Below are 288,358 nucleotides of genomic sequence, written 5' to 3'. Positions count from 1 at the left end.
GGGGGCATCAGGAAGCTACTACAGACGGAACTGGAGCAACAGGAAAAAGAGATTGAAAGACTAGAGTCCACCTCCTGGGGCACTCAGCAGGGGGAAGACAAACTTAGACTGATTAGAGACGAATGCAAAGAGGCTTGGGCTAGGCTCGCTAAATTTGATTACACCACCAGAACCACTAGGGCGCACACAGAAGCAGACAGACCCAGCCACCTACTAGCTTGGCTCTGCAAGAAAGAACATCCTAGACATTTAAGTACTGCATTGAAAGATGACAAGGGCACCTTACACCTGTCCCAACAAAACATTGATGATATCTTTAAACTTTTTCATACCCAGCTATACTCTCATGAAGCACTGGTCCCCTCAGACATGATCACAGATACACTTGATGAGATAGGGCTACCCAGATTATCTCCCACACAAAGCGAAGCCCTAGATGCAGACATTACCACGGAAGACATAACAGAGGCAATTAAATGCCTAACCACCTGTAAGGCCCCCGGCAGTGACGGGTTACCCCCAGAATTTTACAAAGCTTATGAATTATCTCTGACACTGCTACTGCATAAGGTCTTCCAGGAGGCATACGATCTAGGGGTCCTGCCTGAAAGCATGCGAGAAACTCTCATGGTCCAAATGCTCAAACCCAACAAACCTGCAGACGAGTGTGACTCCTACCATCCTCTCACAGTGCTCAATTACGATGTAAAAATATTAACCACGGTCCTAGCCAAAAGGCTTTCCAGACTAATAGGCGAGATAGTGCATACCGATCAAAGCGGCTTCGTGCCTGGTCGCAAAACACCACCACGAACCTTTGCAGGCTGCAGCATGTTATGGCCCAGACTAATCTAAACAGAGGCTCCTACTCACTGCTGTCCTTATATGCCATAAAGGCATTTGATTCCATCTATTGGGAATGGCTACTAGCGGTCCTTAAGTGTTTCGACTTTGGGCAGAAGTTCAGATTGGTTGAAGTGCTCTACGCCAAGCCAAGAGCACGGGTGAAGTCCGGGAGGTGGGTCTCTGCGGCATGGGACATATGTAGGGGCACCAGGCAAGGTTGCCCGTTATCCCCCCCTATACGGTTGGGAGGGGTAAACCACACAATCTCCCTATATGCGGATGATGTCCTCCTGTATGTCAGGGACCCACATCTCAATGTACCGACCATGCTAGAAGTCCTCAATAATTATGGAAAGGTCTCTGGAATACAGTTCAGCAGACAAAAGTCCTGCCTGTTCGCGCTGCCAGACATGAGGGGCAAGAACACAGAGGACCTCCCTTCGGTGGGTATACGGTGGCAACTGATCTCATTCCGATACCTCGGGGTCAATATAATGCATACCCCGGAACTGATGCACAAATGCAATACTAAGGCAGCGCTTCCTACCCTATGTAAGTCAATGGGCTTCTGGTCTAAGCTCCCCTTGTCCATGATGGGCAGGGCATCGATCATTAAAATGATTGTCCTTCCCAGATTTCTCTATGGGTTTCAAAATGTACATTACTATATCAATACCCACTTCTTCCGCCTGCTTGAGGCACTATTCCGGGAGTTCTTATGGGGGAAAGGTAGACACAAGATGGCACTACCCACGCTGACCCTTCCATACAGACAAGGTGGAATTCAACTCCCAAACCTAGACATGTATTACTTGGCAGCCCAATTTAGCTTTGTGGCTAAATGGTTAGCAGACGAAATCACATCCGAAACTATTCTACTACAACATATGATTATCCCGATATGACTAAAATAACTTGTCTCGGTGCCCCAAAACCTCCTCAGCGGAGCACCCTTATTAGCACCCCTGGGAAGAAGAATATGGCACAGGTCCAAGACACTCTTGCACTTAAACACTCATACTCCCCAGAAATCCCAATGATCTCCAACCTGTGCAAATCCAGCACTGATCTAGCGACCATTAGGCTTTGGGAAAGAAAGGGAGTTTACATTTGAGGGGACTTATATGTAGAGGGCTCTTTCTGTGAATTTGCCTCACTACAGGCTGAAGATGACATACCCAGCGGTCAATTTTTATGGTACCAAAAAATCTGCAACGTGGCACGGGCTAAATGGGAAGCCTGGGCCGAAGAACCCAAAGCCAGACCCCTTTATGACATTACTATATAACCTTGGGGAGGGCCGGAAACCAGTGTCCCAAATATACGGCCACCTAAGTGACAATCCTAACCCTCGCAGCACCGAATTAAATTCAGGTGGGATAAGATCTCGGGCTAGTAATGACTGATAAGTGGAAACGGGCTCTCACTTTTCCCAAAGAGGTGTCCAGGAACTCCAGGTTCCGACTAATTCAGCTGAATGTACTATACCGCTCATACCTAACTCCACACCGGATAGCGAAGTTCAACCAACAAACTCATCCTAATTGTATTTAGTGCAATGCCGACAAGGCAGATCTTATACATATGCTTTGGGAATGCACAAAGGTGCAGTGTCTTTGGACTGAAGTAGAACGACCTGCAAGAGGGCAGGCATGTCCCGGTATGTATGGTCCCCCAATGAATGCCTTTTAGGAACTTATCCTAGAATAGCTTAATCCAAGCACGCGGTGAAGCTTATGGACATCGCGTGTGTGCTACCGAAGAGGACCATTACAACGGCCTGGAAATGACCTAATGGCCCACAATACAACACTTGGTACAAAGAGGTGGAACACCGGGTGGGTGCTGAAACCAAAGCATGGGAGGACAGTGTTGCCAAATCTACTGATGCTTCAAGTGTGATGCTAGACGCCTGGAAGGAGTTGACGTGGAGTATGTTCCACCCCTCTGATGATAATCCCCTGTGAGCACATCTGCTCAAATGTTATTGGAACTCATCATCCGCATTGGCACCTGTGGTGGGGCACTCCTGGGGTCCTGGTTGGGGCCCCCCTTCCTACTGCCCCCCCTCTTTTTATCTTACCCATCACGCCTTCCCCTATATTTGAACTGTTCACACCAGACAATGTTGCCATGCACACAGAGACGGTTAATGTTGTTCTCTTTCTTTGTATGTTATTGTTTTGTTATACATTATTTGAGAGCTTAAATGTGGTGGCCTGCTAATCAAGACATTCTACTGTTGTAACCTTAAAGAAATGCCAATAAAGAAATTTGAAAATGAAATCTTTAAAATTTAAGAGGTTATAGAGGTTTTAGTGAGAGGCGTTTTTGCAATATTGTAACGCTCACCTGATTCTCGCAGAGGCGCCGGTCTTGACTGGGCGACTACCGTATCTTCAAAGGTGATGTGTAGCACCCGGTTGGCTCTTTGGGCTGGACCTCTGTGCACTGTATGCCTGACGTGTAGAGTAAGATGTCTGCAGATAGAAAATATGGGGTTAATGAACTGGGGTTATTGGGGTGTCCCTATCTCTTTCCTCTTCTCCTCTCCTGTAGACCCCCAAAGGTTAACGCTCTCACCTTAGGTAAGTGAATGCCAAGCTCTCCATCTGCCTCGGGGCAGGGTGCTGTAGCCAGTTTCTTCACTGGATAGGTAGCACAGGCCTCTTGACTTCAGAGGACTGCTGTCCGTTGTTTACTGCACGAACGGTAAGTTTCGAGTCATTCAAATGTAAGTCTTTAGTAATGATGTCTCTTGTTTTGCAGGGTTCCGGCGATGGCGGATGACGGGCTGAAGTGAGTTGAAGATGGAGCCCGTGTGATGAATAGAAGCGCCTGGAAGCACGTGAGTAAGCGCTTGTTGCCTGTTTCACGATGCGCTCTAACTGTCTTTTTATTTTGCAGGTACGAGTTCGGAGCGGCTGCAGGGTGCCGGAATACCCACTGGATTAGATGTGGAAAGGAGTAATGGCACGTGAGTATTAAAGTTCCCCAATGTCTTTAAACGCACCTTGTTTTGTCTTTCAGATGCGGATGCAGCGCCGAAGGCCTCCGGAGCGTGCGAAGAGTTGGTAAGCCTTTGCCTTTCAGATGCCGGAATGCTAACCTGTTCTTTCTTGTCTTTATAGGTGTTGCTGAAGACTGGATTCAGGATGGTAAGCCTTTTTCCTTAGGCCCAGGACTGGATGCAGAAGACACGATAAGCGTCCTGCTGCAGAGGGTGCAGAATAACGCAAAGCAAGATTCATCCACCGGGTGTGGTTTAAATAGCCTCCTGTAGTGCTTAGGTATCTCCTTCCACAGCCACGCCTAAGTAAGAAAAGAGTTCCTGGTAAGAAAAGAGTTCCTGCCTTCCAGAAGAGTTCCAGTGTTCTAAATCTAGGGAGTGGCTCCAGCCCCACCCAACAGGAAAAGTAGTTCCAAACAGAAGAGGATCAGAGGCTCAACTGGCAGGCAAGTAAGCAGCATGGTCTGCTGCAGGTAAGTCCACCCAAGCATTATGAGCCCGGCGCTTCCAGCGCTGGGACTGGGCATATTTATGAGCCTGGTGCCACTGGCGCCAGGACTGGGTCCAAAAGGTCCCAATTGGGACTGGTTGGCACTCGGAACCTGGGTTATGGATCTGCTTCCAAGGGAGTTGGGAAAACCCTGACCTTTTGGAAGCAGAGATCATGACAAATATAAGCGCGAAAATGGACAGGGATTTGGTTTTAAAACTGACAGATAAGTTTTGTTACACTATATTAATGACCATGAAAAAGAGGAGGCCACACATGAATCTTCACAGCTACGTGGCCAGTGCAACCATTCACGTGGTGGATACTCGATTTGGTTCTGGGATTTACTTTAGTTACTCAAAATCACTAAGGAGTTATGGTTTTGTAACACAGATGAGAAAAATCAACGCAAGAAAGATTCTAACGATACTAGGGTTCTGAATTTAAAGATGGGATGGGTTGAGATTGGGATAATACAATGCAGATATACTATGGGTCACTGTTCTTCCTAGTCATACTTGCAGTCCTTTGTAATTAAATTGGACCGTCAGCTCTGGTCATTGGGTCAGATCAGGTCTACCGGCAGCAGGTCACCTCTGGAGGGATTGGATCAGCGGCGCGGTTCCAATCAATTTTGGACTGCGCCTCAGACTGGATTTGGATGGGGCCTTCTGGACACGGCAGATTACAGGATGCAAGTTTCAGCGGGCAAGCCTTAATGGTAGCAAGCCAAGCTGAATCAGAATTATTCTTTCAGGTTTTGGATGTTTGAAATTGGGTCTAGCTAGCAAGAGTTCAGCAATGCTAAAGTCTAGATTCTGCAAGGAAATCTGGATCTTCAAATAAGTCTGGAGTCAGCTACAAGATGAAGATTTCTGGAACAAGGTGCTGCACGGAAATCTGGATGGGTTCTGGAAGCAGTCTCCTATGTGTTGTGAAGTTCCTATATTTATACTATCAAATGCCATCACCTAAGTTTATGGTGTGGGCGGAATTTCAAAACACGCCTCCACAGCTGTGAGTGGCCACAGTCACTTGCCTTGTCCTAGTTGGCGGTCTGAACAGAGCGGTCATCTTTATGATGTGATTTAGGAACTCCCACATTGATTTTGACCATAATTTAGCTTTTCCATAAATACACATTTTTACAATTATGTCCTCTACTAAAATCAGCCACATGCATTACATTTTTTATGGTTTATCCTGGCATCCAATTCCCATCTCGGTGAGAGCTGTCTTTCTCATTCTATGGGATTTCATCAATTTTAATCATAACAGTTTGGATTATATTTCTAATTCGGTACACCTCTGGGCGCTTATCAGTGGATCATGTACATACAATCTTAGACTTGCAACATTAATAGTTCTGCTCCAATAAGGATTTTTTCGTAACTTTGGTTCCTTAAGTGGTACAGGTTTCATCAATGTCTTAAAAGCACTGGCCTAAAATTAGGTTAACATCTACCAATTTTTAGATTTATCCTTCTTTAGGTTGCACAGTTAAAGAGTTGCAAACTTAACCACAAATACAGATTTAAACACCAAGAAGTTCAGAGTTTATTTTTCTCCTTTCAACAAACAACAGCTGTCAGATCCCTTTGATCAGGGTAGGGTGTAGAGGGAAGCATCCTGTCCCTCCCTTGCAGAGCCTGTCCTTTGTTCTTGGCTCACCCACAAGACAAATATCTAATGAAGTCTCATTGTGCTCCTTGTCGTCAATATGCGGGAACCATTAAGCAGCCATTAGCCTTCCTCTAGCAAGGGGTTGTCAAACTGAAATGTGAATCTTTCCCAGGCTGGGCTGTCGGATCAGAATTACATAGTTGATTAGCTCCAGACTGGGTTCCTTTAAATTAAAGTCTTTTCATTTCACACATATAAAATATAAGCACAGTTTATAAGGGATTTGGACATTTTAAAAGAATTAGCCCTTCACAAACATGCTTTAAATAGGTGGATTTTTGCAATTTCTTCTAGAAAAAGAACACCTTTAAACTGGGTTTGACAGCTAATTTACTTAAGCAGGGAGGCCTGGCTTTCTCTGAGCCACGTGTAGAATCTGTGATTTCAGCAACTTTTCATTTCAATAGCTCACTGGGAAAATAACTGAATTTATTGCCAAAACAGCACTTTGAAGGTTGCCATTGATTAGGAAGCCGTATTTAAGGCATTTTCAGATTTTAACCCACTTCTGTGGCAGTGATTCATGTGACAGGTAACAGCACCCACTGGCATTCTCCTGCAGGGAATTCTTGTTTTGACATCAACTTTGCCTGTGTATGGCAAGGTGGTGCAGCCTCTTTGTGATTTGTGAACTATGCACAGTTTTTGTAGATTTAGCTTGCACAGGTTTTAGCGCCTCCATTTTTGGCAGTTTTCTTCCCCCATTGGCAAAGGGGTATAGTAGGGTGCATTGGCATGGGTTGAAATATCCCACACAGCTTAGTGAAACTTACCAAACGCAGCTTAATTAATCATATCAAATTGTCATTAAAAACTCCTCAACATAAAGAACTGTATTACATGTCCGTGCTACAACTTTTTAAACCATGGAGAAAAGAAGAAGAAATACTAGATAACTATGACTCCTATGAAAACGCTTTTAAAGCAAATGAAAGCAGTATAACAGACGTAAACTTTACACAGTACCAAAAAATGTTGCATAATGAACAGCGACATGAAGAAGAACTCCAGGCCCAACTAGAAGTGGACACTCCCGATAGTAGTCCACCTTCTGTAATAGGAAGCCAAGAACCACTTGGACAGCCACTAGTAGCAAATGAGGCAGAATTAGCCATGACAGAAGTAGAAAACACCATGTGTCAGTATGAACAAGCTACAGAAGACTTCGCTGTACTGAAATCACAACTGAACAACGAACAGCATAGTATTTTCCAAGAAGTAACAAAACAAATTAAACATGGTGTGCAACATGAAAATAAAAACTGTACCTGCCAAGACTACAAACCTATACTGCTATACGTGAGTGGTCAAGCTGGTTCAGGCAAAACATTCCTAATCAAAATCATCAGCAAGTTCCTCTAACAATTGACAAACAACAAACTGTCAGCTGTTGTAACTGCCCCCACAGGTTTAGCTGCCTACAACATAGGCGGTGTCACTTTTCACCGATTAATACTCCTTCCAGTAGAACACCAAAACAAATTAGACTATTACAAACTTTCTACAGAAGCTGCAATGGAACTATGCAGAGTTTTGAAACAAATGAAAATGCTACTAATAGATTAGGTGAGCATGGTCTCCAACCTAATGTTGGCTTTGATTCACCTCAGATTACAAGAGGTACTCAAAACAGACGACGAAGAGCTCTTTGGAGGAAAACACATTATTGTTTTTGGAGATCTTCAATTGACACCAGTGAAAGGTGAACCTATTTTTAAAACCTTAGGGCACAAACTGTGCCGTAAAACTCTTGGCAGCATAGGAAATGTCAACATTTGGCAACATTTCCAATACAGAGAATGAACAGAAAACATGCGCCAGTCTGCAGACCTCACATACGCCAACATTTTTATATAAACAGATGTCTTCCAGAATGTGGGGCTTAAACTGACAGTTTGTCAAGATCAGCTCATAGGGGCCCTTGATACACATTCATGCTATTAGGCCACTCATATAGAAAGGCCCCTACAGGAGGCCATTTGGGGCACAAGTAGAAATGTACACGTCCCCTATATAGCCCATTCATCCTACAGAAATGGAGCTGCTTGATTAGAGGTAAAGCAGCAGCTACCAGTGTTTAGGAACATGGAGCTTACCAGGGAGCAATAAACTAATGGGAATTGAATTTACAAAATTGCAAGCTAGAACATCAGCGACACAGTAATGTAATACACTTAAACAGGTCCATACACCTACTTGCTTGTTATGACGTCTTCCTCCTTCAGGAAACATGGCTGGATAGTCCCCTACGTAGAAGGGTACCACCTATACCAAGTCATGGCAAGCAAGGGCCCCAGGGGTAGACAACACAGGGAGTTGATGATTGGAGTGAGCCAGGCAATTGGTTCGGACCAGATAGCATTATCCTCCATGGGTGGCATGGTGCAGGCAGTCGAATTGCTGCCTGATGCCAAAACAGAAAGTGGGAAGGCGCTGATTTGAAATATTTACTTTACCCCTGATACTAAATGTTTAGACGAAATACATGCACAACTAGTTGAGATTTTCTCAGCACGAAGGGGGTCCCACTATATCCAGATTATCATTTTGGGTGGGGACCTGAATGCCCGGTGCCATGACAATCAAGAGTGTGAATCCCATCGTAACATTGTTAAAAAATGTGAAATGCTACAGAGGACAAGAAACAACTAAGGAGACCAAAGGTTTTGAGGAACTGGAATCTCATCCTGATGAATGGTAGAACCAGGCGGGATATCCTGGGCCACTACAGATGGGGCCAGAATAATAGCCGAGCCACATTAGATTATTTATTTGGGAATAACGTATGCCTCATGGTTGCAATAGAATTAACAGTGGTATCGGATGACTACAGTGACCATGATATACTTGCTCTATTTGTGACCACAAGACGAACAGCAATCCCCAAAAGTGTTCTGTCATCCAGCCTAAACATGCTGGTAGTGGCATACGGTGAACTGCCGGACATATCCATAGGGCATGTGTGCTCCTCGTCCAGTACACAGGTGATGACATTGAGTCCTTGGGTAGGTTAAATCCTAGTGAAATTGAAGAGTGGCTGTAAATTGTTGCCACCAAAACAGCGCTTAATCTAGCTGGACAAATAGTGGTGGTTGATAAGAATGCCAATAAATACGAGGCAAAAAGAGAAAAGATGCGCAAGTTCCATGCAGTGCGTAATCTAGGCTGCATGGACTACGAGAAGCATATTATGCTTGTGGCAATCAAGAAAGAATACAAGTCCTGGCTTAAGCGCTGGAAGTATTCGATCAAATATAGCCCATGGCAAACTATGATAGGAGCACTTAGAAGTGGCAAAAATTGTAGAGTATGGTCAATTTTAACAAGGGCTATGGGGGAGAATAGGAACAAAATATTACACCAAATCAAGGTGAGTGGCTTACGTATATGAAGGACAAGGATGGTAGCCTCATAAGGGATCCTGTGTTGCAGTATATACCTGGGGGATGGCCTCTGTTAACTAGCAAGGAAGACACAGAATTAATTATACTGAAGTTAAAGAATTATAGGGCTCCTGGCCCTAACGGACTTGCTAACGTGGTCCTGAAGCAAGATTCCAAGAGATGGGCTAAGATTTAAAACCGCTCTTTGACCAGGTATGCCTATTACAGCAATTCCAGCCTCGCAGCGACAATCTATATTTCTCCCGGTCTATAAAAAAGGTGACAGGTTGATGTCAGAGAACTACAGATTGTTGTCTCTCCTGGATGTTACTGGGAACATTTGTCCTGCGGGCCCTCCAAGCATGTGTGGATGATAGAAAGTTATTAGAATTCACACGGATAGGATTCTGAACAGGGATTTCGACCACCCATAACATGAGGGCTATGTACATATTGTTTCGAAGGGCCTCGGCACCAGGCGGTTCGGACATGTACACCATTTTTGTTGATTTTTGGGCCGCCTTTGATGGTGTTTTAATCTGGAAAAGTTATGGGTTAAAATAGAAGGCTGGGACTGTCCTACATGGCTGATGAGTATCCTGAAGGGACTACATTATAACATGGGGGGCCGAGTTAGACTAGAAGATGCAGGTACTACAACAGTCCGAGTTTGGATTTGCAGGGGAGTGAAGCAAGGATGTGTCCTGGCTCCCCTGCTGTATAACCTATACCTGTCTGACCTCTGGCCTGCTTTTCAGCAGTGGTCAGCTGTAGCCATAGAATTGGGCGAGAGACAATACCCTGTTTGCTCTACGCAGACGACCTAGTGTTAATCAACCACACTTATAGCAACGGGTATATTTGAATCTCGGGTCACATATGCTGCTGAAAATGACCTAACAATGAATACAGAGAAAACAAAGGTCATGTTGATAGCAACCAAGAGGGTCAAGCACCTGAGCTTTACCACTAGTTTGGGGGTCCTGGATTATGTGGTAAAATACAACTTATTGGGCCTCAAAATGAGTGCTAGCTGAAATTACCTTTACATAAGAGGCAAAAATGGCCAAGGCCCGATGCCTGACCCACTTGGTTGAGGTATTTGTAAACCAAATGGCAGGTTAATCAATTAAGGGGATACTAACCCTCTATGGCCAAAGCTTCTGCCCCATGGTTTTGTATGGACTGGACGCACTTGCGATGAGTTACCTAAAATGGTTGGACAAACTAGAGGTATATTTTTGGAGAAGGACACTAAAGCTCCCCTCCTCGAACTCGGTCGAATATCTCTGGTTGGAGTTTGACCTAGTTCCCTCAGGGGCCAAATGCTGGCAAGACAGGGAGTGCTACATCTTAAAGGTAATTCGTATCCTAAATGCAAATTACTTGCCCTGGTGGGAGGTGTCAGTGGTTCAAAACAAGAACATGGGGGTGGTGAATTTCAGCGGTTGAATACTGATCTGTACGAATATATAAACTGGTACCCTCATTTTGAACAAGGCACTAGGTTTGTTATTTTGAAACATCTATTTAAGAGAAAACGTATGGAATGGGACTGAGCAAATAACTATGCATACCTTTCAACTGTACGCACTTATAAATATGTCTCAAATGTCACACACAGTTTTTTTTACAAGCACAGAGGGATTTGAGACAGTGTCCCAGTCTAGCAGTACGGAACCTCATACTTGGACTACGTATAAACCAGCTTCCTCTTTTAGCCTTCAAGGCTGCATATTTTAAAAAAACTCTTAATGAACAGGGTTTGTCGTATTTGTAAAGTCCCTAGTAATATTGAAACTGCTAAGCACTTGTTTACTGAATGTAAATTGCTGGGACCAGTTTATATGACAAGCTTTGGCACGTATGTGCATAACCCAGACTTGATCAAACACAAGACATTCTGGGATTATTGTCTTAATTCCGAGTCCGACAGCGTTCACATCGCCTTGTACTCTATGTGGCGTGCTAGCGTGAAACTAATGCCATCAGACAAAAAGAAACAGTAGTAGTCAAGTATTTTAATTGTTTTAGATATTTAAAATGTTTTAAGTGTTTAAAATGTTGACATATACTAATATCCGAGAATGTTTCTAATATTGTATTATTTCTACTGTGAAGTATCGACTAGATATGATGTCCAATAGGGTATTTGTACGACATTTCTACTTAACCCTTTTATATTAAAACAAGTGCGACAAATGATTGCTTTACCCAAGAATTCATCACATGGAACCTCCCGTTATGGCCACAGGGCTACCGTGAGTATGAAAGTTTTTATATAATTGTTGTTTGTAAAGGTTCTTATAGAATCAAATGCAAGCAAATAAAAAATACAATTTAAAAAAAGCATATTTTATGTTACATGGAGTAGCTTATTACAGGGCTACTGATCATCTTTGATATGTTGTAAATGACACTCTAGGCGGTACCCCTTATCCAGACCTTCCATTTGCGTTGTTAGACAGTATTAATATCATATGGGATGTCATCTGTGATGTCATCAATGATTTCATTTGTGATGACATCTTTGATGTCCTGGGTGTTAGTGTTAGCAGTGCATGGCAGTGGCATGAGTTATGGTTGTAAAGCTTACCATAACTGGTGAATTTCTTCATTTTTTTTTACATAACCATAACTTCCCTTTAACAAAGATTTTTCACTGAATTTCATAGGTTTTTATTAGTGCAACTTAACCATTAGGTCCCTTTACCATGCCCATTATCCACTGCCCCTACCCTGCATCCTAGTTCAGTGCCCACTATACCCTCATAATGTGACCAATGGCCAGTGTTTATGGCTTGCAGCCATGGCCAGTCTCCACAATCATGGAGCATGGGCTTCGGCCATGATGCATGCCCCAATAAGCAAATCAGAGTAGACATTTTTCCTTGCCGAGAGCCAGGCACACTGCCGAGTCACAAAAGTTATATCTCTATTTGTTTGTACTTGCATTTTGACACTTTTGAAAAAGCAAACACAGGACAGATTTGCAAAAGCATGCTTTCTTGTCCTTGATGATGCTCCTCGTGCAAGTTTGCTGCAATCCCGTCCAGCACTTAGGGCTGTAGCCACAAGCAGAAGGTGTTTTCCCATTTAAACCTATCCCAATTTTGAAAAAACTTACCACATAGCTGATCCCTGGTGGCTATGCCCGTTTTATCCCCATTGCCGGTCCCTCGTGGCCATGGCCAGTGGCCAGATTGTCTGGGTCATGGCCTTTTTTACCCAGACAATCTGGCCACCGGCCATGGCCACAGGCTATACCTCAGTCACCAAAGGTATATCACTATTTCTTGTACCTACATTATGACACTTTTCAAAAAATAAAACATGGACACGTGCGAAACCATGCTTTAGGGTCTTTGCCAATGCTTCTCGCACAAGTTTGCTGCAAATCCGTCCATGTTTTATTTTTTGAAAAATGTACATAAAATAGTCATATAGTTTAGCCCCCACGTAACAAAATCCATTCAGACTTTGCACAAACATTCAAGGTTGGGTATATAATCTTTTTGCAACCTTTTGTGCAGATTCATCAAACAGTACCAAATATATAAGCCATTCAATCATTTTGGGACCACCCCTCTTATTTTCACCCTTTTGATGAAACGGCACCAAATTTTGTGGAAGCATACGAAATTGGGTCTAAAATGATATTGCAAAATTTCATGCAGTTTAATTTGCATTGAATGGCGTCAAAGTTATAAGCCATCCAAAAACGACTTTTCACTGACCCTATAATGCAGAAATATACATGAGTGTCCTCGAACTTTTGTCAAATTCACAAACGAACATCCCAGCAATGCGCCTGAACACCTGAGATGTTTGCGGACTTTGGAGATGGAAAAACACCATGTTGTTGGTTTCTCATGGCCATATCGCATCGTCATCACCCCTCAGCTCCCCAGAGATTGTTTCATTAGTATGAAAAGTGTAATGTTGTGCCTTTTGAAATGCTTTTACCCCAATGTTCGTGGACTACAGGCACAGTTTGCAAATCTAACCTGGCATCCATATCAAACATTTTGGTGCACCTCTCATTTTCAGGTGACCAATCAGCAGGCGCTTATGATGTCAGTTAACGTTATGCAACATCCTGTTTGAACCTGAGGCATCCTCGTACACTGAATCAGGAAGTGAGTCCACGCACCAGATGCAGATAGAACAATTTTTTTTTCCACCCTAGTTTTTGCCAATTTTAAAAATATCTACTGGATGGATTTACAAAAAACTGCTTTCGGGACCAAGCCACCGCTCCTCACGCAAGTTTGGTGCAAATCCTTCCAGTGGTTTGTACTGTAGGCGTAAGCAAAACATTTGCCAGTATGTCTATGAGGATTTCAAAAGTTTTGGGTCCCCCCCTATAACTTTGCCCCCCTTTAACGAAACTGCACCAAATTTCACAAAATCATTCAGATGTGGCCATATACTTTTTTTGCAAGGTTTGTGAGGGTTTGTCGAACGGTGCCAAAGTTATAAGCCACTCACAAATTGGTGTTCATATGGGTTTAGCAACGTAACCATAACTACAGGGCCGCTACCGCAGGCCCTATAATATACACATAGACACGCGCTACAAACCAATACCTTTATAATACATGGACCACCAGGTAATATGCTTATAATAGTAACAATCACAATACACACATTTACAATATGCACCGAATAAAGTGAGCACAGGTAATATACTCAGAATCTACATACACACAAGCATTTTGCAATATACCCATAAAATATGATCGTGATGCACAATGAATGCACTTGGGATATGTATAAACTCTCACACAGCAAAGCACACAAATGAAAAAAGAGGGAAGTGAAAAATATATTTTTAAAGATATAGGGTTTATACTTTAGAATCGACCTTTCCAAACTCTTTCTTTGAAGGAATTGCCTATTATTTAATGCAAAACAAAAATGTAGGGCCTTTGCACCCTTGCCAGTTGGCAATTCCTCACACCAGCACACCTCAGACCTTCACACATATGATTTCACAATATTCTCTTCAAATATTAGTAAGCTTTTATCAATGCTACAGTTTAAGTGTCTTGTGTGAAGTACAAGCGTAGTCCGAGTTAAGACGCAATTTGTAGTGTTATAGTTAGACTGTTTGTATTTTGGAAATACTTAATTTAAAAGGATTTTTCTACTATGCTTGAGATGAACATTTCTACATTTTACTCTTTAGTGGCTGAATTGGACCTCTCACCCACACAATTTGCTTTTATGTTGCCACCGATGTAGCTGTGATGCATGCTGGGCATATCCTTCTGAGATGATGCTTGTCATTTCACCACTAAGTGGCTTCGTTTCATTCTACAAAGAAAGATCCACTTTGAGGAGAAGAATGAGCCATAGACATAATTCCAAGCACATCAGCGATCAAGTGCCTACCATTCTTTGTAAAATGGGAAACCCAAGGATGAGTGCCGGCCGGTGTACCTGCAATCGATTGGGAATCGGGCTTGATCATAGTGAACTACTCAATCAAATGGACACCAGGTTTCAGTCTGCTCCCCAATTTTACTTTGTCGCCTGAGCTATAGACCCTAGTGGATGTATTGTGTTTTGCTTTTATTTATTGTTTTTATGATATACGGTGTGAGTTATAGAGGCACCTGTTCTAAAGACTGTGCTAAGTGATATTCTACAGTGTAAAGGCATACTGTACAAAGCAATACAGTCCCAGTATCAATGCAAAACTGAATTTTGGGCATAGCCCTCGGAATCACCAGAAGCAATGTTTGTGACTACTAACAATGTGGGCCTTTTAGCTGAGACTGATGGTGGAAATACAGGAATACATTCACCAGAGGCCTGTTGCAGAGCCAAAAGGTCAATGTTAAGTTATTACCATACAACAGATGTATCCTGTAGGTTTGTGTGTAACCGACAATACTGCTTCCCCTGCACTGCACATGGCATCACATTAATGTAACAGGCTAGATGGCTCAGTACATATGCAAGGTATTTGTGAGCTATGACCCACCCTGATGCACCCGTTTTATAGAATTGTATTCGGTTTATAGAATGGGAGGCTGGGCAGACAAGACATGTGAGTTGTACTCACCTTGGGAACAGGAGGACTTTGTGCGAGATGGACTAATATCCCTATCATGCAGAGTCAGCCCTTCCTTCTCGTATGGTTTATGAATTGAGTAACACGGCCATACTGGAGACACTAATAATTACAGCACTTAGAAGCTGGAAGAAGCCAGTATGAAGTGCTATATACAGCATCACATTATTATTACCGCTTACAGCTCGTAAAGGCTATTGGAAGAGCATTCCATGCACAGAAAAGAATCGCCCCTTCTCAATGAAACCTGATATGATATGATATGGTATTTGTAACGCGCCTATACACAAGTGTTTCAAGGCGCGACGAGGCAGGGAGGGAGGGAAACAAGGGGAAAACAGACAAACGATCCTACTAGGCCAGGTGTCATTCAGATCGCGCAAGTGCAGAGGTAAGGGGAAAAGGAGGAAGTGCAGGGGGGAGGAGGTGGGGGGGAAGTGCAGTACAAGGTAAGTAGCGTAAAAAAAAAAAAAAAAAAAAAAAAAAAGCTTAGCTCCTGACAGCACCAGCTTCTTTAATATCCCCCTTTCAGCTAATGCTGCACTCACCTCCCCACAGTTTTTAGGCCATCAGAGCCACTTTGTGCTGCAGCATTGCAATGCCTTTCCTGGGGAGTGCGAATGGACACCCCCAAGGTGAGTCCATGCCGTACCATGACAACACTTCAATCAGAAAAAAGAAAAGCTGTTTCATAATAGAACCTCTGGTTATAGTGTATCGCTTGAAACCAAGGGAGGCCTTTCCAAGTGCATGCTTTACTACTGGTTCCATTCTGAACACAGTATTTATCAGCACATAGCACAGATCATTAAATGCATACCAAAACGTTCTGCTACAAGAAGTGGATCATTCTATGCAAAATGCTCACCTTCTTGGATAAAAAATAAATGTGGGTCTTATGTTGTGCTTCATTATAACATGGGGGGCCGAGTTAGACTAGAAGATGCAGGTACTACAACAGTCCGAGTTTGGATTTGCAGGGGAGTGAAGCAAGGATGTGTCCTGGCTCCCCTGCTGTATAACCTATACCTGTCTGACCTCTGGCCTGCTTTTCAGCAGTGGTCAGCTGTAGCCATAGAATTGGGCGAGAGACAATACCCTGTTTGCTCTACGCAGACGACCTAGTGTTAATCAACCACACTTATAGCAACGGGTATATTTGAATCTCGGGTCACATATGCTGCTGAAAATGACCTAACAATGAATACAGAGAAAACAAAGGTCATGTTGATAGCAACCAAGAGGGTCAAGCACCTGAGCTTTACCACTAGTTTGGGGGTCCTGGATTATGTGGTAAAATACAACTTATTGGGCCTCAAAATGAGTGCTAGCTGAAATTACCTTTACATAAGAGGCAAAAATGGCCAAGGCCCGATGCCTGACCCACTTGGTTGAGGTATTTGTAAACCAAATGGCAGGTTAATCAATTAAGGGGATACTAACCCTCTATGGCCAAAGCTTCTGCCCCATGGTTTTGTATGGACTGGACGCACTTGCGATGAGTTACCTAAAATGGTTGGACAAACTAGAGGTATATTTTTGGAGAAGGACACTAAAGCTCCCCTCCTCGAACTCGGTCGAATATCTCTGGTTGGAGTTTGACCTAGTTCCCTCAGGGGCCAAATGCTGGCAAGACAGGGAGTGCTACATCTTAAAGGTAATTCGTATCCTAAATGCAAATTACTTGCCCTGGTGGGAGGTGTCAGTGGTTCAAAACAAGAACATGGGGGTGGTGAATTTCAGCGGTTGAATACTGATCTGTACGAATATATAAACTGGTACCCTCATTTTGAACAAGGCACTAGGTTTGTTATTTTGAAACATCTATTTAAGAGAAAACGTATGGAATGGGACTGAGCAAATAACTATGCATACCTTTCAACTCTACGCACTTATAAATATGTCTCAAATGTCACACACAGTTTTTTTTACAAGCACAGAGGGATTTGAGACAGTGTCCCAGTCTAGCAGTACGGAACCTCATACTTGGACTACGTATAAACCAGCTTCCTCTTTTAGCCTTCAAGGCTGCATATTTTAAAAAAACTCTTAATGAACAGGGTTTGTCGTATTTGTAAAGTCCCTAGTAATATTGAAACTGCTAAGCACTTGTTTACTGAATGTAAATTGCTGGGACCAGTTTATATGACAAGCTTTGGCACGTATGTGCATAACCCAGACTTGATCAAACACAAGACATTCTGGGATTATTGTCTTAATTCCGAGTCCGACAGCGTTCACATCGCCTTGTACTCTATGTGGCGTGCTAGCGTGAAACTAATGCCATCAGACAAAAAGAAACAGTAGTAGTCAAGTATTTTAATTGTTTTAGATATTTAAAATGTTTTAAGTGTTTAAAATGTTGACATATACTAATATCCGAGAATGTTTCTAATATTGTATTATTTCTACTGTGAAGTATCGACTAGATATGATGTCCAATAGGGTATTTGTACGACATTGCTACTTAACCCTTTTATATTAAAACAAGTGCGACAAATGATTGCTTTACCCAAGAATTCATCACATGGAACCTCCCGTTATGGCCACAGGGCTACCGTGAGTATGAAAGTTTTTATATAATTGTTGTTTGTAAAGGTTCTTATAGAATCAAATGCAAGCAAATAAAAAATACAATTTAAAAAAAGCATATTTTATGTTACATGGAGTAGCTTATTACAGGGCTACTGATCATCTTTGATATGTTGTAAATGACACTCTAGGCGGTACCCCTTATCCAGACCTTCCATTTGCGTTGTTAGACAGTATTAATATCATATGGGATGTCATCTGTGATGTCATCAATGATTTCATTTGTGATGACATCTTTGATGTCCTGGGTGTTAGTGTTAGCAGTGCATGGCAGTGGCATGAGTTATGGTTGTAAAGCTTACCATAACTGGTGAATTTCTTCATTTTTTTTTACATAACCATAACTTCCCTTTAACAAAGATTTTTCACTGAATTTCATAGGTTTTTATTAGTGCAACTTAACCATTAGGTCCCTTTACCATGCCCATTATCCACTGCCCCTACCCTGCATCCTAGTTCAGTGCCCACTATACCCTCATAATGTGACCAATGGCCAGTGTTTATGGCTTGCAGCCATGGCCAGTCTCCACAATCATGGAGCATGGGCTTCGGCCATGATGCATGCCCCAATAAGCAAATCAGAGTAGACATTTTTCCTTGCCGAGAGCCAGGCACACTGCCGAGTCACAAAAGTTATATCTCTATTTTTTTGTACTTGCATTTTGACACTTTTGAAAAAGCAAACACAGGACAGATTTGCAAAAGCATGCTTTCTTGTCCTTGATGATGCTCCTCGTGCAAGTTTGCTGCAATCCCGTCCAGCACTTAGGGCTGTAGCCACAAGCAGAAGGTGTTTTCCCATTTAAACCTATCCCAATTTTGAAAAAACTTACCACATAGCTGATCCCTGGTGGCTATGCCCGTTTTATCCCCATTGCCGGTCCCTCGTGGCCATGGCCAGTGGCCAGATTGTCTGGGTCATGGCCTTTTTTACCCAGACAATCTGGCCACCGGCCATGGCCACAGGCTATACCTCAGTCACCAAAGGTATATCACTATTTCTTGTACCTACATTATGACACTTTTCAAAAAATAAAACATGGACACGTGCGAAACCATGCTTTAGGGTCTTTGCCAATGCTTCTCGCACAAGTTTGCTGCAAATCCGTCCATGTTTTATTTTTTGAAAAATGTACATAAAATAGTCATATAGTTTAGCCCCCACGTAACAAAATCCATTCAGACTTTGCACAAACATTCAAGGTTGGGTATATAATCTTTTTGCAACCTTTTGTGCAGATTCATCAAACAGTACCAAATATATAAGCCATTCAATCATTTTGGGACCACCCCTCTTATTTTCACCCTTTTGATGAAACGGCACCAAATTTTGTGGAAGCATACGAAATTGGGTCTAAAATGATATTGCAAAATTTCATGCAGTTTAATTTGCATTGAATGGCGTCAAAGTTATAAGCCATCCAAAAACGACTTTTCACTGACCCTATAATGCAGAAATATACATGAGTGTCCTCGAACTTTTGTCAAATTCACAAACGAACATCCCAGCAATGCGCCTGAACACCTGAGATGTTTGCGGACTTTGGAGATGGAAAAACACCATGTTGTTGGTTTCTCATGGCCATATCGCATCGTCATCACCCCTCAGCTCCCCAGAGATTGTTTCATTAGTATGAAAAGTGTAATGTTGTGCCTTTTGAAATGCTTTTACCCCAATGTTCGTGGACTACAGGACTACAGGCACAGTTTGCAAATCTAACCTGGCATCCATATCAAACATTTTGGTGCACCTCTCATTTTCAGGTGACCAATCAGCAGGCGCTTATGATGTCAGTTAACGTTATGCAACATCCTGTTTGAACCTGAGGCATCCTCGTACACTGAATCAGGAAGTGAGTCCACGCACCAGATGCAGATAGAACAATTTTTTTTTCCACCCTAGTTTTTGCCAATTTTAAAAATATCTACTGGATGGATTTACAAAAAACTGCTTTCGGGACCAAGCCACCGCTCCTCACGCAAGTTTGGTTCAAATCCTTCCAGTGGTTTGTACTGTAGGCGTAAGCAAAACATTTGCCAGTATGTCTATGAGGATTTCAAAAGTTTTGGGTCCCCCCCTATAACTTTGCCCCCCTTTAACGAAACTGCACCAAATTTCACAAAATCATTCAGATGTGGCCATATACTTTTTTTGCAAGGTTTGTGAGGGTTTGTCGAACGGTGCCAAAGTTATAAGCCACTCACAAATTGGTGTTCATATGGGTTTAGCAACGTAACCATAACTACAGGGCCGCTACCGCAGGCCCTATAATATACACATAGACACGCGCTACAAACCAATACCTTTATAATACATGGACCACCAGGTAATATGCTTATAATAGTAACAATCACAATACACACATTTACAATATGCACCGAATAAAGTGAGCACAGGTAATATACTCAGAATCTACATACACACAAGCATTTTGCAATATACCCATAAAATATGATCGTGATGCACAATGAATGCACTTGGGATATGTATAAACTCTCACACAGCAAAGCACACAAATGAAAAAAGAGGGAAGTGAAAAATATATTTTTAAAGATATAGGGTTTATACTTTAGAATCGACCTTTCCAAACTTTAGGAATGACAGTGTAAAGGGGCAAACACTTAATCTACAAACCAAAAGTGATCCCAATCATAAAGATAAACAGGCACATTTAAGAGAAATACCTCCTTCTCCTTTTGTGGTAATGTGGGCAGAGGAAAGGCTATACCCTCAGAAGGGGTGTGACTGTAGCAACCCAAACAGCAACAGTATAACCGCTCCAAAACAAAAGAATGCCCAATGAAGGTTCTATACAAATACATACTTTAATCAAACTAATCAATAACTCAACTATTAAAAACCATAGCAAAAACCCACCCCTGTAAAAGAAGATAGACGATGCAGAATAGAAATGCATAAGCACTTTGGATGCTTTATCTGTGAAGAGACATGCATGAAATGCATCATCAATGTTGCTCAAAAAAGGGATGCTTAGGTGGGAAAAGGTACATTACCAGTCTCTAGGGACCCAAAAGTTGTATCAGTGGGACAGGGTCACTTGGAAGTACCTGACTCCAATGTCAGACGGTTTGACAGTGTCAAACCAGGCTTTGAAGAATTGTAGATGCAGGCCAAACCAGGTTCGGGTGCAAGTGAGTCATACTAGTTCATGCAGCGAGCTGGGGTCTAGTCGGTTTGAAACAGTTGCTCATGCAGGTTGGAATGCAGTGTTTGGGCAATGCAGTTCGGATTGCTCACCAGGGTCGGTTCGAAGGTTGAGTCCGTTCAAAATGCTGGAAACCACAGGTTTGAATCATTGAGTGATGAAATGATCCAGCGGTTCAAGTCGAGGTCCGGCCGTTTAAATCTGTGATCCTGATGGCCCAGTGCAATGTTCGAAGAGGTGAGTTTGAAGTTGTCCACAGCGGGGCGCTGGTTGTTCAAGACAGCAAACTGCTTTGATAGGTGCAAAACAACAGTGGTTTGAAGTTTGTTTAAGTGCCAAAAGCAGCACTGGCGGTTCCCGTAGTTTTGAGTGCAGTGCACACAGTTCGAATGATTTTCGAGGTGATGAAAACAGGGATCCTGGCTGTTCTGGCTCTTGGGAATATGTGGAATCCACTGCAGGGGCTCCAGGGCAAGGCGGCTCTTTTCTGTCCTTGCTCTCCCAGTCTAGAGATATTTGCAAGCACAGTGGCCGGCCTTAGTCCTCAGAAAAGCTACACTCAATGTATGCTGGGAGTGTATAAGGGACAGAGCTGGCCCCTGCCTTGGAGCACTCCTTCACCTCAGTGCGCTAAAGGCTTTGGAAAGATCAAGTCCCCCAAAAGAGGTCCAAATGAATTCTTCCTTAATTTCTGGATGGTCAACGTTTAATCCTTTATAGGGAGAAGGTCAGATGGGATTGAACAAAAGCAATCCTGCTTGAAAGGACCCAACCCTTGTCCGCATGACAAGTGGCACATCCCTTCTGATTCATATCCTGTTCTGCTGGAAGTAGAGTGGACAGGCGGAAAGAAAAGCCCATAAAAAATAAGATGGATGAACCCTTCTTCCAACCCACCTGTGTTCCCTGGCTGTCGTAACTCTGACTCTTTCCAAACCTGCAGCTTCAAAGGCTCACTGGTGTGCATCCCCCTATTGTGAGGCATACCTTTGTTATTGGCTTGGCTCTTTGAAGCCAGGCTCACAGAACATCTCCAGCTGAGAGATCCATGCCTGGCAAGGCGACAGTGCCTAACTCCCAGAGAGTTAATAGAGGCATGCATCCTGCCATTTGTCTCATTCACTAGGATCCACATAGCCTCTCACAGCTTTCTGTGCTCACATGGATTTCACTGGTATGCTACACATCAGATGCAGCTTTAATAATGATGTGAACTCCCCACCACCATACCAAAAGAGGTATGACTCATATTTTCAGATTGTCCTGCCACCAGGTGGTAGTTTATTATAATTATATACTGAATGTGGATCTGAGGTGTTGGCTTAAATGCAACATCTGTACTGCAGTGCCTTGTATGTCGAAGTTCTAGTAGGATCGTTTGTCTTGTCTTCCCTCTGTCACCCCTCCCTTGTGGCACCTAGAAATACTTGTGTAAAGTGCCTTATAAACACCAAATCATATCTCATCAATCATATATCATATCACAGCATCTGTCAAACAGGGTACCTGTGGACTCTGAACCTGACCTGTGCCACAGATCAGGGCCTGCATCATAGGCTGCAGGGCATAAATGTACACTATGCTTTTGACATGGAGTTTACTGAAAGGGAGATCTGGTTAGCAGACCACTCTTTCTTTGAAGGAATTGCCTATTATTTAATGCAAAACAAAAATGTAGGGCCTTTGCACCCTTGCCAGTTGGCAATTCCTCACACCAGCACACCTCAGACCTTCACACATATGATTTCACAATATTCTCTTCAAATATTAGTAAGCTTTTATCAATGCTACAGTTTAAGTGTCTTGTGTGAAGTACAAGCGTAGTCCGAGTTAAGACGCAATTTGTAGTGTTATAGTTAGACTGTTTGTATTTTGGAAATACTTAATTTAAAAGGATTTTTCTACTATGCTTGAGATGAACATTTCTACATTTTACTCTTTAGTGGCTGAATTGGACCTCTCACCCACACAATTTGCTTTTATGTTGCCACCGATGTAGCTGTGATGCATGCTGGGCATATCCTTCTGAGATGATGCTTGTCATTTCACCACTAAGTGGCTTCGTTTCATTCTACAAAGAAAGATCCACTTTGAGGAGAAGAGTGAGCCATAGACATAATTCCAAGCACATCAGCGATCAAGTGCCTACCATTCTTTGTAAAATGGGAAACCCAAGGATGAGTGCCGGCCGGTGTACCTGCAATCGATTGGGAATCGGGCTTGATCATAGTGAACTACTCAATCAAATGGACACCAGGTTTCAGTCTGCTCCCCAATTTTACTTTGTCGCCTGAGCTATAGACCCTAGTGGATGTATTGTGTTTTGCTTTTATTTATTGTTTTTATGATATACGGTGTGAGTTATAGAGGCACCTGTTCTAAAGACTGTGCTAAGTGATATTCTACAGTGTAAAGGCATACTGTACAAAGCAATACAGCCCCAGTATCAATGCAAAACTGAATTTTGGGCATAGCCCTCGGAATCACCAGAAGCAATGTTTGTGACTACTAACAATGTGGGCCTTTTAGCTGAGACTGATGGTGGAAATACAGGAATACATTCACCAGAGGCCTGTTGCAGAGCCAAAAGGTCAATGTTAAGTTATTACCATACAACAGATGTATCCTGTAGGTTTGTGTGTAACCGACAATACTGCTTCCCCTGCACTGCACATGGCATCACATTAATGTAACAGGCTAGATGGCTCAGTACATATGCAAGGTATTTGTGAGCTATGACCCACCCTGATGCACCCGTTTTATAGAATTGTATTCGGTTTATAGAATGGGAGGCTGGGCAGACAAGACATGTGAGTTGTACTCACCTTGGGAACAGGAGGACTTTGTGCGAGATGGACTAATATCCCTATCATGCAGAGTCAGCCCTTCCTTCTCGTATGGTTTATGAATTGAGTAACACGGCCATACTGGAGACACTAATAATTACAGCACTTAGAAGCTGGAAGAAGCCAGTATGAAGTGCTATATACAGCATCACATTATTATTACCGCTTACAGCTCGTAAAGGCTATTGGAAGAGCATTCCATGCACAGAAAAGAATCGCCCCTTCTCAATGAAACCTGATATGATATGATATGATATGGTATTTGTAACGCGCCTATACACAAGTGTTTCAAGGCGCGACGAGGCAGGGAGGGAGGGAAACAAGGGGAAAACAGACAAACGATCCTACTAGGCCAGGTGTCATTCAGATCGCGCAAGTGCAGAGGTAAGGGGAAAATGAGGAAGTGCAGGGGGGAGGAGGTGGGGGGGGAAGTGCAGTACAAGGTAAGTAGCGTAAAAAAAAAAAAAAAAAGCTTAGCTCCTGACAGCACCAGCTTCTTTAATATCCCCCTTTCAGCTAATGCTGCACTCACCTCCCCACAGTTTTTAGGCCATCAGAGCCACTTTGTGCTGCAGCATTGCAATGCCTTTCCTGGGGAGTGCGAATGGACACCCCCAAGGTGAGTCCATGCCGTACCATGACAACACTTCAATCAGAAAAAAGAAAAGCTGTTTCATAATAGAACCTCTGGTTATAGTGTATCGCTTGAAACCAAGGGAGGCCTTTCCAAGTGCATGCTTTACTACTGGTTCCATTCTGAACACAGTATTTATCAGCACATAGCACAGATCATTAAATGCATACCAAAACGTTCTGCTACAAGAAGTGGATCATTCTATGCAAAATGCTCACCTTCTTGGATAAAAAATAAATGTGGGTCTTATGTTGTGCTTCCCGTGCTGCTCTGTGTTGTCTTACTTCCAAGGCACGCATGGTGTGCCTGAGCTATCCTCCAGGCCCAGTTAGATGACCTTTGTGATGTCATGTGCCTGCCATAAAATGGAATAGGTCTTAGAAGGAAAAGCAGAATGGGCTCCCAATAGCCAAGAAAATGTGGGTGGCTCCAATGAGGGACAAGTGTCTCTTCACCATCCCGTATTATTCCATATTACTGTACGGTATTTCTCTTATCTCACGTCCAATGTTGTAAACTATTCCATGTTCCCTTTGTGTATTGTCAAAGTAAGGGTTTAATAGTGTATGGTGCTACAGTAGTGTCTGTTGGGTTTCTGCCATGGCATCCCTTCCCATTATGAACTTCTCAATTTTCTTTTGACTTTTTTATTTGCTGATACATGTATTTTATTTATTTGTTTTATTTGTATTAGTTCCTATGAACTTTTACAAAACATTGTTACGTAATCGTGTATATACAGCCTCATTTAAAACACATTACTACTCCTATAGTAGTAATAACAGTAAAAAATAACCATATTTCATCGTATAGACTAAAACATAACATATATCCTAATGCTTAGGAAGGCATTTAGCAGAGAATTTTAAGCAACATTCAATTGGTTCATTTTTCAGTAGAGTTAATGCAATAATTCCAGAATTCGGCAGACTTGATGGTCATAATTTTATTTATTGTATTTAATTGTTTTTTTATAGCGCCTAATACTATACATGAGTTTGGTTTCTAAGCATGGATCTGGGATTCGAACCTCTGTTGCTCTGCTGGTCTTGCTTCCAAGGCCAGCTCTTGCCCCTGTGCTATCCTCAGTTCGCAATGGTTGACGTTCATACTGGCTAACGAACTGTCCCAATAAGCACATATGAACTGGACCAATCCTACAACATTCTGTGAGCACGCGTCTGGCTGTTTCCACAATATTATCTTTTTTACACAGCCACAAAAGCGCTGAGTGCGAGGTATTTTTAAAGAAGCCCCCAGCACCACCCGTGTAGGCAGTTGATTAGTTCTTAATCGTAAAAACAAGTTACGGACAGCTAAACTCAACACATACATCTTTGGTCTAAGGTAATCATAAAGCACTCCAGTCATGCATTTATAGCTCTTCAGGGTGCTTAGATGTTAATATCTATTTCACCGTCTCATTTTTCCGTTTTCTTTTGCAAGATGTATTTTAACATTACAAATTCCGTACTCCTCGCAAAATCAGGTTGCCAGCTGACCAATGTAAAGCAGGCCTTGTTTATATTGCAAAAGCTATCTTTCCTTTTACTGCACTTGGTAGGCTCCCCCAGGGACCCTAGTATCTTAAGCATAGGGCAACGAGGGCTGGATTTAGACTTAATGTACAGAGATCCTCTTCGTATCAGCATCAGACTGCTTAGTGAGACTAGACTCAGCTCAAGGCATTGGAGTTCCATGGGTGTGGAGGGCAGTACGAGGGCTGGATTTAGACTTAATGTACAGAGATCCTCTTCGTATCAGCATCAGACTGCTTAGTGAGACTAGACCCAGCTCAAGGCATTGGAGTTCCATGGGTGTGGAGGGGGCAGTAGGTTTAGCATCTTACGCCAAAAATGTCCTTCAAGTATATCAGGCCATTTAAGGCCTTTCATGGCTAGGGCTTCTAGTCCGTACAATATGGCTAGGCAGAAACTCTGCTTATATGGCATAATAATTCCCTTGATCGGATAACCTGCCGTTCTCTTAGCAAACTTGCTAATAGCAGTAGTCACACTGTTTGCTTTTTGTTTTTTGACTTCTTTGATGTTATGGTAATCTCTACGATCATCAAACTCCAGGTCCAGATAGGGATAGTGGTCCACATACTCGATTGGACCCAGTTCAGACCCCAGTGCTGTGCGATTACATTTTCGGCTAGACACCACCCATACCGTTTGCTTCGGCCGTGTTAATTACCAGGTCATTTTCTGTCATGTATTTTATCAGTTTGGCAAACTTAGCTTTCACCCCACTGATTATACTTTCCAAGACGTCGGCCAGTTACAAATTGAATAAAAGGGGGGCCAACACACAACCTTGTTTCACCACCCTACAAATTCCCATTCTACCCGAGAGGGAACCCTTTCCATCTAGTTGCAGCTGCATGTTAGTATTCGTGTGTAGCATAATGGGAATAGACACAAGCCTTTCCGGGCAGCCTAATTCGCACAGCTTCTGCCAAAGAGTTGTCCTATTCACAGACTCAAAAGATGCTGAGAAGTCCATGAAAATTAGGTACAGCCCTGGACTCCCTCTCGTGCTGGCCTCCTGGATCAATTTGTCTAACAACCAGATTTTGGGGGTGGAAGCCAACCCTGGCCTAAAGTCGGTCTGCATTGGATGTAATACATTAGAGGTCGCAACCCAGTTTTCCAATGCTGCCAACACAAAGGTGCCAAATAACTTGCTGGTCACGTCCAGCAATGAGAGGAGTCTGTAATTTTCAGGGACACTTCTGTCCCCCTTTTTGTCTACTGGCACTAGTATTGCTTATTGCCATGATACTGGAATTTCTCTATCTTCACAAACCCTATCAAATAGCACTTTCAATATTGTGGCCCACTGTCCAGGGTCTTTTTTTAATACTGCGTTTGATAACCCGTTTGGCCCTGGAGCACGGGAACTTTTCAACCTCTGGATGGGTGTATACATTTCTTCCCAGCCTATCGATAACTCCCATGGGACATCTCTACCCTTCTCATAGGATTGGGAGCCAGGAACCTTGGACTTATCTGTTATATACGCAAATCACTTTTCTTCACCAATGGAATTTACGATGTTCGCATGTCTATCACCTTTGGCCAGTGAGAGAATTTGCCATATGGTACGAGAGGAGTTACTTAGTAATGCTTTGTGCATCAAGTGCCACCTTATGTTATGGGCGGAGTACCTCCATCTCTTTAACCAGGCCCCATATACTGCCTTAATGTTTTAAATCTTAGTGTAGGTTTCACCATCAAGATTCCCAGACGCTTTAGCCCACCTGATTTTCCTACGCATTTCCTGTTTTGCGTCTCTGATAGCTTTGTCAGAGGGGTTTTGATGTTGTCTGGTCATAATGATCAGTCCCCGGGGTGCCACTATCCCTGCGTTATGGGCCAATTGTTTAGGCGCTCTTCAAATTGATTTACATTTACCAGGGCAAGTCCCCTAAGCTCCAAAGATATCAGAGTTACCCGCCAGATTACATGCATTGTCTATATTCTTTTCAGACCATTTGATCCAATTTCCAGCCTGGTGAACTTCTATCCCCTATGCACCTAACATTCTTTTTTCTTCATCCGGCATGCTGGTTAACAGCTCTATGATAGAGTAATCACTATATTCCGTATTTGTGACCCTCAATGATTCTACCCTTTCACCACCGCTGTTACTGCACAAGAAGTAGTCAAGTGTAGCCGCCCTGTTCATTACCATCCATGTACTTTGGCCCCGAACGTCACCTGCTTTTCTGCCATTTAACATAATTATCTCCCAATCCTTCGTAAAGTCAAGCCATTGCTAATGTATTTGATCTCCTCACTCTCCAGGAACTTGGGTTTTGCAAATCTGCTCTTGCCTGGATCACCTTCTACCTGGAATGCCAATCCTTTAAAATCTTCTGTATCTCACAAACATCTGACCTATTCCCTCTGCTTGGACCTGTAAAGTGGAACAGCAACCCAAAAACCTAAAGGTAACATTAATCCAAAGGCTAAATAAACACTGCACATCTTCGCAAGGCAAAACAAGAGTTATTGCATGCAAAAAGGTATCTGACGGTCCCGTAGAACCAGACTGACACAGAGCTCATCACATCTCAAGAAGTTACAGGTTATATAGCGGAAAACCACAAAATATTAATATGTAGGTTACAATGTTATCCTACCACCCTCATTGGCTACCACCTATAGAACATGCTCATACCACCCTATGGTCCCTGGATTGATTGGCCACATCAAATCAAAACCCATTCCCCTAAACATGTGGCCCCCTACATCATCACTAGCAAATGCAGGTACGGGATTGGTCCTTTACACTTATTGACACCCTAATAAATTGAGACCATCACGTGATGTGCACCCCTCTGATTCAGATGCGTTCTAAGTAAACGGGCGAGGCCAACTCTGCTTTGATAGACAATAGGCTTTCTCATTCTATCAGATGCCACAGCGCTCACAAGTTGCATCCCCGACCATGTACTAAATTTATTGGCATCACCTCTGCTCCTCCTATCACAAATCACAGAACATTTCAGGCACGGCTCCCCCTTATCTCCTTCCAACCCCAGGTGTGTAATGACGTGACCAGGGCACCACTCCCGAGTCTGAATATGAGGGATTTATTTGCTTTGGTTGTGTTTCTACGTGTAATTCAAATGGGAGGACCGCTCTTTGTTGAGGGCAGTGGTGCTCTAAATCTTCACCCGGCCCATTGACATCACAAAACCTCATGCTCTATTCGCATTCATTTTGTCCTTCAAAGGGGCGCATACCTTACGACTCTTCCTCCAACAAACATTCCGGTCCAACCATGTTCAGACCCTGCAGCAGGATACAATTAGTGCTTATCTGTGCACCACGGGTGGCTCTGCCCTCGGCTTCTCTCCTGTGGAACAGAAGAAGGGAATTTGCTTAGAAGCCTGAGCTAATGTCACATCGTGGCAGGGATGGCGGGTATGGAATCGCTGGCGCGGGATCGCTGGCGAGACAGTCCGTCATTGATTTTCTTGCTCGGCGATCCCTGCGCCGTCCTAGACGTTGCGCGCGTACGTGGCCGGAAGTATAAAGACCACCGCTTCCGGGTTGCGTACGCGTTGCAACGTTCCGGGTTCCTTCCTTTGTTGCTGCCGCTCCCGTGTTTGTTCCCGCTAGCAATTTTCTCGACTATCTTGCCTTGCTGGCGTTATTCTGCCACTCCCTTGTTTCCAGTTAGTATTTCCTTCTTTCCTTTCCTCTTTTCTCCTCCTTTTTCTGCCCGCTGCTGCTCTAGCCCCTTTTTCCTTTTTTCCCCTCCTCGCCTGTTTCCTTCTATTCTTCTTTGTTTCTTTCCTTCTTTGGTCTGCTTCCGGATTGCCTTTGCTACTTCCTTGTACCTTGTTGGATCTGCTGGTTTACAGACCCGTGCCTTCTCACCGGACTGCCTTTGCTACTCCCTTGTACCTTGTTGGATCTGCTGCTTTACTGACCCGTGCCTTTAAACCGGACTGCCTTTGCTACTCCCTTGTACCTTGTTGGATCTGCTGCTACCAGTCCCGTGCTTACCTACCGAACTGCCTTGGTGTTCCCCAGGTACCTCGCTGTTCTTCTGGTTTCCAACCGGTGCCGGTTGGTTGGTCTACTCCTCCATCACCTACCATTCTTCAGCGCTTCAGTCTGCTTTGCCAATTCTACCAGAAGGAAGTCTTTAGGGGTTTTTTGTGCCTTTGGCTTTTTCCCCTGGGTGGCGCTCCTGGTGGGAACGCCCCCGTTGCCCCTATCTTAGTGGCACGGTGGCATCCTATCGAGGGCGCCCTTATCTTCATTAAAAAAAAGGAGAAGCCTTCAAGACACAAGGAAGGAAAACTCAAGAAGAAAGTGGAAGGTGAGGAGTTGGGGGTGAATCTGCTTTCTCATCTGAAGAAGAGGATATAACCGACGTTAGTGACAGTTTGCAACGCCAACAAGAAACCGAGATGGCAACTCCACAACAAGTACAGGAACTTGTAGCTCCCGTCCAAAACCTTAACCTGGAAGTTCAGAACCTCAAGGCCGCCAATGCAGCACTACAACAAAAAATGACTGATAGAGAACGACCTCCTTCAGACCTACCCTTGCTTCCTTTGGTGTCAGGCAAATTCGATGGTTCGCCTAAGCGAGTAAAGGAATTCCTTGATGCATGCAACCTGCACTTTTCCTTCTGTCCACAGACATTCGCTTCAGATCATGCCAAAGTAGGATTCATGATTACCCATATGACGGGTAATGCCCTGGCTTGGGCTACTCCTTTGGTCAATCAACCCGATCCTGTGCTACAGAATTATGATGATTTCAAGACTCCACTTCAGCAGACCTTTTTGCGTACGGAAAGTGCCTTCCTGGCATCCGAAGATCTCTTGGACATCCGACAGGGCAACACAGACTTACTCTCCTATATTACCACCTTTAAGCAGATAGCTGCCGAAGCTGGCTGGCAGGGACAGGCTTTTTTCAGATTTACTGTGCCAGACCACCATAGTCTACCTCGACGATATCCTAGTGTACTCCAGGACTACGGAAGAACATGAAGGCCATGTCAAAGAGGTTTTCCAGAGATTAAGAGACAACCGTCTCTCGGTCAAGCTAGACAAATGCGTGTTTTCTGCAGCCTCTATTCCGTATCTGGGATTCATATTGTCGAGTCAGGGAATCGCCATGGACCCTCGCAAGGTATCCACCATCCTGCAATGGCCTTCCCCTATCTCTATCAAGGAGGTACAAAGGTTCCTTGGACTGGCAAACTTTTACCGAAAATTCATCTCCAACTTCTCCCACGGGATAATACCCATTACCACCTTGCTCAAGAAATCTTCTAATCCGTTTTCCTGGTCCAACGAAGCTGAAGACAGCTTTCGCCAATTCAAGGAAGCCTTTTGTACCGCTCCCATCCTTCAACAGCCAGATCAAGACCAACCCTTCATTGTCGAGACAGACGCCTCCTCCTCTGCTATAGGGGCGGTTCTGTTACAAGAACATCAAGGAGTGGAACACCCGATTGCCTATTTCTCTAAACCCTCAATGCCAACCAAAAGAACTATTCAGTCATTGAGCGCGAACTGTTGGCCATGAAGTCGGCCTGTTTGGAGTGGCGACATCTACTACAGGGAGGTAAACATCCATTTTCCCTCAGAACCGATCATAAGAACTTACAAGTACTGCGACAATTAGAGTGCTACAACACACGTCAAGCTCGATGGGCCCACTTCTTTGCCCAGTTTGATTTTGATATTACCTACATTCCAGGGCGTCAGAATCTTGTCGCTGACTCTCTGACCCGCCGAGGAGACTACATGTCAGGATCTGATTATGCTCATGATCTGATGTTTCCTCTGCCAAGACGGATAGGAGTACTAACCACGTTTCTGTGTCAAGTGAAAGAAGCTTCAGGAGGCAAATTTGAGTTAGAGAAACATCCTCACAACATCCAATACGACATCAAGGAGGGTCTCTACCTTGTGGAAGGCAAATTGTATTTGCCTACTTCCTACTTCTGGAAACTGGCTTTAAATTGGTGTCACGATTCCAAAATGGCTGGTCATAGGGGCACCACAGGCACTTTGGACTATCTGCAGAGACATTTCTACTGGCCGGATATGAAAAGAGATGTGAACCGTTACGTACAATCCTGTATGACCTGCCTTCGTAGCAAGAGTACCTGTCTAAGACCAATAGGACTTTTGGAACCCAATGCCGTTCCTGATGGACCTTGGAACGTCATTTCAACCAATTTCATCGTAGACTTACCTCCATCCCAAGGGTGCACATGCATCATGGTGGTGATCGATTATTTCACTAAAATGGCTCACTTCTCTCCACTACCAGCTATCCCGACAGTGGCTGGCATGGCCGAAACGTTTATCAAGGATGTCTTCCGTCTCCATGGGGTACCTAAGAAGATCATCTCTGATCGGGGTAGCCAGTATACTTCTCGATTCTGGAAGAAGTTATGCGACCGATTAGGAGTAGAGAGAGCCTTGACGTCCGGATTCCACCCTCAATCCAATGGACAAACAGAACGCCTCAATGGTACCTTGGAGCAATACCTGCGATGCTATGTGAACCTTCAACAGGATAATTGGGTCTCTCTACTACCTCTGGCCGAGTTCTCTTACAATAACTCTTTTCATTCTACTCTCGGTCTAACCCCTTTTTTCTGCAACTACGGTTATCACCCACAGGCCCTACTGCCCGTCTCTAACATATCTACCAGCTTACCCACTGTAGATTCCACTCTCGCCATATTGCGGACGTTCACCTGCAGGCCAAACAAAACCTTAGTGAAGCCCAAAAGAGGTACAAGATGCAGGCCGACAAACATCACAACCCGGTCCCTAGATGGGAGGTGGGTTCTCGTGTCATGTTATCCACGAGATACTTACCACAATGGGCTCACCCTTCCAAGCTTTCTCCTAGATATCTGGGTCCGTACGAGATTACACAAGTTATCAACCCGGTGGCCTTTAGATTAAAACTACCCAAAGGCCTGCACAGAGTCCACCCAGTGTTTCATGCTTCTCAACTGAAATGTTTTCATGAAGACACTTGGTCTCGTCAGCCCAAAAGAAACCTCTTGCCCACAAATTCTACCCAGGAGGAACTTGAGGTTGCCCAAATCTGTGATTCCCGTTATCGTCGGGGTAGGTTGGAATACCTGGTACGTTGGAAGAGTTATCAGTGGTCAGAAAACTCATGGGAACCAGCCTCCCACGTCCATGCCCCACTTTTAGTCTGCATGTTCTATCATTTCCATCCTGGCAAACCTGGGGGAGGCCTCCCTAGGAGGGGGCATACTGTCACATCGCGGGAGGGATGGCGGGTATGGAATCGCTGGCGCGGGATCGCTGGCGAGACAGTCCGTCATTGATTTTCTTGCTCGGCGATCCCTGCGCCGTCCTAGACGTTGCGTACGTGCGTGGCCGGAAGTATAAAGACCACCGCTTCTGGGTTGCCTAGCCATTGCAAAGTTCCGGGTTCCTTCCTGTGTTGCTGCCGCTCCCGTGTTTGTTCCCGCTAGCAATTTTCTCGACTATCTTGCCTTGCTGGGGTTATTCTGCCACTCCCTTGTTTCCAGTTAGTATTTCCTTCTTTCCCTCCTCCTCCTGTTTTGCTGCTTACCTTTCCCTTCCTCTTTTCTCCTCCTTTTTCTGCCCGCTGCTGCTCTAGCCCCTTTTTCCTTTTTTTCCCCTCCTCGTCTGTTTCCTTCCTTCTTTGGTCTCCTTCCGTATTGCCTTTGTTACTCCCTTGTACCTTGTTGGATCTGCTGCTACCAGTCCTGTGCTTACCTACCGAACTGCCTTGGTGTTCCCCAGGTACCTCGCTGTTCTTCTGGTTTCCAACCGGTGCCGGTTGGTTGGTCTACTCCTCCATCACCTACCATTCTTCAGCGCTTCATTCTGCTTCGCCAATTCTACCAGAAGGAAGTCTTTAGGGTTTTTTTGTGCCTTTGGCTTTTTCCCCTGGGTGGCGCTCCCGGTGGGAACGCCCCCATTGCCCCTATCTTAGTGGCACGGTGGCATCCTATCGAGGGCGCCCTTCTCTTCATAAAAAAAAGGAGAAGCCTTCAAGACACAAGGAAGGAAAACTCAAGAAGAAAGTGGAAGGTGAGGACTTGGGGGAAGGGGGTGAATCTGCTTTCTCATCTGAAGAAGAGGATATAACCGACGTTAGTGACAGCTAAGCAGAGCCGCAGCCCACATCGAGGTCTGTGTTCTAATCTGTTCATTGTGTCTTAGGCCTTAACTTCCAATATGGCGACACTCCTGCCATATGCACTCTGACGTTGCTCCTACCACAGTACCTTTCTGACTCCATCTCCCCCCTATTTTGGCTCTCGTCTGACATCTGACTGAAAACATAACTTTGTGTACTACTAAGCACAGTGCGTAAAATACTACACTGCCCTATCTATAACCTCTGCAACTGCAACATTAATACATTTGTTGCTCCATCTGTTTTGCTATATGTGGGTATCTAATATGTGTCAAACCTAACTAGAAACAATACATGTGCCTTCTGCCAGGCCAAACACACTCTGCTCACACGATGATAAGTGCTAATAGGTTTTTCTTAGCCTGAACCTTTTTGCCTGGCTGGGACACTGTATGTGCATCCCAAAATTCCCCCTTTAGTTAATACCCCATTAACTAACCCTTATGCCTCCTTCTATAATCCTCATCTTTGGGTATCCAAGACCTACTGTAAGGAAGGCATGGTATCAAACAGTGAAGACAGGCACACGTGATCACAGTTCAAGGGTGTTTATTGAACTTCAATGAGTTTGTTGAACGCCTAGCTAAATCTAAATCTAAGGATGGGAGCAAGCTACGACCATCAAATTATAACTCACTCCTAGTCTCTGTCAAAATAAAAGGGCCTATACTAATAAACCTATTGCCAATCCTTACTTCTAAATACAAAATGGTGTGGGACAATAGTGTATGCAAAAGGAAAAGTGTTCAAGAAATATGTCAGGATAGTTGAGCAGTTGGCCTCCGTTCCCCACGTTTTCAGCAGAGGCCAAGGTGGCAGGTTCGAGCTTCCCACACACTCTGGCTTCTCTGCCACGAGGATACAGTTCAAAGCATAGGTATCAGGGCCTTTTGCCAAAGCCTCTTTCCCAATAACGGTCTCTTCCTGCAGAGGGCCTGTTGTAACAAACAAGCACCAAAGTTCCTATCTATCAGGATTTTCACATTCACAAGTTTCATCAGTGGTCTCCCTCCTTCAGGCTCGGACCGACCCCTTTTTACCACAATGTTCACAACTGGTCTCCCTTGATCAGGCTCAGACCATGGATCCCCCTCGTTCGGGCTCGAGCCCCTTTAGTACAATATTCACATTTGGTTTCCTTCATTCGGCTTGGACCCCTTTTGCAGAATGTTTGCAATTGGTCTCCCTCGTTCGGGCTCGGACCATGTAATCTCACTTTCTACGTTTTCCTCTTGATATCAAAAACTGAAGACTTTCAAATGTGCAATGGGTTTTGCTTAAACCATCCAAGGACCACTCTGATTCAATTCACACTATGTTCTTACCTATCTTCTACTTTCGTTTCTGCCACTTCTTGGCTGGATACCTTACAGAGACCTTCAATTGAGCACGCTTGTGGTGCCGGACCACTCTGTCACTGGTATTGTATCTTTCTCCGTAAATGTTGAAACATCTACCAGCAATTAAACTTTCCTCACGTCTTTCATTACACGCATTCAATCTTCGTTCTTGCGCTCTTTATACAATATTTCTGCTTGCAACCTTGACTTCAACACAGACAGGTCTTGCATCGGTCTCCCCAACTCACCAGTTGTGTTGATCTCTCTAGCGTTGCTTTAATCTTGGAGCCAAGGATGGTACCACAGCAGCTGCTGTTCCTCCCTGACTCGGTCAGCAATGCAGGAGGGCCCCAGGTATCTCTGTCACACAATACAGGATTCTTCAGTCTGGTTTCCTGGCCTTAGGCTTTCTAAACTGAAGGGTTCTGGAAAGGAATCGTTTCTCGCCAAAAAGGACAAGGGTATCTTCCTCCTTGTGTACCCTTCTTGGTTTGCCATCTTCCTTCCCTGGTTCAGCTGCCATCAGGAAAGTACTATTCCTTTGTGTGCTTTGCCTTGCTCAGAGGCTGCTCTCATGCTCTGCCTTTTATCTGTGTGGGGAAGTGTAATGGAAGTCAGGTGTGAATGATTACCAGTAATTGCCTAACCATAGTAGTGCGACATGTCAGGTACTATGCTCGAGTGTGAGTCTGTTTTCACTCAGAGCAGGCTGTCCATGTGAAAATGTTCAAGAAGGGAAAGGGGTGGGGGGTAGAGTTTCTAAATATCCTTTCTGGTTGGATGGGTAAAGGTGTTCCAGGGAGCGGGATACCACATCTTGTCATTGGGAGTCCCACTCCCCAAAGATCCCTCACCCAGGTGATCCTCCCGCACTAGTCTACCCTCAGGGTCTGGATCCAAAGGTGATGGCCCTGCCCTGGCTAAAAGAGAGAGGGAGAGAGAGAGAGAGGGAGAGGGAGAGAGAGAGAGAGAGAGAGACCGAGACCGACCCCGACCCCCCTGGCGACTAGTGTGTGAGACACCTTCTGGTTTCTCACACTACACATGTGATGTAAACCCCCCCACCCACTTGGGCAACACCCTCCATCTCCTGCTAGATTGACCCAGTGCTCTACACAGTTCTATAGGTCGGTCGGTTGGGTGGGTGGGCACGGTACCTGGGTGTCCAAAGGCCTGCTCTGTTTTCACCAGTCTTGGTTTTACCACCCCGCCCCATTTATCAGTCTGGGTGTACTTGTGTTTTGTGAGAGGAGGAGCTTTACCATTGTTATCGACACCATCATCATTGTGCTCTTTGGCAGGGTTTTCGTACAGCATCTCAGGATCATCTGATATGAACTGTAAGTGACTTCAATCCAGCAATCCAACTAAGTCAATGCTCAGGATGGGATGCCCAATGGAAGCCCTTATTTATATATTTTTATGTCAAAGTTTGTTAAATCTGGATGATAAACCCTTATATAACGCCCCTCTCTTTGAATCCCCCTGCCCTCACTGAGCCAAGAAGTAGGTTTGTTTTGCAAATTAAAAGATTTATTTGAAGAATTAAACAATATATATATATATATATCACACTTTATGAACCAAATAATATCTGAATAGCACACTTATGAATATGGACAGTAATCAACAATGGGTAATATTACAAAGTTGACACTCTCTTTAATCACTTAGTATGAACATGGAAGATACTGTAGCAGAGAATACTTTATGTAATTCAAGGAAATGCAATAATGGGAAAGAATGCAACACAGAAATAAACTTGATATGATTTCAACTTCACTTTTTCCCCTGTGACTACTCGCTCCCCCCCATGCAATATGAAGAGATGGAAATGAGGGCACACAGGTTTCAGGAATACAATCAAGAATGCAGTTCAATTCCAGTTCCCCCCCAGCAAGCTTAGAGAAACAGGTATGATTTTAAAACACAGGTCAAAACGCTTTTGAAAGTGATTGCAATGGATGGAAAAATCTGCTAAATTGATTTTAATTCACTAAAAGAGATTCAGGATGAGTGATAGTTACTTTAGATTGGTTCAGGTCAACACCAGCAATGATTCATGAATGATTATCAGATTGAAAACGAAACTTAGCATTGGAAAGCAAGAGACAGCTATTTTGACAGGAAATGAAATTTAGCCAAATTGCAATTTGCGGCAAGTTTTCTGCGTGCGTAAAACGCGATTACGGAAAAACTTTAATGGGTTTAGGATCTTAGCTTTAAAATGACAGTTAAATTTCACTTCTAGCACGTGCGGTTCAAATGTTACGGATGTTTTTGTGAAGGTAGATTTTCAGAAATAAAGTCAAGATTTGAGAATGACAGATGGCGCCTTACAGATTTGGAATCAACAGGATAAACACAGGATTCTATAATGCAGTCCTGGATAGGTTGAAATGAATGGAAGAGGATTACTTTAAACTAAGAGATTGGTTCTGTACAGTTTTAGACTAGATACTCACTCCTAGTTTTGGAATGGAATGGAAATGGGCCTCGTCACCGATCTGGTCAGGTTTGGACTTCACTCGCCACCGGATGGTCTCAGGCACTGATTCTGCTCACAGCACGGCCTCTGGTCTGGGTCTGACGATTCTGGATACAGCACTGCTCTCTCTGGGTCTGGATCTGGGTTCTAGCACAGGGTTCTTAGCTAGAACAGCAAAACAGCTCAGCCAGGCTGTTGGATTTTGAGATGCCCCTTGGAAGTTTAGGGGTTAGAATCAGGTGGGAAAAGTTCTGAGGCCTGCTGAGAAGGATTCAGCTTGTGAACTAGGCCTTTGCTTCAAAGTCCTGGATTCTGGATTCTGGAGCTTGGTTCTACAGTCTGGTCTCTGGATCTATCTGGATTCTGGAGTCTTCCGGCAGAGTGCTTCGCAAGGAATCGGTTGAAGAGTGGAAAGAGTGTGTCCTATCTGTCCTAAGCAGTCTCTTTTTATGTGTTTTCAAAGTGGGTGTGGAGGCTGATTTTACATGCCCAACCCTCTAAGGATTTGATAGGTTAGAGAATTCCTGTCACCTGACTGGAGAAGGGAGTAGTGTGTCTTCCTGTGTCATAAGGTGTCATGTTTATGGCTTAAGGAAAGAACACTCCCCTTTGCTTTTACTTAGAAAATCAATTTTTCATAAAAAACATATTTCCCAGATACACAAGTTGTTGAGAATACACGTACACATCACAGATTACTTAAGGTACATTCTTGTCCAACCCCGATCTTCCTAAGAGCTTTAGTTCAGAATTGATTCTGCACCAAATTTTACACAGACATACACACCCTCTCTGAGCATATTATACTGTAAGTGTTTGTTTCTAGCATAAACACCATATCTACAATATTACTAAATCCTGGGGTTTGGTCTCAGAACATCACCCGGCGTCCAGCTTAGTCTTGAATTGTGAGTGAATTTTTCATATTAACCGTCTCAAAGTTTGACATTTTGGTCAGCTTGGTACAATATTTTAGAACCATTTTCCTTAAACATATATTTGGTGCAATGTTAAATCCACCTCCCAGTCTGGTCCGCCCCCCAGAGCTGGGTGAGTCAGATGATCACATGGCCTCTCTCCCAGTTGCACCCAAATTTAGCCTATTCTATTCAGTCAAGGAATCTATTGTCTCTCTTTCCTGCCAGCAGGGGAAATCTCCTCCTCTCACAACAGTTATAATTAACATGTCCATGGGATATCCTCTCCTGTTGGTAAGAAGGCCAGATGTGAAGGGTTCCCAAGGACAGAAGGAAGCTTCTTTTGTCCAGGGGGGAGGTATGGAATCTGTCTGATCCCAGTGTGGGAACACTTTTTAACTCTGCAACAAATGTCTACAAATTGTCTCTTCTTCCAATATAACCCACATTTTTAATACATACATTAAACAATTGCTTCCTTCAAGTCATTTCAGAATATAGTTTTACATTGTCTCTACCCCTTAGGCTTCTGATAGCCAGTATTTCTTTGGTATAGTTTGGGTTCAGTTGTTCATTTTTACAAAGAATTGTTTTAAAACGCCGGCTTCTGGTAGTGGTGAGTACCGGTATTGCACCCATTTTTGACAGCTGTCTATTTTTAAAAGGGGATTTAGCTTGATAGCATATGATTCTTGCTGACATTGTATTGATGTGGATTCTTGCAGGATTCTTGCAGTAGAATAATGTGGAACACCCAACAAGAAGGTTGGATCTTTTTGGTGATTTGTGAGCCATGATTTTAGCACATTTTTGACAATCAAGAAACGGATTCCCACAAAGCTCTGTGTTATCAGCATTGCTTTTTCCAGGTGGTTTCAGGCTACTGTGTGGGTAGCCCAGTGGTGGTTTTTGGCAGTGATCTCCTGTGCTCACTAAGATAGGGAAACGTGGATGGCAGCCTGTTTTCCAGGTTTTCACTGCGCATTTTTGGATGGTTTTGAGCGAGCACCATGCTTTCCAGTGACCATTCTGATGTTTCTGCTGCCAGCAATGCCTAGTGATGTTGCAGAGCTTGGATGCGTGGGTTAATACATCCCACAGAACAAAAGAGCACAATCAGAAAAACCACGATGGAAACTAACAATTGTACTGCTATTTCTAACCACGACGGGGCCCATGAAACCATTGAATTAAGCCAGTAGTCTGCATTCACTCCAGCTTCCTTTTCCATTGTGATCCTCAAATTGTCAAGGGCCTCTATTGCATGGGTCAACTATCCATTGTCTGCATTGTTTGTGGGAATGTACGTGTAGCAAGACAAACCAATTTTCTTGCACATGCCCCCTTCCATAGCCGTGAGCAAATCCAGAACATGTCTGTTCTCAACGGTCATAAGTCTGATCGCACGTAATTCACTCTTTATCAAATTAAGACCCTGCTCCATCTGGTTTGCCAGCTGAATCATGTCCCACCTGTTGGTCTGTAGCCACTTTGCATTTGCTGCAGTCTGGATACCTGGCACCCGGAGAGAGGTCAAAATATCTCAGTTTTAGTAAAAAATATGTACTGATGTGGGGTCGGCTTCAACTTATTGGATGGGTCTTTGGACAGGTACTTCTATGTTTTCTGTTACAAAAGCCTTGGTGAGTGACAGACATGCTGGGTAGATGGGGGCTCCGTTGGTTCTCGGGGCGACACATTTATAACAGTGAAATGGGCATCTGGACCGACCAAAACCACTGAGTGCAGGGTGATCAGTGAACATGCACCCCTCCATTATGTCAGGAGGTGTAGTGTGAGAAACCGGAGGGTATCCTCTACACAGGTGGCCAAGGAAAGGCCATTGCTTTTGGATTCTGACACTGGTGGTGGAGAAGCGAAAGAGGATCACCTGGGTGGAGGATCCTTGAGGATTGGAAGTAGGATGCCCCTAGGTGAGACATGGTATCCCCCTTGTCCTAGTAATAGTCAACCTAACCCTCCCCCAACATGTATAGGCTGATACAAGCCAATTTCCCTCAAGAGTCCACACACAACATCTGAAAGTACTGAGACGAAGAAGATGCAATTAAGAGTAATGGAGATTACCCCCTTCACCACTTAGGTACTGAGATGAGGAAGCTGCATCCCAAACACTGGGTAGGTCAGCCATGTCTGCCTAACTATGGTCAGACAGGTTTAATTAACCTGACAAACCTGCAGCCTATTAGAGGGCTGCAGGTGCATAAAATGAGCAACCAATAGAGGGAGAGAGGGCCTGCAAGGAGAACCAGTGAAGAGAGTTTGTGAAGGAGAAGCAGGGAACCCACTGTGCAAGGGATAGTCTTGGTGGGACTGGACGCCAAACAAGGATGCCAGCATAACCAGGCCTCAAAGAACGTTCTCAAGAAGCAGCAAGGCAAGTAGGGCTTGCGTTGGTGGTGTACCCCACCGAGAAGCGGGGTGGAGACCACAGCAGAAGCCGCTGGGAGCAGGAGCAGGCTGCTGGCGAGTGTCAGAGGGACACGCAAACACTGGTGAGCTCTGTGACGACCCGTAGGCAATAGGAGCAGACCGCTGGTGAGTGTCAGAGGGACAAGCAAGAACTGGGGAGCTCCAAAAAGGGCCACAGGCAAGTGTCCGTCCACCTATTGAATGTCAAACTATATTAAAACTCGATCTTGCAAGAAACCAAAGTATACTGAATACCAAATTACATGAAATCTTATCACTGCAAGAAACCAAGGTATACTGAATACCGAACTACATGAAACCTTAACATTGCAAGAAACCAAGGTATACTGAATACAGAACTACATGAAACCGTAACATTTCAAGAAACCAAGTTATGCTGAATACTGTAAAGACTGGAGTGGGGTATCTGTACTCCTGCTCCCTATATGGCAGAGTAGAAGCACAGAGTACCCCAGCCCAGGTTCTCTATTCAGTAGCTGTGGACGAGCTACCAAGGCTTAAGATCTCAGGAGGTGATGCAGGCTGGTTCTTAAGTACACAGTATTCCCCAAGCACCCACAAAGGAAAGTCCACACAATACGTTAGTGATAACACAGTTCTTTATATAAATAAGGTTTCAATTATATACACAATCACAATAACAGACTTTGTGCTCAGGCAATTCTTAAATGGTAAATATATACAGTCTCAATGTGGTACCACAATTACTTCTTAGATTCCATTAAAATGCATCAACTGTAGACCGTTTCAAATGGCATACAAGATGCATCAACTGTAGACTGTTTCAAATGGCATACAAATCAATTAACAAAGTGAACCATTTCGACCTGCTAATTAAAAATGTCAACACGCCCGCCCCATACTTGAAAAAGCATCCTTCACGGCACTTTAGGTCCCAAATGCTGAGATTTAGGTTGAATTTGGTGGTAACACAAGAAATTCTGGGCCGGCGAAATAACATTCCACGGGAACAGAGACTGTGTTGTCACTGTCACACACACATAGAGACTCTGAAGCACTTGTATGTGTAGTGTGCGACCCTTGGGTCTTTGCGCAACGAAACATTATCCCTGAATTTTATGCCTACAGAAGAAGATCTCTGTAGAAGGATTTTAAACTGTTATGACTGAGTTTGTCAATTCACATTTTAGAGTTCTTAAAGGCATGTGCAGTGGAATTTTAGACTGATTTTAGCATGATAAGATTGAATGATATTTTCCTATGAATTATTTTTGAAACAATGTATTATGTCAATGTTATGTGTTAAAAGTATATTTATTATTGTAATGCAAAACACAATAAATAAATAAAATAATAAAGTGAACCAACAACAGACTTAGGAGGAAAACAAGTTGGTTAAACAATTGGCAGAATACTGGGCTCCTACCACTAGGCACAGTTCTGTATGATGATCCCCCCACCTGGGCAACCTGTAAAATAAAGTATATTGACAATCCTAGTCCATATATTGTCTACTAGAGTGTTGTTTCCTTCTATAAAAGTTCTACCTCCCCAATGTACCTGGTTTAGCAGAGTTCGACGTTGGGTCGTCGATTAATCCTTCTTGAGTGACTCCCTTTAAGACAGGAGCCACGGATCATCGAGATCCCTCGAAGACGGTGCTCATTGACGATCGGTCGTGGACGTCCTGCGAAAATGAGGCATGCAGTGCACCTCGACGACGATAGTTTCTTGCCGCAAAGAGTCAATGAAGAACTTTGGCCCAGCAAGGACGTTGGGTCGTCGGCGTCTTTGTTGTCTTCGGGTGGCGGTAAACCCACCAGTGGATTCTCCTCGGTTCGACGGTGACCTTGACTTTCTCCAGCGGGACAAAGCGGTCGTCGGTAATGAGCGAGGTAGTCCTTGTTTCAAAGTTTCTTAGGCAATGGAGCGTTGCGGCTCCAGTCGTCGGCACAGCGCCAAGCTGTCCCCGCTTCTGGGTAACACGGCTCGGACGGGCCTCCAGCGGTTACGACGATACTCCGAACCCTGGTCGACGCCGGTGGATGCAGTGTCCGGGCGCTTCTCTTCGGTTTCTTCGGCTGTCCCGTCTCCGGTCGACAGTCTTTCGAAGGCTGACTTCCAGGGCGCTTCGGCGAAGGTTAGCTGGTGCACAATGGGAATATGAAGGTTGTGAAGTTCAGTTACAATATGAATAAAGAGGACGAAGGACGTATAAATTGGTATGCCTCGTTATTGAGCGAATTGAAGAAAGTACAACATAACAATGGTGACGAGGATGGGATATGAGGCTTTATCCAGAGGCAAGAATAAATCCACAAATGGCTCGAGCAGGGTTTGTAAGAGCCATGGATGATTTGCAGATTGTAAGAACTGATCAAAATACACAGGACTTGGGACAGAAAATAATAATTAATGATGAATCACAAACTCAGGAAGGAGTAAAATATGAAGACCCATATGAAAATCCAACAATATCAAATATGTCATACAAGGAAGAAGCGGAACCATTGAACTATCAGAAAGAATATGAATATGACAGGTACAGCAGAGAATATGTGAGGCTACTAGGCAATAACGAAGGTGACAAAAATGCAATAAGAGTAATAGTAAATCTGAATGGAGAAGATATACCTTTCCTAGTGGATACTGGAGCTACAGTCAATGTTATGAGCGAGGAAATGTACAGAAGGGTAGCTGGCAATATCCTCTGAAGGCCTCAAGAGCCGCAATTTTCCAGTGGGGAGCGGAACAGCCGTTGTTGAATATAGGACTATTTCAATGCCATTTAATTCCAGTTTCTTTTGTATATATGTACAGTCACGTATAGACTCTGACAGGAACATGGATGGGTAAAACATAACTAACAAAGGAGTGGACCCACCGTCCATCCAGCCATCCTCAGCTCAGGCCCCAACTGACACTCACAGAACATTCACACACAGATCCACCCAACATTCTCCTGAGCTGCATTCATGCACCAACATTCTTACAGCAGTCACCCAGGCCAGTGGCAGGACAAGACTACACTACAATATCCCTCACAGCTCGGGAAGAGGTCTCTTAGTCAGGTCCTCTCTTGGATCGGTCCTCAACGGCACGACAGCTTTCAGATTGCGTCAAAGGGAAACAGCAGTTAACCTTCTTCTTCCGGCTCGGCTTCGAGATCAAGCATCAAGTTTTGACTTCAGCTTCTGAATGATTTCCATCAGTGAGAGGTCACCAGATATACTGGTTGGTCTCTCATTCACTCTGCTGGGTCACACTCAGGCAACCAATCATTCAGAAGGGCATTCATTCATGCAGGCAGGCAGCCAATCAGGCTCACAGTGCATTCAAGTCATTCTCCTCCCTCTATCGCTACATCAGACCCAACATATAAATGAATATATATTAATATATTGTAGTATTATAGTGTGGCGGTCACCGCACTATAGTTAAGTTGAGTATCAAGTACCAAAGGAAACCCCAAAAATGTATTTCTAATAACTTTTGATGCATACAATGGATTTGGCCTAAACATAATTGTACTTGTGCCCTCTACACCTGTAACCCCCCCCCTGATTGGAAATATTGGGAAAGATCCATTAAAAAATCAAGAAGTTATTAAGAAAACAAAAATAAAAGCATTTTCGGCCTACTCCCCATTCATTGTCCCACAGAGGAAAAAGTCCAATCGATGCTCAAGCACACAGCGGAATCAGCTGGACAGAATTGGACCAGGCATGAAACGACTTGGGCATGAAATGTTGACTCGATTTCCGGTGGGCGGGGGGCGCTGTGGGTTTGTTGTGTCCAGTAGTTTTTTAAATGTTTGATGGAGAAAGGGGTGCACCCTTCTCCCAAAATTATAGTGTTATCTCCCATGGTGCATTGCAGCAGAGTGGCTGACAGGATTTTCAGAAATGAAAAAGCAGCAATTTTTCCCCAAATTCTATTGCTAATAACTTTTGACTTGCTTGATGGATTTGGATGTCATTTTAGAAACAAAGCTTTTCAAGCCCCCCCCCCCAAACTGCACATTTCAGGAACAATTCATTACAAAAGTTATTAAGGGTAAAAAACGCCACAGTTTCAGTTTTCAGCCCATTCATTTTCTGATAGAGTGCAGTTTTTGAACAGCCATAACGCAAAAAACACTGGGCAGATTTGGACCAAATAAGAAACAATTTGGGCACAAAGCGTTGACTTAAATCTCTTGACTGGTTTGGGGTAAAGCCATCCAGTAGTTTCTACAATATTTGACTGAGAACGGGGTGCCCCTTGCTCCTTAAAACCTTTTATATCAGCCTTGGTGCTATCACTATATAGGAAGAAAGCGAGCACTGATCTGATCTTCCCAGATTTAGGATTACAGAAAATGTTGTAGCCCTAAAACCATCCTGATACCTGATTTGTATACAGGGCTCTGTGCGGCCAGCGGGTTTAGCAAAGGGAATCCCTCTGGTGCATAAAACCCTTTGGGCCTCATTACGACCCTGGCGGAGTGGGTTTACGCCAGCGTTATTCGCGGCGGACCCGTCCGCCCTACTACGAGTTTCCGTAGCGCCATGGAACGTTTTCCGCCTGGTTTTTCCGGGCGGAGAAATCCATGGCGCTACGGGACCTTGTTGTTAATTACGCCACCGTAGTTTAAGGTGGCGTAATTAACGCCTTCCCCACTCCCATTATACCCTATGGGGCAAAAATGGGAATGGGGAAGGGTAAAATGCGGAATGGGGATTTACCGCCCCGCCAAGGTCGGCATGGGGCGGAAAATCCGCCAACCTCCATGGCGCTATCGGCAGCTTTCCGCCGTGCTCCGCGGTGCATTTAGCACCGCGATTTCCGCCAGGGTCGTAATGAGGGCCTTTGTGTCTGTTCGGATGGAACGAAAATGCTCTTAACTGCTGATTGACAGGCACAGATGCAACCCAGAATGGTTTGGAGAAAGTAGAACACCTGGTAGACACAGCAAATAGGAAGGCTCTCATTGGACGTGGAGCAGAGTCAGGGCAGCAAGCGGCAGGCACAGATCGATAAGTAAGGACTATACAGAGGAGAGGGGGTAAGAGGCTGGAAGGTAGCGAGGAGCAAAGATAGAACACAATATACATGGAACACATACGCGCCGGTACATTCATAGAGAGAGAGAGAAGCTACGCAAAGTCCTCATTGTGCTGCAGGTCTAAATCCTGTTCTGAAATCTGCTTGCATGAGTCAGTGACCGGATGCAGGAAGCCATGTTGAAAAATGACCAGACTATAGAGAATAAGGTAACAGCAGGGCCCAGAGCGGCTGCCAGCTTAGGTTAGAAAGTGAAGAAGTCGAGGGCCTCTTCCTCCATTGATGCAAAGAGACCATGTCCTAAGATGATTCCTGACAGTATGGGAAAGAGGTTCCGGCTTCCAACAATGCACAGTGCTGGGCCTGGGATGAAGGTGAGTTTCTTTTCTTTAAGGCACAATTGGCACCCGTGTAGGAAACACCATGGGTGCTGAGTGGTGGAGGGGGTGAGGGGAAGGAGGGACTGGCTGCACAGGCAGCTCAGAACACGGGCTTGTACCAAACAGTACATCCCACGTTCTGAGCATCCTGGTTGGCCAGAATCCCCACCCAGGATGCTAATGGCTGTTAGTCGCCCTTCCCTCTTATTGGGCTCCCTCTCATCCTGCTTGTGCCCATAAGTGAAGAGAGGGCACTTACAGTAACAGCCAAGAATGCCTGCAGTAGAGGGCAACAGCGACGAGTAAACTTATAAAATAATACTTCTCAAAAGCCACCTACACCAAGCAATACGTGTGAAAGCTGTGAATACTCAAAAAATAAAAAATAAAACATGTGAAATGTGAAAACATACATAAAGAACAAAGGGCTGATTCATGATATTTTTGGCACGGTTCAAAATGACTTTGCACTGCTGAAAATTGACTTTGCTCTGCCGACACAAATTCTGATTCATGGAACTGTGCAAAGTGTATTTTTGTAGTGCAAAGTCAGTGAAAAATCAGTACAAAGTCCTTTTTGCAGTACAAAATAACTTTGCACTGCAAAAATACACTTTGCACAAGTTCCATGAATCAGGGTTTGTGTCAGCAGTGCAAAGTCACTTTGAACCGAAAATTCCATGAATCGGGTGCAAAGTATTTACCGATGCAGGATGACGGGGGAATAATAGACAGGAAATCCGGAGCAGAATTGGTGGGTAGGGATTAGGTGAGAGTAAAGTAGTAAATTGGGGTAGCATTATGTGTTTAAATAACGACGTGCCTGATATTTGTTCAGCCACTCTGTTCTACATTTTCGATTTCAAAGTATAAATTAAATAGCTATTCTATCATTTCAGATTCAACTTTTTTCGTTCAAGATTAATACATAATAATCAGTCTTTTTTTATCACTATTTTCACTTAGAACCTGTGAATGCATGTAGTGAGTAAGGTAGAATTTGTACCCATATGCAGGCTATAGTAAACTAAACAAAACATTTGAGGGGAAGGCCATAGAGTCGTTTTCAAGAACAAAACAAAACGTCGTAGTTACATTTTGCAGTATTTTTTCACATGCTTCATATCCAAATGATACTTTTATAGTATTACACTGCTTGTGCCTTAGCATTGGTTTTATGGCTAGCCAACTCTAGGAGTGGGAGGATGAAACGCTGAACCTAACCCAGATGGGATTCGAACCCGCGACCCTCCTATTTAACGTTCATTGATGAGCCAGGAAGGTTAGATCTGAGACGAGAAAAGAGAGCCGTTTACTCACTTACCTCCACGTTTGGCCAGGTGATGCTAGCAGTACGGGCCTACTTGTGAGCAAGGTGTTATTTCTGCGATTGTTCTGCACAATTGCTACCAAACTCGTTTACTGTCACTGCTGCTTGCTCTGGTGCATTTTGTGCCAGAATATCAGTCATGGTTTGGCCCTGTTGATGCACATTTTTGGAATGCATAGTACTCCATGTGGATATTTTGCGTATTCATCACGAGAGGCGATTCCATCCTGGAAATTCCATCCATTATTGGAGGTAAAGTGGATGCTTTCCTTTTTGGCTGTAAATCCGCCGCATCACCTCCAAACTGAATTTTGCAACGCGGTAAAGTTCATTGTAATTCCGTTATCGCCCCCCCAAAAAAGGGACGGTATTTGAATTTCTGCCAAAAATGTACCTGACTGATTAACTCATAATGAGGTCCGCTGCCTTCTACAGGGCAGTAGCCACATCATATTACCTGCAGCAATTCCGACAACCTGCTCAGTGACTGGATGACAGCTGGTCGGTGATTAGTAAAGCAGCCCTGCCTACTGTACGTGTCACGCGACTGTGCATGTCTTTGGTTTGCAGTTACATCGAGTGCTCCCCGAAATGCTGACACCAGAGTTTGACTGGAAATCTGGCAAGGGACAATGGCCCAGAGCATTGGGAACTTGCTGACCCAAAGTCAAACACTAATCTGCATTGAATCCGCTGGCAAGCTTCAAGGCAGACGCAGGCCGTAGTGTATCTGCGGGCCGGTCTATTGATGGGGAATCTAATGAACACGATTCAATAGACAGGCCTGCTGCCTCAGCAGCCGCGTAATCTGCTGTTCTTTGCTGAGTTCTCCCATAAATACCGGCCTCCTGCGAGGTGGGCACGGCGCGCCGGACACAGTCATTGGAAGAGGTAACGCGGCGGCGGGCTGATTGCTTTGCTCTTCCTGTTGCCGGCTGACACCGGATATGCAGGGTTGTTTGTCACATCTTTCTGTGGTGGTGGGTGTGGCAGAGCATGTACAGTTTTTCCGGCGTGTTCCATATGGAAAATAGCCTTTGATATTTAACTTCTGGTGGTAATTGGCTGGTTAGCACTGTGTGGGGCACTGTGTGTGCAGTTATTGTACAGGATGGCTATTGTGAATGAGTACTGTACCTCTCATTGCTGACTTCTAGTCTCCAGGTTAAAATGCAGGATAGTTTTGAACGGCAAGACAGTCTAGTGTTTGATATTTAGTTATCTTCTGATTAGATTGTGTTCACATTAGTACTGTGTTTGAGCAGTTCCTGTGCAGCACGGTTATTGTGAATGAGTGCTGCACATCTGTATTCTTGACTTCTAGTCTCCAGGTAGATATGTATTATGGTTTTAAAAAGACAGAAGGAATAGTGTTTGATACTTAACTATCTTCTGATTACATTGTGTTCATTAGTAGTGTGTGTGTGTGTGTGTGTGCGCGCGCACAGTTCCCATACAGCACGGTTATTGTGAATGAGTACTGTACATCTGTATTCTTGACTTCTAATCTCCACGTGGATATGTATTATGGTTTTAAACAGCAAGAAACAATATAGTTTGATATTTAGTTATCTTCTGATTAGATTTCGTTCATTAGTACTGTGTTTGTGCTGTTCCTGTACAGCACAGTTATTGTCCATGAGTACTGTACATCTGTATTTTTGACTTCTGGTCTCCAGGTGGCTATGTAGTATGGTTTTGAAGAGCAAGAAGGAATATTGTTTGATATTTACTTATCTTCTGATTAGATTTCGTTCATTAGTACTGTGTGTGCAGTTCCTCTCCAGTATGGTTATTGTGAATGAGTACTGCACATCTGTATTCTTGACTACTAGTGTCCAAATGGATATGCAACATTGTTTGAGAGCGGCAAGACAGAAGAGTTTTGATATATTAAATTATCTTCTGATTACATTTCTTTCATTAGCACTGTGTTTGTGCTCTTCCTGTACAGCACGGCTATTGTCCATGAGCACTGTACATCTGTATTGTGTGTGTGGCGTGCAGTGCCCATACAGCACGGTTATTGTCCATGAGTACTGTACATCTGTATTTTTGACTTCTAGTCTCCATGTGGATATGTATTATGGTTTTAAACAGCAAGAAATAATATTGTTTGATATTTAGTTATCTTCTGATTAGATTTCCTTCATCAGAACTGTGTGTGTGCAGTTCCTGTCCAGTATGGTTATTGTGAATGAGTGCTGCACATCATTATTCCTGACTTGTAGTCTCCAGGTGGATATGTATCATGGTTTTAAACAGCAAGAAAGAATATTGTTTGATATTTAGTTATCTTCTGACTACATTTCTTTCATGTGTTCTGTTTGTGCAGTTCCTGTGCAGCACGGCTATTGTCCATGAGTACTGTACATCTGTATTTGTACCTTCCAGTTCCCAGGTGGCTGCACTATACTTTTTAGCATGGCAAGATAGACCGGCGTTATCCCCACTCGAGGAGGTATTCCTATAAGGGGTTGGGTGCATAAAGATTTGCTGTGCTCTGCAGATAATGAGAAGCTGCCCAGCAGCATGCCAGATTGGCACCATCTCCCTCAGAGCTGGTTCACAAAGCCTAAAATTAAAGAGAATCTGGAGATGCTAGCAGAGTTTTTGAGATCCTCATGTGCAGAGAAGAGGCCCAAAGATGTGCCCGCGTGCGCCTCTTAGTGAATCACCTCTAAGTGTATAAGGCAGCAGGGGCAAATGTGTGACGCTCACTGACATCTGCTGATTGCCTCCAGTGTCCATGTTTGTGATTCAGGCCCACATTTCATAAAATGTGGCAGATTTGATTTGATGTTTCTAGCTGGTACTGAGCTCAATTGTGTTGTACACCTACATCTGAAACGTGTGCCCAATTTGTTTGCGGTTTTCTTTAAAAGTCTTGGTGTGGATTCCAGTTAGCCTCTTCCGTATGGTTTCTACTGGGGGTACAGTCGCTGGCCTTTAGGTGTTTGGGCATCTACTGAACGGCTGTGGCAGAAACTGCAGCTCCTTTCTTTTGCTTCTTGGCATTCGCCGCTAATCGGGTATATTGGTTTCAATTGATATTTTTTATATAACACTTGTTTTTCTACTAGACCTATATCGACCGGTATCTGATAAACCATGTGCCTCATGTAGCAACAATTTGTAATTGGCCACTGTTTGGAGAGCATATGTTACGTTCGCCCTCTCCGTAACATAAGGGGGATCCAAGAGCTCCTACCATTGTGGAGAACATTGAAAATAATGCTTTTCAATTAACCTCGGCTTTTAGTTTGATTTTCTGAAGAGAAAGAGCTATTGTTTAAGTTTTTTCGTGCCTAGAACCAATTAAGTTTGCAGTGTATGCATTATAAAATCAGATTTAAGTTCAAATTCTGTGGGGGTGCAGCCCAGAGTGCGAGTACGCTGTGCAGCCGTTAACCATCAGCAACCGTACGGTAAGGAAGGTGCGGGCAGGCGGAGCAGCCATTACTGCTCTCCACTAAAATGCTCTGCCCCCACGCATACTTCCACTTAAACGCTTGTCTCAACGTACACTGTCTCTGCACATCCATTAGGCCTCCTCTCTCATGGTTGCATCACTTTGTTTTCCCTGCTATTTCTTTTGCGTTTATCTCCCTCTAGGTGTGTTGTTCCTGTGCTGTTACTTTCACTGTGCTTCTTTTGTGCCCCCTAGGCTCTTTTCCCCTCTCTAGGGTCCACCTCTTGGTATACTGTTGGTTATTGTTGGTGCCCACTAGGCCATTCTTCCCCTTCTAGGTGCCTGCTCTTTTGTGCTACTGCTGGTTGTTGTCCCCCCCTCTCCTCTCTAGTCCTGCTGCTCACAGTTGTCTGCCTCCTTTCCCCTTTCCCCTGCATGTCTGTTCCCACTGTTGAGTCTACGTGCTTGTGCGTCCCTGTTGCATTCCTTACTATGCCTGCTACCTTTTTTGAAATATTTGCAAGGAACTTTGGGTTGGTCACCCTAAGTTACCTGGGGGCAACCAGACGTGGACTCCCTGCTCACTGTGCTCAGAGAGGCACAGCTTCACCTCACTGATGAGGCCCAACAAGGCTGAAACACGTGTATGGGGTTGCTGTAGGTACTCTTGTTCAGAGAGGAATTGCCATAGCATTTCGGTGCTGGACTGCTCATGTGGGCGGGACAAAGACTGATATGCAAATGGGTATTTCCCATCTGTGAAAGGTACAGTGAGCAAAAAGCGTGTGCTGCAAACTCTCATCTCAGAACAGGTTATCATGCCTTGTTCTTTCTAGAGAGGAGCGCCTGCTACCTTTTTTGAAATATATGCCTGCCTTTGTGTCGCCCCCCCCTGCAATGTCCCCACCCGGTATTTCCTGTGTGGCGTAGTTCTGTGCTGTGCTTCCTCTCACTTTTCTCTCTCCTTTCGACCTGCACCCTTCTATGGTGCTCTTGGTCTCACCCATCCTCTCTAACTGCTTTTCTAACACCTGTCCTATCCCTCTCATGAAGTCTGGAAGGAACAAATTCAAGAAGGACATCCTGGTCTCCAATCCAGGCCTTCCCAGTGCTGCCACCCATGTCAGTACCTCCTCCAGACAGACTCTCACCGACATCCTCTTTGTCATTCCCTCTCCTGACCTATGGACCCTACATATGGTCGCTGTTCTCTCTCTTTTCTCTTTGTCTCCCATTAATGGTGGCACATGATGGGAGGTCTTCTTGGCCCGCTTCCTGTCCTCCAAAGCCATCATTAATGTCTATCTAAATGCAACCGTCATGGTCCAGGGCACTCAGCCCAACCTCCTCCTCCTGGATAGGTGTCTCCCATATCTTATCAACTTGCTCCCTTCTACTGCTACTCTATCGACTACACTCTGGCCCGTCAGCCACCTTCCTCCTCTACCTCTCTAGCTCCTCTGCCACTCCCTTCCACCTCTTTTGCCTCCTCTGTGGCTCTCCCCTCTGCCTCCTATCTGGGCCCTTTGCCACTTAGCGCTACCTCTACCACCTCTCTGGATCCTCTGCCACCTTCCTCTTCTACCCCTCTGGCTCCTCTGCCACTCACCTCCACCTCCCCTGCCTCCTCTATGGCACCCTCCTCTACCTCCTCTCTGGGCCATCTGCCCCTTCCTTCTACCTCTGCGCTCTTTTGGGCCCCTCTGCCTCTTCCACTGTTTGTACCTCTCTTCTGTATTCCACCCAGAAGTATTTCAAAAGTGGCAACCTGGTCTACATTGCTACTCTCAACGCTAGCTCTGCTGTCAAACACGCATCTGACATCTTCCACCTCCTCGAAGACCGTGATCTGGATGTTTTCACTGAGACTTGGTTCATGGCCAGCTCTGTCATGAGTTTTCACACTCTCCTCTCTGAGGGCTACAAGATCCTCACTGAACCCAGTACCGATCGGCCCAGAGGTGGAGTGGCCTTCATCTTTCTTGAGTGGGTCCCTGCCTCTATCATTCCCACCCAGGCTTACTCCTCCTTTCAATGCTTGGTCTGCTGGCTCTCTATCTCTCATGGACTCTCTCTGACTCTGGCCACCATCTACAGGCCACCTCGCCTGGTTGCCCTCTTACTCTCTGAATGGGCTGATCTCTCCTCCTCTCTCCTTGCCTCCACCTCTAACCTTCTCTTCCTCTGCGATTTCAACATCCATTTGGACTCCCCTGACCACTCTGGGCTTTTCTGCAACCTTTGTGACTCTCTCTCCCTCTCTATTCTTCCATCTGGTCCGACACACTTAGCCGGACACACCATAGATGTTCTCATCTCCTCAGACACCCCCCTCTCTAACACTCTCACTACTCTACTATCTTGGATTGATCACTTTTTGCTTTCAACTCACCAGAAATTGTCTGTCCCCTATGAAAACCTACACCAGCACTGCCACCATCCTTTGCGGTCATTTCGACCTTTGAAGCCGATGTCAGTTGCTGCTTTTGCCTCTACTTTCTCTCCTCCTCCTTCCTCTGATGCAGACTCCCACTCTGACACAGCCCTCTCTAACTTCATCTCTCTATCTCCAATGCTCTCGATATCCTTGCCCCGGTCATGAGGATCCGATCCGTCTGAAGCCTGCCTCCAAGTGCAATTCTTATTGTGACTTCCACCTGACCACTCTGAAACGCAAGTGCAGAGCAGCCGAGCGTAAGTGGAGGGCTTCGGGCACATCCTCTGACAAACTGGCCTGGGGCCTGCTCCAAAAGCAATAAAGACTCTCCGTCTTCTCCAAGAAGGGGGTCCACATTCAAGCATGCATCTCTGCGGCCTCTAACAGCAGAATGGCCATTCTGACTGCAGGCTCTACCTCTACTGATCCGATCCCATGCCCTCTGTACGGCCCTAGCTTCTCATTTCAGCATGAAAATTCCAGACATCCTGCCCACGCTACCTCTTCTCCTTATCTCTGTCCCTCTACCTCTCTCAGGACCTGTCTGACCCTTCTTCCTTCTCTTCTCTCCTATAATACCTGATGATGTTTCTGGACAAGTCTGGTCTAAGAATATGATATGATATGGCATTTATAAAGCGCCTATACACAAAGTGTTTCAAGGTTCAACGAGGCAAGGGAGGGGAACAGAGGGAAGATAGAGACAACAATCTTACTAGGCCAGGTGACATTGAGATCACGCAAGTGCAGGGGAGGTGGGGAAGGCGAAAAGTGTGAGGGGGAGGGGGAAGTGCAGTACATAGGATAAACAGTAAGTAGGACCAATAAATAAGTGCGGCCCGCTGGTGGCAGGTCCAAGGGTAAGTGCAGGCATCGGGTTTCAAGTGCTGGAAGGGGGCTGTAGGGATACAGAACCAGCCCCAGAGTGCAAAGGTTGCCAGGGGGGCAGTGCAGGTGTGCAACGGGTGGGGAGGGGACCTGGGCCAGAGAACAGAGGGTAGCGAGGTGACCAGTGCAGTTTCAGTTTCAGCAGGAGTTCAGAAGGGGAGGAGAGAAAGCAGAAGCAAAGAGGAAGCTCTTGAGGTGCTTCCGGAACTGGAGATGGTTCTCCTTAATTTTCAGAGAGACAGGGGGGCTGTTCCAGAGAGAGGCCCCAGCAGAAGAAAGATATCTACCACCAACTTGTTGCTTGGAGAAAGCGACTGACCCTGAGGGAGTTGGAGGCGGATGAGTGAAGAGCTTGAGAAGGAAGATATTTAGGAAGAGAAAGTTGAAGGTATTGAGGCCCCAGGCCCCAGAAGGCCTTGTGGACAATGCAGAGGGGTTTGAACTTAATCCTTGCAGCAACTGGGAGCCAGTGAAGAGATTTCAGGGCTGGAGAGATATGATCCCTGGGCTTGAGGCCAAGGACAAGTCTTGCAGTCCTGTTCTGGATGAGATGCAGAAGGCGGAGAGTACAAGCAGGCAGATTTAGAAAGAGGCTGTTGCAGTAGTCCAGCATAGAGAGAACCAGAGCTCTACAGACAGTGAGCTTCTGGGGGAAGTGGGTGGTTACATCCATTAAGGTTACATCCAAATAGGTGCTCCCATGCTCCTGCAGAACCATTAAGGACAACATTGTTTTCCTCGCTCCAGCCTTGGCCGATTTCTCCAATCATTCCTTTGCTACTGGATCGTTCCCCTCTTTTCTCAAGCACTCCCTTGTGCACCCCCTGCTGAAAAAGCCTTCTGTTGATTCTTCCAGCCTGGCCAACTATAGTCAGATCTCTATCACTCCTTTCCTGGGCAAACTCCTTGAGAAACTGGCCATCTCTCAGCTAAACCTCCACACTGAATCTGCTGGTTATCTCCATGACCTTCAGTCTGGCTTCAGATCGGCCAGAGGCGTGGAAACTGCTCTCCTGAACTCCTGTTAAGATTTACTTTTCAACCTTGACTCCAGCTCTCACTCTATCCTCATCCTCCTTGACCTCTCCTCTGCCTTTGGCATGGTCAATCACACCACCCTGATCAACCATCTCAGTGTGAACCTTGGCATCACTGGTTCAGCTCTGGCATGGCTGACCTCCTTTCTCTATGACCGACCCTCCCAGGTCCAACGTGGGTCCTTTCTCTCCACCACCTCTCTTCCCACATGTAGTGTTCCGTAGGGCTCTATCCTCTCACCCTGACTCTTCAATGTCTATCTGGCCCTCTTGACTCACCTGATCTCTACTTTCTCCTCCAACGTGCAGTGTGATGTGGATGACACACAGAGCTCAATTTCAGGCTACCGTTAGCCTCCTCTCCCTCTTCGCTCATTCCTGACTGTCTATCTGCTATTCAGGGATGGTGTGCCTCTAACGACCTCTGCCGTAATGCCAGTAAGACAGAGATTCTTCTCATTGGGACCCCTGATCCTGCTTTTCCCCTCTCCCTCTGGCTGCCCTCTTTGGGCCCCCACCCCTCACCATCCTGTGAGGCAAAAAACCATGGCGTCATAGTTGACTCCACTCTCTCCTTCTCTCCACACATCACGGACCATGCCAAGACGGCCCACTTCCAGCTGCACCTACTCAAGGTATTCTACCTTTCCTCACCTTCCCCCAGAAGTACTCTGTCTCCAGAGCTCTGGTTCTCTCCAGGCTGGACTAATGCAACAGCCTCTTTCTCAATCTTCCTAACTCTACTCTTCGTCCTCTTCAACTAATCCAGAACAGCACTGCAAGACTTATCCTTGGCCACAGGCCAAGGGACTGCATCTGTCTAGCTCTGGAATCTCTCCACTGGCTCCTGGTGGCCGCAAGGATCAAGTCAAGACCATCTGCATCATACACAAGGCTTTCCGGGGCTGTGGTCCTCTCTAAATCCAACATTCACTTCCTAAATACCTTCCTTCTAGAGCTCAGCTACCTCAAACTCTCTGTGGGTCGGACCCTACTCCACACAGAGAGTGGGGGGTAGATCTCTCTCCCCTGCAGGTGCCTTCGTCTGGAATAGCTTACCAGCCCCTCTCAAACCTGAGCTGGATCACCTGAAGTTCTGGAAGCTGCTCAAAACCTTCCTCTTCTCTTCTTCCTTCTCTCTCCTTCTCCCCAGCTAATCTACCTGTCTGTTCATCCTGTCTGGTGGCGTGATTGCCCTCAGAGTTACACAGGGTACCACGCTAACCCCCGAGCCCCCCACCCCTCTTGACCAGTCATCCTGAACTGCCTTCTCGCCTATCGAGCACCTCCGGTATGGGACTGCAACTTGTCCTCTGCCATCCTCACACTTACTCAGAGCCCTGCTGCCCTGCCTACACTTCCCCTCGTACCTCTTCCCTGCACTTCTCCCCACACTCTCTCCCCTGCACTTGCACTGTCTGAATGTACATCCCGACTCAAAAGGTACCACCATCTGAAGTGGAGGAAGGGAACAATGCAAAGTTTGTTTGACAAATTCCTTGTCAATTTCTAGGGTATTTCCATAGTAATTGGGACTTCTCAGGTGCACACAGCAAACTGACTTATTTCTTTGATTTTATGTCATTGGAATGGGCCGGGGGAGCCTTCATGATGAAGATCTGTGACGGGTTTCGCAATTATTGTTAAACCAACGTGTACAAGTAGGAACTACTTATAGACTGGAAAGGCGAGTTTAATATTTAACTATGTATACTGTAGCCATCGATTTATCTGATAAGGTCGGTGGGACTTCCAGACCCTGATCCAATTGTCCATAGCAGGAGGAACCAGAAAGAAAGGAAAGCTGATCTATGATTAGAAGCCCTACAATGAACATCAATAGTGTAGCATAACATACAAGCTTGACACATAAACCCTCGGTAACAATAAACAGCTATACACCGGGAACATACTAAGAAACAGGCTTTTTTCCTGCTATTTCCTGGAACAACTTACCAACACAGATCAGCTTGTCCTCTGTTCCACACTTCAGGAATTACCAGAAGGCCCTATTCTTCAATGAAGAGTTCACTGTTTGCTCCTCATTCCACCAGAACCTTCTCCCCACAAAGCTCCTTCCTTCCCCTGCTCCCCCTATGCATGCCAGCAACCTCTGCTACCCATACACCTTACATGAAAACCCCTGGTGCGTCCCCTATGTTCAGTGCTCCGTTGCTTCTCAGCTAAGGTCAGGGTTTATAAATCCCACTCATCGGATACACATATATATATATAGTGAAAGATTTAATTTTTCAGAATAAATTCTTGAAATCATTTGTTGATAAAGTAAGCTTATTGAAGAGGTATCACGGACCTTAACACAGGTGTAGCATTGGTGTTATAGGGGACTCCTTGATCTTGTTAAATAATAGTGGTAATCGTTATTATTAACCCCTGGCATGTGCACATCACTGTTCTTGGGTAATATGGCCGATGCCATGTGACGCTCTTCAACCAGTTTGGTAACACAATCACATTTTGAAAAAAAGCCGCTCATCAAATACTGTTTTCTTGGTGTCAATACGGAGCTACCAACAAGGAATAGCTGAGCACTTTGTAGAAGAAATATATTGCAGCAAGAACATGAAGAACAGAAAGGTACATTGAAGAGTGAGGTGTTTTGGGACTGGTTGAGTTCATGTTACAGAAACCAGAATGTGATAAGTAGGGGTTGAGGAGGTGAGAGAGAAACATGTTATTGGGATTCTAACATGTGGAACACTGCACAGCTAATTTTTACATATTCACATCACACACATTTACTTTTGAAGGCACAGCAGTGTTTAGATTTAAAAAACAGCAATTTAGCCACTAGACCACGTCTCAGCTGTGCCAAATACGAAATGTTAAACGTTTTACACCAAGAGCCAGTGAAGACTCTCAATTCTTAAATCTGTCCACCCAAGCTTATAACCTTTTGTTTGTGAATGAGGGGAACGTGATGCTGGGATGTTCTCTCATGTATCACTCAGTGGTATGACATTTTTGGATCTGAGGTTGAGCTTTCCGTCTCACTGTCTCACGCAGGCAGTGTGGGCAGCTGGGGAGATCAAGCCTCAATATCAAATTATAATACCATTGGTATTGTTCCGATGTTGTTCCAGGTGTGTGCAGTTTATCTCCAACAGTAGTCCTTTCGAATTGTTTTTTCTAAATATAAAACATGAAAAGATAACTCAAGGCTGTACGTGGTGTAATTCTTGCTTAACTTGAGTCTTTAACTTTGTCTCTGGCACTATAATGCCTGAAATATATGCTATGATGGCTTTAAACTGCCCTAAAATCCCTTGACTCGCAATACTCCTCATTTAATATCGACGGATCTCTGATACCAGTCTCTCCTTCGGTAAAAACACTAGGCATCTACCTCGACGCCACTCTCTCCATGACCCGACACGTATGCGCAATATCCTCTGCTGCAGCCTACTCAACCAATTTGTAAAATGCAGCTAGGCCCTTGATATACAGGGACAACTGCTTCACTACTGGCTAGCCATCAAGGACCGGATTCTCTTTAAGAGACTCTCTATTACCCACAAGTGCATCTCTAATTCAGCCCCTCTGTACCTAGTGCACAGTATCAACAAAGCACAGTTGATAAGGCCCACCAGAGCCATACACTCCCACAAGCTAAGCCAACCCAAATTCAAACGCACCGAAGCAGGAGGACGTAGTTTTCCATTGCTGGCCGCCAAATTCTGGAACTCAACTCCCACCTGCCCTCAGAGTGGAAGAATCATACTGGATCTTCTGCAAAACCCTAAAAATATGGTTATTCTCACACACCCCTGCCCCCCACTACGGCCTATATGCAGCATGGTATAAGATACAGTTATGACCTTGCCCAACCCATGCACTTGCCACTGGCGGGAAATGTATAACCATGTATGTAACTGTATCCTCGCCATCTGTGCCTTGCTCCTAACCAATGACCTCACAACGGTCTAAATGCTCTGAAATGCTGTTGTCTGTACCTATGCCTTGCCCATCCTGGGTCCATGTAACTGGAAACAGCGCCCGGATGCCCCCCCGATTTGTGTGCGCTCTACAAATGTCAACATAAATAAATACATGAATTATAACACACAGTCCACAAATTGACCAACCAGAATGATATGAATAAGGGCAATAACATTTTATGAAAGCCTGCTGTCCACAACTATTCGTCATGCCATTTAATTCTTGAACCCCATCGGTGGCCCGGGGGTGCAGGGGTGAACCATTCCCTCCAATTCTGGAATTAACAACTGTGTTCTGAGGAAGCTGGATTCTGCTCCCACATGCATGACACTATCGGTCTGGCTACGCCACAGCTTGCCTCGGTTGCCTCTGTCCCCTTGCCCAACCCGTGGTACCCTCTCTTAATTTCTGTAAATGCTGGACACCATACGTCTCTACCTTTGCCTGCGCCACCATGGAAAGTAAGAAGGGACTTGCTTCTCAACCAATCTCGGAGGGGTTCCATGGTGGCAATATTTAGTTGAGCTGAGCTTCCCTTTGATGAAATACTGCATGTCCGCAATGCCCTTTAATCAAAGGGAATCTTTTCTTCCAGTAAAACAAACACAGCTTGCATTCTGGGTGTGATGCTGTGGTGCTTAGAAGGCTGGTAACTGCCCTAAGCCCTTGTGACTGTGCTTGCTACACTCAAGCCTCACAGCTCATTATTGCTATAGTGACAGGGTGAGCAGCCAATCGGGTTGCTTCAAATGCATGCTGAATTTAGTGGTACAAACCTGCATTCTGAGCAAGCTGTTGGGTGCTCTTACTCTTCTCCCTTGCTCCCCGACACCACCTACCTACCGTCCACATCCCACCATTAAATCAAAGTGAAACGTATATCTGCTGCTACTTCCTCTCTGTAAACCCTTCCATGGTGCGGTCTTCCCTTGCTTGGTGAACAACCATGGAAGTAGAATAGGGGCTCTCCCTAGACCCTCCTTTGCCATTTTCATGGTATCATCTGCTTTCTAGGTTTTATTGCAAGAAAAAACAAAAAACGTTTGCACCCCCAATCTATGCCAGGGTGCTAATGGCAGTAATTCATGAGTATTTTATTTATTTATTTTTCGTTTTTGTAAAGCACCACATGCCCTTAGGCCTCAGAGCACACAAAAAGCCAGAGAGAGAGACAAAACTACAAAATTCACAAAATGAGGAGGCATCAATTAACTAAAATCGGGATAATTTAATCAAGCGAGTTGAAAAAGAAGGTCTTATTAGATTTATTGAATATAGACAGTAGGTGATAACGTCCCTCCACCCTCATCAACGGCCCATACTCTGTTCAGGCCGCAGAATGTTACACTCTTGGATGACCCTCCACTCCCTGTATTTTTGTGAAAATAATTCTCTACCAGCCAATTAAAACCTGACTCTGGCAGTATATCTTACTGCCGACTTTTCTTCAAGATAATCCTGATAGCGGTATCCAGTCATTTTACCGGGAAAAAAACAGAGTGTTAAGTTTCACCAAAAGCCAAAATACCTAAAATGTTAAATAAATATGTATATGCTAGTTGAGTAAGGGTTTAAAATGGGTGGGGATGCGGTTGGGTTGGGTGGGGTTAAAAGGATAGAAAAACAGGGGGCTTAGTGGGGGACCCCCTAAAATAAATAAAAAAACGACTCTGTATTTTTTCTGTATTTTGACCACTTCGGTAAAATCACATATAATCCTAACATCACACATGTAAACTAACATGGCCTAGCTAGTATATCCGGCGAAGACACTGTTTATTTTTCATTATTTTAAACTGAAGGCATCATTGGAAGTTTTCTGCTCCCCACGAACATGTTCTAACATCATGATCGAGACTTCTAAAGCACATTATCAGGGAATTCTAGTTAGATAATTGTCCTTCACCCTCTTTAGAGACCCTCGACCATGTCTTGGTGCACTAACTTGGCTAACGGCCAATTGTGAATTATTTCTTAATAACAAAATGTAAGATTTCATTAATGCTAAATGAAAACAGTTATACATATAGAAGGGGAGTTTTCAAAATTGGCTTTAAAATATTTACTGCCCTGTTGTGTTCCAATTTGTATGAATATGAGGGGGCTCTGTTTATTTAACATTGTTTTTTCATATTCACATTATATAACTGTTTAAATATTAGGTATTAATTTTTTTTTTTTTTTTTGTGCTGATTGAGAATTTAAACTTGAAGCATCAGCCTCCAGCTGGGAGTGCATGCATAAGTGACCGTTAAGTTTATTTTTGATTTTATTGACTGGGCATTTATCAACTGTTCTCAGTATTTGCTTATGATAAGATATTTTATTCATATCGCGCCCATGCACACGTGTTTCAGGGCGCGATGATGCAAGGGATGGGTACATGGGAGAACAACACAGCGATCTCACTAGGGCCAGTGACACTGGGAACGCGCACGTGCAGGGGAGTGGAAAGGGGGGAAGTGCAAGGGGAAAGGGAGGTATGGGAAGTGCTGACACGAGATAAAAACAACAGGAAGTGCTGAACAGCAGGAAGCAAGTGCAAGAAATTAAAGTCAGACAACGGGTGTCAAATAAGTACGGATGGGGGACTGTAGGGTTGCAGATACAGACCCAAGTGCGGAGGGAGCAGGTGCAGGTAGGCAGCTGGGCGGGCAGGGATCTGGGCCCAATTTCAGAGGGTAGCCAGGTGCCCAGTGCAGCAACAGAAGAGATCAGCAGGGGAGAGGAAGAGAGAAGGCAGATGCAGAGAAGAAGGTCTTGAGGTGCTTCCAAAACCAAAGATGGTTCTCCTCAAGTTTCAGAGAGGCAGGGAGGCTGTTCCAGAGGGAAGCCCCAGTCGAGGAAAGGGACCTACCACCAACTTGTTGCTTGGAGAAGCGACTAACCATGAGAGAGTTGCTTGAAACTTACATCCCACTAGCTCAATCTTTTAGAGAGAACTTTTTCATACTATTGATTGAGAAGAACATTGGCATCACACTGGTGGACTCAGCGCGTTTGCTAATATAATTCCGGGTTGTGGACCATGGCTGGCTGGAGATGAATGCAAAACTTCCAATTTTGAAAATAGGCAGTACGATTGGCATTTGATGGTATCCATGTGCTGTGTGAGAATGTAGTACCAAAGTATTGCAGCGGGCATTGCACCAATCCCATTCTCAGCCATGTCATTTGTCTCCAGAAGCAATGCTAACTTTGTGTTTTGCATCTTTCAGATAAAATGGCTGAACCACAAAACATGCCAGAACAGATGGCAGCTGGGAAAAGTCATGGAGGGATAGGCGGAAAATACAAGGTATCTACTTAAAGCAATCATCATCATTAATTTAAAAATGTACCAACCTAAATGATCATTTTTAGGTTAGTAAAACAAAAAAATACCATTCTCTTGTATGTATTTTGAAAATGGTTGGGGAAAATAAACCTTAATAAAAAGTTATTATTTTGGAATCGCATCTGTAAGTTAGTATTGTAGATTGGGAAGGGGTTGGTTTGTATGCGTGTGGTTCTTTTTGCTCTACTGCAAACAGACACCAATGGGGACTTGACGGGATGTCTCATCCTTGTGACTTTGGTTTGTGCCCAGTAGAGATGTGGCAAGTGCGTGGGCGTTGTGTGCAGTTGCAATATTGTATTATATGCACGTATAAAGAACATGTCTTTTCGTTGGTAGGCTAGCCAAGGGTTTAAACATTTCTGATGTTACCGGTTTAGGCTTTTCATCTCTGCAACTGTTTTATCTGATTGATGGGTTTGGACTTTCATACGAGATTGGCATAGGCACCTAAACAAAAAGTAGGCCACGTTCACGAATCGCAATTGATAGCTTTTTGCTACAAACTGTTAGAGTGGTACCGTGGGACATATTTTCGGGCAAAATGTGTGTAAAATGGGGCACTTAAAGCACATTAGGCCATTGACACTGGTCTTCCCAATTGCCACTGCACTAGGAGACTAAAATGGCTGACATTGGCTCAGGAAACTGCTCACACTGGCCTATTGGGCAGGCTCTTTGAACATTGCACTAAAGCTCCCTCTACACCTCTTGGTAAATGTCAGTTTCTTACGTGGAGGGGGAAATATTTGCACGTCAGGCAAATGTGGCAATTGGGCACCTTATGAAAAAGTAGTGGTGTGGGGGAAGCTGGAAGGGGGCAATCTCTCATGGTCAAATTACCTCAAACTATGTGAGGTCATTGATCGACTGGACTGGATCATTCTAAGAGTCTTTGGAAAGGAATGATTGCTTGAGGAACGTTTACAAGCTTATGAGTGGGTCTGGAGATGGGGTGTGAGAGATATGTGTGAGCTGGAGTGTAGGAGATGTGCGTGAGCCGGGGTGTAAGAGACGTGATGGAATTAGGGTGTGAGAGAGTTGCTGGAGTCGGGGTGTGAGACAGGTGCTGGAGAGGGGGTCGGAGCAGTGATGGACGTGGGGTGAGTACACTCCTTTTCACAATAGCAGATCAGAATTTCTTATGTGTTGGAGGGTTTGCTAGCTTGGATTAAATACATGGCTAGTTTGGTCAGCGCCCTCTTGGCATGCACTCATCATGTACACGTGTCTGACAACAGGTGGTCTCTGCAATTATGTGGCGCTTCTATGTTTTTGTCTGAAACTCTTTTCACGAGTTGTCTGGTACACATTTACAAAACAAAGGTTACGTGATTGCCTAGCGTCATGTTTTCTTCCTCCGAACATTTGTGCGCATTGCCTTTGGCCCGTGAAATGGCAAAGACTTGAGGAACAAAGAGTTGGCAACCCATGGCGGTGAGTCACAGGGTTCGGCAGGAAATCTCCAGTGGGAAGTTTATTCCCCGGGTTTACTTCATAGCAAAGAAGGCAACATGCATTGTCAAGTGTGGAAGTCCGATTAGAGCTGCATTGTCAAGCAGTTTCCTTAATATTTCAAGAGTTTCATTGAATTTACATAGGAGCCTTGTTCTAGGCAAATAAACTCATGTTCGGCCCAACATCATTCAACTAGACAAGTAGTAAATAGACCGATGGGACCGAGGGAGGGGTGTTGGTATCAACATTGCTGTCGCCTATATTGTGGAGCACAGTATATGCAGTAAGATACGGAATGCTTCTAATGCTCATTCCTTAAATTGCGGGTTCTAGGTGATTTGGTCTAGATCATTTTCTTGACGTTGATTCCATCGAATTATTTTGTTTTTAATTGATTTTGCCACAAATATATGAGAGGGGACCCGTTGCAGCTCCCCCTAACCTCCATACACTCAATATTAACCGAAACCCACCGACATATATTTGTGACAGAATCAGGTAAAAAAAAACCTCCATGAAATCTACTTCGAGCAAATATACTGCTGCAGAATCTCCCATCCGCAAATTGCACAGTTGAAATCATCAAACATCCTGGAATTGGTGTGATGACGTATAACAAGTAGAGCATGAAAACAGACTTCAGCACTGACTAGACATATGGGGCCTAAATTAGAAAGATTTGCATTGAGTCGAATCAGGAGATGACTGCGAGCATCTCTGGTTTTCTCCTGCTACTTTATACCTGCTTCTCAACCCCTAAAACTCGAGGCTCACGCGTGAGTGACTAAGACCTGCACCCAGGCACCCCCACATCTTGGAAAAAATAGCAGCTGGCAATCTGAAACGCTGACGGGTATCCGGCTGCTCTGCCACAGTGCACATGCCTGCGGGTCGGGAGCCTTGTGCAGCTTAGCACTTCTTCCATGGCCAACATATACTTCTGCCTCCCCGTGGGCTGTGGGGCGTCTTTGATAGACACTTTGGAGCAGCACCTGCCTCTTGAAGGCATTACACAAAAATCGTCTCCTGCCTGGATTATGTTATAGCATGTTTGCGGATCCTAGGTCCATTTGTCCCTGATTGGATCCGCAGTGTGTGTGCCGTTGTGGCGTCCCCTTCTGCAGGCAGTAGCATACCGATCTACAGAGTTCTAAAGCTTCTATATTGAAAGAAAATGGAAAAATAGAAAAACACGAGGCATCTTTAAGGGCATTTCTGCATCATTTGGCTACGTGTCCTGGATGAGCACGCCATTGCAAACATTTATTTTACAAAGGGAGAAAAGTAGCCGGCGTTGACACTAAACTGCAGCTTCAGCACACCTGTGCATTGACCCATGCCACCTGATATATCTGCTCCCTAGTTCTTTGGATGAACGACATAAACAATTAGATGAGTTGATAAGATCTGTCAGCCACTTTTAAAACTGAAAAGTATCTTTATATATGTAGACTTAGGCAGAAAGCTGCTGTAGAAGGACGTCATTTTGTTTTCTTTTTTTCTTTTTTTCTTTTATTGCATCAATTAGTTACCAAAGGAAACTTTAAATGCATAATGGAGGTAAAAGAAAGAAAATTTAAAAAAAACACAACTACTTCAATTATATATAGGGGAGAAAACAGTATAACTAAGGAAGAATGTTTTCTTTGTCAGATGTGTTCTTTGCTGAGCCAGGAGACATAACAGCCAACCCAATCATGGGCGAGGGCGTCCTTGATGTGACTGTGTCATATATGCACCGAAGTGGTGATTTATGCATGTGCATAGCTGTAGAAAGCAGCAGATGTCTGAAGTTAAAGCGTGGGGAACCTTTGATGGCCAATGCAAGGTAAATAGGATGATTGTGCAAGCATGGTTATTAGGGTGCTGCGTGTGTGTGGCAGAGGGCTAAACCCACAAACTTGGTTGCATGACAATGCATTCCTGGAAATCACCAATGCGCCCTTACATTGCAGGCTAACAGTTGCACCGTAATTGAAGTAGTAGCAACCGGGAAATGAGGCATGCTACACTGATGCAAATGACGTCACCAAACAATTTGCATGTCTCCCTATGTGAGAGAGGGTATGCCCAGAGGTAGGTCCCTTGCTCGCTGTGCCACAGAGAACCAAGCTGCACCTCACTGAGAAGGCCAGACAATGCGAAACATGTCTGGGGTTGCTTGTGTTTCTGTGCAGAGGGTACCTGGCCTAGCAGTTCAGGCAGGGCTGCTCCCATTGGTGGCAGTACCTGACTGATTTGGATATGGCTTGACCCCTTTTGCAATGGCACAGACAGGCTAAAAAACTATGATGTGGAAGGCTTCCCAGAGCATTGCCAGTGGTTCAGATGTATTCAAACATTCCACCCATCCCGTTTCTAGATTTGGTTCTGGAACTGCAGTTGCAGCCTAGTGGAGAAGGTGTGGTGTTGCAGCAGTCACCCAAGATGAGCAGGCTGAGGAAGGAACTTTCTAACAGGATGAAGGCTACCCTTTAGGGAATGTCACAAAGGCTAGGGTGTACAGATCCATGGTTTGCACATAAGTACGATGTTGGAGCCAGCATGCAAGCTGGGAACTGCAGTTCCACCTCTGGTGAAACTGTCCTCAGTGTTATAGTTCTGTGCAAGTGGCTCCATTCAAAGTACTGTCACCATACCAGCTGGTGTTTTGCATACCTCGTTCTGCAACCTTGTGAAGTAGGTGTTGGATGCTATGCTGCAGCGCAATCAATATTATTATTATTATAATTATATGATATATTATAGTAACTATTGAGCGCGGACCTAGCTTCGAGAAGCAACAGTGCGCTTTACAGAGGGATACAACAGACCAGATACATAACAACGTGCTTTACAGAGGTAACAACAGAACAGATATGCAGCGGGTGGTAGGATACAGACAGACCCAGAGGAGGGGTACAGCTTTACTGGGTGGTGGTGAGGTCTAGTTAGTAAGGTGGTGTGAGGCGCGACGAGATGGCCTAGATCTTGAGGAGGAGAGACTCCTTGATGAGGTGGGTCTCGAGTTCTTTTCTGAATTGTAGGAGCCGTGGGGGGAGTCTAATACTGACAGGAAGGAGGTTTCATAGCAATAGTTTCCAGAGGGAGACAGAAAACAGCAGAGAAGGAAGAGAGCCTTTTGTGGAATTGCATGTTTTCCTACACAAGCCCATTTTATTTCACCAGCAGGGCATGAACAGATATTCCACACTTGTAAAATGATGTACTTTTTATATGTGCAGATGGTGTGTGCAGTTGGCTTGTCAATTACCCACTATTGCACGAATTTACCTGGATCAAACCATAACTTTTTCGTATACTCCACAGCAATATTGCTTCTTGCAATTGTGAAATATCTACCACAGGAGTGTGGATACCATTTGGATAAGTTGATCAGTAGAAACCGTTGGCGCGTGATGAATTTGTGTGCATCCTCCACTGAAACAATGGGCAAATGTCTTTTGTAAGGAAGGCATGGTATCAAAGTAAAACAGACACAAGAGACCACAGTTCAAGGGTGTTTATTGAACCTTATCAAGGGTGTGATAAACACCTATAAACACCTATCTAAACCTTAATCTAAGATGGGAGTAAGCTACGACCATCAGCTTATTATAATGCAGTGCTAGTGAAGTCTCGTCAAAATAAAAGGGCCTATACTAAAAAAATAGATTGCCAATCCTTACCGCAAATTTACAAATAATGTGGGGCAATGATCATACAACTAGTCTTGCTCAGCTGGGCTCGGACTAGTCTCAGTTCAATTTGTTGGCATCCCTCAGTCGGGTTCACATTAGCCACAGCAATACCTTTTATCGTTTGACTCATGGTTCACTCCGGATCCCGCTCTTCTGGGCCCAGACCCCCAATTCACAATTAAAGTTTGTATTAGCTATCAAAGACTTTTGAATGTGCACAGGGTTTGGCTTAACCCGTTGCAGGACCACTTCAATCTCCCAGTTCACAATTGTACACTCTCAGTTGGATACCTAACAGAGACATTTCGAATGAGCACCCACGTGGCACCAGGCCTCTCTGTATATGGTATCCACTTTAGTCTCAAAAGTTCAGTCACTTGGATATTCAATTATATTTGCGTCACTCATCACATACGTCTTAAGCTTTGCTCTTTGCATATTTCTTCTTATAATGTTGCTGCTTGCAATCTTGGTTCTAACACAGACCGGTCTGCAATCGGGCTCCCCTACTCACTGGCTGTGTAGACTTTATTGGAGTGGCTTTGTTATCGGAGCCATGGACAGTACCACAGCGGCAATCGTTCCTCCCTGCTTTGACTGTCAGTGCGGGAAAGCTCTGGATACATTCAGCCCACAATGCACCTTTCTTCAGCTTTAATTCCCGGTCTTATGTTTCTTATCTCCAAAGGCTCATGAAAGTAATGGTTTTCCTCCTTTGAAAAGGCCAAGGGAAATTCCCTCCTTGCAACCCCTTCTGGTCTCGCCGTCTTTCTCCTCATATTAAACCGCCATCTCGAAACTACTGCTTCCTTGTGTGTTTTGCCTTGCTCAGTGTGTGCTTTCATGCTTTGCTTTTTATCAGTGTGGGGAAGGGTAATGGAAGTTAGGTGTGTGTAATTATCAGTAATTGCCTGACCCTTGTTTTGGGACATGTCAGCTATACGGCTCTGGTGTTAGTCTATTGTCGCTCACGATGAACTGTCTGTGAGAAAGTGTTTGTGTCGGAAAAGGGGTGGGAGGTAGAGCTGTTTGGTATTCTACCTGGTAGGATGGGGAAAAGGTGTTCCAGGGAAGGGGCTACCGCATCTCACCCTACCGTGTCCCTTTTCCACTCCCCGAAGACGCCTCATAAAAGTGATCCTCCTGCACTGGTCCACCCCCAGGAACTGGTTCCAATAGCGATCTCCATGTTTTGGCCACCTGAATGACAGATCCCTGGGGACTAGTGGGTAAGACACTTTCTGGTTTCTCACACTTTTTACAGACATTGCCCATTGGATTGGACACTGGATGCCTGTCCACTCAAATCTTGGCTCTTGACACTCGTTCCCAACCCAGGTGATGTTTTGGAGGTTTGGTACAATCAGGGCCACATGAAGACCAGCAACAATATTGATCATACGTTTGGCCTCTTGAAGAGTAGGTAGAGATGCCTCGTTGTGTCTGGTGGGCTAAAGTGTGAGCCTGAAAAATGATGTTGTATTGTCATGGTGTGGTGTTTGCTTCACAACCTCACCATCACCCTGATTCATTACCTCCAGACTGCAATGAAGTTGAAGGAGAGGTAGCACCACCAGAAGTAGGCGACAACGGATCTATGTGATTTTAATGAATTCCATTACAGAGAATGCCTTTTTACTGAACCCAAACCTTTTTTTGGGGGGGTTTGGGGGGTCCCCCGTAGCCTCTTGTTTTTCTATAAGCCCATCACAACCCCATCCCCACTGGTTTTACCCCCTTGCCTCACCCCACATGCATTTTCACCAAATTTATGTATTTTTTTCCTTGTTCACGTTTTCAGTAAAAAAGCATTCTTCATGATGTATTTGGTAAAATCACTGGATACCGCAACAACAGTGGCAGAAATGGTTGTGGTGGGAATGAGAGACTTGCAACATGGAATGAGGTACTTGTTGTTCCCTTGTATCTTCAGCAGCAGTGCAAATGCATGCAACAGACAGCACCAGATGTGCGGATGGTATATCAGTCAACAAAGCAGCGCCCAACCCATGGCTCCTGCAAACACGTTTGCAAACAGGTTTTAAAACAACTACTTTGACACGGGTGATTGTTTCCATATATATTTACAGCACAGAGAAAGACATCTACCCTCCAATAATCTGTACACCATGAATAAGAATTTCATCACAAGCGTCCCACACAGCGGCTTACTTAGTTTGCAATGTAGAACATGGAGAGTGTAAAGAAACTATTGTCGTGAAACTGTACAACAAAAAACAGGAGGCCCCCTAGGATTTATAAATATAAAGGGACAGCACGCTCCATGCACAGGGTCCTCATACATAGGCAACATGTTAGTGGATGGAACATTTGACTCACTTCTTTCACTTGGGAATTGGGCCTTGTTGCCTGCCTTATGCACTTGGGTCTGTATCTGTAACCCTACAGTCCCCCTACCTGCACTTTTGGACACCTGCTGTCTACACTTACCATTGCACCTGCTACCTGCTGGCTGCACTTCTTGTTATTGTTTTGATCCCATGTACAGCACTGCCTCCGCCCCCTCCCCTGCACTTGTGTGATCTCAATGTCATTTGGCCTAGTAAGATTGTTGTCACTGCTCTCCCCCTGTTCCCCCTTCCTTGCCTCGTCATGCCTTGAAAACACTTGTGTATAGGCACGTTATAAATGCCATACCATATCATATATCATGCGCATTCAGTGGATGGGCACCCATGTTTTCACTCTTGCTTGGACATACCTGTCGGAAAATACCCGTCGAGGGAACATTTTCCTGTGCTACCACTCTCGGGTCGCCTGCTACGCTCAACAGCAAAATCATACTTTTACCCTTTTCATGGACGCTACTTGCGGTGCCACGCGACTGAATAACAATAGTACAAAGGAGTTGTGGTACTCTTCCCTTTTCCTACATGTATTTAGCAGATCATATTTACGTTCCAGATTTTGCAACAGCGGCTTAAGGGAGTTCAAATATCCTGTATTCATTTTGCACACCTGAAGCTAACAATTTGATCATATAGACATTTTCCAGTGATGACTTCTGCAGAACACTACTGGGATAGCTGACAAGTGTTGGCATACTTTTACAGCTGCCCTTTTGTCTGTGTGTAAGTGCCTTCAAGATAACCGCTGCTTTTAGTGACTGCTAAATATCATCTCATCCCTTCCCTATCTGTGTGGGAACGTCTGCTTCCTTTGATACAAAAGTGTGGTTTCTCACTCGCTCCTTTAAAACATTCATGAGATCACACTGCCTATTGGTCGTCTTAAGCAGTAGTCGAAGTTGGTGGGAGCAGTTGGGCGGGGTGCTCCTCTACTTTTTTAAATTAAGTTTTACTGTTCTCATACTTTTATTTTCAAAGGAAACCGTTTCCGGAATGGTTTAGTTTTAAAATAAAAATGTAGCAAGAAGTTGAAACTTGCACTTCAGTGCAGTACACTGAACATTCCGCGCTCCCCTCTAGCCACATCACCACGCCCCCTCCCATGCACAATCCATACCCCCCCAACGTACGTTGGGGGGGTATGGATTGTGCATGGGAGGGGGCGTGGTGATGTGGCTAGAGGGGAGCGCGGGCAGCTCAGCAGGGAGCATAGTTCCACTTTTTGTACACTTCGACCACTGCTCTTAAGAAGTTCACCCTGAGCGCATTGCAGTGTCGTGCTCGCTACCATAGGTGTAGGTTTTTCAGTGAACATTCTCTCCTCCTCATGCACATTGGCCATCTCATGGCCGACTAGTAGGACAAGGGTAGGTAATAGCTGTAAACAGTGAGCAGTGCCTGCTATATTAATGATGTTATCACTTTTTAAGTCCTCGTGTACCTTTGATTTGCCTTCAGGCTCCTCTTCTGCTGTGCAGATTTCTCCTGACTATGAAAAACACTTTCAGCTCCTTATTGCTCACTTTATCTCTCTGTTAAGCTTTCTTCTCCCCCTGAAGTGCCTGCTTCACAGAGATTTCTGCAAGAAGAAAATGCCAATGTATATGAAATCCACGCATTCTGTGGATGGGTGTGCACCAGAACCCTTCCACCGCCCCACTGCCACACATATGCTGCTTAGTTTTATGGGTTCTGCTTCCCGCTCGCCAATTTCTTCTATGCTCCCTGTATCCATTATTATTGTTATATCAGGGAATGTATTGAGTGCAGACCTTGCTTCGACAATCATCTGAGTGCTTTACAATCATAGGGAGAAGAACATGGTGAGGGGAGCAGAGAGGAGGGACCCGACAACAGGGGAGGGGGGCGAGGTGGGTAATTTGTCAGCAAGGGATCTAGAAGCATCCAGGGGTGGAAACAGTGGGCATCAAATCGGCTAGTCTCAGAGAGGGTGGGGAGTGAAGGGTGTGTAGACGTTGGTGGGGTCATTCCTTGAAGAGACAGAAAGGACATGCCTGTAGCCTGGTCTTACCTGCAGACGTTGGTGATTCACGTTTCATGCAATGAGCATGCTCCCGGCACTCTAGCACATCCCTCTAACATGACGATGGAGATCATGCCGACTTTTTAAATATCTTTTACTTCAACCATTACTACTGTTAGTTGATTAGCAGTCTCTTCTAAATCTTGGTCCTTATGGACAGAGAAGTTTGGAATGTCTAGACTCCAAACAGTTGGTGATCGTGGAATAAGGCCCCTGGACGAGTGCTTCAGGCTCAGCCTCACTAAAGTATGTTTCACATCTTTGGAATGCCCTTAGCTTCTCTTCTAATTTCTCCAACTACTAATCAGAAAGAACCTGCCCATGTGCTGCACTTGTCAAGGTCAGAGACCCCCCAGCACCACCAGAGGACTGACCAGGCCGTGGGGAAAAGCATATCTGAACACGATGTCACTGCGTGTTTGTCCAGTGTTGGCTGCACAACACATACTGCGCATGCAATGCAAACAAAAGGGCAGATCCTGGGTGGTTTACACACCTATTCTTGCTGTCACTCCCTATTGCTTGTTGCAAAAGAAGAGACTCTCTTCATTAATTGTGTGCTGTACTTTATTGCTTCAACAGTGCAGTGCAGAACATTTGCATTGCAATACTGCCTGTACACTGCACACCATCGCTTATCAGTACCCGAGAGTGCTATGGTGGCACTGCCAGTCCATGAATGGTACAGTCCCATCATGAGATGCAGTGATGGGACTGAATGTCCCTTAATGAGACTGTGAGCTCCATCATATCATATCACGGGATGGTACCATGATAGGCTATTTGTCCTGAAAGGAGACTATCCATTCCTTCATGGCACAGTCTCATGACAGAACTGTGTGCTGACAGGACGGGCTGTCTCTTGATGGGACACGACTGACTGCAGCCAGGTGCTCTTCATGGGTGGATAGTCTTCTGTGCCCCGGAAGTAAAGGTAGCGGAGGAAGTGGATTGGACTGCACGTTCCTCTGATTTCACTTAGTGACAGAGCTTTCCACCTATCTCTAATATAACCTTAAACTCCCCCATAACAGGCTATACCAGACATTTACAGCAGTCTCTGGAACACCAGTATATTCTGCTATGATTAACTTGAACGCTACTGGCATCTCAAGGTTCCAGTACATCACAATGGGCAACATGTCCTCTCTCTGAATGCAACATGCTCCCAGCATGGACATGATATCCATTGAAAAATAACCCTACAAACATGATTGTTAGAGCAAAGGAATGGCCTTTCACACAAAATACAAAAGGGTGTCCTTTGGGTTTCCAGGGGAATATATGTGGGGAGTCCCTCAGGTAGCCAGGAGTAATTCTGGTGATTGGTTGTGCCACACGTTCTGGGTTCTCCTATAGCCTTAATACCCGGGCTATTTTGGACATTCAAGGCCAACACAACAAGTTAAAGGACAAAGTGATGTAAGACTCTCTAACACTCTCTCTCGTACCTTATATGCACGGTTCAGCCTGCTCGGCAAGATTTACAGCTATTAGCATCCAAGCCTTATTCCCTGGTGCTCATATCGCTCGTAGTGTGAACATGTTTGCTGTTGAAATCGAGAACCTGCTTACATGGCTGCCATGAAATCACAAAGGCAATTGCTATTCATCTTGGAAGGCTTCATGACTCCTAAACCGATGTCCTGCTTTAAATTATACTTGAAAATGCCTATACGTTTGGCTGTCTTTGTTTGATTTTGTTTGCTGCCTTTCTTGAATACAATATTTTTAACCATAAAAAAAGATATCTTTCAGAATAGAAAAGGGCTCTCTTCTGTTTCCATATCAATGCAGGGGTTCAGATCCACAGATGGTGGGGGAAGAGCAGAAGCTGGAGAATAGTAAAGTGAATTACGAAAAAGGGAGATGAGCTTTGCAACAAGCCTTTGAAAGCAATATTAGTTGTTATTGCCCATGTCCTAAGCAACCAGATTGGCTGTGCTGCACCTTTCAGCTGGCCATCTCTCTTATTCTTCTATTTGGTGTAAAATAAACACAATGAAAGAGTGCTTCTAATGCCAGTGCAGTAAACCTCAAACACAGAGCAGTGGATGTTACTTAAGCAATAAGCGCAGAGCTGGGGGTGGGGGGCATTACCATCTCAGATGCTGCCCCAGGCCTATAGTAACAGGCCCCAGTGAAGCAAGGGCCTGAACGCAGCCCCGGGGACATTATCGGAAGTGGTAATGGCATCCCAGCAAGGGGCTTATTGCAATTAGTATTCCAGCCCGTTTAGACCGGAGTACTAATAGCTTCTTTTTTCAGTTGTCACACTCTTCAGCCTTTAGCAACTGACAAAAACAATGAAAAAAGATGACCACCATGGAACGGACTAGGTAGTCTGTTCTCCCTTTCCATGGCGGCCATTGAAAAGCAGAAAAAAGTAACAAAGAAAATGGCCACCATGGTATGGGAGACAGGACATGTAATCCCTTCTCCCTTTCCATGGCGGCCATTCGAACATTAAATGTGCCACAGGGAAAGGCTTGTCGGGCTGGTAACGACTCTGCGAAGGACAATGAACTTGCTTGTTACAAGCTCATTGTCCCTCGCCGGATACTAATGATCATTAACACCTACATAGATAGGACTAAAAGCTTGCACCCAACTAAGGCATCCTTACCCGGGTGCAAGTTAAGGAGCTTGGTTTGCTGCTTCACAGGCCAAGCTCTCTGGTGTTAGAATTGATCTCAGTGACAACCTCCACCTCATTCTTGGATTTATTAGCCTGCTACAGTCCACCATCACTGACATTAGCCTGTTAACAGTGGGTTCACATTTTCATATTGCCCAAACTGGGCTGCCACTGTTGTGGAAGCAGCTTTTTAAACTCTGGGTCTCTTTCCCGTCCCATAACTGTACTTATATTGAAATGCAAAACCACTATGTTGACATCTGATTTCATTGAGCTTTTCAATATGTAAATTCATCTTTAAAGTCCTGATCATCATTCTAAAACACGTAACTTTTGTATAGCAAACTACACTTGCACCCAGTTCTACCAACCTCCTGACACATAAATGGGCATGTTTTACAACCTTTTGAATCTCCTTATCTAGAGAGACAGTAGAGGTAAACGTGGCATCGGTCTACACAATAGGCTGGGAAGCCTGATTTCTCAATTCCCATTGGACTGCATCCCCTGCCTGCCCTTGCGCTTGGAGATCACAGGATATCAAAAATGGGCAGTACATTCCCAACCCAGAGCTGTTCTGTATGTCCCTGTTATGGTTTGTACTTATGTAGGTGTTTGCTTTGCACGGTTGCAGTGCAGGAAAGAGAGTAGTCCCCACGTCATTGACAGGGGGCTGGAGTACAGGGCATGATGTTGCCCGAGGATAAGACTATCTATTTCCACGCCTACTTTTGAAGACAGAGCGATGGGACATTGCACCAGGAAACATGAGCAAATGTGTGTCTTCTCATGCACTACTTCATTGATACCGGATTTGTTTTTTGTAAAAGAGGATCTCTCCTGATTAAATTCCACCCCAATAATGAGGCATCCTGTTCCATCAGAGAAATCACAACCTGGAGAAGTTTGGAAGTACATATAGGTTCTTATATGGCATTCCTCAATGCCTGCCTGTACACTGTGATTAGGGCATAGGTTTGGCTGCTGCACATGAATGATAACTCTTTGCAATGTTTTTGCAGATAGTGTTTGTGACTGTTACTATTGAGCATGTAGCAGATCTGCTGTTTATACTACACCTGATTATCACATAGAGGCCTGGACAAAAAGGATTTGCCTAGCAACAAAGCTGTATCTTCATGGTAAAAGCTGAACCAGGTGCAATGGATGTCTCAACTTTCTGCTTGTGGTACTAGGGCTTGATGGCTAAGTGTTACTATGATCCAGCACACAGTGCTGGGTATAATTCAGTACATGCTACTGATGGATCAAATAAGATGCCCCTTCTGCAGCCTCCTTTAGGAGGCAGGTCTACCTCAGAGGTTGAAAACTACCACATGGCTACAGGGTACAAGATGTGTGATACTAGTTTAAGGGTCTGCCATTACCTAATGAGTCCACATTGCAAAGGTTATAGGATTACTAAACCATGACCCATCACTTGAAAAGAAAGATTTGCTAATAGAACATATGGTGACGCAGCGGTGCTCCCTGCCCTTTTACCAACCTACCTTTAATCTGCTCTATGAAGAATGGTTTATGCCATGTAACTGTATCCCACACAGTCAGTGTACATTTCTTACTTTCCAAACTTGCAAAGTGCAATCACTGACTAATGAAGAGATGGATGCTTGCTTGGATACTGTACATGTGAAGGAAGAACATCATTTGAAAATATCCTATGTAGATGCAGCCTTTTCTCCACGACCATCAGTCTGGCTTTAGAGCTGCCAGAAGCATGGAAACTGCTCTTCTGAACATCCGTGAAGATCTTCTCTCCAACCTTGACTCTAACATTCCCTCTGTCCTCATCCTATTTGATCTCTCTCCTGCTTTAGACATGGTCAACTATACCATCCTGCTAAACCATCTCAGTGACAACCTGGGTATCACTGATCAGGCTCTGGCATGGCTGACCTCGTTCCTCTCTGATCGATCCTCCCAGGTACAACTTGGGTCCTTTCTTTCATCTATCTCCCTTTCTCCATCATCTCGGGAGGATAGCTCAGGGGCAACGTGCTGGCCTTGGAAGCAAGATGACACAGAGCACCACAGGTTCAATCCCCGGGTCCGTGCTTAGAATCCTCTGGGTATTGAGTGCGTTAGAAATAACCTATCATGTCATATCTACCTGTGGTGTTCCCCTGGGGTCTAACCTCTTGCCCTGGCTGTTCAACCAATACTTGGCAACTCTCACCCACTTCATTGCCATATTCTGCTCCAATTTCCAGTGCCATGCTCACGACACTCAACTCATTTTTAGGCTTCCCTCAACCATCTCCTCGCCTTCTCTCATCTCTGATTGCCTAACTGCCATTCAGGGTTGCTGTGCCACCTACAATCTCTGCCTGAATGCCAGCACGACAGAGATCCTCCTCATCAGTAAACCTTCAACCTCCTTTCCTCTCACTCTCTGGCTGGCCTCCATTGGCCATCCTCCTAACCCCACCTCTGAGGCTAAGAACATCAGGGTCATCTTTAATTCCACGCTTTCTTTCTCTGCCCACATCTCTGATGTCTCTAAAAAGTCAACCATCCTACTGCACCAACTCAGAGGTACTCTGCCTTTCCTCTCCTTCCACCAGAAGCTCACTGTCTCCTGAGCCCTGGTTCTTTCTAGGTTGGACTATTGTAACAGCCTCTTTCTAAATCTACCTGCCTCTACTCTCTGCCCTTTACAACTCATCCAGAACAGGACAGCGAGACTTGTCCTTGGCCTCAAGCCCTGGGATCGTATCTCTCCAGCCCTGAAATCTCTCCCGTGGCTCCTAGTGGACGCAAGGATTACATTCAAAACCCTCTGCATTGTCCACAAGGCTTTCTGGGGCCTGGGTCCAAAATACCTTCAGCTATCCCTCCGTAAACACCTTCCCTCTTGAGCTCTTTGCTCCTCTAACTCAGGCTCAGTCATTTTTCAAAGAACCAAGCTGCGGGTAGATCTCTGTCTTCGGCTGGGCCCTCCCTCTGGAACAGCTTCCCTGCTACTCTGAAACTTGAGGAGAACCACCTCCGGATCCAGAAGCACCTCAAGACCTTTCTCTTTGCTCTACCTTTGCCTTTCCTCTCCCCTGTTGATCTTTTCTCTCTCGGCACCGTGCACCTGGCCTACCCTCTGTCTTCCAGGCCCAGGTACCTGTTCACCCTGCCACCCACCGTACTGCCTCTGGGCAATTCCTGCATAGGGTCTGTATCTGTAACCATACAGCCCCCTGCCCTTTTTCCGGCACTTATCAGACAGTCTGTCTGCTGCCTCAACCCAGCACTTGCCACTTGCTGGCTGCACTTCCACTGTCTGTTGCCTTGCTTATTTATTTATTTGATTATTTATCTGTTTTCCTTTGCTCCAAACTTTCCACTTCTCCCCCTTCCATGCACTTTTCCCCTTTCCTTCTCCCATGCACTTGCACGTTCTCAATGTCAATGGGCCTAGTAAGATCGTTTGTTTTTTGTTCTCCCTTGTTCCCCTCCCTTTCCTTGTCGTGCTCTGAAACAATTGTGTAGAAGCCCGATACAAATAAAAAATCATATATCATATGGGGAATTCAAGTTTCTGTCTGATCTAGCTCTAGGCTCTAGGGGATTTAAAACCCAATCCTTTCAAGTGGCAAATAGAGGATCGTTTGTCCCATGAGGAGGCAAAACTATAGGACAATAAGTGCGTTATTCCACTGTCATGATTGTTTCGACCATGTGTCACCACCGGACAAATAAAACCTGTGTTCCAGATATTCTGATCGGTTTCATCATCAATTTTGTCATTTTTATTAAAAAATGGGAGATTGTATTGTATTTGATCCCAGAGTGGACAGCATTTCGGAAAGCATAGTTCTTATTCTTAAACTAGGCCATTGGTTGTGTTACAGTTAAAGAAGGGGGAGAAGTGTATTTTAGTGTGCTTACTTTCTTTTCCAGACACCAACAAGCCGCTCCAGATCGAAGTTAGACCTCTGCCTTTGGAGTTCTTTCACAAGTCCCATTTGAAAAGAGACCAATGCCATGGCATTTGGGATGTGTCTTTGGTGGATTTGACAAATACTTCTCTTCACAGGAGAATTAGATACACCTTTTCTCCAATTTACAACAATAATTGGTTGACTGTCAATGGCCCTAATTACGAGTCTGGCGGTAGCTGTGCCGGTAAAACCAGCAGGCTGCCGCCGGACCCGTAGTGAATTACTGGCGCTGGACTTGCTGGGGCATTACAACTCCGGTGGTCCGGTAAATCCGGTGACAGCAATTCTGTTAATCCCCATTCACGTGGAGTCCCATAGGACTCCATAGGAATGGGGACTGCGGAAACACTGGCACCATGTCGTAATGGTGCCAGTGTTTCCATGCATCTCTGTGGGCGGGTGCTGTTCCGCCCGCCCACCAGGTCCGACCTGGTTAGACCTGGCAGGCGGAACAGCACCCGCCTGCAGAACTTCTAGTGTTGCTTGTCCGTAAAACGGTGCAGTTACAGTTTTACTGGTACCATTAATCCTAGACCGGCAAACATGTTCCCCTTTCATACCATCCATGATTGAACTCGATTTTGCAAAGGTTTTGTTAGTCCTGGCAGGTAACCTTTACTTAAAGTCGTTTGCTGTAGTTTAACCTTTACTGAAATGCATGACTGATCCATCCATACTAATATGTTGTCACAAGTCCTCAGTACCTACTGGTATTCTTTCATTAAATTCATTGTTGTCATATTAATCCCTTGGTTAGGGCTGATGGGAGTTGTAGTCCAAAGCGTACAGAGAGCCAAAGGTTGCAGACCCCTACAAAGCCAACTGTGGAGCTTCTTTACACTGGAGCCTGTTTTTAGATGAACATATCTAAAAACAGCTTTATCTTCAGCGGGAATGCATGCCCTTGCAAACATAGCAACCTCTGTGGGTCTCTTCAATATGTGGCATAGAGTAGGTTCAAGCCGTGCTTTGGATTAAGTGATATATATTGACATCGGGCCTCATTACAAGTGAGGCGCTAAGGGGTTAACGGCGCCGGTAAAGGTGCCGGCGCCGTATACCCCGTACCGCCTCGTTACGAGGTCCCCTCGCGGGATCCGCTCTGTTCGTCTGGTCAGAGCAGACATCCTTTGCGGGTCTCGCGAGGGGACCAGCATGTTAACAACGGGCCCGTCATTAACGAGCCCGTTGTTAGCATGCTCCCCATTCCCATTGAGCCCTATGTGGGCATGGCTGCCTCCAAACTCGTAATGAGGCCCATGGTCTATCCTATGATAATTATTGAATTGTCCCTCTCTGAAATATATAGTGTAAGGAAGGCATGGTATCAACAGTAAGACAGACACAAGTGACTACAGTTTAAGGGTGTTTATTGAACTTCAACAGGGGTATGATAAATGCCTATCTAATTGTAAATCTACAGATGGGAGCAAGCTACAACAATCAAATAATAATAATGCAGTCCTAGTGGTGTCTTGTCAAAATAAAAGGGCCCATACTATAAAAAAAAACTATTGCCAATCCTTACCTCTAAATTCAAATAGTGTGGGGAATAATGTTATGAAAATGAAAGAAGTGTTCAAAATGATACGTCAGGATGTTCAGGCCATTGACCTCCCTTGGCCACATTTTTAGCACTGGACAAGGCGGTTCACTCGAGCGTAGCACCGTCTCTGGCTTCTTTAGCATGAGGATAGTGTTTGTTCATTAGTATCATGACTTTCTCTACGCAAGTCTCTTTACTTCTCAAAGTTTCTTCATTCAGAGGGCCTGATGCAACCAAACAAAAAAACAACAATTATTTTCCTCTTTTTTCACTTTTAGGTGATTCACTATTCACTTGGATCCCCCTCAGTCAGGCTCAGATCTTTTTAATGCAATGTTTTTTTTATTCTCTTTGGATCCCCCTCATCCGGGCTCAGATCCCTTTCTTTCAGAATGTTTGTAAGTTATTCTTTCGGGTGACTCACTGTGCACCCCGGAAACACCTCAGACGGGCTCAGATCCCTTGGTAACCAAATTAGCCTTCCTCAATTGGGCTCAGACCAATTGCCATAAAATATGGAAGACTTTCAAATGTGCACAGGGTTTGGCTTGACCCGTTGCAGGACCTCTTCGATTTTACAATTCCTTCCCTTTACGTTTGTCCCCTTTTGGGTTGGATACCTAACAGAGACATTCGAATGAGCACCCACATGGTGCCGGACCACTCTGTTTACAGTATCTATCTTAGCTTCAAAGTTCAGTCACTCATTTAGTGCATTAAGTATATTCCCATCACTTGCCACATATGCTTCATGCACTATTCTCTTCAATTTCCAGACAGACTGGGCTGGTATCAGTTTGCCCAATTCACCAGCTGACTTCACTGGTGTTTCTTTTTTGTATGAGCCAAGGACAGTACTACAGCGGCAAACGATTCTCCCTGCCTATCGACGCAGGAAAGCACCGGGTACCTCTGACACACAATGCAGGACTCTTCAGCTTCGATTCCAGGTCTTACGTTTCCTATTCTGTAAGGCTCATGAAAGTTACGGTCTTTTTGGGAAAAGGTCAAGGGCACTTCCTTACTTGTAAACCTTTTTGGTCTTGCCATCTTTTGCCTTGTATTATGCTGTCATCTTGGAACGGCTGCTTCATCGTGTGCTTTGCCTCGGTCAGAGTGTGCTTGCATGCTCCACCTTTTATCCATAAGGAGAAGTGTGATGGAAGTGTGTAATGATCAGTGATTGCCTGACTCTGCCTGTCCTTGGTATTGGGACATGTCGGGTATACGGTTTCGGTGTTAGTCCGTTTTCCCTCACAGTGAGTTGTCCGTGAGAAAGTTTTTGTGTCGGAAAAGGGAGCAGGGGGGTTTGAGTCCCTAAGTATCCTGGGGGTTGAGTCCCTAAGTATCCTAATTGATAGGATGGGGATAAAGGTGTTACAGGGAAGGGGATACTTCGTCTTGCCATCCAGGTGATCCTCCTGCAGTGGTCCACCCCCAGGAACTGGATCCAAAAGCGATGGCTGTGTCCTGGCCACCTGGATGGCAGATCCCCGGGGTCTAGGGGGTGAGGCACCTTCAGGTTTCTCACAATAGTCAATAATCTTTCACTTCATTGCTTTTTCTATTCCAAAAACAATCACTTACCTGTTATTATTGCTAGTGGTTACACCCTTTGGCTTTGGTGTCTCGCTCCGGATAATATTGCCAACAGCGTCACCTTTAGTAAACCTAGAGGTCATGATTGTTGCCATGAATGCCAACCAGGAAAGATGAGTCCTAACAGGTCCCAAATGACTCAAGATCACTGGCCTATATTTAGGAGTGACAATTGTTAAAATTAGACAGACTCTGTACTTGCAATCATGGCTATTATTGTTTTCTTCTCTTGGAATTCTGGCTAATTAATGCCGGTTCATATGGAATATTTGTCGGTGAAAGCATATTCATACCAACACATGGGCATTGAAGCCCTTCTTTGAAACAACAAGACATGGATCACAGGTCTTTAGATGAAAGAAAAAGGTCCTTTCTCTTTTGGCTGCATACCTGGCAGTTATTGACAGTGACGGATAAAACACACCCAGTAGAGTTTGTGGGCCTGATCACAGAAGCGTTTTATAATGGTGCAATCCCATAGGAACACGGTCTGTGAATCTTCCCCTTGTATCTTCCCATCAGAAATATGTTTGTCCTTATTTGGTTCATAAGCACTAACATGAATAGTATGGAAATGTGAGGTGATGGTTTATTTCTACTTTTATAAATACACCCTTTATGCATTTGAGAATACCCTTACATTCTAGCAATATTTGGTCACTGCAGACATTCAGAACTTCATATTTCTTATGACCTTTTCCGTTTACTGACCGCCCTCGGCGGCCACTGCAGAAGGGTCAACTGCAGAAGACAACGTAGTGTTATATAGAGAAATGTATATACATATTACTTTCTGTGGTTAATGGCCTGTTACAGCCAATTGGATGTTTGTACAGATGATATTTTCTGCGCCTCTCTGTTTCTACATTGGCAGTTTAGATAGCTGTTATTTAGGCTCCTCTATTAGTCTAGAATTCTGGATGATCCATTGACCCACCTCCTCAATACATGACTTTCTGTTACTAATTGTTGTCTAGTTTTTATTTCAACAGCTCAAAAACAGTGGGGACTTGATGAGTCTTTTCTTAGAAAAGACACGTGAAGGTCATTCCAGACTGAATCTTTTTTCCGGTTGGTTATATGCTTATGCTTTAAAGTTTCTTCATCATTGTATATACAGTAGCATCTGATGCTACCTGCTTTTGATTCTGTTCTGTGGTATGGGTCTAACATCTGTCTCTGCTCTTAGAAGGTCTTGAAGGATGTACGTTCATTATGCATGGCTTTCACCATTTACTCCATTGTTTCTTTTGGCAGGGTTCCTAAGAGCAGGTTGTCATCCTCGAAAACCCCAGGCTACTGGATCGATTCTGTCATTTCTCTGCATTAACTGATAATGGGCTTCATTACAACTCTGGCAGTAGCCGTGCCGGTAAAACCGGCAGGCTGCCTCCAGATTTGTGATTTTTTTTCCAGTGCCTGGCTCCACGACAACACCGGGGGATTACGACCCCGGTGTTCCTCGAAGTCAGACGCCGGAAAAATGTAAATCCTCATTCTCATTTGCGTCCCATAGGACTCAATGGGGATGACGGATGCAACGCAAAGTCTGCAGGCAAGTTCCGTCCCACCCGCCAGTTCAGACCGCAGACTCGGAGTGTGCCGGTCTGGTAACAACGGTGTCGGTAGGCTTACCGGACTGGCATGCTCGTATTGAGGCCCAATGTCAGCTGTCTGCGCGGGTGGATTGGCCAGTCATTTCGGGTCATGGTAGCCTGTAAGTTTAATTGAGCAGAGTTTTTTCTCCTCGGGATAGCCCAGTCTTCCTCAGTCTTCCATTATAAACTGAATACAGGAACTTTGCACTGCTTCACTTTTGGGAGTGGTGTGTTGAGTGTTGTCTCTTGTTATTTGTTATCCTTACATGTCTGCTCTAGCTAAACATATGTGTTCCACTTGTATATCTTACAATACATGTTTAGGGGGCATATATTACTTGACTACTTGTGTAAACACTTATTTTGGTAACTTGGTAAGAATGAAGAAGGGACCAAGTGGTAATTAGCAGATTACCTATCTAGTTTCAATAGAGTAGTTGCTTGGACCATGACCTTCACTGCACGGTACATTCTGAGCAAGCTGTTGGCTCCATGCACCCACTACCTCGCCCTTCATGCTGCCAGTCACCTGCTCCCCCACTCCCATCTCCGTGAGCACCCTAAAAAATGAAAACCTGTATTTACCTTTCCTGTGAATGTGGCCTCAAACACCCCTTCCAATCCTGGCAACCCATCATTACCACCTTCTTGTACCACCATGAAAATGGGAGAGGGTCCCCTCTTGGAGCCCCGTCCACTATTTTATGGTGGCCATCTAGCACTTATCATTATTTTTGTTGAAGGATGACCGGGTCACACCCTGTGTGTGTCCAATATATTTCTTCAAAATAATAACCTTTAGCACCCTGAATGTTACCCTGGGTGCTAATGGTGATGAACCCCTTGGTCATGGGGTGTACCAGCCGGTAACTGCCACCAGCTCTCGGTCATGGACCTCACTTTGCTCAAGCTGTCACCTCGGCTGGCAGGCTACCATCGGCCGTTAGGACGCCACACTAATGGGTGTATTACCAAAAAAATCATTGTTTTGGATCCATGTTTCCATCGCAACAATCACATTCTTAGCCTTTCCTGGTAAAAAGTAGTACATTTTGTTTAAATGTTCTATCAAACCATTTGCTGTTTCCAGTGTCAGGCCTATTTGTGTGGTATCGATGTACATAAATGAACCTAACCCCAGTTCAATGCACGTTACCATATGGAGGTCCTAGTTGACCTTTCCCCAGCTAATTGGAATGCTTGGAAAGCAGCCAATACCTACTGCTATTGCCTTCATTCCAAACAGTCTGACTTAGAAGCATTCTAGAAAACAACAGAAATCATGTTTTCTGCCTTCAGGAAACAGCAATGCAATTTCCAAGCATGAGCTCTTTTAAGGTCACTCCCTCTATGGGTGAATTGGAGAATCTTTGTTTTTATTGCACCTTGAAAATGATGGGCAACATCCAGTTTACCATGTCAGAGTGCGAGCTAAAACGTGGACCGATGCTTTCCCTTTTGTATAGAGAAACAGTTCACTTTTAAATTATGTCTAGTGCATGTTCATGTTAAAACTGCTCCAGTTCAACCGAGTTTAAAATTAAAAGGCTTTTCTTTTTAAGACAACCTTAGTGTGTAAATATTACAAAATAAATCCACATTAAATTTCTTTAAGGTGTTTTGTAGTTTATGAATTATTGAAGTTATATGTTTTCCTCCACTGTCACAATACCCAAACCTATATTGCTGATATCACTGCATGCTTAATAGCCTTACATAATGGCGTCGTTATTGTTTGGGATATTGACCTTTCCCTAATCTATGGCCCTCGGCTTCTCCTCAAGCCAAGACTTGGAAGGGGTCTTTATCCTGTGATAATGCCCCCTTCCTTGGTCTATGAAATCATATTTTCAGAAATGGCAATGTAATGTGCACAAAAGGTAATAGGTAGTTTACTTACCTAATCCTTTTTCTCTTGGCTCTAAAGCGTAATACCTCCATCAGCATCATGATTTCTTGGCCCTCAGAGGTTGAATGGGAGTTACTTTTTTCGTAAAATGTTTGTATCCAGGCAAGGTCGAGTTACTATTTTATTCCTGTGAAACTGGATTAATGAAGAGATGAACCCAGAGGAAGGAACAGTATCTGAAGTTAGGAGGCCATTTGCACATTGTGAATAAAATATATTAAAGTGAATATTATGCATTTTGTAGCTTAGAGAATAGAAAGGGGGCCATTGCGCTTCCCATGAGTGGCCATTATTATCCTATAAGCAACCATGTTTACCAAAGTGCACTTGAACATTTTCTGAGCAGTAGCTCTCAATTCTTTAAATATGAGCAATATTGAAACGCCATTTTTGAGCTAGAGTTATTTTTAACAAACCGATAATAAATTATGTTTTTAAAGTTCAAACGTAAATTCACTAACATCATTATTATTATTATTTATTGTAATTAGTCAATTTTACACATAATACACAAAACAGCAATATAAAATAGCAAGATTAAGATACATACATCAGTTGCAATAGTCACAATACCATAAAATCAATAGGATGACAACCGTAGTGTCTGCTTAGTTATAAAAGCAGAGATGTGCAAATCCGCAAGGTGCAAAAGAACATCATATGTGAGGAGCTTAAGAAATGGACATCGTTAGGATGAAGCAAAGATAACAAAACACTCCAGTAGCAGCACTCGAAAAACATATATAGAACAAGCCAACAGTAAAAGAGGCATTTGATACCTTCAGTTATAAATAACAACTACATGGAAGTCATATACATTCTTCGAGACTCTTTTACTAGTATCGAGCAAAAGAAAATGACGATCAATATGGGACTTTAGAAGCACCCATGAGAGATAACATGATTTTATACCAATGGAAAGTCTTTGAGATATCAAATTCCAAACCCTATAAAGTGCGAAATGAACTGAGAGTGAGGGTGAGGGTGAATTTAGCCAGTATGCAGAGAAGTCATCAGGTTTGATCGAGTCGTAATGATAGACAAGAGACTCATATGTACACATGTAAAAGATACTCGGGGACGTACACTCAGTAAACAGGTGTTTTGATGTTTCAATGGTCCCATGGCACTTGCACATTCTGCAAGTTCTACCTTTTGACGCTAATTTTATTTGGGCACCCAAAACAGGTAACAAAGGCAACTGGTTAGTACAAAGACACATCATTAGCATACGTACTTCCGGCTTTGGGCTCAAGATTATATACGTTTGAAAATCAAATGTAGCTTCAAACGATAACTTCAAGGTCAAGTACCCACCCCTAGTTTCCCAATTTGGGTACCAATTTATAGCTTTGAACGTGGTCCTCACAAGGTCATCTAAGGTTTCCCTCTTAGTGTGACCACTTCTCCCACAATTAGCACCCAAAATGTTTAGGACAGGACACAATGGGGTCATCTTGGCCATGAAGTATAACTCACCCCTTTTCCTTTCCACCTGACCACCTAATGAGATCAAACCCAACTCCAGGCGCAACAGTTCCATAGGGACCGATGGTCTGAGTTTCATTAGCTTCCTCAAGAAAGCTCCTTCAACACAGTTTAGCCATCTCAGATCTTTCATCCTCAGCGCCTCGAGACCGTATAATATAGCTGGACAGAAACGCTGCCTATAAAGTATTAGAATCCCTCCCAAGGAGTAGCCTAATGTCTGGTGTGCAAAGCGACTAAACAAATGGATTAATAAGGCAGCATTTCTCTTTTTGTTGCCAACAATATGAGAGTAGTTATGGTCAGCACTCATTTCCAACCCAAGATAGGTAGAACGGTCAACATACTCTATGTTGCCCAAACTGGAATCAAGTTTCACTCTATTTACTTTCTTCCTGGCAAATAACAGTATTTAGTTTTTTTCGATGTTGACCACCAGATAATTATCCTTAGCATAGACTGCTAAATCCTCCAGCATAGATCTACAGCCGGAGAGAGCGTGGTCAAGAATGGTGAGGTTGTCTGCGTACAACACGCTGGCGACCTTCATCTTTCCATTCCTAGAAAGACAATGGCCCTCATTAGGACCCTGGCGCTAAGGGGTTTGCGCCAGCGTTAGCTGCGCCGACCCCTTACCGCCAACTACGAGTTCCCATAGCGCCATGGTCATTTTTCCGCCCGCTTTTTGCGGGCGTAAAAATCCATGGCGCTATGGGACCTCGGTGTTAATTACGCCACCGTAGTGTACGGTGGCGTAATTAACACCTTCCCCACTCCCATTGAGCCCTATGGGGCCGAAATGGGAATGGGGAAGGGTAAATGGGTCAATGGGGACTTACCGCCCCGCCGACCTCGGAATGGGGCGGTAAGTCCGCCATCCGCCATGGCGTAAAGGGACTTTGCGCCATGGCGGAAAAGTCCGCCGATGGCGGAAAAAATCTGCCAGGGTCGTAATGAGGGCCAATATGATTTAGACAATACCCTTACAGGGAGGTCAGAGATGTATAAGTTAAACAGTAGGGGAGCCAGCCTGCAACCTTCTCTGCTGAGCAGAACTGATGTAGTCACACCTCCATCATTGTCTAAGCGGACTCTGGCACTCATCTCCTCATGGAGTTTCTTCACTATGGCCAATAACCACCCGGCATCCCAGAGACATCACTTTGTTCCAGAGCATAGATCTATTTACTTGGTTGAAAGCTGACGTAAAATCAACAAATGTTATGTATAGCACCAGGGCGTCCCTCTGTGAGGCCTCCTGAATGAGACGCTCAACCATACATATATTGTGTATGGTTGAGAAATCAGGCAGGGATCCAGTCTAAAGATTGTGCAAGATGTTTTAGATTTTACCCAGGCCTATAGCTTCTTCAATACTAAGCCAGAAACAACTTACCAGTCACGTCCAACATGGACAGCAGTCTGTAATTTTCTCGTTTGTTCCTGTCGTCCTTTTTATATACAGGAACAACCACAGACAGCCACCAAGAAGACGGATTGGTATGCTCACAACATACTCTGTCAAATAGTGCTTCCAAATACAGGTCCCAAGTAGATGGATCCCTTTTGAGAACCATGTTTGCGAGCCCTCTAGGACAAGGAGTCCTGGAAGATAGCTGCCAGTAAAGTGTCAATCGATGTTAATGCTGTAACCTAGGATAGGGGTAGGATAGGGGTAGTTGGTAAGGACCTCATCTTCCCACCAATGTAGTGAAACCATACCCCCTCCCCAATAGTGTTTAAGGTACTTTGGTCTGTAGGACCTTTGGCAGCAGTCAATAGCTACCATATGGTTCTTGTGAGAAACCAAAGGGTGTCTCACTTGCTAGTCCACGGGGATCTCTCTCTCTCAGGTGGCCAAGGCACAGTCATCGCCTTTGGATCGAGACCCTGGGAGTGCACCACTGCAGGAGGATCACCTGTGTGGGGGGTCTTCGGGGAATGGGGGTGAGGCAACCGATGATGAGACACGTTATTCCCCCCTTTCCCATATCCCATTATATTATATAGGATTCTCCAACGTCCCAACCCCCTGGCTCCCCATTTCTACACAAAGACTGGGCTGAGGAAGAGGGCAACCGAGGGTAAAAAGACTTACACTTACATATCTCATTGGACATGTCCCACTAATCGGGTCAGGCAGAGCCAGGCACTTGACTTTAGTCACATACATCTGATACCCATTAGGGAGACCTGGAATAGGAAATAAGTTAGGGGAAGGAAACCCCTAATGAATGTGAATAAGGCTTGGGGAAGGCAACCCCTGCAAGTGATATGATTGTGAGGTCTGAGCCCGGCTGATGGAGATCTATGTTGAATCAGGTACTTTTTGGTTGAATGGTCTGAGCCCGGCCGAGGGAGACCTACGTGAACTATTGATGCCTTGAGAGGTCCGAGCCCAACCAAGGGAGACCTATGTGAATGTTTGTTGAACTGTCCAAGAATTTTTGAAAATCTGGAATAAGTGATATTTTATGTGGAAGGCCAAGCGGGCATCAACCCACTTTTTTAACTGCCTTTTTCTGATAACCTGAGTCAGAGTGTGTCATCCTGTTTACGGGGGCTGCCTTACTCCGTGCTGTCCAACGTGGGAAGGAGAGCTGACTCAGGCACCTTCATCCTTTATGTTGTAACACTGACTTTCCTTTGCATAGACATTCCCCTTTTCACACTTTTTGTATCAGAGATAGGGCAGGCATTAGGTTTTGTTAGTATAGGCCATTTTGATTTGACAAAGACTTACTAGGTCAGTGTTTTCTTTAGTACTTGATGGTGGAGACTACTCCCATCATAGCTATAGGGCAGAGTATGCGTATTTCCAAACCCCAAGATATAATAAAGGTTTTGAAACTTGTAACTCTTGTGTCGGTGTCATACTTGTGATACCATGCCTCCCTTACATTCTTCTACTTAAAACACCTATCAACCGCTGCCATTATTTAGTGCTGAGTGTTTCCAGTCCTTTAACCATCTACGGTAGCAATTTTTAATCACACTTGTTTGGTGTGTAGTTCTGGGCCAGGCAAAACACTCTTCCTCAAATCACGCAGCTCTCTATGCATAACACGTTTAGAGTTGCAGATCTGGACGTCAAATAGGATGAGTTATCAGTCCTATGTGGACGATACTCAGATTTACATTAGAATCAGCAATTTTGAAGAAACCCTTGCCAAGGTTAATTTCTGTTTACAAGAAATTAGCAAATGGATGTCCATTAGCCATCTCCAATTGAATGCATCCAAAACAGAGTTTATCCTGTTTTGCCCCCAGCATTTACTCACAACTCTTAAAAAACAGCCAGGCCCCACACTTCTGGGTGTAGAGCTGAGCTTTGCCCCTAAAGTAAAACATTTGGGATGTATCTGGCAGGATGACCTGGGCTGTGAAGGTCAGGTTGGGGCCAAGGTACATGCCATCTTTTTCTCATGGAGACTACTCCGACAGGGCCTACCATACATTCCAGTAGACGGCCATGCTTTGGTGGCAGGGGCCTTGACTAATGCCCATCTGGGCTACTGCAATAGTCTGTTGATGGGCATTCCAGTAAAACAACTTCGTAGGCTTCAAAAGGGCCAGAAAGCGGCAGATAGGCTCGTATGCGGACTATGCAAAACTGGCCACGTGTCTCCCTCCCGCTGAGCATTACACTGGTCGACCGTAGAAGACTGAATTAAGTTCAAGGTGGCATGTCTTATATTTAAATGCCTGAATGGATTAGTCACAGGCTATCCAAGAAACAAGATCAGCCTGTACCTACCTTCTTGGTGCTTACGGTCACAGGATAAACTACTTCTGAGCACCCACCTTCTGCTTTTGTTTCAAGGGGGGATAGAAGATTTCCTGTCTTTGGCCCAAAGCTTTGGAATAGTATTCCTAGGGAGATCAGGGTCCTGGATACTTTATATCAATTCCATGGGGCCTTAAACACTTTTTCTTTAGATAGCCAGCCATTCTTCTGCCATGTCTGTGATATAAATTCTGTTTACATCTGATGATGGTCATAATTTGTGGTTTAATTTTTCTTGATGTCAGCTGCGCCACTATACGGTTTAGTCTGCCACTGTGCGCGATATAAATACACAAATCAAATCAAATCAAATCAAATCAAATGGGTTCCTGTGACCCTCACCCACAACCAAGGATCAGCCCGATTTGACAGACGCCACATCCGATACGAAGACACTTATCCAGTGCTCCATCTCACCTGGATTTAAGGATGTATAAGCCTGCCAACAGGCCCTATCCAGGTTGTTTACCCCACCATGAGGCCCTATGTATACTAACACCAGACCAACAAATTCAATTTCCAGAATGACTTGCAAATAAATCTTTGAACATAGAGGCAGTAACATCTTTAACAGGGAGGAGCTGATGTAGCCTCAAGGGCGAATGGTCGCTATTAACCATGGGAAATATTTCAAGGGATTGCACACATTCTGAGATGTCATTGCTACTGAATAGGTAATCAATGGTTACTCAGCCATGACCACTTCTCCAGGACCCCTGACCTGGAACATCACCTTTGGCTCGACCATTCAAGAGTATCAATTCCCATTCCTTAAGGAAATCTACCTATTTGCCCCCAGGTCTATTCTCTTTCTGTTGTAGGAACGTGAACTTTGAACTGATGCTCTCGAACGAGGAGCAGAGGTCATTATCCAGATAGTTCACATTTAAATCCCCCCAACTATGATCAACTCATTTCCACCACCGCCCCCCCAGCCCACACAAACATCATCGATAAATGCACAAATATCTTCAGTAACCCAAGGGGGATCGTACACATTTATCAAAAGCATACTTTTGCTTTCTTTCTCAGATTTTAAATACATTTCAACAGCCATAACATTATCTTCATAGGTGTTAGTACTTAGTATCTAAGATCCCATAGATTGCCACACCCTAATGATGAGGCCCCCAAATGGTCTCCCCAGGGTACCTTTCTTTGCCATAGCTTGATGCATCACAAAACCTTCAATATAAACATTGTCGTTTATCCATGTCTCCTGACACATAGTAATGTCATGCTCCAACCAAAAATGGCAAAGAAGCCTCTTCAGAAAACAAATGATAATAGCCTCTGGTATTCCAGCTCAGCAACTTTAAGCCTCATCTAGCAGCAAAACATTGTTGAGGAAGGAAGCTCTTTAACCATTTCCAAACTTGAGAATTAACACTAGGTGAGGGTATTTGTGGAGTCTCAACACCCTTTGTCACTGGTCCCCTGTTCCATTCTTTCATACACTTCTCACAACAGGTAGATCAAATTACTTCAGAAATCTTGGTATCCATATCATAACCAAGGGATCGGAAAGTCAATGGCCCTCATTACGACCCTGGCGGAAAGTGACTGACCTGACCGCCATAGCGTAAATAGCGTTTCCGCCATTGCACGACGGAGTAAAGTGCGGCTAATTCCGACCCATCGGGCACGAGCACTACGCCATGGCGGAAGTGCAAAGTCTGCGATGGCGGAAATGTCCCCAAAACGCCCCTCACCGCCGTCGTACGGCGCCCTAGGTGCAATTCCGCCACCCATCATAGCGGTCACCGTAATGAGCGGCAATCGGAAAGTACGGTGACCGTAAATATACGGAAACGGAAGTAAAAACATGGTCCCGGAACGGGAAACAGCACGCCGTACACCTATAAAATCAGAATTCCCACACAACCATAAAAAATACTACCCTGAGACACATCCCAACCCGTCATCCACCCTAGTGAAAGCAATAAAAATGGCAAAAGTAGCGAAAAAAGCGTGCGACCGCAAGCGGCAGGTCCACTTCTCCCATGAGGAACTCACCGTGCTCACAGAGACCCTCCAGGAGAATGCTGCCGTCGTCTTCTCGACGCAAATGACCAGGACGGCACTTGCGAACAAGAAGGCCATATGGGCCCTGGTGGAACAGCGGGTAAGTGCGGTGGGGACCGCACCCCGCAACCCACAGCAATGCAGAAAGCGATGGGACGACTTGCGGATACGCGTACGGAGCATACTATCCGCCAACCGTAACATTGCCACAGCTACCGGGGGAGGATCGGAATCACCCATCAAGTTGACCCCCTGGGAAGAAATCTGTGCCTCCACCATTGGAATGGAGAGTATAGAGGGAGTCGGAGGGATGGAGAAAGGAGTGCAGACATCAGAAGAATCAGGTAGGTGGCCCAAATAAAACAATGCTAAATCCACAATGTCCAATCATGTGAAGTACCATGTGTCCACATAGTGCAACAGAAACACATGGCCAGGAGAACGTCCACATACATTTGCCTGATAGCGCACTTTAAAAGTCACATTAAATACATAAATAATTAAAAATCCTAAAAACACCCTCTACACGTGCAGCAGGCACACCCTAACTGCAGGCTGCAAAACAACTGCATCCTCATTCCACACAAAAATGAAACCACCTCCAAGGCCCTGACCCAAATCACCCTCAGGTACCACCCCAATGCATGTGATACATTGCCATTCCAATTTCCACAGACCCATTAATAACGCTTGCCCTCCTTTACTCCACCACAGGGTCCGATTCAAACGACGAGCTCCAGGACACCCCTACCAGCACACCTGCAAAGAGGGCCAAGACCAACGGCCAAAGACCCTCCACCTCAGCTGCACGGATCAAGACACGGCAGCAGCACAAATCAAGTGGCAGCACACAGGAGGGAACTTCAACAGGCACCCCAGCAGCAAGCATGCCCACAACAGCACCACCACAGGTCCCCCCAATGGATGCCACAGAAGGCACTGCTTCTGGTGGCAGCAGCACCATAGGTGACACTGCATTAATGGCAGCATGCTCCGACACAGAAAACGGGGATGTCGATGTAGGATCCATCCATGACCTGTCTCAATCCCCCTGTTTGTTTCATCCCATACACCATGAGGATACCACGCAGGGGCACCCACAAGACGACGACTGGCCATCCCCCACAAGCCCTGTGGCAAGGCAACATGAGGTGATCAGCCCCTCTGTGACACCACCGCAAATGGCCATGGCACAGCAGAGGCAACAGTCCCTCGACCAGGTGATCGTGCAACAGCAGCAACTGGCCACGCTCCTCAAGGACCATGCTGATGAATGTGGGGGTACTAAGGCAGCCATAGAAACATCAACTGAGACACTTAGGGCAGAAATGGAGAGAAGTACAGAGACACTAAGGGCACAAATGGAGAGAAGCACCGAGAGCCTGAGAGTACAAATGGAGAGAAGCACCGAGAGCCTGAGGGGGGAACTGCATGCGACGTCCAAAGACGTATGTGCTGAACTTGCCGCTGTGCGCCGTGTGCTCACTGAGCTCTCACAAACCCTTAGGGACATGCATGGACGTGAGCAGGCAGAGACATCATCCGTTGCAAGTTCCGTCCAGGGCAGCCCCCAACGTAGATCTGGGAGGAACCTGCGCTCCACAGGCAGGGGTGCCCCTGATACCCGGAGAGGGGGCTTGCAATAGCGTCTGCCCACTGACAATGAGCATCTTTGGACACTGGTGTTCGGGGGGGAGGTAGGAGGGTGGAGGGGGTGTGCTGGGCTCACTTGGGTGGCGGGTCGATGGGGTGTGTAACATAATTTCACATATGCTATAAACATTGCACAATCATCCAATGAGATGTGTGGACATTGATCTTTGTGTACGAGGCCTTTATAGGCGTACAGTCCATATTGTGCATGTTCCAGACACACACAGTGCCACAAGTCCCGTGTCCATGTATCAGCCACCAGGCGTGAGTGCTAGAAGCATGAATCAATGAGAATCTGACGAATGTCACAGCCCTCCTGTGCCTCGCGGACTCCTTGAGGTGCTGCCACATCCCCACCCTCATCATGACCATCTTCAGGTGCTTGCAGTTCTGCGTCAGGGGGCATGGGCACATTTCTACGTACGCACATGTTGTGTAGCATGACACATGCCATGACCATCTTTGCAACCTTCTCATGGCGGTACAGGAGTGCCCCGCCAGACCTGCTGAGGCAGCGGAAACGAGTCTTCAGTAGGCCGAATGCCTGTTCTATGACTACACGGGTACGTGAGTGGGCATGGTTGTAGTCCTCCTCATGCTGGTTCTGTGGGTTCCGGAGTGGTGTAAGGAGCCATCTCTTCAGTGGATACCCGGCATCACCTGTATGTGGACAATAAAGGATGTTTGTGGAATGACATTGCTACGTACGCACCCCCCCCCTTCCTGCCAGGTCATTGCCGCATCACATACCCCACATTATCATGCATGAAATGAGACTCACCGAGTAGCCAGGATCTGTTCCCTGCGTGTCGCTCCATGTAGCGTGGTATTGTAGAGTTCCTCAAGACCATAGAATCATGGGTTGATCCAGGAAATCGGGCACAACAATGTGTAATGATCCTGTTGGAGTCACACACCATTTGTACATTAAGAGAATGAAATTGTTTCCGGTTGCGGTACTGGGCCTCCATGGCATGTGGGACGACCAATTCCACATGGGTGCAGTCGATGGCACCAATGCAACCCGGTATGCCGCCAAGTGCATGGAATCCCACTTTTGTGTTCGTAATTTCCTGCTCCGAGCGTGGTAGAGAGATGTAGTCATCTGCGTGCTTCAGGAGGGCATCGAGCACTTGCAATAGTGTCCGTGAGAACAGTGGCTGTGAAATGCCATGCAACTGTCCGACTGTGTGCTGGTAGGTGCCTGTGGCCAGGAAGTGGAGTACAGACACCACCTTCAGTAGGGGTGGGATGGCGGTTGGGCTATCTATCATGCTGACAAGGTCAGCCTGTGTCATGTCCACAATGGCGGTTATGGTGTCCCGGTCCAAACGGTAGAGGGTGTGGACCTGCTCAGCAGTGAGGTTGAATGGATGAGCTCGGAGGCGTGGGATTGCGGGCTGCCTGCGTGGTGGTAGTGGCTGTGCTGGTGGGCCTTGCTGGCCCTGCCTTGCCCTCCTCCTCCTCCTGCGTCTCCTCTGTGCGGCCGGTTGTTGTAGTAGTTGGTGTTCGTCTTCTTCTTGAAGTTGGAGTACTTGCAGTGCTATCAGGTCCCCCAGGGCCAACATCGCTAGTCCTGCCGGTAGCATTTTGGAGTGGGTGTGGTTGTGGGAGGGGGTTGGGTGTGCAATTTATGTGTTTTCAGGCTGTATAGCCTCCACCTGTGGTGATTCATTCCACCTGGGCAAGCTGCAATCCCCTTTGGGCGAGCACGTCCCGCACACAACGCTGCAATTCGACGCATGGCATCTTGCTATTACAATCATGTATTTAATCCCGATGGCAGTGAAATATTGGTTCATATGTTCATTCTGCTATGGTCCCATTGTTTCACATACTATCTTTGCAGTCGCGAACAAACTTGTGAAGGGTCAGTGGAATGTAGTACTCGATTAACGGTGGACCCTCATGCAGCACTGTACCGAGGTTCACCGACGGGCGGGGCGTCCCATTTGTGAGTGAAGGCAGTTGCCATTTTCACACACTGCCGCACTACATGGATGAATTTGTGATTTCGAGCGGTCACAGATGCCTTTTCGACGTGATGTTGCAAATGAGGAATTCGAAGGACAGCGCTTTCGGTTTTCAGCTAGCGGCGAGGAGACGCCCACAGGTCTGACTGCAGATGTAAAGTTCTATTGTTTAATGTCCTTGGGACAGGGGCCATGGCGAGAATGCAATGATTGATATGAATAGTATGGGATGCGCAATAGCGTAGTGGACGATAAGGCCGGACGTTCCCAAATACATGTTACTTCACAACACTGGAATTCCGGGCTGGAGCACAGTGGATTTTGCAGACTGCATTACGCACAGACTCAATGGAAATTTCACATGTTATGTGAGTAAATAATCAGGCGTTTTCATACCGGGATGAGGGAATGATGTATGGATGCATGGACAGATGATTTAATTGAGAGTTTGCCATGTACAGGGCTTTTTGGAATCTATCCACTTCCCCTGCGCTATGTGATGCAGGGCTGCCATAGTGGGACCATCGTCTATCTGCCCTTGTTGGACCCTCCCTGTCTCGACGCGCCTTCAAACACTTGTGTCTATGCACGTTACTAATCCCATCTAATGGATTCTGTTTTGACAGACGCATGCACACAAACACTCGTTTGTAATAGTGTTTTCACCTCGATTTTTATAGTTATGATTCGCAAGTGATTTTTGGGTGGGAATAATCCTTTTGAGTGGGCTAGCATGCATATGGCTGTGGATTTAGTGTGATCATTGAAGTGAGTAATTCAAATGGAGTTCTGATGCCCATACTATTCTTTTCCATTTCATTTGGGTGACAGGTATCTCCTCCCCTTTTGCCGCTGCCATCTGTATGCCACTCCTGCAGATGGCTTTTACTCCCGACACCTGCTGCTTCGTGTTAATCAGTGGAGCACCATTACGATCTTATGGGACGATCGCCAATGGGCCACATGCCCTTACGCAGTACTAGTGGCTAGGAGCAACATATCGACCTTTCAGCTGGACTAGTGCCTACCTAATGGGACGGCCCTGCGGTTCTAGGCGCTTCCATGTTGCCTTTTTGAACGTGAATGTAGCCCCTGTGTACCATGAAGGAACAGGGCGTCACACAAGAAGAAGCTGGTCATTTATTGCGGATGCAGCCCACAATAATGAAATATATTTTGGAGTTCATGACCTAATAGCTGTATGGGCTTGGTGATTTTGTTGTGCATTAAATTTTGATTCTGATATTGACCGTGTAGCGTTCTTCTTTGCAAGTAATGTAGCATATTCCTATTTGTGGAGCGATGTATTGTGAGAAGATCTGCATTGGGTTCCGGCTTCTGAGTATAGTTGCGTGGTACTGTACTGGGCGCGTTTGCCTACGAAGCCCAGTAAGGTCAGGGATAGGGGCTGCCATTATGACTGTTTTAATGATGTCATGCTCAGGGGCGGGGGATTAGCTTTTGTGTAACAGATGCCGGTCAGCCAGGTGGATTGGTGGAATGATGTGATTATCAGAATATGGCTGGTCACAGGTGCCTGTGTTTGCGTGCGTTTCTTGGAGGGAGACTGAGGTCATGTCCATTGGAATAGCTTCTGTATTCGTGCCATCTGTGCCCTGCAGCTCCCATTGGCCCCTCTTGAGATGAGCCTGGCTGCTCAGTCACTCTGCCAACTTGTGTGGTACATGCTTATGCTGATGGTTGGTTTGTTTACTGGCAGGAGTACAGGGCTGGTGCAGTCTCACTCAGGATACTGCTTTGAATGTTGCCTTACACTGCTGTCAAGCGATGGGGTGCTTGTTGTTGTTTTGTCTCATCTTTCAGTTCATGTTGCTGTACTTGAACCTTCACATGCCTGTGCTGCATCAGTACGGCAATGGTGCCATGGCAAATATGGATGGCCACTCACAAGGCACTTGGAGCCCCTAGATTCATTTGTTCGTTGGCATGCATGGGTGACTTGTACATTTCACTGGTTGCATTGTGTGACTTCATTGCACCTACGAGGAGTTGTGCAATGTGGCCAGGGAGTGGTGTACAGGCACTCAGTAGGGCCTTTTACGGTTGGTTCGCGATGCCGTACTTCTCACCATGGCGGAATGGTACTTTCCGCCATGCTTGATGGCGTTAGGTATATGTCCGCTAGGGTCAGAATTCGCGTACCGTTACGCCATGGTGGTAATTACGGTTTGGCATGGCGCGCGTGCGCGTACTTGGTGCAGTTAGCGTTGGCGTTCACTACGGTGTCGCTAATGGCATCATACTTTACGGTGACGGGTCATAATCGCACCGAGCGCTATTCGATGGCGGTATTGCATTTCCGCCATCGTTTTTCGATTTCCGCCAGGGTCGTAATGAGGGCCAATGTGTGTGAGCGTACCATGGTGGCTGTATCTGCTAGATAACAATGGAGTCTAGTTTGTTGCCTTCCTTTTATTGTTGATTGTTCAATAAAAACAATGTCACTAGTATTAAGTATCCTCAAGGAGGGTGTCTTGGTCAATAACTTCAGCACAGTATTATAGTTCAAGTGTTTATAGTCTGAGGTTGATTTTGCCAATGAGATATTCAAGATTAATGGATCCTATACAAGGGGCTCTTGCAATAGAGCCAGATTTTGGCTACATTCCGCCTTGCCAGTTAAATCAAGAATGGGGACCATGTTACTGTCACTTGCTCAACCAAACCAGGCTGTGGGTTGGCAACTGTAGTTGGGGGTAGTGGGTTTCCAACAGGTGATACATCCGCCCCCCCACCAGTACTGCTGTCACATCCTTCTCAGGCCAGCTGGTTAAAGTGCCCACACTTTTCTGTTGTCTTGCCTTCTGACGTGACTCTCTTCTCTTCTTTTTTTGTGTGTGTGTGCCCCACTGTTATAGAGTTCAGTGGGCTATTACTGGCCTCAGAGGCATTATTTACCATAGGCTGTGCTGCTCACTTTCCTCTACGCCATTTTTTGAGATGTATAAGTGAGGGGAGAGGCCTCAACATTACAGCCTGTCAAGGAAGAGCCAAGACCAGCCTCAATATCGCCAGGCGCATGCCCCTGCATGACCTACAAGCTCAGTGTCATGGGGATCACCATTTACTCCAATGTTCATGGGCAAATTGGGCTTTACCCCGTCAGATGTTTCTCAAATTGTGACATCCAAAGTTGCACGGTGGCACCCTGATGTTGCCAGTCCTCGTGTATGCGGCCACAAAGTTTAAGAAGGATTTTCACAGCAAAGTGCATTGCACCAACAATGAGATCAGTGGAGAACTCTCAATGCTTGTGTTTGCTGCACTTGCGTGATCAGCCTCTTCTGAGTCCCTTACAGGCAACTCTACTTCAGTAGCAGGAAATAAGTGGGGGGTCAGTGACACCCTCTGTGACTTTTCAGCCTGGGAGACAACCGAGGGTAAGATAGGCCGTGTTACCGGTGGAGCTGCCTCGATTGGTAGTACTGAATCGTGATGATCTCGAGGGTTTTGAACTGCCCCTTGTAGTGAATAACAAAGAGCAAGCAGATTATGGTTATTATGGATCCCAAGCATTGATCGGTACTTGCTCCCAGAAGGTTCTTCATCAATCAAAGAAGTTAATAGATCAGTATCGCTTGTTAGGCAGAATTATATGCAGTACCCTTTGGGAACACCACACACAATTAAGACTCCAAGTGACAGTACAATATCACCTTTGGTACAAGCCTGTACTACACAGTTAAAGTGGTAGCAGTAGCAGAGCAGCCAGACTTATCTCAAGAGTAAGTGAGCAGTATCAAATAGTTACACAAAGGACAGCAATTACTATGATTCAGGCAAACACTGACTCAAGGTTTTCAAGTAAAAGAATATACATTTATTTCACTCTTCAGTTGTTTAACATTACACTATTATAAGCAGTCTAAAAATCACTCTCTTAATACACCACACTACTTCCCTTAAATTCCAGACAAGTTAAGCTCACAAAATGAAGTGGGAGCAAAATGGCAGTACAGCAATTTAAAAGGGAGGGAACGACAAAAGTTAACAGAAATGAATCCACACCAACAGGTAAGTACTCAGGGCAAGCAAACAAGAGAGACTACAATGGTAAAATCAGATAGAAAAGGCTTAGGGCCAAAGTCAATGGTTCAAAAGTCTTTGTCTCCAGATAAACAGTTCAGGGTAGTTTGTGGTAAAGTTTGTGGCACGGTTTTCGGACGAGGTTGGTTGGTAGAAAAGTTAGTTAAAAGAGAAGAGAAGGACAAGCCCTCGGATTGGAGAAAGATTTCAAACACTTTCACCGCGGCTGAACAAAACGCACAACCGGATTTGCACAGTACCTTAAAACGGAGAGGGAGCTGTAGCTGACGCAGACGTTCCTGGTAGTTCCTGCAGGCTCACGGTTTCTGAAGTGACTGTCGGATTGATCAGAAGTAGGACGACTGGAGGGTCCTGCACTACCCAGGGAAGAAACCAGCATCAGAGCAAATCAACGAATAAAAGGTGCGCTCCTTAAACCCAAGCAGGGTCCGACCTTCCTGGCTATCCGGCCCGCTGTAGCTCTGTACAGCAAATTCGACCAGAGGAGGGGTCCTGGCTTGCAGTTTGGGTGAACTGGTTGGTCCCACCAGCTCAAGGGAAGAAGTTTCCTGGAGGATCATCTCTGTCGTCGGATTCTGGAGATTCGGACCTGCAGTAGGGTTTCACTGGGTGGTTCAGTCATTGTAGGGGTCCTCTTCTTCCAGTTCCTCGATGGTTCTTTCGTTCCAGTGGCGACTCTGCTCTTCCAGTCCCAGAGACCTGCTTTTTATGCAGTTTTCCCCCATTCATACAGCCTGGCTGTCAATCACACAGCAGGGTGGCTGGCCTGGCAAGGCCAATCCCCTTTGCCAATCAGACAAGAGTGCAACTTGGGTTACCAAGGGAACCCATGGCAGGGGTCCTAAAACCCCTCCCTCACATCCTGCCTACCCAGACTCTCAGGCGCCTAAAGGAGGGCTTCTGTGTGGAAGCCCGCGAAAAGGCGATGAACAAAGGGACCAAACCTGGTTTGGCGCGCAGAGTAAAACACGAGAAAGACTTTAACAAAAGTAAATGGTGAATAAACCCGGCCAGAGCCAAAATAAAATGTATTTGGTCAAGTGGGTTTATGTTTGAGGTTAATATACTAGCCTAAAACATTACCACGTTTATATAAAATAATCGCAGTAGAAAGGTTTGGGTAGATACCACTGCCACCAGCCAAGTCTTAATGTAAAGGGAGCGAAACAATGCCCCAAGAGGCACAGACAAAAAGGGTTAAGAATTAACCCTTTCCAATACTCCATGGAAGATGGGGTGTACTGGATCTGTAGTTTAAAGTGACTAAGGTAAAGTAAATGGCAACTTTACCCTTTTCTGGGGGACTGTAGTCAGCCTCAGAAAATGGAGTCGGTGGGAAGTCTAAAAGACAACCCTGTGTCACTGCACTGAAGGTGCTGTGTAACACGCATGAAAAATATGGTGTCCTGGAGTACCTGGAGTAGGTGAGGCTCCAGTGCCCAAGATCATACAAAAGTAGAAATACACATAGCAAAACACATGTAAGAGTGGGAAAAAAGGCTCACACTCTTACCAGGTGAAAAAAATAAATCCTAGAAATCCAGCAAAGCTGCTGAGGGACTCAGTAGGTAAGGGAAATCAACCATTTATGAGAATTCTCCCTAACATCGCTCACTTTGCATACCCTCTTAGTGCTTTGCACAGTTTCAGGCCCAAAGTATGACGCAATGTAACCCGTTTATTCAGCAACAGCCTTATTACAACTTCAGCAAGACTAGTATGAATGGGACCTAACTGTTCCGTACTAGTGGCACGTGAGCATGTGTTCACCTTTTTGTACAACTTGTCCTTGTGCAAGTTATACACTTTAGACTGGCTTACGGTCTTGCTTGGCATGATTTAGTTGATCAAAACGCGTGAAGTAACTCTGCTTCGACTGAGAGCTAAACAATGTCAGAGCACACTCCAAGTTCAAAATGAGTTAAACAGTTTGTTACAAGGTATATTATGCGACAAGGCCAAAGCGTACTTCTTAATGTAGCTCATTTCTGCGTGTAGAGAACTCCTTCCCCTGCCGACCTCCAACGGACCACAGCAGACCACTTTCACAAACACTTTGACACCCGCACGGCACTCTGCGCGTGACTTCAAGTTTTAAACTGTGCTGCTTGTCACACTGCTGATGACTCCTTCTTCTCCAGGCAAGGTAAAGGAAAACAGACTTTGCCGATATCTCCCCACATTAGACCACTTTCACAACCATTTCAACACCCAATATGTAAAAGATATAGCATACATAAAATGCAATTTCTGATTTGTATTTTAATATGAACTCCACTCCTTGAAGATATACCTTATAAAACAGAATCTTGATTGTGTTAGTGAAGCAATGAATATAATTTGTTTCCAAGAAAGCAGAAATGTGTTACACACAATCATTTTCAGAACGATCAATCACCATTTCCCCCCATACACACACATCTGCCTCCTAGTTCCTTTGGGTTTCTTTGTGGCTTTTGACTTGGTCGACCATGCTGCACTGATTTCTATCCTAGCAAAGCAGATTGGTCTAGATGTGTGAGCTGCAGGCTGGTTTTCATCCTTCCTATCTAGCAGATATTTGTCTAAATAGGCTCAGTCAAGGTGGCCCCATTCTCAGGCTGGACAGAGCTCCCTGGGTTGGATCTGGGGAGAGGTGGAAAACCTTGGTTCACCAATTAGCCAATGACACCGAATTGAATCTCAGAGTGTCGTCCGTGGCAGATGTTGGGTGCCTGTCGAGCGGTCCCACTGCACTAGAAAACAGGATTTACCACCAATCCTTAATCTAAATCCCACAAAAAGATTCATTTTGCTTCCTTCCTCTCCATTTCTCATCCAGTTCAATCCTGGTTGTCTGGTGTATCTCTGGTCACAATCTCTTCTACTCTGGTTCGTTCTGTCCTTTATCTTGGGTTCAGGATTGATTCTTCTTTGAGTTTCCATTCTAATACCACCAAGCTAACCCATGACTGCAGTTATCAGCTTGTACTAATGAGTGGTGGAAAGCCCCTGCCGATGACTAATGACTTAAAAAAATATTCTCAGGACATGTCCTATCTCATCTGGATGGTGGAATCCAGTCTATCAGTCTTGGCATCTTTCAAAAATGTATTTTACACCTTTACCCTGTTGGTGGATGGAGCATAGATACTTAATCATATCACTCCTATTTTTGTCAACCTAGACTGGCTTCTTGTTTTGTTTTGTGCACAGCTTATACTCTGCTGTGTTACTTTAAGGCACCTGCCCTATCACAGCTACTTTACTTGACACAAAAGCGTCAAGTGGCTGGCACTGAATGCAGAATGAGAAGTCCGGATTCTGCCATTAAGGCACGTGTTCTCACCCTGATTTCTTCCCATTTAGACTATTGTTCTTCACTTCTTCTTGGCTTGTGGCCTACTCTCTCTTTACAATAAACGTTATCTTTAACTCTGACATCCCTCTCTAATGTCTCTTGTTTTGATCCCTTTCTCTGCAATCTTCATTTTTTGTCCCTGCGTATTTTGTTCAAATGTGTTCATAGTTTAACTCACTGAAATCTCTCTATTATCTCTCATCTTTTAGCACAATCTAGTCTCTTCCTCATCTCCTTTGGTTCTCATCTCTTTTAAAAATAGCCATCCATCGCCCTTACTTTACACAGAAGTCCTCTGTGCCCCATTGCATCCTCCCCTTACTGAATACTACCCCCTCTAGTGTTGTGCCAAATGGTTTTCTACAGTGTAGCCCCTCCCTTCATGAGACCGGCCGCCGAGGAGTGACAGGTGCAGTTGGGCCTAGAATCTTCACCCTTGCTTGATCATCATCAGATTTGACTTTGTGCCAAGATTGAAACTGTTATTTTGGAGGTGGGGGTGGGGGGAGAGGGGTCAACTGTAAGTTGGTACCTTAATCATATAACATAATATAATCTCTAGGACATGCAAGCCTCTTGACCTTTACAGCTTCATTTTCTCTCCGACCTGTTATACAATACTAACAGGCCGATTCATGGAATAATTAGCACGGCGCAAGTGGCCAAAAACGTGCGATTTGCAGTGGAATAGCGAAAATCGCAGTGCAAGTGCGAAAATCGCACGAAAAGCAGCGCACATCGATTCATGGAAGGCCGTGCACGAGAAAACCATCGGATGTGCGCTAAAAAAGTGTGCGGCGCACGTTGGCGCACAGGCCATCTAACGGCGTGAGCCAGGTCACAAAGAAAATCGCACAGGCCACAGCGAAAATCGCACATAGCGCAGCGCACACAACAAAAGTAGGCGGAACACTGGGCGTAACACTCGGAATGGGGAACAACTTGCCAAAATGTGGGCGTCACGGGGGAAGTACAGGGTGCAAGTGCGCGGAACGCCCACACGCTCGCCTACAACCCGTATTCATGGAATCGAATAGGGCAAAAAAGCGCACGGTCAAACCAGCGCACAGGCACAAACACGACTGCCACAAGAAAGCAGGCAGTAGCGTCTCTGCGCCTGTAATAAATGTGCGCCAAAAGGTGCGCCAACAAATAGCACCTATATACAGCCATGATGAATGTCCTATACTGTGGCCCTCCAGGACAAATGACGTGCAAAGGGGTACCCACAAACATGGACACCCGCTGACTGAAAAATAACGTGTGCGTGTATTCCGGGGTGCGCGGGAAGTCTCACACGCGATTTGGCAGGGTACGTGGATTTCAGGGGTGCGCGGGAAGTTCCACACGCGATTTGGCCGGGTACGTGCGCGGGAATTTCCACACGCGATTTGTCTGGGTGCATGGATCTCAGGGTTGCGCGGGAATTCACACACGCGATTTGGCAGGGTACGTGGATTTCAGGGGTGCGTGGGAAGTTCCACACGCGATTTGGCCGGGTACGTGCACGGGAATTTCCACACGCGATTTGTCTGGGTACGTGGATCTCAGGGGTGCGCGGGAAGTCTCACACGCGATTTGGCAGGGTACGTGGATTTCAGGGGTGCGCGGGAAGTTCCACACGCGATTTGGCCGGGTACGTGCGCGGGAATTTCCACACACGGTTTGTCTGGGTACGTGGATCTCAGGGGTGCGCGGGAAGTCTCACACGCGATTTGGCAGGGTACGTGGATTTCAGGAGTGCGCGGGAAGTTCCACACGCGATTTGGCCGGGTACGTGCGCGGGAATTTCCACACGCGATTTGTCTGGGTACGTGGATCTCAGGGGTGCGCGGGAAGTCTCACACGCGATTTGGCAGGGTACGTGGATTTCAGGGGTGCGCGGGAAGTACGACATGCGATTTGGCCGGGTACGTGCGCAGGAATTTCCACACGCGACTTGGCTGGGTACGTGGATCTCAGGGGTGCGCGGGAAGTCCCACACACGATTTGGCAGGGTACGTGCGTGTGAATTTCCACACGCGATTTGGCTGGGTACGTGTATGACAGGGGTACGCGGGAAATTCTACACGCGATTTGGCTGTGTGCTCCCAGGTATTCCCTGTACACCCTCCACGGCCCCTGCAGGCAGCCGACACCACAGGGGACTACCCTGCACACCTGCTCATGTCACCCAGCACCCCCACCCCCCAGCAGTGCAGGGGCAGCCTCCACCAGGCCCCCACTCATGTCTCCCACCACCCCCACCCCCCAGCATCCAGGGGCAGCCTCCACCAGGCCCCCACTCATGTCTCCCACCACCCCCACCCCCCAGCATCCAGGGGCAGCCTCCACCAGGCCCTCACTCATGTCCCCCTGCACCCCCACCCCCCAGCAGTGCAGGGGCACCCTCCACCAGGCCCCCACTCATGTCTCCCACCACCCCCACCCCCAGCCACCAGGGGCAGCCTCCACCAGGCCCCCACTCATGTCTCCCACCACCCCCATCCCCCAGCAGTGCAGGGGCAGCCTCCACCAGGCCCCCACTCATGTCCCCTTGCACCCCCACCCCCCAGCATCCAGGGGCACCCTCCACCAGGCCCCCACTCATGTCCCCCTGCACCCCCACCCCCCAGCAGTGCAGGGGCACCCTCCACCAGGCCCCCACTCATGTCCCCCTGCACCCCCACCCCCCAGCATCCAGGGGCACCCTCCACCAGGCCCCCACTCATGTCCCCCTGCACCCCCACCCCCCAGCAGTGCAGGGGCACCCTCCACCAGGCCCCCACTCATGTCTCCCACCACCCCCACCCCCCAGCCACCAGGGGCAGCCTCCACCAGGCCCCCACTCATGTCCCCTTGCACCCCCACCCCCCAGCAGTCATGGGGCAGCCTCCACCAGGCCCCCACTCATGTCCCCTTGCACCCCCACCCCCCAGCAGTCATGGGGCACCCTCCACCAGGCCCCCACTCATGTCCCCCTGCACCCCCACCCCCCAGCATCCAGGGGCACCCTCCACCAGGCCCCCACTCATGTTCCCCTGCACCCCCACCCCCCAGCAGTGCAGGGGCACCCTCCACCAGGCCCCCACTCATGTCTCCCACCACCCCCGCCCCCCAGCCACCATGGGCAGCCCCCACCAGGCCCCCACTCATGTCCAACTCATGTCTCCCACCACCCCCACCCCCCAGCAGTGCAGAGGCACCCTCCACCAGGCCCCCACTCATGTCTCCCACCACCCCCACCCCCCCAGCAGTGTGGGGCACCCTCCACCAGGCTCCCACCCATGTCTACCACCACCCCCACCCCCCAGCCACCATGGGCAGACCCCACCAGGCCCCCACTCATGTCCACCTCATGTCTCCCACCACCCCCACCCCCCAGCAGTGCAGGGGCACCCTCCACCAGGCCCCCACTCATGTCTCCCACCACCCCCACCCCCCATCATCCAGGGGCAGCCTCCACCAGGCCCCCACTCATGTCTCCCACCACCCCCACCCCCCAGCAGTGCAGGGGCAGCCTCCACCAGGCTCCCACTCATGTCTCCCACCACCCCCACCCCCCAGCATCCAGGGGCACCCTCCACCAGGCCCCCACTCATGTCCCCCTGCACCCCCACCCCCCAGCAGTGCAGGGGCACCCTCCACCAGGCCCCCACTCATGTCTCCCACCACCCCCACCCCCCAGCCACCAGGGGCAGCCTCCACCAGGCCCCCACTCATGTCTCCCACCACCCCCACTCCCCAGCCACCAGGGGCAGCCTCCACCAGGCCCCCACTCATGTCTCCCACCACCCCCACCCCCCAGCAGTGCAGGGGCAGCCTCCACCAGGCCCCCACTCATGTCTCCCACCACCCCCACCCCCCAGCATCCAGGGGCACCCTCCACCAGGCCCCCACTCATGTCTCCCACCACCCCACCCCCCAGCATCCAGGGGCACCCTCCACCAGGCCCCCACCCATGTCTCCCACCACCCCCACCCCCCACCCACCATGGGCAGCCTCCGCCAGGCCCCCACTCATGTCTCCCACCCACCCCAACCCCCCCAGCAGTGTGGGGGCACCCTACACCAGGCTCCCACCCAAGTCTACCACCACCCCCACCCCCCCAGCCACCATGGGCAGCCCCCACCAGGCCCCCACTCATGTCCAACTCATGTCTCCCACCACCCCCACCCCCCAGCAGTGCAGGGGCACCCTCCACCAGGCCCCCACTCATGTCTCCCACCACCCCCACCCCCCAACCACCAGGGGCAGCCTCCACCAGGCCCCCACTCATGTCCCCTTGCACCCCCACCCCCCAGCAGTCATGGGGCAGCCTCCACCAGGCCCCCACTCATGTCCCCTTGCACCCCCACCCCCCAGCATCCAGGGGCACCCTCCACCAGGCCCCCACTCATGTCCCCCTGCACCCCCACCCCCCAGCAGTGCAGGGGCACCCTCCACCAGGCCCCCACTCATGTCCCCCTGCACCCCCACCCCCCAGCATCCAGGGGCGCCCTCCACCAGGCCCCCACTCATGTCCCCTTGCACCCCCACCCCCTAGCAGGGGCACCCTCCGCCAGGCCTCCACTCATGTCCCCCTGCACCCCCACCCCCCAGCATCCAGGGGCACCCTCCACCAGGCCCCCACTCATGTCCCCCTACTCCCCCACCCCCCAGCATCCAGGGGCACCCTCCACCAGGCCCCCACTCATGTCTCCCACCACCCCAACCCCCCAGCATCCAGGGGCACCCTCCACCAGGCACCCACTCATGTCCCCCTGCACCCCCACCCCCCAGCAGTGCAGGGGCACCCTCCACCAGGCCCCCACTCATGTCTCCCACCACCCCCAACCCCCAGCCACCAGGGACAGCCTCCACCAGGCCCCCACTCATGTCCCCTTGCACCCCCACCCCCCAGCAGTCACGGGGCAGCCTCCACCAGGCCCCCACTCATGTCCCCTTGCACCCCCACCCCCCAGCAGTCATAGAGCACCCTCCACCAGGCCCCCACTCATGTCTACCACCACCCCCACCCCCCAGCCACCATGGGCAGCCCCCACCAGGCCCCCACTCATGTCCACCTCATATCTCCCACCACCCCCACCCCCCAGCAGTGCAGGGGCACCCTCCACCAGGCCCCCACTCATGTCCCCCTGCACCCCCACCCCCCAGCATCCAGGGGCACCCTCCACCAGGCCCCCACTCATGTCCCCCTGCACCCCCACCCCCAAGCAGTGCAGGGGCACCCTCCACCAGGCCCCCACTCATGTCTCACACCACCCCCACCCCCCAGCCACCAGGGGCAGCCTCCACCAGGCCCCCACTCATGTCTCCCACCACCCCCACCCCCCAGCAGTGCAGGGGCAGCCTCCACCAGGCCCCCACTCATGTCTCCCACCACCCCCACCCCCCAGCAGCGCAGGGGCAGCCTCCACCAGGCCCCCACTCATGTCTCCCACCATCCCCACCCCCCAGCATCCAGGGGCACCCTCCACCAGGCCCCCACTCATGTCCCCCTGCACCCCCACCCCCCAGCAGTGCAGGGGCACCCTCCACCAGGCCCCCACTCATGTCCCCCTGCACCCCCACCCCCCAGCAGTGCAGGGGCACCCTCCACCAGGCCCCCACTCATGTCTCCCACCACCCCCATCCCCCAGCCACCAGGGGCAGCCTCCACCAGGCCCCCACTCATGTCCCCTTGCACCCCCACCCCCCAGCAGTTATGGGGCAGCCTCTACCAGGCCCCCACTCATGTCTCCCACCACCCCCACCCCCCAGCATCCAGGGGCACCCTCCACCAGGCCCCCATTCATGTCTCCCACCACCCCCACCCCCCAGCAGTGCAGGGGCACCCTCCACCAGGCCCCCACTCATGTCCCCCTGCACCCCCACCCCCCAGCATCCAGGGGCACCCTCCACCAGGCCCCCACTCATGTCCCTCTGCACCCCCACCCCCCAGCATCCAGGGGCACCCTCCACCAGGCCCCCACTCATGTCCCCCGCACCCCCACCCCCCAGCAGTGCAGGGGCACCCTCCACCAGGCCCCCACTCATGTCTCCCACCACCCCCACCCCCCAGCAGTGCAGGGGCAGCCTCCACCAGGCCCCCACTCATGTCTCCCACCACCCCCACCCCTCAGCAGTGCAGGGGCAGCCTCCACCAGGCCCCCACTCATGTCTCCCACCACCCCCACCCCCCAGCCACCAGGGGCAGCCTCCACCAGGCCCCCACTCATGTCTCCCACCACCCCCACCCCCCAGCAGTGCAGGGGCAGCCTCCACCAGGCCCCCACTCATGTCTCCCACCACCCCCACCCCCCAGCATCCAGGGGCACCCTCCACCAGGCCCCCACTCATGTCCCCCTGCACCCCCACCCCCCAGCAGTGCAGGGGCACCCTCCACCAGGCCCCCACTCTTGTCTCCCACCACCCCCACCCCCCAGCCACCAGAGGCAGCCTCCACCAGGCCGCCACTCATGTCTCCCACCACCCCCACCCCCCAGCAGTGCAGGGGCATCCTCCACCAGGCCCCCACTCATGTCTTCCACCACCCCCACCCCCCAGCATCCAGGGGCACCCTCCACCAGGCCCCCACTCATGTCCCCCTGCACCCCCACCCCCCAGCATCCAGGGGCACCCTCCACCAGGCCCCCACTCATGTCCCCCTGCACCCCCACCCCCCAGCAGTGCAGGGGCAGCCTCCACCAGGCCCCCACTCATGTCTCCCACCACCCCCACCCCCCAGCCACCAGGGGCAGCCTCCACCAGGCCCCCACTCATGCTCCCACCACCCCCACCCCCCCAGCAGTGCAGGGGCAGCCTCCACCAGGCCCCCACTCATGTCTCCCACCCCCCCCACCCCCCAGCAGTGCAGGGGCAGCCTCCACCAGGCCCCCACTCATGTCTCCCACCACCCCCACCCCCCAGCATCCAGGGGAACCCTCCACCAGGCCCCCACTCATGTCCCCCTGCACCCCCACCCCCCAGCAGTGCAGGGGCACCCTCCACCAGGCCCCCACTCATGTCTCCCACCACCCCCACCCCCCAGCATCCAGGGGCACCCTCCACCAGGCCCCCACTCATGTCCCCCTGCACCCAGGTCCTCACAATACCCAATCATGTGCGTTATGGTCAGCCTCCACAGCCAAAAGGCCCTACCAAGTAACCCATTCACCCACATGGAAATGGAAATTACATGTTACACCCCCAATGTTCATAAAGCAAATGAACCCATGTCGTCACACACAATGGTTGCAAATGAATGGGAAAACACCCAACATGACATGCATGAAACCAATGAGATGATACCACACAGTGAAGTATGAAAACAAAATTGTATTAAAAAAAATTGAATGCAAATGAAATGAAACAAACTACAATGGCAATGAAAAAAAGATAAGCTGCATGTCCGTCCAAAAAAATCAAAACTACAAATCCAAATCCAAAAAAATGTTGTTCAAAGTCACATTAAAAATAAAATCAATCCGAGAGATAAAAATAAATGCAAAGACCATTGCTCCATGGACAATAAATCAAAAATAAAAAAAAAAACAATCCAATGAAGAACTATGTACAAAACATCCAAGGGTCCATGAGCCCAACTGAACAAAGGAAACCTACAAAAAACCCTAACTAAAATGCAACTATATACAAAAAGTGGAGCAGTGTCCGTCGACTCCAAATCATAAGAAGAAACAAATGAAACCTAAAACTAAAGAACTATATACAAAGGCGGCGGGCAAGTCCAGCGGCTCACTCGTGGAGTTCCGGGCCAGGGCATCATCAAACTCCTCGTCTATGTCCCGGAGGCGGTCCTGTTCCATGGCCCCGAGGGTCCGGAGGGACGACGCCATCTGCTCCTCCAACCCCCTGCGGATTGCCTCGAGGCACTCGGCCCGCCTCAGGGCCCTCCGCATGGAGTTCTCCGCCCTGACCATCGTGAGCCGCCCCTCTTCTGCCCGCCGCCGCTCCGCACCTATCTGCTGGCCCAACCGCAGCCACATGGAAGACACTTCCTGTCCTGGGTCCTCCTGCCCTCCGGCCGATGCCTGCCCCTCCGATGTTGATGGCCCCGAGCCATGATGCCTCCCACGTTGACTCTGCTGCTGCCTCCGACGCAACTGCCTCTGCCAGCACGAAGACGGAAGACGGCAAGGAGAACGACCGGCGTATAGCCTCCACAGAGAAGGAGAGGGCCGCCAGTTTGGCCGACACATGCAGGAAACCCCCGAACATGGAAGATCCCAATTGGACCACGTCGGCACGGTGCTCTTCATGATGATGTGCGTGCTCCTCCCGGGAAGCACGCACGTCATCACGAATTGCACCCGCGCGCATCGCGACCCCAATCAGGACCTTCTCCATACGGACACGGGTCCCCTCGTCCGCAGGTGGAGGGGAGTCAGGTGACATGGACATCCCCTCTACCTGCAGACGGGCCTGGGACGGGGCATCCCTGCTGGTGCATGGTGGTGCACTCACAGGGTCAGGGACAGCGACATGCACAGGCCCCTCCACGGTGACCTGTGCTGCCTCCTGCCCCTGCCCCTGGACTGCACCACTTGCACCAGCAGGGATGCCCCCACCAGGCCCAATGTGTGCCTCAGTGGCGGCCTCCTCCTCCTCTGTGGAAACCACCAACCTGGATGGCTCCTCACCGTCTTCTGCCATAGCAGGCCCCTGTGGGGGCTCACCCACCCCTTCCGCTGCAGTCGTGGGGGCATCCCCGCCGCCTTGCTCCACAGCGCCGTCTCTGCCCTCTTCTTCACTAGCCGCTGCTTAGAGGGAGACATAGAACACAAGCATCAGGGTACTGTTCAATGGTCCCCTAGACAGGAAGCAATAGCAGATGAGTACCACTGTCAAAGTACACTTCCATCATGTCCCTCCACAACACATGGGTCAGTCCAGGCAAAACACACACAGTAACAGGCATGGTGCATGCCATGGACATTTCCATACATGTCCAATGGACTCTTGAAACATACAATGATATGGAACTCACATGCATCATGGGTCATGCCTATCACATGCACACACTTCACCTCAGTCACATCCATCTGGCCTCATACACCCCAAACACAGCGGATACAAGGGTAACTAGGCTGCATCAGTGAATCTGTGCATTGTCACACACATGTGTCATGCATCCATGGCATTCACAAGTCACAGACACGCAGGTCAGGCACACAGACATGGCTACCATATATGTACCTGGCATCAGCACCCATCCCTCACCCCCACCCATGTCCAGGAACAGAGACTGGCATGCTCTCATGTGTAAAATCTGCATAGGGCTCCCCATGTCGCATTTAAACACATGCAACAACCATGTGGTTCACACATCACAGTCGGGAGTCTTCAGTTCCAGCAGGGGTGGACACAGCAACTGCACCCCTGCAGATGGCTGATGTGCAGGCACCAAATGGCAGGGCACGGTGGCAGCAGGCAGACAGGCAGGCAGGCAGCAGCAGCAGATGGCACGTGGGAGGCTGCTCGGGGCACTGGGGGCGGTAATTTGGCCTTCTGGGCAGGAGCGTGGTCTTCGTTGTGTTTTCGCGTGGCGAGCTTGATACGGGGTGATTTGGCACGTGAAAATCCTGCACGTCAGCGTGAAATTCGAGGAAAGGCCCTTAGCGCATAAGCGCGTCAGCACGCATACGCGATTCTATTGGACCAAAGGCCCTCAGGGCGTAAGCGCGTCTGTGACGTGACCCGCACGGGTGTTTCCCTCATAGCACGTGATGACGGAGCACACGTGGAAAGACTGCACGTCAGAGTGTCATCTCGTGTAATTGGACAAAAGTGCGTGTACAGGCGATTGGCCTATGTACGTGTATTTCAGGGGTGCGCGGGCACTTACACATGCAAGTACATCAGCGCACGTGTATACCGGGGTGCGCGGGAATTTCCACACGCTATTGGCCTGGGTACTGGATTTCAGGGGTGCGCGGGAAGTTTCACACGCTCGCCTACAACACGCGCAAAGAAACACGTACGCCAGTAGGAAGCAGGCATACGTCGACCCGCGACGCATAAATTTGCGCGCAAACAAAATAACAAGCTCAGACGCCAGGATGAATATACCGTTCCTAGCAGCAGTGGCCGTGGGCTACCAAAGGAGGAGGAGGAGGATAGTCAGGGCCAGAATATTCACACCCAGAACCAGCCTTTTCGGGATGCCTGATGACCAGGTGTATGGGAGGTACAGGTTTCCACCACACATAATACTGGACCTGGTGAGTGAGTGGGAGGATGACCTCACATCACCCACCCTGTGCTCCCAAGCACTCAGCCCCCTGGAGAAGGTCCTCAATGTACTGCACTTCTTAGCCACTGGATCATTTCAGCGGACAAGTGCCATAGTGGGTGGGGTGTCACAGGCCACGCAGTCACGCTGCCTACACCAGGTCTTGAACATCATCACTGCACGCCCATCAGTCCGCAGGCACATATGCCTGCCCAGAACACCTGCAGAAAGGCATGCTGCCGCCCTGGATTTTTATGGTGTGGCACGATTCCCCAAAGTGCTAGGTGCCATCGACTGCACCCATGTGGCTCTACGTCCCCCCAGGGCATCTGAGCACATCTATAGGAACCGCAAGCACTGGCATTCCATCAACGTGCAGGTAGTATGTAATGCCAAGGGAATCATCACCTCAGTATATGCCAACTATCCCGGGTCCACCCACGACAGCTTCATTTACCGAATGTCCACCCTAAGCCGGGACCTAGAAGATGGGCGGCATGGCGATACATGGCTGATTGGTGAGTATGAATGCCACTGCACATGCATGCATGTCAGATACTGAGCAAGGTCACAACCCCACCAATGATACCAATCACCACCTCCACAGGGGACAGTGCCTACCCTCTCAGCTACCACATGATGACGCCAATTCGGAACCCCACCACGCCACCCGAGGTAAGATATAACACATCCCACATTGCAACCCGGGGCATAGTGGAGCGCACATTCGGAGTGCTTAAGTCACGCTTTCGCTCCCTTGACCGTTCTGGCGGGCAGCTGTTATACGCTCCCCCAGTAGTGTGCAAGATCATAGTGGCAGCATGTGTCCTGCACAACGTTGCAACACGCCGGGGCCTGGCCGTGGACATGGTGGTGGCCCCACATCCCCAACCACATGCACGGCCGCTGCGCATGGGAGGGGAAAGGGCACGGGGGAGGCAGCCCGTACACAGCTAGTGGCTAATTACTTCACCTAGAAATCACACCCCTGTGGAGTGCACACTGCCCTGGCACATACCATCTGACAATCAATGATGACCCAACCTGACACTGATCCTGAATGTCTGGAGAATCAACCGTCAAAACCATATCAGCCTGAGATTGTTCACCTGGAAGTGTTACAATGTGTGCATCCTTACCTACACAGACACCACCAATGCAGTTTTGTGAAAAAACACATTCAAGCAGCTAAAATGAATACCCACTTGCAAAATGCAACATGAGGACAGTGCCATGTCACCCAACCCATCCCCAGCACCACCACACGACACACCGTGCCATGTCATGCTATGTGCAGGTAAACAAAGTAATCCCCACAACATGACACAAGTGTCACAATGTACAGTGTCCCTAATTGAAACTCGCGACACCTGAAATGCTCACAGTAATGCAGGACCAACAACACACTGGAGCAGGTATTTAGCAATAACTTTTATCAGCCACTGACCCTCAAAACTACCATTAACATGACATTACGAATGTAAGGAATTAGTAGTCTCACCACCTGGAAATGCCTGCACTCCCACCACTTCCAACTGTACAGTGTTGCCGCCATGTAGAGTTGTAGGTGCACTGCTGCCAACATGGACCCCATCTCCAAAGTAGAGGGCCTTGTGTAGACATGAGGAAAGGACCTGCAAATTAGGAGGTAGACACGGATGATGAGTTACACATCAATGCAACATGCAGTGTACAACACAACAGCAATATGCACTAGGAATGTATACACAGTATTGACTAGACTACCCACACATGTAGTGGTAGTCCAATGTCACATGCACGTCAATGTCACTTGGGCACACCCTTTGCAAGCCCATGGAAACGGGAAGCAGGAGGGGTGTGTGTGACAAAAACCCAAGCATCTGAACCAAATACATGACAAGCCTGCATGTGCCCAGCCACAATGCAGCGTATGCCCACAGGGGCCACGGAAGGCAACACATTGTCCCAAAAAAAAAAATAAAGAAAAAAAATCAAAAATGGCCATTAATGGGCCGGGGGGGGGGGGTTGGGGAGGCCACCCAGGAGGCCCGAGGACAGGGTGCACACCAAAACCCACCTGTGTGGATCTTGGGGAAAACAAAACACCTTCATGGGCTCATGGCCCACACGGCTACCCTATTGTGGGAGTATCACTGCCGTCGCTATTATCACCCTGTGCAGCTGCATCCAGAGCTAGTTGCACTATGGGAGGTAGCCCACGCAAGGCCCTAGTCTGTTCCTCCATGGCTGCAAGCATGCGGGTGTGGTAGGTCTCGTTCTGGAGGATGAGTGTGCGGAGGTCCCCATGCAACAACTCACGGGATGCCCGGACCTCTGCCCTAGTTGCCTGCATCTCAGCTGAGAGCGTACGGGTGAGACGCTCCAGCTGCTGTTCTGTCCTTCGGTTTGTTGAAGCCTCAAGCTCAACAAGAGTCGTCCTGAGGTGAAGGAGCTCCTGCCTCAGGGCTTCCCTCTGGCCCTGGGACTCTATGGAGATGGCTTCCTGCAGAGTCGCCAGTGCCGCCCGCCTGTCCCTGTTGGACGCCAACATGTCCTCCCTGTGTGACTGGCAGATGAAGTCGGTTGCCTGCTGTAGTCGCTCCATCAGCCTTTCGGGGGGGACAATGGAAGTGGCCACCCTATCCATGGCCTGAGCCATCATCTCTGATGATGCTGCCTGTTGGGTTGCCATACCGTAAATGGATTGCTCCCATGCGGTATTGCCAGGTGGCGTACGGCCACCATGTCGCCGGGCACCACACCTGTCTGCGGGAAGGCGAACTGCGCCTTGCTGTGCCGGCACTGCCTGAGGCTGCAGGACTGCATTCCCCCTCTGATCTGCTGGCCCAGGAACAGGATCAGATGTCGCGGAGTGTGACCCTGCATCCGTAACCACCAAAGTCGTAGCTGCCAACACTGACATCCCCATTGAGGGTTCTGACCCTGGTGCAGGTGGGTGGGACAGAACAGAATCCCTCCCAGGAACACTCACCTGCGATGGCACGTAGGTCTCATCATCCGAATCAACACCTGAGTACAGCTCGGGGGAGGTGCAGCCAGAGACACCCCTTGAGAGCACAACCTGCAGCAGTTGTGGGTTCTCACCCACCACCACACCACATCCCTCACTGGTGGTCGGTCGGCCCTCGGACCCCTCCTGGGTCTGCACCATCTCCACAACCCCAGCAGTATCAGGTGCGTCTTCCCCTGCAAAGACATAAAAGAAAACAAAAGGAAACAGGCATTAGCACCATGGCACACAATGAGGGCTGAGAAGCAAGAGAACCAGTACTTGATTGACACATGTCCCACATGACTAAAACCCTCCCATGCATGCACCGTCACTGCGTATGAAGGGCAGGCAAATGGCACACACTGATGACACCAAGATGGAAGATGAACACATTTTCTGCATGCTGCCTGGCAGTGGCATCACACATTGGCCTGTGATTGCCAGGTGTAATACACATGCCATCACACAGATGGCATGTACCATTGCTATTGAGTGAAGATGGAGAGGAGGGCAGCACTTATTCATTCAGTCCAGTTCCCGCATGTAATAGCTTTTCTAATTCAAACAGGTCTGATTTTTCACCTGGAGCTGCCAGTCCAAAATGGTCCGATTGCACAGGGACATGTGTGAACAAATGATATACAGGTAACAAAGTCACTCCACTTTACCATAGCCATGTCAGACATGTGACTACAGGACTGAGAAATGCCTAGTAAAAGTGGTGGAATGCAAACAATCTGCCTGAATGAACAGAGAAAAATAAGCAACAATGTTGTGGCAAGGTGACACTTCAAGGGCAACTGGCGTGCTGTTGGCCTAGATGTCTACTGTTGGCAGAAGGAATACTGCTATGGCCAAATGCTGCTGCGCAGAATGTATTGCATGAAGCACATGGGTGACCCAAACGACTCAGGCGCAAACACCCTCACCTGGCACACAAACAGAAGCCCTCACACACACACCATGCACATGGATGACACACACATGCATGTGCACTCACCAGACAATGACTCATAATCAGGCAGATCTCCCACGCCTTGGATCTGTTCCTCCGTGACCTAGGTCCCAGCGACTGACTCATGTGGAGTGAGTTCCATGTCTTCTACTGGAGACCCACCTCCAGTCACTAGAGTTGCGGCATGACTTGAGGCCAGCTTATTATTTGCCCTGCGCCTTAGGTCATTCCAGCGCTTATAGCAATCATTGGCTGTGCGCCTCACGATTCCAAGGGCACTTACGATGTCCGCAACGGTCTGCCAGTGTGCCTGGCGTTGTGCAGGTGTGGTCTTGGATCCTGCAACAATGACCATCTCGTTATCATGTGCGGACACATACTCGACAAGTGCATTCAATTCGGCATCCTTGAAGCTGGCTTCCTCGACGGGCCGGACTGTGTAGCCGTGTCTGGGGCATCAGCCTGTGCAGGACGAGCACTCTTCCTCTTCCGCTTGGAAGGTGGTGGTGATCCTGAGTGTCCTGCGCCGCTCTGGACACTAGGGGCAGGAGCCCTGGTGGGCTCTGTATCAGGAGTGTGGGATTGCACACTCAGCATGGGAGTTGGTGCAGGCATTGGCTCAAGTGTAATGGTGTCAGGGGGAATGTCAGCAGGATGGACTAGGACCGACACTGTCCTGGCTGGGTGTGTGAGAGCTGGGGTGGATGGAGCCGCAGCTGCCCCTGCAGCCTCTCCACCCTGCCTACTTGGGGCAGCAGATGACCTTGCTGCCCCTGATCCACGTGTCCTGATGACATCAACGTGCACCAGCGCACGTGTCATAGGCCTGCTGACCTGGAAGTCAGCCATGGAGTCAGCCAGGTCTGGTGCCACAATGGGCTGGTCCAACAAGGGCTGAGCATGGATGGTGTCAGCCACATCAGCCTCAACCAGGGGGGGTTATGGGTGCCCTTGACTGGTCCTCCACACATGGGGGGACAGGGTCACCCTGCAAGTAACGACCACGTCCCCTTCCGGATCCACCACGGTCACCACTTGTGGCTCGTCCACCTTTGCCACCCTTACGGAATCCTCGCCTCCCAACCATGGCACTGATGTTAATGTGCGTATGGGAGTGGCTGTAAACTATTGTCCTGGGCAATTGGGGGTCAAAGGGGTTGGGTACCAGATGGTAATTGTACCCTAGTGCTCTAGCAAGGCTGAATGTGACCCCTGGGGAAAGATGACGGGTCACGCAACGCACAGGAAGCCCAAAAAAGGGAGATGACGTGCACGGAACCCCTCCTAGACCACGTGTGCGGAAAAAAAAACCTGCACTACGCTGTGGCACCCAGTAACACAAGAATGAACGTATGCGTGTCACACGCAGCCTAGAATGACCTCTGAAGGGGTAGGCTACACACGGGGCAAGCACAGATGTTAGATACGTGCGTGACTCACCGTCTGCCAGGAAAAAGAGCGTGAAAAAGAAGCGCGTTTGGTTGGCAACACCCCCGCCAAAAGAAGATTTGTACGCTGTCTGACGAGACAGGACAACAGTAGAAGGGAACACTGTTTGAGGGAACAGGCCCAGGAAAACCAGAAAAAGAGAAAAAAGAGAAAAAGCTGTCAGAGGTAACAGGGAGTACGAACTTGAAACGCCGTGAAGTAAATTGCGTGTGAAACGACAAGAAGTACAGAATTCACCTACTCGCTCTCCACGAAAAGCACGTACAAGGAAATGGTGTTCTACACGTACCTTTTATGCAGGCCCACACGTCCAGCGTCACTTACGCGGCGTGTACGCGCTAGGGCCATTTCCACCAATTACACGCTTTGTCACTTCTGCGTGTAGGGCCATTTCCACCAATTACACGCTTTGTCACTTCTGCATGTACGCGCTAAGGCCATTTCCACCAATTACACGCTTTGTCACTTCTGCGTGTAGGGCCATTTCCACCAATTACACGCTTTGTCACATCCGCGTGTACGCGCTAAGGCCATTTCCACCAATTACACGCTTTGTCACTTCTGCGTGTAGGGCCATTTCCACCAATTACACGCTTTGTCACTTCCGCGTGTATGCGCTAAGGCCATTTCCACCAATTACACGCTTTGTCACTTCTGCGTGTAGGGCCATTTCCACCAATTACACGCTTTGTCACTTCCGCGTGTACGCGCTAAGGCCATTTCCACCAATTACACGCTTTGACACTCGGACGTGTCTTTCATTTTTTTAACACGCAACATTTCCAACGTGTGCCCTATTCAACGTGCACGTGACTTCATAGACGCACATACGCTGGTGGCCTTTGGGCCAATGAATGTACAGTGTGCTGACGCGTTTACGCGCTAAGGGCCTTTCCTCGAATTACACGCAGACGTGTTGGATTTTCACGTGCAAAATCACTCCGTATCAAGCTGGCCACGCGTTCACACACGGAAGACCACGCTCCTGCCCAGAAGGCCGAATTACTGCCCCCCAGAGCCCTGAGCACGCTCCCACCTGCCATCTGCTGCTGCCTGACTGCCTGCTGCCCACGTGCCCTGCCATTTGCTGCCTGCACATCAGCCAGGGGTGCTGTTGCTGTGACCACCCCTGCTGGAACCGAAGACTCCCGACTGCTTTTCCATCACCCCACAGCCCAGCCCCAGGACCCAGTTGCCCACCCAATCCTGCCTCTGGGGTTGCCATGTCGGGCACTGCAACATCTGGCACCAGTGGCAAACCCCGGCCAAGGAGGCAGAGGGGCACCAACTTCACTGCCACCGAAGTTGGTGTCCTGGTGGAGCATGTCCTGGGGCAGTATGATGCCCTCTTCGGAAGATTGCGCGCCGACAAGGAAGGACGGAATCGGATCTGGATGGACATCGTGACTGCCATCAACGCGGAGGAGGTGGCAGTCCGCGACTACGAACGTGTCAGGAAGCGCTGGGAGGACTTCAGGTCCAGGACCCTCAACAAGGCCTGGCGCCTCTTGAAGGCAGCGGATGCTAGGGGGCGCCGGGGCCACTTGTCGGAAGATCAGATGAGGGTCCTGGAATTCATATCCCCAGCGCTCCACATCCAGGTCCTTGATAAGCAGACCCGTCTGGAGTCGAGCGGTAAGTGTACATGCATACTGATTGTAAGCTGTGCGTGTGGTGGTGTGCCAGGAGTGTGCAGGTTGAACATGTATTTTTATGTGGCCAAGTAGGGGGGGTGTACAGGGCCGTGAGGGTGACACATGCGAGGGGTCTCATGTGTGACACATGGATGGTGCTTGTGTGTGTGGGCTTGCATGGCACAGGATGTGGAGGAATGATTGTCAGGTGTGACATGGATGTCGATCAAAACACTGCGACAGTTGGCGGAGGTGTACACATGCATGCAAGTTTGGTGTTGTGTGTGCATGTGTAGTGTACTCCCTATGTTGCATGTGATGTGTGGATGACCTTTGGCTGCTCATGCTGTTGTATGTGAATGGATGGTGCTGGCTGTTGCAATATGGCTGTGGTATGGCTCATGTGTGCAAGTTGAAATGACATGTGTGTTGGGGATTGTGATGCCATGTCTGAGGTTTACCAATGCCACTCATGTATAACTGTCATGTGTGTATGAGTCCATTTTACAGTGCCCTGATGCCTGTGTTTTCTTTCTCCCTGTCTGCAGTGTCAACTGATGAAGAGGGCGGAGAAGGTGCTGTGGAGCACAGCGGCAGGGGTCGCACCACCAGCCGGAGACGCAAGGCCCGGATCCCCTCCCAGGTTGTGATTTCGTCGGGGAGTGAGGAGTCCGGTGCCGCGTCCCAGGCCGCAGCTGCCGAGGGGAGGTCCAAGAGGCGGAGGTTGGAGTTGGACTCCTCGGCAGCAGAAGGGGCAGCTGGGACCCCACAGGGCCCAACGGAGGAAGATGGCACGAAGTCATCCAGGTTGGTGGGGGGTTTGGTGGAGGAGGAGGCCATGCAAGCGACAGTGGCGGGGTCTGGAGGTGGGGATTCCACTGGTGCTAGTGGTGCAGTGCAGGATCAGGGACAGGAGGCAGCACAGGCCGCCGCGGAGGTGCCTGTGTGCAATCCTGTCCCTGCTCCTGTCACTGCATCATCTTGCACCAGCGGGGATGCCTACCTCCAGACCCGTTCTCAGGGAGAGGATTGGCTTACAACACCTGGCCTTCCTCTCCCTGCGGATGTGGCTATCCTGCACCAGGTTGAGCCTGTCCAGGGTGGGGTGGCGTTGCGTCAACGGGCCATGCGAGCTGACCTGCAGTCTTTTCATGATGAGTCTGCACGTCTTCTCGCATGGCTCGTTGACCGCGTTGACCCACTGGGACAGCTCACCAGGGCTGGATTCCTCCGTTTCCTGGACCTTGTTCCGACCCCCTTCTCCACAGAACCCCCTATGCCCCAGTCGTCCTCCATGCCATCTTCCCACCCATGTGTCACCTGGGTGCCCTGTGGAGCTGCCTCCGACCGTGCGGCCAGGCTGGTGGACAACAGATCCCTGCCACAGTTGGGAGTCGGACGTCCAGCAGGGGTGACCACATCAACGACTGCACCCCAGCTGGAGGAGGATGTGCAGGCACCATCGGACAGGGCACATGGACAGCAGCAGCTGCAGCAGCAGGAGGCTGTAGGTGGGAGCCACGATAGCTCGGGGGCCTTCAACATCGAAGGGGCAGGCATCGGCCGGAGGGCAGGAGGACCCTGGACGGGAAGTGTCTTCCGTGTGGCAGCGGTTGGGCCACGCCATAGATGCGGAGCGGCGGCGGGCGTAGGAGGCGCGGCTCACGATGGTCAGGGCGGAGAACTCCATGCGGAGGGCCCTGAGGCGGGCCGAGTGCCTCGAGGCAATCCGCAGGGATTTGGAGGTGAACATGTCGGCGTCCCTGCGGACTCTCGGGGACATGGAACAGGACTGCCTCCGGGACATAGACGAGGAGTTCGATGATGCCCTGGCCCGGAACACCACTAAGTGAGCCGCTGTACTGGCCCGCCGCCATTGTATATAGTTATTTAGTGATAGGTTTCCTTTATAGTTTATTTTTATTTGGAGTCGACGGACACTGCTCCACCTTTTGTATATAGTTCCATTTTTAGGTTTTTTTGTAGGTTTCATTTCTTCTCTTGGGAAGGAGGACCCTGAATACTTTGTACATAGTTGGACTTTGGATTTGGATATTTTTTTTACTATGAATATTTTTTCCCATGGAGCAATGGTTTTCTATTTCTTTTTTCCCTTCATTTCCTTTTCATGGACTTGAACTTTGGAAGATATTTTTTTGGATTATCATTTATTGATTTTAATTTGAAAAGGGACAGCCAGCTTAATTTTGTTATTATTTTACTTGTGTATTTTGGTTAATTTTGATTGCCATTGCTGTTGTTTTTAATACATTATTTGGATTTTTTCATTCTTCAATGTGTGGTTTCATCTCATTGTTTTCATGCATGTCATGATATGGGTTTTCAGGTTCACTTGCAACCATTGTGTGTGTGTGAGACACATGTGTTGATTTACATTGTTTCCATTGGAGTAGTATCATGGGCACATGTAATACTTGGTTGTGTCTTTGGGCTGTGGTGGCTGGCCATGAGGCACATGCTTGAGGATTGTCAGGGCCTGTGGGCAGGGGGACATGAGTGGGGGCCTGGCGGAGGCTGCCCATGGTGGGTGGGGGGTGGGGGGGGTTTAGACAAGGGTGGGAGCCTGGTGGAGGCTGCCCCACAGTGCTGGGGGGGTGGGGGTGGGTGGGAGACATGAGTGGTGGCCTGGCGGAGGCTGCCCATGGTGGCTGGGGGGTGGGGGTGGTGGGAGACATGGGTGGGGGCCTGGTGGAGGGTGCCCCACACTGCTGGGGGGGTGGGGGAGGAGGGAGACATGAGTGGGGGCCTGGCGGGGGCTGCCCCTGGTGGCTGGGGGGGTTGGGGTGGGTGGGAGACATGAGTGGGGGCCTGGCGGAGGCTGCCCATGGTGGCTGGGGGTGGGGGTGGTGGGAGACATGGGTGGGGACCTGGTGGAGGGTGCCCCACACTGGTGGGGGTGGTGGGGGACATGAGTGGGGGCCTGGTGGGGGCTGCCCATGGTGGCTGGGGGGTGGGGGGGGGTGGTAGACACGGGTGGGAGCCTGGTGGAGGGTGCCCCTGCACTGCTGGGGGGTGGGGGTGGGTGGGAGACATGAGTGGGGGCCTGGTGGGGGCTGCCCATGGTGGCTGGGGGTGGGGGTGGTGGGAGACATGAGTGGGGGCCTGGTGGAGGCTGCCCCACAGTGCTGGGGGGTGGGGGTGGGTGGGAGACATGAGTGGGGGCCTGGCGGGGGCTGCCCCTGGTGGCTGGGGGGTGGGGTTGGTGGGAGACATGAGTGGGGGCCTGGTGGGGGCTGCCCATGGTGGCTGGGGGGTGGGGGGGTGGTAGACACGGGTGGGAGCCTGGTGGAGGGTGCCCCTGCACTGCTGGGGGGTGGGGGTGGGTGGGAGACATGATTGGGGGCCTGGCGGGGGCTGCCCATGGTGGCTGGGAGGTGGGGGTGGTGGGAGACATGAGTGGGGGCCTGGTGGAGGATGCCCCACAGTGCTGGGGGGTGGGGGTGGGTGGGAGACATGAGTGGGGGCCTGGCGGAGGCTGCCCATTGTGGGTGGGGGGTGGGGGGGTTTAGACAAGGGTGGGAGCCTGGTGGAGGCTGCCCCACAGTGCTGGGGGGGTGGGGGTGGGTGGGAGACATGAGTGGTGGCCTGGCGGAGGCTGCCCATGGTGGCTGGGGGGTGGGGGTGGTGGGAGACATGGGTGGGGGCCTGGTGGAGGGTGCCCCACACTGCTGGGGGGGTGGGGGTGGAGGGAGACATGAGTGGGGGCCTGGCGGGGGCTGCCCCTGGTGGCTGGGGGGGTGGGGGTGGGTGGGAGACATGAGTGGGGGCCTGGCGGTGGCTGCCCATGGTGGCTGGGGGTGGGGGTGGTGGGAGACATGGGTGGGGACCTGGTGGAGGGTGCCCCACACTGCTGGGGGGGTGGGGGTGGTGGGGGACATGAGTGGGGGCCTGGTGGGGGCTGCCCATGGTGGCTGGGGGGTGGGGGGTGGTAGACACGGGTGGGAGCCTGGTGGAGGGTGCCCCTGCACTGCTGGGGGGTGGGGGTGGGTGGGAGACATGAGTGGGGGCCTGGTGGGGGCTGCCCATGGTGGCTGGGGGGTGGGGGTGGTGGGAGACATGAGTGGGGGCCTGGTGGAGGCTGTCCCACAGTGCTGGGGGGTGGGGGTGGGTGGGAGACATGAGTGGGGGCCTGGCGGGGGCTGCCCATGGTGGCTGGGGGGTGGGGTTGGTGGGAGACATGAGTGGGGGCCTGGTGGGGGCTGCCCATGGTGGGTGGGGGGTGGGGGTGGTGGTAGACATGGGTGGGAGCCTGGTTGGGGCTGCCCATGGTGGCTGGGGGGCGGGGGTGATAGGGGACATGAGTGGGGGCCTGGTGGAGGGTGCCCCACACTGCTGGGGGGGTGGGGGTGGTGGGAGACATGAGTGGGGGCCTGGCGGAGGCTGCCCATGGTGGGTGGGGGGTGGGGGTGGTGGTAGACATGGGTGGGAGCCTGGTTGGGGCTGCCCATGGTGGCTGGGGGGCGGGGGTGATAGGGGACATGAGTGGGGGCCTGGTGGAGGGTGCCCCACACTGCTGGGGGGGTGGGGGGTGGGAGACATGAGCAGGTGTGCAGGGTAGTCCCCTGTTTTGTGGGCTGCCTGCAGGGGCCGTGGAGGGTGTACAGGAAACACCTGTGAGGACCCACCCAGCCTAATCGCGTGTGTAACTTCCCGCGCACCCCTGTAATACACGTACCCAGCCAAATCGCGTGTGATAATTCCCGCGCACCCCTGTAATACACGTACCCAGCCAAATCGCGTGTGATTATTCCCGCGCACCCCTGTAATACATGTACCCAGCCAAATCGCGTGTGACAATTCCCGCGTACCCCTGTAATACACGTACCCTGGCTAATCGCGTGTAAAACTTCACGCGTACCCCTGTCATACACGTACCCAGCCAAATCGCGTGTGATAATTCCCGCGTACCCCTGTAATACACGTACCCTGGCTAATCGCGTGTAAAACTTCACGCGTACCCCTGTCATACACGTACCCTGGCTAATCGCATGTAACACTTCCCGCGTACCCCTGATCTGAACGTTACCCGCTTTGCGTTCCTTGTTTGGCAGCCCTGTAAACTGGTCCAGGGTTGGCGCAGCCCTTTGCGATGATTTAGCGATTTTGATGGCTTTTCCTTGCGCGAGGGCGTTCTTGGGGGCGTTACTGGCGCTGCTGCAGGGTCGCTGCGATACTCTGCGCCACGGCTGGTTTGGGAGCCTGAAATCCATGAATACGCTGTGCGCGGAAATCGGTTTTGGCGCACGCGCCTGGCGCCGACAATCGCACGCGGACACTCTGCGCCAGCCGCTTGCGACACTTTTCTGCGAAATTCTATGAATTACCCTGTTAGTATTTGAGATACCCTTTAAGACATCTCAGGCATTTGACGCTTAGGCTTCTGAGACTAGGAAATAGGAACCACCTATTAATTTAAGTTTTGATAGATTTTTAAAAACAAATAATAGGTGGTTGCTACTAGTTCTTAAAGTTCTTAAATGGCAATGCACAAAGATACTTAGAACACTCTCCTCCCTAGGAATCACAGTACTTAACTGGTAAAAACAGAGTGCTGCATTGAATTCACAGTTCTGCGTGCTTACAGACTGTATGGTAAAAACTGACAAATCATAACTTGCTTAGTATATGATAGCTCCCTTGTCAGTTACTTAAACCAGGTATCTACAATTAACTTCTTGCTAGAAATTGTCCCCGTAGTCTATACCTTCTCAGTTTCAACTGGAATGCAGTTCATATCCCAAATGAGACAGTAACAATCTTGTTAGCTTGCTGAGCTGACTGGCTTTCTCCTAATTGTGACCCTTAAACACTACAGGTGCACAGTAATGCAGCTGGCATAACTGTATGAAAGGGCAAGCCAAAAACATAAAATATCAACATCTCCGCTCACTTACAATGCATTGATTACAGAGGTTAATTAAAAAAAAAAATAACCTTTATTATGTCAATGGCTCATACTATTTGCAGAATGCTACTTAAACAGTCTTCTGTAGCTTTAGGTTATTCCAATTAAAACAGTTCCTCTGTTGTGTTGTTTTGTAAACAGATGACTATGCATTTGAAAGTCCCATTACTTATATATAAAACCCCATATGCCATACAGCCACAGTGGATACCGCCAGCCGCACCTTGATCTCCCAGCTCCCTTAGAAGCCACATGCTTGGAATGGGCTTAATCAGTTCAGGCTGGGCCCATGCAAATCCTCACACATCCTGCAGTGTGTTTCTCTTATCAAAACAATATAGGAAATGCCATGCTTGGCGCTGCATGCCCCACAGCTTTCCAGACATCAACACTCGTCTGCTCTAGCGTCTAGGTCTCCTCCGACTCAAGCTGGCAGCTGCTTGTCTCTGCCAAGTGCCCCTTACTGCTCCAGCTTTGCCGGTGCCTCCATCGCCCAGGCAGCCAAACACACCTCCGACATAGCCTGTCTTCCACATGAACGTCAGTCTACTTACCAAAGAAAATAGGGGTTCCCTCTTCAAGTACGAGTCTGGCTTCTCTCGAAAATAAAATGGCTAGTGAGTTGCTTGTTAACTCATCCGTAATTATCTCTTGTAACTTCCCAATTAATTGAGGTTCTGGCAGCTGGCTTGTACAGTTGAACAATATTTTCTTTGAGGGCCCATGGGTCTTGCTTTACGCTTCGCATGCATCTCTCGGTGGCTCACCCAACATTCTGACAGGATTTGTGTCAGGGGATTGTTGTGCATTAGTTATGCTCTCTAGGTGCAAGGGGGGCTCTGGAGCGAACCACATATTAAGGAAATACATAGAAAAAAATCTGAACTACAGTGGTGCCCACTATCTATATCGTTCAGTCAGATCAATGTATCAGTTAAATCAAATTTGATGTAGGCAGCAGATCAAAATTACATCAATTTTCCATGTTAACGAGAAACCAAGAATCCACAGGAAAGATTTCTATTTATGGTTTTTGGAAATCACATCCCTGCACTGACTCAGATAATTCTATCATGTAATGCAACAAAGGAGGTCCTAATAGCTATACCACAGACAGGCCACTTGGCTCCAGTTTCCCTTTTTGCCTTCCAGGGGCCAGATTACAGAAACATTTGTACCGGTGCAATTGCAAAGTTGCACAGAATTAGCATTTTGGCAAAGATTGCCCTATTTCTAAAATCGCTGGGACATATTAGAAAAGCATTGCATGATTTATATCATGCCACTGCAGTTTGGCATGATATAAACACCAAGGAAAATATTGCCCTATTGAAAGAAATTTACATTTTGCACCGGAACCCTGACTTCCTATGGTTAGTTGTGGACCTTCCTTTTCAGGAATAGGAGACAACACAAAGTGTCAAAGGCAATAAAGATGGAAGAGGACATCAATGTATTTTGTTATTTAATTAATGTTGTTAAAGTTGGCACCATTCACAAAAAAGAAGCACACACAAATATCTCCCCAAGAGGGATGGGAGCTTATGTCCAGTCTTGGGCCTGGCTGGGTAAGATGAAAATAAGTGGTGGTAAAAGGAAAATCAGTTATTTACATGAAAAATTAAGTGCATTGCCGCATTGTTGTCTTACCTTATTGGTTATTCTCCATACACATGCTGGAATCTGTCCAGGTGTTCAGAAGTCCTAAATTAGAGACTCTCTCCTGACCTGACCTTCCCTCACTCCCTCCTCTTACATTCTACACTCTGCCTACTGTACCCTCATCATCTGCCTCTATCTCCCACATTAGTCACACTAATACTGAAGAATTCCTATCTCTGCTGATGAAGGCAAACCCCTCTTGTGTCCGATCTTCTAGTCAAGCCTATTGCACCTTACGTGGCCTCTCACCTCACTGAACTATTCAACCTGTCCTTTGACTCTGCTTGCCCTTCCCTCTATTTTCAAAATGGCCACAGTCATCCCGCTCCTAAAAAAGCAAGATGTTGACCCAAACCTGCTGGCTAATTTTCATCCAGGTATCTCCTTACCCCATACTCTAAAGTGCTGGAAAGGGTTGTGTCCAACTGTCTTACCAATTTCTTAGACATCCACAACCTTCGAGACCCACTACAAGCAGGTAGGAAACTGCTCTCATGAATATCTCCAACATCATCACTTCTGCTATGCACTCCAACCTATTTCTCTATCCTAATTCTCCTTGACCCGTCTGCTGCCTTTGACGCTATTAATCACTCTGATCTCCTTGATACGCTCTCCTCTTTACATGGTACACCTCTGCTCTTGGGGCACTAATCTCCTCCTTTGGGTGTTCATACTAACTCTCTGTGGCGGACACTCAAATCTTACTTTCTTTTCCTGAACTCTCCTCTGACCTCTCTCTGAATTTCAAACTGTCTCTCTACCATCAAATATCAAATAGCTTTGCACTTTCTGATGATAAACTCTTCCAAAACAGAGGTGATGTTCTTATCTGCCCATTACTCTCTCTCATCTCCTCCCCTACTTATCCAGTTCCGACCTGACACTCTCCCCATCTCTTCTTCAGCTAGAAACCACAGCATCATCTGTGACTCCTCTCACACCATCTCCACTTTCATCTCCAAAACTGCAATGGCAGCTCATCTCAATCTCCAAAAAATTAGCAAAATCGGACACCTCATTCCTTTCAAAACCACGAAGCATCTCTTAACCACCCTTGCCTTCTCTAAACTGGACTACTGTGCCAGCATCCTCTTTGGGCTCCCCAAATATGCTTTCTGTCCTCTTGAAAAGACCATTAACTTTGCCACAAAGACTCACTTCAAACCTACCTACTCATACATCACCAGGCTAGATGGCTGTCTATGCAAAACAGGGCAAGCTTTAAATGTGTTCTCCTGCTTCACAAATCTACCTATGGCAAGGCACCACCCTATCTATCCTCTTCTATCCAACTCTTCAAGCCTACTCATAATTTCCACTCTGCCTCCTCGACTACCTTTGTGGCATCTCACCCATTTTATGCTTCCTTTTGCTTCAGCTCTTTCTCTCGTCATGCCCCACATGCATAGAGTTCTCTTCCCCCGGACATCCGAGAAGCAGTCCACACCGATTTGTCCAAAGTCAAATGTTCTTAACCTACCACTCATCTTGCTTCAAGCTAACATTTTATCCTCGCCTCTACGCTGCCTCTGTCCCTCACATTCTCTGCCTCCACTCTAGCACTTCATCGATCATGGTCACATCCCTAACATAGACCACCTACCTACACTTAAAAATATCTACTGTTCTTAATATAAGTAAATCCACCCATGTATTGTCCCTGGTGACTGTTCTATTTACTCCCTACCATGACCTGGTCAACATCTTTTACTGGGAATACCTGGCCAATGGGCCCGCCCATAAAAGAGTAAAAACATATAAAGAAAATAATGTTAGTGCAGTGGCTTGGACGTATCATTTTAGCTCCCTATATAGAGCAAATCCTCCAACTCCTTATAGTGGGCCTAGAGGATGCCAACTCCGATAAACTAGAGAAGAGGTAGAGGTGGCTATTAATAAGCAACTTCATAATCGTGCCCCTGGACCTGATGCTATCCCAGCAGACATTTTCTGCAATGAGGTGGCCCTGTGGGCTCCAATCTTAACTAAGTGCTTCAATGCATTTCTGGAGCTTGGTCTTTACCCGTCAACATGGAGGCAGGCAATCATTTTCCCTATCTTTCTTATAGACCCATTTCCTTGCTCGATACTTCTTTTAAAATCTTTGGTCGAGCGGTCTTGGCAAGGTTGGAACAATGGATCTCTGACTCTGGGGTCCTTACAGAGACTCAATATGGGTTTCAACCGGGGCTGGGAACTAGGGACCAGGCTTTGAATTTGTATTTGGTGGGAGCTACCTCTATATATGTGAGGGGTGAGCCCCAGTATTTAGCATTTATGGACCTGAGCCCGGCATTTGATAAAGTAGATAGGGCTATGCTCTGGGCGGTGCTCAGGGACATGGGATGCCCGGAGGATCTGGTCAAGGTCCTCCAGCTAATTCACAAACAGACATCAGCCTGCGTCAGATTTGGGGAACAGGGACAGTGCACAGCTTTCTTTGAAACCGTTTTGGGTGTTTGTCAAGGCTGTGTTTTGGCCCCGGTAATGTTTGCTCTCTATGTAAATGGTGTCTACCAAGCCTTGGTCAAATCCTACACTGACTATATCACGGTGAGTGGTGTCCCCCTCCCAGTCCTAGGCTATGCAGATGACATGGTTCTAATTGCTCGCACCCCTAGAGCCCTACAAAGTCTGGTGGATGTTTACACCCACTTTGTGGTTTCACATGGGATTTCTGTTAATTCAAAAAAATCTGCAGTCATGGCATGTAAGAGCTCGGGAGTTAGACACCTTAAAATGCGCAAGATATGGAGTGGAGGTAAACCCATTCCGAGGGTCACTAGTTTTGACTACCTGGGAATTTGCTTTTCGGAGAATTGGCGAGGGTTGGCCATTTGATAAGTAGTGTCTGAGGATGAGGCAGGTGCTTGGGAGTCTGTCACGCTTTCAACATAACTGTGTGGGGCACCCAATTAAACCTATCTTAGAAGTATACAGGGCTCAAACAAAAACTGCTACTAACTACGGGGCTGCACTGTGGGCCATGGAAAGGATCCAAAAAATTGAAAACGTGGAGAATGTCTTCTTTAAAAACTTCTTGGATTGCTGCAGTCTGCCTCAAACTATGGGACACATTTGGAATTAGGATGCCCCATATTGCTGATGAGTGGTCATTGGCTCCGGTCTCGCATTGGTTGGCATGATGGACAAATCAGAAAGCAATTCTCTCACATAAGATTTTAAGAGCCCTCCTAAGCAGCTCAGCAGTAAAGAAAATCCCATGGCTTAGGTATATTCAGAAATGCATCAGACAGTTAAATGGCGCCAACCTAGTTTGCCCACCAAACATTTTGACCACCAAACATTTTGACCCCGTGTATGGTCAGGGCAACAAAGCAACTGTTCAAAACCATTTTGGTGGCAAATAGGGAGTCTGCTGCCTTACGCATTGTTGCAAACAGAGGCATATTGTGTATGCAACAACAGATGCTATTCAGCCATATCTACTCCATAGTGATAATGCTGTAGACCGCTGGGCTTTGACTCGAGCATGGTTTGATTGCTTTTGGTTAGGGGCACAAACTAAAAGCTGTACAGATAGTGTGCAATCTACAGCTTGTCCCTTTTGTCAGTGGCCGGCGGAGGATCTCCTACACTTTGTATTGTTCTGCCCACATTATATAGACTTAAGACGGAGAACACTTTTGCCACTACTCAGATCGGCCGGCATGTTTCAGGCTAAGCCTACCTTATGTTATTTGCTGTCGGCAGCTATGATTCCAGTGGCCTGTGGTATGGTGGATTATTTGAGACGGGCCTGGTATCGGAGATCCAAAACCGTGGCACAGAATTTGATTGAGCTCTGAAATATTAATCGTAATGAATTGTTTGGCTGCTCTTTGTGGATATTACCTGATTTAAACACATGCACATTTTAAATCTGTATGTATTGTTTGTAAATTTATACTCTAGATATTTTTTAATACGTTGAATTGACTTTTGTAATGTATGCATTTTTTATTCTGTTAATGGTTTAAGGATAATTTGTTTCTGAATAAACGTTTATGATGATGATGAAAAATCATTTACTCCCTACCATGCCCTGGTCAAAATGTCACTCAAACTCACCCCATTGTAAGTAGCTGTTAGGGAGAGTTCTCCAAAATGGCTAATTTCGCTTATCTACTGAGTCCCTCAGCAGCTTTTCTGGATTTCTAGGATTTCTTTTTTTCAACTGGTAAGAGTGTAAACCTTTTTTCCCACTCTTACATGTGTTTTGCTGTGTGTCTTTAACATTTTTTGTGTTCATAGACTGTGGGGCCTCACCAACTCCACAGGCATCCTCTTTTTACTGTGTGTTACACAGCACCTTCAGTGCAGTGACACGGGGTTGTCTTTTAGACTTCCCAACTCAGACTCCATTTTCTGGGACTGACTACTGTCTCCCAGAACATGTAAAGTTGCCATTGACTTTATTAGTCTCTTTTAAATCCACAGACCCAGTACAAACTATTTTACATAGAGTACTGGAAAGGGTTAATACTTATCCCTTTTTGTCTGTTTCTCTTGGAGCATTGTTTCGCTCCCTTTTCATTAAGACTTTGCTGGTGGCAGTGGTAACTACCCTAGTTTTCCTACCACGGTTATCTTAAATAACCTTGGTATAGTTTTAGGCTATCTTGGTAGCCTCGAACTTAAATCTGCTGGACCATATTTGTTTTAATTTGGTTCCGGCTGGGTTTATTTACCATTTCTTTTTGTAAAAGTCTTTCTTGTGTTTTACTCTGCACGCCAAACCAAGTTTGGTTCCTTTGTTAGCCGTCCTTTCACAGGCTTCTGCACAGAAACCCTCCTTAGGCGCTTGAAAGTCTGGGTAGGCAGGATTTGAGGGAGGGGTTTTAGGACCCTTGCCATGGGTTCCCTTGGTAACCCAAGTCACACTCCTGTTTGATTGACTAGGTGACTGTCCCGCCAGGACAGCCGCCCTGCTGTTTGATTGACAGCCAGGCTGTGTGAATGGGAGAAAACTGCATAAAAAGCATGTCTCTGGGACTGGAAAGGCAGAGTCGTCACTGGAACGAGAGAACCGAAGAGGAGCTGACAGAAGAGGACCCCTACCACGACTGAACTGCCCGGTGAAGCCCTGCTGCAAGTCTGAATCTTCAGACTCCAATGACAGAGAAGATCTACCAGGAATCTTCTTCCCTTGAGCTGGTGGGACCAACCAGTTCGCTCAAATTGCAAGCCAGGACTCCCTCCTCTGGTTGAATTTTCTGTACAGAGCTACAGTGAACCGGATAGCCCGGAAAGTCGGACCGTGCTTATGTTTTAAGGAGCGCACCTTTTATTAGTTGTTTTGCTCTGATGCTGGTTTCTTCCCTGGGCAGTGCAGGACCCTCCAGTCTTCCTACTTCGTGTCAGTCCGACAGTCGCTTCAGGAACCGTGAGCCTGCAGCAGGACCTGCCAGGAACGTCCGCCTCAGCTACAGCTTCTCCATTTAAAGGTACGGTGCAAATCCGGTTGTTCGTTTCGTTCAGCCATGGTGAAGGTGTGTCAAACCTTTCGCCAATCCGAGGGCTTGTCTTTCTCTTCTCTTTAAACTAACTTTTTGCCTGACCAACTTCGTTCTGAACTCCTGGCAAAGACTTAACCGTGAACTACCCTGAACTGTGTGATCTTGAGCCAAAGACTTTTGTCATATTAATATTGGCCCAAAGCCCTTTGGATTTTGATTTCCTCAATGTAGTTCCTTTTTCTAGATTGCCCTGCTTACGTTCCTGTTGGTGCTGCTCAATCTTTGTCTAACTTTGCCTTTCCCTCCCTTTTAAATTATTGGAGTGCCATTTTGCTCACAATTCATTTTGAGCTTAACTTGTCCAGAATCTATTGGGACTGGTGTGGTGTATTAAGATTGTGATTTTTCAACTGCTTTACTTTAGTGAATTGTTTTACAACTGATGTGTTAATAAATGTATATTCTTTTACTCAGAAACCTTGAGTCAGTGTTTGTTTGAATCATAGTAATTGCTGTCCTTTGTGTAACTATTGATACTGCTCACTTGCTCTTGAGATAAGTCCGGCTGCTCAGCCATCGCTACCACTTTACTGTGTAGTACAGGCTTGTACCAAAGGTGATATTGTACTGTCACTTGTAGTCTTAATTGTGTGCGGTGTTCCCAAAGGGTACTGCATATGATTCTGCCTAACAGTAGCTTACTGCTTCCTGTCAAATCTGATGTCTATTTTACGTTATTTTGCAATTAAAAGAGCATTGTTCCTACCTTTATATAAATAAGTAATAATACATTATTACCAATTTGGGATATGGCAGCTTGTATATTGATCGGCATTGACAGAATGGGGCTGTAAAGAATCATGTGGATCAGGATAAATGAGCCACCCAGTGGCTATAGAGACTGTTTCTGATTTAAATACAGAGATATTGATTTAAAGGCCTTTCAAGGGTATGACATACATTCTAAATATTGCTTCTATGAACTTTTTTAATTTGGTGAACGCCTGGCCGATTAACACTAATAGCATGGTTTCATCTAATGATTGCACTACAACGTTGACTGATTTCTGACACTGTTCTATAGCCTGATGTTCTCTATTTGGTTTCCTAATGCATTTTGTTGTTTTTTCATGTTTTTTTTATTTATGCATTCGGCCCATTTGGGCCTATTCAACCACCATGAATGAAAATAGTGTAAAAGTTAAACGAGAGTAAAAATAAACACATTATTTATTGCTTAAACTACATCAGGGGTCATTTTATAATGAGCGGTGCAGAAAAAGACATTTTAAAAGTGCCTTTATGCTTTCATTTTCCACTCTAGCTCATTTTCCTGCAGTCCTGAGGCAGCCAAGTGGAGTCTGCATCTGTGCTCTGCTGTCCTCCTCCGCCTGCGAATAGCACTTATGCCTGCATGATATGTTATGCCTGCAGGCCTTAAAACCAAAGATTCCAATGCAGTACTCATTGGTTTAGCACTGACTAATAACATAGCACCTGCGATTCCATTGGAATCATTTATAAAACCTCACCTGAAAAGCGTAATATGCAGGCAGCGTTTTATTTTTCTCAAGGTGGATAGTAAAAGTGAAGAGTAAAGGCGTTTTTGCCCTGCTTTAAAGGAGAGTTCCGGGACTTTTTTTTTATTGTCCCTGCGGTTCGGCCATGTGTTTTTAAGCATAACTCGGTAGATCGTAGAAAACTTTCCTATGGACCTTACCCGACTTTTCGTCCATTAACGCACTCGAAATCAGCCGCCATTTTCTGATAATCCTATCATTTCCCCCCATCGCCCTGGCTCACCTGCTTTTGCGGCACTAAATCAAATCCCCCGCCCCTGAAACAGACTTTATCAAAACATTCATATTCCCCGCCTCTATCCGTGACGTGACTGTGCTGCGTAGGCAAACGCGCCCAGGCGTCTTCTACGCGACTCCACACAGAACCCGGAAACCAACACAGATCAGCTCACAACACAGCGCGCCACAATTCGCAATATGAAACTGTACTTTTAAATCAAACCGCAAGATTGTAAATTTGGTAAAGTACATTTATTTGACATCAAATGTTTAGAGAATATTCAGCGATTTTCATTTTTATTTGCTCACGTTCCAAAAAGTTTGTTTTGAGGCACGCGATGTTCCTTTGCTGTACACAGGGTCTTAGATCATCTCACAATACAGCGCCACAATTCGGAATATGAAACTGTGGTTTAAAAGCAAACTGCAAGATTGTACATTTGGCAAAGTACATTTATTGGACATCAAATGTTTAGAGAATATTCAGCGATTTTCATTTTTCTTTGCTCTCGATCCAAAATAGTTCGTCTTGAGGCAAGCGATGTTCGTGTGCAGTACACAGGGTGTTGGTTTAACGATAAAATAAGCTCTTCGGTCGCACTGATAATCGCATGGCTGTTCCAACAACGAGGCACTAGGCCACCACAACGGTCTGTATGTTGCATCTAGCCGTTAGTACCGCGTAAGGGCATACTTGTACTTGGCGATCGTCCCATAAAATGGTCAGGGTGGTGACGTTGTTCACGCGGAGAAGCAACTGGCGGTTATAGAAGCCATCCGCCGGTGTCTGGTACTCGTGACACAGACAATAATGGGTGAAGTACCTGTTTGAAAAACATAAAAAATGAAATTAGTCTCACCATCAGATCTTTATTAAAATTATTCATTTTATATATTCGGTCGGTAAATTATTTCATAGCTAGGACAGTGCAACTGGGTATTATACGTCAAGGGGGGGCTGTAGGATACTGAGACAGTCCCCCAGTGCAGGGGTTGACAGGGAGTGCAGGTGGAGAGTGGAAGGGCCCAGGACCGAGATCGCAGACAGTGGACCAGTTGTAGCAGGGGAGAGGGAGAGAGAAAGCAGAAGCAAAGAGGAAGGTTTTGAGGTGCTTCCGTAAAAGGAGACGGTTCTCCCCAAGATAGTGCGCGGTACAAAACAATATGCCACATAGAACGAACAAGTCCAACTTAACCCGTCTTTAAAGCTACTGTATAGTAATTAAATTGCGGTATAAACTCATCTAAAGAGTTACTTACATTATATTTGCATTTTCCATTGTGTCTGTGCGTAGGGCAGCCCCGAAATACCACTCCTTCTATGCAGACGTTATTTCTTCTAATGAACGAACATGAAATGGCTTTCGTTTCTGAAATTATATTCATTATCGTTTCTTACGTGGTCCCGGCCTGTCAAGGTCAAATAACAATAGAACCTTATACTGAGTCGTGGGCCATTCTGGCACCCTAGAAAAAATCAAAGCAGCTGACCTTCACTTTGAACGAGCACACATTCCTAGTTAGCTACATTCAGTGTAAGGCCGTCTCACAGGACTTGAAATTTACACTCCATCTTTGCATTTTGTCTGCGTGCTTTGCAGCCCCACAGAACCATAAATACGGAGACATTCTATATTTTTTGAAAAATGATTTATATTACTGTTTGGTTTAATTTAATGCGCAAATGAACAAGGGTGGAGAGACACATTGCATGTACACTGAGCAATCACTTTTATTTACACAATACATAGCTACACATATTCAATGGGCCTGCGACATGAGGAGACTCCAGAGAACAGACAATCAAATTACAATCATTTAAACCGTGATGTGTATTTCTCAATGAGTTCTTCTTTAGGTGGACATGGAACAGAGGCAATGTTGGGTGGCAATGCAGTTGTCCCCTGCACAGGTTCGTTCACAACTCCATTTATGTGCCTATCTAGGACGTCAACAATAAGTTTCTCAATAAACTCATATTGCATATCCTCAAACACTGGTTTGATCACCCATTGTTTACTTCTTTTAGTGAAGGCCTTATTGTAGCGAAGCGTCCCTAAAGTTCCGGTCGTCCTACTTTGTTGACGGCCAACATTATGGTTATGTGCCAAGACCGCTAAAAGAGTCCGATTTATCATGCCCTCCATGCCAAAATGCAATCGTTTTGGCCTGTACTTTAGGCACATATTGTGGAACACCTCCAAATCTCCTGTGTGGCAGAATTCCGTGAGTCCCCTCAAAGCTTTTGTTATAGTTTTATCAAATACAATCTTTTCAATGGCTTTGTGAGTGGGTGATGAAGGAATCAACCACTTCTTCTTCCGTGCCTCCTCTGTGGACAAATGGCCATGTTCACAATTGTGGAAATGTTGGTTCGTGTTCCATCGGTGAACGTTTGTACAGTGTGGCATTACTGACCGCCATTTTTCCAGTAGAATTTCCAACGACCCTCCACATGTTTTTGCGCTCCACCAAAGATGGTTGCTGATTGACTTGGACCACTGTGAAATACCTTGCAATTCTTTTTTTTTACCTGCAGCCGACAATTTTTTATTGATTGATTTTGCAAGATGCCAAACGTCAAATTGGTGATTTATATTTTTGTACTGTTCTCTCATTGTCTTGGCAATTGAAACGTGTCTGTCCGTGGCTATCAGGTCGATCACCATTCCCCGCGATTGTAGTTCTTGCAATGATGCTACAAAGCCAACTTTCTCCATGGCCACTGAGGATGTACTTTGTGACACCTGCACGACCACCGAACTCACAATTTTCTTACTTTCCATGTCCTGAAAGTGGTAGGTGCAGTACTTGGCTGAAAATCCTGGGCTGTCGCACTGTCCATCACCGGCTAGCCTGAACCGTTTGCCCGCGAATGTACTATCAATAGACATTTTTTCCATTCTCCAAGCTTCGCTAATGGCTGGAAATAGATAATCGGTTTGGTATTTGTAGAACTGAGTTTTCGCAATGAAATGGATTCCCACAAACTGAAAGAAAGACTCTAATTTTTTAAAACTTGAACCACTAAAAAGTGCAGCCGCTGCACAAAGTAGATTGCCTGCTGGCAGTTGTCCCAGCATAGGTTGTGCAGACCATGTGAAAGGATGATATTTTGTACAGGTGGCATGTATTTTAAGGTTAGTGCCTCGAATTGCACGAGTCACATTAATCAATGGCTCCCCACATACTTCCCCACCAACCGAATGCCCACATTTCACCCGAATAATAAGATCAATCAAACAACTATCGAATACAATGAATTTGGCCTCTTTCCTTATACTGTCACTCTGCATCCCAGCTGGTTCGGCCTGTAACGTTGAGGACATGTCACTCACATGAAAGGTAGAATCTCTGATATCGTCTTCCGCTATGTTCAGTGATATTGATGGTGTTTCATTGTCGTCCACTTCATTCTCTTCCATTGCAACATCTGTTCCTTCTCCGGCGATGGGTGAATAAAACAATTTCTTCAACTTTCTCGCGGTCTTAGTTTTTGCGGGTGTGGATTCTGTGAATTGATCTCCGACTGCATCCGAACTACCAGGAGGACATTCACTATCAATGGCTGGTGGTGGTATAGCTCCGTTGTCAATCACTTCATATTCTTCCCATTGGTACGATGCATCTCCAGTCTCAAGTCCCTGCCAAAAGGTTTGACAAGCAACATCTCTCGTTCGCTTCACTGTCTGTGTAGATCTAGTTCGTACACCCACTCGCAACTAGAGGACAGATTGGAAAAGGGATGTTCAGTTTAAACACAACTTACAGTATTGAACTATTAACAGTGAAAAACAACATAATATAGTGACCAGGACACTAACCTTCTTTTGCTTTCTTTTCTTTGAAACTTTCTTGCCTCGAACTTCAACATCAGGACGCTGTTGCTCCGACTCGTGTGTGCATGTCTCCACTTCCTCTTGCGCTGCAACGACTATGTTTTCCTGATAAGCACATCCATCACGCACTGACGCTCCATCGACTCCCTGAAACATAGAACTTTCATTAGTATGTATAATAATATCGAAAACACAAAATGTACTTGGGGACCAATACCCACGTACATCTCAATAGCAAAACACGAATGAACGCTTTGTGTAGAACATTCAAACGACAATTATTCACGCATTGTTGATCTAGTTAGATGGAACTGTCAAGATCCATACCTCGGGCTCCTCATAGACTTCCATTGATGATATTATTGAAGATGATGCTTCAGTGACTCCCTAAAACACAGTAATTGCATTAGTATGGTTTTCTATTTTGATAAAAAGAACAGAAACTTTGTGCAGGCGTGAACGGCTCATCTAAATAGACCTGCACAAATGATCAGTTGTCTAAAATAAATAATGGATATGTAAATATGATTCGATTTGCTCGATCGTTGGAAGTGTCACCACCCAGAGATCTGCATCAACTACTAGGGGTGATGTTCTTGTAGAAGAAGCTCCGTCATCTCCCTGAAACATAGTACTTGCGTTAATAAAGAAGGAAGTATAGCGGATGTAATCACGTCATATGATCTCGCTTGATTGAACTGTCAGTATCCATACCTCGAAATGCATAAGAACATCAAGGGACGATGTAACTGCGGTGCACACTTCTGCAAGCTGTTGCGCCGACCCGTAACTGCACGCTCCCCCTTCTTCTTGGACTAATGCTCCATCGACTCCCTGAAACATAGGACTTTCATTAGTAATGAACACAATATTGAAAAAAGAAGACACATAGGAGGGCGACGACAGAAGGACATATCAATGGCTAAAAACGAAAGAAACATTGTGTGTAACAATCACGCTACAAGAATGCAAGATCTGATGATCTCCATCGATGGAACTGTCCTGAAACATACCTCAAGCATCTGAGTGACATCAACGGTAGTCGTCAATACGTTGGACTCCTCAGCATCTCCCTGAAAGACAGTACTTGAATTATTTTGGATAACAATAATTATAACTGAAAACAAAGACTAGAGGACGAGTACAAGGGTGTACCATTAGGTAAAATAATTACACAATAAATTAAAACTATTGATTTACATGCCTAAAACAAGTCAGTGGCAGAATAGCCAAGTAAGATTACCCGATAGGCGCTTGAAGTGGCTGATGACTGCAATAACGACACGGATGGAGAATCTTCCGCCTTCATATTGAGTGGATACATAAATGGGGAAATTATTGTTAGCTAATGCTACACACTACCGCAAGGCCGAGAGCTAAATCCGTAAACTTGACTCACCAGTGGAGGGATGTGGACGAATAGAGTGGGAATAGCGGTTGAGAGCAATTTTCGCCTCGCTCGCGGTGTGTTCTTCTTTATTAGCAATGATGTGGAGTACATGTCAGAGGTAAAGTGCCTGCTGCAGATGCAGTATCGATCACCCCTCTTGTCCGCAAAGACTTCTAGGACTCTACTTTCAAGCTCAGAGGGTGGATATCCGCAATATCGGACCCATTCTCTTATCTGATCTATTGTCTTAGGGAAAACATGCATTATAGTACCTTCAGATTTATTATGGGTCTTCGAAGGGCAACCGCCAATGGAACAGGCAGGCATTGTGGAAAGTTCTGAAAAGTAAAGATCAACAATTCTCTATGAATATCAATGTGTTAAAAAATTAAATGACACATAAAAGGTTCAATGCAAGGTATGTTTTGGTTCTTGGAACTATACACGTTATTCACATGCGGATAAGTATTTGAATAACTTTAAAAAAATAGAAAAATAATTTGACTAAACTCAGAACATGTGACTAGTTCCTTGCATGTACTGTCTTGAAAGAAAAGAAATTGGACGCAAAATGAGTATGGTACATGGCCTTACCTTGACGAGCAAACAGTTAGATGCAGGGATCAGAGTAGTTTCTTGTCGTAGAACAGGGAGCAGTTCACAGGTTGCAAACTGAGGAGTTTCCTCGAAGTGGTCACGGAAGTTCACAGAGACGAAGAGCAGATAACCAGCACCTTCACGGGTTGACTAGCAAAGTGCAAAGAAGTTCTCATTAGAAATATGAAGTGGGTTATAAAGAATTCGAAACAGGGGTGTGTTTGTGAATGAATGACGTGTATATGTCGTGGCATTATGCGGTTTGCAGGGGGCCGTCCAGCGTGAGGGGGGATGCTTGGCAGGAGACACGGGGTCTGGCGGTAGACATGGGAACAACAACCCATGCTCTATAGACCACTTTGAAGTGTACATGGTCTTTGGCACCTCTTGGCCTTTATCGCTCCCTGACAGCTCCACTTGCCAGCACAAGTACCCCGGTGCGAACTGCCTTTGATAGGGCGGGGGGTGGATTGGGGCGGTGGTCGTGCAGACAAGACACAGGAAGACTTGTGAATGGAGACACACTTATGTGGATTGCAGGGGGGCGTCCAGCGTGAGGGGGATGCTTGGCAGGAGACACGGGGTCTGGAGGTAGACATGGGAACAACAACCCATGCTCTATAGACCACTTTGAAGTGTACATGGTCTTTGGCACCTCTTGGCCTTTATCGCTCCCTGACAGCTCCACTTGCCAGCACAAGTACCCCGGTGCGAACTGCCTTTGATAGGGCGGGGGGTGGATTGGGGCGGTGGTCGTACAGACAAGACACAGGAAGACTCGTGAATGGAGACACACTTATGTGGATTGCAGGGGGCCGTCCAGCGTGAGGGGGGATGCTTGGCAGGAGACACGGGGTCTGGCGGTAGACATGGGAACAACAACCCATGCTCTATAGACCACTTTGAAGTGTACATGGTCTTTGGCACCTCTTGGCCTTTATCGCTCCCTGACAGCTCCACTTGCCAGCACAAGTACCCCGGTGCGAACTGCCTTTACACATTGTAAAGTTGCGGTTGCAGCACATCCAGGGAAAATCCGCGGTATTGTCCACTGTCGCTGGGGAAATGTTGTCTAATGGCAAGTACCGCACAGGCAGGTATTACTCTCCGAACGCGGTGTCCGAGCCTCCCGTGAAGCCACCAAGTGAAGCAACGATAGGCCACCAGCCTGTACCACCTGTGAAAATGAAAGATGCAAACTGTATTAAAATGACAACTTTCTTATCACTGTCGATTCATGTAAAAAATGTCATTCTGCTTTGAAAAAAATTCTATCTAGAAAATGCACAACATGGAACCAATTTACATGCATTCGAATGATGAGACGACCATGAAATAGTAGTGGCATCACTGACATCACAACCAGAGTATACTTACTCGTTACTCGGATTACGCGGACGAACAGTGCCGCAAAGTTCGTGCATAAGCACCATCATCATCCTCAACACGGTCCGTGAGAGGCAGGCTTCCCTGAACTCTGGCAGCTCGGTGATGCATTGCGGACTTGGCTCGCCTTCCGAAATGTAGGCCAAGCACCCGGAATTTTCACGGCAGCAGCAGTTCTCCTCCTCAGTTGGCATTAGCTCGCACCGATTGCACGTGCACCAGGTGGAGACGCCGTCCATGCGACATGGTCCAGGCTCTTCATCCGTTGACTGGTCCTCCCAACTGCCGTCCGAATCCCCATCGTTTTCGCGTGCTTGCCTTTCCAGTAGTTCTTCCTCGGTGTACTCGGGCTCGTACATATACGGCATTATTGTAGCCATTGTGTGGTAAAGAAAGTAAAATAATTTATAGCGGTGGTATTGGTATCTGTTCACACGGGCTACAATCAATGAAGGTAGCTGACCAGAGCACAGAAACGAGTCACAAAATACTCAAAGTAACACAGAGAGAGTAATGGAATCGAAAATCTGCTGCTGTGTGTTGTGAAACGGTGTGTTTATACTTATTGAGGAAAGAGGCGTCCTGCCATTTCCATGGCGACACGTCATTAGCTGAGGCGCAGCGATTGTTGACACGAAACGTGCTTTGGCGTTGGGAAATGGGCGGTACGCGTCTGCTGATGTCAGGCTCAGGGGCGGGGGATTTGATTTAGTGCCGCAAAAGCAGGTGAGCCAGGGCGATGGGGGGAAATGATAGGATTATCAGAAAATGGCGGCTGATTTCGAGTGCGTTAATGGACGAAAAGTCGGGTAAGGTCCATAGGAAAGTTTTCTACGATCTACCGAGTTATGCTTAAAAACACATGGCCGAACCGCAGGGACAATAAAAAAAAGTCCCGGAACTCTCCTTTAATCTTCTCTTTTATATTTCGCTTTGAGAGTGATGAAAATTGCAAGCAGGGGGCCCAATGGCTTGCAGGTGCAAGCGTTGGCAGTCCTCTGTATGCAATTTCCGTTTCCGAAGGAAAAGAGGGCGTGATTAGAGTAAAGCACGGACAAAGTAATTAGTCACTTTACTTGTTGATATGAAGTGAAAAGACTATAGATATATGGCCTTGTTTCTGAAGTGTCCATTATTAGCAGAGGGGGTCTGTATAAATGTGCACACTGGTGCATGCATTAACCTGTGTGTTGATTTTACCGTTTGCACTCTGAAATGCAAACAATGCATATAAATGAACGTGGGCCAGTTATTTGTACTGTAAAGTAGTAAAAGCAACCGTAAATACTTACAGACATGTACCTCGCCGCGGGGAGGGGAAGCACTTACATGTATTTTTTTTTGTTTTTACATTTATAGAGCGCGCACAAGCCCGGGGGCATCAGGGCGCTTAACCAGTTATATGGGGCCTGCAGGGAGGCCAGATTTAAATTCAACATAGGTGGGCATTATACAGAAAACATTGGTACAGTGCAGTATTCGTACACACATAGGAAATTCAGTGGCAGCGTGAGGGGTTTAGGGGAACAATTGAGTTTTTAGGGCCTTGCGGAAGGTCCAGTAGGATTGTTCAGCTCTAAGTGAGGGGTGGGAAGCTAGAACTTCCGACTTTTGCACAATTGAATTTGGGTGTGGCCAGCCTGTGAGTGTATGGGGTTCTGATTGGTCTATTCGAGCTGGACCTGGTGATTTGTTATTGTGGGGCTGTGTTGGAGAGGCATTTGTGTGTAATAGAGAGCCAGTGGGCTGCTTTGCGGGCAGCAGAAATGTGTTCGGATTTAAGGATGTTGAGTGCGGTCCGAAGGGCGTTGTTTTGGATCGTGAGGAGCTTTTTTATGTTATTGGCCGAGGTGCCTGCAAACAGGACGTTGCATGGATTCCACAGGTGCAAAAAGGCAGCTTAATTCATGGGAATGCATCTCTGACCCACATGCGCATCTGACGGATTTCTACGGCATAGCGGATGGGGGTGGCGGATTCTCAAATGGGGATCTGTGCCCGTAATCTGCCATAGGAATCTGTGCTAATGAAGTGGTCGGTAAAAGGCATGCGTAAAAAACATTTACGCATGCTTTGGAGTATGCTTTTTCTGCATGTTTTTACAAACTGCCTCATTTAAAATGAGGCCCACAGTGCCAACCCCAGCTTCAAGGGCGTAGATGATCAAAGCTTTAGGTACAACCTGGAGTAACTTTCATTCCCTCACAAGATCCAAGAGAAAGAATGTAGCACTGTGACAGTTAAAGCACACAAATACAGTATTAGCATACTTGATCGAACATGTATTGACCTAATTCTTTTGATTGTTTTTTAGGAGAAATTCGGTCAAATTAAATAGAATATATATATGGGGTGGGGTGAGGGAATAGGTAAAGGTGGGGGGCAAGTGGGCGGAGTGCAGGGGGGTCCCCCCTGCATTTTATAAGAAAAGAAGGGACCAAACTAATTTTGGACGAAAAGGAAAAGGTCAGTATTTTCGATCAAGTAGACATAAACCCACAAATACATGACGAGCGGCAATCATTTTTTACCAAATTGACTCTTGAGTTTGAATAACTCTACTGCTATCCTTTCAGATTACGCTGTATGAATTGGAGAACTTCCAGGGAAAGAAGTGTGAGCTAACTGGGGAATGCCAGAATCTGAGTGACAAAGGACTTGAGAAAGTGGGATCCATCCAGGTTGAATTGGGACCGTAAGTACTGAGCAAACCTACAAAAACCTAGGAAATAATAGGGCAGTAAGTGCCCTTACTGCATTGATCATTGTCTTCACGTCAATGGTGCTTTACCTAGATCAGAGGCAGGGTATCCTGCTTATTGCACAACCTGCCCTCACCTTCTGTGTGAATGATCTGAGCACTTCAATAGCTTCAAAGTATGCCGTTGACATTTCCTGGTGGACCAAACCTACACCCAAATTTGCTCGAACCCACTTGTGGCGTGGTCTGGTCCTCAAACCCAGTCACACAAAAAAGATGCTTACTTGAATCTTTTAGTTTCCATCATCCCATAAATGCAGTTGTTCCTCATTATAAAGATGTATTAAAATACCTGTTCCCTAACCCGTTCTTTGCATAGTGTGATTTATACATACTTTCAATCACCAATGCTTTATGTTTTCTCTTTAATACAGTTTGTTGCCTAGAAATGTTCTTTGCCCCTGTCTCTTACATTACTCCTCTCTTGACTACATTGCATATTTTAGTTTGATTCTTACCAAAAGTAGCACCTATGGCAGGGTTAATCCTTGAGTTTTACCAAAGTTACTAATGTGACAGTCAGGGCTACCACAAGCATTCTTGGTTTCAATTTGAGATTATTAAAAGGAGTCACAGAGTGTCAAAGATCAAAAGGAGATGCAAGGTCCACACCTGTGGCACCGCCTTTTCTGTTCAACACTCCTTCTCCAACGTTTTGGGAGTGACTCTACGAAGCCGACTGGGGTCAGGAGAGAGGTTCCAGTGGGTCCCCTGCCTAGCCCTCTCCAGTGTCTGCATCACAGAGCGGGTGGCATCCCGTTGCCCCCAGCATCTGCTGAACACTGTCCCCCAGTTTACTTCCTTGGACCTCCCCGCATTCAGTAGACTATGGTTTTGTGGGAGCTCAGGTAGTGAACTTAAAGCCTCTCTTCCTTGACTCTTTTCTGCAATTGACATATTCTCAGTCATAGAGACATATGGTTAAATGCTTTGAAGCCCTCATGTAGGGATTTTGGTTTGCTTTGTCTTCCAATGAGTCTTGTTCTGTTGGTTTTTGAGGTGGGGTAAACTTTGTGATGTCATCATGTTGCAATGTGTAAATGGATGATATGGTGGATGGGTACAAATGTGGGTAGTTCTTGTTATCATATCAAGGTTTGCAGACGTTCGAATGTGTGGGATGCAGGCAAGTGGGGTTCATTTTTAGTAGAAAGGATTTCCATATGCAAATGCCCCCTCGCTGGCCTTTAGTAATTAGAGGAAGCCTTCATTATGCCATTTGCCATATACGCTGCTCAGTATTAAGGGAGTTAGGAAGCGACTAACTCAAGGATATTAATTATTATATTATAATTACAATTACCTGATCCTAAGGGCAGTAATACACCCATGCCCTGACTTTAATACCCGTGATTTGTTCTACATAACAAGAATCTACCACAATGAGTGTTTATTAAAAAAAACGATTGTTCAAGTCAGAGTGTGTTGTGATAGCATAGCAAAGCCAGTAAACGTTTTTCCTCTTCCAGCCAACACGTTTACACGCTATGAAAACACAAGGACGCGCCATTGGTTCCCAAAAGCTTCCCCATAGCCAAAACAAGGCAAACTGTTGTCTTGGTCTTATGCACACCATGTTGTATGATCAGGTTGCATGCCCTTCCGCGCTGACCATAAAGAAACTGATTTATTTTCTAACCAGTGTAGGCCCATACTAACACCGCCCGCTCATCCCGGCCGGCTGCGTCCTCTACTCCCAGGTAGACAAAGAGTGGAGGCTGTGGCTCAGGTGCAAGCAGAGGCGTTGCTAGGGGGGGCTACGGGGGCTATAGCCCCTGGTCTTTTGGTTGTAACCCCAGATAGATTCTCAGGAGCTACAACCAAAAGGCTAGCTAGCCCCCAGTCCTGACAGTCCCGACATTAGCGTAGCCCCGGGTCTTTTCCAGACCTAGCAACACCCCTGGGTGCAAGCATGTGAATAGATAGGGCTGGAACAACAGTGGCAGGTGCAACAGAGGCAAAAGGGCAGGAGCACAAGGAAGTGGAAAGGTTGGCACCTCGAAACTAGCATGGAAAGAGCATACCCTTGCTTGACTAATGTCTGAACATGGTTGGTCATTCTGTCTGAATACTCGACTGTGCGCCACTGCACATATAACCCCATTAGCCATAAGCGAGGCAACTCTAACTGGCTTTAAGCAAATCTTAATGTTTTGATATGAAACATTTCCGCTGGCACAGTTAGAGTGAGTATGAGAAGACCTCCAAGATCTTCAGTTGTGGTTCCATGAATTAGTCACCCTTTGTTGTCTAGATTTCATGGCCCAGAAAGCATATGACGGGTGCATATAGAAGTCCACCCATGCCATGCACCATTAGCTAGACGTAGCATTGTCGTACACCGCTTCTGCAGATTCATGGCCAACATTTGCTTTCAGGTGGCTGAGCTTTGAGCGCCAGGCGTTTGGCGGGGAGCAGTTTGTTCTCGAGAAAGGAGATTATCCACGATGGGATACCTGGTCCAACAGCCACAAGAGTGACTATGTGATGTCCATCCGTCCCCTCAATGTTGTAAGTATAGAGGGATAACACACTCTTCTATGTGTTTGTTGTGTTCAATATTTTTATTGTAAATACTCTTGCTCAAACTAGCTTGAGTGCACTCGAGGCAACTGCGTTCCCGGTGATTTGAAGTTCCTTAAATCATTAGACTCTTTCAATCTTTTCACAGGTCTCCCGCATATGACTATCCAAATGTTTTGACTTATGACTCCCTTTTGTCATTCACCATTGACTATTCTGGCTGGGGCTGATGGGAGGTGTAGTTCAAAACGCATGAGGAGCCCAAGTTTGCAGATCCTAAATAGAAAAAGCTCGAGCATAGTGTTCAACGACCGTTAACTCTCCAAATACTTACAAATACAACTTCCATCAGCCCTAGCCAGCATAGAGAGGGTTCATTGAAGTCGTGGTGCAAATCATCTGGTGAGCAGCAGGTGGCAGAGCCCTGTTCTAGGAAATGTGCCCTATAAGGGAGGGTATGCTGCCTTCTACTGCAGGGCCTTAAATCATGGCTTCCTGCCTCAGTGGCCTGAGGTCCCCACACTGCAATGGGGCATACTTTCCATATGACATTCAAAATACACGTCCCCGGAGGGCGCAGCATAACATTCTGAGTTCCAAATCCCACCATGAGTGTGTGGTGTCTTAGGTAGTATCTCAGTGACCTGTATGCAGTGGTGGAAGTGGAAAAAGGGAACTAGTGGTACTCTGGCTGCATCTAAAAGGGAGGGAGTGGGATGGTGAGACAGGTGGGGGGAGTGTTGGGCCAGGGCCAGGGTGGGGCAGGCTGGGGCTTGACCTTTGGTCTGCAATGTTCAGTGGCTCTTTTTGCATTGTGGCCAGACTAGACATTGCCTGGAATAATAAACTAATGGCACTAGATTCGTCCCTGACATGGTGGAAAAGACAGTATAAATCGGTATAAAGGCTTGATACTATTTGACAGATATTCCTTTATAAAATGTTTACTAGTGTTAGCTGTGAATCATCATTTCTGATAAATTTGCAAGCATAGTTTAGACATATTTGGATTGGAAATAAAATGTGAACTTTATAGGGCTCTAAACAGTGTCAGTAGGTAAAAATGCAATTTTCCTAAATTAATAGTACAGGCATTTAAACCATATAGGACAGGTGACAGACACTTTAAAGTCCATTTTAAATTACTGAATCCTTTCCTCCTAATAATTACTTTTATTTGTAAATAGAAGTAATTTAGCAAAATAAATTCAATATTTTGAGCAAGATCGTACCCGTACCTTAAATACACTTCGTAGTTACCAGTATTCACAGCACTCATCTGGCTGAAGTCACTTCGATAGAATCCAAGCATTGGCAAAGACAACAGTTGTGTATAACACACCTGCACCTCCTGCTCTGTCTAATACCTAAACCTAGGCCAAAACTGTTCACTTTGTCAATGTTTGTTTAGACAGGAAATCAGTGTAAGGAACATATATAAATTAAGTGGTTGAAGGCACAAGTGCTTATGACATTTTTATCACAGCTGTAGCACATTTGAGGCTGCAATTACGACATTCTCTCTGCAGACTACTTCTCAATAACACTGGCAGGCCAAGGTTTGATGTTGCTGATGTTGCTGATGTTAGACGGTAGATCCTGGAATGGTCCTAGGGATCAACACGGTTACGAGCAGGCAATTAATTGGTAAATAAATAAACACACTCAAGCATTGTCTCTCCTTACACATAATCTCCCCCCTATCTTTGCTCCAGTGCAGTACCTTCGGCTTACAAGCACCACCTAATAGCCAAAACGAAGAAATTGACTAGTTCAACTGTGGTAAGACCAAAGCTCTGTGGTCAGTTGCCCCTCTGGTCATTACCCCACTGTTCCTTGGTTGTTCTGGAGAGTCTAGTCCTGGGCTCCCTTAAGAGTTGCTCCTCTGGTCCACCCCTCATCTGGTCCTTTGCTCCCCCGTGAGTCACTGGCAAAAATTAACGGATGCAAAAGTCTTCAATTTTCTATGTGCTGTTGGTGTTTAAAGAGCACTTCGAGAGCCTCCAGTCTTTCATGGTGTGCCCATGCAATCAAGTTAGCCTTGGCAGGAGAAAGATATGGTAACAGTAGCCAATTCAAAATATTTCTACCGCCTACTTTAATTGACAATACATTTCGGCACACACATCCTGTCAATCAAATAAAACACAGGCTACACAATCGAAAGAACACCATGCAAAGGCACGTGTCTGCACTATATTTTCCTAAACACTGAACTAACTCAACAACAGATGCATCAACAACAACACAACCCACACTCCTTAATCACCATTCTGACAAATCCACAGACAAGTACCTTAGCACCACGGAGGGCACATGAACTACTTCTCCAGACAGCTCACAAAATATCCAAAACATACACTTCGCAGAGCCCCATCTTCAGATCAGCACACATAAAAATTGTGACAAGAAATCGTGACCTGCTACCCTGTTTCTCCATTAGTCCCCTTCCTCACCGCTTGCAGGTCCTGAAGCTCCTAGGAAATGCCAGAGGGTATGCTCTCATTCTCACGTGGGACAATACTCTGCATGGCCCAAGCAACTTCTGTGACTGGCAGCAACATGGGAGAAAATGAATGTTGGCTCTGCCACAGTTAGTGTATCAAAGATTCTAGTATAGCGCACTGACTGGTTGCTGAGACTATGGGCCTCATTACAAAGTAGGCATTAAGGGTAAATCCTTACCGCCTTACTACCTTATGCCCTATGGGGCAAAAATGGGAATGGGGAAGGGCAATGGTGGAAGGGGGAATTACTGCCCCGCCAACCTTGGAATGGGGCGGTAATTCCCCTTTCCACCAAGGCGGTGCCAGTATTTTACTGGCATGAACCATGGCGCTAATAGCACCATTGTTCTCCGCCTGCCGTGTTATGAGGCCCTATATATTGCCTTTCATTTAAAGTGATATTGAGGGAGTATCAGAGCACCCATAATGCAGTCTAGGTGACGGCTTCGGGGGACGCTAGCAAAGGTACGCAAGGGTACACAATTTTGTTTCTACTCATTAAATCTGTCTCATTGCAAGGGTGTTCTTTTTTCCAAAAGTGTGGACTAAATCACTTCTAAGCACTCTAATTAGTAGGGATTTTAACCCACTGTGCAAAGTTTACTACATGCCATCCAAGCTTTTCTTGGTGCAAATATTTACATTTTGATGGCAAGGCCTACGATAACACTGTTTTACAGAGTTTAGTTACAAAATACACAAATTGCACAGAAACGCCTCGTGACATGAAAAATCTGTATAGCACCATGTTAAGCAAAAAGATGATCAAGGTAGCTTTAATATGCACAACCTGAATGGCGAACTACAAGTCCCAGAGTACAAGATAATGCAAACCTTAAAATATCGATTTAACCCCACAGTGTTTTAAAACACGTAATTAAGTTGTATAATAAACTCAGATATGAAGATTCTTTGTCACAAACCGAAAGGTCGTTGCTTTGTTGGAAACCTTTGACTCGAGACATAAAAGCTAACTTTTATTTGTCATGTCAAGCTGGTAGTCATCATGGATATAAACACATCTTTAAAAGAGTGCTTTGTGTTACTCACTTAATCAGATTTGCAAGCTGTTTTTTTGCGAGGTCTTTAATTTGGAAATGGTCCATTATGCATCCTAATGATAAAAGAAATGTGTTTGCAGGTCGTTAAGGTGCTCAGGCTGCAGAGCCAGAGACGGACGTTGTGTGCGTCTATGCCTGACAGTGACTTGGAAATTGTCAGCGCTTGAATTTCCAGCCCGATTCTATAGTTGGCTTAGAGAAAGAGAAAGCGTCCAGGACTTGTTCCGTACGCCTTTGAACTAATGGTATGCTATTTAAAAAGTAAATGAACAAGTGGTACGGCGTACCAATGATGTATATTACACTTCCACCTCTGCCTGTACGTTTTTGTGGTCGCCACATTTTCTTTAATTGTCAGACAGCAAATATTCACTGTCACGTTTTAAAAGGTTGGAGCAGGAATAATATCCTTCTCTGTGCAACCACCAGATTTTGAACATTTTACTTAATACTGTGCAATCCTGCATATTTTCCCTCAATCCCCTATTTGTTTTTATAACTGGGAGAATGTACGGAAAGAGAGGAGGATTGTATTCTTGTCTCTTGAACTGCCAATTGGCTTCATAATGAACAAACAAATAATCAGGGCATTTTGCTGACCATAAGAGTAGTGTTAACATTACATTCTAATAGTAGTGGCAATGCCCTTGGTGCAGTAGTTCATAAGCAGTCGTGGAGGGGTGGTAACAGAGTCCATGCAGCAGTGTCTCTCCCATGACATGCATGACACAAGTTATGGGAAGAGGCAGACGGACGTGTCCTCGCACTTTGTTCACAGGGAAAACGCTGTACCGACTGTGTGTTTGGAGAAATAAAATACATATTTTGCTGCCGCCACTTTAAGTAAAGGTACCACAGTGGCATTCAACTGAACCCAGGTCGTAAGTCTGAGTAGTCAGACAGTCACACAATCACACAAATCTCTTGACATGTTTTGCTGGCGATTCTTAGACGTAAAAGGTTCGGACCTTTTATACTTAGCCAGCACTGTTAAAGGAACATCTCTTCTCTTGGCATACTGTATGGTGGAATGTAGTGTATTGTGAGACCTGGGTCCCCCCCCACCATACAGGATTCTCAAATCTAGGCATTCAGCCCTACTACGAAGGCTTGCTGCGAGACATATAACCTACTAACCAAAAAGCTAAACATTTCTGCTTACTTAATTCACACAAAACTTACACAACCACCTCTCGCACAGCAAGCCGCACGCACTTCACCACACCGCAACAACAAACAAACAACACATAAGCTGCAACAACAGCACACAAGGACTGACATTGATCCGATATTCCCACCAAAGCTGAGCACATGATGTAAACCGAACTGAAGCTGCCAACAGGACACCACCTCTCTCACTATTTACACCCTCTTCGCCTTACTAACCCACCCTGCCTTCTCGTTTGCAGATCTGCCTGAGCGCCTGGGGACCAATTCCATTGGTGACGGTGCGCAGTACAAATACCTTTAACATTTAACATTTGACAATTGCGTATTTGTGCTGTGCACTTTCTTCAATTTCGAAACGCAAATTGAATGAATTTTGCATATTTCACTTTAGGATATGTTCATTTCCTGTGACCTCAATTCCGATTGCGCACGTCAGAGTCCCTCCACTTTTAGGACTTGGCCCGCCACATCAGCTACTAAAATACACTGCTGAGAAACCGCTCGTCTAGGAGTTGAGCTAACTTCACTCAGACCTCAAATTCCAATGTTGAAGCTCTCTCCCTCTGGATGGAGTGGGTAGACACACTCACAGCCCCTCACATTGGCACATCACATGTTCCAATGGAGCTGATCGAGGGCCTGTAGTGACCACTGCCTGTGCTGGTGGGGCCAACGAGAGAATGTACACTGCAGCTATACTGTTAGAGTGATACCACCATTGATGTGTAGAGGTTTATTATGTGGTCAAACTCAATTTAGGGAGTTTAAAGCACTGTTTAGTTTAGGTTCCATTTGGTGAGGCCACCAACCCATCTCACACCCAACCCAAGCAAATACCCTGTGCCACCAATGGACTAGGAACCAGGCCGATATGTAGCAAGAATATTTATTTATTTATTTATGAAATCAAGATTTGACAAGCAGACTAACATCAGCCACCAATGCTCTGGCAACATCCAAGATGACACAATACCTCGGTTATATAAAACAACACAGGTGACATTTTGAAATGTGATAATAGTTTAGACAGATTTAATTTCAATTTAACCGACAGAAAACATTCACAATCTAATACAGGGTCCACAGGAATAACACTTTGAAACAACACTTTTCTCCCAGAAACACCCACCCTCCAGGCCTCAATTTAATATGACCCCTTTAATTGAAAGGCAAGATAATTGTATTGTATGATGTATTATGTGATATATCTGATCACAGGTCACTGCCTTACTGTAACCCAAGGCACAACCTGCTCACATTGTAACTAAGTCTTCCTGCAAGTAACAGTGCCACAATGCCCCTGGGCTGCCTGCGCGCTATATAAATTTAATAAATAAATAAATAAATAAATAAATAAATAAGATGCAGGGAGTGAGGGCACAATGGAAAATTTGTTTTGCTGCTGATTTAAAAGGCACTGTTTGGCAAAGGAATTCAATGGGAATCGTTTTTCATCACACTTAAATATAAAAGGCAGGACTTGATAGTTTGAGGTCAGAGAAAAATGAAAACAAAAGAACAATTTTGTTTTGCACCACACATGCAGATGAGATACAATACTTCGCAATTCTGGTTTAAAATGAATGGGGAATTTCGTTTCACACCCTCCACACTGACTTGAAAGGTGTTGTTTTATGGATTACTTCTTTTTGGGATTATGGACTCCCCTCTGCCCCCCTTTTTGTATGGAAGTCAAGGATTTCCAACCAACCAGGTATTTATGGGCTATACCAGTTCTAACACTGGGCATGAGCTATTGTTAGTTTCGAATTCTAACAACCCTCATCCTGTGATTTTCTATGTGGGAATTAATTGATTTACTTTAAATAAATGTGCTAAGGATCTACACAGTTTGCCTCCTCCCCACACTTTAATGGAAACGTTTAGGGATGGCTGCTCCCAACACAATGCAATTTCAACAGATGGGTGGTTTTATAATGGGGAAATAAATTTGATTAAGATTTAATACATTTTACGAAGGGCTACCCAGTTTCACCCCCCTCCACCCACTAATGGAAAGAGATAAAGGCAGGTGGCTTCCCACACAAATGATGGCGTTGGCATATCTACTTACATGGGAGGTTTTGGTCAGGGAAAACAGCATTGCTCCTCTGAGGACAGCACAGGTCTGGTCAAGGGCTTTCAGTCAGGGATTTCTCCTACACCCAGACTTCTTCTGCTGCCCTAGTTTAGGTCCCAGCTAGCTTCTCTGATGTCCCAGCCACTGGCTCCAAGGCAAGGATTGAGGCCTCTCTGCTAGTTGTTCCTCGCAAGAGTCCAGAAGCAGCTCTCTCCCGGAATAATACGCAAAAAGCCCAGTTCTGATGCAAACTGGTCTTTTTCTATAGGTAGTAACACAGCAACCTTGTCGTGATTCCCGCGGCCAGGATTGGCTACCTTGTTCCCTTTACCTCCCCCACCACACCCCATGCCTGCTGATAGGACCAGGAGTTCAGAGATATGCATGATGTAGGCTGAGGGAGGGTAATAGATGCACCATTTCAAATTGACAAGGATTCCTGCATCTTTTGTTCTGAAATACTGTAATAACTCCCTGGGTCTTTCAAATAACCCCATGATGATGCATATGTATGAGTTATATATTTTACGGTGAGTCAGACATACTAATTATACCTTGGCATGCCTTTGCTGAGCGTAGTTAACATTTTTCTTGATTTCCTCATAGAACATACTAATGAAAAATATGACACTTTATCATACAAACGTTCATTTTGTCCTTCAGTCTCACAACACATTTCAAATCTCTCTGAATCATGGGAAGGCCCAAATCAAATTTTTCTTAATAACTTCTGTTATGGTTATCACACACAAATCATTTTAGCATGGTTTAAAGGATATTTCTGTCACCTTTGCTAAAAGACTGGAACAGGCTTTGTGGCATATATGCTGCCCTCTTTATGCAACAAAATGCATTCTTCTATTAATTAAACCCCTGCCTCACAAGCCTTACTCACTTTCCTAGCCCCCACTTTTTTCTTAGGTTTCGATTCCCAAATACACTTACAGGGCATGTGGTTTTCAGCCCATGTTGATTTTAGCTATCCTCAAGAGATTCAAAAGGACTCTGCTTCTGACTTAATGCACATTTTATGAGAAGGCCTGACCCTAGGTCACTTCTGCAGGAGCTGTTATCAGCAACTAATCAACAACCAGACATCTTTCTCCGTGAGAGCCCTAACCAACAGGTCATGGGTAACAGTTTCATTTCAGTGGAAATGCCCCTCTGCAAACATGCTTCTCAAAGTACAGCTTTAGATCAACTAAAGGTTTTTCCTTATGACATTTTGTACAGCATTGTGTTTAACCATTTGTATGGTATATGACATTTAAACCTGTTGTTCAGAACATATAGTTTTTGCTTCCACAATATTAACCCTGAGGTACTTTCAGAATTTCACCAAATAGGCCAGTTAACAGAGAGCACCAGTCTTCACTTCTACCACATGTAGGCCTCTCCTTTTCAATGATGTCATTTTAATGTCAAAAAGTAAGTGTTTTTATTCATGACAAATGCAAAGTGCTTGGCTTCACTTTAGATTTATGGATCACCGTATTGTATTGCATTGAAGATAATGTACACACGGCCATCTGTCTCTTTAAGTAGAAAGTGTAGCTTTCAATGCATTTAGGAAAACAGCATTTTGAGCTATCATATGTCTTTTACCATGCTTTGGGCACATCTAGCACTTTTAAAAGTTTCCATGCACATTTTCCTTTGCTCGAGCGCCTGTTCATTCTGGTAAAGTTGAAAGAGGCCCATTTCTGTTTGTCACTTGTGCTTAAGTCAGAAAAATGTTTTGGACTGGCCTGCATTCTCCAATGGATAGCTCCAGTCAGCTTCACTCTTAAATATGGGCCTGACCTCTTTATTTCTGACATTAATGGGCTATATATCACCCCACATATCCCCCTTCCTGGATCTTTGATTCCACTGATTCAGACAAAAGAGTAAGGAGAGAGATGGGTTTCTGTTTCCTTTGCGCTTTGGTTCATTCCCTGAATGTCCTTGTCAGTGCAAATCCGCTCTTTTCCCCATCCTGAGGGAGTGGCATGCTGATCTGCACTCCACTCTTTTCAGATTTTGGGTTTTGATCCTGGACCTCTCCCTTTCTGGTAGCTCCACCTCCGACCTAGAGAGGAAAGGAGTTATTTAATCTGTCGAGAAAAAAAGAGAGGTTGAGTATTTTATGCAGTACTCATTTCCTCAGAAATATTGACGTAAAAATTGACAACAAAACTACAAGTTGCACATTACATTTCACTTGGCATATACAATTTAGAACATGATAATTAGTTTTGGTACATTCCTTATAAGTTGTTTTACTCACTGAAAATGTCTGATTTTCTCCATCCGGGTTTCAATTCTTTACTTTTATTCTTCAGATGGTTCTTGGGCTCTACCCTCACTGTATTCTTTAATTAGTCACAAAGTCTGTCTTGGATGATATATTTTTAACTGATTGATATGGACCCATTGCTCTTACATCTGTTCTCCTTTATGGATGCAGATCTTATAGGCGACATGTGAGATTGTATCTCCAATTTCAAAAGCACTACTCCAAGAGGGGAGGAACTTCTACTCTTGTGGTCTGGTTCCTTTGGAAATTGTACAGGTAGACCCTGTCTCCAACTTCGCAGTCTTTCTTGGTGGTCTTTAAGCCATAATTGTATTTCCTCCCCTCTGCCGAGTTTTCTAAATTTTGCTGAGCGTAAGAAAAAGCGCGCTGAAGGTGTTTTCGTAAAATTTCAATGTACTCATGGGTCATGGACACGTTGATCAGGGTCTGCTCTTGACTTCTGTAGAGCAGATGCTGAGGTGCATTTTTCATCCTGTCATGAGCTCAAAAGGAGAAAGAAGACGGTGTAGACCTAATGGCCATCAGGACAAGTGGTATTCGGATGTCTCAACTAGCTCCAGAATCCACCATGAACTTCTTCAAAATGCCCACAATCGTTCTATTGTACCTCTCAACTCCCCGCTAGAGGTGGCAGGGTTGGCAATGTGGAGTTTTCTCTTTACCCCTAGTAGCTCCCACATCTTTGTCATCACCTCACTGGTAAAGTGACTTCCTCGGTCTGACTCAATCTTTTGGGGAAGGCCGAAATGAGAGATAATGTGATTGATCATTAGTGCAGCGGCTGTCTCTGCCTTACACTTTGAGGCCAGAAGACATTCCACCCACTTGATAAACAATCATGTCACGGTCAAAATGTACTTGTTTCCTCTAGAGGAGTGAATCACTGGCCCGATCCACAAATCCGACCAAGGCAGTGTCATTCCCCTTTTTCTGTAGGGGAGTTCTATGTGTGAGGGAAATGGGAAAACACCCTTCCCCCATTCTAATCCAAACCATGGCCCAGGACATCAAGACCCAAGCACCCCCCGCGAGAGGCGCTCGACCCCTTCACTTCATCACCAGACGGTCAGGTCCCCTGTGTCCGCAGCCCACACGCCCAGGGAGCCTGCCCACTACCACGTCTGGGAACTGTTGACGTCAGCCTCATGGACCAACTCGATTAGACCATAGCCACAAACGCCATCATCGTTAGAAATGCCATGACGGGTATAGCCAACAGACAAGAACACACCATGTTCTTATATAGCCACCATGCACACTGGTCACTCACACACCAACCCACACGAAGAACATACTCAGTGCTACGACACAGAGGACCGATACACCCACAGACACGCCTCGTTGTTATTTTTCACATAGGCCTCCTGCAGCACCGCAGAAACGCAAGACGCCTGAAGAGCTCATGTATATATGCTTGCAGATGCTTTCTCGCTACATATCCCTGCGAAGACATCACCCTATATATCTACTGCTGCTTGTGACGCTCTGTCTCCCCTCATGACCCCCATATTATGGATTATGTACCGTCACCCAGAAACTAGGCCAAGGTAGGCCGCAAAGCAAGAGTCTCTAGGCAGGAGCCGGTCAGACGAAAATCCTCTCAAAAGAAAATGCAAAGCGCTGATCACGCAGAACGAGCCCCAACAAGAGCCCACAGCCAAGGCCGCAATGTTGCCATTCACATGCCGCGCTCCCCGCGCCAAGGTTACACCTGCCAACGCCGAACGCTCCTCAGAGCCGAAATACAAATCAAATGCTCATAATTCTGCTCCAGCCACGGTTTCTCCACATGTGACCAAGCCAAGCTGACAAGATGCCAAGCTTGCGAGACAGAAAGTTGCCGGGATCCCACGTCTGAGACACGATTTGCAACAACAAAGTGACAAGTTGGATACCTACAGCAATGGGAAAGACATGCACAGCAGCCACTAGCCAGACCTGTCCATTGTCCACCACTAACACATAGTTGCACATTGTTGCCAGCACCAGGTACACCGAGAGCTGGGAACAGCGATGGTCCCAGGTTTGGGGGCTCGCGAGTGAACCAATCGGAATACGAGGGGCTCATCACTGACGCCGTTCTAGCTAGCCAATCACCAAGTGTCCCCTTATAACCAATTTGATGTAGCAACTGTTAGGGACAATCCAAGTGTACCACCTGATCTGTCCTTGTCCAATAATCCCTTCTCCTATAGGTAACTATACTGACCCTACCACTCGGGGAGCCAACCCAAAGTGGCGTAAGGTTTTGGGACAAGTTTTCCCAGGTGAAGCAAGTAGAATGTCATACTCTGGTAAAGAGGTCCTGCAAGCCCCACGAATGCTGAGAGAGTCTCCCCGGATGCATACGGGCTGAGAATAATCCCTGCCGTTACTATAATAAACAGCAGTAACTACCTTGCTCTTGTGTGTACCTCATACTCTGTTTGGGACGTGGGAGGAGTTGGGGCCTCCCCAGCCCCAGAGGTCCGCGTACGGCTCCACAGGCCCCCGGGCAATCACCCCGACAGAACTTGGCTGAAACTGAGCACACACAAGACACCCCTTTAAGTATAGGTCGAGGTCCTGACCCATGTGTGGCCAGTATGAGACCTCTCGCTAAATTTCTAAGGTTGTATGAAACCCCCTAAGAACACTGGCCATGTCATGGGCGTGACTTAACATCAGGCTTCGGAAGGAGGTAGGTACCACACACTGGTCACGTCCATATATGGATCTCTGTGCCAACAAACCGTCTTGCATTCGGAACATTTTGGAAAACTTTATCAACACCCGGAGATCCTCTTTCCTGATATAATCAGATTCTGTCAGGGGAAAATTCACGGCGTCTTCAATATGTTGATAAAATGTCCCAATAATTGGGTCCTCTTTTTGTGCAGTAATCAAATCTGCATCTGAGGTTTCCTTACTCCACTGGGCAGTTGACAGTTCATTTTGGGCATGTGTTAGGGATCTGGTGACAGCAGTGACCTGGATTTCCCCTAACAGGGATTCGGTTTCTAGGAGATCCCTATGAATGGCTCTGGTTTTGGCCAACTGGTCAGCCAAGTCATTTTCAGTTTTGTCTAGACCCTCATTTTGGAGTGACCTCTGATCTTTTTCCAATAGATGGTCATGTGACCAGATCATCAATGCTTGGATTAATTTCCCATGCTTGAGCGGTTTGGTATTCGCACACAGCATGCTTCGATTTTTCCAATTAATCGGGTGCTCCACGAAACCATTCCTGACATAATCTGAAGCAGTGATTATGACCAGTTCTTTGAGCTGGTGTTGCAAGGCAGTGAGGATGGCTTGATGTACCGCCATCAACTCTGCCACCTGACTACTTTGGGGACCTATTTTGTACGCAATGCAGGGTTCCGTGGCATCATTCACCCAGGCTGTCCCAATGCCAGCCACTAGTTCTTTTTCCATGTGATTGCCAACATGGTAGAAGCACCCATCCACATAAATTGTAGGGATCCCCCAAAACATGTCTTCCTCATAGACTTTGTGTGGGGAAGTAAGGTACGCCTGCATATTGTCCTTGGTCCTTAGACTTTCATGCTGGAGACAGTTTTCATGAGCACTAGAGGACTCTTCCTGTTTCGGCCATATCTGACCTCCACAAGAAAACCTTGCATGGAAAGAATCCAGGAAGTAATTCTGGAATTACACACGTTCCCTGTTCGGATTCGGTCACTTTGGAGATATTTCAAGGGTTGTTGAGGAGTCTCCAAGATGATGTGCTCCCCCTGGATGAATGGGCTTAATTTTTCAATGCCCACACCGTTGCCAAGAGTGCCTTTTCACAATTATTGAATTTTTCCTTCACAGAGGACAAAGTCTTGCTTGCGTACAAGATTATTGTCTTGCTTCAGGTAATGATATCCAGGCTGCGTAGATGATTATGTCGTGCCTCTAGTTTTAGAGGACACCAGAGGCAGATGTGAATCAACAGGACACGTGAGGCAGGATACTTGATAATTTTGAGGTGAGATTCAGCCCATAAAATTATGAACGGCATGACATAATCATCTACGCAGCCTGGATATCATTACCTGAAGGCCTGGATTTGAAAAAGGCAAAGCTCGGTTGCCGAAAAACATGTCATCCACTAAGGGTTACAAAGCACAAATAAAGAACTGTAAAGCACAAATAAATAACTGTCACACAAAACCAAACTGGAATCTTTATTGTGAGGAATTATTAAGTCACAAAAAGCATGTTGATATAAACTGGCGCATTAGAAGGTGTAAGCACACCCCAACCAAATTCTTGCTATAATTAGTGAGTCCAAGAAGGTTTCTTAGTTCTCGCAAACTAGTAGAGTATTTTAATTTCAATAATGCTTCCACCTTTTTTGCCTGGGGACTGAGACTCTCAGGGGTGATTTCATGCCCTAAGAAGTTCACACGGGTCTTATACCACTGTGCCTTCTGAACGGACAGTGTTGCCCCCGCTTTCTGCAACTGGGTCAGAACATAGCGTATTTCAGCTATGTGTTCCTCCACAGTTGAGCTCTTGATTAACACATCATCAACATAGACTAGGTTTCCCCTTTTGCCCAATTCGGGCATGGCCTTATGTAGGAAGATATTACATTTGTTGCCAGAGTTTATGCATCCAAAGGGGGTTTGGGTCCACGTGTATTGCTGCCCTCCAAAGGTAAAGGCAAGCCTGTACTGGTCTTCTCTACTCACGGGTACTGTTAGTAACCGTTGGTCAGGTCAATGGCGGTATACACCTTTCACCCTTGGATCTGGGCCAGTCCCTGATGGATATAGGGAAGGGGGCATCTCGACATGTGGATCAGTTTATTTAACCCCCTAAGGTCTGCACAAAGTCTCCTTTGGCCATTGGGTTGGAGTATCCCCAGGACTGGGCAAATTGTCCAGAGGGATTCTAAGTTTTGAATAATCTCTGTGAGTGACTCCATAAACGAGAGAGGCAACCGGTACTGCTGCACAAGTTCTGGACCCATCTCCGGGTCCGTAGGTATGGCGGTTGAATGTAGCTCTATGTGTCCACAGTCATAAGAATCCACTGCAAAGATATCCTGAAAATCCCAAAACACCTGTTTCAGCTTCTGCTTTTGCTCCTCGGTCTCACAGGCATCAGTAAGATTGATGCATTCCTCGACCATCTGCGTAAAACCTGGAAAGACCTTGGGTTTGACAATTTCGACGGTATCCTCCAGTTGGGTGGAGAGATATCTTTCTATGGTGTTGGCCTGGACATGAGGTTTCATGGATGGGAGGTAGTCACAGTTGACTTAAAATACCACCTCATCCTTCCTGATGTCAAAGTTCACCTCTTCCACACCGTAATGGCAGGAATAGTATACCAATAAATTCCCCCTGGCCTGGTGAAAATCTTTTCCAGAGAGATATTGTCATTAAAATTGTAGCAGTCATTTGAAATTGTTCCAATGATCTCATTACCTAAATCAATAGAATAATGTTGGGTATCAACAGTCATTCCAATAAGGGTGTCTGTACCCAAAGTGATGCTTCTGGGGTCGCGGTTATCCACCAATATTTAAATGGTGTCATGTTCTAGGTCAACTAGGAGTGTCAGATGTAAATACAAACCTTGCTTTTGGAGTTGATCATTCAAATGTATATAAGCGTCCTTGTTTTTGAGGTTCTGTCCTCGCTAAATTTGTAGGGTGATTGTAAATTGTCACACCTGCCCTGGGATGGTAACCTGTTCTCCCATTTGAACTTCAACCACATACGGCAGCAATTGAGCTCACCAAAATGCTTTCTCAGTGTTGTCAAAGCCCATGGGGTTGCTGCCCAGTCAGGAACAGGCTTTGTAATTAATTAGGTCCAAATTAATTGCGAATCGATTGAGATTGTCACTGGCTAAGTAAAAGGTGGAGGGGGCATCCCTCATAACCCAACAATTATGTTCTATGCTTTTGTCACTGATGGACATCTTTAGCATGCACCTGCTAGGCAGGAGGTGTTTGGAATTTGGAGTTTCCTGGCCCATTTCCCACTTATTCATCAACTTAAACGTGGGAATGGTCATATCTTTTGGGAGTTTTCTGTATTATGCTTCGCTGATGAAGCTTCTTTTGTTATTCAAGCATACTCTGGCGAGAACAGGCTCCTCCCCCTCTTTTACTTGAATGGGGAAAAACAGCTGTTCACCCTTTATCTGGATGTCAGTCAAACTTTGAGCTGGTTTTTCATCATCTTTTATCATGGGTTTTGGGTTTTCTTCTGATTGTGGATTGGTATAAAATTTCAGAGTATTTCCTTACAGTGTGGAATGCCACTTAAAACTGGGAGGCAGGTTAATTTTCCAAAATGAAGAGGGTTTCCCATCACCAGTTTCCTTTCCTACAGAGATGAAAGTGATGTCTGGGACCTGATTGTTCCTAAAGTGAAATCGTATTTTGTCGGACCATTGTTCAATCATGTGGCATGTTCCATTTAAACTCACATAATTTGTACTTGATTTTTATTTGATTGGCCGGTTAGTCTGAGTCCAGAGGACCTTGTTCATGCAGTCAATCAGGGGTGATAACCTCCAAAGGAGGTTGTTCCCCAGTAGACAAGGTGTGCCCTCTGGAGTGACGACTATCACCAGTGTTTCACACTATGTCGTCCAATTTTGATCTCCAGATCCGCAGTCCCTTTGATGGAAATATCATTCCCATCAAGGTTTTGGAGTTGTCCAGGAAGAGGTGGGAGGGGAATTTGTTGGTGACTCTCCCCCTTCCTGAATGTAGTTGGTCAAAGGCCTTTTTGGACAGGAGCACGGCTTGGGATCCAGTATCCACCAGCGCTGATAATGCTCACTGACCCTGTACCTTGACGGGTGTGTAAAATCTTCCTTCTCTCTCCTCAAGGGGACAAAGATAATTTGCATTTTGTGCCAGCTTGCCAATTAATTTTTTTTATATTGAACTCCGACACTGTGTGGTCTTGAACAGTTTTCTATGTGGGAGTCCGGGAAACTGTAAAGAAGATTTTGCACCCAGCACCAAATGGGGTGGGGAAGTACCCTTTTTCCTAGAGATAGTTACCCAGACCTGTTTGGGAGGAGGATACCTCCGTGCTTTCAGGGTGATCTGGGTGACATTGTTGGGTTTTAAGAATGTTTTGCTCTGGGTCAGTGTCCACACTTACCAGTCTAAATTAGGGTCTTTTGGGACCCATTTGTCCTTGGGAGGGATCATCCATCCCTGAAAGAGGAGATTTTCTTCCCTCAATCCTCCAGGGATTCTTCCCCTTCTGAACAGGATGATGTGGGTTTTGTTTTGCCCTCGATTTCTCCTGCTTAGTCTCTGTTCCCTAGGTTCCAGCTTTTTGGGGGTAGATTTTATTTTTTTTATTGTAAAAACTTCAGTTCAATAAATCAATACCAAACTTTTGTTAAATTTGTACATCATCGTCATTTACATGATTTTTGATTAAATCATTCTCAGCACCTAGGTCCATGTCTGCATTTGTTGCTTTATAACTGTTTCATGCTGCTTGAGTTTCCTTGTTAGTTAATCTATTGTTTCTACTGAGATATCTTTCATCGGGCAAGGACTATTTGTCACAAAGAATCATGTTTAAATAGTCAATTAGCCTACATGATGACTTAATGTTTCTTCCAGTACTTACATATGCCCACCATTCGTCCATATCGTTATTTTGAGGTTTGAAACTGCTCAAGTGCAGAGTCCGCTGGCTGTTAGTATCTGTACAGACTGTTATCAAATGCTTTAAGGATTCAGTTTATCCTGTCCCACAGAATCTGCATTTGTTATCCATGATGTCTTTGTTCCGTCTTATCCTTGTCCCGGTTGTTTAGGCCATTTAGTCTGAATCTTAGGAACCTATTTCTGTGGTGACGTGACGGGCAGTCTATTAAGTATTTTGGTTGATTGTGAAGTTTGATTTCTCCTAGTCCCAGTGGAAGAGCAGTTTTGAGTTTTGTGCGTTTTTTTTGCATGTTGGGGGCGATCGATTAACTCAGATCTGCTTATGTTAGTGGCTTCCATAATGGCATCTAGCTTTTGCTTCCAGACTTGAGTTAGTTTGGATTGCATCTCGTAGTTTTCGATCTTGAAAATTTTATATGCAGGTATCTTTTGACCAAGGTACATTTTCCTGAGTCACGAGAGATTTACATTATTGGAGCGATAGTGAATTTTCCATAATCATGATTGATCTTCGCTCCTTGTAGACCAAGTTTAGTTGTTCTGTTGATCAGATCTTTAGTCCATGCCCCTTCGCAGATCGAGTCATTAAACATCACACCCAAGTATGTTATAGATTTTACAGTGCTGAGTCGTTTGAAATTTGCCATTTACATGTTTTGTCTTTCCTGTTAAGCGTTTGTCCAATATTCATGATCTTTGTTTTTTCTGTGTTTATCGCAAGCTCATTTATTTCCATGTACTCGTTTAGGCGATTCAAGAGGCGCTGTAAGCCGATCTGGGTATAGTCGGTCAGCACCACGTCGTCTGCGTAGACAAGGCATTTGATTGGGGTGTCACTGATCTTGGCCGAAAAGCATGGTACTGTGTCTAGCCACTCGGGCAAATCAGCTATGAAAAGTTTGAATAGTTTAGCTGCCAACGGCAGCCTTGCTTGACGCCTTTGTATGTGGTTACTGGCAAACTCAGGTCACCTTGTTGATTAAGCTTTATTTGCACCGTAGTATTTGCATGAAGTGCTTTTAGTGGTTCTAGAATTGATGATGGACACTTCCACCTTATTAACTTTGACCACAATTTCTCCCGATTTATTGTGTCAAAGGCCTGCCTCAGGTCTATGAATGCAAAGAAGATTTTCTCTTTGATCGTAGCACCTCCAGTTTTATGGCATTCAGTAGTAGTAGATTCACATCGACTTCCACACACTCGGTGAAGCCTGTTTGTCGAATGTCTTATTTTCCAGACGTGGAAGCCCAAGTGGCAAGCCACTTGCGGAGAAAAGAGCCGAAGAATTTTCCAATTGTATCAAGGAGGGCGATAGGATGATAGTTCGCCGGATCGTCTCTATCGCCCTTCTCGTAGATTGGGACCACAATGGCTTTTAGCCATGACTCTGGAATGCTGTTGCTTTTCAACACTTTTTCGAACAGGGATTCGATGAACTTTGCCCAATGTTCCTTGTTTTTTTTCAGCATGATGTTTGAAATTTGATCAGGACCTGCCGCTCTTGAATTTTTTAGATTTTGCATTGCCAATTCAATTTCATCTCTTGATGACATTATGTCCCACGCTAAGACTGGATCGTTCGATTGTGATTGGATGTCCTCAGTTGGCTTTTTGTAGATTCTCTCAAAATGCTCGACCCATTTCAAGCTGTCAATTGAGTTAAAAATTATAGGTGTAGATTTTGTGTTTCCTTTATTTAGAATTACCCAGATATCACGCGTGTTTTTTGTAATCGGCAGTTCCAACATCAGTTCAGCGCGATTTTGTTCAGTTGTCACAGTTTGGTCCTTTAGCCAGTGTCGATAGGCCTGACGTCTAGCTTTTACTTTGGTGACCATGCAATACGAAGGTATCTTCATTTTCTTTATCTTTCTCAAATCTTTCCTTAGTTCCTTTTTTGCTTGTGAGATGTCATTTCTAAACAGATGTTTGTTTGAGTGACCAATTATTCTTGAAGACACCATTTTCATTTTAAAGTCGGTCAACAGTGGGGAATAATCCACCCGATTCCCCCTATTTAGCTCAGTACGAAGTATTTCGATCTGCGGCCTATTGATCCTCAAGCTGTTTCCTGCCGCATTTGATGTGAGTTGCACATCATGTTTGCCAGTTGGTTCTCCCCAATCGGATTCCCAGACGAGGCGTAGCAGGTCGTGGTCGCTATTGATCTTTGGAATTACATTTAGGCAGGCCACTCTTTCAAAAACATGTCAGGAAACCCAGATGTAGTCCAATGTATTTCGACTGCGTGGTCCTCGCAACGTTGGATTGCAAGTCTGGTCACCTTTGGTATTACCATTGACCATTGTGCAGTTTCTTATTGCTAGAGCATCAGACCAAAGTTGTCCTCTTTTGGCTACCGCGTAGGCTGGCTTCTGCGTATTCATCTTTTTTTCATTATCGTATTTGAACCAACTGCAATTTAGATTCCCACAAACCATTATAGATAGATTGTTGTAATTCAATATTGTATCGTCAATTAGTGTTGTTACAGCACTGATGAAGCTGGTTGTGGAAATCATGGCGGGGTTCCAGTATCCGTTTATTAAGAATAGATGTTGTTTCTCGGACTTGATTGTAGGTGTTATTTGCACCCAAAGTGCCTTATACAAAAGGATTCGGATTTAACGACGCCAGCGGCGTCACCCAATTGTGGATCTTCAGTAAGGTAACTAAACCAGAAAAAGGACGACCAGTAGAGCTTTTCCCAGCAGGGTTTAGGAAAATGCTGAATCCATCTCGGTTCAGTGGCTCACGTAGCCAGGTTTCCTGGAGGCGTTCAGCAAAGATGTTGTCCATTGCCACCTCAAAGTTGTTGAACAGGTGGACAAAGCCTCGTGTGTTGCAGGATAACACGATTTGGGCTGAATTACTCCTCTTCAATCATTGTTATTGATGTTTGTCGTTTGGTGGAAAGATTCCTGTTCGTGTTCTAGTGGATGGTCCCTGGTTCCTGCTCTCGTTGCAATTAGCAGGAAAGTAAGCCAATGATTTTCGCAGTGTAGCTCATTGTCTTTCAATTCTTTCCGCATTTGCGCAGACCTCTCGGCCCGAAATCTCTTGTTGTGTCTCATACTCGGGTTCCAAAGTTAAGTCGAAACCAAATACAAGTAGTTCTTCCGTAGCTTGCAGTAACATATTTTTCACCTCTGAGGAACTAATATGTAATAATACTTCATCAGAAGTTATCTCAGTTGGGTATTCAATGATTTTTATGTCATCCGAGGATATTGTCCGTAGTACAGGGATGCATGCAAATAATTTCATTACATTGGCTCTGTTTAAATTGACCTCGTTGTCATCCGTTTGAATATTTTGAAGCCGTAATTTCCAGAGCCGAGTATTATTTGTTTGAGTTTTGCTATAATGCACCCTGGATGAGTATTGGGTTCTTGTGTGCCTTTGATTTGATGTCAGTTTCAGATTTAGCTTGGAGGCAAGTGTAGACGTGCCATCCGGATAGGTTTTGCCTTTTCTTTTTGCAGTGTGTTCCCGATTGTATTTTTTTCAGGAAGTGGCTTTAATTGTTTCTGATTTTCAGCAGCTGATGTCCACGAGATGCCTGTGCACTCAGTCGAAGACCCATTTTTTATGACTTCTTCTTGCTTGTCGGCTTCTGCCGAGTAGGTTGAAAGGTCACATAAGTCTATTGATGAGGAGGCGGATGGACTGACATTACTCATTTCATCGGATTCGAGACGTCTGCATTTTGCTGTCTGTTTATTAGTTTCTTGATCGTTTTCTTTGCCAGGATCTTGGTCAAGCACGGGCTGAGCCACCCGTTTGCTTGTTCCTGCTGTGCGATCAAACAAGCCAGGTTTTGTTGGTGTGGTGAGATTCCTTATACATTTTTTCACATTTGAGTGTACAGACTTTTGTTGATTCTTTTTATTTTCTTGAACTGAGACTTTATTAACTTCTCTAGCCGGTCTGGTAGGCTTGTAGGTCGTCAGGATAGTTTTGGAAGGGCCACTGAATATATCAAATGAACATTTTAAGTTGTTAGATGGGGCTATTGTTGCCGATGTCTCCGGGTTTTTATTCAAGGCTGTGGACATTTGTGCCTTAGGTGGTGGAATTGACTCACTGGCTACGCATTGCAAGAGGTTAGTTGCATTTATGTTGCCCTCAAGCGTTTGTTGGCTGTTTACTTCTGTATTGCCAACATCGATATTTTCAGGCTCATTAGTTGAGGGTCCTTTTCCTGTCGAGGAGCCATCCACGGTCATTATCAAGGATTGTATGTCATGGTTTGGGATGACGAGAGGCCTTGTACTTTGATCTGTTACTGGCCTGGTTACAGAGCGCTTCCCCTGGAACTTTGGTGTCTTGTTTTTGTTTTGTGGAGAGATGGTTTTAGACAAGTTGTTTTTCATTAGGGAAGATTCTCGTATCTGAGCTTTGTTTTCAGGTTCAGAGGTTTTCAGGGGTTTTGTTCTGGTGAGAAAGGACACTTCCTCTAGGGCTTTGCATCTCCCTTCCCCCATGAGCCCCCTCCTCTGGAACCTGTTGGTTGTTGGAGGTTTCGTCCCAACATGGCTCCGGGGTACCAGGCCCGGGTGTTGAGTTGTTATGGGCAGCAATTTCCAGTTGAGGGCTCTGCTGAGCCCTCAACATGAGACCCAGGTCTTGTGTTAAGTGTTGGACTTTTCACTCCAGTTGAGACATCCTTTCTGGTTGGTAGGGGGGTCTGGATTCATACATTTGCTGCTCCCGGAAATGGTAGCTGTCCCTTCTCCCAGAGTAGCTTGGGTATTGGGAGTTACCCATATAACCCTCCACCCTAGGTCTCCCTTCTCCCTAATTTGGGAATCTATTGTCCTGAATGCAGGAAGAGAGAGGAGAATTGTTCTGCAAGTTGGGGTTTGAAGGGTATCTAGGAAAGAAACTTAGGTTGGGGGGTGGAGTATTTCTTCCCTCCTGAGGGTAGTTTGGAGGGAGTTTTCCTCGGGCAGTACTTACCTGATTGCCCCCCACCCCCTTGTACCGGGAGAGTCCATTCATATCCCAAGATGGGTCTGTTACCATTGTATATTGGGCTGACCTAGGTGGCAGGGTCATATGGAGCATTGGTCTGATACCCTGCTTGGCTACCACCCGATTGGGTTGGATCAGAGGGTCTCTTCTGCTTCTTATTTCTACGTATTGGTGTTAGTGGGGTGAGTATTTTTAGGCCCCCCATTTCAAAGTCCAATATGGGGGTATTTTTCACCTCCGCCACCTGGCAGTAGCGGGTGTGTTTAACGGTTTGGGGTTTTTAGGGTTATTTTTGTTTTCAGGGGGCTTTTGTATTTCATAAATCTGGGTGGCCTGTACTATCACCCAATCCAGGGTCCTACGCTCATGGAAGCCCCTTACTAGTTGGGTCATAATGTATTTCGGTAGCACATGGAAGTAGTTGTTAATGAACTCCCGGCTATTAGTGTTCACCCACCTAGAGGTCTGTGCAAATGTCTGCTTCAGCTCTTGCACAGACTCTCAAGGTGCTCGGTCGTCCCCACATTTCAGGTTGTTGGCCACCTTGCAGGCCTCCTAAGGGTTCCGGTGAATGGAGAAAAGCTTTCAGATAGCCACCTTATAGGTGGACTATCTTTGGTGATCTTGGTCCTCCAGCCCTGCAAAGAAGCTGGATTATTCCGGGTAGAATGTCCATTTGACAAGCTCCTTGGAATTGTTATCATTTTTGATACCAACTGAAGTCATCATTTCATCATAAAGTTCTATATGCTCCCACACTGAATATTTGGTGTTCTTATTGTAGGGAGTCATAAAGCTCTTTATGGCCTTTATCTGTCGAATTGGGCCTTTTACAAGACCTCGCTTCTGTTTGGCAGACTTTCTTTTCCACTGCACCTGAGTCCACTCACCCTCTGACTCAGAGCTGCTACTATTGGTAGTCCACTCCCTGTCCTATAGGTGCTCCCGACCTCTATGAGACTGGGAATCCCCCCCCCCCAGAATGATTGGGCCTGCTATCTTCTCCCCTGTGGTGCTGAGGGCTCTCAGGGTTCTAAATTGTCGACAATCTGGGTTCAGAGCAGGTCACAGCACAGAGACCACCTTCTTGGAATTAAAATCTAGGCTTCTTGAGCGGATGGACAGGGGACGATCTTCTATGCTCATGTTATTGGATCTTACAGCTGCATTTGACCTGGTAGACCATCTTCCCCTGGTCTCTAGGCTCGAGGAATTGGCCAATTTTTCCACAGCTGCAACGCGTTGGGTTGCATCCTTTTTGGATAATCGGGTAAGCAGAGTATGCTCTGATATAGCAGAGGTGGGCGCAGTGCCAACCGAATTTGGTGTCCCACAGGGGGCAACCTTATCACCCTGTTTGTATAACATCTATATGGTCCATATGGTCCCTTTTTTGCTGTGCTGGAACAGGAAGCGACCTGGTTTACCAACTTTGCGCATGCCAACTGTCGGCTTGTCACTATCAAGACGAAGAAAAACTGAATACAATCTATGCCATTTTTGAACACTGGATGATCTTGAACAGCCTGGCAATTAATAAATCCAAGACTGAACTCTTAATAGTCAGAAACGCTGTCACCATTGTCCAAATTGGGTTCAGCGTATGGGTCTTTCCAACTAGGGAACGTGAAGATCAATCCACCCAAGAAAGTTTAATCCTTAGTGGTCCCCTTCGACCAACACCTTACCATGAAAGACCATGAGGGGAGCGTGGTCTTGGTGGCAGCGTATTACATACAATTTTTGCCCATCTTGCCCTTTGTTAACACAGGCCAATGCCGAGATTCTGGCTAGGGCTATTGTGGGATCCAAACTGGATTACTGTTCCAGTCTTCTGGTAGGCATGACCAAAGCAAATGTCAACAAGCTCCAAGTTATATAGAATGGTGCCGTAAGGGTCATCATGGGCCTTTCTAGACGAGATCACATCACTGAGGCCAGAAGAGCCTTACATAGGTGATCGTTGGAGGCGAGAATCTGTTTTTCAATTTGTCGTGATCACATTAAAGTGCACCACAGGGGTTATGCCAGTCTATCTCAAGGACACTACTCTGGGTAAGGCTTCCAGCATAGTCCTCAGATCCAATAATTCAAATCTACTTGCGATCCCTAGATGTCGATCCAGGAAAACAGAAAAAGGGGCATTCTCAGTGGCTGCCCGCTCGGCCTGGAATTAACTCCTGACTGATATTAGACTCCTGAATAAGCTCAAACCATTCAAAAAGAGATTGAAAACCTGGTTGTTTGCTTAATAACGATTCAGCCGCTTCTCTGATCTCTCTATTTTGGCTTCCCTATGGACTGTGTATGGACCGTCTGCCTCTATGTTTGTCAACACCCTCATGCCTATGGGTCCATTGCAGCGCTATATAAATGAATTAAAGTAAAGTAAAGGGTCACTTCCCTTGTACTCCCCTTTTCACACAGGGAAGTACTCATCTTCTTCATCCCTTCTTCCGGGTATGGTGGAGAATTCCCCCCACCTCCCTGAATGTGTGAAGGTTTTAAAAATACTCTTTTGAGGCTTGGACTCTGCTTCTTTTCTGTATCCAAAGCGGACCAGGTGGTCCCTTTGTAACTTAAGTTTCTGCCAGTCCAACTCCCTGATCATTTCATCGTAGGAGCCTTCCTGGTCAGAAGTACATGCTAGGGTATTTTTAAATCTGGGTAGAGATGAATATTCATCAATATCCGATGAGGACTGGCTTTCCGGCGCAGTTGGAGTAGGTCTGGTTGAATCTAGCTGTCTCATGTTTACCTGTTCTTGAAAACTAGCAGGTACAAAGTTAGCTGCACCCTGCACATATGAGTTGGCGAGTTCGCTTGAGGCCCCTGGTAAAGAGGTCATCACTTTGTGATCGGAAGGTGCTTTTCCATAATCTGACGGGTTGGGTGCCTCAAAGCCTGTTTGTATTTAGCTATTTCCTTTTCCAACCTCTCACCTTTGTTTTTCTCAGCCCCTATCTCTTGGTGATATATAGAGGCCTGAGTTTTCAACTCTGACACCAGTGCTTGAGTAGCTTCTAGCACTTTATTGTTTGCCAACACTTGGTCTATGAGTCCCTTGTTCTCCTCACTAGGGGACTCATTTTCCTTCTGTGAGGCTTGTATTGCCATGACATATTCAGACCACTTCTTTTACAGGGAACTAATTGCCTGCCATTGTGCAATGTTGACCTGTGTTGCATGCTCTGTGTCAAACTCGGCTTGTCTCACATGTTCTATTCATCTTTCATTTTCAAGCCTCATGTCACTCAGTTCCTGAGAACATAACTTACTTTCCTCCATGTCTGTTCTTAACTGATGAACTTCCTGAAGCAGGGTACTTTTCTCATGACACAATTTGCTATTTTCTTCCCTCAACTGTTCTCTCTGTTGTTTCGGAGTGTTCAGATCTTGGCCAATCTGATCGAATTCACCCTTAGAATTGACATCCCTAATGACTAACTCGCTGTTTTCAGCTTTCAGTTGTTTAATCTGTACTTGAAATGTGAAAATATCCTCTAAGCATGCTCTATTGTGAACAACCTGCTCACTTCATTTGTATTGACTTGCATTCAGGTTTTGTGACATTCTTGGTACTCCCCTTGCAGTGAAGAAAATTGAGCCTCGTGCTCTAAATTTGCTTGCTGTTGTGTCACTAACTCATCTTTTAGGTGCTGAATACTGTTTCCTAATTTTGACTCTGAATTTTGGCTCTGTTGGGCTTTTTCTTCTAATTGCTCCAAATCTCTCTGTGCTTGAATTAAAAGCTCATACTGGTTTTGCACAGAGGCTACACTATCCTGGTATCTTTCTTCCATAATCATCACATGGAAGTCCATATATGCTGTGAGCTGAGCCATTTCAATTTGCTCATCTCTGCTGGTCTGTATCATGTAGAAGTTTGACAGGGCCTGATGTAGCAGCCCATTGTCCTGCCATATATCAACATTTTCAGAGGTAACCTCCTGCATCATTCTATCTTGCCATGTTTCATGCTCTTGTTCTACCCGTTCACCTTTATAAAACAGTTTGGATAGGGGGTGCTTCCTGGCCATATTGATTTCTACCACGTTCATTCTGAAATGTGTTCTGCACCTAATATGCTCTGCATGCAAGGGCAAAAATCTCAAACCTGTTTCTGCTTAGTTTCTACTCCCAATGACAACTCAAATCAACACTGTTTTATCTATACACCGCTCTGGGACCCAGGGTACAAGTCTGAATGGCACCTTCACAATGCAACACAACTTTCCATCCACTGCAATTACAACTGACAGAAAACATTCAGAATCTAATTCAGGGTCTTACTTTGAAACAATACTTTTCTCCCAGCAGCCCCCACCCTCCAGGCCTCAATTTAATATGGCCCCTTTAATTGAAAAGCAAGATGCAGGGAGTGAGGACACAATGGAAAAATCATTTTGCTGCTGATTTAAAAGGCGCTGTTTGGGAAAGGAATTCAATGGGAATTGTTTTTCAACACACCTGAAAATAAAAGGCAGGACTTGATAGTTCGAGGTCAGAGAAAAATGAAAACAAAAGAAAAATTTAGTTTTGCACCACACATGCAGATGAGATACAATACTTCAAAATTCTGGTTTAAAATGAATGCACAATTGTGTTTTACCCACTCCACACTGACTTGAAAGGTGGTGTTTTATGGATTACTTCTTTTTGGGATTATGGACAACCACCCTCCCCTTTTTGTATAGAAGGCAAGGGTTTCAGAGACAGTCAACGATGCCTTTATGGGCTATACCAGTTCTAACACACTGGACATGAGCTATTGTTAGTTTCAAATTCTAAGATCCCTCATCCCGCGATTTTCTATGTGGGAATTAATTGATTTACTGTAATCAAATGTGCTAAGGATCTACAGAGTTCCCCCCCGCCCCACCCTTTAATGGAAAGGTTTAAGGATGGCTGCTTCCAACATAATGCAATTTCAACAGAGTGGTGGTTTTCAAATTCGTAAATAAGTTTGATTAAGACTTAATAAATTGTGCGATGTGCCTACCCAGTTTCACCCCCCTCTACCCACTAATGGAAAGAGACAAAGGCAGGTGGCTCCCCACACAATTGATGGCTTTGGGATATCTACTTACATTGGAAGCTTTGGTCAGGGAAAACAAAAGGGCTCCTCTGACGACAGCACAGGTCTGCTCAAGGGCTTTCAGTCAGGGATTTTCTCCTGCATCCAGACTCCCCCTGCTCCTCGGGTTTGGGTCCCGGCTCGCTTCTCTTATGTCTCAGCCACTGCCTCCAATGCAAGGATTGAGGTCTCTCAGCTAGTTTTCCTTACACGAGTCCAGCAGCAGCTCTCTCCGGGAATAATTCACAAAAAGCCCAGTTCTGATGCAAACTGGTCCTTTTCTATGGCTAGTGACACAGCCACCCTGTCATGATTCCCGCGGCCAGGATTGGCTACCTTGTTCCCTTCACCCCCCCACCAAACACCCTGCCTGCTGATAGGACCAGGAGTTCAGAGATATGCATGATGTAGGCTGAGGGAGGGTAATAGATGCACCATTTCAAATTGACAAGGATTCCTGCATCTTTTGTTCTGAAAACTCTCATACTGTAATAACTCCCTGGGTCTTTCAAATAACCCCATGATGATGCATATGTGAGAGTTCTATATTTTACGGCAAATCAGACCATACTCATTTTACCTCGGCACGCCCTTCGTGAGTTACCATTTTTCTTGATTTCCTCATAGACCGTACTAGTGAAAAATATGACACTTCTTCATACAAACGTTAATTTTGTCCTACACTCTTACACCAACTTTCAAATCTCTCGGAATCATGGGAAGCCCTGAATCACATTTTTCTTAATAACTTATGTTATGTTTCTTACACAAAAATCATTTTAGCATGGTTTAAAGGCGATTTCTGTCACCTTTAATAAAAGTGTGGAACGAGATTTGTGGCATATACGCTGCCCTCTGTATGCAACAAAATGTATTTTTATATTAATTAAACCCCTTCTTCACAAGCCTCACTCAATTTCGTAGCCCCCATCTTTTTCTTAGGTTTCAATTCCCAAATACACTTATAGGTCATCTGGATTTGAGCCCATGTTGATTTTAGCTATCCTCAAGAGATTCAAAAGGACTCTGCTTGTGGCTTAATGCACATTTTATGAGAAGGCCTGACCCTAGGTCACTTCTGCAGTTGTTATCAGCCACTAATCGACAACCAGACATCTTTCTCCTAGAGAGCCCCAACAAACAGGTCATGGGTCACAGTTTAATTTCAGTGGAAATGCCCCTCTGCATCAATGCTTCTCAAAGTACAGCTTTAGATCAACCAAAGTTTTTTCCTTTTGACATTTTGCACAGCATTGTGTTTAACCATTTGTATAGTAAATTACATGTAAACCTGTTGTTCATAACACATAGTTTTTGCTTCCACAATATTAACCCTGGGGTACTTTCAGAATTTCACCAAATAGGCCAGTTACCAGAGATCACTTCTATCACAAGTAGGCCTCTTCTTTTCAATTATGTCATTTTAATGTTGAAAAGTAAGTGTTTTTATTCATGACAAATGCACAGTGTTTGGCTTCACTTTAGATTTCTGGATCCCAGTATTGTGCTGCATTGAAGATAATGTACACACTGCCATCTGTCTCTTTAATTAGAAAGTGTAGCTTTCCATGCATTTAGGAAAACCGCATTTTCAGCTATGTATGTCTTACCATGCATTGGGCACATTCAGCACTTTTATGTTTCCAGGTACATTTTCCTTCGCTCGAGTGCCTGTTCATTCTGGTAAAGTTGAAAGAGGCCCATTTCTATTCATTTTAGTTGTCCTTAAATAAGAAAAATGTTTTGGACTGGTCTGCATTTTCGAATTGATAGCACCAGTCAGCTTCACTCTTAAATAGGAGCCTGACCTCTTTATTTCTGGCATTCAGGGGCTATATTTTACCCCACATATGTCATGCGTAAGGCTATAAAAAGGACACATTGATGATGTCATATGCATTGTCATCAGGAAAACTAGATGGTATTAACCTGCCATAGGACCATAAATGGCACCTTGCTTAACTTTTGTGTATTCAAATACAATACTTAACAGTCTTTATAATTTTAATATGTTTGTATAAATCAGGTTGTAAGAAACCAAGCAAGCGTATCATGTATATGTTCTGGCAGATTTATCAACCTTCTTAAGTTGCAGGATACATCAGCATTAGGATACGATCCATAGAGAAGAATACCCACCATACCCGCCATCACATCAAGGAAGGTGCCTTGCGTGAGGGTTGAGTTGGTGAGGCTGAGCAATGGTGTGAGTTCCTCTCCTATGACTCTGTGCAGAATAATTTGCATAGTACACCGACCATGGACTCAAATGCCTCTTCACACTGTTATATACACAGGGCATTAAGTGGGCCAGGGTAGAGCCCCAGCAGTCTCTAAAAAGTGAAGCTCTTCTGTGCTATGCCATGGCTCCCCGGTCCCACCACAAACATCTGTCAGTCACAGCTTCAGGAAGTGCAGAAGCTGAAACTTCCTCTCACGACCCCTCGTGAGGAGTCCCAAGAGGAAGATGTAGGCCGAGGCAACCACCCCGGATAAAGGGTGCACCATTTTGGTCTTCCCTGACCTCCTGCACTGAAGTCACTGTATCCCACGATGAACACTGAGGCGAGAGCATCTCCATCAAGAAGACACAGCCATGGCAAGTTAAAGCAGTTTCAACTGGTCGAGGTAAACCTGGAGTTAACTTCTCTCTTAAGTATTCACATCGACCAGCTGAACCTGCAAAAGACATGTACATTTGTTGCGCGCTCTCTCTCTCTCTTTTCCAACAGATTTCTGTCTGTTTCCACACACCTTCAATTAATATGTCTCCTGCTGCATCTCTTTTACTCAATTTTTCTTTCCCCTTCTCCTGTGCATCTCTTTATCACCCCAGATCCCGCCCAGTGTTTTCTCTTTCTCTTGCTATCTTTTCTTTCTCTTTCATCATCTTTTGTCTCTCGCTATCTCTGTCGTGTTGATGGTGCATGCCAACACCATCAGTTCTGAAGACTTTAGCTCTGATGTTATCGGCCCCGGCGTTGACGCTGTTGGGATTTGGTAGTCTTCTCTTTACACAGAGTCTGAATCGCTGACTCTGAAGCAGACTACTTTTTTTTATAAATTGGCAAAAAATTAGCCTTTAAAAAAGACAAGTACAACATTACATTTATCCATATTTCCCTCATAGGTTCTTCATATGTCCCTCCGTCGTCCTAGCCTTGTTATCAATAGCTCGCAATCCAAGGTCTATCCTTCATCCGCTATCGCCTTCTTATGTGGCCTGTCGACACTTTTCCTTCATTTATTTGTTTCATCAACAGTTTTTCCAACAGTGTCAAGAAGCGGATTAAGGCATAGTTCAGTAGCTTCTCCCAGCTATCAAACAGGGCTTGCCACCATGCATCTGCACTTGGCGTTTCACATCTCATTAGCTGTGGCCCCAATGTCAACGATCTTTGCCGCTGCAATCCCTTGCAGAATAGTGTCAGATGTTTTAAGGTTTCTTCCGTCTGATTGCAGAATCTACACTGTACATTAGTATCTTGAGTTTTGCGTAGCTCTCTTAACCACTCTTTGGTTTTAAAGGCGTTTAGTCGAAACTGTATATACAGATGTCTGATACCATTATCCGGATACAGTCCAACGTGATTCAGCAGCGTATTTAAATTTCTGGCCTCATATGGGACATCTTTCATTAGCTTATTCGAAGTCCTTAGATCCCCAGTCAGAATCAAATCTAAGTGCCAGACCTTACTTTTTGCTAGATTTGGGTTGTCATGTAGAGTTTTTATGTCTATGTCGTAAAAAGCCAAGATTTCCTTGCAACGTTTGTTCCATAAAGACAGAAGGCACTCAGGGTTTCCCTTGCTTGGATTGTGGAGTATCTCAAACTGCAGGGCCACTTCTTTCATGGTCACCTTCCGAAATAGGCTCAGCAGATTCCAACTGACTCGTGCGTTGATAGATGTTAGATTTAGTTCATATCTAATGCAAGCAGTTGAAGTTCCCTTCGGTAAATGCAGGACTCGTACCCAGAAGATATTTTCTAAGGTAGACCAAACATCAGAGGAGCATCCAAATGCATTTTCTGCGCCGAATATCAGTGCTGGCACTACCTTTTGGCAGTAGAAGTTCCTTACAGGCTTTATAGAAAATTTGTTGTACTTCTTGTGTAAGACGCTTCCTTGACATGCAAATTGCCGGCATTTGATTTTGGCAACCTCTTCCCAGGGGCTATCGTTCAGATTTGCATAAATTTGCATGCCCAAATATCTGGTGTTTGTTATATTAGTTAGGCACTCTTTCCCCAGATACCATTTGAATGTTTTCTGCTTTGAACTTTTCAGGTTTTGCAGTGTTAACACCTCACACTTTTTTTGTTGATCTGTAAGCCGTTAGCTCTTACATACTGGTCCACAGCGTCCATCTTTCACTGCAGACCTATTGGTGTGACATCCAGTAGTATCAGATCGTCTGCATACAACATCCAGCCTATTGCAGAGCCATGTATTCTCGGAGAGAAAGATCGAACACTATCGATCGCTTCTCCAATATCCGATAGAAATAGATTGAATATTATGGCTGCCAAAGGGCAGCCCTGCTTAACCCCACAAAAGGTGTTTATCGCTTCAGACAATGTGCCCTTTTGATCTAGGCGAATTTTGATACTTGTGCCAGTGTGGAGTTCTCGAATGGCCGCTAACAGGTTCTCGGGGCACTCCCACGTCTTCAGTTTGTCCCCTAATAGATCTCGATTTATGCTGTCGAAGGCATGGGAGGAGTCAATCAGGGCTAGGTACACCTTGGTTCCTGTTCTTATGGATTCCATTTTGAGTGAATTTATCAATAATAGATTCAAGGCGCATCCTATTCCCTTGACGAAACCAGTCTGTCGTGGGTCGAGATGTTTTGATTTGGCTGCCCATTTCGCTAGTTGTTGCTGTAGCATGGTTGTATACACTTTACCCAGCACATCTAAGAGTGCAATAGGTTGATAGTCCTTTGGATCAGCACGGTTCCCTTTTTTGAAAATTGGTATAATTATCACGCATTTCCACGATTCAGGGCTTTTACGTTTGGCCGATATTCTCTTGAACAAAGCGTAACATAATTCTGTCCACATCTCTGGATTTTCTTTGATCGTGTGGTTTGTTAGACCATCAGGTCCTGGAACTCTAGAGGAGCTAGCTTTTTTTATTACCTCCTCAATGTCACTGTTTTCAAAGTTTAATTTCCAATTTTCAAGGTTGGTTAGTGAGCTCTCTCTTACAGTGCCTCTTTTGGTGTGTAGTTCCGAGAAGTGTTTTACCCATTCAGCTTCAGGTATTACATTGGCCAGCAAAGCCATTTGCAGAGCTCCTTCATTATTAACTTCCAGAATTCCGAGGAATTTCTATTATCAAGCTTTTCCATTATTAGCTCATAGTCTTTTTGCAACATGACTACTTTATACGTTCGAAGCCAATGTTTGTATTTTTGTTTACATTCTCTTTTCTTGGTGAGGTAAGAGTTGTAATCTATTTTTGGCAAATGTCTTATTTGCGCCCTCATTTCTCTCTTTCTTTTTCTCACCTCCAAGTCAAATTTGTGTTTTGCAACAAATCTACGAGCCCTAAAGCCCTGTTTTTTCTCTTTGAAAGAGCCTAAGAGATGGATATACTCAATTTCATTTTGTTCTTCTACATATGAGGTTATGATATATTTGACGTCCGTCTTCTTTAACCTCAATCTAACTCGGTTAGATTCAATCATTAGAGGAAAGTTCCATGCTGGAGATTTGGATCCGTTAGTTGTAGCAAGTGTCAATATTACTAAGTCATGATCGCTTAGAGTCGTGGGTTGCACCACAAGTGAGATCGTCTATTGATGTATTTTCTCACTGACATAGAAGTAGTCTAGCGTAGAATGCTGATTGCCTCTAGACCATATAGGTTTGGCCGGAATGTCTCCTGCAATGTTTCCATTCATCAACACTAGATTTCTTAGCTCCATCTCTAACGACCAGTATCTAGCAAGTTGTATTTTGTTAGAACTAATCACTTTTAGGTCGTTATTTGGTGTTAAGCAGTTCATATTCAGGTCTCCACATATCACAATATCGGCAGCAGTGTCTGCCTCTAGCCATTCATCTATGACCAATGTAACTTCATCTATGTAACTAATGCCACTTGTTGTTTTATGGTTCCAGTATAAATTTAGAATATGTATTTTCCTATTTCCTGCATTCTTCTGTGCAATAACCGTTGCCTGGATGCAATGGGACACATTCTCGGATTTGATGATGTAGAATCCAGAACATTTTTTTGCCAGGGTTAGGAGGCCTGCCATTGGTCTCCCCAGCGTTTGTTTGGTTGCTGTATTGAATGCAATCTCATAATCTCCAGAAATAGGGCAGTTGTCCAGCCACGTCTCTTGTAGACACTCAATGTCTAATTCAAGAAGCCAATTCTCTTGAAACAGGTGTAAAAATGCTCTGGTGTTCCAGGATCCGAGCTTAACCGTTGGGGTCCTGAGCTCTGGTTGGCATTAGCTTTGAGTTGTCTTATTCAGCGCCTTGGCGAGCCACCCCCAGTTGTCAGGTTGATCCTTCTCGATGTTTCTCGCTTCACTTGTGCTACTTTTCACGTCGGTGGCTTGGTTACTGGCAAATGTTATTTGAATTTGCTCCCCCAGGTCTCTGATATCATGTGCCACATTTTTAGAATCATATTCACTTTCGGAGTCCCGATTTAGCTGGTGCGAACGGACCTGTCGAGTTGACTCCGATGTCCGAGCCTCGGTTGATTTCTTCCAGTCAGACGAGACTGACCGAGCTTCTAGAGGCTCATGAGTATGCTCATTGAAATTGTATCTATTAATTATCTCCGAGATGTCAAACCCTAGTGACATCAACACCAGCGTTGTCTCTCATTTTTGACTTCAAATGTAGGATCACACGGTCATTCTGGCCTTCCTGGGGAAATTCCACTGTTTGAATGTCGTACGATTGTATGGTTCTGAGACACGGTACACAGTGCAAAAGGCGTAGGACATTGTTGCGGTTCATAATCAAGTTGTCTTGGCTTTTGATTCTTTCTAGTTTCACTTTATAAGGTGACGCAGGATGGTTACAGCCTTTTTTTGGTGTTTGATGTGTTGCTCGTGTTTTCAACTCAGACATCTGTTTCGGAGCGGATTCCTTGTTCGCTAAGGGCCCCCTCCCTTTGTGCTTATTGGGTACAAACTTTCGAACTTCAGGGAGCACCCCTCCGTTTTCCATCGTACATTCTGGTTGAAACAAAATTTGAATTGCGTCCGTCGCCTTTCTTTCTCTGTCAGCATTTTTCGTGATTAGCTTTTCTCTTTTTTCTTTCATTGTAAGGAAGATCGGACTTGCCTCCAGGTGAGTATCTTCTGCCGCCTTAACAACCTTCGGTATCAGCATACATATTCTTTGCGGAATTGGTTCAGTAAAAACCACCATTGGAGTCTTATTTTTCAAAACAGTAATTGTTGTTTCCTTCTCTTGGAAAGCAATGTGACATATCCAAGGCCCGGTTATCAGCTCCGATCCATGTGCTTCCGAATCATCAGCTTCCTCGTAAGTGGACAGGTTCAGTAAATCATTAATTTGCTCATCGTCCTTGTTAGCTTCCTCTGATCTTTTTTCTAAGAGCTCACCTGCCATCGCCGTTTCAGTGGTCTTCTTGTTCTGAGTTTGATCTTTCACTTTTAGATTTTGCTTTTCCGCTCTTAGATTTTGATTTACAGTAACATTTACTGTCTTTATGTTATGTAAGAACTTTCTGGAATCATTGCAAAGTCGAAAATTCTTGCTGCATTGATTTTTAGGCTTTTTAGTTTTTGCCGTTTTTTTAACTTGGTTTTTTGGTGTTTAAGTCGATTGATTTGTGTTTCCCTTTAAAATCGGAAAGATGTCATTGTTCCTTTCCTCCTCAATTTCAAGGTTCCTTGATTCACTGACTTGATGGATTCCACTTTTACTCATACCAGACGAGGTAGTTGGTATTTGTGGGTTCAGAAAGTCTGGATTAACTGATGATCTCGTTTTTTCCAGAATAGTTTCAAAAGAAGACATGTTTTTTTGTTTGGAAGCCTCGCTCCTAGCGGACTCTGGTGCAATAATATATGGTAGGTTGGGTTCCGTCGGGTTAGCCAGTACCTCATTACTCTTTTGAGTTTCCACACTTTTTTTCTCTTGTGTTTTTTCCCGCTGGACGGGTTCTTCTTTGGTTAGCTCTATAGGAGGCAGGTTTCTGTCATTCTCTTCCTGACTTCGGCTTGACATACATGCTGTAGGTTCAAGCGAGAGTACAGCTGTCTTCAAGACGTGTTCCACGGTTGCGGTCGCCTGATCGCTCGTTCTCTTATTCGATGCACTCAGCCCCTGTTGATTCGGAATAGAATAGTTACTCTCCTCTCTAGTGGGCTCAAGTAAGGATTTCTTTGGTTTTAGTAAATTGAGTGCTTCTTTTGTAATTTCCGCCAGCAGCTTCTTTTCCAATCCGTTAGTTTTTCTTTGATCTAGCAGGGTGTTTAAGGAAGCCTCTATTCTTTTGTTGGAATCTCACTGTACCTGGTTGGTTAATGTAATTTCCATGTCCATGCCTACCAGTTTTGAGTTCATCATTGCGACCAAAGTGGTCAAGTCTTTAAGGTTCCCATCCACTTGCTCGTACAATTTTAGGAATGGGGCTATTGAAATGGCAAGCGACGACATCACCATAGGTTGGATCTCCATCTCCATCTGTTCTCTCTCGCTTTCTCTGTCGCAAACGCATTTTTTCTCATATCTGTGTTTGGAATAGAGAGTCCCACACCACAATGAACATGGAAGACACTTCCCAAGATGGCGAGACGTTCATGGGACCATGACACACAAAAAAGAGCTAAATGCATGGCAAGGGGGATTCTGGCAACTGGCCTGTGAGCTGAGAGGTAGTGGCAGGGTTCAAGTTAGACAGCAGAGAGAGATCAAATGATCAGAGAGTGCAGCAGTAATGGAAAGGGCAGAGAGCCTTGCACCGAAGTTGCGAGAAACATTGATCACAGAAAAAACAGCAGCATGTAGGTGTCAAAAGGGGAGAGCAGGAAGGGTGAGTTCTCCATGAATCGCATCCAGCTCACTCGAAAGACAGAGTCCCAGTGTAACGGCATAATGGCCTGCATGGGAATCGAGAGAATCCCGGGCAGGTCGCTGTATCGGAAATGCTGTAAAAGCTGGGGTAGAGTCAGTCACAAACTGACCTTCTATCCATGCAAACTCTGGTGATTCGAGGACAAGAAAGTAACTCTGAGAAGATGGTGGGGCTGGGGTAGAGTCAGTGTATAATGAGCGTGCACACAAAGAACGCGAGAATCCCAGGCAAGCAAGTGCTTCTTAAATGCTGGTGGGACAGGGTCTGCCCCAGGCAAGTTTGCTATAACGCCATTCAGTGAATCCCTGACCGGCTTGTGTATTAGAAGGGCCATATGGAGGTCTACTTTTCCAAAAAATGATCACATTTTTTGCTGCTCACCAAACATGTGGCTCTGTAAACCGGTAAAATTTGCTGGACACTTACGGGGAGTTTGTCCAGCTCCTCTGTGAAAGTGAAGTAGGGCTCACGGAATGTACCAAGCAGACTGTATTGCAATATGCACTTAGTTATGTAGGCCAGACCACTCCTGTGCATTCACTTACTTGTGTTTCTTTAGGCCATGCCCATCATTTTTTAGACTACACCCACCAGTGCTTACCCCACACCTATCACGCAAGCCTCACCCTCACATTAGGATCGCCCTCAATGTCTTACCGCACTTAAAGCACTGCTTTATATTCACTCATGTATACATAACTGTTCAGACGGGTTCTTTAAAATGTAACTGCAGACCTCTGGGGTCAGACATGACATGACATTTCCTAATTACTGATATCCTGATTTTTTTCTGTCCACCCAAATGGAGCATTCTTTGGAATTTATGAAGAAGAATGTATCTATGTAATTAAAAAAAAACATTTGACTGCAACAATCTTGCGAACAATTCTGTGGCTCAAGACATGGCCACAGGATGGCAGCATTTGACCAGCTGCCTCAGAGATACACCAGAGATTCGAAAGTCTTGGGGTGGAGAACACTGCAGTGCACTGATCAGATCTGGTTCTGGGACTTGGGAGGCTGATGTGCCTATTTACTGACATCACCGAAAGGGACAATGCCGAAATGGCATCACAAGGAATAACGGCGATCTTTCTACTTTAGTACATGCAGAGTTACACTATAACAATGTAATAATAACAAGACACAAATAACTTTGTGATGTGCTTATGAACGGTCACTAACATACGCAGCAACAAATATGGTGCCTCATAATAACTTTGGTGGTATTTCGGTGGTAAATCTGCTGAAATACAGCCAAATGGATTTACTGTCACCACCACTTGGTCCTGTGGATTTACCGCGGGATTACAAGTGGTGGTATGGTGGTGTCAGTCCCCAGTTTGTGGTGTCCATAGGACTCCATGGGGATTTCAACAGAATTAACACTGGTGGTAATTCTGACGATTTTGCTCAATTTTGGCAGTAAGGTGAGGATTTGACTGCAGCCTTTTGCTGGACGAAAATCCTCTACCTTACCACCAAAGCTGTAGTACAGCGGTGTGGTAATGCATTGGTAATACCCTGATAAATGAGTTAACACTGCATTATCAACATTATTTCCCCACAGCACTTTACTCATAATGAGGGCCATTCGAGTTGGTATTACCGCTGGGGCTATTAGCCCTACTGCCAACCCCCGCCCCCGCGCTATTAGCGCCAGATCACAGGTTTGGTGGAACAGTAAGTCCCCATTCCCCATTGAGTCAATTCAGGAATTTCCAATTCCCCATTGGGCCCAATGAGGAATGTTTGGGGCTATTACCCCCGGCGGTAATAGCGCTGAAAATCGGCAAAATCGATGCAGATTTGCCCCCAGCTCAGAGCTGGGGGTAAATCCTCTAAGCCCGTGATTTGGCGGACCCTTAAATGCGGCAGTAATAGCGTTACCGCCGCATTAAAGGGTTACCGCCAAACTCGTGATGAGGCCCATAGTCTGGTAAGCTATAAATGAGTCATTTGCACAAAGTACCCACTATAATATGAATCACCTCTATGGACCCAACTTTGGCAGATGAGGTACCGTAAGCGACATACTTTGCTCAAAGTCACACAGTTTAGTTAAATGAAGAAACTGGGATAGACCCTTGAACGATCACATATCTCTTCATCTCTGGTTGGTATCTGACAAATGTATTACTCATAGACATGCATTAATGAACAGTAATATGAATGTAGCTTTATATTGATGATTAAGAAAGAAAGTATACAAGTAACGGAATGCCAATTATTCTATTGTGTCTGAAATTAATTTGAGGCCTTAAAGAAACACAACCGGAAGCTTGTAATTATGCGCACTATAAAGAAAATGTGAAGTACCGGGTCGTGCCAGGCCCCCACATGCATGAGCACATGGAGTCTTGAGTTGACACAGAGGAGCCTTGAGTTGCAGTGAGAACTGGCACACAGGAAGCCGTGATCCCCTTTTATTGAGCTAAACAAATGGTGTGCCACGTGTCACTAACAAGTGATACTGCAGAAGCCCTGGGTGGGGCCACAAATCATTACATCATTACATCCCATGCCAAGTGTAAACTAAAAGCAAATGACATAATGCAGCATAATATATAGCACCAAACATAAATTGTTTCTTTGATCACATACAATTATAAACACATTCGGATCAGACAGTTGTTCATTGGGCGGCCAAACAATAATCACATACATTTAATATTCAGTCAGTGGGGCACTGGGCATTGCACACACACAAAACACTTTATTAGGCCTAGAGAGGTGGTGCACCCATGACATGCGCCTTTACTGGATCCATTTGAAGTATTGGAGACATGACGGAAGACAGCTTTTGCTGGGTCCGCTTTAAGCACGTTTGACATGCAGAATCCCAACGTTTTACTGCACCCATTTTAATCAACAAGCAGAATTTTAGCGTCAAAAACACACCATAGTTCACTGGGCCAAACACACTTGGGTGATATCACATTATTAGTTCAAGATGTAGAGCGCTTCACTAGCCGGCAAAGCCACACCTGGGATACACCAGGGACCACATCTGCTGCACAGAGTGCTGCCGTTGTTGGGAGCGGGCAGGCAGGCAGGAAATGACCTTCAGGAGGTGGTAGAGGGTCTTTGGGGTGTAGGCAGCTCTCTGCAGGATTCCTGCTGGCATTCTTCACAGAGCTTGCAGCACTGGGCTCAGCACCACGACTCCGGATGGCAATGAGTCATCACTGTAAGGGGGGTGGCGGCAGGCAGCAAGGCACTGGTGGCAGGGTGTCTAGGCCGCATTACTTCAGGCTCCCCAGTCAGGAGTTCACGCTTGCCTCCTCTTCTTAGCAGCCATACACGCCCCGGGCTCTTTGGCGGTGTGCACGGTTCTCGCCGGCAAACCGGCAGCCGTCACGGCTGTGCCTGTCATCCATTGATTGTTGCTTTCAAGCCCATACTGTGGACTGCAGAAGTGGTTGCCCGTGCACCAGGGTACCTCGTTGGGCCAGCGACCTTTGTCGACAAGGCTGACAGTCGTTTTGAAGATCCGCAGGGCGGACTGGTTGGGCGTCTGGGAGGACGAAGTCCAGGAAGGCTTTCTGGCCCCGAGTGCTGCTACTGCTCCAGAAGGAGCGGGTTTTGGGGCAGGCTGAGCCTCTTTGATGTTTGGGATTGGCGGGGCGCTGCATCCCACCTTTGTCGACATTGTTGTGGGGCACCAGGTCAGACGGAGCCCCCACCTAAATGCACTTGTGGAGTCACACAAAGGAGCCTTGAGTTGCTGTGATAACTGTTTCACGGGAAGCTGTTGCACCCTCTTTTATTGGGAGAGAGGGGCCCTGGGACGCAGCACAGCCGGCACCATACCTCTGAGGGCTCTGGCACTGGTCTTGAAAGGTGTACTTAAACAGTGCAGCATGCTAAGTATATGTCGGTGTGACATATGCACCCTTTGGAAATCAGCTAACAAACGCTACTGTCAGGAAGAGAACCTCTTACAACTTCCTATTGCAACACAAAGGGCAGTAAATAATAAACTCTTTAAAGCGCAACCTTTTTCTCGCGCTGCTTTTTCGAGAAAGAAAATCATACTTGCACTCTAGGCTCGCGAATGTCTCTCCAAGTTGGAGATTAAAGGATTAAGGTCTATCAGTGGGATCAGCAGACGATGTTCTAATGGAGCAGATGACTGTTAGTATGCATGGCAATCCTTTGATCACGTGGCTGCAGCGTTGAGACGTGTGCGTGAAGCTCTGGGAAGGGGAGCTGCAACAAACCAAGAAAGGGAGGGCATGACAGCCCCGGGAAAACAACCTCACAGGGCTGTAACTCGGCAAAGAAGGGGCACTAAAGCATGGGGGAGGGACTTGAGAAATGTCTGGCGGGGCTTATGACGCACGTGTCACTGAGGGCCTTTAAAATACTTTTGGCCAATATAAGTAAAGTAGTGGACTAACGGGAGCAGGTGAGCTTACAATCTTAACAAAATGCGCCTCGCATGGAAGGCAGACAAATATGTTAAAAAAGAGGCATTATTACATGTAATAAGCGGCAGTCGAAAAAAACTATGGAAATGTAAATAGCCAAACAAAAAAAGGTTATTATTTCTAAGTCGATCATTGCACGTTCCGTTCCCCGAAGACAACCAAGGGGATTAAAGTGCCAGCTGCAGAGAAATGTTTGTAACCTGAAGAGCATCATTTGAAATCCCAGTAATTAAGAAAGCTGCAGGGTTTACATTTCTGGCTGTACAGAGTTTTCAAGTATTGCCATGCAAGGCTTCTGAAAGTCAGCCAGTCCTGGGTTTTCCTGGAATTCAGCGACTTGTAGATTTAAAAAGGCAAACGCAAAGGTGCAAATTCCTGAATTTAAAGGTAAAAAGAACACGACTGGATGACCTGTGTGTGTGTGGAACATGTAAGGTGCAACTCCAAAAATGCAGACGACCTGGGGGCACACTTTCCCTATTCCATCCGACTCATAATAATTGAAAAATATGCTCTCTAATTTGCTGCCCATGGAAAAAAATAAACTGTTCGCGTCACGGACCGCAGGCGTGTTCTTCCTCCTTCTTGGGGTCTGTCTCAAAATATATGTCAACCGTGCCCTGTGAAGCACATTTTCATGCTGCTGACGCCCACAGATATATGCCAGAATTGCAATGGAATCCCATTGTCATACATGCCTTGATTGCCGCTTTACATACATTCTCATATTGCTGTTCCCGATATATGCCAGTATACTGCTGTAAAAAACAGATTTTCATTTTGGCTGATATTTAACGGGTGCTGGCTCCTCAATAATAGATGACAGGACACCACCTGGCACCCATCAAAGAGCAGCTGCCACCGATTAATGCCACTGCTGCCCATTCACCCAAAGTGCTAGGAATAGAGTGACATCAGAATACCATTCACCACTTCACAAGGGTATCAGTAGAGGAGACATCACACGTTATTTGGTCCTGATGAGTGGCATTTTATTTTTTTTAAAGTCCGAAGTGAAAACAATATGTTGAACACAAATGTAGTTTGTGTAGATATCCTAAACCCATGGAATGGATTTGGCTCCTACGGGCTGGAAATGGGCACTCACGGGAATAGCATTCCAAATGAAAGGACTGAATTACATGCCAGCAAGATTTATTAATCCTAACCTTAGTCCTTACTTGTGAGGTGGTACTTCCACTCAAGCATTGCAGTTTCCTGCAAACAGTGCATAACAGAAAGCATTACTTTCTCCGAATGGTCGATCGTATCTCAGTTTAAGAGCTGGACCTCTCTACTGCAAGACCTGTCTCTGATGTGTCTACCCACCACTCCCAGGCTGACCACTTCCAAATGCAGGCCTGCTGCTCCGGCTGATGACTATGATGCAGAAATAAAGAGGTGATTTCCATATCACTGCTATCTGCATTGGAAGCAGGGACCAAACCTCCCAACAGGAGTGGTACCCATAGAATGTTTTCTGCCAGATCGGCCCCTGATTGGAACCAAACATCCGTAACATCAGGGGCAAGGGAGGATTGGCATATATATATATGGCCGCGTATATATTACAATCCACAAATCTCATGCTGAGTTTTGTGAAACATGTGTTCTCTAGGATACAAAAAGGGCCCAGGGATGGCATCCCAAATTCATGACATAATGTTTGCAACAGTAATGGTCAGAGAGAGAGGCTACACTTTTATTTAGCTGAAAAGATCCTGCATAGCCTATATACTGTCCGTCCACAAATTTGAACGGCCGACAATGACGGGAGATGACTTTCTGCCCAAAGTATGCAGGATTATTCCAGGTCTGTTACCTCCTTGAATCTGATGGTTGATGTAGGCCTATAAGACTGTTTTGTCCATCTCAATCCTCGCAGGATTTCACAAAGTTAAAAAAGATGAGAAGGCATTCGGCCTTGCAATACTCCTGCCAGCTGCTTTTAATTGCTATGGACTAGCAGGTAGTCTAGCAATGTTATGTAGCAGTGTCTATAGGAAGCCATTGTGATTGTCACCAACAGGGGAGGCTTGTGGGGAAAACCCTTCTGACTGCTGCAAAGAGCAACTATTGCAGGTTTCTCCTCCCTGATTAGGTCACATCACGAGTTGGGTTGTAGCCCTTAAATACAGCAGTAACGGCATTGCCGCCGCATTTAAGGACTGCCCCATCATGAGTTTGGTGCTATTTTAGCTGTTTTACCTCCAGCTTTTTTCTAGAGGTGAAAATCCCATTTAGCGCCCTGTTTTCGGCAGTATTACTGCCGGCTGTATTAGCCTGCAGTATTAGCAGCGAAAATGCCCCATTGGATCCAATGGACACAATGGGGAATGGGGATTTACCGTTAACGCCCAACACATGATCTGGCGCCTCTGACCTCAACCAAACAACTAAGGCTAATACAGCCAGGCAGTATTACAGCCGGGATACAGCCCAACTTGTGATGAGGCCCTAACACTTTCGCTGGAACCAGTATGTCACACTTCCACAAATTTCAGACTCCATTGAGCGTGGGGTGTACAAGGCACTGCCCAAGGTAGAGCCTTGCCCCAATAATCCACAAAAACCCAGAAAACCATGTGGCATTGAGCTGGCAACAATTAACTCAGCAGAGCTTCCCAGCATGGCAGGAATGATGTTGCCAACTGTCTGAGCTTGATTGCCCAATCTTCTGGAAGAAAGACAAACCCTTTCAGAGTACCGGACCATGCCTTGATGACCTTGAGTTCCTGCACTGGCCTGGGATGTCCTGTTGGAAGGAAACCTATTGCATTCTGGAACTGCACAGGCGTGTTCCATCTGCTTCTGGGCCATTTCTTGAGTTGGCAGATGAAGGGGTCAGTTGTCCAGTTAAGAGTAGACAAATGTTCCCTTCCAATGTAGGAGAGCTCCTACCATTACCGCTAATGTTGGGCCTCAGGGCTAGCAAGTCTTTTTGTTGTAGCCCCTAAGGTTTTTTCCGGGCTGCAACTAAAAGACCGGGGGCTATAGCCCCATAGCCCCACCGTAGCAACGCCTCTGACCTCAACCAAACAACTCGGTCAAAGGCATTGTCAGAAAGGAAAAACACAAGACAACTCAGGACCACTTTCACTTTCTCCACAAGGTCCTTGATGGCAGCAACTTGGGAGAGCTCAAAAGTCCTTGTGTACCACTTTAATATAAGATGGCTGCCAAATCAATCTTTGCACACCTATCACTATTAAATCCTTTGCAAAACATGAAACTCCTTATTTTAATGATAGTTTCCCAGTGCAATTTAGGAAAACGCAGGAAGTATCTCATCCCAAACTGGTGAACCTCTTTCTGAATGATTGCCATGTTCAGTGTGTCCCCACAGAGAGTAGGATCCTTGGGCAGCACCAGCACAATACCCTCTTGCAACTCTCCAGCCCATGTCCCCCTTTCAGTTGTGAGGCACTTGGGTTATAATGTGTTTTGTCCAGGATGCAGGGGAGTAGCACATTAATACAGCGGGTCAGATGCTCGCCTTCTGGCAACTGTGGAATCCCAAACACCTCTAGGTTTCCTGTCCTGCTGAGTTTCTCACATCTTCCCATCCACGCATTGACCTGCAGAATGGATCAGGCCACTTCACCCTGAAAGTCCCAATGCTTTTCATAATCCCTCTCCGAATCAACAATTCTACTTTCCCTCATCTAAACCCGTGACCTTGGCCTCCATTGCTGCCATTCTGGTATGAAACAATCCTGACCTAAAAATCCACCATTTTTATCTCCATGCTATCTTACTGTTTTAGGTTGTAAAAAAAAGTAATAAGGGTGTCTTCATTACTATGGGGTAGAGACTCCAGCAGAACACTAGTCATGTGGCGCTTCAGGAAGCCAATGAGGGTTCCAGAGTTTCCAGGAGAGGCGGTTGCGAGTGAACGGAAAAGACATGGAGCAATGACGGGGCCGTTTTCATGTCCACTTACTTTGTAGCCACCTTCTTCAATAAATGTAGAATGAAGCCCACCCAGAGCTTTCTTCACATGACTTGCCTTTTGGAAAGCCTCGGTCGTGGCCATTCTGGCTCTCCATTCAGTGTTAGGTCACTATCTGGGACTGTTCTCCAGCCCTCTGTCAGATCGTTTGTGGATTCAGCCATGTCTTTTGCATAGGCACATAGCGAGAGAGATGAAGCTGAGGTAAGGAAGGTGTTCCATGGTGCAGAAGTGGACTTAACAGAAGACTGCCTTACTTAGAAGGGAAGACACAACCAAAAGAAGGGCGATTGCCAGTAGAAAGCCATTGGTCCGTCTCTTTTATGGTGCATCCCGTTGAGCACTAGTACTCTTTCACTTTGTTTTAAGGAAGAGGAAGTTATCCTCGGAGATCAGGGATATCCCTCACTTGCCAGGAAAGTTCCCATTTTATAGGTCCCTGCCGCTAAGAGGAGACACTCTTTTTAGGTCAGGACAGAGGAAGGAGGGAAGCAGCAGGGCAAGAGCGGGGATACACCATCACAGATTCAAATTAGGTCTGGTTTGGTAAGTGAGTTTATTGGGCCTAGTATAGTGGCTCATAGGTTTGTAGGCCACAGGCTTTCCTTCATGCTTGTGCATTTTCAATTGGCAAAGCCGCCGATCAGGCCTTGTGCACTTTGTGCCAGCCTGGAATTTACTAAGCCACAAATAGTCTTCAATAGGCTATGGTTTTGTGGTGGCAGTGCAATCTGATAAACTCTAATGATACTCTTTCGAAATACCCTCTTGAGAAAGGAGAAGGGACAAATAGCATCAATGATGGTTCATGGCTGCTTTGCATTAAATCAAAGGGGAATTTGGGAACAAAGAATTACCACAGATCTTTATATTTGAGAAATGTTTATGATATACAATAAAAAGGTTTGTATACTCGAATCCCTAAATACATAATGCACAATGGCCTTGTTGCTCATTTCATTTTTCATAACACGTACCAACGAACCAAAATCTTTATAACAATAACCCATATGTACTGAAACCTTTCATGAAGGGGAATTCTAGCTGGGTTTCATAATAAGGATGGCCTTGCACATACTCAATTCTGAATGCACAGACCTCCTAAGAGAATTGTGCATTTATCATGAAGAAATAATGGCAAAAAACACACAAAAAATGTTTAAAAACAGAACATGTCAGATTACTCAAACTATGATTAGCAATTTCAAGCTTGGGCACCAAAGTATCTGTGATATTAGTGCTTTTGGAAAGTTAGCCCATAATGGCCCTCATTACAACTCAGGCGTTAAGGGTTAACGCCGTCGTTAACCCTTAACGCCTGATTCCAATTTTAACGGCTGCTTTTAGCAGGCGTTAAAATCCATGGCGCTAAACCGCCTTGGTGCTAATTACGGCACCGTAATTTACGGTGCCGTAATTAGCGCCTTCCCCACTCCCATTATGCCCTATGGGGCAAAAATGGGAATGGGGAAGGGTAAATACGAAATGGGGATTTACCGCCCCACTCACCTTGGAATGGGGCGGTAAATCCGCCATCCACCATGGTTAAACATGGTTTACACCATGGTGGTAAAGTTGGTGTACTTACCGCCTGGGTCGTAATGACCTCCAATAACTTGAAGGGCCATGCCATATACCATTAGGTTGTATGCTTTTCATTGATTGGTTAATACTGTTTTTCTAATGCAGGACAGTCCTGATCACAAGATCCACCTGTTTGAAAATGCTGGTTACAACGGGAGGAAAATGGAGATTGTAGATGACGATGTCCCCAGTCTTTGGGCTCATGGATTCCAGGACCGTGTGGCTAGTATTAAAACCATCAACGGAACGTAAGCAATTGCGCAGAAGTTGCAGTGTTAGTGAATTTCCTTTGGTGTGGATGGTGACAGGGAGCTTGCAGGATCGCATGGTGCATTAGAGGAGCAGATTCAGTTATGCCTTATAACTTCGGTCCTATTATGGCAGACTACACCATGCCGCGTGGCTGCTGATTGAGATAACACATCGGGTCAAATGACATCTCAACATTTTGGAAACGCCACAACGCCTATTTTGGCAGTGAGCATTCAGCTGGCGTGCTTTGTATGAGTGAGCATTGGGTAAAATATAGTCTAATGTCGTTTTTTATATTGTTTTATTGCACCATACATATGTACACCAAATCTTATAAATAGTCTTCCCAACGTACTGCCTCTAGAAAGGCATGGAACATAATGGGGCTCATTACGAGTACGGCGGTGCAGGAAAATAGTGGTGGTAATGGAATTGCCACCACTTTTCCCGTACTGCCACACGAGGAGTTTGGCCCTGAAATGGGTGATTTACCTCCAGCATCATGCTGGAGGTAAATCCTCCCACTTTCCACTGAAATAAAAATCAGTGTAATTGGTGGAAAGTAATATTGTGGCAGTAATTCCGCTGAAATCCACAATGGCGTCATCTGGACTCCAAACGGGACTAACAGCGCCACCACCACCACTTGTACTGCTGGTCTAAATCCGCCGGACGAAGTGGCGGTAACGTTCATTACGTTGGGTAGTATTTCGGTGGATTTACTGCCAGAATACCGTCCAACTCGTAATGAGGCCCATTGTGTCAGCAGATATTTCGTAAAAAAGGTAGGTATTCAGTTTCATCAGATGGAGAAAAAAATCAATTGTTGTATGAAGGCGTTGCAATACAGACTACCTTTAAAAAGTATAGAACATTATGGGAGCCCCTTCAGTGAGAACAAACATGGTTCAAATAGCCTTTTCCCACTCATTAGGGTCTACGACTACGCCTTAGCTCACTGTACCGTCAAAGAGGAAAACTATATTAATTTGCATACCAGTTTGGTACCACCCACAAGCGCATTCCAGCACAACAATGGTAACAATGCGAGACAAACCTCCTCTGAACAGGAGTACCCTCCGCATTCCCAGACGCGTGTTTCAGCCTCGTTGGGCCTCACCAGTAAGGCAAAGCTGAGCCTCGTGTGGCACAATGAGCAAGTGGTCCACGCATGAATTCCCCTCAGTAACTTTGGGTGAACCCGCTCCTCTTTCAAATTACACCAAATTGTCGGAGCCCCTCTACTGAGAACCTTTTAAAAAGCTTTTGGTCCAATTTGAGTTTTCATAATTCTCATTTATTGTTGGTAAAAGGCATTTTTATTCAAAGTTTTGCATAGAATTAGGCGGAGTGCGGTTAAATGGCAGAAATGCATTTATCTTTAATGTATATTTAATGACAACTACTTGCAATAAAATCCGTGAGTACCATGTCTGCAGTTGTTAGACACTCTGAGCCTGTGGATTGCCTAACGTAGTGTGAGTAGGTGCAGCGACATCACTATTTTGGTATCCAGGGGTTTTACTGACAACAAACACTTCGAAGTAATTTACTTCAATGCTACCACTTCGAAATACTTTGAAATTATATCTTTTGGGGGGATTAAGGGGAAAAAGGGTGGTAGGGGGGTGTTTGGGGTGAGGGTGGGAGTGGAGGGAAAGTGGGCTATGAGGGGGACCCCCAAGATATTTAAACAAATCTAAGTACATTTTCCAAGTAATACCATCAAAGGAAATTACTTCGAAGCATTCTCAGTCGGTGAAATGACATGGAGCCAACCTTGTCAAATACCAGTTTGCAGTAATAGCACAGTGTCATGGGGAATGGTGGCATACACGCGCAGATATGGTATCCCACTGCTGCACAGTGCACTTTGCATGACGTCATAAATATTCTAACTGAGGGCACAGGGACTCTAGGACGCTTGGTTAGACGGATCCAGCAGCTACCTAACATGGTCTTCTTCGAAAATGTTTCAGGTATTAACACACGATACTGTGCTAATGCTCGGTATTCACACACACTCTGCTAGTGCTCTGTTTGTGTAAAAGTCGATAAGACTTCTCCAAATTTGTCGAATTCTTTATGGTCCATTTTCTTCCACTGGCTGCAAAATAACTGCAGGGCAGCACTTCAAACAAGATCAGAAATGTCACACCTTAGCGGCAAATAGTTCCTTCTGGGGTTAATAAGCCACCACGCCCAGGGGTCAGTCAGCACTTTTCAGAGAACCACTTGAGTACACACTTCTCTTAATGCGACTCTGTCCACTTCTTACGCAGGCTCAATTCACACATTTTTGTCAGATGAATAACATCTCCTTAAACGGTCACTCGCAGAAGTTACAATCGTCTGCCTCTAGATCCACAGTTACACGCCAAAGTAAGGCATTTTGATTTTTTGTGTGGAGGAACAGTTTTCTTAAAGAGTCTGCTTTTTGGTACTGAGGCAGGTGTTTTTTTCATGGAAATGTCAACGGAAAGGGATGCACGAATATCTACTTCATAACATCTTGTGTACGCGCAACAGTTAATTGAAAGTGCGTCATACATAACGGCAATAGAATACAATGTTAGTATGCAGAAGCAACATTTAGAGTGTAATTTTAAAGTCCTCGTAAAGGACAAACATGTTAGATAAAAATAAATCCAGTTGTGTTTAAAATTGTATTTCCTTAAGGAGTCAGCTGTTGCATTGTCACAGTCACAATACACCTTTCTTTGCTCAGTTAATGACACTTGCCCTTTCCTTTCAGCTGGGTGGGCTATGAATACCCCGGATACAGGGGCCGGCAGTATGTCCTTGAAAAGGGTGAATATCGTCACTGGAATGAGTGGGACGCCAACCAGCCCCAGATCCAGTCGGTGCGCCGCATCCGGGATATGCAGTGGCACAAGCGTGGCTGTTTTACGGCTGCTTCCGAGCCCGCCCCCGTGCCCGCGCCAGCTCCCGCGCCCGCTCCCGCTCCGGCCAGTAGCTGAAGGGAAGCCAAGCCCGGTGTGCACCGGCCACCAACTCCAGTTGGAAAGCACACCAAGAAGCGGAAGATACATTGATTTTGCAAATGAATAATGTCTTATATGTTGCAGTTACAGACCTCATGAATAAATCTCTGAGCTAGAAACTCAATTGTCCTGCTCTTTTTTTTAGTTGCAAAGCGAAACATCTCATACATGTCTGTGCACTATTTCCTTCTGCCCACCATTCTGTGAAAGTGGAATCATTTTCGAGTAATTCTCCCTACACTCAAGTTACCATTTGAATAGACTGAATCACTTCCCCTTTCTGGCCCTGATTCTCATCAAGGCGTTAAGTACCGAAAAGGACGTTAAAATGGTTAACAACCTTTTCGGTACTTAAGACCTATTCTGAAGGTGGCGCATTCTTCCGAAGTCGGAAGCAATGCGCCACTTTCGGAATACATGTGGCACTTGCTAGGATGGGTTGGAAACTAATCTAGCAAACGCCACATTTGTAAACTGGCCTTTTGGAAGCCTATTCTTGTGGCACTCCGCCAGTTTAATATGTGCGCTAAACTAGCGCACATCTACAGTAACCTTTTGGTGCCGTTAAACTGGAGGAGTGCCACAAGAAGCTTTGTTTGCTGTAAATGGAAGTGTCCATATCCACCCGTGTTGTATATGGACACTTTCATGTACACCAAAGCAAGCAGCTTCAACGTTGCTGCAACGTTGAAGCTGCTTGCTTTGGTGTACATGAAAGTGTTCATATACAACACACGGGTGTATATGAACACTTTCATTTACACCAAACCGAGTCGCTTCATGCTCCAACGTTGAAGCTGCTCGCATTGGTCCCTTTTCCAACCAATCATTTACTTTTTGGAAAGCTCTGTGACTCGAACACCATCCTCCTGACGTTCTAGACTACGTTCTTGCAGCTCAGGAAGGAACTCAAGACCTTATTCTTCAGTCAATACCTAGATCCCCCTAGGCTCCTTCCATTCCCGCATCACATCCCACCCCTCTGACTGGAACATTCCATGCCACGTATTGTAACTCACCCTCCTTGCCTCATCCGTTGCCCTCAAATACATGCACAATGCTCTATTGCTTCTTAGCTAGGTTTGTGCTATAACCCCAAATGCAAATACAGGCCCTTGAAAGTAGTTTAGGCGGTCCTCCCCGATTCTAAGGGAGGTTGCCCCTTGATGGGAAACGGCACCCCCAGCTTGGCATTCAAAGTGGGCCCATTCCCTCAAGGAATCAGATCCAGAGCCCGCAGAAACACCAGAAACACACAGAAACGCTAGGGATTCACTGTTCTTCTCAAAACTGGTACCAGGTAGATAAACAACATGGAATGGTAAGTGTGATCCATTTTTCCTTCCAGCAATGGAGAAAAGAGCAATTCAAAGCAACCTCTGGTTACGTCTGTGTCTTCGGTGGCACTGCCACTGCCAAGGAAATCAGATCGGCAGAGTCTCCAGGCCCAACGTGGATACACTATATAAATGCAACAGGATTTAGACAACTCAGTTGTGTCTCCCCCGTTGTTGCCCAAGTCACACCGAGGTAATGGGACTTAACCAGTGGCAATTCTCATATGACAAAAGATTTTTGATCTTAACAACGTTAAAATTTGAGGCGATGAGCACAAATAGATAACTGTTCCTGGCATTCATTGACATGAAGCAAGCTTTTGATAGCTTAAATCGAGGTAAGCTTTGGTCAAAATTGGTGACCTGGAAGTGCCCGCGAGAGCTTCTTGATCCAGTCATGGCACTCCACGCACACATGTGAGTAACAGTGAACAATCATGGCGAGCTATCTGACTCCATAAGAACGGCCAGAGGCGTCAAACAAGAGTGCCCACTGGCTGCCAAATTGTTCAAACTGTTCTTGGCTGACCTACCTATCCATCTTAACCTTGTCCAGTGCTTTTCGCCCGAAATAAATAATCTATGCTGATGATCTGGTCTTAATGGACTCTACGCAGATCGGTCTCCAGTGGTTGCTTACGAAACTCCATGAGTATCTCTCCCTTAACGATCTTGAGATAAATCCAACTAAAACAAAGATTCTCGCAATCGGTCGCCTGAATAACAAAGATAAGTCATTCATGTGGTCAGTAGACAGGGAAATCTTGAAGTCTGTCTCCTATATACGACATCTAGGAATCCATTAAAAAAACGAATTGAGCGAACAGCCATGGAAACACTATCTTAAAACCCAGATGACAAAGTTCGCTCCGCAAGGAGCCAAGATCAATAAGGACTATAGCAAATTCTCGTATGCACCAATTCTGACGTCCCACCTTCAAAAGGTAGTGCCTGCCAAAGAATTTGTTGCTGAGGCTAGTTGGAACATCGACAAAAGCACTTGGCAGACCCTGGGGGGACTCTTTTGGCATCGTATCTTGAATTTGCCAAACTCGGCTTCTATGACCATCCTACGATATGAATTGTCAATTAACTCCCTCTACACCAGAGTCCTGTGGAAATCTCTTGCAGTATTAATACTTGCCCATTCTCCTATGCCAGCTTACCAGATCCTCCCAAGAGACAAAAATGGCCAGCAGCCGGCCTATTAAAGTCTTGGGTGCATCAGCTTTACCAAATCTTAGACGCAGCTGGCATAAAGATTTCAGAGCTAATACAACGCCCTCAATGCGCAAAGAAAAAGTTTGAGTCTTGGGCATGGATTACCAACCAATATAAGAGAACCAGAATGATTTCGGCAATTGCTTTAGGTGTAAATCGACACAAACGTAATGTTCAACCACGGTACTTCTTCACAGTGCTTCACAACACCATAGAGCTCAATTCCTACGATTAAAAATGAATCTCCTGGAGACGAAAGAAATCTTATGGCAAAGACGTGATAAGGCTGTGAACGATAATCTTTATCGCTTTTGCCGGCGCTCCACAGAGTCATCCAAACATCTCTTAACTAGTTGTGTAGGCACCAGTAGCCAACGTTCTCTTTATCTCGGACAATATGCACCTGCTGACAAAGACAGGGAAGCCTGGTGGTCTACGATTACTTCTGGAAATAACAACAAATTGTCTTGCGACGGAGTGGACTACATGGATTGTCTGCTAAAGACTGAGACCTAGAGTATCATCCTCTTTTACTGTTGGACCTTGGATCTAAAGAATTGAATTTATCAGGGCAAATTTGGCCATATGTTTAAGTTTGAGAAGGACAAAGGATACAAACAAACTTAACGGGTTGGTGGAATGGTTGAAACAAAAGTTTAAATTCTTTTTGTCTTTGAACTGTAGTTTTCAATAAAAATAAAAAAGATTTTTGAGACCACTTTTCCTGACTCATTTTGGGTTCAGCTCTCACACAACTAGGCCTATTGTGACACCGAAGATGGGGGCAGACCATGGAATAACCTCAGAGCCAGACACTCACAGATCACATGACCCCCAAGCACATCACCTGATGGCAAACCATGCCAACACAGCCTACAAGTTGCCCTAGGCTACCTCAGAAGCAGAGGGGAATCTGCATATAAAAGGAGAGGAAGTCAGTCACCACGTGTGAGGTGTTGGAGTAGTTACTGTACTCCAAGTTCATAACTTTTTGACTTTGAATGGTATACATCCCAGTCAATGGCCTTCAATATTACAACTGAATTCGGTTTCTCTATTGGTCTCTCTTGCAAGGATAGCCCAGTGCTTAAATTTGTTGTATGCTGTCAAACATTCCAAAGAGCCTATTATAAAAGCAATTCATTTTAAAATGACCTTCTCTTGTTCTGTCATTTGGGTTTTGAACTTAATTTGCTCCTGAACTTCACTGTGGTCAATTAAAAAAAAAGTAAATTACTGAGTTCTGGCGTTCTCTGCAATGGAAACAGGTAATATGTATATGTTCTTAGTTTCATTGAATTAAGATGTCAAACGTTCTTATTGTGAAAACATTTAATCTCTGGATATATCAAACAACTTCTTCTGCTCTGGAGACTATTGAAGACCTGGCTATACAACAAAGCACAAGTCGCAAAATTCGTCTGACTCCCACACATTCCCCTCTCCTATACACAGTGGTGTGCCAAAGTCATTTTCCCTGCCTGTGTACAGGGCACAATCACAGGTAGGTTTCCCAGACCTTCCATGCCTCCCCTTGAAACCCAAGAAAAGATGAAGGTAGAAGCCCCCATAGCATGGATGGAGCCTGAAGCTCCACTCGACCAGATCCACACACCCAGCATTGGAAATAAAGCATTTCCCTTTAAGGAAACAAAGTTGTGACATTTCCCAAATCACCACTGATGCGAAGGGCAACATTTCTGATTGAGTCATATTTTCACAGCCCCATGGATACATCCATACTTAAAATGGAAAACTTAATTGCCAGTGTTAGGAAAAAATAAACATCATTCTTCCACTTCTGCTAGCATCATAAGGATTGTAAAGTTGACATTTCATTCAGGGAAGGAATAGCAAGTACAACAAACAGCCCCTAATGCTTAGCAGAGAATTTTCTAACTTTAGACCACGGTTCTGTAACCTTTGGCTCTATCTCGCCAGATTTTTGGAGAACAGCTCCTGTCATTCCTAACCTGCATAGTCAATGGTGAGGAATCATGGGAGTCATAGTCCAAAACGTCTGGAGATCCATAGGTTGCAGACCCCTTCACTAGATGCATATGCTGAGAGAGCAGAGGGATCTCGGTTAAAACAGGTCAAACCAGGCAATGGTAGTAGGGGCTCGGGGTGAAGGGAAAGAGACCTCATGTAAATCTAAGGACTTTCTGAAATCAAAATGTGTGTCAGGCCTTAATGTAACTTCAGGTCAACCCTTATTTCACCCCCATGCCCCTCAGCACATGGCCCAATCCATAGCCAGAGCAGCCCGCAATGCACAGGTGCATACTATTTCCATAAGCATCATCCATGGGGGATCTGGAAGGAGGCGCACAACAGACACTGGGAAAGCCACTCCTGGGGACAACAAGGGTGAAACACTTGATAGAAGAGACCTGGAAAGAGGAGACACTGCTGTGTTGTGAGGAGGGTGAAGCACTGGGGAGTGAAAAAGAGAGTGTGTTAGAAAGAGAGGCATTGTTCTAGAGGAGGGGAGCAGTAGCAGAGTGGTGCAGGAGGAAAATCTGCTTGGTTGGAGACATAGTGAGATATTGGTGTGGATGCAGATGTCATTTACTCGGGTATTGAGATTCTGCAGTGGAAAGAAAAGGAGGAGCTCCTACTTTGTTAGAAGAAAGAGAATATTGATTGGGGTCAGATAACGAGTAATGTAACCTTGAAGAGGAAAGTGACGAATATAACCTTGGAAGAGGAGAAGAGAGATATTGTGTGCGACAGAGCTATTGGGACTAAAGAGGGGAAAATACTACTTGGAATGTGAACGTAGAAGGTATTGCTATGTGGAAGGCGGGGTGAGGTATTAGTTTAGAGAGGCAGGAAGGTAATTCAGTTAGTGAGAAGGAGTGAGATATCATCTGGGAGAAGGATGAGTGATTTCTTGATCTGGAGGAAAAGGAGTGACATATCTTAAAGAAGAGAGAGGAGAATGAGGCCTAATTGGCCCCTCCTTGGACCGTCTTCTTTCACCTTCTTGTGAGCAAAACAACCTTGGTGTCATCTTCGACTTCACTCTCTCCTTTTCTCTTCAAATCATGGACCTTGCCAAGAAGGCCCACTCCAGCTGCACCTCCTCAGGTATTCTTCCCTTTCTCACTTTCCCCCAGAAGCTCACTGTCTCCAGGGCCCTGGTTCTCTCTAGGCTGGACTACTGCAACAGCCTCTTTCTCAACTTGCCGTCCTTGACTCTCAGGCAGTCCTAGTGGCGTTGTGTCAAATAAAAGGGCCTATACTAAGAAACCTGTTGCCAAACCTTACAACTAATACAAAATGGGGTGTGGGATAGTTCTCAAGAAAAGAAGGATGTGTTCTCAAATAATATGTCGGGATACAGTCGCCTGGTTCTCCATCCCCCACGTTTTGCATACGGGGCAAGGTGGGATTTTGGAGCACAGCACTGTCTCAGGCTTTTCCAGGATGAGGTGACAATTCTAATGGTAGCTCTCAGGACACACTCTGGAGCTTTTCCAGCACGAGATGACAGTTCAGATTTCCACTCTTGAGCTTTCAGCTATCAGGTCTGTCGATGGCCAAGTCTCGTTTCACTTGAAAGTTTCCTGCCCTCGAGGACCGGACGTGTTCAAACAACAAAACAAAAGTTCCTTCAACAAATTGAAGTTTGTTTCCAATATTCGCTGGGCGATGGGTTCACCCCTGGGTCACCCTCTTCTGGGCGCTCTCCCTTTTCAATTTTCAGCCACTGTTCACATAGGGTGATGGCTTCAATTCTGGGTACCACTCTTCTGGGCGCTGACTCTTCTCAAATATCTCATTCCACAAATTATATGACAGTTATTTTCTGAATTAACTTTTGGGTGATAGCTTCACCCCTAGGTCTCCCTTGGTTGGGCTGAGACCCCTCTTGCCTGCCAGCACTTGGGTGATGGCTTCACCCCTGGATCTCCCTCATTCGTGCTCGGACCCCCCCTTGACTGCCAGCACTTGGGTGACGGCTTCACCCGTGGATCTCCCTCGGTCAGGCTCGGACCCCTCTCAACTTCACATTTTCGGGATTCACTTCCCTTGCTTTCTCATATGCCAGGATTCACTTCCCTTGTTTCTGTGGAGGGTTTTGACCCATGTGGAATCATTAGACGGGGTGAATGTGGGGATTAAGCTGTCGCTGCCCATCATTTTGCCCCAGAACAAAAATAAATCGTTGGAGTGGGTAAAGATGGGGATGCGCTGTCGCCGCCCATCATTTCATCCCAGAATCCAGGAGAGCTGCGCAGTTGTGCGCACACCAAAATGGTTACCTAACTTGCCACCCACCAGTGTAAAGAAAGGTCTTTGTTAACAAAATCCACTGTTACTGATGTCAAAAAGTTGCTGAAATCGTGACTCATTGGACCACTTTAAAGATTCAACCCTTTTTGTGGGGTTCCACATAACCATCTTACTATAAGGAGCCCCATCAAAACAATGTTAAGCAAGGATTTACTACCATGTAAGAACCATTCCTGTTTAGAATGCATTAATCCAAGAAAATCCCAAAGTTGCATGCAGTGCCAACAAAATCCCGATGGTGGCGCTAGCGGTCTAAACTCTGACAGGAGAGCTGTTTTGCAAGATTGTCTAAATGCAAAGAAAAGGGGTCTTATTTCATCAAAGGTTCAAAGGGGTTGCCTGTCTGGGAACTATTGACACTTCAGAACTCAACACAAGAAGCCAGGAAATAACAGGGTTCTGTTAATTAAATGCAAAGTGGCCCCCTGGCCTCCTGATGTGAGCTTGCCGGACACCACACAAAGGACCCTTTCCTCTGAAAGGAATATGTTAATTCTGAAATGTTTGCTGTCAACAAAGATCTGCCAGCCAGCAGAGATCTGTGACTGACCCACCCAAGTCTTGGAGGCGGACCTCAACACTCTGAGGACTGAATTGGAAGTAAAATATATATTTTACAAAAACACTGATAACTCTTTGTAATCAAATGACAGAAATGTATAACTTTGAGAGCTTTAATTTAAAAAATGTACCTTTAATTCAAGACTAAACTCGAATTTGTGTGATGTTCTGGGGCAAAACCCCATTGTTTATTAATATTACAGACTCCCTGTTTCAGCTAGACAAACGAAAATGCATTGGTATGTGGGTAGATATGTGAGGAACAGTTGTATAAAATTTAATGAAGATCCAATGTTGTTTAGCACATTAAAAAGTGCTAGAAGTTGCCATTTGTGAATGCAAGCTCCTAGAAACAGCAGATTTGGACAGAGACATGGCTAAATTCAGCCACACCATGTATATGTAATTTCAAGCAACTGTGTAACTCTGAAGTATGTATTTTGATCATATATAGATTTGGGTGCACAGATGATAAGGGAGGTTCTTCAAGAGATCATAAATGGCTGACATCACTCTGACACAACTTAGTTCGCCAATCAGGGGACGAATGAAAGTTTGACCAATTAGAAGCTGAGAGAGAGGTAGGGTCAGTGATGCTAGAACACACCCACATTCTAAACACATAAAAGCAGACAGACAGGACAGAGAGGGACCTTCCAAATCCATCTGCAGCGGGACGCTCTGCCGGAAAAATCCATACTTACCTCCATCAAACCTCCAGAGAGCCAAACTAGAGACTTCAATCTATCCAGAACTAAGAGACCAGACCAGAGAGAAAGCAGTGCTGTACTAAGAGACCCGAGCCCAGTCCAAAACCCTGACCAGATCCATGGCGAGGCCCATTTCACTCAAGAATATAGTGTGAGTACCTAGAAAACTGTGCAGAACCAATCTCTTAGTTAAAATAATATAATTCAATCTATTTAATCTAAGTAGAACTGCCTCCTGACTGTCACCTGTCATTTGTAAAGCTGTCACTTGTCATTTCCTGTCGCAAGCTGCACTTGTCTTTTTGAACTTTAAAATTTCAAATCTGAAAAACGACCTTTACTAAATCGCTCATATCTCCGCGACCGTTTGGGCTAGAGACTTGCAGTAACTTTCCTCTGATAGCTTAGAATCGTAGCTTTGAATCGCACCAAGAACCGCATTCCTACCCCTTATAGTTTTACCGCAATCGCGGAACACGCATCCGCGAATTTTACCGCGATTTGCAATTTCTTCACATGTAAAAACTGCTGCTGCTTGCCTTCCATTTGCCAGAAATTCGTTTAACCTGCTAACTATCCCTGCATCATTGCTAGTGTGAGCCTGGACTAATATTAACTAGATACCACTCACCCTGAACCTCTGAAAGGGAATTAAAAGCGTTTCCAGCATATTTCTAATTCATTGCCAGCACATATCAAAGCATTTTGGGCCTGTGTTTCCAAAAACTCCTATCTGTTTTCTGTAGTCTAAGCTTGCTGGGGTGAACTGAATTACAGTTGGTTGCATTTCTGAGAACTGTGTGCTTCCTTCCATTTCCTTGCATTGCATCAAGGGGGGAGGGGATTGCCAGAGAAAAGTGATTACATTGTTTGGTTGAAATCATATTGAGTATTTTCTGTACTGCATTCATTGAATATTGCATCCACCTGAGCTTACATAAGGCATCCTCTACCACATTATACTTTTGTTCCTATTTACCAGTGTGCTACCTTATCCATTTCATGTCAACTCATTAGTGATTATAAGTGTGTGAGTGCCAGATTCTCCGTTGTTGATCTTTATCATATCAGATTAAGTGTGCTATTCAAGTATTAATTTATTATAAAGTGTGATATATATATTTTAAATTATCAAATAAACCTTTTAAACTTGCAAAACAGAACTACTTCTTGGCTCAGTGGGGTCAGGGGGATTCCAAGAGAGGGGTGTTATACAGGGGTAGTCATCCAGAACGCATGAACTGGACCTAAAGATATATCCATAAGGGTTTTCATTCAGTATTCTAGACTAGGCGTTAACTTAGCTGTAGTGCTGAATTGAATCCTCTTACATTTCCTCTGTTGCAGGATTCACTTCCCTTTCTTTCACTTAGATTGTAGATCAAAGTCTTCCGATTGTACAAGGATTTTGATTGATCCTCAGTATAACCAATTTGATCTATTCCTCTGGGTCTCCTACGGCCTGCTGGTATCCATAGTTTCTCTCATATGGGGATCGACCAGAGTCTCTTGAGTTAGCACCCAAGTGGTGCCGGCTTCCCTTTACAACTGGATTCCCCTTTTAATACTCGTTGCAGTTCTTTCATAGTTCATAGACCTTGGTTCAATCTTACCACTTTGTGAGTCTCTCTCAACACAGCCCTGTTCTTATCGTTTTCCCTTTTGACTCACCGGCTGTGATGAACCGCTTGGCTTTTATTCTTCATTGGAGTCAACGCCGGTACCGTGGTTGCAGGAGCTTCCCTCGCTCCTGCATATTGGCGTAGGCTTGCCCTGTTTATCGTTGACATCTGATGCAAGACATTTGTGCTATTGTTCAAAGTCTTAGACTCTCTTCCATAAAGGTTCTGCAGGTCTGGGAGGAAAAGGGCAAGGCCATTTCTCGCCTCGCCACCTTCTCGATTCCTGACGCCTTTCTCCTTCTCTTGAACTGCCACACCTGATAAGCCGTCTCGTCGTGCTCTCTACCGTGCTCGCTTTGCACATCCTGTGCTCTTTAACTCCACCTTTTATCCCTGTTGGGAATGAAAAGGGCCATCAGGTGTGTGTGGCTCTGTTAATTGCCTGACTGTGCCTGATGCTGGGGTTGGGACATGTCAAGTAAATGGTTTTATTACAAGTCCGTTGTCTTGTGTCTCGGGAAAAAGTGTTCGTGTTGGAAAAGGAAAGGGTTGGAGTGTCAGATAAAGCAGGTGGTAGAGTTTCCAGGTATCCTACAGGTTTGGAAGGGAAAGAGATGATACATGGAATTATAACCCTAGGATTAGGGTTTGTGGTAACCTTGAGAGCAAAGGTTCTGTTGGATTTGTGAAATGAGCAGCAGGGTTTGTGAGAATTCAGAACATGATAATCAGAGAAACGGTATTGGTAGGGTTTGTGGGGTAAATGGGAATAGCTGGGATTGAGAAATGCACAAAGGGGATTGTGAGAATCGTAGTGTTTTGTCTGATCAGGTTGGCAGTGCGGAAAATAATAATCTCAGGGACGGGAAGAAGAAGGATGGAGAGTATTCAAATGTAGACCGATGAAACAAGGATTCTGGGAGGTATGCTGTTTGGGTGCAACTGGGTTTGGGAGGGTTGATTTTGTATGGAGGGGATGTTGGATTGGGGCAGTAGAGATCTAATGGGAGGAAGGAAGGCAGATGCAATACAGTCCATCAAAGCTTCAGATATCTCACCCTCCTCTCCTTCTCTGACACTATACCGCATCTCACCTGGGGCATTTCCCCAAGCACAACCATCTGCTCCCTTATCTAGGTGATTCCCTTTTGCTCTTTGGCCCCCAGGGCTGGGATCTGAGCATGTCAAACTTCTTTTGGCCACCTGAATAAGGGCTCCTCGAGGTTCACTTGGGAGAATACCCTCAGTTTTCTCACATTTCCCTCTCTCGCTCCCTTGCTGATCTACCTGTCTGTTGTGCCGACTGGTTGCTGGCTACCCCCAGATTCTCACTGGCTACTAAGCTCCACCATGATCAGTCTACCTCCAGGCCATCACACCCCTCCCCCCCCAGACTGCCTCCGGGCCACAGTGCACTTAGGGCTGTAACTGTAACCCCTTCAGTCCCATGGCTACACTACTCAGAGCAATACTGCCTTGACTGTACTTCTCCCCTCCCCCTCTCTTGCACTCCCCTCCCCCTGCAGTTTGCATTGTCGCACTTGAATGACACAAGGCCTAGTAAGATTGTTTGTCTTGTCCTCCCTCTGTCTTCCCTTCCTTGTCCTGTCGCACCTAGAAACACTTGTTTACAGGCACGTTTTAAATGACATCATATCATTATTCGTGGGGAGAAGGAGCAGAGTCAAGGTATGGGGGGAGAGTACTGCTGTTAAGTGGAGAGAGAGAGAGAGAGAGAGAGAGAGAGAGAGAGAGATATTTTGGAGGTGGAAAAGAAGTGCATTGCATATCTTTTGTTGGGACACTGAAGAACTTTGAGACACTTTGTTTTGCAACCACCACCCATTTCACATCCATTTTCTCTTAATTTCACACTTTGCTTTCAGTTGACTCCTCTCTTTCGATCACAAAAAAACACTACCACATGTTTGTGTTCTTCTTATTTGGGTTATGGCTTTTTACTGCAGTGTTTTTCTCTTTCTATTCAGGAAATATAGTCCTCTGCACTGTCTCTTTAATTTTACTGCATATATTTTTCTGGGAAAATAATTACATTTTCTCTTACAATGAACAATAAATAGACTTTGCAACTCCCATATTTATGCACATAGAAGATTGTACTCCTTGCATTATAGGTTTTTTACTTACACTGTTTACAATGTTGAATGTAGTTTCTTTTTTTATTCCTAAAAGTGAGAAACTGTTTGTTACAGATAACAAACGCTCACTTCGAAGTGATTTTTCAACTTGATTAACCTAAAACCAAAACTACCTAAGATATGCAAATTCAAAAGGAATTTTAGTTCTTTCTTTCTAAAAATGTGCATTATGTTTTCATTTCCAATTTGAATCTACTGCCAAATAAACATGTTGAGTGCAACTCATAATCAGTATTTCTTTTTCGATCCGTTCTTCTTTTTTGATCTTTATCCTTTTAAAATATGATTTTCTCTATCAATTGTTTCCTAATTCCTTTTCATCTTCTCAGTTACAGGTAACCACTTTTTAATGTGTACATTCTTTAGAATTATATCCATCAGAGTCCTGACTATTGCTCATCCTGGTAGTATATGCTCAAGCAGTACTTTCATTTTAGGAATTCTTTAAACATCTTTACAGCCCATGTCCTAAACCTCGGTTATAATTTCTTCCCATGAATCATAATCTCTCCATAACTATCTATTCAGTTTTCACATTTACATCCACACCTCTAATCAGTTTGTAAACTGAATATAATTTTTATTACATTTCAGTCAATTTGTTCCTGTTCTTTTCTTGGTTATTTCCAAGTACATTTTGTAGAACTACCCAGTTACGCCTTCGGATTTGTGACTGTACTCTTTAAAATGTTTAACTATCAGGCAGTTAAACATTCCTTTATTATACAGCTTTTGAGCTTAATCATCCTAATTTGAACATGTCTTAAAATGTGTCCAATATAATTTAAACCAGAAGGACATGTGATTAAATAAATGGCTATTCTTAAATTACAATTAGTGAAGTTCTTTAACACACCTTTCTTTATAGACCTAATTCAACACAATTGGTCGTACTAGTTTGGGCCAGTTCAGAAAATACCTGAATGAGAAATGTCCCTTTACGCTTGTTAGGCCCTGTGTTACAGCCAGACTTGTTTTTGTTTTTATCCTCTTTTAATTATTTCTAATCATGCAAACTGTTATGTTAGTATGTCTTTTATAAGAAAGCATTGGTTCTTCACAGTTCATATTCCCACAGTTAAGTATCTTCCAATTTCTATTAAAACAATCTTAATTATATATAATGATATAACAAATTTGCATAAGTGGGCCTTGTGAAGATTTTCAGGAATTTGTCCCTTCTCCCCAAGGGTGAGACCCCCCAGTAAGGTTAGGGAGGTGAGCCGGCTATGCAACACCCTTCCTAGGCGTCAAGGCAAGTGGGACTTCACCAGGAGAGCTCCTCCTTTGGGGACAAGGACCCCTGTTCCTGTGAGGAACTCACTCAAGAATATACCAATCATACCCCTTCAGATATATCCTATAAAGATTCCTTTCAAGAGAATACCAGCACATGCTATTGTAAACCAGAACTGTAAATATTCCTTAAACTAAGAAAATACTATTTACTGAGACGAGGAAGAGATCTATGAAGGAGAAGAGAAGCCATTGGAGAAAGAGAGAAAGTTATACAAAGCTACGCTGGGGAAACCCCACAGCTGTGTAGCATATGAAAGGGGAGGAGCCTGGAGAAGGAAGGAGAAAGCCAGAAAGTTATGAAGCAACTTGCACGATGACACTGAGCAGAGGCTGGGTGCTCCGCGTCCTGAACTGGAGAGAAAGCAGGTCACTAAGGGCGATGCATGGCATTTCATAACAACAAGAAGAAGAGAAGTAAAGTTGGACATAACACATCCTAATTGCTTGGAATTTAATAAGACAGAGAGTGATGGCGTGACCACAAGAAGCATGTGGTGGACCAGGGGTCCTGTAAAAACTGCTGATATCGTTTTGCCAATACGGAAGAAGCCAGTAACTGAGAGACAGTAGTGCCTGAAACAATGGCAACACGGAGAAAGAGACATAAAGGAAACAGCAGAGGCCAACCTGACAAACCAAAGCAACGATCAGGAGAGAATCGAGAACCCAGTGATGTTATCCCTACCAGCCAAAGGTAAAAGGGAAGAGGGAAGACCGAGAAGGGGGGCAGAGAATCATTATTGGAATGCTCGTACTTGTCTCAGTACAGATTAAGGTGATATAATATTAAACTTCTTGGAATCAGACAAGAATCGTTATTGGAATGCCCATACTCATCCCAGTGAAGGAGAAAAGTATATCATATATCTGTCTAGAAAAGGGAATGAGAATCATTATTGGAAGGTTCATAATCGTCAGAGTGTGTATAAAGAGACTATATTATAAGGAGCCAAAGAAGCAAATAAGAATCATTATTGGAAAGCTCATAATCGTCCCAGTGTGGATAAAATGAATATATTAGGAGTCACAGAAGCAAATAAGAATCATTATAGGAATGCTCATACTTATCCCAGTAAAGGAGAAGAGTATTACACATTGATATCTAGACAGGTGAATGAGAATCCTTACTGGAACACTCATACTCTTCCCAGTGAGAGAGAGGACAATATTACGTTAATACCCAGAAAAGGGAATGAGAATTAGTATTGAAATGTTCATACTGAGATCAATCAGGAAAGAATAAATAAAGAAGAAAGGCCAAAAATCAGAGATAGTATCAAAGGAGAGAACTGTCCACATTCGACACACCTTACAGGGGAAAAGAGAAACAGTATTGTTGAAAAAGAAAGTTGTAAGGAAAACAAAACAAGAATAGAATTCTGTAACCAAAGTGAAGGGAGGGGAAAGCCCAAGAAAGTACTGAATGAACTGTGTGAATTGATTAAAAGATTCTCCAGATACTATTTGAGGATAACCTATTGAACTGAAGTTCACAAGAAGCAAATATACCAGGAGAAGGGAGTCATCATCCTGTCCTTAGTTATTAGATAAGTGGTAGGGCCAGATAGGGTTCGTGTGGAAGGTAGATGGGTTCCTTTTTTAATACTTTCACTGACAACTGACGAGCACCTTAGCTAGTTTTCTTAGTTAGGGACACCTTATAGTATAGGGAAAGATAGGCTTCTACCCATTTTCTTTAGTAAAGAAACCTGTGAAATTAATCAAATGAGTCTGTGTTCTTCTTCTGACCCGCCACAACATACAGATGATTCTCTTCTTTTCGCCTTTCGGTATTTTCGGTTTAAGTAAGGTTTGTCTATCATTGCTACCTCTTTGATAAATACCCAATGCCTTGCATTGATTGATTGAAAGGCTTGGAAATGCCAACATTATTTCTACCAACAATCTAACCAAATTATATTTCCAGATACCCTTTGACCTTGAAGATGAAGAGAAAAAGACATTCATGACCCTGCATCCTCTCTTCTTTTATGGTACTCCAATTTGGGCTACACATAGCACCAGAAACCTTTCAAAGAATAATGGACTGAAACCCCTCCATAGGTTTTCCACTACCTACTTCGAAGATATCATACATCATAGCAGTCACTGAACAGAGCACATGATGCAACTATCTACGAGGACTTAAATCTGTAAGAATGCAAGTTTCATGAGCAGTCAAGCCAAGTGTTATCTGGCATTAACATTGGTTCGATACCTGGGGTTCTGAGTCAGAGAAATAACAGTACAACCCCCGACAGGAAAAGGTGAGGGTCATGCAGTTTTCCAGTCCCAGAATTAAGAAGAAGTTACAGCCATTCTTGGGTTTAGTTAGATATTACAGCTGATTCATTCCTGTCTTTTTGACTATATCTCGACCCACATGGATCATCTAGAAGGATTTAAGCAGAACAAAATTGAATGGACCGAAAGTACAGAGGAGGCTTTTAGGGAATTAAAATGCTTGTGTTAACCCCTACCTCCTGATTATGTCAAATTGTGAGAAACATTTAATCTCACACATGAATGCCTTGAAGATTGAGTTAGAGGAGTCTTATCCCAGACCTGAGTAGAAAAACACACTCTTTTTATTAGTGGGAGACTGTACCTCAGGGAAAAACACTAAGTTGCTATGTATGGAGTCGTAGTGCCCAGCTAACCAATAGGCTCTAGACCACCTGACTAATTGGTATATTTATTTTGGTCATCAGTCATGCCCTCTCGCATAGCTCCCCGAAGTGGAAAACACCAACATAGATGATGCAGTGGTTCATTACACTCCATCACTATGGTTTCTCACTAGTCCTTTCTCCTGTGAAAAACCAAGAGAATATCAACTTTCTAAGTAAGTACCCCCTTCATGCTCAGTGGGGACTACAAGGAAGAGGGGGAAGATACGTGGTGGGGTCCCATGCTGGACCCAGTGTATTGAAGGCAGTGGGCCTCATTACGAGTCCGGCGGTAACCGAGGGGGTAAAACCGCCTGGTTACCACCGGCCTCTTATTACCATTCCTCCTCCGTGATTCCCGGAAATACCGTGGCATTACAACCACGGTTTTCCGGGAATCACGGAGGCGGAATGGTGTTAATCCCCATTCCCATCGAGTCCTATGGGACTCGATGGGAATGGGGATCATGGAAACACCGGCAGCATCTCGTAATGAGGCGGGATCAGGCGGTCCAGAAACAACGGTGGTGGCGGGTTTGCCGCAACCGTTATTTCCGGACTGCCTGAGTTATAATGAGGCCCAGTGTGTTTAAAGGGGTCGTATGTCACCCTAATTAGTTGATGCTGGACCAGACTAATGAAATGGCAGATCCCCAGACCTCCCGTAAGAAAAACCCTGGGTGAGGTATAGAACCATTGCATGGAACCTCACCAAACCCCCATTGCGAGGAAGCTCTAGCAAGAGACCCTGAGAGACCCATGTGAAGTTCATGGGGAAAAGCTCCAGCATCAGTCCTGGGACTATGCCATTGAGTTTCATGGAGACAGGTTACCCATTAAGGACCTTGAGGGCAGTTCTCTGTTATCCCTTGGAGGTGTCCCCTTCATGATAAACGGGGCCTTCAGTGGAAATGGTGGCTGTCCCCATAAAGGATCCTGGCTGCAGCACACAGAAACAGGTAGGCACAAGAGGGATTCAATATAATTCTTAACACTGGTGCTTGGATGGTGATTGTGATACATTTATCCGTCCGGGCAATGGCCCAGGAGGAAATGTTACTTCAAAGCAATTACTTTTATTACCTGTATTCCTTCAGCAGTCCTACAGTTGAAACCTTGAGAACAAAGTAACCAGACCAGCGCTGTCCCTGGGACTTACCTGATCCAACATATAAACAGACAATGACTGAGAGAACTCTCATCCCAGTTCATGGAAACTGCACTGATATGTTGTATCTCCCCCATTGTTCAATAATTCAGACCAGTATCGGGGAAGTGACAAATCAATTTAGCTGTGACAAAAGCTTTTTCAGACAGAAAGGTTTCTCTGACTCACATGGGGGTTTTACATCTGCTGTTAGACACACAGATGGAGTATAGGGGGTTTGAGGCAGTAAAACAGCCCTGCAACTTATTCTAGAGGGAAAAACTGCAGCTTTGTGACACCCAAGACCTCAGACCCAGATTCAGACCCAGACCATCACAGACCACAATTCCCCATTCATGAGGGCCAGTCACAAACAAGGCCAACCCCACCCACCCAGTAGCAACAGCTTGCCATATAATCCAACTTAATGGGTGGGGAAGCTGGATCTAAAAGGAGCTACTCATTTTATGGGTTTTACAAATACCAACTCTGAATGCCCTGCGACAGCATTAGCGTTTGAAGTCGCATGTGTGTGAAACTTATCGTAGGACTATTATTCCACCTCCGTTGTATGAATAGAGACGTTGAATTTCACACAGTAAAATTATCCTTTCCCGTCTGTCTGGGTGGGCTCTCCGATTCAACTTGAATCGGAGAGCCGACGCGGACAGACGGGAAAGGATAATTATGAGGTGGGATTGAACCCCGAACTTGCATTGTTACTAAAGACTGGAACAGGAAAGGATAAAGAATTAAATATATGTATGATTTGAAAACGAAATGTGCCCTGATTTGAAAAAGGCACTAGATATGCCAAAACACATGTCATCAAAGGGCCCTCCTGCAGAAGTTGAAAATACCCTTAAAACTAATTAGAAAAATTTTTGATCTATTTGTGGTGCAGTTACTGTGTGAAATTCAACTCAACGTCTCTGGATCTAAAGGAGAGCTGGTCAGTCTCCAAGTGTGAAGCTTTGGAGCAGGAGAAGAAAAAGAGTGTTTGGAGGAGTGTGTTGAGCAAGATGTGTATTATTGAGGATAGAGTGTGGAGAAGGTATTTGGAGGCTTGGAGAAGATGGTTATTTTGGAGGAGGAGAACTGTTACCATGAACGTTGACACCTGACAAGGTGGTCCCCAGGTGGAAGGTGGACGTGGGTAGCAAGGTTCTTGACTGGAAATTGGATGGCAGGGACAACAAAAAGTAAGAGGGGAAAATACTACCATCAAGTCTGAGAAGGAGGTTGAAGTGACGAATGACCCTTTTCCCCTGGTAAGAAGGCAGGTTCTGGTGGGCCAGGCTGGTCTCAGGCAGACATCAGCAGTTTGGACAAAGTTGGTGAAACATCACAGAGGGTGTATGACAGATCCTCCCAAAAGAAGATAATCATTGGAACCAAGCCATGGCCACTCCTGGGTCCCGTACACCCCAGCCCCAGCACTCTGGTGCACGTACAAAGGGCACAGACATCTTGGTATGGCTAATACAGCAAGGATAGTATGTGCGCACTCGCACAAAAAATGAATAACGGAACATTATTCGGCTCAGATAGAAATTTAGACAAAGGAGGAAATCCAGTGAATAAAAGTACCTTAATTTTCCATCTTTTTTGTGCACGTCCGCCACTTGCTGCGGCCCAAGGGGGGGGCATGCCAGACCTAGTGGATGTCCACCCAGTGCACTAGAAAGCCATCAGGTGCAGGGAAAGATAGCAGCTGCAGCCGCGCCGGCGGCAGCAACAAGACACCAGAAATAAAGTGTGGACACCCAGTAGTGCATAGAGTGCTATTAAAAACCAACCGTGCAAGAGCTAGTCTCTGCTTGGATTTGATCCTTCTGCCCACTCTGCACTGCCCACATCTCTTCACTTTCGGGCACCACTCGAAAACACCATCTCAAAGAAACCCTGAGCGTGACGTTTCCACACAAAAAATCACCAAAGCAGCAGCCTCTGAACCATACCCTGGACCTCTACTGCACACACAAACCTGCTCTCATATTCCACTGAATAGAACATCATAGTGAGTCCACATTAGGAAGAACGTCTATAGAACAGCCCCATTGTGTACAATGCAATTTCTCTATCCAGTAGGGTAATGATCTGACGGAAACAAGACGATTCCCGTTCCAATATCCCTTATTCAATTGCAATATCAGCATAGAGACTGGACATTATACCTTTAGAGGGTGCTACATTAATATAGCAGACAGAAGATAGGGCACGGCTAAATGGGGTTGATTTAGAAAGTGAGATAACCTTTCTTGTTTTTTCTCTAAAGTCTAGGAAGGGAAAGCAAGTACAATTAAAAGGTTTTGGCCATTTTTGGATTCTGAACATCCAAGTCCATCGTATTTATTTATTTAAATGTATAGAGCACACTACAGCCCTCGGGCATCGAGTCACCGTGAGAGGACATGAATGAAAGCTTGATTCTGGGTTACAAGAATGCGGCCCACAAAAGTACTTAATTCATAGTGATCAGTTAAATAGAGATCAGTTACAGTTAAAATTCCAAGGAAACAGGCAGTGTGTGCAGCAGTTTATGACTGTGCAAGGGAAGACATGTCATACAAAGAGTCTAGTTTTGATAGCTTTTTCGAAGGCTGCGTGAGAGTCTTCACATTTTCACCTCTCTTTGGATGTCTGTATCTGTCATGCATTCATCAATCGCGTGGTTTCTTGATTAGATGGTCTCTATTTGACATAAAGGATGTAATGTAACTGAGTGTCATGTAGCATGATTTGTGCCAATGTGCTTTCCGCTTGGTGCTCGGTTCAGCAATAGAAGGATGTGGGTTGGAGTTAGAAGGAGAGGGGAAAAGGCACAATATGGTGCCCCGGTGTTAATGTCTGCAGATCAGAAATACCCACAGTCTGAGCTAGTGCGATTGCTGGTGAGCTGGGTTGGAGCATGTAGGGTTTGTGTTGGGATGTTACGCTCAGGTGTACACTAATGAATGTTGCCTTGTAAACACGGGTAGGCATTGGCAATCTGCACTATTGGGATATTTGGCAAGGTACAGCGTGTTTTGTGCGTCTGAAAGGGGCAGATCACTGCTGAGTAATTGCACGCTGATGTGGCAGTGTTAGGGGGACAGAGGTGGCATGATGTGCTGGTTAGTGCTCTGCAAGATTCGTTATTAGAGTCCTTGGCGGTAGGTGCCTTCATTTCTCGTGTTCCTATTGCGCTCAGTGTTCCCAGGGTCTTCTCTTGTATTTTTGTGTTTATTATACATTATTTTACTGGCAACGCATCACCTTGCTTATGAAGGCGAGAGTTATTGTATCAGCCTTTTGTAGCCCAGGCATGAGGAGGTTATTGTGATGTTGAGGAAGCTCATCTTATTTTATGAGCAAACATCTCTTACTTGTTGTCCTTGATTTAAGAAGCAATCTGGCACATTTCTCATTGCAGAGCTGTCTCGATTTAAAATCCCGAGGCGATGTAGATTGCAATAGGATGTGCCACAGATAATTCTTGCTTATCTCCCAATGTTTTGAGGGGCTGAGAAATAATTGAATTCACTGGGAGTAGGTGGTGAATGTGACGTGTCTCCTGGTGCTGGATTGTCTGGTTTGAGAGATCCTATCCTCTGCTGGTGTATGTTGTTGTCAGTACAGGGGGATAAGCAGTAACACAAGGGATTCTTACTTATTCATTGATTACTGGGTGTCCTTCGGTTCACTGGTATGAGGTTGGTTGTCAGACACAAGTCTGATTTCTAGAATATCCGGGCTGAGGTATGTTAGTCAAAGTATGCGGGGATGTGTGCTGCAACGTATTGGTTGTCATAGAGTAGTGTGTTGGAATGCCTTGGAATGGCCTTACAGGGGTGAGTGGCCATAACAGCCAAAGGGCCCCCTATTGGGCACTTCTATTATGCCATGCAACAATGTCACAGTGTGTGGTGAATGTCTTCAGGAACCTCTGGGACGCTACTGTGGAAGGTACAGTGAGTGATGAACAGTGTTTGGAATTGGATCCTGCATTTTCTGGTGAGTGCAGTGTTCCGAGTGCCACGGTGATGTGCTCCAGTTTAGTCTCAATAGGTGCCTGGTTGCAACATTTTGTGCTTTCTTGGGGTTTAAGACGCCTTCCAATCTTTGTAGTACAAGAACCATGACCGTAACTGTTCTGTGCGCGAACAACAAGTAAGTTTGATGTGTTGATTAGATTTTATGTGGACAATCCACTTCCTGAACAGCGATGGACAAAAGTTACAAAAGATGGGTACACAATTGTTGATGAAAAGTGATGAATAGTTAAGGCACAAGAAGAGAACAGTGAGGGAGGAAAGAAGATTATAAATCAGGAAAACAGAAAAGGAAAAGGAAAAAAAAGCAAAGTAGGGCTGGAGAAAAGTTCACATACAATTAACTAATATGTTAATACAAATATAAGAAAGCAAGAGATCAATATAAATCTAACCACAGCAGAGTATGAGAGACTTCAATTAAGAGAATCCAGGAAATGGGCCCACATACTAGCTAATATTGTTTATAAATCGTTCACTTTATAGCCAAGTCATTCAGGACTCACAAGGACTGCCATGTCATCTAGCCTTGCCTTAAAGGTGGGGCTAGTTATGTTTCATCCATTCATGAGGTACAATTTTCTAAGCTACCATCAAGGCAGAGACTACCCGTCTAGGCTGGGAGGATAGCTCAGGGGAAACCGGCTTGTCTTCGAAAGCAAGACAATGCATAGCAACCCTGTTTCGAATCCCAGTCTTGTGCTTAGAAACCGGTCTCAGGTATAAAAGAACAATTATATTTATAAAAGAACAATTATAATCTATGCAGATTGTGATGGATCTGGCAATTTCATCACTACTTCCATGGAGGGAACCTCTCATCATGTGGCCAGGGTGAGCCAGATGCTTCTTTATCCGAACCCTGGGAGTGGCAGTTTGAGGGAGGATCACAGAGGGGGAGAAAACCCTCATGGAAGTAAGGGTGACTTGCCAGATGAGACATGTTATCCCTTTTTTTTTAGGGATACCCCTATATTCCCCAGGCTTTAATTGCATAGTTCTACAACTCCCTTCACACACCCATGAAAGCTGCAAAGAATACCTTCCCATACCATACTCTGTATATAAGCCATCAAGAACTGACTTCCCTTTGCCTGAACGTGAAGGTATGTGATGAGGAAGCTTGGTTGAGTAATGAAGATCGGTAGAGGCCAGAAGCGTAAACTGCGCTGTACTGGTTGCAAGCACCTATTTGATGCCGGAACATTTAAACCACTGAATCAGCTGACAGGAGAGAGATGCTGGCAGGGAGAATCTCGTCCTCTCAGTACCGACTTAGGGACCACTGTGCTGTTGAGAAGTCTGTGTGGGCATCTGGCTCACGGAAAAGGCTGAGGAGAGCAGACAGCAGGAGCTGGTCCACTGTGAGGATGCCACAAGAGGAAGAGAAGGGAAGACTTGCTGGCATACGCAGGTACTGAAAATCGGCCTCCACGCTGCTTGAGCACAGAGAAATCCAAGCAAGAGGGGGCTACGAGGGTCACGGAAGCCACACAGCAGAAGCGGCAAACCTGGAAAGAAGGGAAGTGACGCCAAAGATACATTGCATGCTTATTGCAGGAGAACCAATGCATGCCACAGGGAGCCGCTGAGTCCAACCAAGGGAAACTGCAACACTGGGGCACTTCGCCAACCCTACCGAAGGCAAATAAGAATTAATGAAGCATATGAGAAAGAATGGGAGACTCAATATTTCTGGAATGATATGACAAGAATGAATACAAGATATTGGGGGTCATTACAACCCTGGCATTAAGGGTTTAACGGCGCCGTAAAAGGTGTCAGCGCCGTTAAACCCTTAACGCTTGATTACGAGTTCCCTTTGCGGGACCTGACCTTGACGGCTGGTTTTACCAGCCGTTAAAGTAGGGTGCCGCAAAGGGACCTCAGTGCTAATTACGGTACCGCAAATTGCGGTACCGTACATAGCGCCTTCCCCAGTCCCATTGAGCCCAATGGGGCAAAAATGGGAATGGGGAAGGGCCATGGTGAAATGGGGAAATACCGCCCCGCCAACCTTGGAATGGGCCAGTATTTCCCCATTCCACCATGGCCGACTTGTTACAACACCAGCACCAACCATGGTGCTAATAGCGCCATGGTTTAGCGCCGGGGTTGTAATGAGGGCCATTGTCAAGTTTGCAAGTGTAGGTTGTGAAACATATGAGAAAGTCCTGGCAGGAGAGTATACCAGGCAGATTCAAGTTGCAAGAGTTTCAACTTTTGTGTTGGAGTTACACATTTACCATTTCACCTTAGAGTTACTTTTTAGAGTGTTGGGGCCAGAATAGTATCTTGGAAATGTTGCTTTGGACATCTTGAAATTGGACAGACCCTTACTTTTGCTTTAGGCAGGGAAATACCTCCTAGATTAGGGCTAGTGAGACATTTTCCAACTCCTTGTGTTTCAATAAATGTTTAGGACCAAGACCATGAGTCCTCTGTGTCTATGTCTCATTGCTGGCTCCTTACAATATGCATATCCAGTTTTCCACAACCAGAGACATCTTGGAGTATAACATGTTTTTTATTCGGAGGCAATACTTTGCCTGCTGTTTGAACAATTTTGTTGCAAATATAAGCCCCCCCATCTCTTTCTGATATTATATAAAATCTTGCTGGAGTACAAATCCTCAATCATAATAGAATACAACCTAGACACCAAGGCCCTTATGACCACTACAGGTATGGAGTAGTTTTGCAATTGTTAAGGATTGGGTCCTATATTTCAAAGCATGGCATGACCTCCTGAAACAGATTTTCGAGGTTAGTAAGAGGGAAGGATTCCGTAAGAGAATCAACATGGGTGAATTTACCACCATCTCGAACAACACTATTTACTTTAGAAATGCCTTCATGTGCTGAAGATTCCTATTAGTTCTTCTCCTAATTCTGAGATTATGATTTAGCATATGAGTATATGGTAGCGTAGACAGAGCAGCCAGGCTTATTTTAGGAGGGAGAGAGGGCAGTAGACACAGTACAAGTGAAATTGTAATACAAATGATCCAAATGATCCAAAGAAACACTGAAACACTATGGGCCGGTCACCGGTAATGGTCACCGGTTAACGGTCACCGGTACCCTTACCGGTGACCCTTAACCCTTACCGCCTTACTACGAGGTCCCTTTGCGGGACCCGCCCTTAACAGCTGGTGTAGACCAGCCGTTAAAGTTGGGACCCGCAAAGGGACCATGGTGCTAATTACGGTACCGCAATTTGCGGTACCGTAATTACCGCCTTCCCAATTCCAATTATGCCCTATGGGGAAAAAATGGGAATGGGGAAGGGCCATGGAGAAAGGGGGAATTACCGCCCTGCCAACCTTGGAATGGGGTGGTAATTCCCCTTTTCTACATGGCGGTACCGGTATGGTACCGGCGGCAACCATGGTGCTAATAGCACCATGGTTTACCACCTTCCGTGTAATGAGGCCCTATGTATTGTAAAAATAAAGGATTTATTTAAATACAGGGAGGCCCAGATACATCTAGGGGTAAGTAAGTACTAAAGCATTATAAGAAATCATAGTATAAAAACACAACACTATACTTGAAATCCACAGACCCAAGTATAGACCTTATTTGGAACACCTAACAGTAGTTCTAGGGAAGTCAAAACCCTGTTATACACATTTAGTAGAGGTCAATCCTATTCTTTGGGAGTACAAGACCAATGGTTACTTTCAGATTACATTCAGTAATACAAGGGCACTAGTCCCTTCCAGTTGTACAGTGTCTCTTCGAACACATCACATAAACAGTCAACTGGACAATATACCTTTGTTGAATAGTGTAAGACTTATCCTAGGTGCAGTAAAAACCTATAACTACTTTTGTCATAACACACAGATATACCAGGTGAGTAAAACCTAAGGATGTAATATACAATAACAGATGCTTTTGAAATCAGGGAACCCCAAATTGAGGTAAGCAATAACTCTGGTAACTTGTTTTGGATGGCACACAGCTAACACAAGGTAAGTAAAACCCACATACTTTAACTTCACAATGAAGGGGAAAGTAAAACCCAATGTCGCACTTTACTGAATAGTTATTCTAGGTAGGCAACAACCTAATGTAGACTTATTAAGGACAGGCTAGCAGCAAGTCAGGGGAAGCAAGTCCCAGTTATCCTAACAGGACTAACCTGGTGATAACAACAGTTGGAGGTCACTCATACAATTACCCTACAGGAATAATCTGGTGAAACCAACACATTACTTTTGTAAAGAGGCACAACTTAATCACAGGAGAGTAAACTACCTTCACATCTACTTTCTATTAGACTGACAAAACAGTGGCTAAGGAAGAAAAGATGATAACCATACTTTTAAGAATAGTGCATCACACATTCAAGATCAGTAAGAACCTTTGTAACTGTTCACTCTGAGAATTACAGTTGCCAACCAACTCTTTACCAGTAAGTAAAACACTTGATTTCTTTTCTAGGCAGAAGTCCCAATCCCTTCAAAGTCTTTCCCTTATTCTTGAAGCATGAGTGTTCTCAGTGGTAGAAGGGGGGTCACTAGAACTAGTGATCAACAGGCAGTGTTAGAATAAGTTCTTTAGTAGCAAAAGTCAGAAGTCCTTAGGAAAACTGGGCAAACAGGTGAGTACTTTACTTTTAGAGTTAGAAGAGGGTCCAGGGGCTTCACAGAAGACACCCCAGCAGGATTCTAGCAGTGGGACTGGGTGCACTGGATAAGGGACCTCCCAATCACAGAAAACACCCCAGGACTACACAGACATCCCAAAAGGCTTAAGGTAAGTCTATACCCAAGCCAACACAGTACCTCAGCAATGAAGAAGAGATTGCAGCAGGAGAACTTCAGGGTCTGCAGCTAAATACCTGGCAAGTGGATTCCTTGTCCTGGAGACTGAACACAAGACCTCAGAAGGGACTTTGCAGCAGGGATCGATGAAGAAGGCTCTAGGCAAGGTCTTCCTCATTGCTGAATGTGGTTCTGCAGTTTTGGCGCCTTTTCAAGGAGCATAGCAGAAGACAGAAAATTGCGGTTGAATGCTTGTCGTATTAAAGGTCCAGCACTCTTGTGAGGGGACTTTTAGGACTTGATTCGTATCTCTGGAGATACACCAGGAAGCCCACCAAGTTTTAGCAAGATGTGGATTTCGGAAGACCGTGCACCGCACAGTGGCTGGAGGTACCAGGGTATTGGGGTATTGCAAGAACGCAAGGTTGCAGCAACCCGTAGGATGGCTCAAAATGCATGTTTTCTTGAGTCTAGTGGGTCCTATCAGGCTCTGGGTTTGATTCCTCGTTTTCGGAGTCCCCAGGTCGATTGAAAGGAAGGGCTGCAGCAGGCTCGGGTTACACAGCAGGCTCTCCGGCTGCTGGAAATCGTCTCTGCCGCTTTTCCTTCATCATCCTCTTCAGTTTTCTGTTCCAGTGGTCAGCATGACTTCAGCTTCCAGGTTTCCAGTATTTAAGGAACTACAGCACAACCTCTGCATTCTCTCCCCGCATTTTACAAGAAAGGGGTGTCTGGTTGTCCAATCAGGACAGCCAGCCCCCCACTGGCATTTGTCCCAGTTGAAGCAAGGTACAAGACAAAGGATGATGAAGTTTTGGACTCCTCCCCCACTTCCTGTGCTTTCAGACTGACTGGAGCCTGGGCGGGGGATCCAGGGGACTCCCGCGGAAGACAAAACTCACACAAAGGAATTTCACACCCTTGATGTCAGGGGAAGGTACAAGAAATGAAAAGAAACACTAAAATGATAGAAAAAGAAGACAGGGGTCATTTTGGTAAAATGAGCACCCTTGGGTGCCTTTACTGCAGCTGTGATCACAGCCTGCGGTAAAGGTGCACCAAATTAGTAAAAGGTATCACTGCCACCAGCCATTTAAGGTGAGCTTGTCACTGTAACAGAATTGTTACAGTTTTTATGTGAAAGGGGATACATTGTATCTCCCCAGCACTCCACATAAGGTGGGGTGTGCTGACTTTACAGAATAAAATGTAAAAGGGATCCAAAGATCCTTCCTACCCTTGGGAACTGTAGTTCACTCAAGGTTAGCACAAGAAAGTTAAATGGGAAGCCCCTAGGGCAACCCAGCAACAACAGGCACTTATTGCCAATACGGTGTTAAACATGATAACTTTAAAATGACACTAAATGTTAATAGTAATTCAATCTTTGCCTGGCCCCCAAAGTGCAATTGAGTTAGAAGCGGAACCCGTATGCAATTATAAGTATTCTTTCATGGGGTCTATTAACATCTTTGAGTCTCATCGTGCCCCACTGGAGCAGCCGGAGCTGCGCGTCGTGTTCATGTCTCATAGCAGATTGATTTTGCTTTGATTCCTTTAAGGTGAAGTGATTCAGGAAAGAGGAGCCGTGATTGGTCTTGTTCCACTGCGCCCACGCCCACTGTCCAGCCCCCACAGTCCTCATTAAACGGGTGCACGCGCATCAGCGCGCGCATCCCGGAAGTGCATAGGAAGTGCAGGAACTGTTTGGACTGCCGGTCCTTTTGCTCCCTGCTGTAGATTTGTTGTGGGATTCCAGCCCGCTCCTCGAGTGCCCGTCGGCAAGAGGAATCCTCGCTTGCCGCGAAACGCGGCGCGTGCTGAACTTTGTGCAAATTACAAGTAATTGATACGGACTCACGACTGTTGCTGGGTTGTGTTGTTTTGGGTTGTGCCTCACACGCCGATTTGTGTTGTGTTGGGTTGGCGTTGGGAGGGGGTTTGCTATTTTGTACTACACCTGATATTTGAATACGGTCTCCTTTCTTTTTCGGAGCCGTGATTGGTCTTGTTCCACTGCGCCCACGCCCACTGTCCAGCCCACACAGTCCTCATTACACGGGTGCACGCGCATCCGCGCGCGCATCCCGGAAGTGCATAGGAAGTGCACGGACTGTTTGGACTGTTCGGCTGGCGGTGGCAGGGGCAGTGGGAATCTCTAGTTTACTAGTAAGTGTGTTGAAGTAAGGGTGTCAACTCTTAGGAACTTTCTTTTTTTCTTCCAACTACTTGAATTACTTCAATTTAATCATGCGGAAAAACAAACTACCACAATTGAAAAAGGACGCGGGGGCTGACTTTTTTAATGCGGTCAGCACCCGACGCGCCAGCCTTGCTAGGGCTGTAGCGTGTCCTTTGCCTCTAGTAAGTGACGAAGAGGAAGCTTTGCTGCAATGTGTGCAGCAATGCTCAGCAGAACGTAAATTCACCGAAAATCAAATTGATCCATCCCAACCCCTTTTTGCTGACCTAGAATTACCTGTCTCTGACACGGTTAAAGGAGATAAACCGGTCAGTAGTGTTCTATTGGATGTGGTAGACTCATCCTTTCCCAGCAGTTTCTGCAATGACAACTTGACTGATTCTTTGCCCCCTCACTCTCTGGGGGTAATAAACCCGGGGGGGGGGCAACTTGAACTATTTGGTCCAACCCATTAGAGAGACTGAACTAACTACAATGATGGGTATCTTTAATAGAGCACTATTGTCAGAACTTAGTAAACAGACAATGGCTCTTATGACACTGGCTGAAGAGGTTGAGAAACTACCAACTAGATTTATGGAATCTTTTGTACTAGCCATGAGGGATGAGGCTAAACCTAATGAATATGAACCTAAAGTAACTAACATATGCACTTTCCTTAGTAACACCACTCAAGAGGCGGAGGTTATAGTAATTCCATCCACACAGGAACTGGGGGGGGACTGATACTAATGCCCAGATCCATCACAAAGACCAGAAGGAAGAGAGCTTGAAGGCCACTCTGGAAGGTACAGTCTTGCCATGTGATCCCCAGAATGATAATTTTCAGACAAAACTATCTAAAAGGCAGGAGAAAAAGATGGCCAAAGGAAAAAGAACAATAACATGGCTGCAGTGCTCAAAAAAACCTCTAGGACATTTTTGAGGGATGTAGAACCGATTCTGGTCACTTCTATTATAGATGTTGATAATGAAGTCCCAGAAGTGACCTTTAATGAGTCAATGACACAGAAAGACCATACTGGGACGGGCAGGAAAGATCTTAATAAGAAGGAAAATCGGATAACACAAAACCAACTGAAGAATCAATCTTTCAGGACAGGTACACAGAGGGTGAGGTTGCTATGATTGAGGCTATGAAAAAGAAAGGTGACGTAATGTTTGAAATTTTTAAAACTATATCTATTCCTAATTCTAATAGCTTGACTAATTGTGAAACAGTCTGGGGGCAAAACAAACCTAAAAACGTCAATGATGATGGGACACAAACAGAAAAGAATATGCCCAATTTGGAAAAATCTGATAGATATGTGGCCAAAAACATTGAAACAAAGAGTTCTATTATGAACACGACTGTACAGAATGCTGACCCTATGAGTGGTGCAAGAACCAAACATACTGTTATACAGCATGATAATGAACCTAGAGACAACATCAATGAAAGTGAACTAATATCTTCACAGAAGGCTAAGGATGGGGAGGACACTGGCCTAGAGGCTACCAAATAAATCTTGAACTCTAACGAAATACGTCAGCTGATTATTAAGGTACTTAAAGATGATTTCACCTCTACATCTGTTAATACCTATGATGTTGTTACTCAACCTCGACAACTGTATGAACCTCATGTGCCCACTGACATGGGGTCCAGTCTGGATGAAGGTGGTAATGAACCTCTGGGCAACAACTATAACAGATACGGATGTGAAAACAAACATCCATTTGTTGGTAATAGTGAAAATGACTTGCGTCAACCTGCTTTTCCAGAAATGCTGGGACTAATTCTAAAAGCCTTATTTGATGACAAAGGCCATACAGCATTGAATAGACCTTACATATTATCATTGCTATCTACCATACCAGAACTTAGCCTAATCACCTCGGAAGATATTAAACTGGTGGACTATATACATAGATTTAGAAAAGATTATGTTCGCCTAGTTATTCCATCACCCCTGGTAAGGTCTTTGTTACTCAAGGAGGCGGAACAACTACAGATACGAGGCCTTGATATTTATGAATGCAGAATACCTACACAGATCCCTCTTAGTACGACACCGAAGGGGGTGTTCTCCGTGGGGGGCAATCTGGACAGAACTTTGGGTAATGCTGTCGTAGGGGGGGGGGAGATTTGAATAATCAAGACTGGCGATGGTTGGTCCTATCCCTGAGGGAATCGATTGACTCATTGAAACAGCTAGGCAGACCTCTTTTGCTTCGGTGACAAGCTGAAATGCGTGAGTTGGAACTCACGGGGCAGTTTTAACTTACTACATAATGATGAGCTTATGAGTGACCTAGGGGAGTTTGATTTCATCCTCCTACAAGAGACTTGGTCCAAAGTTCAGTTATGCTGGGACGGTTTTGAAGTCACTTCGGACTGTGCCCACGGTAAGAACAGGGGTCGACCAAAGGGAGGCTTGATGATTGCTGTTAAGAAGACTAACAAATTGGTGAAGACTGGGGAATGGTATTGTTTACATCACTTCTTAGCAGTTTCTTACAAAAGGGTTGAAATCAACAACATCTTTTCGGTGCTTATTATTAATGTGTACTGGAACCCTAACGATTTGTCTGACCACTCCCTTGAAAAGGAGCTTGCCAATTTGGGAGGCATTATGGAATCGTGGTTAGAGTGTAACTTTGGGGGTCATATTATAATCACAGGGGATCTGAATGCCAACTGTAACAGTGATAGGTCTTTAAGAGATTCTGCAGTGGCATCTGTGGGTGATTGTGATAAGGCAGCGGGTAACCCTGTTTTACGGGGGGGCCTTTGGGCCCACTTTACTGAAACCTGGGATATGAAACCAATCCATAACGAGCATTATACCTGGAAAGCCAGAGGCTTGCATTCAATAATAGACTATGTTTTTTTGTCCACTGCACTCTCTAAGGGTTTAGACAAGTTTCAAGTAAAAGACTCGGGAAGCAGTGACCATTTCTTTCTCATTTTTGAAATGAGAATTGATTTTTTGTTTAAACCACCAGTGACATACTATGCCCATAATGTGACTGTTAATATCAGTGGTAACAGAATCAAATGGTGTCACAGAATAAATGAAAAATTTACTGTCAACATGATTGGAGATTATGATTCTATGACAAACTATAGTCGGGCTGAAAGTTACTCGGCCAGCAATTTTACTAACTATATTGAATCTAAAATATCCAATTTGGCGGGTGGTACCAATAACTATACACAGGGTAATAAAAACTATAGACATGCTATGGACACTGCTACCCACGAACGCAAAAAACTTTACAGGAAGGAGCTTAGACACCTAAAAAAACTTGGTTTAGCTTATTCTATCACTTTGCTAGAGAAGAAAAAATACAGCAGAAATACAAAAACTGGGTAATATCTTACAAAGGTCGCCGTCAACAACTAGACGGGGCAGCAATGTTAACATCTCTTCATGGTCATAATTGTACTAATTTTTGGACATTAATAAATGATCAAGAAAAACCTCAGAAAGATGCTATGCTTAACCCTCTTTCCGAAGAAACATGGATAGGTCATTTTTCCAATCTTTACTCTGAAAGTACGAAACCCGAAAAGTGCAAAGCCTTGGTTAGACCACCTTGGTTGTTGCAATTTTCTATGGGGGACATAATCATATTAATAAACAAATCCAAAAAACTTGGGTGCTACTGGTCCCAACAATCTCTCCAATAAACTCCTGAAAATTAACCCGTCCTTTTGGGCCAAGGTCCTGTTCACACTCTATACTAACATTGTGATTTGTAAAGCTATTCCGTAGTCCTGGAGAGTTTCCATTGTAATTCCGGTCTTTAAAAAGGGGTCCAGATTGTGCCCCAAAAGCTATAGGCCAATAGCGATCGCTGATCCAGAATCGAAAATATTTGGTTCTCTAGTGCTACGTGAACTGTTAGACTGGATCAACGAAAAATCAATACTAGACGCCAAAAAAATTGGCTTTAAAACAAAGACTGGAACTGACTGTGGGGGGCTTATACTAAAAGCTCTTATCTCAAAATCCATGAAACGAGACAAAAGACCTTTATTTGTGGCATCGATGGACTTAAGCTCTGCTTTCGACTTAGTCGACAGGAATCTTTTGTGGCAGAGACTTAAAGACCTGGAAATTCCACTATATTTGATTGCTATTATTTCTGCCCTCTAAACGGATACTAAAGTTAAAGTACGCTTAAATACAGGGGGTCTTCTGTCTAAGGAGCTAATTATACCAAACGGTTTGCGTCAAGGGTGCATGCTGGCCCCAACTGTCTTTAACTTGTATGTAAGTGGTGCAAACAAGGCGCTTAATGGTAAAGGGCTTGTCTCTCCTAAAATAAATAATACGGAAATGTCATGGCTTGCGTACGCCGACGACTTTCTAATACTAAGATCGGTCTGCAAAGACTGCTTGCAGCCTTTGAGAAATTCACCTCCAACTTACAATTGAAAATCAATCCATCTAAGACTGTTATCGTCAGGTTTGGCAGACGAAACCTGAAAGAGAAGTCCTTTGCATGGTTCTGTGGGAACAAGACCATTAAAGCACAACAAGCATTCAAATATCTGGGGTTCTACTTTTCTGGTACTGACTCGAATGTTCTGATAAAAAGTCAACTTAAACTGAAAGCTGACATTGCCATTAGACAGATGAGGGCAATTGACACTAGATACGGTAAATTTACCATGGTTCCATTGAGGGAATTTTACCTCAAAAAGATTATACCACGACTGATGTATGGCATGGAATTGTTTTCTAAAGAACTATACGAACATCTGCACATTATTGAAAGCAGAATATGGAGATCAGTCTTATTCCACTTGCCTAAGTGCATACCTCTGGATCTGGTAAGATACGAACTGGGTCTTCAATCACTCCATGCACACGCAATGTGGAGACGCATGAGTCTATGGAGAAAATGTAAGACTGCTGCCAATGCTCTGTACTCAAGGGCTTTTCAAGAAAAGTCCAACCAGTTTATGCATAACCTACATTTAGAGACAACAAACTGCCTTTCAACTCTAGGCATGTCAGTCACCACCCTCTGTAATAATCCAGCGATAATTAAAATCAGCCTCATGGGTTTTGATTGGCAGAAGACCAAGGAGAACATCTTGGAATCGAATTTTTATAAATGTGCATGTTCCACTTGGAAGTGGTTTCCAAACATAGAAGGATACTTGAATCAATACCTGAGTAAATGTATACGAAATGATTACATGCGTTTTCGATTTAATGTCATACCCACAAATCAAATCCTAAATATTAGGCAATGTAATCCAAATACTTGGTTATGGTGTAGATTTTGCTTGAAAGAGGGTGAAATTGAAACACTTCAACACATTCTGTTGGTCTGCCCGGGACTTAAGGCTGAAAGAATAAGGTACTTTCCACAATTTGTTAACTCCATCCATAACGTAGAAAGAGATTTTATATGGCACAGAATGCTACACGACAATAATATCAGGTTAAAAATCCGAGTGACTACTTTTTTGCGGAATGTGTGCAAACTGTGTCAAGATGTACCAAAGCCTGTGGTTAGTTAAAACATAATCTGGTTAGTTAAAATGTAATTTGGTTTCCGTTAATGAAGGTTTGCTGAGTAATCACTGTGTTTAGATGGATTTGTTTTAGAAACTGTGACTGTGATCGTTATGTAAATAATCTTAATGTGTGTTTAACGACTTTGGTTTATGATTAAGTTTTTATTCTTGTTTTGATTGTAGTATATTTAGCTAATGTACTCAAATTGTTTGATTTCCTTTTTAACTTGAAGAAATGAATTTGCAATGTATTAAAAGTATATGTATTTTTGTAAAGGTTTATAAATAAACCAAAACAAATAAAAAAAAATAATAAAAAAATAATTAACATCTTTCTCATTTATAAAACCGCAATACATTTTCCATCTCATGCAACAAAGGGGATCAATAGCCAAGAGATGCTTATGAGACTAGGAACATGATCCGTCTCACCACCCCCAGGATTTCAAAAGAGATCATCTGTGCTAGAAGACTCTGCACTATGAATAAATCAACACATGAGAGGTATTCATGTACACCTGTAATTGCTACATTTAGGATGTAGCAGTCTCCAATGCATAAGCAATCCATTATCCTTTAAGATGTCCTTTAAAAAATCCCTACCCTTTCAGTGTGATAAAACAGCTTTGCTAGATTTGTTTGTAATTGGGTGTAAGACAATTGGGGTCATGATAGGTTTGCCTACAAGTTTACTGATGGATGTTCGCTGATTTACCACAATCCAGGAGCTAGAGGTAAATCAGGCCCTCACCTGCAGAATACCGGCAATCCCACCCATGGAGTCCTGTGAGAGTCCATGGAATGGGTATTTACCGCCCTTTCCAACACCTGTAATATCCTGGAAATTCGGGGATATCAAGTGGTGGAAATGGTAGGTCAGTTTGCCATTATTGCGCCATAATTACTGGCGAGATACCGGCAAACTTGTAATGAGGGCCAATGTTTGAATTCCCTTTCTATTGGGGTGCATCCTGTTTCAGAAAATATTCTACTCAGAATAGAAAAAACTCTGCTTTTTATTATCAATCGGAGCATGTAATATCTTCCTTTGCATTTCAGATCCCTACTTGAGCCATAAGTCAAAGGATGGGCAGACCGAAAAGGAATATTTTTAACTATAGGAAAGCACATCATTGTTCCACCCTCTCCAGAATTGGCCGTTATGCGTTTGTGCATTCTCTAGCTTTGGGCTCTACTCAGTCATTTGGGCCCTGACCAACTGTGCCCCTTGGTAGCTGCAGCCAGTGGCGGCTGGTGAATTTGTGAACTGGAGGGATGTAAACGTATCTACCAAATATCCAGGACTGACCAGGCACAGCGAGGGAGCCTGAATAAAATAACAGGGGATCGGGGTGGTTCTCCCCCAAGAACATTTCTGGAATAAGGAGTACAAATTGTGAATTTTAAAACAGTTTCTGTGAAAAATGGGTTGAAAAGTCCCAAAGTTTTATATGGCAGTACCCGGAAAAACCCAATAGATAGATTCAAGTCACCAACAGTGCAAAGGACCATTTTGCAACACAAATTTAATGATGCCTTTGAACACAACCTATGCTAGTATATAAAACATGTTCATGCTTGCAGTATCCATACATGTCCATGCATGCTTCACCAATATATGCCAGTATTGCCATATAAAGCCTCACAGCCAGTAAAAAATGTAATGTCACAGAGAAACAGTATATCGAGACTGGATATACTAAGATAGGCTATTGGACTACACAGTCCCACTTATGTTCGCTTTTACCCTTGATGCAAAGTACAAAAATGCCATGGGACACAAAGAATATATGGCTAGACTGGAGCCACCAATTTAAGCCAGTCTGCCATGTTATTACACTCATCCCATTTGCTTTACCAGTGATGCCAAGTAAAAGTAAAAAATGCCATGCTACATTAAGAACGTATATGCAGACTAGCAATACCAGTGCTAGTCTGCATATACTTTCCTAATAAGGCATTTTCTACTTGGCATCAAGCATAAAGAAAACATAAGTGTTATAACCTGTCTACACTGGCCTACATTGAATGTTGGCCAGTCTAGCCAGGTGATATAACTTCTGTTTGCTTTACCAATGGTAAACGGGACATAACACGTATGTTTGCTGTACCCTTGATGCATAGTTACTGTGCATCAAGGGTACAGTAAACATAAGTAACTGTGCACCAAGGGTAAAACAAACATAAGTACCACAGTAACTGTGCATTCAGTCGAAAGCAAAGTCATACCTGAAGTGTGATCTTATTTCTAGACTGGAGTACATTCAATGTAGGTCAGCCTAGCCTCATGATAACACTTCACTTATCACATTTGCTTTACCCATTGTTGTTATTACCTTGGTATATGATGGTGATATTTAACATATGACAGCAATGACTGGCAACTGGCCATTTGACTGAGAAAAGAATGTCACATGTTGTGAGCAGTAAGGCATAAAATGGCAAAACCTAGCATAGTGTGAGAACACATGGGGAAGTAATGGCAGTCCCAGAAAAGGGGCATGAGCTCCTAAGCATGTGTTAGTAATATATGGTATCTGATGTCACCTGCCACATGATGTAACTTTCCGACCATAATGTACATTGCAAAAAATAGCAGTACCTGGGCATATGACGGGACTAAATGACAAATGATATTAGTACATGGACATCTAATACACATAAATGGTAAAGTACTGAGGGTTTGGTGCAATACCTGTCAATAGCGTGAGTACCTCTGGATTTCATGGCAGATACTTGGAATTGATTTGAATAATTGGGGACAAGATGGCAATGCCCCAGATATGTTGTGAGCCCCTGGTTAAATGATAGCAACCCCTGGCAAATATTTCATGTAAATAGACAGGGGGGCATCACAAAGGATGTGCAAATTAATGATGCTCACATTCCCCACCCTTTTGTGATTGGAGATGCACAGTGTGCAGAAAGGCGTTTATGCATCCTTCTGAGCATTATTTCTCCACACAACCACAGTGGTATTCAGCACTCGTGTTTAACTTGCATTCCCATCCCGTTAGCATGGATGATTATTCTTTCTGGTATCACTCCAAAATACTGAATTCCACTGCGAGGTAGAACACCTTGCATGCAAAACAATGAATTTCCCCCTAAAAAATCTATGGGCGGATGATGAGGGGTATTTAAAAAAGTGGGGGGATCTATGGGAGTGTTGTGGGGGCAGGGCCTCCCCTGCATTAAAAATACCTAAAATATGTTGTTTTACATGGAAGGTTTTCGAGCTTGCATGAATGAAAGTCTGGCATTTTCACGTAGATCCTTCATTTATAGGACTTTACTTTTGTGAATATATTTAGATTTCTTGTGTTAACAAATACAACTCAGATCAATCAGAAACTGCCACAAAAGATACATTAAAGAATGAAATCCTCAGCCGACAGTTTATCATCCTTTGAAGACTGTCAATGGTTTTATTCCTCATGGTTCTAGACTAGTCTCTTTTCCAAACTACACATCCATGCCAGCATAACTCGCGTTCAAAACTCAGCCACGAGATTAGAAGTAAAACCACAGGCAGTCATGTATTTAGCGGCTGTCTTATTTCAGGAACACTGCTTGTCCTGCATTATGATCTTAGCGGCAAAAAAGCAATTGGGCCTGATTTTGATTTTTTTTTTAACATGGGACAGTCCCATTGAAAACATTTTTGTAAATCAGGCCCATAGTGTCTTGGTGCTTGGGGGACCCTTGCGCATGATACTGCATGCAGTAAAAGTAATTACCTCGTTTAATATCCTAAATAGAGATACTGCATTAAGAAGTCCTAAGTATTTTTTCCTCCCCACAGTCTGAGCTAAATGATTGAGTAGCACTGTGAAGTCAGATCACCCCTTTATAACAATGGGTGTCTACAAGCCTGCCACTCCCTAATCACATAAACCCTTGATGGCCTGCTTTTTCTGTTAATAGGACCATTTTGTTTATGAAGGTAAGCACGCGTCAATGCAGTTTTGGATATCATAACACCTGGTAAACAAACCTTTCATAGGGTTGTTGCTTTATCAAGCCTTCAGCCTTCCGCTCTGGTTTCCCTTGGTTCATGCAGAGCTAGTCACGCTTTTTCTCTCTCACAGCCCCACCTGCCACTTTGTGTGACCATTGATCTGCTTAGGAGCAGGGCCATCTTAAACACTTTTGGGGCCTGGGGCACGGACACCTTTGGGCCCGCCCTCCACTGAACCAAAGGAATGAAAAAATCCAAAATATCTGGTCGTCCCCCCTCATCGTACTCACAACCCATATCTTGATGTGCTGCTTTGCAGCAATCAAAATAATCATGGGTACTCCCCTTCTGTCCCGCTTGCTGCTGTAATCTGAATAATAAGTAGCATTTCAGGGCTAACATTAGAATTCAACGACCAGGGTACTTGTGTTCTAGCATAGGTAGAGCACACTTTTCATCAATAGCAGGCACGAGGAAGGTAGAGCAGCCATAGTCTAAATGCAGAACACAGATCATATGAAAAAGGTGCCCATAATCCAGAATAGACAGATGACTCCGATTAGGTGCCTAAAAGAATGCAAAAGTGCTCATGCATGCATACAGGAAACCATTGAAAGCAAGGACAAAGATACAGATACCATAACATAGCTAGTGGATGAAGATTAGAAGCTAACTTGAACGAGTCCATATTCAGGCATACTGAGATTAGAAGAGAAACATGGATATAAATACGTGTTGCCATTAGAGAGCAAAGTAGCTCTGGTGTGCAATATATCAAAGCTCACTATTATTATAGCGGAAGCAACACTAGAGCCAGGGAAACCATGAGTGAGGCTTTTTTGAAGATGACACACTCAGAACAAAATCCCTCTAAAGAGTGACAATTTCCAAGGTTGCAGGGACTGTCATTTTGAAAATGAGATGACCAGGATCACACATTAGTAAAGAGGTGAGGCCGGGACTTGCATCCACTCTGCAATGTCTGCAATTTACCATTTCCTTTTCCAGTTATTACCATGAAGTACAATAATCCCATTTGATAGAACTGACCTGCAAAGTACACAATTCACATAATCCAACCTGACAATTTCTAAAAACAAAAAGTTATGGAAGTATATTATGCAAACTGGGAATGATTCGACCTATATTTATTGTAATAGATTTTATCAGGGTTTCTATTTTGCATTTAAGAGCTTAAAATACACCAGAAACACAGGCTTGTGCAATTGTTATTCATAGACGTGCAGAAAAATCTTTGAATTGTACACAAGGACAAACTGTTTTTTTGTCAAATAAGAAAGACCTTTAAATATGCTTGCAAGAGGCCTGGGATGTCTGGTCCAGTATCTTCTCTCTACAACACTGTCCACTACAGAAGGAATGCTACAGGAGTTGTGCTGCAGTGACTGCACAAACTATGAATGCCACAGTGAACACAGAAAGCAGAGCAGAATGTACACAACAAATACAAAATAGGCTTAGAGTCTCAGCACCATGCCATAAAAGGTGCCTTTTAGGTTTGGTGAACAATATTAGTTACTTCTTTAGATACAGCAGCCTTGTGGGGCCCCCTCGAAGGTGGGGCCAGGGGCAAGTGCCTCTTTTGCCCTCCCATAAAGACTTCTCTGCTTAGTGGTTCCCTATTGGCTGCCGCTGATAGCGTCCGCAGGTGTTTCTCAGTTTTGTGGACCCTGTTAGGGCACCTGGGAGCATGCCGGCATCAGGCTCTATCTCACTGCATAATGGCACTGCCAGCTGTTGATTGGTTGTAAGAATGGGCAGCAAATACAGTTGAAAAACAGGAAGAGGCCCTTTGAGTGCCTCAGCACGTTACTGATGCCCAATGAGCAGGATTTATTCCAGCAACATAGTTGCCAACATGACCCATTCTAAGGTTTAGGCTCTTATGCATCCTGTGTTTTTTTCTTTGCATTCTGGAACCTTTAGTTCCACTTTCCCCACTATGACACCTGGAATACAAGTCCCAGAATGCAAAGAAAAAAAACAGGACTGGACAAGGGCCTTCAGATTGGAATGGAGCCCGAGCATGTGGGACTAGGCGGGAAACTCCACTTTTAAATATAGGACGTACCTTCTCCAGACGGAGGTACCAGATTGAATACCATCCCTCTTACGCATCACTTAATGGATTGCTGTCTTCCCTTAGTCAGAGGCATCACAGATACTTGGCTGATAAGCTGAACTTATCTTGTGGCTCCCAGCTTTCTCGGAATAGGGACCTGCGGTGCCGCGAGATCCCACAGTTCTATGGTTCAAAATGTCTTCTTTGTACCAAGGAAGCTAATTCAGCATCTGCCTCAGAAGACTCAATTCTGTATCCAGGGGTGTAAGGCTGCAAAAAAGTAGTCGAATTATGCTCCCTGCTTGACACCCCCACCCTTGCCCACCCACCCCCATACACACACTGCCCCATCCCCTCTCCCCTGATGCCAACAGTTACCTTGGTCCTGCCTTTCCTCCACCCCAACCCCACTACTGTGTTTTACAACTTTACTACAAAGACTTAAAGAAACACAGTGAAAGAAAATAGATCCTAAACGACCACCATTGCTTTCATTGTCCCACACACCATGCAGCTTCTTACACCCTCCTCTTCCTGATCACCCACCATTCACACCTCTTAAGAGACATGCCAAAGACAAAAGCCACCCGTCGCACCCACCTATTAGCCACGCACACACATGCACACGCCTGCAGAAAGGTATCCACCAAGCAAATTACTTCGGTAATACCCAAAAAGATCGAGGAAGAAAAGACTGAATCCCAAAAGACCGAATATTAGATGCCCAATTTGACCGTAAATATATGGGTTGGGAACAGGGCCATCTTAATCACTTTTGGGGCCCTGTGCATGGACATCTTTGGGGCCCCCCTCCACCAAACCAAAGGAATTAAGTGATCAAGAATATATGGTCGCTCCACCACCTCATCACAATCGCAACCTATAACATATAGGTTGATATGCTTCCTCAAAGCATTCAAAATAAGCATGTTTACTCCCTTTAAGTCCCCTTAGCCTCTTCATTCTTGCGCTAATCATAATGTTAAACAAGTAGTATTTGAATGCCAACATTAGCAGTCTACGAAGAGGTTACTTCTGTTCTAGTATACATACAGGAGACTTTTAATCAGAACCATCCAGAATGTTGCAGCCTCCAGTATTAATGCAGGACCATATGTAAAATGTACCTGTAATCCAGAATAGACAGATAACTCACATTAGCTGCCTCATAGAATGCAAACGTGCTCAAGCATGAATAGAGGAGACCATTTGGAAGGCAAGAGAAAGCGACCCATACTATAGCATGGATAGTGGATGTAGATTCGAAGCTAACTGGAGGGTATCTGTATCCAGAGAGACTGAGATTAGAAGTGGGACATGGTTTTCAAATAGTGTTGCCATTAGAGATCAAAAGAATAGTGGTGTGCAATATACCAATGCTCACTATTATAGTGGAAGCAACACTCTAGCCAGTGAACCAAAGAGTGAGGCTTTTTTGAAGATCATACCCTGAGAAGAAAATCACTCTGAGGGCTGACAATTTTGAAAGGTTTAAGGACTGGCAATGTTCAGAGGTTGGCAATACAAGATTAAATGAGATGCCCAGGATCACACATTGGTTATCGGGAGAAGCTGGGATTTGTGCCAACTCTGCAATTTCTGCATTTGAACAGTTTATTTTCCAGTTCTTACCATGAACTCAAATAACCTCATTTTATAAAACAGACTTGGAAAGTGTACAAATCACATTTCCAAACATGACAATTTTAAAAAACAAAATCTTATAGAAGCCTTTTTTTTTTCGCAAAATGGGAATTATTCTAGCTTCATTCTCTCCATCATCAAGGGAAGTATATAAGTACCAGCCTACCAATCAATGCATTTCACAGATTTAATCTGGGTCTGTCTTTTTTATTTTAAAGCTTTAAATACTTTGAAAACACTGGCTTGTGAAATTGCCGAAAAACCTTTCACTTTTAGGAAAAAGCAAACCTTTTTTGGGTCAAATGAGAATACCTTAAAATATGCTTGTAACTGGTTGCCCCCGGTGCTCTGCCAGGATCACTGAAAATGAAGTATTGTACTAGAAATTTCATATGGTGTGTTTATTTAAAGTGTGCCCCCTTAGTCACATGGGTTTCGAGCTGACTTCGCTGTTTATCTAACTTGGGCACAAAGTAAACTGTTCTCACAAACATAAGTAACACACAAATTGATAACACAGTTTAATGGTTGTATAAACCATTAGTGCACCCGGAGTAGCAAAAGGCCAAAGACTTGCTATTTGCCTAGCCTGGCGCAGAAAGGAGCGCAATTACCCCAAGTTCTTTCTGTACCTTAAAATATGCTTGCACGAGACCTACAACATCTGGCCCACTCTCTTCTGTCTACCACTCCTTTCACTCAAATGGCCTACATAAGAAAAAAGATCAAGTAATGGGCTAAACGATGTTACCAGAAAGAGAGAAGGCAAACCTCACAGAAGACAGCACAGTAAGAGATATTAGATTATTTGACTAGGATCACTGTATCATCTGCTGGCAAAGCCAGGATACAAGCAGGAACACTTTGGTTCCACAGTCTTGAATTTGGATACTTATTCACCTCTTGGACTAACAGTTTATACTCATCGCTGGAAGTGATTGACTAGGTTTTACAACACCCCATCTGAACAAACCAATTTCTAGACCTTCACCCTACGGATTACATGTTTGTTTTTATAGTAACCTCTAACTGGTGCACGTACATTGCTAATAATAGCACCCGTTGTGCTGCAAAACCAAATACATATGCAGGCACGTTTATAAACTGCAGTCACAGGAAAGGCTCAGCCAGCCCTGCTGGAATGTGCTATTCTAATCTTGCATATGAACACATATCTCTGCAATGAGTGCTTCACACACTGAGCTGATTTCTGAACCATTTCGGCACTCAATGTATCAATATGAATTTCAGCTTTAGATATTGTACACGATCAACAGAATTCCCCCAGGAAGAAAAGAATGCTACAGGACTTCTGCAGTAGTGAACACACAGACTATGTATACCACAGTGAACACAGAAAGCATTACATGATGGATGGTCAAGGCAGAATGTACTTGTCAACAACCCGCAGGCAATAGGATTAGAGCCTCAGCAGCATGTCATAAAATATCCTAACTTGTGCTATTTAAGCCTGGTGACCAATGGAATCTTACTTCTTTAGATCAGGCAGCCTTGTGGGGCCCCCTCCAAGGTAGGGGCCTGGGGCAAGTGCCCCCTTTGCCCTCCCATAAAAACGTCTCTGGTTGGGAAGGGAAATGGTCATAAAAATGTTGAGAGGTAAGGGGAGGGTTGCGGGGGGGATCCCGCATATATATGCAGTCAAAGGAGGAGAAAAAGAAATCGGTCTTTTGGCATTTGTTTTTTTTTCAGACATTTGATGGTAAACCAATCTCTTCCATGCAATTTACTTTGTGGAAATTAATTAGAAAAAAAAATTTGAAATGCACATATGTTTGTGGTGTAAGGGGTAAAAGGGGGCTGGGGGTGATTCGGTGGAGGTGTAAATGGAGGGGAAGTGGGGCTTGGGGGAACCGCCCCAAATAATGGATTTTGAAGTGTTATTTTAAAGTAATGTTTGGACGAAGTAAATTACATCAAAGTCATTTACTTCATTGAAATGACATGGAACCTGCAAAAATGTCACGTTAATCGGCTACTTACATGCAGAAGACAAACACTGAACACTGTGGGAGCAGGGATATGAGGGAACTCAGGAATGAGCATTATGTCTCAAGCAGGCTATCAAAATAAACAACAACCCTGCAGCTGCAAGATAGGTCAATGCAACGTGACATTAGAGCAGATCCAGCAAGGCCACGTTTCGTATCCCCAGTAAGGGGGCAGCAAAAAAACCAAAAGTGCCCTTTGCAAGGCAAGCAAAAATGGTTCTCGGCCACCAAAAATTAAGGCAAAGATGCCTGATTTTACCAAAATGTTGAGCCCTATAGTTCCCGCCCACTTCAACCTCTCTATTTGCCACTAAACATCTGCCATCTTCCCACCCACGTATATTTAAGGAAGGCACCTAATGTCCTTAAATGCCCTTTAGCTGCAGTCACTGTAGGAATTTTTAAAAAAAGCAAGCATTAGAAATGGCAAGAGTTTTGGCTTTTGTGTAGGCATGGGAAGGGCATATGCCAGGCACTGCCATAGTGGTATTAACTGGCCATTCATGCTAGCAGCTGCAAATGGTGAGAGTCCCTGGGCCTATAATAGCAGTGCCTGGCACATGCCTAATACTTAGACACAAGTCAAAACTGTTGACTTTGCGAATGGTTATTTTTAACAGGACTTCAGTGAAGGACACACACAGTGCTTATAAATCGAGTGGCTGGAGGCAGACCTGGTTAAGACATTTTTTATTACACCGGTAGCTGGTTTACAGCTCCAATGAAGTCATTAACACTCATAAGACTACTTTGAAAAACACTGTCGGGCACTGTGAGCACACAATTTGATAGTAGCTTGGATAATGCTAGTTCAAAGAGATCCCAGGTGGATGTGTTTTGGGTGTGGAGGGACAGGAAGTGGGTAGGAATGGCCACATGGATTAGCATGGCCATGGGCTATCCATGGTTGAGTAAATAACCAAACAACACCTACAAGCTTTGCATCCCTCCTCATATTTCTCCGAAGCTGTGCTCGAATGCAATAGCTCTGGCTTATAATTGGTGCTAATAATCAATTTGGGTTTTCTTGATGCAGGAGAAATTCAACATAAAAAAAGTGTGTCCCACACCTAAGGATTTACCCCGCATACAGGAGCACCCCACGGCCAGACCTAAAAAGTGGACAATCGTGACAAATCCATTCACAGCGCGAAAGTTCACGTGCATTTTTCCCAGCAACATTCTTGCCACCACAGATCTGGAACTGCCTGTACTTCCTCCTCAAGGAAAACCATTTCTGAGGCCATGTTCTGAGTCAGAAATGGATTTCTGCGTTGGTGTTAGGGGCATGGGGGGGTGCGAGACGGTGGTGCTGGGGGCGAAGCTCAGCATGCCCCATGGAAAAGGGAGAACACGACAGTCAAGGCTCTTGCCCTTGGTTTTTCTACGTCACGCAGCAGCTGCAGAAGCAAGAAAGCAGCTCCTTCGCGAGGGTCTCTGCAAGAATGCCTGGAATCCATGGTCTGCATCTTTCAGGAGGATGCGGATCACTACAGGAATTGCGAGCCTGGGCGACGGCCCCAGATGTGGCCCCACTGTTACCTGATGTTCTGAACTGCAGAATGAGGCTGTATATGGGCTGTATGCCATACATATGGACCTCTCCACTTACAAGGCATCCACCCTATCAGGAATGATCCGTGCCCCAAAAGGTGGGTCTCAAGCCCACATTCCAAGGAAGATCTCAACAATTTAATTGATCAACCATTTTCCAACTGCTTCTTGCTGCACATCCTGCTGATGAAATACCCCGTCTAATATGATATACAATAATCACAAGCACATCTCTAATTGATACGGCACTGAAGCTTTTACTGCATGTGATGGTTCACTGTGTTATTGGCCCTCATTAGGACCCTGGCGTTAAGGGGTTAACGGTGCCGTCAAAGGCTGCGGCGCCCTTAACCACTTAGCGCCTTACTAAGAGGTCCCTTTGCGGGACCCGACCTGAACGGCTGGTCTGGACCTCGCAGGCAATTACGGTACCGCAATTTGCCGTAATTGCCGCCTTCCCCATTCCCATTGAGCCCTATGGGGCAAAAATGGGAATGGGGAAGGGCCATGGGGAAATGGGGAAATACAGTCCCGCCAACCTTGGAATGGGGCAGTATTTCCCCATTTCACCATGGCAGACTCGTTACAACACCGGCACCAACCATGGTGCTAATAGCGCCATGGTTTAGCGCCGGTGTTGTAATGAGGGCCATTGTCTGTAAATATATGCCGAGCTTGTTTTTACGGGTGCTCCTATAGTGCAGCAGTGTTTATTGTGCATGGATGAATTATCATGGCCGCTCTTCTGAAAAATGCCCTTCTGACCACTGACTGACTGTGCCGCCACCAGTGGTTTTTAGTGTCCATACCCAAATGCCATCAAAATGCAGACTAGTTTGGGTCTAAAAAAGGTGTTGCTCAATAGCTAATTATGGCCTTCGTTTCAGGCAATATACACCATTCCCAGGTGGTGCGCTGGCCCTATGCAGTGAACGCTTGACTGAATCCTTACCAATGTGTGCTGCATTGAGGTTCTTCCTAAACTTGAAGTTAAACAACTGCTGCAGTACTGTTTTGAATTAAAACCCTACACGTTACAAAACAATGCAAGTAAAATCTTGTAAGAACATCTTTCTTAAAAAAAGAAAGACATCAATGTTTAAACCATTGAGATACACCCATACTGTTTGTAAATTCAAGTCAGTGGCTGAAGACACTGGATAGTATATGTCCAATTGTGCCATGGTTACCTCATTGGAGTTTGTGTAGCCCCTATGTGGGACCCAACACTGAATTATATTTGGTCCTTAAGAAGGCTTTGTATTAACTAAGTTCTGAAACATCTCCGCTATGTCGACCATTTTCACATAGTGAACAAGTGCATAATTGTTTACTAAAAATGCAGCCATACTCCGTGGAACACAGATATATATGTTTGTACCGCCTTTAGAATTTTTTCTGTACTAAAAAAAAGGTTTTTGCATCATTTTGGTACATGTGACCCAATAATACGCGTTTGTAGTTAAATAGGTTTGTATTTTCTATGTACCTTTTTAAATTTATTCTTTATATACAATATAGAAATGTGCTTTGGTTATTTATGAATAAATAAATAGTATGCAATAATTCGTTTTTGTTTTGTTAAATTTGTAATTTTACTTGATTCAGAATCCTTATGACCAAAATAATGTAACCTATTTTCATTGCCATAAATGTCAACACTTTGTTGTTTTGGGTTTTATTACAAATGAGAGAATAATCACTGAAATCAATGATTGAAGTTATATTTAAATCACTTGGCCAACAGGGACAACCTTTGTAAACATGAACATAACATAGATTAAAGGCAAAGAGCACTGCCTTTCTGTATGCTCGGCTAAGGCCTTTCTGTCGTGATGATGCAACTTCAAGGACACCTAGTTTTACAGCACATCAGGGAGCAGGCTTTCTTTAATCTGCATATGAGCCGGTTCTCTAATTCCCCACTGCTCATGCCTGTGACGATTCTGTCACACCAACCAGCATGAGGCTAAGGCCAGGACTGACAAATGAGCAGCCTGGACACGTATTCACAGATCAATGATCCGCCCATAAGTAGTTCCAAAAATGACCTTTTCTCAAATGTCAGGACCCCGCCACAATCCCCCCTCCTCCCCCTTTCCTTTGTCATATAATGACAAGACGTTCAAAAGCCTAACATGCTGTGTGTCTTCTCATTATTGAAACGACAGATACCAAGATGACACGCCAGTCAGGCGACTCCTGGGGTGTGACCATGAATATGGAGGCAGTGGCTCAGAATGCCACGTTTGATGATGTTTGGCCCATTTCTGCTTTATGAGGCTGAGGTCTGGAGTAATTCGTTAAGACCATATCGTGGGATGTTGAAGGCCCATTCTTCAACAGTCATCTTGACGTGCAATGCGGTTGGTTGCATGGACACCTCACGTGACTAGACTTGTGTAGGCACGGAATGCTCACAGTGAATTAAGCGTCTCTACTGGTAATGACTACACTCCCGATCTTATGATGTATACACGTACGTGAACAATATGTTCAGTGGCTGATGGCATAGTGTTGGAAATCATTTTTTATTGTTATTTTTTTATAACGCGACATTTGCAAATGGGTGTCACTTTAGAGCGCCTAGCAAAAAGGAATGTGAGGATGGACAGAGGCATAGAGGGTGGGGGGGGGGAGAATTGTGAGGTGAGAGTAAAGGACATCTTTCACTAGTCAACAAACAGTGTCAAACGTTTGTTCTTTTTTTTTTTTTGATTTTGGGAAGAAGTGCCAGGACAAAATCGTTTTCAGAGCTCATTTTGCCTTGTGGTGTCACGTTAATGAAAGGGGTAAAACCCGCACGTAAGGTCACGCCACACCACATTTTCATTCATTTGTATGGCAGAGGAGAGAGCCAGAACGCAACCTGCGTTTGCGCCGCTCCCTTCCTCTCCGCCATGCAAAAAGCCAGTGGATCCCTAGGGATCCATTTTAAACCCTGCCGTCTCTGCATGCATGGCAGGCAGCGATTACTTCATTTGCACTGCACGGTGCAAAAGTCCAGGGCAAAAGGCGGCATACACTTTTATGCCAAATTTTCCCTCCCCTTTTGCACTCGGCAGAGCGAATGATGAACATTTGTACAGTGCTAAGTGATTTGCACAAGAATTTTACTGTCATATCGGAGTTTCTTGCCATTAAGTTTAATGAGTACGCCTCTGCTTGAAAGTCTTTGGTTCCTCCTCAAGTGGTATAAGGTTTGCCTAGTTTTATTAGGTTCAACTTGATTACAGAGTAAACCCACTCTGGATTCTCTAATGTAGCGTCTAACCAAAGGGTTCCATGTCATTTCATCGTGGGATGTTTTTTCGCATGCTTTTTTACTGTGGATTTTTTTTTACAAAAAAACTCATTGAATTTTTTTTTATTTTTTATTTAAGGGGGGGTTACCCCCAAACCACCATCCCCTTTAATTTTTTATATATCCCCAAAACCCACACCCAATATATATATTTTTCCAACCCTCTAAACATATTCAAGGAGTTTTTTCAGCAAGAAAACCGCGGTAACAAACCCCGCAAAAAACATCCAGCAATGAAAGGACGTCATACCAACCAAAGACCTATAGCCAATGCTCCTTTTCTTTTGAAAATATTGGACCGTGTAGCTTACCTACAATTTCAAGCCCATCTTGATGCACACAACCTACTTGCAGCTAAACAATCTGGCTTTCGGGCTTCTCATAGCACTGAGTCGGCTTTACTAGATTTAGAAGCTACTCTGCTCACCAACACAGACAATGGGTGTATTTCCCTTCTGCTTTTATTGCACTTATCTCCCACCTTTGATTTGGTGCATGTTAACCTACTTTTTAACAGTTAGTACTGAGGCCTTTTTATAAGACTCTGCTGCCTCATGGATTTTATCTTTTTTATCTGAGAGAGAGGCCAGAGTATTTTATAGTGATGTGGCAGCCAACTCCGTTCCCTTATCATGTGGTGTCCCTCAAGGATTATACCTTTCACCTACTCTTTTTAATATATTTTTTAAAACCTCTGTTTGACTTGACAAGATTGGTGTCCAGTACAGAAATGATGCTGATGACACACAAGTAATGTTCAAATTGTTATGTATTTCTGATGAAGATATTTCGAGGATTAATGTTGTCTTCAATATTGTACAGAGTTAGGTGGCCCATGACTTTCTTGCACCCAAATTGTGGAGTGCTCTTACTGTCCTTACAGTTTGACACCACCCTCTATTGCATTAAGAAAACATGGAAACGCTTATTTTTTATGTAGTTTTAGATGCTTTCTTGTCTTCTGCTGCTACTGTTTTGCATTGCCATCGTTTTAATAGTTTCATTATCGCTTTCGATTTATGTGATTTTATTGTGCTTCTCCTCTCTGCAGTTTTATTCGTTTTATTTATTTTATCTGGTTTCATCAAGTATTTGCTCCCTCTTGTATGTTGTGTGTTAACCGTCTGTACCTGTTATTAGTGCCTGTTTACCAAAGGGTTTAAGGCGCTTTACAAAATTATAAATAAATAAAAAAATAAAGCCTTCATTTAACCTCAAATCTTCTCCCAGGTTATGGGACACATATAGATAAAGGCCACTAAGAGTAGGAAGATGAAGGGGTTATTTACAGAGTGCCCCTATTTGAAAAAAGGTGCAAAGATAGGCGTCGCACATTAACGCCTGTCATTACACCTTTGTTTCCGATGCAGAGATTTTCTTTCTGTTTTGAACCGCAGTGGTGTATGGTGAAGCGACTAGCCGTATCCAGCATACTTCCCTGTTCTGCCTCAAAGCACCACATAGTTTAACGCAAGCGTACATTTTTATGCTGGCATTAAACCAATGGATTCCTCTGAAATCCGCCTGACCTTTCATCCTGGTAAAAGCATGCAGATTTCACATGAATACATTGTAAATGCCTCCTACAATAGTGAATTGCAGGAGACATTTTCACTTTTCCAAAGTTAAGAGTAAAGGCGATTTTGCTTATGTTTCAAATTGGTCTGCTGGAACTCTCGAGGCTTTTTACATTTGGAGGGAAATTATGAAGCCTGGGCCATTTTGAAAGAAAATGGCTGTATATTTTTTACAGGAAATTTGGCTAGTCTCTTGCCGAGCAATAAATGGCTCTGAAGTCTTTTTCCAGGCAGCCAGGGCAGGTGCCCTAGGCAGGCCTTCAGGAGTTTTGCTCGTAGCGATTCGTGCTGGCCAGGGTTTGTTGGTGAAGGCTCTCCCATCACACCATTTGGAATTTTGGCCGTAGAATTGGGAAATGATAATCTTTCACTGAAGCTTCTGTTGATGAACATCTAAGGGCATCGGGAGTGGAGGGGTGGCAGATTTACATGTTTTCTTGGGTCAAGAACTACCTGGAGGGACGTAAACATGGGAGGTATGGTCCTCGTAGCGGGTGATCTTATTGCAGACTTCCCAGAATCCCTCCTGGGGGATGAGATAGGAGATGTGTCTTTGGACCCTATTTCGCAAACCTTTAAGACTCTGGCGGGGATGAAATGGGCGGCAATAATTACATCTTTGGGCTTGAATATGATCACTTGTACCGATGGGAAGTCAGATAAAAGGGCACACACCTGGTAAAGGGGAAATAGTACATCAGTCTTAGACTAAGAGGGTCATTACTACCCCCATACCTCATACCGGGTCCGGGTTCCCTTAATGGGGAAAAACTGGGCCATTCCAACCTTGGAGGACCCAGTATTTCCCCATTCAGGGAACACATCCCCATTCCCATTCGAGTCCCCATAGGGCTCAACGGGAATGGGGACCATGCCCGTTGTTAGCATGCTGGTCCTTTAGCGAGTCCCGCTAAGGGCACCCCCTATGTCTTTGCGGATTACAAGATACTCGAGGCCTGTTCAAATCCAGTAGTGGTCGGTAATAATTGGAGTGACCATAGTATGATCTGCGCAACCTTTAAAATATGCTACTCTAGGGTAGTGACCAGTACCATTAAGGATCTTGTTCTGGTCAATAGGGAGAACAAGAGTGAAATGGACAGTAAGGACAGTGTCCAATTTGAACCATGGTTTGAGGAGTATTGCTCAATCTACATCGTATGAAAGGAAAATGGCCTCTCTTGGGGAGTGTGTAGTTATATGATATGATATGGCATTTATAACGCACCTATACACAAGTGTTTCAAGGAGCGACGAGGCAAGGGAGGGGAACAGAGGGTAGACAGACAGCGATCCTACTAGGCCAGGTGTCATTCAGATCGCGCAAGTGCATGGGAAGGGGGAGAGGACAGTGCAGCACATGGGATAAGAAATAATAACAATAGGTAAGGTATGGCCAGCAGGTGGCAAGTGCAAGGGAAGTGCAGACAACAGGTGTCAAGTGCCGGTAGTGGGACTTTTGGGATACAGAACAGTCCCCAAGTGCAGGGTTGCCAGGAGGGCAGTGCAGGAGTGCGACTGGCGGGGGGGGGGCATTGGCCTGAGATCAGAGGGCGGCCAGGCAACCAGTGCAAAGTCAGTGTCAGCCAGGAAGTCAGCAAGGGAGAGGAGGAGAAAAAGCAGAAGCAAAGAGCTAGGTTTTGAGGTGCTTCCGGAACCGAAGATGATTCTCCTCAAGTTTCAGGGAGGCAGGGAGGCTGTTCCAGAGGGAGGCCGCTGCCGAAGAAAGAGATCTACCACCAACTCGTTGCTTGAGGAAGCGACTGACCCTGAGGGAGTTTGAGGCAGATGAGCAAAGAGTTCGAGAAGGAAGGTATTTAGGAAGAGAGAGTTGAAGGTATTGAGGCCCCAGGCCCCAGAAGGCCTTGTGGACGATGCAGAGGGTTTTGAACTTAATCCTCACAGCCACAGGGAGCCAGTGTAGAGATTTCAGTCCCAGGGAGATATGATCCCTGGGCTTGAGACCAAGGACAAGTCTCGCAGTCCTGTTCTGGATAAGTTGCAGAGGGCGGAGAGTAGAAGCAGGCAGATTTAGAAAGAGGCAGTTGCAGTAGTCCAGCTTAGAGAGAATCAGAGCTCTGGAGACAGTGAGCTTCTGGGGGAAGGAGAGGAAAGGAAGAATACCTCTGAGGAGGTGCAGTTGGTAGTGTGACTTCTTAGAGACGTCAGAGCTGTGAGAAGAGAAGGAGAGTGTAGAGTCGAAGATGACCCCGAGGTTTTTAGCCAGAAAGGTGGTAGCAGGAAGAGGGCCAAGAGAGGCCGGCCAGAGGGCTACAGGAAAGGAGGGAGCGGGAGTGCCAATGAGGTGAATCTCAGTCTTACTGGCATTAAGGCAAAGGTCATTGGCGGCACACCACTCCTGGATAGTAGACAGACAGTTGGAGATGAGGGAAGTAGAGCAGGAGCCCGAGGGTAGCCTGAAAATGAGCTGGGTGTCATCCGCATAACACTGAAAGTTGGGGCAGAGAGCGACGATGCGGATGGCCAAGGGTGCCAGGTATTATCTAGAAACTTTTCAAAAAATTCAGGAGAAAATATTGATTGAACAGGAAAAACAAGTGAAGGAGAGAAATTCTGTCTATGTACATAAATATAACGAGGCACTAGTTCTAAGAAGGCGAGAGCTGAGAAAGGGGTTCATGTCTACAGAAAACTGCTTAGAAGACCTCTCTGAGAAAAAGAGAAAATCCTGAGCATTAAAACAAAATTATAAGAACTACTGTAAAAAACAGAAAACGATAATGCTACAGGGTGACGCGGAGCACATGCTCAAAATCTTATTTAAAAAAGACACTAGGTCCTTTTGGGCCACGGTGAATTCAATAAACCAATCGCAGGCACATTGCCAAAAGAATGCATTTCTAGAGAGCGAATGGGTAAAACGTTTTGGGGAACTGTATTCAATGGGTAAAGCATATTACCATTTGACTATGCGCTTGAGTTAGATCCGGAAAGCATTAGTAGATTGATTAAAAGGGCGAAACATCTCGGGCACCAGGCCCAAGTGAGATCACTAATGATGTACTAAAGAGCGACCCGAATACCTGGTCGATTGTCCTTTCCTTCCTGTTTAAGAGTATCATGGACAGTGGGTTGTTCCCTGAGACATGGAAGTCAGCCTATGCTGTACAGATCTTTAAGAGAGGGGACAAATGGGATCCAAAGAACTATAAGCCATTCTCCTTGTTGGACGTAGTGGTGCTGTGTCATCTTGAGGAATGGGCAGGATCAACAGGGAGGCTAGATTGCTTCCAAGCAGGCTTTCGTAGGGGCCATTCAACCAACATTAGCAGTGCCATAATCAGGGAGTTACAGGAGAGGAGAAGGGGGACACACAACCTGAGCATTTATGTGGCCTTGATAGATCTGTCTGCAGTGTTCTACTGGGTTGACCGCAGCAAACTATGGGCAAAATTGCAACAGTGGGGCTTGCCAGCAGGATTATTGAGGTTGATAGTAGCGCTGCATGAGAGGTCAGGAATATTCGTTCACTTAAATCAAGCAGGAGACTTCTCGAGTAGAATGAGTACTGACATAGGACTGAGGCACCTGCCTCTTTTACCTATATGTTTTAGACATAGGAGAGACTCTAAAGCCAGCAACCTTACTATCACCTAAGCTGGGACCTTTAAAAATTGCCTGGGTGTCATATGCTGACGATTTCCTGCTATTCGATTGCTCGAGGGTTGGGGTTAGGAGGGTCTTGGGTGTCTTCTCGAAATATGCCAAAGACAATGGACTTACAATAAATCCAGCCAAAAACCAAAATCCCTGAGTTATCGAGAGCCAGGAAACAGGGACCAAGGCAGTGGAAGTATGAGGAATATGTAGTGGGAAGTGTAGAGTTTAACATTTTTGGGCTTCCATTTTTCTGCAAAAGCCCTTCAGAGGGACATACAACTGCTGCTGACCCTTAAAGCCCAGAGTGTAACAAATCAGCTGGTTCAAGTTGACAAGAGATACAGAAGATTGCCAATGAGGACAGGAATCCAATTTTACGATGGGAAGGTGGTACCCAAGTTGCTATATGGTCTAGAACTTTGTCCAGAAAACGCATATGGCTGTCTAGACACATTAGAGGGGAAGATATGGCTACAAGTACCAGGGGTGCCAAACGAACTCCCTGTGGCAGCCATAAGATATGAGCTGGGCCTCCTCTCCCTTAAGGCAAGGATCCAATGGCAGAGTTTATCTTTATACCAGAAAATACAGTTGTCTAAATCCGACGATGTATATCGTGGCAAAAGTATTTGGGAAAATTGAGAATCAACTGTGAAACCATGTTAAAAGAACTGGGATTTGACACTGAACTCTGGCAAAAGTAAAGAGGGCATTGTACAAACAAGATTGGGTAAACACTGTACATCTATTTCCTGGCTGCCCTTCTTTGAAACATCTTAGCCATGAGTATAAGCCTAGGGGAACGATTGCACCATATCTGTTGCTCTTTACGAGCACGTTCTTTCATAGTCTCTCAATGCGGGTACTGTAGAACTTTCTCACAGATTATGAGGGGGCTTATGGTTCCATCGGACCCAACCTGTAGGCTATGTAAGAACAAGGATTCAGTAGAGTCAGTAAGGCACCTGTTTTTGGAATGCTCGGCTATGCATTTGGAAGGAATAACATACTTTAAAGATGACAAGTGGGAAAGAAGAAATTCTCACTCGAAAGAAGTCTGGAAGCGACTCCTGAATCCTCGGTTAATGTCAGATAGCCTGGCCGTAGCTGCGTTTCTGAAATCTTGCGCATTCTTTGAAGTAGGGAGTGTTTAGGATGAAAATGTGTTTTAAGGCGTGAACATGACTTAAAGTTTTATTATGGAAGTTTTACGCTTTCTTGTATACATTGTTGTACTTTGTGTTTTCACTTTTATTACTGTCTGTTTGTAAAGGTTTGAACGAGCGTTTACCTGCCAAGCGTTTACTTATTCATGAGATGTAGGAGGTTCCCTTCCCTTTTACGCTTTTCTTCTCCCTTCAGTTCACCTCACTTTTATTATTCCCCTCTCCCCTCCACCTCGTTAATATTTACAATTGCTTGGGACTCTACAGGACGTAAGTGCTAACGTTTGTGGTTTCCCTGCATGCAATTAGCATTTTATTTTAAATGGTGATGCCCAGCATTCCGACCCCCTTGCTCCCCATTTTCAGATCCAGGATACAAGCATTTCGTCATGCATGCAGTTAGTGATCTCAATGTTGGATTTACACTACAATGAAGGAGAGGTACTTATGGATCTTTTTTACTTGTTAGTGCTATATTGTAGTTGCCAAATAAGACTCTATTTTAGCCTCTTGTGAAAAGTAATATTGTTTCTTACTTTCTTTTGGTTTATTTAAGGTATCAATAAAAAAGGGAGAATTCTTAAGAATTCAACATTGTGGATTAATTCAGAGAAGTAGAATTGTGGCTCATGACTGATTAGTTCTTTAAATAAATATTGACATTTCCACAATGGAAATTCTAATAGGTTTTCTGGCTTTTTTGTTAGTTTTGTCCTGAAAAAAAAACAGCCAGTCCATATCATACAATGGATCTATGTCATAACCAGCTAAATAGAGTCTATAAATTGGCCTCCGCTGCCAGACTTAAAGGAAGACACAAGGCTGAATGTCTCAACTAGTAGACTTATGATTAGATTTTTCATACATGTTTTTATGAACAATTGTGCATTTTTGATTCTTGTTTGTTTCTTGTTTCTTTTAAACATGTTTATGCATGCAGCACTTTTCTGAGCATTTGCACTTCCCTAGTGTGGCTCACTGATAGTCTATATTAGATGCACTTCATATTTCTTCTAGCACTTTATTGCAACACTCATTGTTTTTAATAATAATTGAATTGTCTAATAAATAGCACACATATACATATATTTTTTCCCCATTGTGGGTGTTTATAGTTCCCTTTGAAACATAGTTTGAATAATTAATTTGTATTACAAATTCAATTAATCCTGTGGATTTCCATTTCTCAGTTTTCATGTTTATGGTTTACCCCAGGTTTCCGTCGGTTAAGGGGACACCTACCTTTAGTTCAAGAATGAGTATATGGCACAGTGAACAATGTGGAAGCAAGGTGGGAGAGAATAAATTAATAGGATGTAGGGTGGGCTAAAAGAAAAAGGGTGCTGAGTAGGAATGGCTGGGCTGTTTTGATGAACTGACTTCTGCCCTGCAGAAGTCAATGGATGAGTAGAGGATAAAGTGCCTTCTCAGCCCTCACACTTCTGCAAAACAAGATTGAAACCCAATCCTCAAGGTAAAACAGGAACAGTTAAGAGATATACCTCCTTCACCTTTTGCGGTTACGTCGGCTGAGGGATGGCCATATTCCCAGGGGGGGTGTGAATGTGAAACAGTAGCCACTGAAACAGAAACATGCAACAGTCCAAACTAGAGGGATATCCAATCAAGGTTCTATACAAATAGGTGCACTGTATTTAAAGTACCGTATTCAATAATGACAAAATATAATGCACTCTAAAACCCCATTATGCCGAAAGAACTCAGAATATGCGAAGATCACAAATGCAGCAATCTGGATAATGAGACAGGGGTAGGGAGGTAACCAAAACCACAATATTCTTAAAAGATGATGTGTACTTGTAGCAAAAGGAATGAATGTGACCTATTCTGTCTGTAGGCCCAGAAATTCACCATAAGGGAAGTTATCAGGTAGTATTACCATTGCTGTGTCTTGAAGATTCTACAACGGTGAACCAAGCTTATGAGCACTGTACTGATGGTTTTATACAGGTTCGTTTCTGCCAGTCACAGTAGTCCAGATGGTGGACAGATGTCGAGTCAGAGTTGAACTGGAGGTTACTGCAGTTCAAAGTGATGCTTGACCAATGCTGGTCATGGGGATCACCAGGTTAGGTTTGACAGACGAGTTTCGATGGCGGATGGGCTGATGTCAGGATGAACATGGCGAGACAGTTCAATGCTTTGCTCAAAGGTTGCAGTTTGGGAAGAACAGTGGGGTTGGTTTGACCATCAACCGGATCAGCGATGAAAAGGCTGGTGGTTCGAATGATGGTTTGAGTGCTGCAGATGCAGCAATGCTTTTTTGTTTGAGCCGAGGCAACAACACACTTCAACTGATTCTGTGCTGTGGTGATCTGGTTTGAATGTGTGGGACAGCGGTTTGTATTTTATTTGTATTTTATTGAATTTATAGAGCCCTTTAATCCAAAGTTAAAGTCCGGTATGAAGGTCGTTGATTGCCAAATGCAGATCCTGGAGGATTCTGAGGGTTCTAACAGAGTCGAAAAGCTCAAATCTTTTTTCTTTTGTTTTCTTTATTAAACAATTCTAAAGTACATTTTACAAATATAATCTAAAAGAAACATTATATAAAAACAAGATTAAAAATGCATTTCAAGATAAAATTTCCCTTCATAAACAATTTTAAATCATACATACAATAATTCATAATTTCTTAGCAATCGACAATGTCAAATATACTAAAAACATGCTATATAGCATTTAAGCGCTGTTTTTAAAAAAAATATATATCTTATCAAGCCAGTTAACATGTCTGAGTGAAAGTGCAGCAAGGCCATGCAATAAACTTGATCTAATGGTGATACAGTATATTTCCAACAAGCCTGCAATGTTGTGTCCCTCTTTATTGACAATGAAATGCTTCACTTCTGACAATTGTTTCCAAATCTTAGGAATAGTATGTTCACCATAGTATCGTAAGCAGGGTTTTCATTTTACAGCAAATCCTAAGTAGATATACTCAACAACTAGTAAGTTGATGTTATTAAGCTTTCAAACAAATGCAGGCTTCTTAGGAATCATATCTCCAAGGCACATTATTTTTTTGTGTTGAGATATTCATTTTCATAACATTTTCCTTTGCATATTTGGCAAGAGCATCTATCGAATGTTGCAGTCCGATTGGGGTCATATCAAGCCGAATTGTATCGTCTGCGTAAGCCAGCCAAGAGACTGGAACACCATTGATTTTAGGAGGAAAGTTATGGGCATTGTTGATGATATCAGCTATGTCGGCTACATACAAGTTAAATAAAAGAGGTGCCAAGACGCAACGCTGTTTGAGGCCTCTATTCATGTTGATATATTCAGTGAATTCCCCAGCTTGACTCAGACACCCTGTTGTGGGATATATTGACCCACTCAACAGCATTTCCCCACATCACCAAGCTGCCTGTCTGCAGAAAACAGCAAATGGCTGCGCTGGCTCCTGTGTGCACCAGGACCTCAAAACTGTGTTTTTGTAGCAACAAAAAGATGTCTGCACCGTCCTGCCAAGCACACTTCAGGCAGGATGCAACAAGGGGACACACTGAAGGAGTGTGCCAGTGTGTTCTGAAACATATGAATGGAATAAAGTGAAAAGGCAGCACTGCTTTGCTGAAAACCCAAAATTCCCCTTCAAAACAAAACTTTTTCACCCTTTAAAAATGCTGCTTTGACACTAATTCGATCTGTTCTGTCTTGAACTACAGTGATTAAAAAGGCCCTGCCATGTCCAGGATATTTCATTTTGCCTCAGCAAAACCAGGCATAATTCCCGAATGACAGGCCCTGTCAAACCAAATCTGAGAGAAATCAACAAGGAATCCACTTTCACCCGCACTGGAACACATGTTTATTTCTTTCCAAAAGTGTCCAGGCTCAGCAGTTCAAAGAGACTCTAACACTCTGAGCCAAGTCAGTTTCAATGTATCTATACTTCAGACAAAACTCCTGCTTTCAAGAAATTGACTTTAGCTGCAAAGACATTGAGGGAATCTGATTGAGCTGCCAAACCGCATTTAAAGAAAGAAATGCTAGCAGTTTTCAACACGTGTAAAAATTGGCTTTTGCAAGACTGAAGGAGAAAAATGCCCATTTAAGGACCCAAAATAAGAAAATAAAGATTTTAAATCACATGGGCTGAATTTGCAAGCTCCCAAAAAACAGTTATTCCAGTTGGTGCCCTGAAACTTCCCCCTAGGAAGGGAATCACACCATAAACTCTCAGCAGAGACTAACACCCCACTGATAATTACAGGGTGGGAAAGAATCTTGGCTGGGCTGAACTCACTGACAATGGAGCTCCCAGGGCCAGGAAGTTTGAAGTGTAAAGGGGCAATACAACCTTCAATCAAGCTTAGAAACCCCCACCTTGCTTTGAAGGAAATGACAGTTGGCAGCAGTTGAAGGAAACAAAATGATCAAGTGACAAGGACTGCCATTTGTTTCCAAAGACTACTTCATAAATGAACTTTAAAGACTTTTATCTCTGCAGCAAGACTTTGTAAAAATGTAAGATTTTCGCAGTGTAAAAGTGAATTTTCTGGCTTTCTTTTAAGACTTGGTAGAAATCATTGACACCTTGGGGACAGAAAGTGCAAAATATGGCAGATTACAAGAAAAGCATCTATGTTGCAAATGCAAATTTTGGTACACACATCCCTTATGATAATCCACACTCATTTATAAAGTTCTAGAATTTTGAGTAATATAAATCCCATTGAAAAGCGAGAGAAACTGGTAGAAGGGCGATACAAGGTCTCACGGACTGGACGATTGGACTGCAATGTGCTGCACAAAATATGTAACCTGTGTATAACATTTGCTAAGAGATTGCAATTGTATAAATGTATGTTTGTGGCAAAATCAGAATTTTGTTAAAGTAACTGAGGGAGGTTTTTGGACATTGTAAAACTCACACCATGAATCTGACACCATTTTCCTAAAATCCAATCAGCTGAGAGCGAGGCAGAGATTATCACCCTTGTCCAATCCTTTTTTAGAGGTGTGTTTAGTTAAGCCTGCCACTGTCATATACTTTGATGATGTCATTAGGCATTATAAATAAGGGTCCCTGAAAAGACTCTAGACACACACTCTTCCTGATTTTCCTGCGCCAGCGTCCTGTTCCTGTTCCATCCATCCAGATTCCAGATTCCAACTACAAGGCCAATGCATTGCTGACCCTACTTGTAAGAGGATTCAATTCAGCACTACAGCCAAGTTAACGCCTAGTCTAGAATACTGAATGAAAACCCTTATTGATATATCTTTAGGTCCAGTTCATGCGTTCTGGATGACTACCCTTGTATAACACCCCTCTCTTGGAATCCCCCTGACCCCACTGAGCCAAGAAGTAATTCTGTTTTGCAAGTTTAAAAGGTTTATTTGATAAATTAAAATATATATCACACTTTTTAATAAATTAATAATTGAATATCACACTTAATCTGATATGGTAAATATTAACAACGGAGAATCTGGCACTAGCACACTTCTTTAATCACTAATGAGTTGACATGAAATGGATAAGGTAGCACACTGGTAAATAGGAACAAAAGTATAATGTGGTAGAGGATGCTTTATGTAGGCTCAGGTGGATGCAATATTCAATGAATGCAGTACAGAAAATACGCAATATGATTTCAACCAAACAATGTAATCACTTTTCTCTGGCTACTCCCCTCCCCCCCTTGATGCAAGGCAAGGAAATGGAAGGAAAACACACAGTTCTCAGAAATGCAATCAACTGTAATTCAGTTCAATCCAGCAAGCTTAAACAGAAGTTTGAAAACACAGGCAAATGCTTTGATAGGTGCTAGCAATGAATGAGAAATATGCTGGAAACGCTCTTAATTCCCTTTTAGAGGTTCAGGATGAGTGGTATCTAGTTAATATTAGTCCAGGCTCACACTAGCAATGATGCAGGGATAGTTAGCAGGTTAAACGAATTTCTGGCAAATGAAATCAGGCAGCAGCAGTTTTTTTACATGTGAAGAAATTGCAAATCGCGGCAAAATTCGCGGATGCGCCGAGCGCTATTACAAAGGAACCGCAAGGACTATCTCTACCGTTTTGGGGTCCTAGGAAAGCCTGGGATCTCAGCTTCCAAATGAAAGTTATTGCAAGTCTCTAGCCCAAACGGTTGCGGAGATATGAGTAATTTAGTAAAGGTCGTTTTTGGTTTTGTAAATTTTAAACGCACACTTTTTCAAAATGACAAATTTTACTAGAAATGACAGGTGACAGATAGGAGGCAGTTCTACTTAGGTTAAATAGATTGAATTAGATGAATTTAAACTAAGAGATTGGTTCTGCACAGTTTTCTAGGTACTCACACTATATTCTTGAGTGAAATGGGCCTCGCCATGGATCTGGTCAGGGTTTTAGACTGGACTCTGGTCTGGTCTGGTCTGGCCTCTGCACTTCACAGTGATCTGGGTCAGCTCTCTCTGCTGGTCTGGGTCTCTCTGGGTACAGCACTGCTTTCTCTCTGGTTCTCTTAGTTCTGGATAGATTGAAGTCTCTAGTTTGGCTTTCTGGAGGTTGATGGAGGTAAGTATGGATTTTTCCGGCAGAGCGTCCCGCTTCAGATGAAATTGAATGTCTCTATGTGTCCTGACTCTCTGCTTTTATCTGTTTCTTGAGAATGGGTGTGTGTGTTGCATCACTAGACTTGCCCCTCTCATTCGTCATTGGTCAGGCTTCCATTCCTCCGCTTGATTGGCAAACTGAACTGTGAGTCAGATTGATGTCATTTTATGATCTCTTGAAACAACCTCCCTTGTCATCTGTGCACCCAAATATATATATGATCAAAATCCATACTTCAGAGTTACACAGTTGTTTGAAATTACATATACATGGTGTGGCTGAATTTAGCCATGTCTATGTCCAAATCTGCTCATTCTCGGAGCTTGCATTCAAAGAGTGTACATAATTGACTTTTTAACTGCTTTTTCAATTTCCGACATGGACCCAACTTTACATACATGTGTGCAGGGGGTAGGGACATTAACTGATGAAGTTTCAGATTTTTAACATGCACACATTTAGAGTAATATCCACTTTTCCGCTAAAACCCCCCTGAACATACCACCGGTTCCTACCACGTCTTAAACTGTGGGCAGAAAAATCACAAGAATTATGGTATCATTTATAAAATTTTCACATGTCCGCTCTATGAGTTATTCATCTTTTTAAAGTTATGTTCTGGCTCCAAAGGGGTGTGGTTTACCCTCAGCACAAGGTTGAATTTCTGGTTCTTTCCAGTTCTGCCAAGCCAGCTTGCTCTCACAGGCAGTGCTCCTCCCAGCTCCTGCCAAGAGGAAGCTACAATTTACGACTGCGGTAATAAAAACCTTTGCCTGAGTGAAGAGGGCTTTGTTCACTCTCTTGCAGAGCACAGATAATTCAATTATCAGATAGATGGCATATCCTTAGCTTGGGCAGCAAAAGGAAGGTTGGCCTGGGAACACAGTGGTGACTCAAGTTTCACTCCTGATGGGTAGTTGCTAGGCAAAATCAAGTTCCTTAAGCCAGACCTTCAGCTAACTGGCAGGTTTTTTTGTTGCTTTTTAACTTAACTTGCAATTTTACACATGCAGCTAGAATGCTGATTCTAAGTGCAAAACTATGACATTTCAACAGTTACAAAGGCATGTGACACCAAACATAGGTCACTCATTTAATCTAAACATTTTCGATTTTAGTGTCTTTAAATCCAGTGCAACTTAAACTGCTGCAATCCACAGCTCAGCCAGTCTTGTTATAAACCTTGTCTTATGATCTTCATTTCCCAGATTCTGTAGGCACACAAAACTCCATTCTGCCAATGTCTGCTGGTGTTCAGTAAATATTTTGCACATGTTGCACTGTTAGAAATAGGCATTTTGACTTGCCTTCAGAAACACAGAGTGGTTTTAAAACGCCGGCTTTTGGATAGTGGTGAGTACTGGTACTGCACTCATTTTTGGGATTTAAGAAATGAATTCCCCACACTTCTAGGTTGCATTTGGCAATCAGCATTGCCATTCCCAATGGTTTCAGACTACTGTGCGGGTAGTCCAATGGTGGTTTTAAAGCGCTTTGAAGCTAACCGGCGCTACTGTTTTTCCTTTGGCAACCCATTTCCCTCATGGCAACCCGGCCTTTCATTCTCGCACTGGTGGGTGGCAAGTGAGGCAACCATTTTGGTGGGCGCACAAACTGCGCAGCTTTCCTGGATTTCGGCGCACATGTGGGTTTTCCGCCATCTTGAATTTTCTAAGCCCACAGCACCAAATGTTGTAGCAGGATAGCTTAAACGTGGGTCAGGACACCCAACATACTCCAGGGCCCACTGCAAAGCCCAAGCATTGCTGATCCTGCTCCAGCAAGGCCTCAATTCGGAAAACCCACTAAAATTCCCAAATAACCAAAGGGGAAAGCTGTGGTGTTTTTGGGAAGCATCCTGCTACCACTAACTGCATGCATCCTGCCATCTTGCCATCCACTTGACCTATAGTATCCAGTGACCGGAATAGCCAGTCCAGAACCATCTGGTGACCAGAACTCCCAGCCTTTTGCCAGGCATTGCTGTGTAGTGACCAGAACCCTTGACGGTCCAAAATCCCAAACTAAATGTGGACTGTAAGTATTGCCAACCCCTCTAAACCCATAGCCTATCTTGTCTTTGTCCTTATCCCACTCTCTAAGTCATCCTATCCTTATCCTGATAACTTGTGAAAACCGTCAGAATCATTCTTGCAACTTTGCCCTTGATTTCTAGTGCTAGCACCATCTCTTTAGTAATTTTGCCTTGTGTAATCCTAAGCCATTGGTCCGATTTCGAGTGATCGGACGGGTTCCGCCAAGGTTGGGCGCTGGGGTGAGAGGGTTGAACTCGCAAACCAACCCTGGAGCTTACTGTGTCCCTCTTTGGTGGCCTAGCCTGAATACTCTACTGTAAAGTAAAACTGTTCTTGTCACCACTTATTTTCTTTCTTATTTTCGCGCCTTCATTTAATCAAAGTGCACCTTTCTAGATCTTGCATAACTCATTCCATTTACCACCTAGAGACTTACTTTCACTTCCATAGTGTACCTGTGATCTATAGCTATTCCCCAACCAGCAAAACTGCACTCCAAATAAGTGGATTTCAACTGTTTTTTATTAAAATCCGTCTGGTTAATTTTAGGCGGGAATGAAAAAACTGCAACTTTCACACATGTCATTTTGTTGCAATCTGTTTTAGACCTTCGATTCATTTTCAAATTATATGCTTTTGGTAATCCATTCTGTGTGATTGTTAGTGTATTTGCATTGTTGCTTTAGTGAGGAATTATATTTGCTTCAAGGTTTTTAACACACATTCATTATTTATTTGTCCATTTCCGAGTGTCATTTTATAACATTGAAAGGGTTTTAAAATCTGTTTTTCTCTCTTATTTGGGGAGGGAGGATTGGATTTGGATTCAGTTTCCTATTCCTCATTCCTGATTACCTGCTGCTTCTGTTTATCCACTCAGAATTGATTATTTGTGGGTTGAGGGACATTGCAGGGGGAAATTCTAACTTGCGCGCCATCTTTCCTAAATCAAAAAGGGCTCCTATTCCGTTGTGCTGTGTATATGTTCCACTAGCAGGTTAAACCCAGTGCATTGCTCACATTCTCATTGTACCTATCACCCTATTGGTGATTGCTGCCCAATATCAAAAAGTGTATGATTTCTTTTGAATTTTAAATAAATAAATATTGTATTTTACCAACCAGCCTGGTTCATGGTCCATTGTGACCCGGGGTATTTGAAAAGAGGGTGTGGCATGAGTGGTGCACCATCGAATATTGAATCAAAATAAAAAAGATAAGCATTTCAGTCGTGCGTCACATACTAGGCCGAGACCAAGGTGTGTCACCTGATTGAAATCCTTAACACTGTGACTGACGTATCCTTGTATAACATTTCAATAAGAAACAAGAGGTAGGGGTCAGCTCCCCATAACTCTATCATCTTCCAAAGTCGTGGGCGGGAAACTAAGTCAAAGGCCTTCTCATAGTCTACATAGCAGCAGAAAAGGTCATTATTAGAGCGATGTTTCTAACATCAAGTACTGAATAGCACTGATGTTATGTAGCATGCAGTGTTCTTTTCTGAAGCCAGTCTGGTAAGGTCTTAACAATTCGCTATCTTGGGACCATTTAGTGAGTCTCTTCAGCAGCATGGCAGCAAAGGTCTTTTGACTAGAGTCCATCATCAACAGAAGGCGATAATTTACCTGGTCATGTCTATCTGCAATCTTAAAGAGGGGCATAAGAATTTTTCTAGCTAGGAGGAACTACTCGATTAGACAGTACGCTGCTAAAAATGCCCATCAATACACTGGCCCAAAATTGTGGATTTGCCCTAAAAATAACACTTGGTAGGCCATTCGGGCCCGGTGCCTGTGAGGGCTTAAAATTCGTAATGATAATTATAATATCATCCAAGTCATAATTCAATGGTGCATCTTTTGCTGCATCAGAATAAGTAATTACAATGACATGGGCACCTACTGGGTCAAAATAGAAGTATGGGATATGGGATTTCAATGATAATACCTGGACTGGATTTAATTCAATAGAAGAAGGAGCCGAATGGAATTCATTAAAACGGCACCAGAACTTGCGATTATCATTTGACCTTAACAGACTGGCCATCAGTTGATAATTTGCCCTCTAATAGCGTCTTTACGGTATGTCAACTTTTGTTGGTGAATCGCAATATCAAATGGAGTCAAATGACCACTGTCAGAATTACCAAAAGGATTAGGTGTGTTTAAATAAGTATTTTTCGTTATATTCCTAATCATCACCTCAATGTCCCAGCTGTGGTTCTCCAGCCAAGTCTCCAGCGAGGATTGGTTTGCTAAAAGAATATCATTTACCATTACACCAGTCGATAAAATGTGATTTCCCTGCCTATTAACCTTAATGTTCAAATTTCTCACATTTTTCCTGTCCAGCGAATCAGCATTTACTGTCCAACTTAATGAAGCATGAACGCTCACGTTGTTTAAATGTATCTTAATTGGACCATAGAAATTTAACATTGCTGAGTCAGTTATAACACAATCTTTATGGGAGTAGGCAGGCCCATAAATCCAGGTGTAATTTAAAGAGTTATTTGCAGATTGAATATAAGGCAAACATTTTAAATCATAGGCTGTCAATAGTTGTTTCCAATTTTGATCGGAATGATCTGCAGAATGTGCCTCTGAGTGAAGATATTTTACAATAAAATCACCTGCAATCAATATAGGACAGTTGAGATAAGTCTCCTGCCAAAGAGTAATTATATCACCTTTTAATTTTGGGATTTTTCTTATGTGCATACCGTTTGGAGGGATCATAGACGTTAATGATCAGAATTCTAGCTACTACATTGTGTGAATAGAGAAACATGGCCATCAAAATATAAGGAGAGGTTATGTTAACCGGGAACAACTATAAGTGAAAGTTAGTCTTAGTTCTTATCGCTAAACCTCCACTCGCTCGTCCTCAAGTAGAATGATTCGCAGGGTTATGAACTATGGCATAGCGGGGGGGGCGTGGCTACAGAGCCATGTGAAAGGACGTGTCTCAGAGGGAGCTCCTGACGATCCTTGATGCTGCGTACAAAAACGCGCGAGAAATGTTGTAATCAGTGCTAGAAACGGAGGACCAGCTGTGTGAAGACCCATTGCACACATACGGAACGGATTGCAAGGATCGAGGCCGGCACGCAGGACTTTGGAACTGAAAACACCAGCCCGTGTCTCGCCGAAATATAAAACAAAATGGCGATCCGCCCGGAACAAAGAAATGGATAGGGGTCGCTGAGGTCCGCAACACGCTTGCCACCGGTGCGGATGCCGGCACCGTCAGCTGCGCGGGACCCGGTAAATGCAGGAGGAGAGACGAGAACGGATGAGGGAAACGGCACGCAAGGTATGCTGAGCGGGCCCCAGTGAGGACAAAGAAACCTGCAGCGGAGCGCTGCGCGGAGTTGGGAAGTGCCCCCCTGCGGGCTATGACCATGGACGTTTAGATCTGCCGGCGCCCTGAACAGAATACGCGAGGGAGGCTGTGCATGCTGGGGAAGATGCATTGTGACGAGCGCCGGCAGGACTCAGCCGGCGGACGCATCACGAGCGAGGACCTTGAGGAATAGCAACATTGTGGCCACAAGCTTACGAGGACGTGCTAGGGAGGGCTGAGCCCCAGGAGTGCTGGAAGGGCTCCACACGGACACTGTATGCACCCGCAGCACGCACAGAGAAAGTCTTAAAACAGAGGTGTGGGGGGGCCGTGCGAACAGCTGACGAAGGGTGCTCTGCAGAGAGAGAAGTGAAGCTGCATGTGGGGGATGCCCTGCGCCCCTCTATGGACGTCTGCCTAAGGCTGATAGGGGAGGGGCTCCACTCCAAAGCCCATCTGTGAACATCAGGCGCTGGCCCGAGGAGAATCCCCTGTTCACCAGCTGGGTACTGTTGCAGCTGAGCAGGCAGAGGGGCAAAGACGGAAGGCCATACAAACGCCACAGCATGGGGGGCCATACCACCCCCTGAGAGACTTCTCCTGAATCAGCGGCAGAGGGGCACTAACACACTACATTGTCGCCCATCTGGGAATGCAGTTGGCACGGTAGGCGCTGGGAGACACTTGCCCCAGGACAGTTGAAGGGGGGACTTGGGACATCCTTCCCATAATAAGCTGCGGAGACCACAGCCCGAGAGGACCACAGAAGTGAACTGCAGTGTGGCCAGTGGAGACTCAAGCTCTATGGAAGGTATCAGGCCACTGTGAGCGGAGCCACGCTTGGGCACATCGCCGGGCAACAGCGCTGTCCAGGGTGCGGGGCAAGATCCTCCCGTATACCATATACAGGCCGCCCCTGGACTTACAGGTGTGGATAGGAAGCTGTCGCTAACCGAAAGAATGTCCAGTAAGCCCTTGAGAACGAAGGCTAAACAGCCAACGCTGGATGAATATGCCAGAACCCCGACTGGCCCCGAAGGAGCCAGGAGCAAAGATAAGATTCCAGCAGGGGGGATGGCCGCTGCAAGCACAAACCAGGAGGTCCTTGAGGCAATCGCAGATCTGAAGGCGGCCTGGGAGCCCAAACTCCAATTGGCTGTGACGGAATTGAAAACGGCGATGGAGCTCCAAGTTGGGGCGGTGCAGGAAGATGTGAACCTCCTCAGGCAGGATGTTAGGACCCTGGCAGAACGCACGGAGACCCTGGAGAAAGAGATGGGACCAACCGCAGCGGACTGTGCTGCACACAAACGGGAGCTACATGCCCTGGTTCAACGTGTGGGCAATTTGGAGAGTAGGGCGGAGGAGGCAGAAGGGCGCGCTCGGAGGAACAATATTCGTATCGTTGGTCTGCCGGAAGGGGCTGAGGGTCACAACCCGACAGAGTTCGTGGAAAACATGCTGCTACAGGAAATCACTGGGGGAACCCTCTCTCAGGGATTTGCCGTGGAGAGAGCACACAGGGCCCTGACAAGGAGGCCACCGCCGGGAAACCCGCCCAGGCCAATGATCGCCAAGATCCTCAATTATCGGGATCGTGAAAGAATCCTTGAACACTTCCGTAAAGGGGGAACAATAAAGCGAGGTGCGGCAAACATCACTGCCTACCCGGACTATACCCTGCAGGTACAGCGAAGCCGCATGAACTTTGGATCGGTTAAGAGGAGATTGCGGGAAGCTGGCCACAAATACATGCTGCTCTATCCGGCCAAGCTAAAGGTTTTTTATAAAAGCAAGATGTTGTTCTTCGAAACTCCAGAAGACGCCATGGGTGGCTAGATATGCAGAGCTGCCCCCAAGAGCCAAATATTCAGAAAGAAGATGGAGCCGGACGAGATAAGTGAAGTTTGAGAATTGGTGGGACTGCGGAATGTGGGACTTGATTATAGCCATTGATGCAGCTGGACGGCAGGTACGTCCTGGCTGGTGGGAAACATGATCTGTGTGCACGGATACTGCTGCGCGAGGAAGGAGCCTCCCGGGGCTGATCTTTATACCTCCGTTTAGAGTTTAGTTAGGTCACTGTTAGTAAGGTGACACCCTGCTGGGTTCTCGGAATTGGGTTGCCAAGGGAGAGCCAAACGCGGGGATGCCTGAGATCCAGGGATGGAGCTGGGCATTTAGTTGGGTTGGGGTGTTTAAGTTTAAATATGAGCCCTTGTAGAAGTACTACTATCAGGAATCTGTTTGGTGTGGGGGGAGGGCTGTGTGGGGGAGGGAAAGGGATCCATTAATAGACCATGGGGGACCTTAAGATATTAACATGGAATGATAGAGGGCTCAACAGTTACTTGAAGCGTGATAAGGTTATGCTGTATTTGAGGCGACAGAAGATAGACATCGCCTTGTTGCAGGAGACACACCTGATGAGGGAGAAAATGGAATTGGTGGGGAGGAAATGGAAAGGGATAGCGGTGGGCTCATCGCATTCTGCCTATGCAAGGGGAGTGCTTGTCTGGGTGGCGCCGCATGTCCCATTTAAGGTAACCGAAGAAATTGTGGAAGCAGATGGGAGGTTGGTTATAGTTAGGGGGCTGTTGGAGAACAAAGAAGTATGCATAGGGAATACATATGCCCCTAACCAGAGCACGGCGGCATACTTTAGGACACTGTGTACCAAGTTGAGTGCGTGCGTGGGAGCTGCGGTGATTTGGGGAGGGGATTTTAACTGCGTCTTGAACCCAAGAGTAGACAGGTCAGATGAGGGGGCAGCCAGGCGCAGCCCAGCGGCTAAAGTGTTGCAGACGTTGCTAGCGGACTTTGGCTTGGCAGATGTGTCGAGAGTAAAACACCCTGATGGGAGGCATTACTCGCACTATTCGGCTCCACATAAGCTACACACGAGGCTTGATTATATCTTTGCCACTCCGGACGTGGTTGCCGAGAGTATTCATATAGACTACAAAGCGAGGGTTCTCTCGGATCATTCGCCCCTGGTCCTCGGGTGGCAGTATTGCCCCCCAAGGGCGCGAATACCGACGTGGCACCTCCGGGCAGAGGCGCTCAAAGACCCAGTTTTCAGGGAGGACATAAGGGACGAGATTATTGCTTACTTCGAGGTGAATACTGGCAGTGTTCAGTCGGCGGGCACTTTATGGGAGGCCTTTAAGGTGGTAATGCGGGGGATTGCCATTGCGAAGTCAAGGGGGTTGCTGGGCGGAGTTCTGGCTGACCTCCATAGGGCTGAGACCGAACTGGAGAGAGAGCTGGATGGAGGTGGGGCGGATACGGAGGAGATATTCAGATTGCAGCGGAGGTGCGCGGACTACTGGGACAGGCTCTGTAAATTAAACTATAAAAAATATATAGAAAGGCAACACGTGGGAGGAGATAAAACGGGCCGGCTTTTAGCATGGTTGTATAAGAGCGAAACCCCTAGGTCCCCGATTCGAACTGTAACCAGTGAAGAGGGCGAGACGGTAGACACTCAAGAAGGAGTAAATAGGGCATTTGCGGAATACTACATGGCTTTATATGAGGATGATGGGGGGAGCAGCCGAGAGGAGATTGATGAGGTACTGGAGGACATAGGCCTGCCCAAGGTTAGTGAGGAGGAGAGGGAGGAGCTAGATGCACCGATCACCCATGAGGAACTGAAAGAGACTGTGAGGCAGTTGCCCACCAGTAAGGCCCCGGGGGCAGATGGATTCCCTAGTGAATTCTATAAAATGTATGAGGAGGAGGTGCTCCCACCCATGCTAGAAATGCTCAATGAGGCGTTTGAGGTAGGACGGTTGCCGGAGTCACTTAGGGAGGCGATTATTATACCACTCCCCAAGCCCAATAAACCGGGACATAGTTGTGGCTCCTACAGGCCCCTGTCGATGCAGAACCAAGACAGTAAGATCCTAACAGCGGTTTTGGCCAACAGAATGCGGAGAGTGATCGGCAAGTTAATTCACCCAGACCAAACGGGCTATGTCCCGAGTAGGAACATCACTCACAATCACAGAAGACTCCACCGAGTGGTTGAATGGGGGTGCAGTAATGACAGCGAAATGGCGATTGTGGCATTGGACGCAGTCAAACCGTGCGATTCTGTTAAGTGGCCGTGGTTGCTGGCGGCCCTGCGAGGGTACGGTATGGGGCCATGCTATATTAAATGGGCTGAGATGTTGTATAGCGAACCACTAGCCAGGGTTCGTATGGGTGCAGTGGTGTCGGAAAGATGGCAGCTGGGCAGAGGCACTCGGCAGGGGTGCCCATGGTCCCCGATGCTGTACATTTTGGCCCTGGAGCCGTTAGCAATATACCTCAGGCAACAATATGAACCGATTAGCATCGAGGTGGGAGGGGAGAGTCATCTCATATCCTTGTACGCAGATGATCTGTTGTTATATCTAAAGTACCCGGAGGAGAATCTTCGGTATATTTTGGAGGTGATGGAGAGGTATGCCGGGTTGTCCGGGATAACGGTGAACCCTCGGAAATCTTGCCTGTTTCCGCTAGGTAGCTATGTGGGAAGGCCTGTAGAGAGGTTGCCGCTGTTGCAGATTCCGTGGGCGGTGAGTTCCTTCCGCTACCTGGGAATAGATGTATATCACTCGATGGAGGAAGAGCACAGGCGCAACACTGAAATAGCCATAGGAAAAATCCGGAAATGCATGAGGTTTTGGGAGAGGTTGCCCCTAGCGATGATGGGCCGTAGTGCTATGCTTAAAATGGTGGTCCTGCCTTGGCTTTTACATTATTTCAACAATATCCCTTACATGATCCCTAAGAAGTTTTTTTTTAAGCTGCACAGTATGTGCAGAGAATTTTTGTGGCATGGCACCCGAAACAGAATTGCATTATGGAAGCTGCAGAATTTCTATGAGAAAGGGGGTATTAAACTGCCTAATTTTGAAGCTTACTATGTAGCGGCGCAATTGCAGTATGTGGCTCAGTGGCTCTCTGATGACGAGACCCCTGAACACAGGTTGTTCGGGAGGAACTGTGCTCCTTTTTATTTGCGGGAAATGATCTGGGTGGCGCCCTAGAATGCTGTTGTTGGGATGGAACATGTGGCGCCGAGCCTGCCGTATGATGGGGGACCCTTTCCCATGTGTCCCGCAGATTCCGCTGGTTGCGCTGGCAAAAGGGGACAAGCAACTGAGGATAATCATTAGGACTTACTGGGAATCGGTGGGTCTAGTCACTTTGGGGGACATTTGGCTGGATGGGGCTATTATGGAACTGGTGGAACTTGGGGCAGCGTCGGGATTGCACTTAGGCCAATATGTCACTTATCACAGGGTGGTACAGGAGATTCGGAGTAGGTGACCTGAAACCATCTTGGCGGAAGAGCCGGACACTACTGTCGGGGTGATATACGATACATCTGAGGGTGGGCATGAGGTGTCCAGGTTGTACGAGATGCTGATGACTAAGATCGGAAAGGACCTGGTGCATTTGAGATTAGAATGGGAAACAGAGATGGGAGCCCCGATGGAGGATGGGATGTGGGAACGGGCTTTGGGATATCATAAGAAGGTATTGAGAAATGCTAGGTTCAAACAACTACAGCTGTACATAACGCACAGGGCATATATGACCCCCCGGAGAATATCAAAGTTCAGAAATGTTGGGCGCCAGGCTTGCCCTAAGTGTGATGAAGAAAACGCAGACATGATACACATGTTCTGGGCGTGCCCGGTAATTGAAGGCTATTGGGGTGAAGTGGCACAGAAACTAGCGGAGAAAGGGGTCACGCTCATAATAGACTCGGCCTGGGCCTGCTTACTAGGGGGGTATCCCAGAGCACGGAAACACAGACATGTGGGGAAATTGAAAGATCTGGCATATGTGTTCGCGAAACGTAGGATTGCCATGGGCTGGAAGGAATGTCATAAGCCGAGAGTGGAGGTTTGGTGGAAGGATTTACATAAATGGGCGGAGGCTGAAACAGTGGTGTGGCAAGAGGCCAGTAACACGGGGGGGATGAGGAAATGGGCTCCCTCATGGCATGGAAACTGTTGATAGCTGAAATGTTTGGAGCAGTATCGGCCCCAGCGGGGTCTGAGAGCAGCGACGACCTGACACACAATGTTCTTAACTATGTTTTGTTGTATTGTTGTTTGGTTTGAATTAAATAATAAAAAGAAGTAAAAAAAAAAAATCTATGGCATAGCCATCAACTGCAAAAGTCTTAATCACCCATGTTTCCTGCAAAATAAAAAGATCAGAGGCTGTTATCATGTAAAAAACGATTTGGTGAGTAAGAAAGGACCTGTAGCCCCTCCTATTCCAAGATAGCTAATTCAGGGTTCATTGGGTGGAAAAATGTCAATTTGGGGCCTCATCGCAAGTCTGGCGGTAATCCTTAAAATGGCTGGTAATTAATTAGCACCACCAATACCGCTCCGCCGGATCAAGTGTCAGCGCAACTACTTTTCACTGTAATATCAGCTGGCGTATTAAAGCTGGTGCAATTACAGTCGGCACACAAGGCGCAAACACAGCCTCATCACAAGTCCATGTTCGGCGGGACTAACACCGAAAACCAGCACTAATACAGCAGAAAACCTGGCACAGTTACCTCCAGCTTCCAGTTTGTTTGTCTACACCATGCTGCCACTAGCTACTATGAGCTGGGACAAGCAGCTGCTCATGCTGCGGCTGGAAGCAGAGAGGCAAGACAACCAGGCCAGGGCACATGGAGTACAGGGGGATTGTAGAGGGGGAGTAGAAAGAGAAGGAGGGCCCAGGCAAGGCATGCACCGATCCCCAGGGTTAGGCCCTCACCCTCGACACTCACCGACAGCCAGCTGGTCACCCTGTACCACCTCAACAGGGAGACAATAACAGAGCTGCTCACCACAATACTGGATGACATAGGGAGCAGGATTAACACCCGGACAGCTGTTCCCCCACTGGTGAAGCTAGTGTCCACCCTACAATTTCTCAGAACTGGCACCTTCCACCACTCAGTGGCCATGATTCACGGCATGGCGTAGCTCACATTCTGCACAGTATTAGGTAAGGTGCTTGTTAAGACGTATTTCTGAACTCTGTCCTGGAGGCGCAGAGGTTCAGAAGGCCAACCTAGTTTCTTGGAACAGGGTAACCTCTGGACAAGCCAGACCAATCAGGGTAGCGATCGCGGCGGTCAAGACTAGGTCTCAAGAGGGGTGAGGGTGACTGAAAGCCCGCAATGAGCACACAAAGCAAGGACACTTACAAATTACTCCAAGCAGGTGTTATATTAAAAATATATACACAATTATTACAAGGCCTTTGTAACATTGACCGTAGCGAGAAATCACAATAAAACTCCAGTAAACCAACACATACCAAACCAATACAATATATATACAAATACAAACGAGTCTTACGAGTTAGATGCACGAAATGTGTAGACCACCTAGATGGGGAGGAAAACAGGCAGTGCGAATAATAATAAGACCCAGTCCGTCTTCAGAGGCACCTAACTAAAAGGAAGTCCAAGCCCTACGAAGAGTGGAGCCTTGTGCTCAAAAGTACCTGCACACGCTGGTGCTAACGGGCAAAAAGGGGAGTCTCTTCAAGGGAATCAGACAGTTTAGTTTGGTGAACAAATGAAGATGAACAGAGCTCCGCAACTCAAGCGCAGCCTCCACTGTGGGCAGAAGCAGAGCGTGAGTACGGAAAGGCGGAAAGCTATGGGCTGCTGCAGGAGGGCGACCAGTTCCTAGCTATGCTACTCACCGGTCCCTGATGCAAGCAGACCCAGGCTTCTCCGCGTCCGTTTTAGTGCTGGCAGGTTCAGATAGGAGCAGGGGACGTCTCGTCGTTGTAGATTCCGCAGCAGCAGAAGTTGAGTTAAAGATGTCCCAAACGAAGTGAACCCGCACAGATTGTTACCTCAGCAGGGCAACGATACGGCCCTGTGTATTTCAGCCCAGTGCACCCTCTCACTTCAGACCTGGGAACGCCAAGTGTGCGAAGCGGGTGAGAGTGTCGGGGACTCGGAATGCAACACAACCTGACGGCGGTAACAGAGCAAGACTCCTGTGTAGGCTGGTCAGTCCACTGGATGGCCCAGGGACGCTTCCGAAGGCTTACTTGCAGGAGATGGTGAAGATGCCGAGAATAGTAGTTCCCACTATTCCAAGGGTCGAAGTACCAGTACAGGCCTTCTAGTTCGATCCGAGGTAGAAAGGGTTTCACCAAGCGACAGCAGTGCAGAGGAGCAGTCCTTCAGCGGGGCACCAGCAATTTCTCGGTTCAGCCTCGTGGTTGCAGTAAACTTGGCTCCTGTATTCCTTTGTTCGTGAGAACTCAGGAGATCGACATGGTAGTGGCGTTTCCAGCCTCCTCTTATCCATGGTTCCATTCGCGCCAAAACGGAGGGGACCCAATGGGAGATCCGCTCATAAAAAACTCACACCATCTGTGGACCTCATCACGGACCACGGGGGTCCCAGGCATTCACACCACCCTAGACTCTCTGGCGCCCAGGATGTGTATTGGGACCAGACATCCCAGCCCCCATCCTGGAGGCACACACAGGCCTGTAGAAGCCCGCGAAAGCATCTGTGTTTTGCGGGAAAGTACATGCCTAAATAAGGAAGGCCCCGGGTCGGCTCGACCTGGGGGAGGTGAAGGGGGCAAGCCGGTCAGCGGACAGGACAAAGAGCCTCGTGGTCTGGCCATTTTGGGAGCAAGGCCACCATTTTGGGCTAAGCGCGAGAAACGTGCTTAAAACGCCAAAAGGAGTTCAAAAACACAAGAAACGATCGCTGCCACCAATCCCGTCTGTGATTCACTTGCACCGTTCATTTACAATCCAAAGAGAGTATCTAGGGCCTGTAGAAGACTAGAGACCCAAGAGAGCAGTAACTTAGCTTACAGTGCCCTCTTGTGCCATGTTGCACGAAAGCTGCAACATGATAAAGAAACTACGGAAAACAGCGTTTCCCCGTACTGACTGTCTTAAGGGCATGTCAGTTTCCCCGTAAGAATGGAGCGAAAGCCCAGAGGAGTGCGGCAGAATGCTGCACTTCTCTGGCAAAGTCTAGATCATGGTGAAAACAACAGCAAAAAGTTTAGGGGTTGCCACATGGAAGGAAAATTAGCCACAATTAAGAAATCTTTCCTAACACTCGCCCCTCCCAGACTATGGACAGGGGGAACTAATCCACCCCTGGATGAGTCTCGTGTTCAGGTCGGTTAAACATTCTGGGCAACCCATCAGCATTGCTATGTTGGACACCTGGCCTATGCTCAATAGTGAAGTCGAAGCCTTGTAGACTTATGGACCACCTAAGCAACTTTGGATTCTCTCCCTTCATGTTCATTAGCCACTTTAAGGGCTTATGGTCAGTTTGCACAGTGAAGTGGGTCCCATAGAGGTAGGGCCGCAGCCTCCGTAGGGCCCACACAACAGAGAAACATTCTTTCTCCACTGTGGACCATCTGAGCTTTCTGTCGTTAAGCTGGCGACTAATAAAACCAATAGGGTGTTCCTTACCCTTCTCATCTATTTGCGATAGTACAGTTCCTATCCCAGTGTCAGAGGGATCCGTCTGCACAATAAAAGGTCTTTGATAATCAGGGGCCCTGAGGACAGGGGCCTGGCACAAGGAGTCTTTTAAGCCATTGAGGACCTTCTCACACTCGTCGGTCCAAGTTACCTTCTTGGGTTTCTTCGGAGTGGTGAGGGCAGTTAGAGGGGTAGCTATGGTGCCATAGTCTGCCACGAAGTTGCAGTAATACCCCGTGAGTCCTAAGAAGGCTCTCACTTGGGTCTGTGTAGTGGGGGTAGGCCAGTCTTGTACGGCTTGTACTTTACTGGGAAGAGGCTGTATCCTCCCTCCACCTACTTCATGTCCAAGGTAAACCACGGAGCCTTGTCCAATCTGGCATTTACTAGCCTTTATGGTCAAGTGTGCTTTCTGAAGAGCCTGGAGCACAATCCCGAGGTGTTTCACATGGTCTTCCCAGCTGGCACTGAAAACTACTATATCGTCCAGATATGCAAGGCAGAATTCGTCCAACCCATTCAACACATGATTCACAAGCCTCTGGAAAGTGGCAGGTGCATTTTTCGACCCGAACGGCATTACCCTGAATTGGTAAAGGCAGTCTGGAGTAGAAAACGCTGTCTTCTCCTTGGCATGTTCTGCTAAAGCTATTAGCCAATAGCCCGCAGTGAGGTCAAACGTGCTGAGGTACTTGGAGGCACCCAAAGTATCCACCAGCTCATCTGTTCGAGGCAAGGGGTGTGCATCTGTCTTGGTGACAGCATTCAGAGCCCTGTAATCCACGCAGAACCTCAATTCAGAAGTGCCTGCCTTTGGAACCAAAACCACAGGGCTGGACCAAGGACTACTAGAGGGTTCAATCACCCCAAGGTCTAACATCTTGTTGACCTCGGTCTTAATGTAAGACCGTACTTTGTCTGACATCCTGTATCCCCTACTTTTGGTAGGTACACTGTCTCCTGTGTCTATGGTATGTTTGCACCAAGGTGTCAAACCAGGCGACTGTGAAAACAGGGGGGAAAACTGCCTAAGCAAACTTTTCACCTCAGCCTGCTGATTAGAAGTCAGGTGAGGGGCCACTCGGACACCCTCAAAGGAGCTATCTGAAGGACCGCTTTGGAACAGGTCAGGGAGAGGTTCAGACTCCTCTTACTCAACATCTGAAGCCAGTAGCAGTGCTGCGATTTCAACTCTTGGGACGAAAGCCTTCAGCCTATTTACGTGAAACACTTTTGGAGCCTGTCCAGGCCTTCCAAGGTCCACTAAATAGTTAACCTCACCCAGGGGCTCCACCACTGTGTAAGGGCCTGACCATTTGTCCTGTAAAGATCGAGGCCTTATGGGATTCATGATCAGGACTTGCTGACCAGGTGTAAAGTTGATGAGGGAAGCTTTCTGGTCATACCAATGTTTCACCAGCGCTTGTCCTGCCTTCAATTCATCACTAGCCAAGCCCATCAGGAGTACCATCCGTTTTCTGAGACCCAGCACATAATCTACTACGTTGGTAGTAACAGGGGGAGTGGGCATCTCCCATCCCTCTTTGACTATGGCTAAGGGGGACCCTTACAGGATGACCGAACAGAAGTTCGAAAGGGCTGAAGCCAACACCTGTCATGATGCCCGCTCCCGGGGAGCCGGTTCAAGCCCTGCGTCCCCGAAAGCGGACATCCAGTCCCCAAGGAAAGACCCAGCAACCCCATTTAGGGGCCCTTTGGACAGTGTCCTGGCACCTATGGCGCCAGGCTCATAAAAGACATCAGTCCTGGCGCCATAGGCGCCAGGCTCATTATGGGAGTGCTTGGGTGCACTTACCTGATGCAGACCATGCTGCAGGATCCCGGCCTCCTTGAGGCCTGAAAGGAACTACTTTACCTGTGGGACTAATTTACCATCCGGGCGTGGTCGGGGAAGGATACATACCTGATTGGAGGAAGGATACATACCTGGAACTTCTTCCAAGGCTATTTAAACCCCACCCGAACAGCCACACCTGCTTCGCTTTGTTCTGCATCTAGCAGCTGGACGCTCACCGTGTCTGCTCCTGCATCCTGACTTCTGCCACGCCTGCCAGCATCCTGGATCACCTGCAAAGGAAGAGAAGAAGAGAACAGAAGAAGGAAAAGTCCTTACCTGCTAAATCCACATCCCAGAGACATCTCGCCGACAATCCTGAAAAGGAAGACTTTTATCTAAAAGCTCATCGCGTCGATCGCTGCAGCGCCGCATTCCACTCACCTTTACAGGGCGCCTCCATGTTCAGCAGCGATCATCCGGATTCTCAGTCACGCCCCAGCGCCTAGGGAGAAAAAGGCAAGAACAAAAGGTGAGAGAGAGAAGGGAATAAGGAAAGCTAAATCTCCATGTTAAGACTTACCTGTTGATTCATTCCCTCTTCATTTCGGGTCCGCGCCGCATCCTGGCATTTCCGGACCCCAGCCCCTAAGGGGAAAAAAAAGACATCAGGGTTAATGAGCGAATGAAAAGACATTACCAAAAAAACGCTCATAAAAGACTTACCTGATTTCTACAAGGATTTCACCTCTCATCTCGGGTCGGTGCCTGTTCCCCGGCATTCCGTACCCCGGCCCCTATGGGGAAAAAGACACTAGCATTAGTACATTAATGCATGGACACAAGGGGAACCTCTTATCAAAAAACTTACCTGGAAGCCAAGCAAGTTTGGTTCTCACCAATCCGAAAATCCAGTGAAGTAACTGGATACCAACGCGCCCCTGCATCAGAAGCAGGATGGAGAGCTCGTCCTTCCAGACCCTAAGGTGAGACGCTACGGGGAATCACAGAAGGGTTTCGAGGAGGGTGAGAGGGGAAAGTGGGAGGCCGATTGCATTACCCCGCAGACAGTTAATCCCCTATTTTCGCCTACAGAAGGATACTTCTGCGAGCCAGACAAGCCAGATTTGGGGGCCCGGTCCAGTCCGTCTTCCGAACCCTGCGCATCACCTTAGAAGAGGTCACAGCAGCGCAAACCAGGCCAGCGCCTCCGTGGGAGTCAGGTGAGCGTTACAGAACGCGAAGCCTTCCTACAAATTCCCACCCAGGCGCTATGGAAAGTTCTGAGACTGATCAGTTGGCCCAATTACTGGGGGAATTACGGGCCGAAGTACATGCCGCTCGTCAAGAGACTAATGCCCTCAGGAGGGAATTAATAATATCAAAGGAAAGAACTGATGACCTGGCCAGACAGCTTTTGCAAGGTCAAGCTGGGCAAACTCCTCTACCCGGTTCCGGAGGGAACCCCGCTCCTGTGGTTTCCAGTAACCCTATGCAGATTAATCTACCCGGAAACATGCCGCTGGCCCCACCCAAACGCTTTGCTGGGGACCCCAAACGATTCGCCGTATTCATGAATCAGTGTCGTTTGCACTTCCTATGCAGACCTGGGGCCTTCCCTAATGATCAGACCAAGGTAGCTTTTGTATTGTCATATCTCAGCGGCTGCGCTGCCGATTGGTCAGTTCCACTGGTTACTCAAGATGACCCGATTCTCCGTGATTTTCAAGGGTTTCAAGCAAGCATGGAAAGGTTATTTGCTCGACACTCTCAGGGGCAGGCTCTGGATGACAAACTTCTATCCCTGCGACAGGGCAATCAGGACTTCCTATCCTATATTGCAACCTTTAATAGACTAATTGTGGAAACGGGATGGCCAGAGGATAAAAGAGTCACATTGTTTTATCGAGGCCTACGCGGAGAACTTAAAGATGTCTTGGCCCAAGTTGTAAATCCGCCCCAAGAATGCACAGAGTATATAGATTTAGTGGTCCAATTGGATCACAGACTTCAAAACAGAAAAGCAGATCGGTCCAGGTTTGAGACCCGGGTTTTGGTCAAGACCCATGCTAATCCCAAGGGAGTTGATGTCTCTGAGCCTATGCAAATTGGAGGGGTTAAAGGACCCTTAACTCAAAAGGAACGTGAAAGGAGGCGGCAGTTAAAATTATGTCTTTATTGTGGGAATTCTGGACACTTTCTACGAGATTGCCCGGCAAAACCACCCCAAAAGGCGGTAGGAGCTGCTGATAAAAACCATGAAGACTCTGTTTCGGGAAACGATTCTGCCCGACAAGCGTAGGGATCCGCTTGCCGAGCTTGAAAACTAACTCTCAGACCTCGCATTTCATTGTGCCATTGGTTCTCGTAGATCCAGAACAGCCTAAGCGGTTGCATGCAATAAAGGCATACATCGATAGTGGGGCTATTGGAAACTATGTGGATCGTGAATTGGTCTCTAGGATTAACCTCCCTCTCTGTCCTAAAACCAGCAAAGATGTCATCACCACAGTCCATGGAACTGAAATTGCCTCTGGACCGGTAACACATTCCACTACAAAGTTGACTCTTATTGGTCCCGACGGCCATCGGGAGGGTGTTGTGTTTGATGTAATCAAGGCTCCACAGTTTCAGGTTATTCTTGGAATCCCTTGGTTAGAGACACATAATCCTCGAATTGATTGGCGAGCTAAGAGAATAACCTTCCCGGATTGTACACAAACCTGCTACCCAGAAAACCTGAAGATTAATCTAGCATCTGTAACCTCTGCCTCCATGCAACTACCTCCGGAATACCAAGACTTTCAGGACGTCTTCCAAAAGGAACAGGCCAACACGTTACCTCCTCACAGATCGTACGATTGCCAAATCGATCTGGTGCCCGGTGCACAACCCCCTTGTAGCAGGATTTATGCCCTTACCGAACCTGAGAACCTGCATTTGAGACAATATTTGGATCAATACCTAGCTAATGGTTTTATTTGCCCGTCAAAGTCCCCGGCATCCTCGGCTTTGTTCTTCGTGCCCAAAAAAGAAGGCGACCTTAGAACTTGTATCGATTACCGCGCATTGAACCAGATAACGGTTAAAAACCGTTATTCTCTGCCTCTGATCCCTGAACTCCTTGACCAGGTGAAGGACGCTTGCATATACACCAAGTTAAATCTCCGGGGGGCTTATCATCTGGTACGAGTTAAAGAAGGCGACGAATGGAAAACTGCCTTCCGTACTAAATACGGATTATTCGAGTACCAGGTGATGCCTTTCGGATTGTGTAACGCGCCGGCTGCCTTCCAATACTTCATGAATGATGTCCTTCGGGAACTCATCGATGTTTGTGTTGTCGCAGAAATCAATGACATTCTGGTGTACTCCTCTTCGGAATCTGATCACAGAAAACACGTCAGGGCAGTACTTGAAAAACTGCGCCAACACAAACTATTTGCTAAATTGGAGAAATGTGTTTTCCATACCACAGAAGTCGAGTTTCTAGGTTTCATCCTGACACCCAAAGGAGTCCGAATGGACTCAAGAAAAGTGGATGCCATCCTCAAATGGCCATCACCTAGCTCTGTAAAAGGGGTTCAAAGTATGCTCGGCTTTGCCAATTTCTATCGCAGGTTTATCCCGGAATTTTCACGCGTGGTACAACCCATTACTGCACTCTTGAGGAAAAATAAACGTTTTGAATGGTCTGAAGAAGCCAAGCAGGCCTTTCAGGATTTAAAAGCTAAGTTAACCTCTGCACCTATATTGAAACACCCGCGTCCAGATCTTCCTTATGTCGTCGAGACTGACGCATCCAGCCTAGCCATGGGAGCTGTCCTGTCCCAAAGAGATCCCGAAACCAACCAACTGCATCCCGTAGCATTTTGGTCCAGAAAATTCTCGGCACCCAAGGTTAATTATGCAATCACTGACAAAGAACTGTTAGCCATTAAGTCCGCTTTTAAAGCCTGGCGGCATTATCTGCTTGGCGCTCGACATACCATCACAGTGATCACTGATCACCGGAATTTACAGTATTTGAAAACCGCCAAGGCTCAGTCATCACGGCAGCTCCGATGGGCTTTGTTTTTCGCTGAATTTGATTTCGTGATTACCTATCGACCTGGCTGCAAGAATGGCAAAGCAGACGCTTTATCCCGAATTGGAATGGGAGAATCTGATACAAACTCAGAACCAGTATCAATAATTCCCGAACAGAGGATTCTAGGCATGACTTCGTTACAGACGCTTGAAGACATTCAAGCCAGAGTGAAACAACTCCTGGACCCTACAACCTTACAGGATTGGATACAAAAGGGATCAGACTTTACCATAGATAATGGTTTACCTTATTTCCAAGGACGCTTATTCCTGCCACATATGGAATTACACGAACTAGTTATTTCCGGTTATCATGATACATTAATAGAGGGACACCCCGGTATTGCCAAGACAGAGGAAAAGGTGAAACGACAATTTTGGTGGCCCTCTTGGCGAAAAGATGTTAAATCTTTTGTGATGTCCTGTGGTGTTTGCGCCCAAAATAAAAGTCAAAAGAAAAGACCAGCCGGTCTCCTTCAACCTCTAGACATACCGCCAGCACCCTGGCACACCCTATCAATGGATTTTATTATGGACCTGCCTCCTTGTTCGGGGTACAATACTATTCTGGTAATTGTGGATTTGTTTTCCAAAATGGCCCACTTTATTCCTTTGAAAGGTTTACCTTCAGCTTCTGTCCTAGCCAAAGAATTCCTCGAAAATATTGTTCGGCTACATGGATTCCCATCTATACTAATCTCTGACCGGGGAAGCCAATTCATTTCCCACTTCTGGCGCAAATGTTGTCAAATGGCGCAGATCGATGTAAGATTATCGACCAGTCACCACCCTCAGACCGATGGTCAGACCGAGAGGACAAATCAGACCCTTGAGCAGTACTTACGGTGTATGTTACAGCAATCTGAAAGCAACTGGAAAGACATTCTTTGGATAGCCGAATACGCATATAATAATTCGGTACACTCTGGAACTGGCCACAGTCCTTTTTATACTTTGTTTGGGCATCACCCTCGAACCTCAAACCTCGACTCACCTCAGAACCTCGGAATGCCTGCAGTAGAACATCTGCATTCTACAATTACCCAAGCCTTCAAAGAGGCAACTACGCATTTACAACAAGCCAAGAGAAAATACAAGGAGAATGCTGATCTACATCGGAGTGAAGCACCTCAGTATCAGATTGGGGATCAAGTGTAGTTAGCTACCAGACATTTACCACTCAAAGGGCCTAGAACTTTTAACCCAAAATATCTGGGACCTTATTCTATTACGGCAATAATTAACCCAGTGGCTGTTAAACTTAATTTACCAGCTAGTATGCGAATTCACCCTGTTTTTCAGTGTCACTTCTGAAACCAGTGGTACCCGGAACCCAACTACTCAAACCTCCAGAACCTATTCTAATAGAAGGGGAGCCCGAATTCGAAGTGAAGAACATTTTAGACTCAAAAATGTTTAGGTCAAAACTGTTCTACCTAATTGATTGGAAGGGGTACGGACCTCAGGAGAGGTCGTGGGAACCCAGCGACCATGTGCATGCACCTCGATTAGTCAGGAAATTCCACCGACTCTTCCCAGACAAACCAAAACCCCCGGAGGGAACAACCTTGGGAGGGGCCTTGGGGGGGAGTACTGTCATGATGCCCGCTCCCGGGGAGCCGGTTCAAGCCCTGCGTCCCCGAAAGAGGACATCCAGTCCCCAAGGAAAGACCCAGCAACCCCATATAGGGGCCCTTTGGACAGTGTCCTATGGCGCCAGGCTCATAAAAGACATCAGTCCTGGCGCCATAGGCGCCAGGCTCATTATGGGAGTGCTTGGGTGCACTTACCTGATGCAGACCATGCTGCAGGATCCCGGCCTCCTTGAGGCCTGAAAGGAACTACTTTACCTGTGGGACTAATTTACCATCCGGGCGTGGTCGGGGAAGGATACATACCTGATTGGAGGAAGGATACATACCTGGAACTTCTTCCAAGGCTATTTAAACCCCACCCGAACAGCCACACGTGCTTCGCGTTGTTCTGCATCTAGCAGCTGGACGCTCACCGTGTCTGCTCCTGCATCCTGACTTCTGCCACGCCTGCCAGCATCCTGGATCACCTGCAAAGGAAGAGAAGACGAGAACAGAAGAAGGAAAAGTCCTTACCTGCTAAATCCGCATCCCAGAGACATCTCGCCGACAATCCTGAAAAGGAAGACTTTTATTTAAAGACTTACCTGTTGATTCATTCCCTCTTCATTTCGGGTCCGCGCCGCATCCTGGCATTTCCGGACCCCGGCCCCTAAGGGGAAAAAAAAGACATCAGGGTTAATGAGCGAATGAAAAGACATTACCAAAAAAACGCTCATTAAAGACTTACCTGATTTCTACAAGGATTTCACCTCTCATCTCGGGTCGGTGCCTGTTCCCCGGCATTCCGTACCCCGGCCCCTATGGGGAAAAAGACACTAGCATTAGTACATTAATGCATGGACACAAGGGGAACCTCTTATCAAAAAACTTACCTGGAAGCCAAGCAAGTTTGGTTCTCACCAATCCGAAAATCCAGTGAAGTAACTGGATACCAACGCGCCCCTGCATCAGAAGCAGGATGGAGAGCTCGTCCTTCCAGACCCTAAGGTGAGACGCTACGGGGAATCACAGAAGGGTTTCGAGGAGGGTGAGAGGGGAAAGTGGGAGGCCGATTGCATTACCCCGCAGACAGTTAATCCCCTATTTTCGCCTACAGAAGGATACTTCTGCGAGCCAGACAAGGCAGATTTGGGGGCCCGGTCCAGTCCGTCTTCCGAACCCTGCGCATCACCTTAGAAGAGGTCACAGCACCGCGAACCAGGCCAGCGCCTCCGTGGGAGTCAGGTGAGCGTTACAACACCCTCCTGTGGTACCTCTCGGTAGGCAAACAGTAAGCATGGTAAAAGTAGATCCCATTTTCTTCTCTGAGGTTCTTCCAGAGCCCCAATCATGCTCTTTAACGTTCTGTTGAAACGTTCCACCAGACCATTGGTCTGGGGGTGGTATGCAGAAGAGAACTTGTAGGTGACCCCACATTCTTTCCACATAGCCTGCATATACTTCGACATAAAGTTGCTGCCACAATCCGACACAACTTCTTTAGGGAAGCCAACCCTAGTAATAATGCCGAATAACGCTTTTGCAACTGACTTGGCAGTTACAGTTTTCAATGGGATGGCCTCAGGATATCTGGTTGCATGGTCGACCAGCACCAGGATAAACCTATTGCCTGAGGATGTTTGCGGGTCAAGGGGACCAACGATGTCGATCCCTACCCTTTAGAATGGTACTCCGAATACTGGGAGTGGTACCAATGGAGCTTGGATTGTCGAGCCAACCTTACCAGATAACTGGCAGGAGGCACAACTCCTGCAGTGACTTTCTACTTGCACCCCCATCTTGGGCCAGTAGAAGTGCATGGATAACCTTTGCTTGGTCCTCTTAATACCAAGGTGACCAGCAAGGGGGACTTCATGCGCCAACTGCAGGAGGAAGGGTCTTACAGCAAGGGGAACCACCAACCTCCTATGGTCTCCTTCTGTAGACGCTGTGGGCTCCCTATACAGGAGTCCACCTTCCCAATAAATCCGATGGGTCTCAGGAGGTTCACTCTCAAGCTGGGAGCAGGCCTGTCGCCTTAGGCCTTCCAGAGATGGGCACTCAATTCTTCCCTGTCAGGACCACCTTCTACTAACAAGTCTTTTAGTTCCGGATGGTCGTTGGGGTCAAATACTTCAGGCATCGCCACCTCCTCGTCAGGCCCGGGCGATTGACCAACTTCCTCCACCGCAGTGGTAGGCGAGTTCGGGGGAATGCTCTCTTTCCCTCGTATTGACTTGCTTACTCCTTTCGCCTTGGGTTTCCCCTTCGGCTGGGGCGGCGTATTGGTCTTGGCCAATGCTGCCCGTGTTTGAGACCGTGTGCAGGGTCTGTCGGCAGTGTCTCCTACGAGCCCTAGAGCTCTGATATCATTGCCTAACAAGACCTTTCCTGGGACGTTTCTCTGAATGCTCACTGGAATCCTGACTGCTGTACCATTTAAAGTAAGATTTACAGGTATTACTGGGAACATGCGAGGTGGGCCGTCAGCCAACTTAGTGGGCATCAGAGTAGCTCTGGCAACTTCCTCTGAGTCTACCAAGGTAGAATCCACTACAGTTCGACTGCGCCCACTATCCCTAAGAGCTGGAGTATCCACTCCATTGATCAGCACACTGTCTTTAAAGTAGTGCTTGGTATTATCTGGAATCCTAGCATAAGCCTCTGCGACTTTAGGCTCCCAGGAACCCAGGGAAACTAAAACTACCTCAGCTTCTATCCCACTGGGGAAGGAGTCTGAGGAGAAGGATGCTCCTGTAATCTCTTCTTCCTCGTAGGAGGAGAAGGCCAGATTAGCGGAGTGGACCCCCAAAGGTTTAACCTTACACCGGGGATCCCCCTTCACGTGGTCAGTTGCTCCACAAGCAAAACAAGATCCATTGGGTCTGTTTACATAGGGAGGCTTATTGTAACCAGAGTTCTGTTTCGGAGGCTGACCTCCACTACCCTGTGAGTTCTCTTGTGTCTTACCCTTATTTTTCTTTTTGTGGCCCTTTTGAGAAGAAGCTTTATCAGATTCTCCACCCTCCTTATCTTTGGACTTTTTCCCTTCCTCCTGCTTACCAGGAGGAGTTTTGTCCTTATGGGACACTCAATGTGACACCCATAAGTCTGCTGCAATGGCCAGCTTCTTAGGATCTATCTCCTTCGAACCGGCCAAATGCTGCTTAAGCTCCGGGGAAGAAGATGCAAAAATGTGTTCCAGCATGACAAGATTTATCATGCCTTCAAAGGTAGAAACCTTATAACCTTCGACCCAGCCAGTCAAGTTTTTTAAGGATTCGGTTACATAAAATACCCAAGTACCACCTTCTATTTTCTTATACTCTTGGAATCGTTTTAAATATTGGGCAGGAGTCTTTCCAAACTTTAAAATGAAAGTTTGCTTTAACATTGCGAAATCCGCTCGCTCAGCCTTCAACATTTCCATAATGGCACTACAGCCAGAATGGGGCAGTCTGCTGAGTAACCAGGCAATCTTATCAGCATTGTCAACTTGTTGAACTTCACATGCATACTCAAACGTATTCAGCCAGTCCATAATGTCATTCTTTTCCTCATACACACTGAGCAGATCTTTTGGAAACCGTGGATGAGAGGAGGCCCCAGACCCATGTCCAGGACCCTTGGATCCATTTGCAACCTGAAGCTTGGCCAGTTCCAACTGATGATCTTTCTGTTTTTTGGCCTGTTCGATTCTTAGTTTGGTTATGTTGAACTCAAGCTCCTTCTGCCTAAACCGCAGCTCTTGCTTCTTGAATTCAAGCATGGCCTCCCCATCGACACTGGCAGAGGAAACATTAGACATCTCATCCTCCCTTTACTCGTGGTCGCGGTGGATCAGTGCAGCGGCAGAACCGTCAGTTCTACCAGTGAGAGCAGCCCCACCACCTTCCGCACTGTCCTCAGAAGTTATAGCATCAAGCTGCGCTTCTTGCCACGCCACGATTCTTTGGATCATATCCAATTTGGTGCCTTGAGAGGAGACACCTCTCTCCGCACACATCTTTTTCAATGTTTCGGATTTAGAAGCATTTAAAGTTAACAAGGTATTTGTTTCCATACTGTTAGATAGGACTATGGCCTTTTAAAAGCTATACTACGACAATTCACTACGTGTCCTCGTAGGAATAACTTGAACTGCCTTCGCTCGTGCGCAACACTGGATACCTTCAGTCGTATCCCACCGCTGTACACCAATTTGTTAAGACGGATTTCTGAACTCTGTCCTGGAGGCTCAGAGGTTCAGAAGGCCAACCTAGTTTCTTGGAACAGGGTAACCTCTGGACAAGCCAGACCAATCAGGGTACCGATCGCAGCGGTCAAGACTAGGTCTCAAGAGGGGTGAGGGTGACTGAAAGCCCGCAATGAGCACACAAAGCAAGGACACTTACAAATTACTCCAAGCAGGTGTTATATTAAAAATATATACACATTTATTACAAGGCCTTTGTAACATTGACCGTAGCGAGAAATCACAATAAAACTCCAGTAAACCAACACATACCAAACCAATACAATATATATACAAATACAAACAAGTCTAACGAGTTAGACGCACGAAATGTGTAGACCACCTAGATGGGGAGGAAAACAGGCAGTGTGAATAATTATGAGTCCCAGTCCGTCTTCAGAGGCACCTAACTAAAAGGAAGTCCAAGCCCTACGAAGAGTGGAGCCTTGTGCTCAAAAGTACCTGCACACGCTGGTGCCAACGGGCAAAAAGGGGGGTCTCTTTGAGGGAATCAGTCAGTTTAGTTCGGTGAACAAATGAAGATGAACAGAGCTCCGCAACTCAAGCGCAGCCTCCACTGTGGGCAGAAGCAGAGCGCAAGTACGGAAAGGCGTGCTGTTTGACACAGCGGGGAAAAGATATGGGCTCCTGCAGGAGGGCGACCAGTTCCTAGCTATGCTACTCACCGGTCCCCGATGCAAGCAGACCCAGGCTTCTCCGCGTCCGTTTCAGTGCTGGCAGGTTCAGATAGGAGCAGGGGACGTCTCGTCGTCGTGTAGATTCCGCAGCAGCACAAGTTGAGTTAAAGATGTCCCAAACAAAGTGAACCCGCACAGATTGTTACCTCAGCAGGGCAACGATGCGGCCGTGTGTATTTCAGCCCAGTACACACTCTCACTTCAGACCTGGGAACGCCAAGTGCACGAAGCGGGTGAGAGTGTCGGGGACTCGGAATACAACACAACCTGACGGCGGTAACAGAGCAAGACTCCTGTGTAGGCTGGTCAGTCCGCTGGATGGCCCAGGGACGCTTCCGAAGGCTTACTTGCAGGAGATGGTGAAGATGCCGAGAATAGTTGTTCCCACTATTCCAAGGGTCGAAGTACCAGTACAGGCCTTCTAGTTCGATCCGAGGTAGAAAGGGTTTCACCAAGTGACAGCAGTGCAGAGGAGCAGTCCTTCAGCGGGTCACCAGCGATTCCTCGGTTCAGCCTCGTGGTTGCAGGATACTTGGCTCCTGTATTCCTTTGTTCGTGAGAACTCAGGAGATCGACATGATAGTGGCGTTTCCAGCACCCTCTTATCCACGGTTACCTTCGAGCCAAAACGGAGGGGACCCAATGGGAGATCCGCTCATAAAACACTCACACCATCTGTGGACCTCATCACGGACCACGGGGGTCCCAGGCATTCACACCACCCTAGACTCTCTGGCGCCCAGGATGTGGTTTGGGACCAGACATCCCAGCCCCCATCCTGGAGGCACACACAGGCCTGTAGAAGCCCGCAAAAGCATCTGTGTTTCGCGGGAAAGTACATGCCCAAATAAGGAAGGCCCCGGGTCGGCTCGACCTGGGGGAGGTGAAGGGAGCAAGCCGGTCAGCGGACAGGACAAAGAGGCTCGTGGTCTGGCCATTTTGGGAGCCAGGCCACCATTTTGGGCTAAGCGCGAGAAACGTGCTTAAAACGCCAAAAGGAGCTCAAAAACACAAGAAACGATCGCTGCCACCAATCCCGACTGTGATTCACTTGCACCGTTCATTTACAATCCAAAGAGAGTATCTAGGGCCTGTAGAAGACTAGAGACCCAAGAGAGCAGTAACTTAGCTTACAGTACCCTCTTGTGCCATGTTGCACGAAAGCTGCAACATGATAAAGAAACTACGGAAAACAGCCTTTCCCGGTACTGACTGTCTTAAGGGCATGTCAGTTTCCCCGTAAGAATGGAGCGAAAGCCCAGAGGAGTGCGGCAGAATGCTGCACTTCTCTGGCAAAGTCTAGATCATGGTGAAAACAACAGCAATAAGTTTAGGGGTTGCCACATGGAAGGAAAATTAGCCACAATTAAGACATATTTCCTAACACTGCTTGAAGCCCTTCTGCAGCAAGTGCAGTGCCACATCTCACTGCCTGTCAGGTCCCAGTTGCAAACAGAGGTAGCCCCAGGGGTCTCTTGGCACCTGCGTTAGTGGCTACACAGGGTTGCCACAAACCCCCGTGGGGAAAGAGGGTTAGGGTCAGTGTATTTGGATGGGTAGAGGGTTGTAGGATAACCAGGTAGAGAAATAGGTAGAGGTTACGGATAGGGAACAGGATTTTAGGGAAAGCTGTGCTCCTGCTTATCTCCTTCTGGTTCAATGGTTCGGCCGTGTGCGGTGGCCTATGATTCCTCACTGTTAGGGAGAATTCTCAAAAATGTGCTAATTCCCCTCTAACTTAGAG

General features: G+C 45.7%; 1 protein-coding gene across 1 annotated transcript; it reads left to right on the top strand.

Moving 5' to 3' along the window:
- The first annotated feature begins 48,961 nt into the window (after nt 1–48,961).
- Nucleotides 48,962–198,390, top strand: CRYBB3 (crystallin beta B3). The gene is made up of 6 exons (XM_069619383.1): nt 48,962–49,247; nt 63,309–63,388; nt 146,439–146,557; nt 149,002–149,134; nt 195,126–195,268; nt 198,028–198,390. Exons 2-6 carry the CDS (start codon nt 63,314–63,316, stop codon nt 198,251–198,253), a joined length of 696 nt encoding a protein of 231 aa, XP_069475484.1. The 5' UTR covers nt 48,962–49,247; nt 63,309–63,313; the 3' UTR covers nt 198,254–198,390.
- The last annotated feature ends 89,968 nt before the right edge of the window (nt 198,391–288,358 follow it).

Source organism: Ambystoma mexicanum, chromosome 10 (genome assembly GCF_040938575.1).
Source record: "Ambystoma mexicanum isolate Mex_15411 chromosome 10, UKY_AmexF1_1, whole genome shotgun sequence".
NCBI lineage: Eukaryota > Metazoa > Chordata > Amphibia > Caudata > Ambystomatidae > Ambystoma > Ambystoma mexicanum.
Note: the sequence above shows the minus strand (reverse complement) of the source record. Positions and strands in the feature narration are given on the sequence as shown.

Excerpts from the sequence above, each read along its gene's own strand:
- CRYBB3 (XM_069619383.1), top strand. The coding sequence starts at position 63,314 with ATGGCTGAACCACAAAACATGCCAGAACAGATGGCAGCTGGGAAAAGT. Across the intron at positions 149,135-195,125 it reads CCATCCGTCCCCTCAATGTT|GACAGTCCTGATCACAAGAT; the intron begins GTAAGTATAGAG and ends TTTCTAATGCAG. Across the intron at positions 195,269-198,027 it reads ATTAAAACCATCAACGGAAC|CTGGGTGGGCTATGAATACC; the intron begins GTAAGCAATTGC and ends CTTTCCTTTCAG.